The sequence below is a fragment of the Podarcis cretensis genome (genome assembly GCF_951804945.1).
Source record: "Podarcis cretensis genome assembly, chromosome: 17".
Taxonomy (NCBI): Eukaryota; Metazoa; Chordata; class Lepidosauria; order Squamata; family Lacertidae; genus Podarcis; species Podarcis cretensis.
In genome coordinates, this window is record NC_137187.1 from 15,332,032 (window position 1) to 15,620,389 (window position 288,358).

General features: G+C 44.1%; 4 protein-coding genes across 5 annotated transcripts; 3 read left to right on the forward strand and 1 right to left on the reverse strand.

Annotated features, from left to right (window-relative positions):
• Positions 1–290: 290 nt before the first annotated feature.
• On the forward strand, positions 291–18,347 carry ALDOB (aldolase, fructose-bisphosphate B). Its single transcript, XM_079959676.1, has 9 exons — positions 291–450; positions 8,893–9,009; positions 10,201–10,412; positions 12,014–12,068; positions 12,919–13,079; positions 13,202–13,285; positions 14,332–14,506; positions 15,578–15,777; positions 17,773–18,347. The coding sequence occupies exons 2-9, from the start codon at positions 8,898–8,900 to the stop codon at positions 17,866–17,868; spliced, it is 1,095 nt and encodes a 364-aa protein (XP_079815802.1). The 5' UTR covers positions 291–450; positions 8,893–8,897; the 3' UTR covers positions 17,869–18,347.
• A 2,385-nt stretch (positions 18,348–20,732) lies between these two features.
• Positions 20,733–23,480, forward strand: MRPL50 (mitochondrial ribosomal protein L50). The gene is made up of 2 exons (XM_079959869.1): positions 20,733–20,887; positions 22,675–23,480. Exons 1-2 carry the CDS (start codon positions 20,805–20,807, stop codon positions 23,057–23,059), a joined length of 468 nt encoding a protein of 155 aa, XP_079815995.1. The 5' UTR covers positions 20,733–20,804; the 3' UTR covers positions 23,060–23,480.
• A 5,679-nt stretch (positions 23,481–29,159) lies between these two features.
• BAAT (bile acid-CoA:amino acid N-acyltransferase) lies at positions 29,160–31,428 on the forward strand (the record flags this gene model as incomplete). The annotated part of the gene is given in 7 exon segments (XM_079958908.1): positions 29,160–29,369; positions 29,371–29,454; positions 30,614–30,656; positions 30,923–30,981; positions 30,985–31,065; positions 31,069–31,296; positions 31,300–31,428. Coding segments are annotated over 7 exon segments (834 nt in total), but the record flags the coding sequence as incomplete, so codon positions are not given.
• A 3,736-nt stretch (positions 31,429–35,164) lies between these two features.
• Positions 35,165–150,588, reverse strand: PLPPR1 (phospholipid phosphatase related 1). 2 transcript variants are annotated; one of them, XM_079959718.1, is made up of 8 exons: positions 149,930–150,588; positions 87,021–87,129; positions 55,006–55,194; positions 50,858–50,990; positions 46,279–46,529; positions 40,665–40,841; positions 39,750–39,881; positions 35,165–37,625 (listed from the first exon to the last, which is right to left on the reverse strand). In XM_079959718.1, the coding sequence occupies exons 2-8, from the start codon at positions 87,081–87,083 to the stop codon at positions 37,593–37,595; spliced, it is 978 nt and encodes a 325-aa protein (XP_079815844.1). In that variant the 5' UTR covers positions 87,084–87,129; positions 149,930–150,588; the 3' UTR covers positions 35,165–37,592. The 2 variants fall into 2 exon arrangements, with proteins under 2 accessions (XP_079815844.1, XP_079815845.1); XM_079959719.1 differs by lacking the exon at positions 149,930–150,588 and adding an exon at positions 149,417–149,529.
• Positions 150,589–288,358: the final 137,770 nt, after the last annotated feature.

A 288,358-nucleotide genomic window follows, 5' to 3' on the forward strand; every position in this document is an offset into this window, starting at 1 on the left:
GACCTGTATACAAACGTACCTAGGAGCAGAATTTTAAAAGGCTGCAGTTAGGAATATGCATGCCTGAATTCAGGGGGCCTGGCTTTTTAGTCATGATGGTGCTGTCAGTCTCCTTGTGAAAACTCAGCTATCTCCTGCCTGCTAATGCCTGTATGTTACATCCTATAGGTAGGAAGGCTCTGTTTGCACATGAAAGGGGGGGGGCACATTTTATTGGCTGAGCTCTGTCACTGTTCAGTAGCCAATCAGAACTGCTGAGCATTTGCACCTCTCTAACCAGCTTGAAGAAGAGGAAGAGAAGGGGGAGGAAAAATAAACTAGGAGAAAAGTTAATTAGTAACTGACATAGGAAGGTATAAATTGTTGCAGAGTTGCAGAGTTCGACCTGTTTGGCTGCAGCCACCTCACCGACAGGAATTTCCGGCAGAGGCAGAGACAACCATCCAAACGGTGCGTGCGAATGAATGTTATACATGTTCTGAAAAGTTTATGGAAGAGCCAGACAGAGAGTGGTGTGTGTGTGTGTGCATGAGAGAAGCTTGGGTTTTATTACCGGATTATTGTATGCTTATGTTTCCTCTCTCTTATCTTATCACAGAAAACCCTTGAACAAAGACTGCATTTTGTTGCTAGAAGCAACAGAAATAAAGTGTGTCGCTTTTGTTACAAGTTGTCCAGCTGTTGCTTTTTAGCCAGTGAATATTTCTTTCAGAAGGTTTCATGCAGCCTTGATATTGGCTTTTTAAACGACAATAGTAATAATCATTCCATGCAAGGGATTTCTACCGTAGGCAAGAACTGTGTGCGGTACAGAATGAGTGAAATGGTATTAGGATGAATTGTTATAATATCTGGGGGTGAATTTCTCCTGACTAGAGTTTGGGTCATGCTTCGTATGAGCAAAGTGGTCTGTCCACGTGTAAGACATCCACCGAGGGTGTCTCTACCATTCATAGGGACCCTTCCTCCCCAAGGCACAAATTTTGCACAAAAATGGAGGTTTTGCAGCTTAAAGGATGTCAAGGAGGCGGGACTGGGCTCTGGCAGTACCTTCCTCGCTTTCAACCCCCCTTTGTGCAAATTTCAACATTTCCAGCTTATTATCTTGATCAGTGACTGCAGAAAGCTTGTTTTACAATCTGGGGCCCTGCCAGTGAGAACCAAATACTTGCAAGCTCATTTCATCAGTTGCAAACAACATGCGTTGCTGCCTTAGGCAACTGGGATTGCTGCTAAGTCCCAAACACACCCACCTTTCCTTTCTGCTTTGATCCACACTCGGTGCCTGGAACCTTCTGCTTTTGTAAGCATCTTCATGTCCCGCAAAAAGGAGGTGTGTTGTCACCCAAATTCACTCCAGGATTGTTGCAGAAACCAAAGGTGCTGCCCAGACTCCCCTTCATAATTGTTGGCGACTCTCCATCCATGCAAAAGACCTTACCACAGCCAAGTCAAATGTAGATACGATACGATACAATAATCTTTATTGTCATTGTCCTATACAGAACAACAAAAGTGAAAAAAAATCTACACCAGACATTCAAAACCAACAAGCCAGCTATCCCAGCCTGGTTAGCCCCCTAAAAACTTTGATACCCCATAATTAAATACAATATACTCCCATAGGGACTACCTTACACTGCGTTTAAAACCAAAATCGCCTTTGGATAGAAACTGTTTCTCAGATGGCTAGTCTTAGTCTTTATAACCCTGTACCTTCTTTCAGAAGGCAGAAGCTGAAAGAGATCATTTCCAGGGTGTGCACTAAGATGGGGGAATCTGTGACCACCCAATACTGCTAGACTACAACTCCCATCATCCTTGAGCATTGGCCATGCTGGCTGGGGCTGATGGGGCCTGGAGTACAACAACTTCAGATTTCCCACTGCCTGCCTGCCCAATAGCTAAGCATGGCAAAGGTGCTTTTTGAAATGGTGTCAATAACTTGCTTGATGTACACTAGAGTTATGCAATACTGCAAAGGAAAAAAACACCTCCGCAAGAAAAGCTTTAAAAGAACAGCGGTGTGAGATTTATTTGATTGTTTGCAAAAATACTCCCCTCACACCCTTCCCCCAGTGAAAACTGAAAGGATGCAGACCCTCCCAAGTGTCCCTGTTTTACAGGGACAGTCCCAGATTTACTGAAGCCATCCCACTTTCTGATTCGATCCCAGAATGTCCTGCTTTTCCTGTTTACATCGGAGAAATGTTGGAGGGTATGCAGTCATGTGACCCCCGAACCAAGGAGATAAGTAACTATACACCTGAAGGCAGCTCTGTATAGGGAAGTTTTCAAATGTTTTATTATGTTTTTATATATGTTGGAAGCCGCCCAGAGTGACTGGGACAACTGAGTCAGGGACATAAATAATTCAATTGTTGTTATTATTATATACAACATCCCTATTTTCATCAGGGAAATGAAGGATGCCCCCGGAGTTTGAATTTATACACATTTCCCGATATCTATGAACGTATCCACAAAGAACACAGGAGCAGTAAAGGAAGTGAAAGTGTGTGTGTGTGAGAGAGAGAGAGAGAGAGAGAAAGAGAGAGAGAGAGAGAGAGGAGGGAAGAGGCAAAAAAGGAAGAGGCAAAAAAGAAGTGGTGAAGCATTCCCCAGACTGCACCACTTCAAGCTGCAGAGGTGGGGTTCCAGGTAACACAATTTGTGCATACTACAGCAGCAGTTCTTTTAAAATGCAGCAATTATGCCATGGTGGAGCCTGCTAGGAAGAAGCTTTCAGTTTTCCAGCTGTGGTGCAAAGGCCACCACTTGAATATCCATTGCACCTCAAAAATTGGACCAGAAACAATCCCAGGGTCAGCTTCAGAAAGTGACACATGGGATCAGGCAGCACAATTGAGCAGTGAATCACATGGCTGTATTCGCTCCAGAAATATCGGGAAAGGATTCTGCCCATGATCACCCTTTTATACCCTACATAATGCCTTTAAATGTCAACAAACTATCTTTGAAAGCTCAGTGAGATTATTCTTCATTTTTGCCTTCATATTTCCAGCATATAAATCACATGCATCGTTCTAGCTGTGGGAGTGGCGGCAAGTAATTTGAGCCCTTAGGAAAAGTAAATACAGTAGCAAAGGTCATAAAATTCTACCTGTTGCTACAGGGTTTATCCAGAATAAATTTACACTGGAGGGATGAAGGGGGTCTTAAAGATGGGACACCTAGGTCACCTAGAATATGGGATCACAGAATTGTAGAGTTGGAAGGGACCCTGAGGGTCATTTAGCCCAATCCCCTGCAATGCAGAAATCTCAGCTAAAGCATCCATGACAGATGGCCATCCAACCTCTGCTTAAAAACCTCCAAGGAAGGAGAGTCCACAACCTCCTGAGGGTTTTGTCAATCCTGGTTTAATAGGAAAACTGTTTCTTCTGCTGATACAGAATATGCACGTGAAGCTTAAAAAGAGGTCTATAGGTCAGCTATTTGTGCTTTGAATGTATGCTGTGATTGCACCCTTAAACAAAACCCACATTTAAGGAATCCCTAATTATGAGAGGGGGCGCAGGTGGCGCTGTGGGTCAAACCAGAGAGCCTAGGACTTGCCGATCAGAAGGTCGGCGGTTCGAATCCCCGCGACGGGGTGAGCTCCCGTTGGTCGGTCCCTGCTCCTGCCAACCTAGCAGTTCGAAAGCACATCAAAGTGCAAGTAGATAAATAGGTACCGCTCCGGTGGGAAGGTAAACGGCGCTTCCGTGCGCTGGTCTGGTTCGCCAGAAGCGGCTTAGTCATGCTGGCCACATGACCTGGAAGCTGTACGCCGGCTCCCTCGGCCAATAAAGCAAGATGAGCGCCGCAACCCCAGAGTCGGGCACGACTGGACCTAATGGTCAGGGGACCCTTTACCTGATTATGAGGGATGTCCAGAAATTAAGCAAGGTCAGATACTGTGTTTGATCCCCTCAGACTCCCAAATTTGGAGGTCAAGTTGTGTGACTTAGCCAGGAATTCCTCCACCCCAGCCCGCTGCAAGAATCTTATGAACTGTAGTTTACACTCTCACAGAACTACAATTTCCAGTACCCTTAACAAACTACAGTTCTTAGGACTTTTTAAGTGTGTGTGCTGTGCTTGCAGCCCAAATCTTAAGGTGATTTGCCTGTTGTTGTTTTTAAGGGAAAGATGGCAGTTTTGGCAGTTATGTGCAAGAGTTTGGGTTAGAAAATCCAGGGAGAGATTGCAGAACTGTATGTCCACCCAAACTGCCACAACACCACCTCCTTTTAAGGTGACCTGAAAAATGAGGATGTGCCAAGAATTTTGAAATCTCCCCTTTCTTATTCCCTCAAACTCCTGTACTTTGGTCCCCAGTCAGTTGCAACATTAACAGAAGGCAACCTTTGTGCTGATATTAGTAGATATTTTGATCTACTGTGTTTTTTTTTCTGCTTCCCTAAGCAGGGGCCTGGGGAATGGCCAAATTCCAGCACTATTGACAATTCATGTCAATGTCCTGTTGTACCTTTGCCAGGGACTTGAATGAGGCAAACAGCCTTGTTTGCTTAAAATGCCTCTGACGTCTCTAAACTCGGGACGTCCCGTGGAACGACGCTGCCTTTTCTAGTATTGAACTTTTTGTGTTTGGGGAAACATTATTGATTTTAAAGCAGACATAATCATCAGGAGTTCTATATATGAGACCTGAACCCTAATGGAGAAAAAAAGCCATTTGGGAAATGAACAACTGAAGCAAAAACCTGTTGTGTTGTGAATGACAATCTTAGAAATAACCAGGGTGACTCTCTTTGTTAGATGGGCTGTCTTCTGGGGGGGGGGAGCACTGTGATCCTTGCTTATTCTCAGCTGGGTCTCCATCTTCATTTGGGGGGGGTGTGGAATCCAAGTCCTCATGACTCTAAAGATTAATTACCTTGAAAGCTCAAAGGAACTGTGAAGAGTAGCAGGTCTTAGGTCAGTGATGGTGAACCTTTTAGAGACCGAGACCCCAAACTGCAACCCAAAACCCACTGATTTATCGCAGTGTGCCAACACGGCAATTTAACCTGTATATCTCATTTTTTTTCTGTGTGTTTCACGTTTCTTCTTTATGACTGCTGTTGTAATAAATAATCCTTCATAAAAGTTACTGCGTTACATTCTTCATTAAATTATCTTTCCATTGATATATAATTTTATGGTATAACTCAGTGCTTTTTTTATTTAAAAAATGTTTAGGGGTACTCTCATTTTGACCCAAGAAAATCACCACCCGTGGGCGGGGGGGGGGGGAGAGATAAATAAAGACAGTTCAAATTGGGAAAAATAAATAAAGTGGTATCTCAGTTTTCAAAGAGCTTAGTTCTCAAACTACTTGGAAGCTACAGACCTGCTGGGGTGATGGCACACATGTCCACAGACAGGGCTCTGAGTGCCCTCTCTGGCACGCGTGCCATAGGTTTGCCACCACTGTCTTAGGTGTTACTGGCAAGGAATGCAAGCCCGGGCAGTGTGTATGGAGGTTCTGGACTGCCCAGATGAAAAGACCCCCTTCTTCGACTCACTGATGGAGTCCAAAGGAAAGCAGAGCAATATATCTGACACCAGCTTGACTGCAGGAGTTGCTGGAAGGAGGGGTACAATGCACTATCCTCTGTGCTTTTCTTCTTTAAAAAAATGTTTAGGGGTACTCTCATTTTCCTACTCATATTGAAATACTGCCCCTCAGTGAGGCAAAACTTAGATTCACAAAATGTTTAGGGGTATGCGTACCCCTGCATCCCCCCCAGAAAAGAAGCACTGACTATCCTACTGTCTTAGGGACATGGGTGGCGCTGTGGGTTAAACCACAGAGCCTAGGACTTGCCGATCAGAAGGTCGGCGGTTTGAATCCCCGCAACGGGGTGAGCTCCTGTTTCTTGCTCCCTGCTCCTGCCAACCTAGCAGTTCGAAAGCACAAAGCGCAAGTAGATAAATAGGTACCGCTCCGGCGGGAAGGTAAACAGCGTTTCCATACACTGCTCTGGTTCGCCAGAAGCGGCTTAGTCCTGCTGGCCACATGACCCAGAAGCTGTACGCCGGCTCCCTCGGCCAATAAAGCGAGATGAGTGCCGCAACCCCAGAGTCGGTCACGACTGGACCTAATGGTCAGGGGTCCCATTACCTTTTTTATCCTACAGTCTTAGGGACTCCACTCTGGATTCCTGTAGGGTTTACTCCTGAAGATATCCATGGGCATCTTACCCATAGATGCTAGTGGCGCGGGGTGCTAGGGCGCCATGTTCTGAAGGGCGCCAGGGAAGAGGCGGAAACTGGATACAGTGCCTCCTGGCACCAGCTTGCTGCCCTCACCCGCCTCCGCCATGCCACGCTGAAGCAGCGCCACACCTGGAGCCTCCGTCTGCCATGGCCACCGTGGCACGAAGCGGCCAGCTGAGCCAGGAGGCACCACGTCCAGCCTTCACCTCTTCCCTGCCAGAGGAGCCACCCCCCAGGCACTGCCCGCCTCCTCCAGCCCCACCAGCAGCGCCGTCCTCCCTAAAAAAGGTTGACAACTCTGGGAAATGAGGTGGGGGCAGCTCCAGAGGGAGCTGTGTACCACAGCGCCGGACATGAAGGTATCCGACAAGGCAGTGGAGGTTTAGGGTCAGAGTTTTCCATTTCCTAGATGGGCTACCTTTCCAGGTTGACGAGCCTCACCTGCTCCCCACTTTCCCTCCACATCACGTACAGAAACTCCCTTAAAAGTTTCTAAAAGGTGGAGGTTGACCAAACAAGCAAGCAAAGCAGAACAGTGATCTGCAATCCAGGCAAGGGTTTAGGGATTGCTGTGCCCCTGTGTGTTGCAGCGGCTAAATGATGCAACTCTACCTTGACGTGCAAACCCCTTTCTGCAGTTTCAGGTGTTGTCCACAAGATAGCAGTTTAGACTCAAAGCATCTTGCATTACAGTTAGGCCTAACATATCCACGTGAAACCCAGAAATTCCTCCTCTTCCTATAAACCTGAAAACCTTTCAGCTCCACATGAATAATACCCGGGAAAGAGTGAAAAGCTGTACAGTAGCAAGGCAGGCCAGGCGAAAGAAGGGGGCTTGTTAGCATTAGGGCAAAGCCTTTGCTGCGTGGAAGATCAAATAGTTACCTAGAAACAAACATTCTAATCTACGCAGATAAGTTTGCTGAGACTGCAGTTAAAGGTGCACAGCTTCGGTGTTCTGCCCAACCTGTGGCCGCCCTGAGCACAAAACTACATGTCTCCTGTAGCTAAAGGTAAAGGGACCCCTGACCGTTAGGTCCAGTTGCGGATGACTCTGGGGTTGCGGCGCTCATCTTGCTTTATTGGCCGAGGGAGCCGGTGTACAGCTTCCGGGTCATGTGGCCAGCATGACTAAGCCGCTTCTGGCGAACCAGAGCAGCGCACGGAAATGCCGTTTACCTTCCCACTGGAGTGGTACCTATTTATCTACTTGCACTTTGTGCTTTCGAACAGCTAGGTTGGCAGGAGCAGGGACCAATCAACAGGAGCTCACCCCATTGTGGGGATTCGAACCGCCGACCTTCTGTTCAGCAAGCCCTAGGCTCTCTGGTTTAACCTACAGCACAACCCGCATCCCTTTTCTCCTGTAGCTAGGGATGAGCTCATCTAATTCATACTAGTTGGGACCGATGGGAGCTGGAAGATGGCAGCATCTGGAAAGCCACAGACTCCCCATCTTTGCTCTGATGAAACTTACATCCTTGGAGGCCGGTTTTGACTGAAGAAGAAGAGGAGGAGGAGGAAGGTAGCACCAGAAAAAAGATGCAAAATGGTAGTAATAGTTGTTGGTGTAAGAAAATGCACTATCTAGATCCCAGCACAATCTAAAACGGACTTCAACACAAGCAGCATTTTACATTTTGGCTTATTGTTGTTTAGTCATTTAGTCATTTAGTCATGTCCGACTCTTTGTGACCCCATGGACCAGAGCACGCCAGGCACTTCTGTCTTCCACTGCCTCCCGCAGTTTGGTCAAACTCATGTTCGTAGCTTTGAGAACACTGTCCAACCATCTCGTCCTCTGTCGTCCCCTTCTTCTTGTGCCCTCCATCTTTCCCAACATCAGGGTCTTTTCCAGGGGGTCTTCTCTTCTCATGAGGTGGCCAAAGTACTGGAGTCTCAGATTCAGGATCTGTCCTTCCAGTGAGCACTCAGGGCTGATTTCCTTAAGAATGGAGAGGTTTGATCTTCTTGCAGTCCATGGGACTCCAACACCATAATTCAAAAGCATCAATTCTTCGGCGATCAGCCTTCTTGATGGTCCAGCTCTCACTTCCATACATCACTACTGGGAAAACCATAGCTTTAACTATATGGACCTTTGTTGGCAAGGTGATGTCTCTGCTAGGTGGACTTAAAAACAAAAAAATAACAATTTGTATTTTGCTTTGCTTTGTTTAATTAAACTAGCTATATATTAGAGAGGATGGAATCAGATAAGACAGAACCTTAAAACGCAATTATATTTGTTGCGCAATTGTCTTTTCTTGAATTGGAATATAACTGTTGTGTAACAAATGAAACTTTCTATGTGGAAAAAAGAATATATATATTAAAAAACCTGGCTATATGTTCGGGCTGCCATATTTCAAAAAGTAAAAGCCAGGACACTCAAAAATTGTCGAGTTCTTTTTAGGAAGACCCTAAAATTGTTGAGCTCTTTTATACAAAAAACACGAAAGCGCCACCTTTCAGAAATTCCCCCTGGACATCAGTTCCACCTTTTGATATACCGGTAAAATGCCCTCTTATTGTTCTGCTATTTAAAACATAGCATCGTCTGGTCCTATCTTGTCTGGCATCCAGAATGCAAAACAAAACATCAAATGGTTAAAAACATTGGCTTGGGCTGTTTTCTAACCTGAGATTATGGTTTGTTTTCAGCCATCATGACCCATCAGTTTCCAGCCCTCTCTCCGGAACAGAAGAAAGCCCTCTCAGACACAGCTCAGAGGATCGTGGCCACAGGCAAAGGAATCCTGGCCGCAGATGAATCTGTTGGTGAGTTTTTAAATCACTAGTCAGTAAGACTTTCTTTCTTTCTTTCTTTCTTTCTTTCTTTCTTTCTTTCTTTCTTTCTTTCTTTCTTTCTTTCCTTCCTTCCTTCCTTCCTTCCTTCTTTCTTTCTTTCTTTCTTTCTTTCTTTCTTTCTGACTCATTCTTGCTCGTATAATCTTAATATTTACAACCAGGAGAAGGTTTCGTTTTTGAAATAATAAATTTTCAGAGTAGTTTTACAGTTACCGTATTTTTCACCCTATAGGGCCCATAGGGCGCACTTTTTTTGGGGGGGGGGAATAAAGGAAAAAAATTATTTCCCCCCCCCCCCCCGAGCCCCAAAGAGCAAAGAAGCCAGGACAGCGAGTGGATCCCGCTTGCGGTCCTGGCTTCGTTTTTAGCCTCGGGGCTGGGGGTCCGGGAGCGAAGGCGAGCTTGCGGGGCTGGGGGTGGGGGAAGCCTGAGCTTCCCCCAACCCCAGCCCCCAGAACGGGTCTGGGAGCGACTGATTTGGTTATACTATTAGAAACACATAGACAGATAATTATGAAATTATTGTGATGTTTAATAAGTTAACTGTTTATATTTGGACAACTTTTTTGCTGTACTTTGTTGGAAGGAGAAAAATGATCATTTCCTTAATAACATATGTTTCCTTAATAACATACTCTGGTTTCTCTTCAGATCGTATAAATCTTTCGCCCTTTTAATAAGTTAACTGTTTATATTTCGACAACTTTTTTGCTGTACTTTGTTGGAAGGAGAAAAATGATCATTTCCTTAATAACATATGAACAGTTTATTTAACTAGAGCAATAACATTATAGCATATGTTTCCATGTTTGTTAACTGATGAGGTTAAAGGTTTTTTTATTTTTTTAAAAAAACTTAGACTGAGTTTTAGCACACATGAAAACCTTAAAACAAATCCTTATTTCCTGAAGAATAGCCTTTGGACTATAATGGAACTTAAATAGAAAACTATCTTTAGAAAGCTTTTTCCTCCAAAAGCATTTTATTTTTAAAAATCTGATTTAAATCAAAAAAATCTGATTTAAATAAAAAAATCTGATTTAAATAAAAGAATATGATTTAAATTAAAAAATATGATTTAAATAAAAAAATTGGATTTATTTATTTTTTAAATCATTGATTTTTATCCACCCTGCTTTGCTCTTTGGTGGCTTTTCACAGGTACTATGGGTAACCGACTGCAGCGCATCAAAGTGGAGAACACAGAAGAGAACCGTCGGGCCTTCCGAGACATCCTCTTCTCTTCCGACGCCTCCATCAATCAGCAGATAGGGGGTGTCATTTTTTTCCACGAGACCCTCTATCAGAAGGACAACACTGGCAAGCTCTTCCCTACTGTCATCAAGGACAAGGGCATCGTGGTTGGAATCAAGGTGAATAACTTGTCCACAGTTAACTGTATGAAATCCCAAGAGGTCAGACCATTTCACCTGTCTCTTCACTTCAAGGGCCACCTCTCCCCACATGAACCAAACCTGACACTGTGTCCCGTCATCTGAGACCTTTCTCCATGTGTCCTCTCTGGGTTCAGTGAGTGGCGACATGAGAACGGGCCTTTTCGGTGTTGGCTCCTCCGCTTGTAGAATGCTCTCCCCAGGAAAGCATGCCTGGAGTCATCCCGATCTGTTGCTTTGCACCAGGCAAAACCTTTCAATTCACCCAGCACTGAATTGGGAAGGTAACAAGTTGTGCCTGTGGCCTCTTTGTTGTGCTCATTCTTTTAAGTGGGGTAGGTAGGATGTCACAGAGATATCAGTTAGAAGGGACCCCAACGGTCATCTAGTCCAACCCCTTTCAATGCAGGAATTTTTCACCCAACATGGGGTTCAAATCCATGACCCTAAGATGCTCTACCAACTGAGATAGGTATCTTTTTTCTATCTACCAAGTGAGCTATGCCAATTTAGAATATGTGTGTGCGTATTTGTGTATGTATGCACAATTTAGGTTTTGTTTTACTGCTGCTCTTAGTCTTTAAGGCTTTCTTTCTATTTTTATTGTTACACTTTGGTGTAAAAAGCGACTTACTGTTTTTATAGCAAGGGCCCGTGGTAGCTCTATTCATTATTATTATTATTATTATTATTATTATTATTATTATTTACATTCATATACCCCCTTTAACTTCCAAGGATCTCAAGGTGCTGTTTATGGCTCCTTACGACAACCCTGTGAGGTAGGTTAGGCTAAGAGATGGTGATGGAACCAAGGTTAGCCAGTGAGCTTCATGGCGTAGCGGGGATTCGAACCCTGCTCTCCCAGGTCCTAGTCCAACACTCTAACCATTACGCTACACTGGCTATGAAAGCAGGGATAGTGTGACATATAGGAGTATTTGGTGCTAACACCTTCAGAGTCATTTGTTGGTGCGATTTAGACAGAAGAACATAGGTTATGCAGTGATGTAGGTCAGGCTTCCTCAACCTCAGCCCTCCAGATGTTTTTGGCTTACAACTCTCATGATCCGTAGCTAGCAGGACCAGTGGTCAGGGATGATGGGAATTGTAGTCTCAAAACATCTGGCGGGCCGAGGTTGAGGAAGCCTGATATAGATCATATAAATCTGGTGTGGGGAACCTTTGTCCCTGCAGACGTTGTTAAGCTACACCAGGCATAGGCAAACTCGGCCCTCCAGATGTTTTGGGACTACAACTCCCATCATCCCTGACCACTGGTCCTGTTAGCTAGGGATGATGGGAGTTGTAGTCCCAAAAGATATGGAGGACCAAATTTGCCTATGCCTGAGCTACACCTTCCACCTGCCCAGGCAACCATGACTAATGGCCAGCAATGGTGGTAGTGGTAGTTTAGCAACATCTGGAGCCCCAGAGGTTCCCCGTACCTGACGTTGATCAGTTGTATACCAGTGCATTGCATGTATCAACCAATCCATAGCTTAGATGCAATGGCCCTGTACCAATCTGTATAGTCATTCTGGGAGCGTTTTGCTAATGCTTGTGTTTAACATCCACAGCTGGACAAAGGCACAGCTCCATTGGCAGGAACGAATGGAGAAACCACCATTCAAGGTGAGATGTTTCTTTCCTCTGAAAGGAAATATGAGAGAGCGTGTCAGTTCCAAACAGAATTTGTTACAAATTCTGTTGATACCACATCTGTTGGCCCAGAATACCTGAAGGAGCGTCTCCACCCCCATCGTTCAGCCCGGACAGTGAGGTCCAACTCTAAAGGCCTTCTGGCGGTTCCCTCCCGGCAGGAAGTGAGGTTACAGAGAACCAGGCAGAGGGCCGCCTTGGTAGTGGTGCCAGCCCTGTGAAATGCCCTCCCTTCAGATGTCAAGGAAATAAATAACTATCTGGCTTTTAGAAGACATCTGAAGGCAGTCCTGTTTAGGGAAGTTTTTAATGTTTCATGTTTTATTCTGTTTAATATTCTGTTGGGAGCTGCCCAGAGAGGCTGGGGAAACCCAGCCAGATGTGTGGGGTATAAATAAATTATTATTATTATTATTATTATTATTATTATTATTAAAGGCATGAATAGGATAAGTACGGTAACTATGCAACTTTCCAAAGACATCTGAAGGCAGCCCTGCATTAGGAAGTTTTAAATGTTTGATGTTTTATCGTGTTTTTCAAAATCTGTTGGAAGCTGCCCAGAGTGGCTAGGGAAACCCAGCTAGATGGGCAGGGAATAAATAATAATCATAATATTTCATAAAATGTAGACACTGCTTGATTGTGTAAAAATGAAACTCCCTCAAAGCGGCTTGCAAAATGATAAAACTATAACATCAGGGGGGAAATTATGAGAAGTTAAAATTCTGATTAAAATTCACGCTACTTAAAATGCAGCCTTCTACCCTTGGGATACAAATCTTCTAAAAGGCCCCGTCTTCCTTCTCTTTTTTGCCTTCAGGTTTGGACGGCCTTGCTGAGCGTTGTGCCCAGTATAAGAAGGATGGAGCTGACTTTGGCAAGTGGCGTGCTGTGTTGAAAATTACAGATACGACCCCCTCCACTCTTGCCATCCAGGAGAACGCTAATACGCTGGCACGTTATGCCAGTATCTGTCAACAGGTAAACCCTCTCAATAACTCAGTGTTTTCCTGGCAGCTTGGTGGTGGGATCCTTTCCCTATGGACATGAACTTAGAACCTAGTTCGTCTAGATGCCCATTACATTTTCACTTGAATCTTCAGCATGGACTAGTGCCCATCGTGGAGCCTGAGATCCTGCCCGATGGAGACCATGACCTCCAACGGTGCCAGTACGTGACAGAAAAGGTAAGGGTGGCATCAGAAGCACACCTCAACGTTGCTGCACCTCAACGATAATGTCAGGAGAAGATTGGCAATAAGTCACACTGCATTAGTGAAGCCGGTTCTGGAGGCCAGGCCTCGTGAGCGCAGCAACTCATCCCAGTAGATCTTGCCCCTACCAGGCAGTGGCGAGGACCAAAGGTCTCTGCCATTCCCACAGCTCCTCCTCCCTAAGGTCCTCCCCAAGCGATCTGAGACTCCATTGCCTTGTCTGTCTTTGCTCTGTCCTCTTCATACCTCTTCTAGTTCTGGGAGACCAGGGGAGAGGGGAGCTGGTCGCAGCAGGAGGGGGAGAAGCATAATAAAGGTTTTACTTGAGAATAATGTTTTTTAAAATAGATTTTATAACACTCCCATTCGTTACTGAACTTTGGTTTGTTCAGTTCCTAATTATTTCTGTCATTTTAGCAAGCTCAGTGAAGTCAAATAATTTTATCTGCCATTCTTCTTTTGTTGGCTCTCCCTTCTGTTTTCTGGCAATAAGCATTCTTGCTGCTGTTGTGGCATATAAAAATATCCTTCTTTTATCGCTTGGGATATCTGGAGTTAGTAAACCCAAAAGAAATGCTTCCGGCTTTGTAACAAACATTTGTTCAAACATTTTCTTTTCAGTCCTTCATAGATACTATCCCAAAGGTTTCTGATTTTCTTACACCCCCACCACATATGCAACATTGTTCCTTCTGCCCGCTTACACCTCCAACATTTATTTGAGTTTGTTTTATACAACTTTGCTAGTTTACTAGGTGTCAGATACCACCAACCTCGGCCCTCCAGATGTTTTTGGCTTGCAACTCCCATGATCCCTAGCTAGCAGGAACAGTGGTTAGGGATGATGGGAATTGTAGTCTCAAAACATCTGAAGGGCCGAGGTTGAGGAAGCCTGCTGTAGAGTAACTTTGCTTAGATGTGCACACTTACTTTGGAGTGGACGCATTTGAATAAAATGGGACTAATCCTACACATGTATACTCAAACATGTTTCACCCCAACTTCTTCTCGTGTCCCAGGTGCTGGCTGCTGTGTACAAGGCCTTGAACGACCACCATGTCTACCTGGAAGGAACATTGCTGAAGCCCAACATGGTGACTGCGGGACATTCGTGTCCCAAGAAGTACACCCCCGAAGAGGTGGCCATGGCCACAGTGACAGCTCTCCATCGCACCGTCCCAGCGGCTGTTCCAGGTCATTCTTCAGCCCTTGCGATCTGTCAGGGTTTTCCTTAAGGATGCGTCTTGGCCGCCCCAATCTGCTCTTTACTTGATTTACAGATGCCTGTCCATTGCATTTGATTTTCAAGTACGCTTTTGGTCAAGTTGCTGGCTGCCAATCGACCAGACGTGTGAACAGACTCTGTAGAATAATGTTGGTCACATCCACGGCAGACATTGAAAACACTTTTAAAGCACACACGGCTTCTGCCTGAGAGCTGTAGTTTGTTAAGGATGTTGGGAATCTTTGGTAAACTACATTTCCCAAGATTCTTTGGGGGAAGCCATAGGCTTTAAAAAGATGGCATGGATCGAATGCCATTGAATAATGTAAACATTCTGTCAACAGTGGTACCTCAGGTTAAGTACTTAATTCGTTCCAGAGGTCCGTTCTTAACCTGAAACTGTTTTTAACCTGAAGCACCACTTTAGCTAATGGGGCCTCCTGCTGCCGCCATGCCACCGGAGCACAATTTCTGTTCTCATCCTGAAGCAAAGTTCTTAACCTGAAGCACTGTTTCTGGGTTAGTGGAGTCTGTAACCTGAAGCGTATGTAACCTGAAGTGTATGTAACCTGAAGTGTATGTAACCCGAGGTACCACTGAATTGACGAAAGGCTTAATTAGCTCAGCCTCATAGGCAAGCCATCACTTTATCCTACAAGTCATATTCAATCAGAGGAATGTCATTGTTAAAATGAAGAATCGGAAGAATCTCTGTCTCTTTTTTATTTCACTTGGAAGCTCTTTTCTATTTCTTTTTTCTTATCTCTCTCTCTCTTCATGCTTTTAACTTAGATTAATGTTGGGCAAAAAAAGTGAGAATAAGTTTTGTATTTTTTATAAACTCTAATCAAGATTATTTTTTTAAACACACACACACACACTTGCAAGCAAAGCCGTGAAAGTTAGCTTTGTAGGAACTCCAATGAGAGTGACCCCTATGATAACAGCATCACAATTAATCCAACCCCACCCTCCTGTCCATTTTGACAAATTAAGTCTTCAATCTTTATGGTAATCTTGCCTTCTGATTCCACCTGCAGGCATCTGCTTCCTTTCCGGGGGCCAAAGCGAGGAGGAGGCTTCCGTCAACCTCAATGCCATCAATCTCTGCCCTCTGCCTAAACCTTGGAAGCTGACTTTCTCCTACGGGCGGGCCTTGCAAGCATCGGCTCTGGCTGCCTGGTCTGGGAAGCCTGAGAACAAGAAGGCTGCCCAGGAGGCTTTCTGCAAACGAGCAAAGGTAAGAGGGGAAAGAAAGGGGCCCAGGTGGCGCTGTGGGTTAAAGCCTCAGCGCCTAGGACTTGCCGATCAAAAGGTCGGCGGTTCGAATCCCTGCGGCGGGGTGCACTCCCGCTGCTCGGTCCCAGCGCCTGCCAACCTAGCAGTTCGAAAGCACCCCCGGGTGCAAGTAGATAAATAGGGACCGCTTACCAGCGGGAAGGTAAACGGCGTTTCCGTGTGCGGCTCTGGCTCGCCAGAGCAGCGATGTCACGCTGGCCACGTGACCCGGAAGTGTCTGCGGACAGCGCTGGCCCCTGGCCTCTTAAGTGAGATGGGCGCACAACCCCAGAGTCTGTCAAGACTGGCCCGTACGGGCAGGGGTACCTTTACCTTTACCTTTAAGAGGGGAAAGAGCCTGAGCTCAGTGGCAGCCAGCCAACTTTGCACTGAAAAGGTCCCAATCTCCAATTTCATTTCCAAGGAGGGCTGGAAGATATGCCCCTCTCTCAAATCCTGAAGATCTGCTGCCAGCTGGTCTAGATCAGGGGTAGTCAACCTTTTCATACCTAGCACCCACTAATGCATCTTTCTGGATGGTAAAATTTCCTTACCGCCCACCAGTGCTCGATGGAAGGAGGATTCAGCTTGTGCCGTAGAACCCGCCATCGCCCACCTAGAATCCTGAAATGGCCACTAGTGGGCAGTAGGGACCAGGTTGACAACCCCTGGTCTAGATACAGTGGTGCCTCGCAAGATGAAATTAATCCGTTCCGTGAGGCTCTTCGTATAGCGGTTTTTTCGTCTTGCGAAGCAAGCCCACTGACAGCTTAGCGGATTAGCGCTATTAGCGCTTTTAGCGGATCAGCTGATAAGCGGCTTAGTGGCTTAGGAAAAGGGGGGGGGGAGGGAAAAACCCCCGCAGGAACTCGCAAGACATTTTCGTCTTGCGAAGCAAGCCCATAGGGAAATTCGTTTTGCAAAGCGCCTCCAAAACGGAAAACCCTTTCGTCTAGCGGGTTTTCCGTCTTGCAAGGCGTTCGTCTTGCGGGGCACCACTGTAATTACATGGTTTGACTTGGTATAAGGTAGTTTTTTTCTCACCTTTTAAGACAGTATAATTAAAAGAACCAGTGCAGAGAAGTACGGAGAATAGCGTTAGAGGGAACTGGGTCAGTACTTGATTAGAACCTAGTACACCTTGCCTGTGGTACCTGAGCATCTTGATAAAAATTAAGTTTTTAAGTGAATGCTTAAAAGCCAACATGTGGGTGCAGCAAAAAGTTAACTGAAAACAGGTAAATCATATAGGTATCACCAAAAGGATTGGGACTGGTTGCTGCTGTCTTTAGAGCACACACCACACCCAAACATGGGTTTTCTTGCTGCATAATGTGTGAGATTGCCCTGATTCCCAGTTTGTCACAAAGTGCTTTTCAGGGGCAGAGAAAGAAAGAAAGAAAGAAAGAAGGAAGGAAGTAATAGATTTAGATTGTGTATGGACCAGTACTCAGTCTCCATTGATTCCAGAAAAAAAATTTTTGGGTGTACATAGCTATGGTGTTTGGGACGCAGGTGGTGCTGTGGGTTAAAGCCTCAGCGCCTAGGACTTGCCGATCGAAAGGTCGGCGGTTCGAATCCCTGCGGCGGGGTGCGCTCCCGCTGCTCGGTCCCAGCGCCTGCCAACCTAGCAGTTCGAAAGCACCTCCGGGTGCAAGTAGATAAATAGGGACCGCTTACCAGCGGGAAGGTAAACGGCGTTTCCGTGTGCGGCTCTGGCTCTGGCTCTGGCTCTGGCCAGAGCAGCGATGTCACGCTGGCCACGTGACCCGGAAGTGTCTCCGGACAGCGCTGGCCCCTGGCCTCTTAAGTGAGATGGGCGCACAACCCCAGAGTCTGTCAAGACTGGCCCGTATGGGCAGGGGTACCTTTACCTTTACCTTTAGCTATGGTGTTTGGTTGTCTCCCCCCCCTTTTTTATTAAAAAAAATTGACCAGCTGTTATTTTTATTTCCAGATAAATGGCTTAGCCTGCAAAGGTCAATACACCACCTCTGGGAAGACCGGCGGAGCAGCCACCCAGTCACTTTTCACTGCCAGTTACACATACTAATTCAGAAAATGGTACAACTAGCTTGCCCCTCTTTGTAGCTGACAGGAGATCCAAAGGGAAAACATCTCACATTACATCCCCATCAGAAGTGGCAAATAAATGGATTGGAATAAAAGGTCCCACTGCACACTTCTAATCCTTCAGCACAAAGTTAAAATAACTTCACTGCATCTACACATTCCAAAATAACTTGACAGGTTTTATGGATCCATCCTTCACTGACTTTAATCCTCTCCTTGGACAGCTGGTTTTGTTTTGTTTTTTAAAGATGTCTCCCATAGCCAACTGGGGAGCTGGATAAGAGGCCTTGTGTTTTTTCTCCACCCCTGATAACATTGCCAGCTGAGACAGAACAACAGCCAAGAGAGACAGAACATGAAACACACTCTTTAATCCATAATGTCTTCGATGTATAAACTGTGAATCAATTTCCTGTCAAAGTGAAAAGATTAAATGAAATAAAAATTGATAAACTTTAACTGTGTATTTCCATTTATTTGCCCTGTCATGATATTTTTGTCGTGGCATGTCAACTATTCCTTTTTAGAGTGTTTCCAGGTGATCTGTACAATGAGCAGTATTCCTGCTTTGTTTGCAGGCAAATTAGATTGATTTACTTAATTAGCATTGTGACGTTAACATGTGAGTGTGCTGGAGGTGAAATAGTTAAACAGGTTACCCAATCAGAACCTGGGGGTGGAGTCAGAGGGACTATAAAACCAGCTCTGGGAGGGGTGAAGGGAGGAGTTCGTTGGGAGGTTGGTTGGAGTGGGAGTGAATTGGGATAGAGTCTGTGGGTAGGTTGAGTTAGTGTAGTGAAATAAGCCGAGTCAGGAACAGTTAGGAGCTAGGAAGACAAGTAAATATCTGAGAGGTGGTTTAGTGAGTGAGAGCTGGTAGCGAAAGTTACAGGTCTGGATAGGCACCCCATGATTGTAATTGACCGATACCGTTTATGAAACCACATGCTTGTTAAACTGCAATAAATAAACAGAAGTTTATGTTCCAATTTAACCCTGACTGGACTCAGTATTGTATCAGGTAGGGCCTGGGTGGTGGCAGCAGGAACTAAAGTGGTGGCACAGGGATCAATAGACAGTGGAATGTCCAGGGACCCTGTGTGATCGCTACAAGCATTCCCTCTTGATTTGCATGTGGAGGGATTAAATGACATCGCATCAAAGCAAGGATTAGCCCAAACTTTTGGGCGTGTTTCCCATCACTTATTGCAGAAGTCCCAGCTATAATTGTGCAACTGGTATGCAATTGACTTCCAGGCTCTTGCTATATTTGAGCGGGAGTTAGAAAAAGAGAGCTCTTTTTAGGGAGCCAGTCTTCACAAGCCCCAAGCACTTGGCTTTTGTACCCAAATGAAAGTGAGGCCAGCATGGGATGTCTTGCACATGAGTCAATGAAGGAGGTTTCGTTGGGCGTTCGGATCAGCGGAGAACCACCACTTCTGCCTGCTTTTCTGCCATCTCTCTTTCACTATATGTAAGGTTTGACACCTAGACAGCAACAGCCATATCATCAGTATCAACAGCCAGCAATTTCCTAACAGATAAAAGAGGGAGCAAGATATAAGATAACAGGTAAAAGAGTAAGAGCACTTTACAATATTTGCACCCCACCTTTCTTTCTTCCAACCAGCTCAGGACAGCTTACATGGGGCTTACATGGATGCGGGGGGCACTATGGTCTAAACCAGTGTTTCCCAACCTTGGGCCTCCAGCTGTTTTTGAACTACAATTCCCATCATCCCTGACCACTGGTCTTGCTAGCTAGGGATGATGGGAGTTGTAGGCCAAAAACATCTGGAGGCCAAAGGTTGGGAAACACTGGTCTAAACCACTGAGCCTCTTGGGGTGCTGATCAGAAGGTTGGTGGTTTGAACCCTTGCGATGGGTTGAACTCCCATTGCTCCTGCCAACCTAGCAGTTCGAAAGCACACCAGTGCAAGTAGATAAATAGGTACCGCTCCGGCGGGAAGGTAAACGGCGTTTCCGTGCCCTCTGGTTTTTCGTCAGGGTCCCATTGCGCCAGAAGCGGTTTAGTCATGCTGGCCACATGACCCGGAAAGCTGTCTGTGGACAAACACCGGCTCCCTCAGCCTGAAAGCAAAATGAGCGCCACAACCCCATAGTCGCCTTTGACTGGACTTAACCGTCCAGGGGTCCTTTACCTTTTTACATGGGGCTTCTTCATCTTATTCTCACAACAACCCTTTCAGATATAATGACTGGCCACCTGATGAGCTGCAGAGGGATTTGAAATTAGCTCTTCCTGCGCCAATATTATTGTCTTTTCCTAGAATCATAGTTGGAAGGGATCATAAGGGTCATCTCATCCAACGCTCTGCAATGCAGGAATCTTTTGTCCAACATGGGGCTCAAACGCAAAACCCTGTAGCTATCCCAGCTACCACACCATTGTGCTAACCTCCAATTCAGTGGGACTGATCTGCCTCTGTTCCCTTAGCCCCCTACTGATTTTGGTGGTAACAGATTTTTTATTTTTATTTTTAAAGTAGGCGCAGTGCTGAAATGGGCAAATCCCAGCATCAGATCAATCATTTCGCTGAGTGGAGTGGGAGAAATCCCCTCCATAGCCAATCTGATTAGCTGAGGATGGGCAATGTGCATTTCTCATTTTTATTCACTTTACAGGTGGTGGGGAGAGCGGTTTATCCGGTTGCTGCGGCAACCAGAGCCAGCCCAGCCAATCACACGAGCCCTACTTGACACCTCCCTCCATGCCTTAAACTACAAATCCCACAAGCCTCAGCGAGGCGGAGACTCGCGAATGAGAGGCGGGAGGGAAAGTAAACCCTCCTCATCCCATGATGCAGCGGGCTCTGGGAAGTTCGTCCTCCCTCCCAGCTTCCGTTTTGCTTCATTTGCCCTCAGGAGGGCGGGGCTCTCCGAGCGTGTTCCGAAATGGCGGCTTCCGCGGGTGCCTTGCGGGTCGTCAGGCGGGTCGTCGGCTTCCATCCACGCAGGGCGCTGTGGGGAGGCGTGAGGTGAGGGAGTTGGCGCAGGAGGCGCGATAGGCTCCCCTCGGAAGGGATGGGAGTTTCGAGCCCACCCAGGGGGGGCTGTGGGCAGGATTGCATGGGGTTGGACTAGATGACCCTTGGATCCCATTCCAAACAATTCTATGATTCTAACTCGAGGTTTCCTTTACCGGATTTCAGGCTTCTTGCATTCGATTAAGTGCCTGTTTCAGTTATTTTGGCTCAGCCCCAGTGGGCAGTTCCCCCCCCCCCCCAATTTCTTGTCTCGCCTTTGTGAACCCGAAGGCTTAAAAGGGGGTTCTAAATGCAATGGGAAGCTTGAGCTGTTTGGGATTGCACGGGAGGAGGAAACGTATCGCATGCCCTCCCGTCATTTCTCCGATAACAATAGGAACGTCCTCCTATTGCATAATGTTAATAAGGTTATTATTTATCCTCAGCCCATCCGACGAGGTTGCCCCAGTCACTCTGGGCGGCTTCCAACATATTTAATGTTTTATTATGTTTTTATATATTAGAAAACTTCCCTATACAGGGCTGCCTTCAGATGTCTTCTAAAGGTTTTATAATTACTTATCTCCTTGGCTCTGGGGGTCGCATAACTCCACATCCTCCAACATTTCTCTGATGAAAATAGGGAGGTCCTATGGAAAAGCGGGACATTCTGGGATCAAGTAGGGACATGTGGAAGGTCTGCTAGCTAAACTATCTGTCTGTCTCAAGAGACAATGGAGACACTGCCTGGGCAGTGTGTATGGGGGTTCCTGAGCTGCCCAGACAACAAGACCGCCCTCTCGGCCTCACTGATGTGGTCCAAAGGAAATCAGAACAATACATTTGGCACTAGCTTGGCTGCAGGAGTTGCTGGAAGGAGATATACTAGGCGCCATCCAACCACCTTAGGGATTCCACTCTGGACTTGTGTAGGGTTTACTCCTTAGCCAATAATAATAATAATAATAATAATAATAATAATAATAATATATTTATACCCTGCCCATCTGGCCAGGCCTCCCCAGCCATTCTGGGCAGCTTCCAACAAAATATTAAAATACAGTAATGCATCAAACATTAAAAGCTTCCCTAAACGGGGCTACTTTCACATGTCTTCTAAAAGTCAGATAGTTGTTGTTCTCTTTGACATCTAGGGGGGGGGGTGTTCCACAGGGAGGGCACCACTACCAAGAAGGCCCTCTGCCTGGTTCCCTGTAACTTGGCTTCTCGCAGTGAGGGAACCGCCAGAAGGCCCTCGGCGCTGGACCTCAGTGTCTGGGCAGAACGATGTGGGTGGAGACGCGCCTTCAGATATACTGGACTGAGGCTGTTTAGGGCTTTAAAGGTCAGCACCAACACTTTGAATTGTCCTTGGAAACATACTGGGTGCCAATGTAGGTCTTATGTGTCACATAACCGGTGTTATGTGGTCTCGGTGGCCACTCCCAGGCACCAGTCTAGCTGCCACATTCTGGATTAGTTGTATTTTCCGGGTCACCTTCAAAGGTGAGTTGCCACATAGAGCTCATTTTCTTCTCCCAAATATGTCCTGCAAGATGTCCCTACCTAAACAGGTGTTTTAGCGTAACAAAGAGTCTAAGAACTGGACATGGGAGTCGTGGGTTCACATTCATACGGAGGTATGCAGTCGGTCATTCTTAGGCTGAGAAGAGTCCCATATTCGTAATAAGGCTAGTGTGTGCAGGGATTTCGGGCTGTAACGTAAACCCCTTGTTCGTAGATGACAAGATATAAATATTTAACACTCTATTAAAAAGCAGTCTTCTGCCTCTTTTCAGCAAGGAGACTGGAGGCGACCCAGAAGCAGCAGAGCCGGTGAAAGAGGACCCAGCCCTGGTTTGCCCTCCACCGCGAAGCAAAAAATACCTCCCTCCTGAGGATCTCCAGTCTCGCCTAGAGTCTCGCATCAAAGAGATATTTGGACCCTCGGTCTCCAAGGACTGGCAAGAGGCATCATTGGGAGATAGTCGTTTAAAATATCTTCTGTTGGCACAGCTGGCGACAGATCTAGGCCGTGCTGTCCCTAATTCCCAACTCCACCAAATGAAGAGCGCCAGAGATGTCTTGGCTTTCTACAGTACGCCTGTGAAAGACATATCAAAGTTTGATGAGTTAAGCACGCAGCAGCTGCCCTCGAACCTGAAGATCCGATGGCAGTACTGAGCTGTGGAGAAACAGGATGAAAACATGGTTCCGAACTCCTATCTGTATAGCAGCATCACCACGGGCACAGATAGGATTTTTATTTTATTTTACCACATTTCTAGGGGTTTACTTCCTCTTTACAAATGTTCAGTTGCAATAGTGACTTGGTGAGAGATATGTGCAAGCATCAGGCTGGTCACTGTTGAAGTAAATGGTAAACAATGGACCCCCATCTCTCTTTAAATTGGTAAACTTGTCTTGTTTGAAAGCGAAGAGGAGAAATAGATATCAGCAAGCAGTTGTGCATGCTAAGCCATTTTGTCTGCATAATTTTGTGTGTCAATAGCTTGATTAAAAATAATCAGGAAAGACAGGCAATGAAGAAAGTGATGGGAATAATTGTTAAGAAAATAAAATTGTCTCAACCAGTCTCCATATATATATATATGTGTGTGTGTAACTGCTCAGCAGCATTTTGGGTGATTGCCATTTGCTCTGTGTGGGTGACGCTTTCCTGAGGTTTATGCAGCCTTAAAACTGGTTGTCTCCATCTAACGTGGGAAGTATGCATGAGTTGCTCAAGAGTTATCTATTTTGTTGTCTTGTGGTGACTGGACGTGGTTTGAATACAACCCAATTCACAGGTACTTTTCGCATAGGCTACTCTGTCCAGTTAGAAAGTGAGGCAATATCCTTGACAGTCCCGTAGTACATTAATTTTAAATTTCTTCATCTTCTCTTGTATGTTTCTGTCTGATGGAGAGTACCATGGAATAGTCTTCTAAGTGTCTAATGATGATGATAAGTTGGTAGACATAAGAAACTGGCACTGGTAGATGCTGGCACAGGCAGACAAGACAAGGATTCCTGGATATTCCCCTGTTTCGCCCCAAGGGGCTTCATCAGCTGTGCGTAGTTCTAAATCATATAAACATAGACACTTTGTAATATATTACAGTGGTGCCTCGCAAGACGAAATTAATCCGTTCCGTGAGGCTCTTCGTATAGCGGTTTTTTCTTTTTTTTTTTTTATAAATATTTATTGAGATTTTTTAGAATACAAAATGCAAAAATAATAAACAATATAACATAAATCATAACACATTTTTCAGAACTTCTTTGGACTCCCTCACGTCTCCCGCTCCCACTTACATCGTTATAAATTTTTCCCAGCAATTTATCATCTTGTTTATATTCTTAAATTTGTTCAGTTAATTTAATCTATTTCTCCACAAATTTTATATTTCCCTCAATCTCACTTATCGTCAATTTCAAATCTAATTCAGTGGTAGGCAATTATTTATGATCTAGCATCCTTCTTAGCCTTCAACCAAATTACAATACTTTTGTAGATAAATCTTGAATTTCTTCCAGTCTTCTTCAACCCTCTCTTCTCCCAGGTCTCGAATTCTGCCAGTCATCTCGGCCAGTTGCATATAGTCCATCAGCTGCATCTGCCACTCTTCCAGTGTGGGTAGATCTTGAGTTTTCCAACTCTTGGCAATGAGTATCCTTGCTGCCGTTGTTGCATACATAAAAAATGTTCGGTCCTTCTTTAACACCTTCTGGCCGACAATGCCCAGAAGGAAGGCCTCTGGTTTCTTGGTAAAGGTATACTTAAATACCTTTTTCAACTCATTATAAATCATTTCCCAGAAGGCCTTCACTCTAGGGCAAGTCCACCAGAGGTGAAAGAATGTTCCTTCGTGTTCTTTACATTTCCAACATTTATTATCAGACAAATGGTATATTTTGGCAAGTTTAACTGGGGTCATGTACCATCTATATATCATTTTCATTACATTTTCCTTCAAAGCACTACATGCAGTGAAGTTCAGCCCGGTGGTCCACAACCTTTCCCAGTCCTCGAACATAATATTATGCCCAATATCCTGAGCCCACTTTATCATAACCGATTTAACCATTTCGTCTTGTGTATTCCATTTCAGCAGCAAGTTATACATTCTTGATAATACCTTAGTTTTTGGTTCTAGCAATTCTGTTTCCAACTTCGATTTCTCCACCTGGAACCCTACCTTTTTGTCATTTTTAAAAACTTCTTTAATCTGAGCGTAATGTAACCAGTCTCGCACTTTATCCTTCATTTTCTCCAAACTCTGCAATTTCCAATTGTCTCCATCTTTTTCTAATATTTCCCAATATTTTGGCCAGTTGGCCTCCATATTGGGTCTTTTTCGGGCCTTAGCTTCCAGAGGTGAAAGCCACCTCGGAGTTTTATTTTCCAGTAAGTCTTTGTATTTTGTCCAGACTTTAAAAACTGCTTTCCTGACAATATGGTTCTTAAAGACCTTATTAATCTTAACCTTATCGTACCATAGATATGCATGCCAACCAAAGGCATTGTTAAACCCTTCCAAATCCAATACGTCAGTGTCTTCGAGAAGTAGCCAGTCTTTTAGCCAGCAAAAGGCTGCGGCTTCATAATACAACTTTAGGTCTGGCAGGGCAAAGCCCCCTCTTTCTTTCGCATCAGTTAGTATCTTAAACTTAATTCTGGGCTTTTTGCCCTGCCAGACAAATCTAGATATATCTCTCTGCCACTTCCGGAAGCACTCTGTCTTGTCCACAATCTGCAATGTTTGAAACAAAAACAACATCTTTGGCAATACATTCATCTTAACAGCAGCGATTCGGCCTAACAGAGAAAGCTTCAATTTTGTCCAACTATCCAAATCTCTCTTAATTTCAGACCAACATTTTTCGTAATTATCCTTAAATAGACTCAGATTTTTTGCTGTTATGTTTACCCCTAGGTACTTTACTTTTTTAACCACAGTTAGTTCCGTTTCTCTCTGAAACTGTTCCGACTCTGCATCTGTCAGATTTTTCCCCAACACCTTAGTTTTCTGTTTATTTAGTTTAAATCCTGCCACCCGACCAAAATCTTGGATCAAATGTAATACTCTTTTTGTACTAGATTCTGGCTCCTGCAGGGTCAAAACTAGGTCATCTGCAAAAGCTTTAAGTTTATATTGTTTCGCTCCGACCTGAATCCCTTCCACCAACCGGTCCCCTCTAATCATATTCAAGAGCACCTCCAGAACTGATATAAATAACAAAGGGGAAATCGGGCAGCCTTGTCGTGTTCCTTTTTCAATTTTAAACTCTTCAGTAACCACATTGTTTACTATCAATTTAGCCTTTTGTTCTGAATATATTGCATCAATCCCATTCTCAAAACCCCGACCCACTCCCATTTCTTTTAAGTTTCCCTTCATAAATTTCCAAGAGATATTATCAAAGGCCTTCTCCGCATCTATAAAGATTAACACTGCTTTTGTATTTATATCAGTTTGCAAAAGTTCCAAAATGTCAATAATGTTCCTTGTATTAGCAAACATGTGTCTACCTGGGAGAAAGCCTGCCTGGTCTTTATGAATTACTTCATTTAGAACTTTTTTTAATCTACTTGCCAAAACATCTGCAAAAATTTTGTAATCCACATTTAAAAGGGAGATGGGACGGTAGTTCTTAAGTTGCGTCTTTTCAGCTTCCGATTTTGGTATCAATGTGATGAAAGCCTCCTTCCACGATTCCGGCGCCCTCCTCCCCTCCATAATTTCATTGCTAACCTCCATCAGTGGTTGAATCAAATGGTCTTTTAATATCTTATAATACTTGGAGGTTAGCCCGTCTGGCCCTGGAGATTTGCCCGGTTTCATGTTTTGAATGGCTTGTTCAATTTCTTGACATGTTATTTTACTGTTCAGGAGAGATCTATTTTCTTGTGACAACCTTTTAAGTCCATTTTTCTCCAAAAATTGTTTTATCTCGTCCTCATTCTGCGGCCCTTGGGTATATAATTTTTTGAAATATTTCTGGAAACACTTTCTAATCTCCGTGGGGTTCTGAATATTTCTTCCTTCAATTTCCAAATTTGTAACTGTATTCAATTTTTGTCTCTTCTTCAACTGCCAAGCTAGCAGTTTCCCACATTTGTTTGCCGATTCAAAAGTTTTTTGTTTCATTAATTTAATCTTCCACTCTATTTCCTGATTTATCAGTTTAGAATACTGTGCTTGATAGAGTTTGATTTCTCTCAAGATCGGCAGGGACTTCGGGTTTGATCTTAACTTCTTCTCTAATTCTTTTATTGTCTCCAAAATCTTATCTTTTCTGTCATTTTGTATCCTCTTCCTTGCCGCATTCTGTTGTATCAAGAACCCCCTCGGCGTATAGCGGTTTTTTCGTCTTGCGAAGCAAGCCCATTGACAGCTTAGTGGATTAACGCTATTAGCGGTTTAGCGGCTTTTAGCGGATCTGCTGATAAGCGGCTTATCAGCGGATCAGCTGATAAGCGGCTTAGGGCTTAGGAAAAGGGGGGGGGGAGGGAAAAAACCCCGCAGGAACTCGCAAGACATTTTCGTCTTGCGAAGCAAGCCCATAGGGAAATTCGTTTTGCAAAGCGCCTCCAAAACGGAAAACCCTTTCGCCTAGCGGGTTTTCCGTCTTGCGAGGCGTTCGTCTTGCGGGGCACCACTGTATTCAATTGAATTTGTGTAATATAGGCATTCTAGTGGCTTTGGAATCCTATCCACAACCATCCCTTGAGGGGCTTGAACCACCAACCACCTGATTAACAGCCAGACACACTTCCCACTGTGCCACAAAATTCCTGTGAGCAAATGCAAAAATACGCTTAACTAAAATTCAAGTAGGGGACGCGGGTGGCACTGTGAGTTAAACCACAGAGCCTAGGACTTGCCGATCAGAAGGTCGGGGGTTCGAATCCCCGTGATGGGGTGATCTCCTGTTGCTCGGTCCCTGCTCCTGCCAACCTAGCAGTTTGAAAGCACAAAGTGCAAGTAGATAAATAGGTAGCGCTCCGGCGGGAAGGTAAACGGCGTTTCCGTGTGCTGCTCTGGTTCGCCAGAAGCGGCTTAGTCATTCTGGCCGCATCACCCGGAAGCTGTACGCTGGCTCCCTCGGCCAGCTAAAGCGAGATGAGTCGGTCATGATTGGACCTAATGGTCAGGGGTCCCTTTACCTTTACCTAAAATTCAAGTAGGAGAGATTCAGTAAGGACAATTGTGTTCTTCTGCTGTGGCAGCAAAGACAGAAGACCCACCTGTGACATTCTGAAAAACCCTAGTATCACTTCACAAGAATGTGCCACAGTGACCCTTATGATAGTTATTAACTTTACATTAACTTTACATACAATTTCATGCTAATTGGTTGACAGTTATGAAACCAGTTACATAAGCATTAAAATACAAACGTTCATAATTAAAATCCACAGTAGAAGAATCCCATTAAAGCTGCTGCATAATTCAAAACTGGCCACTTGGGTCAAGAGACCAAGGGAAATTGACTTGCTCATCCTTTATACTGGCAGTGAAGAAGTTCTCTCAAGCTTTCAACATCGTTCCAAGTTGCATCAAACTGGTTTCACATTGCAGCCAAATTCAGGGAACCATTTCCGTTAAACCAACTTAAGACCTGAAACAGCAACCTTACCGCAGTTTGTTATAATTCTGATTTGGTGTAAACCACAATTTCCCATATTCAGATATGAACAGGAAAACTCGATTTGTTTGAAATGTCAAAGGGCAGTTAAGAATGTAGGAAGGGCCTGGTGGATGAGGTCCATGGCCCCTCTAGTATCCTGTTACGACAATGGCCAGCCAGATGCCACTGGACTCGGCTACATTAGCAACGAAAAAGCGTTTTATATGCGTTATAACACTGTGACACCAGATGGTGCTGTGTAGTCCCGTCTTCCGTCAATGTAATTTCCCATTATGAAGTTTACAACGTGTTTCACACCTGTTCTATAAACTAAAAAACTCCCAAATACTGCAACGTTCCCTCTTAGTGTAGTTTCTCCACCCCATTTTGGTTTCTTAACCTTTTCCTGTTCTGCCTTAGCCTTTTTCAGTGCTTTTTTGTGATCAATTTTTTGCTATCGACTCTGTTCAGAGGCTTGCTGGCTATTCCTTACCCGATACATATATTTGTAAATAAACAGGTAGTATCACTGAGAGGCTACCAGCATTTTTTCCTCACAAGGAAACAAGTGGGGAAATGGCTACTCTGGAACTATTTGGTGTTTCATTTGAATTTGAATACCAACCCTTAAAGTGCATAGAAATGGCCTCCCACCCACCGCCCCTCCTCAACTCTTCATTTCTCTTTCTCTCCTCCTCTGATTTTCATCGCAACCTTTCTTGTCATCCGCAGGGCAAGGACAAGGACCGTTTTTTTTCCAGGAGTCATTGACCTTTTTGGTGACCTTAGTGGAGTGACTGAATTTCAGGCCAGCCCTCTTGCCACCTGTGGATTTGTGGCCCTGGTGTATTTTGCTTCACGAAGACCTACCCAGTTTTCTGGGTGTGGTGGATCTGAAATATTTTGAGGACGCGGCAGAATTTCTTTCAAAACATCCGAAGGTCCAAACATAAAAAAAAACCCAACAACAAAAAACCACACAGACCAAAAAAAAATCCTTGCAGGCAAAGTGCATCAAGCAAAATTGGGTCAAATTCCCTCATAATTGGTACGCTTGGATCTCTTTATCAGCACAACGCTTAATGCTTTTCCTTCTCTGTTGTTTTCTGACTCAGTTTACACTCATTCAATGACTATGCTTTCTGGTTGTTGTTGTTTGGATTTCTTGCCCTTCCTTCACCACAGTGTCCCAGGGTGGGTTACAACAATAAAATGCTTAATTAATACTAAAACCATTTAAAATAATTTCCATTCAGAAGATCCTTGTGTTCGTGTGTGTAGTGTCAAACTCTAGGTAAAAAGGCGTGTTTTGAGTCTATCACAGAAACACTATTCCACAGCTTAGTGTCTGCCAAAGAGAAAACACTCTCTCAGGCCACCATTTCTCACATTTCTGAGAGTGGTAGTAACCACAAGATGCCTGCTTACCCCTGCTGATCTTCAATATCTGAGAGTGTCTTTAAGGAATGAGGCGGTCTTTCAGATATTTGGGGCCGTAGACTTTTTGGTTTTTATAGCATTTGTTCCCCGCTCTTCAGCCAAAGACTCCCAGAGCGGCTTACATAAAATAAAAATTAGACGCTCTCTATCCGCAGGCTTACAATATAAAAAAAGGGACAAGGAGGGAAGAGGAAAATACATTTTTAAAGGATTTTAATTAATATTGTTTAGGATATTAAGCGCTCCGACTACTGACATAGTAGAGACATTTCTGTAACAACAACAAAAATAAGTGTTTATTTGCCAGATTAAGAGATGGTCGAGTTCAAACATGCAGAAGCAACATGTGGTACAGTCCTTCCTGGCATGTTCCATCTCAGATTGCAGATAGGGGAGTGCCCTCTTAGGTAAAAACACATGGACTCCCTACAGATGAGGAGTGATCATGTGCATAGCAGATACTAACTTACATTTCCCTCCTGCATCTCCCTGGTTGTGTTTTTATCAATGTCACCGTGTAGCTCAGGGAGAAGGGTCTGTAGCTAAGTTGTGTGCCCGATGTTTTCCATGGAAAGGGAAATGTTGAGCAAGGGACCCAAATTATCCACCCCTGGTTTAAAACATGGCATATAAGTTGCAATTGCCTTCTTCTTTCACCAGCCCATTGAGGTTGGATATGGAATTGAGGTTGGACCTGGAATCGGTATACAGTCATACCTTGGGTTGAATATGCTTCATGTTGAGCGCGTTTGAGTTGTGCTCTGTTGCAACCCGGAAGTAACAGCATGTTACTTCCGGGTTTTGCCGCTCACGCATGCGCAGACGCTCAAAATGACATCACGCACATGCGCAGAAGCGGTGAAAAGTGACACGCACGTGCGCAGATGTGCCGTTGCAATTTACGTTTGCTTCTGGATGCGAACGGGGCTCCGGAACGGATCCTGTTCACACCCCGAGGTACCACTGTAGTGGCAATATGCAAAGGGGCAGAAATCATACTGGCCATGTCGGTATTCCTCCCGCAGATCTGAGGGATCAATGGGACCAATGCCATCAATGGATCCATGCTTTGCTACCGGGATCTCTGCATGCTGCCTACAAATCTGAGTGTGTGAGACACACCTGACATGCCCGCAGAGGAACACCAGGGCAGCATCCTGCATGTGGAAAAAGCCCAAGGGAACATCCTTTTCATTGTGGGAGAAGACAACAGGAACTTCAACAGCAAGGGCTGTACCATGGAAGATATGGAGATGATGAGGAAGCATGGGAAGACACACTGCGCCCATCTCTCCTATCCGGGAGCAGGACGCTTGCTGGAGTCTCTGGGCTCACCCTTCTGCTAGCATTCCTGGTCCCCCTTTGTACCTGTGTTATGGAGCAGGGAAGCCCTGGCCCATGCAGCAGTCCAAGAACATGCATGGAGAGAGACCCAAAAATATCTCGCATCTTCACCTCAGCCCAAACCAAATTAGCAGGCTCTGAATATGTGTTAGTTCGGAATAATAATAATAATAATTTATTATTTATACCCCGCCCATTTGGCTGGGTCCCCCCAGCCACTCTGGACGGCTTCCAACAAAACACTAAAATACTATAACCTATTAAACATTAAAAGCTTCCCTAAACAGGGCTGCCTTTAGATGTCTTCTAAAAGTTTGGTAGTTATTTTTCTCTTTGACATCTGATGGGAGGACGTTCCACAGGGTGGGCGCCACTAACAAAAAGGCCCTCTGCCTAGTTCCCTGTAACTTGGCTTCTCGCAGGGAGGGAACTGCCAGAAGGCCCTTGGCGCTGGACCTCAGTGTCCAGGCAGAATGATGGAGGTGGAGACGCTCCTTCAGGTATACTGGACCGAGGCAGTTTAGGGCTTTAAAGGTCAGACCAATACTTTGAATTGTGCTTGAAAATGTACTAGGAGCCAGTGTAGGTTTTTCAAGACCGGCGTTACATGGTCTCGGCGGCCACTCCCAGTCACCAGTCTAGCTGCCGCATTCTGGATTAGTTGTAGTTTCCAGGTCACCTTCAAAGGTAGCCCCCCATGTGAGCATGAAACTGTGCACTCTACAGATGTATACATTACCCCAAGAGGCAGAAGCTGCTCCAGGAAAGCCCACTTTCTTCGTTACTCCATTGCTCCCGACTGTCTCCTCTTGAGATTGCTTCTGGCAATGTGACATGTGTCTGTATGTACTGCCTAGTTCGGCTCTTAGCTGTGAGGGGCATTTGCCTGGTCAGTCAGGGAACAATGTACTAAACTTGGTGACTGTCCACATATGACTGGTGTACCTCTGTATCTTCAGACGAATACTGAATGCATGAGGAATATATAAAAAGGATGCTCAGGCAGTAAGCAGACACTCCCAAGTTGCAATACTCCTCCTGTTGAGACTAGATCAGTCTTCCTGATATTTCAATCTCCAGATGTTGGACCACAATACCCATCATGCCTCAAACCAGAATACCACCTTTTGGGGCTATACTCGCATGTGAGTTATGCGACCCATACTAGATTGTGCCCATCAAAAAGCACTTTTTGGGGGCACAGTGCCCAAAAATGCGTGTTTAGGGGTGCCACGCAAGATCGCTGGCCCCAACAACCCCTCTTTTTGTGGGGCACCAATCTTGTGCAGCGTTCCAAAGCAAGTTTCTTTGGGTGCCATGCTCCCCCAAAGTGCAGCCCAAAATCGTGGAAGTTCACAAGAAAAAAAATGGGATGTCCTGTTATATACACACACACACACACACACACACACACACACACACACACACACACTGCTTGATTATAGAATATTGCTCAGGACCGCAATACCTCAAGGACTGCCTCTCCCTGTATAAACCAGACTCTGTGTTCATCATCTCAGGCCCACAAGAACGGGCCTTTTCTGTAATGGCTCCCCATTTGTGAGATGCTCTCCTCAAGGTTTGCCTGGCGCCTTCATTATGTATTTTTAGGCTCCAGGGGAAAACCAGCCTTTGGATGATTAATAATAATAATAAATTTTATTTATACGCCGTCCTCCCCGGCCAGAGCCGGGCTCAGGGGGGCTAACACCAGTAAAATTACAATAAAAACATAATAGAGAGGGGGGGGACCAATTTAAAATACAGGTTAAAATGCAATTTAAAATGCAGCCTCATTTAAAAAGTAGCCCATAAATCAAAATCGTAAGGGGAGGGAAACAGAAGGGTCAGACTGAGTCCAAACCAAAGGCTAGGCGGAACAGCTCTGTCTTGCAGGTCCTGTGGAAAGATGTCAAGTCCTGCAGGAACCTAGTCTCTTGTGACAGAGCATTCTACCAAGTCGGGGCCAGTACTGAAAAGGCCCTGGCCCTAGTTGAGACCAATGTAACCACCTTGAGACCTGGGATCTCCAAAGTGTTGTCATTTGTGGACCTTAAGGTCCTCCACGGGGCATACCAGGAGAGGCGGTCCTGTAGGTACATGGGTCCTAGGACGCATAGGACTTTAAAGGTCCTACAGCCTTTTAAATGTATCTGTGGGGAGGGAGGTGGGTTACTGTTTTGCTGTTTTGGTTTAATTATTTACTGTGTTTTATCTTTCATTTTAACCACCCTGAGATTTTTTTGATGAAGGGCAGGATATAAATTTAATTAATTAATTAATAATAATAATAATAATAATAATCTCAAAGCAGTTAACAATGACGATGCTTGCAATGAGCTAGGAGATCCCAAGTCACTAGTGACTACATTCTGGAAAGCCAAGTGATGTGACTGTACAACAAGGTACCCAATAAATATTTCCCTCCCGACTCCTAGAACAAATGACAAAGCCCTGATGCAAAGAGTTTTGTGATAAGGTTTTTTTTTTCAATCTCTTTTGGAAAAAAAGTTTATACAAAAACCCAAGAACCAACATGGTAGACATTTCAGCAAAAGTACAGAAGAGAGGCTCCATTCCTCAAAGGAAACACTCTATTGGTTATCACCATGCTATAGAAAATAAATGAGATGCAGCAGGAAAGCCCTAGGACAAAGAAGACCGACCAGCAAACTGGCCCCTTTTGTATTCTTTTACTCTGTTAACAATAATACTGTGCAAAGTGGAAAACCAGTTTTGGATACAAATGCATCATGGTAGGACTAACGGAAGGTAGACATTGCCTGTTCTTACGATGACTAGGCAGGCACTTCTATGGGAAAGGCATGCCCAAATATACAGTGGTGCCCCGCAAGACGAACGCCTCGCAAGGCGGAAAACCCGCTAGACGAAAGGGTTTTCCGTTTTGGAGGCGCTTCGCAAAACGAATTTCCCTATGGGCTTCCTTCGCAAGACGAAAGCCCATAGGGAAATCTCCGGGACAGCGGGGAAGCGCAGCACATCTTCCCCACTGTCCTCGGACCTCTTCTGAAGGCTGGCGGTGGAGCGGAGAGACCTCCTCCCGCCGCCAGCCTTGGGATGGCTGCTCCGAAGGCTGGCGGTGGGGCGGAGAGACCTCCTCCCGCCGCCAGCCTTGGGATGGCTGCTCCGAAGGCTGGCGGTGGGGCGGAGAGACCTTCTCCCCGCGCCAGCCTTTGGATGGCTGTCCTGAAGACTTGCTGTGGGAGGAGGGTTTTCCTTCCCACTGCCAACTTTCAGAATGCTATTCTGAATGTTGGCATGGGGAGGAAAAACCCTCCTCCCACCGCAAGCCCTGGAAACAGAGGAGAAGCACTGCGCGCCTTCCCCTCTGTTCCCGTACCTGTCCTGAAGGCTTGCGGTGGGGAGAAAAGCCCTTCTCTGCACCGCCAGCCTGGCAAGCGGTCTCCATAGGAACGCATTAATTGATTTTCAATGCATTCCTATGGGAAACCGTGCTTCGCAAGACGAAAAACTCGCAAGAAGAAAAAACTTGCGGAACGAATTAATTTCGTCTTGCGAGGCACCACTGTATTAGGATATAAGAACTGGGTCACACACATTATTATAATTACCATGTACGAAGCAGCCAAGTTACGCCTGGTGAGAGTTTTGAAGGCTCCCTCCCTACAAGCAAGGAAAGCTGCAGCCGCTGTGTAGCCGCCTTCACAGCCATAGAGAAGTCAGTGGTTGGGCTTTTTGGCCTTCTGTTGTCATCTCCATTTATCTGGCCACAAATATTCCTGAATAGTGGGGAGGGGGGAGGAGCAGAGAAGATGAGCTGCAAGAGATAACAAGAGATGACAACGGGGGCATTCGGATGTGGGGGGATATTCATTGCATTAGGTTCCCTAATGCTAGAGCTTCTGTCTGTTTTCTAATGTCTCTTTCCTACTGTTGCACTACGGAATGGTGGATTTTTGACTGGCGTGTCATGCCAAATTTCATTCAAAGCAGTGGCCGTGGTGTGACATGACAGCAAACGTCGTTGGACAACGTCAACACTCTCTCATCCTTTTTGCATATGCCTGCTTTGGTTTCCCTGTGAATCACCTGTAAAAATGGCAGGAAAGAACTGCATGCTGGTATACTGCTCCAAATTTAATCATTTGACCCCCCAAATTCCTGGGTTAGTGGGGTTGCAAGAGGATTTTTTCCCCCTGGACATGGAAATGATCGCTAAACTTCCACTAGATTTCTGGAGTTGGCTTTTACTGTTGCGTGAAAGCTCACGTACCATGTGGAAACTAAAGATCAGGGAAATCTTGGGGAAGCAGAATAAACTGCCAAGCGAAGGCAGCCATTGCTAGGAAGAAGCATGGCCACAAACTCTTCCTTCTCTTTAGGGCTTAAAGTTCCTCTAGCTTTCGTTACTCGTAGGCAGGAAGCTTCCAGAGGTTTGAACAGCCACAGCCGGGTTGCTACCCACATGGTTAAGTGCGACACGTTGCCAGGGTCCAATTCCCCACTCATGTCAACAGCACGAATGGTGTTACTTTATATTAGCACCAGTGGAACAGAGTCACAAATTTATTAGCCTAAGGCTCCTTTCTAGGTGGTTATATGATGTGCTAATGCAGCAATGAAACATTTACACTCCTCCTATTACAAAACACTAGGTGGAACCAGTGATGGCTTCAAACCTTCCAGACCAATTTTATTTTTTCGGGGGGAGGGGGCCCTTTGCGGTGCACCTTGCGGTGGGAAGAATTCCATGCGTGCCGAAGGGTCAGAGATATTTCGGTCCAAGGGTCAGTGCCACTCCCAAAGTTATCCATGTCTTTAAAATGCATGCAAATGCCACAAAGGAAGGATTACACACATTGTCTATTTCACAGCGAAGATGGACATTTGGTAGAACTCTGTGGTTGGATGAACATGTCTGTGAAGTTTCCTACATGAAGTTTTTATGCTCCTTAGGAGACAAGTCTTAAGAAGCATGTCTTTATATATCTAAAAAAAAATATGCTCCGAGCTGGACTTAAGCATATTGTGTAGACCATTGTTCTTTGGCCTGCGACTGCAATAACACTTTAGGGTTTCGTTCCCAACTTGTGGCTCTATCAAAAAAAATCTGTATAAAAACGCGAACAATATTGTGCTGGCTATTTGAATGTAGCCAGCACAATGGCCCTCTCAAACAAATTCACTAAGCTCTCAGTCCTGCAACATTCAGTCCTGCATGCTGGGGGTCTTAACATTTAGCCATTGGCCATAAACTGCCGTCACTTATTCCTGCAATCCATGGCAGTAATCTTTAAGACAATGCACAAGAGTGTGCATCTGGGCTTTCTCTATAATTTCCACAGTAATGGCTCCAAAGGCTGTGTTATTTTAAATTTTTAAATTTGAAGAGTCATTCGTCTGTGGGCTCCTGTGAGCAAGCCCTTGTTGGGAGCAGGCGCTGGGAAGACTACAGAAAAAAGCCACAAGGCAATGTGTGGATTTCACATAAAGAGGACCCCGGGCCCAAGGAAAGCAGTCTGGAGGAAGCTACCTGAAGATCTCACAATCGTGCATCAGCTGCGTCAATTTCCTGAGGAAGTTCCATGGAGATGTATGGGAATCCTGAAACGCAGTTCGGAGTTCTTGTGCTCAACTCCTGTGCACATCCATGGGACTTATTCAGGAAGAGTAAAACTTTGCAGCAGGCTAGTCCTCATGTTCTTACCATGCTGAATCAGGACTCAGAAAATACATATTTCTCATCATCAATAGCCTAAAGGTTTAGATCCCGGTCATGCTGTGGAAACTCTGGGGTTAACTTCATTCAAGTACCACAGAGTTGCACCAGCAATAACCAAAACTGTCCCCTTTCATTTACTGGAAGCATTTTCCCTGGTAACAAAATGTTAAAAGTGAATTAGTATTATAATTCTCATTTAATTTATTGTATATAAAACAAAACCGAAAAAGGTCTGTGTACAAATATCACAAAACATCAACAATTCCCAAAGATGTAGTGCCTCAGAACACATTTTAAAACAAGAAAAGGTCTCTCGCTTTTTTTTGTTTTAATTTTTGTTCCCCCCTCCTCCCTTTTGTCTTAAATTCTGGCATAAATATATTAAAGCTGACCAAAAAGGTGGAAGGAGGGGGGATTCCAGGGTGAGCTACATCACTTCCTCATACAAAAATGTACAAAACATTAGCTTCTAACTAGACATAACATAATACTGGTCATCACAGTTTTGACAATTAGTATAACTGTGTGTTGTTGTGGGAGTATTGTGTACCGGAGGGCGATAAAAAATAGCTTCTTTTGCCATCTTTCAGATCAGGTTACTTCAGTCATAGAGGCAGAATGATTCTATGGGAAAAAAGAGAAGGGACACAAAGCAAAGAATACTTTTTAGTATAATACAATGCGGTCTGGACTGTCAAGACTCAAGTTAGGTAGCCAAAATAAATCAAAACCAATCCAAAAGATTATGCAGGATACAGTGGTACCTTGGTTCTCAAACGCCTTGGTACTCAAACACCTTGGATTCCAAACACCGAAAACCCTGAAGTAAGTGTTCCGGTTTTCGAACATTTTTCAGAAGCCAAACGTCCAATGTGGCTGTCAGCTCTTGTTTCCAAGGTGCCAGCACCAATCAGAAGCTGCGCCTTGGTTTTCAAACATTTTGGAAGTCAAACGGACTTCCAGAACGGATTAAGTTTGGCATTTTTATTTCTGCTATTTATTTTGTGTTTTTGTTTTTGAGGCTTTTTTGGTTACCGTATTTTTTGCACCATAACACTCACTTTTTTCCTCCTAGAAAATAAGGGGAAATGTCTGTGCGTGTTATGGAGCGAATGCCTGCAGGTGGCGGGGGGGATCTGCTGCAGTCGTGAGCAGAGGATCCATGGTTCCCCTTCCTTCCCTCCTCCGTGGTTACAAAGCATGGATCCACATGGATCCTCAGGATTTTTGCATTGGGCTACTCCAAACTCACTGTCAGATCGCATGTCTGTGGCCACAGCATGAACCACAAAAATCATATATCCACTATTTCGTTTAGAATATTTTTTTTCTTGTTTTCCTCCTCTAAAAACTACGTGCGTGTTATGGTCTGGTGCATGTTATAGAGCGAAAAATACGGTAATTTGTTTTTGTGACTGTGAGGAACCCAGTTCAGCTATTGATTGATTGATTGATTGATTGTGTGACTGTGGAAATGGATAACCCTAACTCTGGTAAGTAACTTCCAAAGGGTTGATCTAGCTCTCAGGCCAAAATATACCCATGTACAAATGTACTAAGCTACCCCTGGCTTAGACAGGACTGGATGAGGCAGCTTCCTAGGTTAAAGGGCAATCCTAACTCTGGCTTCTGCCCTGGTGGGACTGAATGAGGCAGTGGGGCCATAGATGCACAGTGGTTGGAGTGGAAAGTGAAAAGGAGACATAGATTTCGGTGGAAATCTGGTGTCAGCAGTCGAGCCCAAGCCCAGCAGTCAAGCCCAAGCTTGGTGGTCCAATAGATGCTGGACCGATTCCAGCACCCATTCAGCAGTTGGAAACAGGGTTTGCATTAACAGATTGATGCTAGGAGGAGGAGGAGTTTGGATTTGATATCCCGCTTTATCACTACCTGAAGAAGTCTCAAAGCGGCTAACATTCTCCTTTCCCTTCCTCTCCCACAACAAACACTCTGTGAGGTGAGTGGGGCTAAGAGACTTCAAAGAAGTGTGACTAGCCCAAGGTCACCCAGCAGCTGCATGTGGAGGAGCGGAGACGCGAACCCGGTTCCCCAGATTACGAGTCCACCGCTCTTAACCACTACACCATACTGGCTAACATTAATCTGTAGGTGGAGGCTGGCAAGGCCGGAAGGAGGGAAGCCACTGCTTAATCCACACAAACACTCAGCCAGCGGAAAGGGTTTTTTTTTTATTGTTCTGCCCAAGGAGTAGGAAAGAAAGAGAGAGGGGGGGGGGGGAGAAAGGAAGGAAGGAAGGAAGGAAGGAAGGAAGGAAGGAAGGAAGGAAGGAGGAAGGAAAAGTTCCAAGCTCGTATGTGTCTGTTCCCTCTCTGGAGGAACGTAACAGGTATTGGCAGAAGGGAGTCTGGCCCATTCTCCAGGATTTCACAACACAGAGAAGAATTTTGGAAAGATTTGGGAAAGATTGCTCCAATTAAAATGAAGGTATTGCCCAAACTATTTTTTACCTTTCAACATTTTAGCAATATTTTTAACGCCAAAGATGTTAAAAACACAGCAGAAAACCACCCAAACAGTTTATCTGGAACAAAGAGAAGGTGGTAATGGTGATTTGTTTGGGGGGGGGGTGGGAGATGTAGGGGCTCAAATGCTACGAAGGAGCAAGTGAAAAGAAGAATTGATTTCCCCTAACATTATATGGCATTTTGTTTTGGAAGCAACAGGAGTCTGTCTCGGCTAACCAAACCGGAATGAATAAAAGGGTCAAGAGGGCAGAATAGACGGCACCTGTGCACTCAATGTCTCCAAAGGACTTTCCACTCTGGGAAACGCCATCAGGGGCATTCCTCGTTGCTCTTCGGGCTTTGATTTAGAAGGAGCTCCATGTGTTCCTTTGAAATTATGAACCACGCATATTCCCTGTGGGATGGGGGAGAAGAAGAGAACCCAGATCAGTACAGCAATCATGGAAGACCCTCAGTTAGCAGGACACAGTTGCTAAACGTCTTGTTTTGGAGTGACACTACTCTTCCTCATCCAGGCTGGTTTATAGTAGGGCCACCATGAGAGCCTTTTCCCAAGTTGGCTACTACCAGGAACTATGGCATTCCTGTGGCCTGCCTCTGTGGGACAGGTGTGTTTGTCTGCATCTTTAATTTATTTTTTTTAAAAATGCTCTTTTGCTGCTTCCAAGCTCTTGTGAAAGGTAAGAATTATGAATCACAGCCTAAGGTTAAAGGTAAAGGACCCCTGGACAGTTAAGTCCAGTCAAAGGCGACTATGGGGTTGTGGCGCTCATCTCGCTTTCAGGCCAAGGGAGCTGGCGTTTGTCCACAGACAGCTTTCCGGGTCATGTGGCCAGCATGACTAAACCACTCCTGGTGCAATGGAACACTGTGACGGAAGCCAGAGCACACAGAAACACCGTTTACCTTCCTGCCACAGTGGTACCTATTTATCTACTTGCAGTGGCGTGCTTTCGAACTGCTAGGTTGGCAGGAGCTGGGACAGAGCAATGGGAGCTCACTCCTTTGCGGGGATTCCAACTGCCGACCTTCCGATCGGCAAGCCCAAGAGGCTCAGTGATTTAGACTACAGGGCCACCTGTGTCCCTTGCAACCTAATGTAGGGGCACCATGACAGTGGGGCTTTTCCACTGTGGAAAGGATAGCAAAATAAATAAACCAGAACCATTTCACCTACCAGGAAAAGAGCGACCGCACTTCCCAAGATGAAGCCTGCAATGACGTCCGAACAGTGGTTTCGATACTCAGAAACTCGGTTGAGCCCAGTAAGGAAGGCAGCACATAGAGTCCCCAGGCACAAGACGGGCTTGGCGAGTCGACTGCTTTTCGTCTTAATTGTGCTCGTGATGTACATCTGAAACACAGTCAAACCAGATTGGCCTTAAGAGACCCGAGACAACTTGTATCAGATAGGGATAGGGGAGAAACTGGATCTTGTTTGCATTTTGATGAGAACCTACCTCGTTTTCACTTCCCGATATGAAAGGCCTCTGCCCTTCAAAACCCGAGATGCCAAAATACACACAAAAACAGAGAATTGTGGCGCAGAAAGAAATATGTTGCTGGAAATGATATTAAAATGCATGACGGGATTGAAAACTGCTTGCAAAAATGTGCGGATTAGTGAAACAGGCGCTAAAATGCTGGCCAACTTGCTCAGGACTTTTTAAAAAACCCACAATTTTCATAGGAAAGTGTCCTGTTTCTCTGAACAGTGCAAGGAGAACTGATGGCTTGAGCAGCTAATGAACTCAAAGGTAGTCATACTGTCTGAGAGTGTTTTGTCCCTCGACTGTGTTTTTGCTCTCCTGCTCAGGGCTGTTTCACAACAGCTGAACTTACAAGGGCTCATTTGGATTCCCTCCATCTTTGCACTTTGCAAGAGGAAGCTGACCTCTTTAGCTCTCCTGAGCAGTACTTGCCTGGCTGCCTGCCTGCCTGTTTTCCCTCTGTAAGAGCCACCAAGGCCCTCAAGGCCTGAAGGTGGGACTTCTCAAACAAATCTATCACTTTTTCTAACACCCCCTCTGACGAAAAGTATTGTGGGACTTCTTACAAGTCCTGGTTGTTTAAAATGAAAGATTTAAGTGCCATTAGGAAGTATAGCCTTTTCTTTGGCCTTACAGAATTAAATCCCAAACGAAAAAGGGTGTAAAAAGCTTATTACAAATGCTTGAAATAAAAATCACGAATGGATGCAGAAATGTGGAGAACTGAATTTAAGATTGGGACAGGTGAGGAACAGGGAGAAACCGAAACAGATGACCCCCAAAACTCAGAGAACTCTCTTGATATTCTATCTGTGCACAAAGTATGAAATGCAATAGTTGTGCCCCCACCCACAACAAAACATATACACACACCAGCCATGGGAAGCAGCCACTGCATCCAACCTCACAGGCTGGACTTTTTAAGTCTTTTTCTACTGCATGATCTGAAACCGGGTGATGCTTCTTTTATTAGGTTAGCCAACTGTCACAGATACAATTTATTCCAAACACTGAACAGACACATTCAATGGCAGGGTTCACACAATGACTCCATGCAAAGCACCTCGGACATTACTGGGACCACTATTCCTGTGAAGGAGTGTAGCATATGAATGGCTTTATCTACAGAAAGCATCACAGTGGTTTGAAAGCAATATAAAATGCCTTTAAAATGCACTGGGTAGAATTAAACATAGCACTAAGTGGGGAAGGAGGAGATTCACTACTTCGGTGGGACTTTCCACCTCTCTCTTCCCCTTGTGCACCCCCCAAACCTTTTTCTGGGTGTTCTTCCAAAGCAGAATTAGGGGTTGCAGGAGGAGGAGGAGAGGGGGGCAAAGTCCCATTGTACATGTGGCTCTCATTGTTCTGGCGTTCGAAGACTGTTTTCTGGGGCAATCATATGGGCTTAATAAAACATGGCTACAAATATGCAAGCACTGATAAGTGCATTGAAACAGGCCTAGATAGCTCAGCTGGTTAGAGCATGGTGCTGATAATGCCAGGGTTGCAGGTTTGATCCCCATATGGGGCAGCTGCACTGCAGGGGGTTGGGCAAGATATGTGGGAATTTTCAGGGAGGCAGGAGAGGATATATTCTTTATTAATATCCTTCCTAACTTGCGCTAGCAAGTTATATAACTTAGCAGAGTTTTACATTCCCCTTTTAAACGCACAGCGAATAACTGGTTGCAGGCTTGTGTAAGCCTCTCACTATTAGCTTCCTGGTAAGTTCCCTTAAAGGAATAAACACACCACAATCTTGTGTAAAGTATATAAAAGAAGTTTACTCACACATTCAGTTCACAGTTGGATCCCTGAAGGCAGACTTAGTTACAAATATGTATATGTGGATCTACCCCATATGGGGGGGGGGGGATAATCCCAGTGGCTGCAGACTCGCAGTCACTGCAGTTCACACAACAAAAGGAAGATGGAAAAGAGGGAGGAGGGCTGCGTGCCTTGTGCTTTTGTTACCTGCACAGGTAAGGTCATGCCCACCTCTAGTCACATGCAATAGGAGATATGTCCCAGCCCAGGAGCAAACAGGAAATTCTGACTGGCTGGACCAAACATTCCCTTGCATGTCCACTCTAGCAAAACAAGGAATGTTGTATTTGACTGCTCCCAATGTATCACATCCCACAAGCTGACCCTCAGGGTCCCTTCCAATTCTAAAATTCTGATTCTAACATCACCAGTCTTCCCTACAGCTAGGTACGTACTCATCACTGATCCTACTCTCATCATGTAAGAGCCACCATTTTAATTTTATGTAATTTAGTAAATAACAGAAAATCTGAGTGCCTGCAAGAGTGCTTTCTCTCTCTCTGTCTCTCTTTCGAACAAACTCGGGAGACAATGGAAGTTTAATTACTGGGTGAGATGTTTCTTTGTGCTCAGAGCCATCCCTCCAACAAAACTTATAAAGCCACAGCAGATCATTTCCAACAGCACTGGTGGCAAAGAAAATAAATAAAGGAAAAAAGCAATTAGGAGACAAACACTAATTTGTGAGCGGGTAATTACAAGGGTGACAGAAGTAGGACGATACAGCAGTGCTAAAATAAAAGTGACAGGCAAAATCAGTGAACACAATGGAAACCTCTCCAGTGATTTATGCTTTCCAAAACACAGCTTGGCTTCTTGAAGACTCCACCTCCCAGAATAGCAGCGGGTCATTAGCAACAGATGCCTCCAAAGTGTCATACGTGAAACATAATGAGACACATGCAGAGGGCAGGGTTAGGCCCAAGTCTTTCCCTGGGGACACAGATTGCGAGAGGCAGAAGAGGAGAGATGCACAGCATCTCCTGTTGCTAAGCAGGAATCTGAAAGTTGTTTTTTAGTTTGCTGAATTCTTCATCAGAACGAAAAGTTGGTATTACACAGCTATCCGAAGCTGGGCAGACCTTTGCACTAAGAAATAATTAACAGTATAGTCGTACCTTGGTTCTTGAACGCCTTGGTGCTTGTATGTTTTGGCTCCCAAAAGCCAAAAACCTGGAAGTAAGTGTTCCGGTTTTTGAACGTTTTTTGGAAGCCAAATGTCCGACACAGCTTCCGCTTGACTGCAGGAAGCTCCTGCAGCCAATTGGAAGCCATGCCTTGGTTTTTGAATGGTTTCAGGAGTTGAACGGACTTCCGGAACAGATTATGTTCAACAACCAAGGTATGACTGTACTGTAAATTCTGTGCCAATGGAGCAAATCTGCACATTTTACATAATTCTAGTCATAGGGTGATATTCAGCTATGGCATCCCACTTGACTTACGCTGGCACAAATGTGGTGCAATGGGTCAGTGTGTCTATCATAAGGAGTTTGATAGAGATAACAGAGGCGTATCCATATTTATACTAGTGTATAATCATCATCATCATCATCATCGAATTTATATACTGCCCTATACCCGCAGGTCTCAGGGCGGTTCACAGAATAAAATCAAAATATAAAACCACAAAATGCATAATCAAAATAAAACCACCTCCCCTTGAAAATCTGTCTAGATTTTAAAAAGAAAGAAGGGAGAAATTCTACATTCCAACTCTGCGGTAGCAGTTTTATTTTCTAATGGCTCAGTGAAAATGATCAGTTTCTCACATGCAATTCCTGCCATTCCTGGTGTGATAAGTGCTCTTTCCGCATCAAGGGGTCTATACTTCTAGGGAATAAGGCGAACCAAGGACAATCTGTCTATTACTATGAAGAATGGCAAAAGGGAGGGATTCTTTTCTGGAAGGGATGAGAGTCATCACTAAGAGGGTCCAACGACAGTATATCTTCAATAGTGAGTATAGCATAATGATAGCCAAGCCACACAGTTTATGGACTGCAGCACACTAGGATGTAATGATAGAGACAATAACTTAGATGACTTTTTAAGAGTATTGGGTAAACTCATGTAAGATAGGCTATTAGCAATGAGGGTCAAACAGAACATCCATTTCCCAAGGAAGTATGCCGCCAGATTCCAGGTGCTGTGGATCAGCCATGTAAGGTGGACGGGCTTTTGCCTTAAAGATTTTCTAGCAACATCTAGCAGGTCAGGTAGGGAGCAGAACGTGGACTAGGTGGAACCTTACCCAGATTCAGCAGGATGGCTTCATATGCTTGTATAATAAACAGAATCATGCAGTGGAGCTCTTCCTTGCTAGACTGTACCACTTCAGGCTGCAGAATGTGCATTGCAAAACAGGGAAAACTCCTGGTTTACAAAAAAGCCAGTCTATCAGAAGAAAGAATGTGGTTGCATAACCTTCAAGTACAGTCCAGCAAAAGCATGGTGTGATCCTTTGACTGTACATTTCAGTCTTAAGTAACAGGTAGGGCCAGGCAAGTTCTGGTTTTCAATATTGTGATATATCACTAGCTAAACATTGCAATCTACCCATCTATCATGATGTCTAAAATAAGAATGTTGTTGTTGTTTAGTCGTTTAGTCGTGTCCGACTCTTCATGACCCCATGAACCAGAGCACACCAGGCACTTCTGTCTTCCACTGCCTCCCGCAGTTTAGTCAAACTCATGCTGGTAGCTTCGAGAACACTATCCAACCATCTCATCCTCTGTCATCCCCTTCTCCTTGTGCCCTCCATCTTTCCCAACATCAGGGTCTTTTCCAGAGAGTCTTCTCTTCTCATGAGGTGGCCAAAGTATTGGAGTCTCAGCTTCAGAATCTGTCCTTCCAGTGAGCACTCAGGGCTGATTTCCTTAAGAATGGAGAGGTTTGATTTTCTTGCAGTCCATGGGACTCTCAAGAGTCTCCTCCAGCACCATAATTCAAAAGCATCCATTCTTCGGCGATCAGCCTTCTTGATAGTCCAGCTCTCACTTCCATACATCACTACTGGGAAAACCATAGCTTTAACTATACGGACCTTTGTTGGCAAGATGATATGTCTCTGCTTTTTAAGATGCTGTCTAGGTTTGCCATTGCTTTTCTCCCAAGAAGCAGGCGTCTTTTAATTTCGTGGCTGCTGTCACCATCTGCAATGATCTTGGAGCCCAAGAAAGTAAAATCTCTCACTCCCTCCATTTCTTGTAAATGCACTGGCTGGATTCATGGTTTTCCCTGCATCATGATTTTTGCTTAGCGCGTGCACACACATCATGATTCACAATATATTGCCAGGTAAAAAAATATGAAACAGATATCCCAAAATGGACTTCAAACTGGTTTTGGATGATATAGTGACATATTTCCCAGCCCTAGAAACAGAACCTTTAAAGCATCCCTAAGTGAGAGAATGCAAGCGATAGAACATAAGAGATAAAACGCAGAAACTTGGTATGTACTTACTGTAGCATATAAGGCTGAATAAATGCTTAAAGCAGCATGTTTCGATGGAAAGGACCTCCTTGCCTTCTCAATCGCATCTTGGTCACCGGTGCAGACATTCCCATTGTTCACAAACTGGAGGTGAGCCCGGCAGTCACTCCCAGTGTAGTTGGGTTTACACACAGTCAGGAAATAGGGGGCCAAGTTCCCTGTCACCACCTGGCCAGCATTTACAAATATGTCGGTGGCGAAAAGGCCAAACGCAAACACTCCTGCGGGAAGAGAAAAACGAAAGCAATTAAGATCAGAGTTACCTGTTGTGCTTAGTGGGACTCATTGCATGGAGAGAAATCTGCCCCAAGGTTTCCCCCCAGGCCAAGTCTTCCCTTATCCTGTCCTGCTCCTCAATCCCTGGATGCTCTAGTAATACAGGGATATGAAAAGCAAGTGGGAGTGACTGGCTCACGTAGGAATAACCATGGCAAAGCTTTTGGCAACCTGTCTTTCTGACTTCCCATGTTACCAGAGTGGGACCAAAGGGAAGCAGCCATTACCACATCTCTCCAGTTAAATGTCAGAGACTGGCTAGATGAGAAGGAGGGGTGGAAGCTGCCTGACCAAAAGCACCCCCCCCCCCGGGAGAACACAGGGGGGAGAGGATTGGGATCCTGGCTCCTGGTGGTGGGGGTTGATAATTTCACCCCTCCCATTGGCAGAATCTCCTGATCTGATGTTTTGAGAAAGGAGGGGGTGGAAACTGCTCATCTACTCTTCCGCTCCTGACTGCCTGCCTGACTCTGTGTGTGGAGAGAGTCTTACCTATGTACAGTGGTACCTCGGGTTACATACGCTTCAGGTTACATACACTTCAGGTTACAGACTCTGCTAAGCCAGAAATATTACCTCGGGTTAAGAACTTTGCTTCAGGATGAGAACAGAAATCATGCAGTGGTGGCACAGCAGCAGCAGCAGGAGGTCCCATTAGCTAAAGTGGTGCTTCAGGTTAAGAACAGTTTCAGGTTAAGAACGGACCTTGTGAACAAATTAAGTACGTAACCCGAGGTACCACTGTAGTGACTAGATGGCTCAGTGGGAGATGTAACACTCATGCAAGCCAGTAGTTCATTACAGTGGTACCTCGGGTTAAGTACTTAATTCGTTCTGGAGGTCCGTACTTAACCTGAAACTGTTCTTAACCTGAAGACCACTTTAGATAATGGGGCCTCCTGCTGCCGCCGCGCCACCGGAGCACGATTTCTGTTCTCAACCTGAAGCAAAGTTCTTAACCTGAAGCACTATTTCCGGGTTAGCGGAGTATGTAACCTGAAGCGTATGTAACCTGAGGTACCACTGTAGTTTGTAGTAGCTATTAGAAATAAAAGGAGTTATGCTTCACAGCTAGCTTCCGCGTTATTTATACTCTGCATGAGTCTGATGCTCACAATGCACAGTTGTGGGCCCAGTGCACTGGGACCTGCTTTCCAGGATTGGAAGGTCTCTGAAAGTGCTCCAGTGGCGTAGCCTAGTCGGGGCAGAACCAGTTATTGAGCCCAGTCGCTGACATCGGTTGAAAGGCGTACTGACAGTGGGAAACTGGTCACACCCCAGAGCAGAGGAAGAGCTGGGAAGTGCTGGAGGCAGGGAGCTTGAGAGATAGTGAAGAGGAGGAAACAGGCAGGTGCCTCAGCACAGAGAAGGGACATAGACTAGGCAGTTCTACCACAGAGCCACTCCCACAGCTTCTCTGCTTACAGCTTGCAAGCCTCCTACTCCTAGAATGAGGTGTTTATTGCATGATGCTGAGCAGAGAGCCAGGCAGACACAGAGAGGGTCCCTTGGAGCTCACCGCAGACAGAAAGAGGGTCCTGACACAGAGGGCTAAGGAGTGAAAGGGGAGCTACAAGCCAGTCTAGGCAACTGCTTCATCAAGACAGGAGAACCTTTAGACATCTCAGTGTGTCCATCTGTTCTGCTTTCCTTAATAAAGAAACTACAGTGGTACCTCGGGTTAAGTACTTAATTTGTTCTGGAGGTCCGTTCTTAACCTGAAACTGTTCTTAACCTGAAGCACCACTTTAGCTAATGGGGCCTCCTGCTACCACCGCACTGCCGGAGCACAATTTCTGTTCTCATCCTGAAGCAAAGTTCTTAACCTGAAGCACTATTTCTGGGTTAGCAGAGTCTGTAACCTGAAGCATATGTAACCTGAAGCGTATGTAACCCGAGGTACCACTGTAAATGTAAGTTAGCCAAGTGTTTCACTCTCTTTTTCTGCTTTGCGAACGATCTGAGTTCTGAGTCTGCTCCCTGACATTAACAGGGAAACAGCTCTTTCACACTGTTCAACATTCCCAAGGACTCCAATTCATGTCTGCCCACATATCTCTGGGTAGGTGGCATTGAGGATCCATACACAGGAAATGGTTTGGGATGTATGCAACTAGCAATGACAGAATCGCTGCAGAAGCTGGCACACATAGGCAAACTGCAAAAACGTTACAACGGAAGTCAATCTAGGATATAGAAACTCTAACCAACCCAGTGTTCCATGGGGGGTGGGGGTGGAGAGGAAACGCTTAGGGACAAACGCTAATTAAAAACAAAGGCTGCTGAGAAGCACCTAAATGATAGCCAAAAACAAGCATTTCAGCCTAAGCGCTTTTACCACTGGTCCTGCAGGCGAAAATATTTGATTGGTTTATTGCAGAATGTGCTGGAGCAGCAGAATGGTGCTGAGGGCTATCCTCTTGGTCTCTGTTAATGGCACATTATTACTCCATCAATACAACCCAGAGGCTTTCTAAAGTTCAAGGGTATTTTTTTTTTTAAAAAAAATAAAACCTAAAGATACCTGGACTCCATCCCCGCCCTGCCCCCAGCAGTCTCCCAGACAGTGCCTTAAATTCCAATAGGGGACTAAGAAATGATTTAAGCAGTAGCAACTATGAGTGTGAGCTGCGAGGCAAGATGGCCTGAGTTCAAATCTCATCTGAACCATACACTTGCAAGAGGGCCTTACATAAGCTGCCATTCCTGCAGTATCGGTCTCCATCTGCAGTATGGGGATGATCAAGCTGGCCTATCCTACAGAGCTCTTATAAGGTTGACTGATATAATGGGTGTGAATTACTCAGAATGGCTTAGATCAGTGGTTCCCAATTAGCTGATTACCGAGGACCCCCTATTTTTCAAAAGCCAAGCCAAGGACCCCCTACTTTTGAAAATTATAACTTTATGGTAGTTACCTCTGCAAAGCAATTTTCTGAACAAAATGTGGGATAGCCCCTAATAAGCAAAGGATTTAATGTATACTAAAAAATCAGATATTACCATGCAAAAATGGCAAAAAAATTAGTTGTGGGGGAGGCAAAGGGTGGGGCTGCAGACCCACTGGGTGCAATCTGCAGACCCCCAGGGGTCCCCGGACCCCTAATTGGGAACACTGGCTTAGATGTCTTAATATACATGCTAAATGCTGTTATTGGGCTTGCAAATCCAGTTCTTATACAATTCTTACATAGCAGGGATAGGGAACGCTTTTCAACTTAGGTCACATTCCTTTTTGGGCAACCTGCCAAGGAGGGCAGAGCCAGAGGAAAAGTAGGCGGAGCAACACATGCAAATTTTACGCTTTTACACACCCCTATTTCAAGTGGTCTGTGGGGAGAAATGTTTGGGAAACGCTGAATTAGCACATTTGCCATTCACCTATGTCTGCTCTACCAATGACCACTTTACATGCCCACTAAACTGGGATGAACTTTGATCTAATGCTAATACTTACATTGTTGCAAATACACTTTGGCCCAGTTAAGATGTACGGTAATAACTCAGTCCAACAAATCACAGTTTATCAAATTGGAATTGATATGCTCCCTCTTTGCCCCTGCCCACCTTTTGCACCCAGCTTTAGTATGGGTTGTTCAGCCACAGTTTCCTGAACTGGGAAACCATGGTTAAGGGCAACCTACAAACCAAGATATCAAGCCAGTTTTTTTAAAGATGCGGGACAATATGTTGATTGAAAGTGACAGACCAAAATACTCTTCAACAGAAGCTGGATTTCTCTTTTTAAAACCAGTTTCTAAGCAATTAATTTTATAGAGTCTCTGGTGAGCAAATAACAGAGGACGTTTATTCACATCAGAATTCCCTGTGTTACTTGGAGCTAAGTGTTGCAAAGTTGTGGTATCAATATTAAATTAAACTTGGAAAGGAAGAAAAATGCCTGAGATGAAAATTAATAAAGTATCAGCAATACTATTTAGGGGAAAATTTGATAGATATTAGCATTGTTTCCCAGGAAGCATTATGAGCAGCCGATTGGGATAAACACAGGGGGTTGTATTATGCAGAGCAGAAAAGCAGTGGAATGTGATGCTGGCTGCAGAATTAAATGGCTTTTAGAATTTCAGCTTTTGCTTTGAGATGGAGAAAAGCAACTTCTAGCCTCATGGTTGGAAATATATACTCAAAAGGGTGGTGGCCAACGTTTGCTAAAATCTCAGAAGCTATGCAACTAAGATCTCTTGGGATATGGTTTCAACACCCTGCCTGTCACTACAGTATTTTAATTCGCAAGGCACTGATCATGGCTTACCTATAAATCGAATAATTCTCCGAAGTAACGGATTCAGATAACAGCATTCTCCTGTCAAAATGGTTTTCTCCTGGACAATCAGGCTTTCTCTGGTTGACTTGATGAAGTACATGGATATCTCTCCAATAAAAATCTGTGAACAGGAGGTGGGTAGGGACAGGTGAAAACCACAGAAAGGAAATATGGCAGTCATGGAAGCCAAGGCTGTTTATTATTGGAGTTCAAGGATGAAATGACATGTTACCCAAACCTATTGCCAAAGCTGCATTTTCTTTGGATGTAAAGATCAGAACTCAGCTTCCACTTGACATGTAAAACAAACCAACCAATGGGCACCATCCACCTTAATTCCCCAAGACCTAATTTTTTCATGGCCAGATCCTTAACCAAAATTGTTTTGACCATGGTCCTATGTTTTTTGTGAAATTTCGCTACCTGATCCCAACAGGGCTGGTACCTGGTGTGGGGATATCTAGCACCGTTGAAAGGGTTGGGTTTGACTTGGGAGACCGCTGGTTGCTGACTCCCAATCCTAGAGTTCTTTGTTCTTTTCTTCATTCTCCAGAGCATAGGGAACTGTTGGAGATTCTGCCTGTTAACTGTTAACATTAAGCTTTTCTCACTGGGCTTTCAATATCACGACTGACCGCTGTCAACTTGGCAGGAGTTTGGGAAGCGCATTAAAAGCAGGTCTATGGAGGAGCAACTTTGCTCAGGGAAAGCAGAGTATTTTTTGCTGTTCTGAGGAGAAGGTTGGCTCCTTTCTCTATCCCTCAGTCCCAGCCTTGTAATTCTGAGGCTGATTTCCCTCCTCCCCCTCTGCTTAAGAGGAAGGGGGTCAGCAGACACTCAATCCCTTCAGATTAACCCACAATCCATGATCAACACACTTCTTTGGGCTTTTCCCAGCAAGACTGCTTCTGGTTTTGTGTATCCAAATCAAAGACTAATGGCTCTGCTTGCCTAAGAGGATTTGTTGTGGTGAATTCAATCTGCCCTTATTCGGTAGCATGCTGCCAAACACCAGAATGGCAGTTCTCCGCCTCCTAAAGATAAGTGAGTGGCCAGCAGTTAGAAGGGTGTTGGTTTATCATTTTTATACCCCAAGCCTTCCTCCAAGGAGCTAATGAAGCGCATGAATGAAGATTTCTTCTTGGAGGCTGCAATTCTAGGCCACTTACTTAGGAGTAAGCCCCACTGAACTCAGTGGAACATACTTCTGAATGTGTATAGGTTTGTGCTGCACATAACCTGTGGAATGCAGTGTGCTTCTGTGGGACGGTGAGGTCCCTTAACGTTTGTGGAGAGTCTGTGTGAGTGTTCCTTCTGCATGCCCCTCAACCATCCTGATTTGAGTGGGGACATAATGGAATGGCCTGGGTTTTTTTGATCCAGTGCTCTGATGCGAGTCAACTGGCCTGTCCCAGAGCTCTGGACCAAAAATGAGCATCCCAAATGTGATCAGTGGTATGCTGGAGTGTATGCTAATCCAGGGACGCAGGTGGCGCTGTGGGTTAAAGCCTCAGCACCTAGGGCTTGCCGATCGAAAGGTCGGCGGTTCGAATCCCTGCGGCGGGGTGCGCTCCCGCTGCTCGGTCCCAGCGCCTGCCAACCTAGCAGTTCGAAAGCACCTCCGGGTGCAAGTAGATAAATAGGGACCGCTTACCAGCGGGAAGGTAAACGGCGTTTCCGTGTGCGGCTTTGGCTCGCCAGAGCAGCGATGTCACGCTGGCCACGTGACCCGGAAGTGTCTCCGGACAGCGCTGGCCCCTGGCCTCTTAAGTGAGATGGGCGCACAACCCCAGAGTCTGTCAAGACTGGCCCGTACGGGCAGGGGTACCTTTACCTTATGCTAATCCAATGAACCCTTGTCTAGCAAGACGTTGTAGATCTCCTTATGCGCACAAAAGACTTAAGGCTAAAAAGGATGAGGCATGGGAGACAAGTCAAGTACTCCCTGGCCCTGCTTTGTATCCTGAGTGCTTTTGTCTGGCTGGAATGTGTCCTCCAACTCTGATGCTTCCTCTTGCTTACCTGGGTAGTGAATAGAGAGATGTAGAAAAGGAGCCTACTGTGCAAAGGTTAAATTTACATTACATGCTCCACCCACTTTTGCTTCTGGCTCCGCCCACCCACCAGTGGCATGTGACTCACAGATGGTTGTCCAGAAAGGAATCCAGCCCTAAAACTTTAAAAAAGGGTTCCAGACCCTTGTAGAAGGGAAGGCTACAAATTTTATTGGAGGAGCAGGAAGAGAGGGGGAGGGGCAGGAAATGCACAAGGCTTTCCATGCATGCCATTTTACAGACAAAACTCTGCTTGCCTCTGGCTGTTTCCTCTCCTGCATTGATTAAAGGCATGTGGGATGGATAATTTTATTTTCGTTTTTTTAAAAGCAGACAAAACGCCTGCACGGATTCCCCTCTCTGCTCCCATGGCTTCACTTGAATTTGGACCCTGCCGTTTGTGGCCTTGGGATTTGCAGGCAATTGTTCCAGAACTTAAGACACGTGCTCTGAGGTAGGCACAAGGCTCCTTCCTGCACATGCTTCCCCCTTTCATTTAGACCAGGATTTCCCAAACTTGGGTCTCCAGCTGTTTTTGGACTACAATTTCCATCATCCCTGACCACTGGTCCTGCTAGCTAGGGATGTGAGGAGTTGTAGCTGGAGACCCAAAGTTTGGGAAACCCTGATTTAGATGAAGGGAGTAGATCCCTGTGCAGAAATGTATATAGTTCTGTACTGGGGGCAGGGGGAGCAGGGGACCCCTTGCATGCTGTGGCCATCATCATGACAACCCAGCTACTTACCTGCATACATTGTATACATACCTAATATATACGCATGCAATGTGGTGAGTGTGTTTCTGCAGCACCAACCCTACAATTCTATGATTCTATATGCCCATATACCCTAAACCAGATGGAGCCAACATGATGCTCTCCCAATGTTATTGGACCCCAGTTCCCACCGGCTCCAGACAGCATGGCCAATAGTCAGGAATGATGGGAGGTGGGGATTTAATAAGATATGGAGGGCACGATATTGGCTACCCCTCCCCTAAGTGGATGTATGTGGGGACTAATTGGGTGCTTTTAATATACCCTGTCCAGGTTTGGTGCAAAAGCCTTTTTGTGAAAAGACCTCCTCTGCAAGTTCTGCTATGGGGTCACATTTGCAGTGAGCTAATAGGAAAGGAAGGGAATGTTTGATAAAGGCACTGGTGTAAACAAACCTCTTATCCAGCCATATAGAAAGATTATGAACTTTGCTGGGGCAAAATGCTGAGAGTGACAAAAGTGCATGGCAGGAGGATTAGAGCGAGAGTGAAACAGAAGAAAAAAGTCCAGCTTCCCTTATGTGAAGAAGTAGGGGGGAAGTCAGTTGTGGGGGTGGGTGAGGAGAGAAAACGAGACAAGTCTGCCTGTGGCAACTCATTTTGACCTGGTTTTTAATTAAGCTAGCGGCTGGTTCTGTTTGATTTTAGAGCACAAAAGAGCCAGTCTTTGCAGTGAAAAGAGTGTAATAAGAGCACTTCCAGTGTTCTCGCTCCTTGAGAACGGCTTTCCTGGGTTTGCGGCGGGTTTTAAATGTTTTGTGGGAGAAGAATAGCTAACACTGAAATCTGATGTGTGAAAAGAGCAGAGCCTTTCTCCAAACTCATTCAGCAGCTGGAAATTCTTATTAAAGCAACCTGCTTTGCATCTAGCAGTCCATTTAGACTCTCATGCACTCCGCAGTCTCTCTTACTCTGTTTCATTCAAATCCAGTGTTCTATGAGTGACTTCAGTGTCAATAATTTACACCCTGGTGCTTTGCTCCAACCAAACATTTGCAATCATCTGTCAAATGAGATGCACACGGCTGTTGCCCTTGTTTAGGCATCACAGGGTACCGAGCTTTGTCTTAAACATGTAACTGAGTGCAGGTGATAAATGAGGGTAATTAATGACCATTGTGGATCGTATTAATTGGCCCAGCTTTAGCCTCTTCCCAGCCAAATCCCCATCAATTAGAACTGACTTGGTTCCAATTAGAATTAGACTTTGGTCAGAGTAGAGAACAAGCCCTCCCAGCCTTTTTTCTTTCCCTGCCACAAACCAGAATGAAAAAGTGATGGTTTCCAATTTTATAGGATCTACTTACAATTGCTGTTGGGGTCGCGGCCAGCACACAGTAGAGGACGAGAGGGGGTATAAAGCTTTCATCCTCCGTTCCCGGGTAAGGTTTCATCAGGTCTCCATCTTGGCAAAAGAAGCCTTGGACGTGCACTTGGAAAGTGTCTGTGCACTCAAAGTAGTAGGCGAGCAGGACAGTCCCAGCCATAATGACGAGCTGAAAATACAGCATGGTAGTTACACAGAGACATTTAGCGGTTGCTCAGCGGTCGTGCCTCCGAGCTGCGCTCAAACAGCCGACCTCCATTATTGCCACAAATCCCGACGGCAAATTCCAACATCAGAGAGTGGGTGCTTCGAAAGAGTGTCTTCCACGCCGGGAAACATCTGTTACATAAATCTCTGCGTAACTCCCCCCAACCCTGGTTGAAAGTCTCTATTCAAAGCAGGGGGGCACACAGCATGTGCCTCACAAGAGGGCAGAAGCTTTGGCGTCCACTTTTGTCCCCAAAATAATTTTTTTAAAAAGGCACATGGTGGTTGTCGCCGGCACTGATGGATCAAAGCAAATGGAACAGGGCAGACTTCATGACAGCTAAAAGAAGCCAGGCTTGAGCTTCTCTTTAGTTCCCTGCAAAAGAGATGCACAGATGCAGCTCCCACTCTGCTTCTCACCCTGATGCAAAAGAAAGCCAGACAAGATTTCCTGATGCAGCCAGGGAGGCAGTTTCAAACAGAGGAGGACTGGTGCTGTGTGTCACACCGAAGCATCCTTTGCTATCCTCTCCCCACCTCCTCTCTCTCCCCAGCTTTCATTTGCTCTCACTATATTTCCATCTTCAATGCCATATAACAGCCAGATTCATTCATGTCCTCTGTGTGTAGGGCTAACAAGAGCAGAGGAGGGGAGGCATTTATCAGCCCAGGGTCTACATTCCTTTCTAGGTAACTTCCAAGGGGCCACATGCAAGTGGTAGGCAGGGCCAGAGGGAAAAGAGGAAGGAATGTGGATGTAACCTTTGTACAGTACGCTAGCTTTTACACACACACACACACACACACACACACACACACACACACCACTCTCTGTCATCCATCCAGGCAAGAAAGAGGTGTTATAAGAGATCAAGGACACATTCCAGTCCAACAAAACTACTTCAGGACAGGGCAAAGCAGGGCTGGTGACTAGGGAAGTCTAGGGAGGCTCCCAAAGACCAGACAGAGAGGCTTGGAGGACTGCAAGTGTCCCCCATGCCTGAGAATCTCCATCCCTGGCTAAGGAGGCTGGATTCTATCTTCTCACCCCATCACCAACAGCTGCCCTGCCAGACCCCAGGCCTAATACCCATGCAGATCAAATGCCTCCATGCAGATCGAGGTGCTGTTAAAAGGTGCAGGAGGATGCCATGTCAAGCTGTTGCTGCTTTTCTCATCAACCGGCAGCAGAACTGCCTATCTCGAACCTTTGAGATAGGGCGGACTATGTATCAAACAGCCAAATAATACAACTTTCTAGGGAATCTCAGTGCCTCTGAACAGCTTCAGGATCCCACAAAGTTCACCAAAGAGGGGCAAAGGCCTTCAGTCTGAGAAAGGGGGATTCCGTGGCCAGCTGCGCATCCATTTCAGATAATATGCTCATCAGCTCAGGAGCAGAAACTGATTCAAGGCTTTCTTTTGTTTCACTCTCTCTGTTAGCTAATATTCTTGCCACCACCTTTCCAAACTCATCTTTTTACTATCAGATCTACAAACAGAAACTATACATTTTTGTTTCCTCAAGTGTAGGTTCTTTTTGCACAAACAGCTCCCCACATGAATGGGAGCGAGACGTTCCCCTGCCCCCGCCTGCAGTGAGGATCCTGCTCTGTTAAAACGGAATAAAGCAGAAATGCTTAAAAATCTAGTAAAACAAAAATGTAGGTAGGAACTGCACTGCCCTCTTGCGGAAGAAAATTTGAACACTCAGATGTTGCAGCCACAGACACCCCCAGCTATTACAAGCTATTGTAATCAATTGCAGTAAAGTTTAATGAAACTAGATAAAGCTAAAAGGTAGCAGCCTTTAAAATGGACCTAAGTTAAAAGTTAAGTATTTCTATTTTTGTTACAATTGGACATGGTAAAAATGCTTGTTGGAATTGTCTCTCCATTTTTAGAAGCAATAGAGACCTTCTTTCCCGGAAGCTCACAGAAGCACATTTCTGTACATTAGACTGCTATTGCTTAACATCATGTTTTGCTTTTACTTTATTTTGAAGGAATCTAAAATAGAACAAAATAAATGACTTCAAGCATGTGCAGGGATCTGTGGAGTTTTGCATAGAGGGACTTTGAGAACAGCCTGAACCAGGAGGAGACGTAGGACATGTTTCAAGGCACTTTAAAACATACATATTTTAAACACTCATTTTTTTCCCCAACAAAGAAATATTATGGCAATGCCTTTTAACATCAAGTTATGATGGTCATTTCCAGGAAAATTAACACTACTCAAAAAAAATGTCCAAAATTCTTAAGAGAACATTTATCACAAAATCTACATCTACTTCTGGAGACGCACCTTCTCTCTCTCACTCTGCAAGTTGACACAGTGAACAAACTCTTCATTAAGATGCTTTAATGATTTGTGCAAGTGCTGATTTAGGGGGAGGGAGAAAGACGAGGTGGACTCTTTCTGCCAAGAACCTTTGAGGTGAATGGATCTGTGCTGAGGTGGGAAGGGGTAGGCTTTTCCACCCAGCTGTTTTGGGGGATCCCTTCGACCACCTTCATGTTCATCCCAGAACCACAAATGTCACTCCCTCATGAAAAGGGAAGTTTTTTGGGGGAAAGGCCCTTCAAATTAAGCACAGCTGATTGCCAGTGTTTGTGTAGCTCAGTGCTCATAGTGTCACCTGCATGGCCAAAAGAAAAAAAGCACCTGATGTCATTGTGATGTCAGATGATTCTAAGTGTTGTGTACTGAAGTTCTCACCCTGGGCCAACAGGCGGATACTGTAGTTAATTTTCACTCAGGTCTGCATATGCAAATAAGGAATTGAAAGTGACGTTCAGTGATTGGATAGTTACAGAAAGTTGTTACTGTTGCTTTGTAGTTGAGCTCTATATAAGCAGGTTGGTTGAACCCTTCAGTTCAGTTCAGTTCTGGCCTGTGAATAAACAAGAGCTGTCTGAAGAATTGCTGTGTTGTCTGATATGTTCACCCACAACTTAACAGTAAGGTAAAGGATGATTAAGTCCAGTCAAAGGTGACTGTAGGGTTGCAGTGCTCATCTCGCTTTCAGGCTGAGGGAGCCGGCGTTAGTCCACAGACAGATTTCCAGGTCGTGTGGCCAGCATGGCTAAACCGCTTCTGGCACAACGGAACACCATGACAGAAACCAGAGCGCATGGAAACGCCGTTTACCTTCCCGCCACAGCGGTACCTATTTATCTACTTCCTTTCGAACTGCTAGGTTGGCAGGAGCTGGGACAGAGCAACAGGAGCTCACCTTGTCGCAGGGATTCGAACCGCCAACCTTCTGATCACCAAGCCCAAGAGTCTCAGTGGTTTAGACTACAACACCACCCGCCTCCCTCAGGTGATTGACAGATGGGCAGCCCCAACCCTGGGATTGGAGAGAGAAGAATCAGGCCTGTTGGCTGAGTCCAGTTCCCCACTGCTGCTCTAAAATGTATCTTCAGTGCTGTTATGCTACAGCCACATTGCGGAGTTTATATTCCCTCCCCTGCTTTTCAAACGTGAAAGCAGAGTTTAAGTGCAGAGCATCAATCTAACCCTCGATCTCCAGTTATCCATGTTTCTACTTAAACCTAAAGCAGATCTGATGAGGCTTAAGCAGCAGGGGGCATTAAGGCTTTGTTGCATCCCACCCCCATCACCAGACAAACAATACTGTTCGAAAAATGCCATTCTGTTTGCTGTGTACTTTTTCCCCCCTCCACCAATTTCCCCAAGAAGGGCTAGGATTTCATTTAATCTTCTCCCCACGGCTGGCTTTATTATTCTGCATAGCAACCCAAAGTATTCCCTCAGCTGGGAAGGTGAAAGGTGGTGGCAACCGTGTGTCTACTCAGGAGTAAATTAGGGCCATATCCTGCTAAACAGTTCTGCTAGTGCAAGGTTTCTGTGAAGTGGAAGTTCCCCACTCCCTTCTCCCCCTATGTGTCCCTGCTATGCCCCAAAATTGGGTTGGGGGAACCCCCGGGACATATTTAGGGCAGAAGAGACCGTGAGGAATATTCCATTGCACAGCTAAAAGCATACCCTCCAACATTTCCTTGATGAAAATAGGGGTGTCCTGTTTAATAATAATAATAATAATAATAATAATATTCCACCCATATAACTGTGTTGCCCAGCCACTCAGGATAGCTTCATATATATATATAACATAATAACATAACATAACATAACATAACATAACATAACATAACATAACATAACATAACACTATAGAGGGACTATACAGGGCTGCCTTCAGATGTCTTCTAAAGGTTATGTACTTATATCCTTGGTTTGGGGGTCGCATAACTCCATACCCTCAGATTAAATTAGGACATCCTGCCATACTCTCCAACTTTTCTCTGATGGAAATAGGGACGTCTTAAGGAAAAGTGGGACATTCTGTGATCAGATCAGAAACTGGGGCAGTTTCTGTAAATCTGGGACTCTCTCTGGAAAATAGAGACACTTGGAGGGTCTGCAAAGTTCTGCCTGTAGAAAAAAATTGATCTGATGAGAATGCCACAATGGTGAGTGCTTTTGTAAAGCCTTGCAGAGGAACAAGTTAAGTGATTTCTTGTTTTTGGAGCAACCTATTATCAGAGTAATTCTGCCTTATTTATATAGTTCTTCTGCAACATAGAACGCACAAGGTTTGTCAGCAGGGGGCATTCCTGTTCTATCCAAGCCACAGCCAACATTGACACAGAAATGGCCTGCAATGTTAAACAAGCAGCAGGAACAGCAAAATATTTTCCCGCACCCTCATAAAATCTACATGAATATGTCACAGTTGAATTGCATTAAAATGAAAATCAGATCTGGGGATGCATTTCAGTTGCTTTAGGTTAAAACTACACCAGCATGGGGTTTATTATTTCTTCTTCTCCTTGTTATGATGTTAAGGCTGCTTGAGAACAAATATGCCCTGTTGGTCATAATTTTATTTTAGATGTCTCTCTCTCTCCCCCCATCTTTGAATAAAGGGAATGATTAACAACCGTGCAATCCTATATAGGAAGTTGCTCCCAGTGGGTTGTATGCAAAATAGCATTAAGTAATGCATCCCATCAGTGTCAGGATTTACAGTTGAGAACAGGGCTTCCCCCCCCCCCCAGTGATCAAAATTCACCTGGTGCATTTTGCACCTGGCTGTCGGCCACTTGCAACCAAGTGGAGACGCCCGCTCTTGACTATTTTCACACACTAGCAACATGTGCTGTAGAATTCTATCCATTATATTTTATCTGCACAATCAGAATGAATTTCAGGAACCAAAAAGTTGTACAGTGCTACCTTGGCTGTCAAACTTAATCTGTTCCGGGAGTCTGTTTGACTCCCAGAACCGTTCAAAAACCAAGGCACGGCTTCCGATTGGCTGCAGGAGCTTTCTGCACTCAATTGGAAGCTGCAGGAGCCTCGTCAGAAGTTTGGCTTCCAAAAAACGTTTGCAAACCAGAAAACTCATTTCTGTGTTTGCGGCGATCGAGAGCCGATTTGTTTGGGAGCCAAGCCGTTCAACAGCCAAGGTACTACTATATTGGAAAATATGATTTTCAAGCTGTCTGACCCCAAAATGGCAACTAAACATTCCGTTTTGGTGACTGGTTTAAGGAGCCATTTGGTGCCTACCTGATCTGACACTAAGTAAAAGTGAAACAAAAGAAGTGCCATGGTCAGATCACTTCCTGGTGCAACTGGACTTCTCCGCGACCCTTCCCCTCTGCAGGGAGGTGGGACCAATTCGGATGGTCCGCCCCCGCCACTTAATGGATCCAAATGGTTTCCAGAGTGGTAGGGGATGCTTTATCCCATGTTGATGGCCTTTCAGCTGATTCCCTGGTGGCCCGCTGGAATGCGGAGTTAACCAGGGCTATCGACTGTCTGGCTCTGAAGCGCCCTCTCTGATTGCATGGAGCCCGGACAGCTCCGTGGTTTTTTTCGGAGCTGAGGGCGATGAAACAATCGCTGAGACGGCTAGAGCGTCGGTGGCAAAAAACTCACTCCAAATCTGACCGGACACAGGTTAGAGCTCAACGTCGAGCCTACCAAGTGGCGATAGCGACGGCGAAGAAGACTTTCTTCACCGCCTCTATTGCATCTGCAGAAAATAGTAGCAGGAGACTCTTTCAGGTGGTTCGTAATTTAACAGAACCACCTTTACCACCGGGGCCTTGCAAAGACCCCAAGATCTCCTGCAACGATTTTGCAAAGTTTTTTGCAGATAAAATCACTCATATTCGGAAGGAGCTAGACACCACCGTGGGAGCAGTGCCGGGGCGGGAGAGTGCTAGAGCTCTGTCTGGTCAAGTTGCATGGAATCAATTTCAATCCGTTACCCCCGAGGATGTGGACAGGCTGCTTGGACGCGTGAAACCAACCACCTGTCTCCTGGATCCTTGCCCATCCTGGCTAATAAAAGCAAGCCGGGAAGGGCTGGGCGATGGGCTCTGCGGGGTGGTGAATGCTTCCCTCTGTGAGGGAACATTCCCAGATCCGCTGAAAGAGGCGGTCATTAAACCGCTTCTTAAAAAACCATCTTTAGACCCGGCCAGTATGGCCAACTATCGCCCAGTCTCAAATCTTCCTTTCTTGGGCAAGGTGATTGAGCGCGTGGTTGCTGAACAACTCCAGGCACGCCTGGAGGAAGCGGACCATTTGGATCCCTTCCAATCGGGATTCAGGCCTCATCATGGGACTGAAACTGCCTTGGTCGCGCTGGTTGATGATCTCCGGCGAGCTAGGGACAAAGGTGAGAGTTGTTTCCTAATGCTGCTGGATCTCTCAGCGGCCTTTGATACAATCGACCATAACATCCTTCTGGACCGTCTAGAGGGGCTGGGAGCTGGGGGCACTGTTATACAGTGGTTTCGCTCCTTCCTCCTGGGCCGTGTTCAGAAAGTGGTGGTGGGGTGAAATATACTCCGAGTCGCAAAGTGATTTCATGCTCTTTATTCAGCTCATAGTGATGAGGAGGAATGAATGAAAGTCCCCTCAAGGTATCTGCTTTATATACATTATTTACACAATGGGCTGCACATGATTGGCTAATTCCGGAATTCTACTGTAAGCCAATCAGGTTGTGGATTCACTTCTATCTGGAGCATGATTGGGTAGTTCCTGCCAACCAATCATACTGCTGCATTGTTCTAGGACCAATCAGACTGCTGCATTCTGAATCCTATTGTTCTAGGACCAATCAGGCTGCTGCCTTTTGGATCCTATTGTTCTAGGGCCAATCAGATTGCTGCAGTTTGGATCCTATTCAACCCAGTACATAACACCCCTCCCCTCTAAGTTCCAGTCCTGCCCGGGAGGTCGCATTCATAGTCCTCGAGGTACGCCGGCGGCCTACGTGTGCGTTGCGGCCTGGGGTGTTCCCTGGTCCGGGGTTCAGGTTCTGGCTCGTGTTCCAAGGATGCTGGCTGTGATGGGGCTGTTTGGTCTGGCGCAACCGGCTCGCTCAGTCGTGGTTCTGGTTCCGGTGTCCTTTCGGCCTCACGGGTCCTCTCTGTATTTACTGATTCTGCCTCTCCTGCTGGCCCCTGCTGCTCTATGGGCCTCACTGCCCCTCTGTTCCCTTGGGACTCCTCTGCCCTTTCCTCCTCCTGGTTTTCTCCTGGGAATCGTCGCCGTATCTGGTCGCAGTGGCGGCGCCAGCATTGCCCCCCATCCGTTAGCACCTCATACGACACGGGGCCAGTGACCCTGGTGACTGTGGCGGGTACCCATGCTGGGCCTGCCCCAAAATTCTTTGCGTACACTGGGTCCTGAGCCTCGAAGGTCCGGGGGTTCTTGCCTTCCCCCACCACTACCTCATCCTGAGCTCTATCGGGGTGAAGGCGGTCCAATCTGATTGCAAGGCGCCGACCCATTAGTAGTTCAGCGGGGCTCCGGCCAGTCGTTGAGCTGGGGGTGCTGTGCTGTGCTAGAAGGAATGTGGCAAGGCGGTACTCCCAATCCCCTTGTGTCATGCGGCGAAGGGTGTCCTTGCACGCGTGGGTTCGAATCCCATCCTCGTCGCCAGTGAAATATACTCCGAGTCGCAAAGTGATTTCATGCTCTTTATTCAGCTCATAGTGATGAGGAGGAATGAATGAAAGTCCCCTCAAGGTATCTGCTTTATATACATTATTTACACAATGGGCTGCACATGATTGGCTAATTCCGGAATTCTACTGTAAGCCAATCAGGTTGTGGATTCACTTCTATCTGGAGCATGATTGGGTAGTTCCTGCCAACCAATCATACTGCTGCATTGTTCTAGGACCAATCAGACTGCTGCATTCTGAATCCTATTGTTCTAGGACCAATCAGGCTGCTGCCTTTTGGATCCTATTGTTCTAGGGCCAATCAGACTGCTGCAGTTTGGATCCTATTCAACCCAGTACATAACATGGGGGATGAGTGTTCAGATCCTTGGGCCCTCACTTGTGAGGTGCCTCAAGGTTCCGTCCTCTCCCCCATGCTTTTTAACATCTATATGAAGCCGCTGGGAGAGATCACCAGGAGGTTTGGACTGGGTGTCCATCAATATGCAGATGATACCCAGCTCTACCTCTCTTTCAAATCAGAACCAGTGAAGGCGGTGAAGGTCCTGTGTGAGTGCCTGGAGGCGGTTGGAGGATGCATGGCGGCTAATGGATTGAGGTTGAATCCTGACAAGACAGAAGTACTGTTTTTGGGGGACAGGGGGCGGGCTGGTGTGGAGGACTCCCTGGTCCTGAATAGGGTAACTGTGCCCCTGAAGGACCAGGTGCGCAGCCTGGGAGTCATTTTGGACTCACAGCTGTCCATGGAGGCGCAGGTCAATTCTGTATCCAGGGCAGCTGTCTACCAACTCCACCTGGTACGCAGGCTGAGACCCTACCTGCCTGCGGACTGTCTCGCCAGAGTGGTGCATGCTCTAGTTATCTCCCGCTTGGACTACTGCAATGCGCTCTACGTGGGGCTACCTTTGAAGGTGACTCGGAAACTACAACTAATCCAGAATGCGGCAGCTAGACTGGTGACTGGGGGCGGCCGCCGAGACCACATAACACCGGTCTTGAAAGACCTACATTGGCTCCCAGTACGTTTCCGAGCACAATTCAAAGTGCTGGTGTTGACCTTTAAAGCCCTAAACGGCCTCGGCCCAGTATACCTGAAGGAGCGTCTCCACCCCCATCGTTCTGCCCGGACGCTGAGGTCCAGCGCCGAGGGCCTTCTGGCGGTTCCTTCATTGCGAGAAGCAAAGCTACAGGGAACCAGGCAGAGGGCCTTCTCGGTAGTGGCGCCTGCCCTGTGGAACGCCCTCCCATCAGATGTCAAAGCAATAAATAACTACCTGACATTCAGAAGACATCTTAAGGCAGCCCTGTTCAGGGAAGTTTTTAATCTGTGATATTTTAGTGTATTTTTGGTTTTTATGGAAGCCGCCCATAGTGGCTGGGGAGACCCAGCCAGATGGGCGGGGTACAAATAATAAATTATTATTATTATTATACCTTATATATCTGAGTTTCTAACACTGCTCATTCCCCCATGAACCCCTTAAGTGAATCCCACAGTGAGAGCCAGTGTGGTGTAGTGGTTAAGAGCAGTGGACTCATAATCTGGTGAACCGGGTTCGCGTCCCCGCTCCTCCACATGCAGCTGCTGGGTGACCTTGGGCTAGTCACACTTCTCTGAAGTCTCTCAGCCCCGCTCACCTCACAGAGTGTTTGTTGTGGGGGAGGAAGGGAAAGGAAAATGTTAGCCGCTTTGAGACTCCTTAAGGGGAGTGAAAAAAAGGCAGGATATCAATTCCAAACTCCTCTTCTCTTCTTCTTCTTAAATTTGTTCTGGGGTCTCCCCAATCTCCTGGAGCAGATTGTGCAACCAGGAATCTTTGCATCGATGGGTATATCAAGTTGGATACTTCCATGGAGTTCAATGGACATCCCGTGAAAGGGCTCCAGCTTTACTCCATTTACATTTGAATGCACAGAATAGAGTAGACATGGGGAACCTGTGGCTGTCTGGATGTTGCTAGACTCCACATTTTGTCACCACCAGCTAATATGGCAAATGGGATGATAGGAGTTGGAGATCCATCACATTTGGAGGGCCACAGGTTCCCTAACTCTGATTGATGGGCTCTCATCTTGCACTTGTGTCACTCTTGGCATGTCTCAAAGCACATCCAGAGTAGAAACAGATGCAACTGGCTGGCACGATTGTGTCAGTCTTTATTGCAGGGGTGAGCAACCTGTGGCCCTCCATAAGTTGCTGGGGCTGCATCTCCCATAATCCCAAACTATTGACCCTGCTGGCTGGGTCTGATGAGAAGTGGAGTTCAACATCTGGAAGTTCTCCACTCTTGCCCCAGGGGATAGTGACAGGGCTGGGACATTGGGGACATTTGTTTAGAACATGTGCAGAGGAGGGCAACCAAGATGATCAAGGGTCTGGAAACCAAGCCTCATGAGGTTGTAGGAGCTGGGTGTGTTTAGCCTGGGAAAGAGGAGATTGAGGAGATATGATGGTCATCTTCAAATACTTCAAGGGCCGCCATGTGGAAGAGGGAACAAGCTTTTCTCCTGCTCTGGAAGATAGGACTCGGACCGATGGCTTCAAGTTACAAGAAAGGAGATTCCAACTGAACATCAGGAAAAACTTTCTGACAGCAAGAGCTGTTCAACAGTGGAATGGTCTCCCTTGGACTCTCCTTCCTTAGAGGTTTTGTAAGAAGAGGTTGGATGGTCATCTGCCATGGATGCTTTACTGGGTTGGACTTTATGACCCTTGGGGTCCCTTCCAACTCTACAATTCTTTGATTCCATGGTTGACCCCAATCCCTGCACATGTGTACAGTCAACACAATTTGGCCACAGGCAGAGGCCTTCTGCATTATTTCTATCAGCTCATTAGCTGATGCACTCAGTAATGTGTCTGAATCCTTCTCTCATTAGTTTTCTCAAATCTTCCAGTGCCACTACAATCTCTTGTGCCTTGTAATATTTTACAGTTTCATTTCCACTCACAATTAACTTTAATAGCTTATCACAATTTGCCACTTGTTTTAAATTTGAGGCTTGCTCCCCTGCAATTACATAAACTCCCCCCCCCCCGAGACAGTTCTGAAGCCTCCTTGAAAACATATATATTCCTGCTAATAAGCCCTACCATACTGCTAAAACCTTCAGGTAACAACTCTCTTTATCTTATCAAATTAGGGCTCCCAAGTGCTTCCAGCGAATCCAAAATGACTGGAGCAACTATATCCATCCCTGCATTAAATTTGAAATGTGAATACTTCTACCTTACTTCATGCTTGGAAACCCACTGATTCTACTCAGAAACAGACAAATCTGTCAGTTTTTTGCTTCTCCTTCTTCCAGTCATAAGATCAGGTTTACCACATTTCCACACCAGTTTGCATTTTTTTTAAAAAAACATAATAATAATAATAATAATAATAATAATAATAATAGTCTTGTGCAAATTCATTAGCATTTCAGCAACCATTTCTCAGAATATACACATTTTTTTGTATGCAAGTCTGCCGAATGCTCATATTTTTACAAGCAGTTTTCTTGATATAATACATTCTTGTATATCATTTTTATGCACACTTTTTTTCCCTAATATACCTCTCCAACAATCTGTAATGTTTTTCCATTCCACAGGAGGGCCGAAGATGACCAGGCTATCACACAAGTTCCATGGGGTGTCAAAAGCTACTACAGTGGTACCTCGGGTTACATACGCTTCAGGTTACATACGCTTCAGGTTACAGACTCCGCTAACCCAGAAATAGTGCTTCAGGTTAAGAACTTTGCTTCAGGATGAGAACAGAAATCGTGCTCTGGCGGCGCGGCAGCAGCAGGAGGTTCCATTAGCTAAAGTGGTGCTTCAGGTTAAGAACAGTTTCAGGTTAAGTACGGACCTCCAGAACGAATTATGTACTTAACCTGAGGTACCACTGTATTTAAATGCATCTGCCCTGTATTTTTAAATTTATTTTATCAGTACATTGAAATCCAACCTTTCCTTCAAGAAATGATGTATGGTTGTCTCCCTACTAATCTGACCCGCACAACAACCCTGTGAGGCAGGTCCTACTCCCAACACCTTAGCCAGTGCACCGCATTGTGTTCAGATGTATTTTATAATGGACAATCAGATCACGAATGCCAAAATATTGGACAAAGGAAGGCGGAGCGTACATAAAAGCCATTTCAGTCATATTCGAACACCGATTCTTCCTTGTACACACTGTCTCCCTCAGCACATTTTCATTCAGTTAAAAACCCTGATCCTTCATAAAATGGGGGGGGGGGGACACTGCCCTTCCTAATAACTCTCTGAATTGAATACTGCACTTAGCCTGAGAATAAAATCCCCAACGTAGTGCCTGATCTCACAGGGTTTGCCGTTTCATGGGATCATAAAACTGTAAATCTGGAGGGGGGGGGGGAGGGAAAGCCTCAAAGGCCAAGCAGCCCAAAGCAACTCCTGTGGTGTCACAGAGAAAGCCACGGAGATTACCCTCCAGAGGCCATTCCATCTTGGCTCACTTCCAAGATTTTTATTGACAGAAAACCATAGTCTGGGGCAGCACTGCCCTCAATTACAGTGATTACTTTTTTACCTTTTAGCCATGAGTGGCGGCCATTCACTTATACGGGAAGAAAATTCCTCCAAGATATATATACTCAGTCAACAAGACTGTTGGAAGGAAGGGGAGAACTTGGTGAGGGGCAGGAGGAGGAAAGGGAACACGTTTCTTCTTTCCTCCAATTCAACATCTGCACAAGTCTACTTTCAGTTCGGTGTCTCTGTCACAATATGCAGGGCACACCAATGTGGCATTCACAGGCGCCAATGCTCTTGCCAAAACCTTCCACAGTGCCTGTGAGGAAGTCTCAGAAAATAGCCCCTCAAAATTCCCAGCACATGAGAGACTGGCTGATAGGGCTGGGCGATGATGATGATAACAATAACAATAACAATAATTTATACCCCTCCTATCTGGGCAGCTCCCAACAGAATATTAAAAAGACAATAAAACATCAAACATTAAAAACTTCCCTAAACAGGTCTTCTAAAAAGATGTCTTCTAAAAGTCAGATAGTTGTTCATTTCCTTGACATCTGATGGGAGGGCATTCCACAGGGCAGGCGCCACTACTGAGAAGGCCCTCTGTCTGGTTGATATATCGTCCAAAACTCGTTTGAAGTTCATACAGTGGTACCTCGGGTTACAGACGCTTCAGGTTACATACGCTTCAGGGCACAGACTCCGCTAACCCAGAAATAGTACCTCGGGTTAAGAACTTTGCTTCAGGATGAGAACAGAAATCGTGCTCCGGCGGCATGGCAGCAGCGGGAGGCCCCATTAGCTAAAGTGGTACCTCAGGTTAAGAACAGTTTCAAGTTAAGAACGGACGTCCGGAACATATTAAGTTCTTAACCCAAAGTACCACTGTATTGTGATATCGGTTTCATAATTTTTGACTTGGCAATATATCGTGAATCATGATATGTGTGTGTGTGCTAAGCAAAAATCACAACGTGGGGAAAAACGCGAGGCCAGCCAATGCCTCTATATAGCTCTGTCCTTATTTCAGACATTATGATATATATCAGTATATCGTGATATTTAGCTGGTGATATATTGTGATGCTGAAAACCAGGTATCGCCTATTCTTCCAGCTTGGTTCCTGTTTGTACTTGCTCAGCTTCTGCTACGTGCCCCCACAGGAGCCATTTTGTATTATGCCCCTACCCACCCAGTGGCAGCCATTTCGTGACTGGCACCATACACTTTTTCAAAATTACGAATGTTCCCACTGGTCCCAAAAGGTTGGCGATTCTCATTGCAAAGCTGGGGCTACTCTGATTATGTGCTGGCCTGCTACATCCTGGCAAAACTATATATTTTATTTTCTAAATTCTTCTGGCAACACTTTGCACATTTCATAATTTAATTCAGGGTTCAATAATTTGTCAGCGTCCAATAATTTTGCGTTGTGCTCGGCAAAGCATAATGACTTTCCATTTAATTGTCTGCGGTCTTTTAAATTTTGTTTTGCATAGCAGAATCGGCGTTAGCAGCTTTGACGTCGCAGCACAAAAGTTAAAGCGCTGCCCTTTCCCCAAACATTTTTTTGCAAAATGTCCTGACAGTGTCCCCGAGAGCCATGGTGTACTGACTGGTGACATTTCGCTGTACAAATGGCCCATAAAAAACTATTAAATCTGTCTTCTGCTCTGAAAGGCATTTTAACTTAATGGCCATTTTCACTTTTCTTGGAATTGTGAGGGGAGGAAACCATTCCTCACACGATGCCAACTGACACAAGCATCTGGTTTAGTGAGGTAATATATCTTCTTGAGATTTCTCAGTAGTATTTCGAAACATCTGAAGCAAGACCAGTTGCCAAAATTTGCTGTTGTTGCTTCCCACCCGCCCCATTTTGGAGACCACTTAATTCAATGGTCTGATCAATTTTAGGCTCTGGGCTTTTAAAAGCTTAATAATGTGTGGTATTTCACTTCATAATGTGTGTATGGGCCCTCCTGCACTCGCAACCCACCATTTAGACCACTTTGCTTCGAAATATGGCAAGCCAGTTCTGCTGAGGCCAAGGTTGGCTGAAGACATTTTGGTGCTTGAGAAAGAACAGGAAATTTTAGCTACCCCCTTCTCCCATTCACAGTACACCAGCAGCCTGTGATAGAAATTCAGATATATAAACTAGGCACCAAATGGTACATCAGGGGTAGGTAACCTCATGCTCAGGGGATCAGTGTGGCCCCCCAGTCTTCCCAACACGGCCCTTGATGTTAGGGCCCAACACGGCCCTTGATGTTAGGGAATCATTCTGCCAGAAACACGTACAGTGGTGCCTTGCAAGACGAAATTAATCCGTTCCGTGAGGCTCTTCGTATAGCGGTTTTTTCGTCTTGCGAAGGAAGCCCATTGACAGCTTAGCGGATTAGCGCTATTAGCGGTTTAGCGGCTTTTAGCGGATCAGCTGATAAGCGGTTTATCAGCGGATCAGCTGATAAGTGGCTTAGGGCTTAGGAAAAGGGGGGGGAAAGGGAAAAAACCCCGCAGGAACTCGCAAGACATTTTCGTCTTGCGAAGCAAGCCCATAGGGAAATTTGTTTTGCGAAGCGCCTCCAAAACGGAAAACCCTTTCGTCTAGCGGGTTTTGCGTCTTGTGAGGCGTTCGTCTTGCTTCCACTGTAGAGAGTTTCTAGAAGGTTCCAGAGAGTTTCCCTTTATATATGGGAGTGGCACTCTGAGCTTAATTAGCATCAGCTGGAAGTGGCAATAAGAAGAAGATCACCCGGCTTCCTATTTTGCAGATGCCTGATAGCAAACGTCTGTCCGAAGTGTGTTGCTTGTAAAATCTGCTGAAGGACTGTTTTCTGTAATTTACGACATGTGGCAGATAAGAAAGACTTCAGTAATTATTGAATGAAACCAGCCCCCATATCTAAAATTTGGTTGTGTTTGGAATAATTCCGTAAACAGAGATACATCGCTTCCTCATTCCAAGATGAGGAGAAAACATTAAACACGGGGGGGGGGGGGTGTAGTAAAGTAAAATGAACTGTTACAAGGTAGATGGAAGTCCACGACAATTAAAGTATGTAAAGAGATTCAATCCATAAGGAAAGGTATCATATATGAGAAAAGCCATTATAGGACTGAATCATATTAAATTGTATCTAACATAAGATACATACTGAATTTGCTTTTTTTTTTGTCACTGTCTTTGTTTGGTTTTTTGTTTCCTTTTTTCTTTTCTTTTTATATACGTTGAGAAGTAAGGTTTTTAAGTCTGCCATTATTTGATTTATATAGAAGGTACCAAAGTATGTATTTGTTATCTATGTATTTATTTGTATGTTTGAAATACAAAATTGTAATTAAAAAGAAAGAAAGAAAACGAAGAAGAAAGACTTTTGTTTGAAAGTGTACTGTTAATTGCTGTTTATTTTAACAGTCGAAAATATATTTGCTGCCGTAATGCTTGTACCCAGTCCGGGAATAAAATCTCTGGACCGAGGCTTCACAGAGTTTGTGAGTCATCTTTAAAACAACAACTTTGTCATTGTTCACCACTTCCATGAGAGAAAGATGCTAAACAGTTTAAAAGAGGTCCTACCTAACAAAAGTATTTGCACAGCCCAAGTGTGTGGACTGGAACCTCTAATACTTGAAACCTCCCACTGGCCACATCTGCAGTGGCTCTGCTTCAGGCCCAAAGTGCTTTTGCCTGACTGGACTGTGTCTATGGGCTCTGATGATGCCTCTCGCTTGTCTACATGGAGGGTTGTGTGAGAGTGAATAAGAGGATGGGAACCGTGGTTAAAACCAGTAGCTGCTTAATCTGTTTCAACCTGCTTAAATGTCTTGTGCTTGTTTCTCCCTAGGTATTTGGCTAAATTGGAAATGATAATTTCTGTCATTGTAGTTTTGCTTGTTTACCTCATAACAGAATGGTTGAGTTTGCTGTTTATTGGATGTTTATATGAATTCGTAATTTTCGCATATTGTTTTTCTCTGTTTAGTTTCATTGCTTTGTTCCCGCTCTGGGATTGAAAACATTGGACCTTGGACCAGAATGCCCTGCAAATAAGAGGACTGTCCTCTGTAATATAGGACATGTGGCCACCCTACTTTTCTATGACTTTAGTGTTGTGTTGTCAGGACTAAGCAGCCTCCTAGAAATGAAGAGAAATGTGATTTTCCACCCAGTTATAAGCACTGTTATAAGTTATAAGCACAGTTCTCTTCAGTAGGGTGAGAAAGAAAATCTGCTCCTTGAAATCCTTTTTGCTATATGATTGCTTTGCTTCTCCTCCTCTCGTAAAAGACTTTAATGATATTATCAATTGCCACAAAAGGTGCTTTCGTATTCCCCCACAACTGCTGAGTTCTTCTATATTTTCACAACAGTAGCTCTCATTTCGCCCTCCCCTCTTTGTTTCCTGCTGTGAAAAGAAATTAGCTGGATAACTTAGGGAGCAGGAAGAACTGTTTTTCGTATTCCAAGATGCTGGATCCCTTCCCTACTCTATATCTGTGAGAATATTTAATCTGCCTTTTTAAATGACCAATGGTTCCGTTTTCCTACTTCATTATCTACCGAGGGTAAGACTGCCTTAATCACTGTTTTTCACTGCAGCTTAGTTATGATTTCACTTGCAAACCCTTTCAAAAAATGTTGCAAACAAGCTTTCAATGTTGCAGGCAATATCCTCTTTCTCCCGCATCTTTTGGAGCAGGGGTGGGGGTGGGGAATTTCAGACTAAGAGCTGCATCCCCAAATGTCTTGAGATCACATGCCAGGGGTGTGCAGGGGTGCGCTTGTCTATTGTTTTATTGAGCTTGGGGGTATGGATTTAGTTGGTATGGGTTTCTTTCTTTGTTTTCCTTTCCTTTTAGCTGCTGGTTATGTATGCTGCTTTTGTGTTGTGAAGGGAGGAGATGGAGAGGTTGGCGGGGTGTGTGTGTCTATTTTTTGTTTGTATGGTTCTTTTTGTGCTATGGGTAGAGACCTTCGAGAGTGGGGCTGAGAGTGTGGGTTGTTGGAGTGATTGGGGAGCGGGGAGTGGAGAGGATGAATTAGTGCAGGGGTCAGCAAACTTTTTCAGCAGGGGGCCAGTCCACTGTCCCTCAGACTTGTGGGGGGCCAGACTATATTTTGAAGGAAAAAAAAGAACGAATTCCTATACCCCACCAATAACTCAGAGATGCATTTTAAATAAAAGCACTCATGTAAAAACACACTGATTCCCGGACCATCCAAGGGCCGGATTTAGAAGGTGATTGGGCCGGATCCGGTCCCCAGGCCTTAGTTTGCCTACCCATGAATTAGTGTTATCTGGGTTGATATTGGGGTGGGGGTGGGAGTGGAGGAGTCTCTATGGAGGGGCGGAGTAGAGAAGGATATTGGTGATGCTGGCAATATTAATGGACTGGGGGGAGAGGCCTTGTGCTTCTTGAGTGGTGGCAACTGTGAGATTCCTGCATTGCAGGGAGTTGGACTAGATAACTCTCAGGGCCCCACCCAACTCTACAGTTCTATGATTCTATGGGTGCCCCTGTATCAGAAGAATTGCCACTGAGATACTGGCATACATCTCCCTGCAGCAGCTGACTTTAATATGAATCGATGAAACAATGGTATGGGGGAAATGTTAATTCCCATTATCCCAGAATTTGGTCCAAAGTAACTTTAAGAGTATATTATAATAATAATAACAATTTATTATGTACAAATTGTTATTATACATAATAAATTGTTGTTGTTATTATTATTATTATTATTATTATTATTATTATTATTATTATAATAATATACTCTTAAAATTAAAAGGTAAAGGTAAAGGTACCCCTGCCCATACGGGCCAGTCTTGACAGACTCTGGGGTTGTGTGCCCATCTCACTTAAGAGGCCAGGGCCAGCGCTGTCCGGAGACACTTCCGGGTCACGTGGCCAGCGTGACATCGCTGCTCTGGCCAGAGCCAGAGCCAGAGCCAGAGCCGCACACGGAAACGCCGTTTACCTTCCCGCTGGTAAGCGGTCCCTATTTATCTACTTGCACCAGGAGGTGCTTTCGAACTGCTAGGTTGGCAGGCACTGGGACCGAACAGCGGGAGCGCACCCCGCCGCAGGGATTACTTTGGACCAAATTCTGGGATAAAGGGAATTATGTATAGGGACACAGGTGGTGCTGTGGGTAAAACCTCAGTGCCTAGGACTTGCTGATCGTAAGGTCGGCAGTTTGAATCCCCGCGGCGGGGTGAGCTCCCATCGTTCGATCCCAGCTCCTGCCCACCTAGCAGTTCGAAAGCACCCCTAAGTGCAAGTAGATAAATAGGTACCGCTTATAGCGGGAAGGTAAACGGCGTTTCCGTGTGTGGCACTGGTGCTGGCTCGCCAGTTGCAGCTTCGTCACGCTGGCCATGTGACCCGGAAGTGTCTTCGGACAGCGCCGGCTCCCGGCCTCTTGAGCGAGATGAGTGCGCAATCCTAGAGTCGGTCACGACTGGCCCTGATGGGCAGGGGTACCTTTACCTATTATGTATACTCCGTCCATCTGGCTGGGTTTCCCCACTCTGGGTGGCTTCCAACAGAATATTAAAATACAATAGTCTATTAAACATTAAAAGCTTCCCTAAACAGGGCTGCCTTCAGATGTCTTCTAAAAGTCTGGTAGTTGTTTTTCTCTTTGACATCTGGTGGGAAGGCATTCCACAGGGTGGGTGCCACTACCGAGAAGGCCCTCTGCCTGGTTCCATGTAACTTGGCTTCTTGCAACGAGGGAACTGCCAGAAGGCCCTCGGAGCTGGACCTCAGTGTCTGGGCAGAACGATGAGGGTGGAGACTATCCTTCAGGTATAGTGGACCGAGGCCATATATACTGCATGGGTCTCAGAACTGCATAGTTAATCTTAAGAGGATTTATATTTTTCTTCATGTTCAGATCACAAAGTATAACCTCCTTGCACTTCTAATGTTAAATGGTGCAGAGTCCAAGTGAGTTATATCACTAGGATAATAAAAGCGTAATCCTTTATCCAATCTATTTGAAAGATTATTCCACTCCATTGTAATTGGATTCATAAATTAGCTAGAGACTAGCAAATGCTACATTCCATTTCCAGGATACAATTACATCTGTCTTTAATATGATTCTATTAAAAATGCAGCATCGGCAAAGGCTAATGTAAATCAAAAACAAATAAAGGAAAATCAGCAACTTCTTTTGTGATTAATCAAGTCTTATGCTGGAAGGCCCTGAACCTTCCATTCATTTTCCCCCAGTGTTAAATGATAGGAAAATTTCATTTATTTAAACAGAACATATTTGTGTATCAGGTTCTCGGTTGATTGATCTAAAGACTGGGAGTTGTGGATTTTTCTTTTAGTGCTGCAAGAAGGCCAATATCATATTGCAGCATTTAAACCACCAAAAGATAATCAGACTGGCATCATGTCTAAATGATCCACCATTGGTACAGAAGCAACATTTTAAGGTATGGATGGGCAAGGTATGGGATGAGGCAGAGTGTGGTTCATGAAAGCTTATGCCATAATAGCAGCGGCTCATGAAGATGATGATTATAATTCTTATTAATTTGATTTATATGCCACCCTTTATCAAAAGATCCCAGGGCACTGTTCAACATTAAGAACACATTTTACGGAGCATCAATAATAAAAACAATAAAAAGCATCAAAACAGCCAGCGTAATAATAAGAGTCTCTCACCCCACCCACAGCTTTAACAGGCCATAGACTTTTTAATTGGCATTTGGAGAGGTAAGAAAGGGCCAGTGGCCAATCTCAATCTCAAAACAGCCCTCCAGAAAAAACAGTTGCAGTCTATATTCAGATCTCTTCTACATATCTATGATTGTATGCAAGCATTCTTACACAAAACTGTTATTAATTTAGTGCTAGCTTTTGGGAAGACACAGTCATCGCTTACAAGACACTGATGATTTCAGATGCAAAGTTCTGTTCGCTTCAGCCTGTTATGTAACAAATGCCTTCTTCAATTATGATTCTCCAAAATGAAGGAGCTTCTTTTTTGTCAGGTAACGTTAGAGCTACCTGGCTCAGTAACACACACACACAGTGCGTAATTAGATGTTTATTTGTCAAGCAAATAATCCAGTTTTATGATTTATTTGATGAACTGGAACAAAATGAAGAACGAGCCTCGGTTCACACAACAACAACAACAACAACAACAACAACAACAACAACAACAACAACAGAGACATGATTGGCACGGGCAGGAGAAATGCTTGAACAGATATTGCAAAAGGAGATGAATTTAAAGAGGTGGGAACAAAAAGCAACATGAATAGGTTCTTCCATGTGAATTAGAATGGAACGCAATGGCAGCAAATGGCATGGAGAGCCAGAGGTGACTTCAGACGTTGCAAAACCAGGAAGAGTGTTTGATGCATGCTTTTCCTTTCATGTAGCTGGATGTGTGGGTTCTCAATTTACATGCTACATAGGGAACATGAAAAGAGGAATCATAGATCACAGACACTTTTCTCTGATGCCAATCCTTTGTAAAGTCCAAAGCCACTCAGATATAGTACAGTGGTACCTCAGGTTACAGACACTTCAGGTTACAGACTCCACTAACCCAGAAATAGTAGCTCAGGTTAAGAACTTTGCTTCAGGATGAGAAAAGAAATTGTGCAGCGGGAGGCCCCATTAGCTAAAGTGGTACCTCAGGTTAAGAACAGTTTCAGGTTAAGAACGGACCTCCAGACGAATTAAGTTCTTAACCCGAGGTACCACTGTAAATAGTTAAGACTATCTCCTGTCAAATCAGGGGCAATGGGATTAAGGCAGAAGGAAAACTGAGAAAAACAATAAGCAAACTAAGCTGAGGGAGGATAAGAGGCAGCAATGGAAACAGTTTCCTTATTCAGAACAGGGAATAACATGGGCATAGCCGGGATTTATGTTATGGGGGTGGGGCAGAACATCCACCTGTCTTCATCCACTGTCTGGCTCTGTTTAGCAGATTCAGAATAAAATGTCTCAACAATAGTTGTTTTAAATTACTTTCTTTTGACCCCAAAGGCTCAGAAAAGTATCTCTCAGAAACTTCAGACTAGCAAGTTAAATCAAAAATTAACATCAGAGAGCACCTTTCCTGTGGTTAACAAATACGGTATATTTTGCAAAATTACAAAGAACACGCCTTTTTTCAATCTCATTAAAAAAAAATTAAAAATCCAGCCCCTGGGCCTTAGGTTGCCTGCCCCTGGTATAGACTGTGCATCTTCTGGGTGGACATTCACTCACAGTTGAAGTGCATCATGGGTTTCATCCTTGCTATCATGTTCATTTCAACCCTGTGCTGTCTTGTTCATTTTGTTTCATACACGCTTGTTCCAGATACTGAGAAAACACAGCACAAACCACTGTCGCGGCACTAAAAAGAATGGAGCACTTCCTAAATGAATTTGCAGCAGATATAAAGCAGCCATGTAGATGGAACCTCACATTATTGCCCGGGTTCTGTTTTACATGGAATTCAGCAGCAAATCCTTTCAGACACGCCTTAAGACGGCAAAATATGAAGTATAGAAAAAACTCAACTGCAGCATTTCTCTGCAAAGCTTTCCCCTTAAATGAGAATCAATTTATCACATATTCACAGCAGCAACATTCTGGGAAGGAGAAATATTTCTCTGCCTAGCTTCTCAAAATTAAAGCTATATGTTTTAGCAAGGAGGTTTACATGCAATGTCTCCGCAAGGTATTTTTATTTAAAACTCTAAATTAAAACCATACTTTCATGAGCGTCAAAGAGAAGAAAAAGAAAAAGAGAACATCCCCCCCCCCCCGCACTGACCTCAAAAACTGTTCTGTTATATTGCTTAAATGTGGAAAACCCAGCACAAAATAATGTTGGGTGTATTTTTTTGCAGGAATAATGGCATTTGGGATTCTGGGTATAATTTTTGTTGTTCCATCTCAGAGGTTTGGAAACTGGCAGGTTATTAAGAAATTGGTACAAGGAAAGGCTAAAGCAGGAGTGGTGACAAAGCTCTGTCCCTCCCTTGTGTTGTTGGGTTCTCATCAGCTCCAGCCAGCATGACCAGTGGTCAACAATGATGGGAGTTAATATGTCAGGGAACTGACATCGGAGTCAGAGGTGGAGGCAAGGCTCTCAAGCGATGCTGGAGAGGGGCCCAGCAGGGAGAGAGGGAGCTCATTGGCTGGGGAAGGAAATCAGCGTAACACCAGGGATAGAGGAGGGCAGATGGGAGAATCAGCGAGGGGGCTCCAAGACCCTTCACTGGAGACCAGCGGGGAGAGCACGGGTCCTCCGCTACCCACACCCACCCTGCGCAGAAGACTTCCGCGCAGGGAAAGTAGGCATAGACTTGGCGTCAAAGAACTTCTTTGCTGGAAGAAGTTCAAGAAACGCCCACTGACGGATTCTGCTAGCGACTGAACAGCCACGAAGTGAAGGGCTGTCCAGCCAGAACAGGTTTAACCAGGCTACCTGGCCAGGCGTGGAGGTAACTTACGCACGAGCAACCCCTTATAACCATTACATAATATATTGAAGGCAACAGGTTCTGCAACCCTGAGTTGAAAGGTTTAGGGCAGGCCTATATAGGCAAACTCAGCCCTTCAGATGTTTTGGGACTACAACTCCCATCATCCCTAGCTAACAGTACCAGTGGTCAGGGATGATGGGAGTCATAATCCCAAAACATCTGGAGGGCCGAGTTTGCCTATGCCTGGTTTAGGGCTTCTCATTTGACAAAAAAGATGGGGAACGCGGATAGAGATTTTTTGGAGGGAAGAAAACCTCTTTCTTGCTCTTTCTTTCATAACATCGGAACATAAAGAGTCCCACAGCGAAGGACGTTTACCTTCCTGTGTGAGCGGTACCTGTTTATCTACTTGCACTTTGACGTGCTTTCAAACTGCTAGGTTGGCAGGAGCAGGGACCATCACAGGGATTCGAACCACCAACCTTCTGATCAGCAAGCCTTAGGCTCTGTGGTTTAGACCACAGCGCCACCCGCATCCCTCCCGGTACATTTGGCTGGCTGCAATTGGAGGCAAAATGATGGAGGAGATGGAGCCACTGTCTGATCTAGCAGGGCTTTAAATGAAGCTAGAAAACAACCAAAGGACAAGATGAGATCAGAGCTGCAGATACATTGCAACTTTTTGTTGCAGGCTTGCACTTCCAAAATCCCAAGAAGGATTGCGTGGCAAGGTCCCAACCCACCCAACTTTGTAGTTGAGTAAGGCCACTTGACAACAGTATTTAAGCTTTTTTACCATCTAAGGCATTTTGCATGCTTTAATGATGCAGTCTACCCTACTTTACAGCTGTGATTCAATGAACTTCGCAATTGTCCTTTCCATTTGGCTCTGAAATCAGGTCAGGCTGCTTAAGCCTGAGTTCCTTTGCTGTGCACGCCAGTTTGAGCCCTGTGGCCAAATATTCTTCTCTGGCAGCCGCCTCCTTGAAACTCTGTCATTAAAACAAATGGGGCTAGTTTGCTTTGGCTTCACAACCTCCCCTCTGCCCTGCAATCCGCACACAGCTTATGGTGAAACATTGCCATTAAAAACTGTTGGAATGACACAAAAGCAAGTGAATCAGCCCATGGCTTTACATATACAGTGGTACCTTGGGTTAAGAACTTAATTCATTATGGAGGTCCGTTCTTAACCTGAAACTGTTCTTAACCTGATGTCAGGTGCTGTTGTGGTTGCTCGTGAGTAACCAGGCAAGACTCCGACCTGTCTTTTACAGGCTTTATTTTGGTGCAAACTATTTACAGTGAAGAGCGTCATAAGTTCATGCCTGGCTCAATTGCTAGTAGAATCCGGGAGTGCTCTGTTTTTGTACCTCCCCCAACATAAAAGTCTCGTCACCCCCAGCCTTTTCCGCCCCTCCCTGCACTCAGACTACTGTGCAGGATGGGCGATGGCAAGGGCGTGCTCCCCGCCTCTCCAGCTTGCTCAGGCTCGGTGTTAAGGCTCTTCCTAGCATCCTCTGTTCCTTGCACCTCTTCTCTGCTGGAAGTGGGACCTTCCTCCTTGCTGGAAGAGGAACTGCTTCGCAAGATTTTCGGAGGCTCCCCTTTGAGCCGCTGGCAGTTCCCTGACACCTGAGGTACCACTTTAGCTAACGGGGCCTCCTGCTGCCGTACAATTTCTGTTCTCATCCTGAAGCAAAGTTCTTAACCTGAGGTACTATTTCTGGGTTAGCAGAGTCTGTAACCTGAAGCGTCTGTAACCTGAGGTACCACTGTACAACCATCTTACAATTTTCAAATGCATTTTCTTCGCTCATTCGTAAATTAAGGATGGCCGTGGAAGGGGAGAAAATAAATTTTCAGCAACTTTCCCCGCAAACTCCAATGGCCAAAATAAAAGATCTACATACACCTGACCACTAGTATGTGAGTGAGAAAGCTAAACTATAAGCTTTCCCCAGTATATAGTTTTCCTTTTGAATGGGCTATATGTATAGGGGAGGCTGTTCATTCATGCTATGGCAGAACATTCCAGGGAATGTCTTTACCCAAGGGAAGCTCTGTTGATTGAGAAGACATTTAAGGAGCAGACATTGATGATGACCCAATCTGTCCAAATAAAAACAAACCCAAGCCATTTAAGACAGGTTTCCTCTGATGAAGCAGCATGGTAAACATCCCAGAAGGACCAATTCAAATCCAGCACATTCTGCGCAACTGCTTGCTTCAGACACTTTGCTTGACAACACCATCATACTTTGATGCATTTCCCAGTATGTCACTCCAGTTTTAATTATCCTTCAAAATCTCCTAGTTTCTCTCGAGTGTGTTATAAATTGAGTTGTCAAGCACGGTTTCGTTCCAGCTTGCGATACTCTTCTCCAGGCAATATCTCTATCTCAAAAAGGAGCCAGTCTGATGAGGTAAGGTATTCTGAACTGCAGAGTTGCAGCATGGCTTAACTTTTAAGCCTTGGCAGTCTTCCCTGCCCCACGCCTTCTAATTTCCTCCATCGTCAGAGGAAAGAATGATAATATATGTACCATCTCATTAGTACCATCACAAATCACATGCCTTGGTGATTTGTCTGGTCATACAGACTCATTTCTAGTACACTGATGCTGGAACACTCCTATGGTAAAATTGAATATATTAAAGATTACTGAATAATTTCAGAACTGCTTCAGGTTATGTGCACTCAACTGGTAAGCCATTGCAAAGGATTCCACCTGGAAATGGGTATTTAATGGATTCATTAAAAAATTTCATTGGCTTTTGGAGTTGATGATATTGGGTGTGAACCATTGTGGTACAGTCGTACCTTGGTTGGCGAACGCCTTGGTACTCGTCCGTTTTGGCTCCCGAGCACTGCAAACCCAAAAGTGAGTGTTCCGGTTTGTGAAGGTTTTCTGGAAGCCGAATGTCCGATGCGGCTTCTGATTGAGTGTAGGAAGCTCCTGCAGCCAATCGGAAGCCACGCCTTGGTTTTTCAACATTTTCGGAAGTTGAACGGACTTCCGGAATGGATTCCATTTGACAACCAAGGTACGACTGTGTAACTCCATTAAACAAATGTAAAAAATCCAGACCTGTCAAACTAATGTCTATACGAGGTAAACAAAAGAAAAACACCATTTATGAAGCATACAGAAGAACAAGTCTCGGTGAGGGAAGAATCAGCATGGCTTCAGCTAGCTTTTCAAAATTGTTGAGGGTGAGATATCTATCCATAGAGGTTCTATAAATCAAAGATGTATTTAGAATCATAAAGTTGATAGTAATACAGAAAAAAGGAAAATAAATTAATCAAAAGTTTGCATTGTACCCACAAAGAAAGGCTTAAGAAATTGGGAGGTGGTTAGTTTATGGGGGAAATATTCCTAAAGTGGTTTGGAGGGGAGATTTATGATAAGAGATTTATAAAATTTTGTGTGACAAAATTGAATTAAGTTCCCAAGAAATAAAAGGCAGTACTTTTTATGAAATGTACAACTGCTGTTATTGCTGCAAAGTACAGTGATAGCTTTTAAAAAATGATGGCGGGCCTTTCTATGGCAGCCTTCTAAATAAGGTCATAAGAGTTACTAGCCCATGAAATGCTTTACTAGTCTAGGGCTGGCAGAGAGGCGACAGACAGCTGTACTTTTCTGCTGGTTTCTATACTATGGACAGAGGAGAACAAAGCACTCTATTCCTCCTCCACCAGCCCAATCACTAGCCTGCATTCCATTCCCGGTCACCGTATGGTTACCAGGCTAGCACTTAAATAAAAGGCTGATCTGCGAGTGTTACTGTAACCATTATCCATCTATAAATAGTAGCCACAAGGGATACAGAGCTGGTAATTAAACTGGCTGGTTAGTTAAGCAAGCCAGCTTCATAAACCATAGTTTAAAGCTGGCTTGCTCTGAAACTGACAAGTTCGTTTTAAACCACGATCTCTGGTTCATATGTAAAAGAAAGCAAGAATGATGTGAATGTGAAACTAAAGGCTGCAGAAGTTCTTCTCACAACTGTGTGGGAAGAGGCATGCATTGCGCAAGTATCGCTAAAGCATGGTTTAATTCAGGGATGGGGAACCTGTGGCCCTCCAGATGTTGCTGAACCACAACTCCCATCTTCCCTGACCACTGGCCATGCTGGCTGAGGCTCATGGGAGTTGGAGTCCAGCACCTTCTGGAGGATCATAGATTCTTCACCACTGCTTTAAACATCATGTATGGACACAGACATTAAGTTTCACAGTGGTAATTAGCCAGGACCGGCAGTATTCCTCTGACTGACAGATGCCACGAACTTTTCAGAGATCTCTGTCTGGTCAATGTTGGAAAGAAGACTGTGGCATAGATGAACCTTCAGTATGATCCCACAAGGCAATTTTCAGCTAAATATAATTCTTTGATCGCAGCGTCTTCAAAAATCTTCATTTTCTGATTTCCTTAGGTACTGGTTTGATAAATGCTTGGGAACTATTTTAATGAGCCTCTGCTTCACCTTCTTGTCCAGTTTAAATAGGAAGCAGCTCTTCCAATTAAGGACCGAAACATTGATTTAACCTTTCTGCTGTTATAGATTATATGTCTCAGGCATCCTCTCTATTACTGAACAGTTCACAATCCAGACGTAAAAAGGAATTTGTTAAAGCCAGTAGTACATCACAAGTTCTTACAGCACATAGCTCCAGGTCAGAATATGTAATAATATGTAACCCAGGAACTGAAAGTAGATGTGAATGATCTTGGGATGTAAAACTTGTCATATTACTGAGACAGAAAGGCATTATTATTATTATTATTATTATTATTATTATTATTATTATTATTATTATTTACTCTTAGTAATAATGTCATATTTTAATCAGGTGTATTGTCATGCAGCTGCATATTTGTTTCAGCAAGACTAGCTTCATTTTCAGATTGGAGCCCAATTTATGTAATCCTGTCCCAGGGGTCAATGAACACTTCTGTGATTCTGCCCACCTCTTCCTCCTGAACCGCTTACTGGTATGGGCATGGGTAGGTGCAAAGGAGAAGGTAAGTTTGTTTGGCCTTTTACGTGGGAGAGAGGGAGAATGCCCTGCACATCCTATCACTCTAGACAGCAATAAGGAAAAGGCAACACGCAGTAGGTGATCATGACAGCATGTCAGGGGCTGGACTGAGGAGGAATGGTGGAACTGCCCTCCCTTTCTGAACCTTCCAGAGAAGAGGAGGACAGTATAGATTTAGAACACTGGTTTGCAGAAGGTGAGAGGGGAGGCTGCAGAGGGGAGAAGCTGGGAAATATTGAGGGAGCAGCAGGAAAAAGAAGCACCGGGGAGAGACAGCTAACAGGCTCAGTGTCTCTTGAAAGCATTCCTGAACCCCCCTCTCCCAGAACCAGGCGTGCCTTGAGGGTAGTAGAACATAAAACTGAGAGGCAGAAAGCACACATCAGCCGGCACAGGAGTGACATAGAATAGGAGGGGGTAAGGGGGTGGGACTTTACTTGGAACAACGCCATTATCTATGAGAGACCGCATTCCTTCATCTCTCTCTGTGAATACTGAATAAGCTACCGTATTTTTCACTCCATAAGACACACTTGACCATAAGACACACCTAGTTTTTGAAGGGGGAATGCAAGGGAAAAAATGCTTTAAAGGGAGCGCTGAGCAGAGCCTGTATGCATCCCAGGCTCTGCTCAGCGCTCCCTTTCACAAGCCATGAGGAGCCGCGCGCTCTGTCCTTTCCCCCACCTCCCGCAAAAGCCTCCTCAGGGCAGTGGGATGAAGGCTCCCTGTGCCCTGCGGAGGCTTCGCGTGGCTAAGCCAGAAGCTAGAACAGCACAGCGCTCCCTCTCACTGTTCTGGCTTCTGGGATAGCCACGCAGCCTGCATTCGCTCCATAAGACACACACACATTTCCCCTTACTTTTTAAGAGGGGAAAAAGTGCATCTTATAGAGCGAAAAATACGGTACTTGGTAAGAACTCTTCTGGTTTTTCTGCTTCTTGACATCCCACCATGAGAGAGATAGGATTCAGTGAAGCCTTGACACAGCAGCAGTGGGCAGACCAATCCAATCCTCAGGCCCAATCCTCTCACCTAATGTCATGCTTAAAAACCCCCAGCTCCGAATGGCAAGTTGCCCAGAAGAAGGTGCCAAAGTGCAAACAAAAATGGCAAAATTAGCTGAAAACAGGGAAGGGAAGTTGGGGCTGGCTCTCAACAAGAGCTCATCTTTATGGTCAGACTTCCTGTATACATTTCTATCATGTGGTGGGCAGCTAACTGCTCTTTTCATAGATCAACCCCCGGCTGCTTATTAGCAACAACAACCTTGCAGAGAGCAACAGGGAAATACTGACTGTAGCTCAGTGGTACAGTGCAGGCTTTGCATGCGAAAAGATCCCAGGTTCAAACCATGGTGTCTCTAAGTAGGGTTAAAGTAAAGGTAAAGGGACCCCTGGACATTAGGTCCAGTCGTGACCGACTCTGTGGTTGCGGCGCTCATCTTGCTTTATTGGCCGAGGGAGCCGGTGTACAGCTTCCAGGTCATGTGGCCAGCATAACAAAGCTATTTCTGGTGAACCGGAGCAGCGCACGGAAACGCCGTTTACCTTCCCGCTGGAGTGGTACCTATTTATCTACTTGCACTTTGAGGTGCTTTCTAACCGCTAGGTTGGCAGGAGCAGGGACCGAGCAATGGGAGCTCACCCCATCGCGGGGATTCAAACTGCTGACCTTCTGATCAGCAAGTCCTAAGCTCTCTGGTTTAACCCAGACCCCTCCCCAAAACCCTCGAGAGTTGCTGGCAATCATGTATATGTGAACAGTTCTGTATCACTGTTCTAAAGGTTCCTCCAGACAACCAGTTCATTGAGCTTGCAGAAAGCTTATGGATGTGAGGTTATATCTGGCCTTTACTGAGGATTTGTGCTGATTTGTTTGCAGGATAGCTATATGACCATAACCGTTCATCCTGCATTCGTCCTGATTCACTTGCAGAGTGCTTTACACCCCTTCCTGCTAACCATTTGCTCATCCCACACCTTTCAGTTCATTCTCCGTCACTTCTAAACCACAAAAACTCCAAATATATATTTTTAATGGATTTAATGTGCTAGAGCCACAGAGCAATTTAGCACAATTTAACTGCACAATCCCACTCATAAAGCAGTAACAGTTTAGAAGCACATTGACCTGGTATAAGGTGGCTTCTGGCGTTACCATGGATGTAATTTTAACAAAATTGTAGAAATGTGTTTTTAAGAGAATCTATAAACAAGACTACTAGTAGACATCTCTGTATGTGTATGTGTATGTGTATGTGTATGTGCGTGTACATACTTGCTTAAAGAAGCCACACACTTTCATTCTGCTCCTTAAATCAACTGTGAATGCTGGCTTTATTTGTAGCGAGCAGAAGGATATTCGGAACAGCAAACCATGCTCACATTTCCCCCAAATGCTGTTCCTTGATTTATTTTTATGTTCATGTCAGCCTTGACTACAGAAAGGCCAATTTATAGCTCTCTCACCTGCACTTTCAGACAGACTCATCATTCACACATTAGAGGGCCAAAAAAGAGAAAGAAGTCTTCAGAGATAGTTGTGGCTGGCTATAAATTAAAAGATCTTACTTCAGAGACATGGTGTATCTCTTTTGTTCCCTACAAAAATATTGATTGGGTGAAGGAATGATAGATTGATTTATTCCCTTGCCTGTTGCCTAGATTTGTGAAAGGAAGGAAAAACACCCTCAGGATTTCCTTGGAGACTGAGGCACAGTTCACACAAACAGCAGATAAAGAAACAAATTCATTCCTAGACTGTGTCACTTTGGATTTGGAACAAGGGGGACGGCACCGTCAAATGTTTCTGCATGAAAGGAAGTTATCCACACACAAAAATAATAATGTGTCAGGGAAAAGGCAAAGTTAAGAAGGTTCTTTCTCCCTGACATGCTGGTTTTCCATGTGGAGGATGATATTATTATTATTATTATTATTATTATTATTATTTGCGTTGCTCTTCAGCACAAACACGGAATCAGATGCATCTCTGAATTAATTTTGTCTGAATTAATTTTAAGAATTAATTTTAAGATGTATTTTAATTAATTAATGTCTGTTTTTATGCATATTGTGTTGTTTTTATGATGTTAGCTGCTCTGAGACCGGCCTTGGCCGGTGAGGGCGGGATACAAATAAAATTTATCATCATCATCATCTCCTCTTGCAGACAATCAAAGCACTCTGTCTAACCCTCCATAATAATCTCCACCTTCTATACCATGTAACCCCCTCTGTTTAGGTAGTTTCAGACAAAGAGATAAAATCAAGTTTGAACCAATTGTATTTTTTTAAAAACTGTATGCATGAGGGTTTGTAACTCAAAATATAAATTTGACATGCCACGAAAATGGAAACAGTATGATCATATTTTCATAGGCCTAGCCATCTTAAGCCCTGTCAAAACAAGCAAATCAATACACTCTTGCAAGCTGACTCTATGCCTAGATAATAGGTCATAGGAGTTGGAAGGGACCCTGAGGATTATCTAGTCCAACCCCTGCAATGCAGGAATATGCAGCTGTCCCATACAGGGATTGAACCTGCAACCTTGGCGTTATCAACACCGTGCTCTAACCAACTGAGCTATCCATACAAGTCAATGTGTTCGGGATCACGGTCCCATCAACAAATGTAATGCATTTTCTCTCCAGGTCTAACCCAGCACGATGACATTAACATTTATCATCCCACCAGACCCAGAAGTCCCAAAGCTGCACTCACCTCGACGAAGATGAAGCATGGGATGATGGAGTAACTTCGCTGCGTGTTGTTCCCCAAAGCCATTTCTTATCACAGCCCTCGAGGCCAGAGCATCCGGAGTTGTTCAAGGCTGACGAAAAAGAAAAACCTGGATCACTTAAAAGGCTGGAGACTGGTCACTGATCGTTGTCAGAAGATTTATGCGCATTATGAGTGGGTCAGAAAACAGATGTAGGAGCACCAAGGGTTTCAGATAGGCACAAATGAATCTGCCTTTGAATAAGGTAATGGACCCCTGGACTGTTAAGTCCAGTCAAAGGTTGTGGTTGTGGTGCTCATCTCGCTTTCAGGCCGAGGGAGCTGGTGTTTGTCCACAGACAGCATTCCGGGTCATGTGGCCAGCATGTCTAAACTGCTTCTGGAGCAATGGGACACTGTGATGGAAACCAGAGTGCACGAAAACGCTGTTTACTTTCCTGCTGCAGTGGTACCTATTTATCTACTTGCGCTGGCGTGCTTTCAAACTGCTAGGTTGGCAGGAGCTGAGAAAGAACAACAGGAGCTCACCCCATCGCAGGGATTCAAACCACTGACCTTCTGTTCAAGGGTCCTTTACCTTTTTTTTACTTTACCTCTATATCTCTGGTGTGTTTATGGCTCTAGATTGGACTTGGGCAGGGAATGGCTTCAGACAAAGGGCTGACATTTGTAAGTAGGGCACATGTCAACCTTAAACTATTATGAGTGTGGGTCTTAATGCTTAATGCTTCAAATAAATTCTCTATGTGGGCAGTAACCTCCAGCACATCTCTGCTTATTAGAAGATGCTTTTGTTGTTGTTTTGCTCTTTGACTTTGCAACCACCATCCCTCCTCCTACTCTTATTCCCGGAGGAAATAAAAGCTTTTCAGAGCAAGAAGTTTGCTTCATGGTTCTCCTTCCTTAACTGCCTTTGTACTTAATTTTCCATTCACAATGTCGTACAAATTCCACATCTCTGCCTCTTTTCCCAGGAGAGTGTCGACAGTAACCTCCACCCCTTGCTCTGTGCTTCAAGGGCTTTCAGGAGGCGTACACAGGGTAAATTAGGCAAGATAGGAGCTAGCTCATGCTAATGAATTCGCTGCCTTTGCATTATCAACCTGAGTTCCCTGATTTAGAGAGCTGGAGCACCTCACCAAACTAAGAGATTCTAATGTTACTATTCCGAGAGTAGGGCTGACTATGCCTAGCAACACAGTGGTTGCTGTTCCTGGGGGGGAACAGAACTGAGCCACTGCAAATATTATCTGATCTTAACTTCAGGAACCTCTGAAAGACCAGAGCAAAACAGTTCAAGGTACTACAAGTTGAATAATTAAGAACAGTTTCAAGTTAAGAACGGACCTCCAGAACAAATTAAGTTCTTAACCCAAGGTACCACTGTACAGGGGCGGAGCATAGAAAACTTAGCTCCTTTTGAAATTCAAGATAAATTATTAGGATAAAAACAAGATGAAGGATTTGCTGAAATACCAATCTGAACTAGAATATAAAGAGGGGAGGTGTGAGGAAGTCAAGGAAATAAGTTAAAGAAAGTAAAGGTTTGACTTGTTCTTTTTTCTGTTTGACTTTTTTTCTGTTTTCATTCTTTTACTTTTTTCTGGATGTGATTTGCTTTTATGTACTGTTTTCTTTTCTTTTTTGATTCTTTTTGTAACCTTTAAAATTTGAATAAATATTATTTAAAAAAAAGAAAAGAAAAGAAACTGTTCTTAACCTGAGGGACCATTTTAGCTAATGGGGCCTCCCGCTCGCGCCATGCCACCACCGCACGATTTCTGTTCTCATCCTGAAGCAAAGTTCTTAACTCGAGGTACTATTTCTGGGTTATCGGAGTCTGTAACCTGAAGCATATGTAACCTGAAGCGTCTGTAACCCAAAGTACCACTGTACCTTCAATAGGTGGCTGACCAAGAGGAATGTGGGGCTCCTGTACCTTTAACAGCTGATTGACAAAGATAAATGTAGCAAGTGAAGTCCCCACCACCGCTAAAGGGAAGTCAACTGATGAGGAAAGAGTCATGTGCTAAGGAGTACTGCAAAAAGAAAGGAAAAGAAACGAAGCTGGTAACCTTATCTGCATGTCAGTATAAAAGCCTTTGTGAACAGGTAGGTGTCCTTTGTGAGGAAGCGAAGTGCTTGTAAGCACAGTGCAAAATTTGTCAGGCACATTTTGCACCTGGCTAGATGCGGGTGGCGCTGTGGGTTAAACCACTGAGCCTAGGGCCTGCCGATCAGAAGGTCGGCGGTTCGAATCCCCACGATGGGGTCAGCTCCCATTGCTTGGTCCCTGCTCCTGCCAACCTAGCAGTTCAAAAGCACAAAGTGCAAGTAGATAAATAGGTACCACTCCAGCGGGAAGGTAAATGGCATTTCCGTGCGCTGCTCTGGTTCGCCAGAAGCGGCTTAGTCATGGTGGCCACATGACCTGGAAGCTGTACGGCCAATAAAGTGAGATGAGCGCCTCAACCCCAGAGTCGGTCATGACTGGACCTAATGGTCAGGGGTTCCTTTACCTTTACCTTTTATTGGCCACTTGCAACCAAGTGAAGATGGCCGGGCACCAAGATGGCCCCTAATGTCTCCACCTTCTGGAGGTGCATGCCTGGGGATCCTTGAATCTCGACTGTTTTCACACACTAGCAACACATCCTGTTGAATTCTATCTGGTATATTTTACCTCGCACAATCATGGCAGTGTTGTTGAAAAAGATAATGTTCCAAAGTATCTTTATAGTTTTAAAAAAACCGCATGGGTGAAACAATTAACTTGTAACTGGCTATCAAAAAGGGGAATAAAGAGTGTTTTGTAGTTGAAAACCAAATTGCTGGGATCCACCAAGGAAATATTTTCCAAAAAATATGTCAGCTATAAAGGAGAAAAAGAAAAAAAGGACAAATTATTTTTGAGTTAGTGTCTAATGAAAATACTCATACATCCTCTTGTATGGAAGGGGGAGACTGCACTTGGCTCCTGCCCATGCACTTTCAATTAGCAATGTCTGCAGGTTTCTTTCCAACAAAAGGAGAATGGAAGTACTAAACTGGCTACTTCTAATTAGCCGCAGGGATATTTTTGCATCAAAGGCAATTTGCAGTATCTGAGTGACAGCAGCGCTCCCCAATAAAAGGCTGATTTGTAAGGGGGGGAGACCCTCAAGATACAGACACAAATGGCAGGGTGGATCAAAAATCAAATACAGGTGGAAGACCTCCTTGACAGCAGGTTTATTGCTCTCTTAACAGCAGTGAGACAGTGACATTTTCTCCCACCCGAGTCCCTCCATAATGTTAAAGGTAAAGGTAAAGGTACCCCTGCCCGTACGGGCCAGTCTTGACAGACTCTGGGGTTGTGCGCCCATCTCACTTAAGAGGCCAGGGGCCAGCGCTGTCCGGAGACACTTCCGGGTCACGTGGCCAGCGTGACATCGCTGCTCTGGCCAGAGCCAGAGCCAGAGCCAGAGCCGCACACGGAAACGCCGTTTACCTTCCCGCTGGTAAGCGGTCCCTATTTATCTACTTGCACCCGGAGGTGCTTTCGAACTGCTATGTTGGCAGGCGCTGGGACCGAGCAGCGGGAGCGCACCCCGCCGCAGGGATTCGAACCGCCAACCTTTCGATCGGCAAGTCCTAGGCGCTGAGGCTTTAACCCACAGCGCCACCTGCGTCCATGCGTCCATAATGTTACTTGACTACAACTCCCATTATCCATGACAATAGGCAATACAGGCCAGGGTTGATGGGAGCTGGAGTTCAAAAACACCTGGACAACCACAAGTTTCCCATCAGTGTTGTAAAGCACCATGTGCCCTGATAGTGCAATATCAATTAAATATAACAACAATGGCACAAGGAGCAAGATGGCCACAAAAGCAAGCAGCCTCTCCTTTCTTTTTTCCTTCCCTCTAAAAGGAAGCACCTTCAGTTTCCTTTCATGCCACCAAATTGTTGCATTATCCCTAGGGGTTCCTCTCTCAGCAGCACCTAGCTAGTCTCTCCTATTATAGTTAAACTGATGAGGCAGGCTATGTGCTAAGGATTTATCAGCACGATACAAAATCCACATTACTCCTCATCTCCCTCACCTACCAGCACTGCCCCACCAAGCATGGCAACCACAAAAGCGGCATCTGCAGGTTCATTATCCAAACCAAATATTTGGCAGTGCTTCCCCCAGAACAGAAGGTCTGCCTCAGGGTAGGTGAAGCTTCTCTGGGCTGTTCAGAGCAATCTCTCCTCTAACGGGTCACTGGCACTGAGCACCAGTTAAACTGTTTCACTGCTCTGCTAACTGCAAAGGAAGGAGGCCACGGGAAAAAATAAACCCAGCCTCCAAAATGGCGATGCACTGAATGATGGATGATGAATGGCAAGGCAACGTTTGCTTGCATTTCACTAGGCCCGCTAATCCTAAACAAGCAGTTCAATAGCCAGTTGCTTGTACGGAACATGTTTTTTTAGGGTAGTTTTATTTGGCATAAAACATTTGTCACATACATTTTGCGGAGGTTCACTGCGTATACTAATCTACAGGTTGTGTTGAATATGTGCTATATGGTAATTTATTAACCTAATAAGTATCTAAATCCATTTGCACATAGCAAACTATTTTACTCAAGTAATTGTTGAACTGAAATACAATTGAAAATGTACATCCAGGTTTTTTTGCCTTAAATTTTTTTGGGGGGGCCCCAAGAGGGTGGGGCCCTAAACTATAGCTTGTTTAGCTTATACGTAAATCTGACACTGACAGGTTCTATAACGCCCCCCAGACAAACAACATGGCTGCTCAAACTTTCACTATATACCTTTGAACAAGGGAAAATATCTCGTCCGCTCATAATTCAGGAGATATAGTTGAAAACATACAGGTAGTGTCACAGAAAAGGAACGATTCTAGTACAGTGGCAGAACAGATGACTTGCATTTAAGTTCTCTCCAGATGTTTTGGACTACAACTCCCATCATCCCCTGAGCATTGATGGTGATGGCTGGGGCTGATGGGAGTTGTAGCCCAAACTTCTGGAGTACATCAGGTTAGGGAAGGCAGGAGTAGGAGATACTCAATGGCATGTACTTGACTTTCCCAGTACAACCAGGCAAACAAACTAATGCCCTTCCCAAATACAGTGGTATCTCAGGTTAAGAACTTAATCTGAAATTGTTCTTAACCTGAGGTACCACTCTAGCTAATGGGGCCTCCCGCTGCCGGAGCACGATTTCTGTTCTCATCCTGAAGCAAAGTTCTTAACCTGTGGTACTATTTCTGGGTTAGTGGGTTCTGTAACCTGAAGCGTCTGTAACTTGAAGCGTCTGTAACCCGAGGTACCACTGTAATACCTAGTCAAAAAGGCAGCAGACACCTCCCAAAATACCTCCCAAAAACTAAGGCAAAAACCTAAATAAGATGGTTTTGAGCCCAAAGCCACAGTGTTGGAGAGCCCAGCATGATTGCCCATATTATTCACTTTAAGAATATTCATATCTGATGGCATTGTTTTACCACCACCCCAACCCCATGAAGCATGTTTCTGTCCCCCATGGACAAAGAGAAAATGCAGCACACAATAAATAAATGATGCCAACGAAATTGATGCATGTTTGAAAGATGGGAATAGGAGGAAAAGCTAGAAGAGTGCAGAAGTGGGAAGCATTCATGGTAATGAGAAAGGAAGGGCATTCACAAGCACCTCTTAACTCCCTTGAAGACAGCAACAGCTGTGTACCCCACCTGTGATAATGTCTCTGAATTGTCTTATCCCCTTTCACAGTTTTTAAACTGGTGGAGAAAAATGCGGGAGATCCCTTCAACACACTAGTTTTTACTATTCAGATCTCTGAAATGCTGGCTGGCATTCCTGGTGAGGCTGCATGCAGCATCTATTCAGGCCACTGAAGAGTTTGTTCTTCCCAGCTCTGTGTGAAGGAGGGAGTCATCGATAAACACAGCATGTTTACCCATCTGTCTGTCACACTCCGTGACCCAAAAGTCAGTCGCTCATTAGCTTGCTATGATTCCGAGTCGCCTTCGAGAACCACTGCTGGTAGCCTGTTGACCCATGCACAAAGAGCCCTGGGTCCATCTGCTCCACCATTTGGAGAATTACGGATTTGACTCCCAGCTCGGGTCTGTCACATAAATGCGACCGTGGAGTTCCACTCAAGAAGCCGGCAGTTAATAGAAACACTGTCTTAATCCTATAAGTACTCCAAATACCATCCCCCTTTCAGACACTCGCAAAACCTCAGGAAACATTAAAAAATTGCTCTTCATTTGTCCTCTTGCTCAGATCACAGAAGAGTCAGCTGAGAATACTGATTATTCCTGCTTTCTTTCAAGTGCTGGTACACCTACTGGCTGCTCAGGGCTGCTGTGTTCTCTTACTAGTACCAATACAAATGAGTTACCTTGAGAAGGCAATTGCTACTTTGGATTTATACCAGGGTTGACTGAGAAAAAAGGCTCCTGCTCCATGTGACTCACTCATTACGTCTGTAATGTAAGGTGGCTTCCAAAGAGATCACATATTATCCCAGATAAAAAAGGGTTTTAGTTACCCTATGGCATAATAATGGAGAAGGTAAAGGGAACCCTGACCATTAGGTCCAGTCGCGGATGACTCTGGGGTTGCAGCGCTCATCTCACTTTATTGGCTGAGGGAGCCGGCGTACAGCTTCCGGGTCATGTGGCCAGCATGACTAAGCCGCTTCTGGTGAACCAAAGCAGTGCACGGAAACACCATTTACCTTCCTGCCGGAGTGGTACCTATTTATCTACTTGCACTTTGACGTGCATTCAAACTGCTAGGTTGGCAGAAGCAGGGACCGAGCAATAGGAGCTCACACCGTCGTGGGGATTCGAACTGCCGACCTTCTGATCAGCAAGTCCTAGGCTCTGTGGTTTAACCCACAGCGCCACCCGCGTCCCTAATAATGGAGAAGCTGAAGCTCAACTCCTCAGTTACTCCTTGATCACAGAGTGACCATTGCAGCTGCCTGCCATAAGGGAACACAATGGACAGAAATACAAATTAATGCTAAGCGGCGTCACTAAGCAAGCAATTTTTGCTACAACCATAACATGCCTCCTCCTCAAAGTTGCATTGCATATTTATGAAAGGTTTGTTAACGTTTTGCTCAGCTCTGGGGCCTGAGTACACAAGCAGTCCCTTCACTCGAGCAAACTTTGACTTGGAACCAGGTCAAGGATATGGGTGGCTGTACACAAACCCAGAGCTAGAACAGGATTTCAGAGCTGAAACGGGAGTATAATATGTCAGAATCTACTGATCTGTTGACCAGACAAAGGCATAAGATGGGGATGGGGATGGGGATGGGGGAAGCTGTGCCCATCCACACTGAGACATTGCACTGGCCACAGCACTTGGTTCAGACCCTGATAAGGCACTTCAGTGATGGGATGATAATGATGCAATGTGGAAGCATGCAGAAAAATATGGAAAACCCTCCCCACCCCACCCCCCAGCAGCTATAGCACTATAAGTGGTACATCTGGAAGGGCCCTTGGTGATGAGCATCAAGCAAATTTGCAAATACAAGTTCAGACATATATATACACACACACACACACACACACACACACACACACACACACACGGGCTGGAATGATCGGGGGGAACCAACAAGGGCAAAGGATATACACAAGAACAGCTATGGAAAATAAGTCCCAAGCATCGTTAGAAACTCAGATATATAAAATGCACCCTAAATAGCTCCTTAAACCAAGGTTGCAGTTGCCAAAACGGAATGTCTAGTTGCCATCTTTAGGTAAGACAGCTCTCAAGACTTATTTTTCAAATGATGGACTGACTGTGGTCGATTCCTGGTTAAGCATCTGGCTAGTTCAGATGACAACCTTGAGCTTAGGTCTTTAAGACAGGCTTCCTCAACCTCGGCCCTCCAGATGTTTTTGGCCTACAACTCCCATGATCCCTAGCTAGTAGGACCAGTGGTCAGTGATGATGGGACTTGTAGTCTCAAAACATCTGGAGGGCCGAGGTTGAAGTAGCCTGGGTTAAGGGCTTTGAGAACTTAAAAGAAGAAAAGTCACTTGATCCAGGAACAGTCCATAGATAGACAGATAGACAGACAGATAGATAGATAGATAGATAGATAGATATAGGATATAGGATATAGGATATAGGATATAGATTAGATATAGATATAGATATAGATATAGATATAGATATAGATATAGATATAGATATAGATATCTATTTATCTATCATCTATCTATCCATCTGCCTATCTATCTATTGGCCTATTCCAACCTCTTTTTCTTAATGGTGACTCTTGCTCCTGCTCAGCCTGCACAGAAAAAAACATTTTGGTTCCTGAAATTCATTCTAATTGTGCAGATAAGAAGTAACTGATAGATTTCCACAGGATGTGGTATTTGTGTGTGTGAAACTGTCCAGATCCAATGATCCCCAAATGGTGGAGATGTCAGGCACCATGCTGATGCCCCGGCATCTTCACTTGGTCGCAAATGGTTGAAAGCCAGGTGCAAAATGTGCCTAGCACCTGGCTAATTTCAAACACGGGTCCCAAGTTACTACAAAACACGAGGAGTATAATCAAAATGTCATGATATAGCCCCAACCTGACTCAGAAGCAAGGGTCATCGAGTTCAACACTAGTTACTTCTAAGCATTTATAGTCAGGTTTGCAGCTTTAGGCTGTATAGTAAGAAGACGTCAATCCTCTTCAGAGTTGCTTTTGCTTCTTTCTGTCTCCCTTGCCTACTTCTCTGAACAACATGAACCAAGCAAATCAAACAGATGGCTTTCTTGAAACCCGAAAAGCTCAATGTGTGGGTTTCCATCGTATTATATTAAAATACACACACACAAACATCACACGTTACCAATTCATATATATCCTAATCATTCTAATGGTTACTCTGCAATCAGCTAAAACTGCTTAACCCAACCTCATGAATTGGCTGTGTATTTAAGCGAGACAACCTTGGTTAAAATAGGCTGCATCTGGATTACATTGCTTTTAGATTAACTTTAAATGAGAATAAATGTATTGCATTTAAATAATCTAATAACAAAGGGATCCCATCAAAGGGACTTAATTAAGTATGTGTTTAAGGACGGCAGGATCACGGCTAATGGGCTCAATTGTCTCGCATGATCAAGCCCTCTGAAATTCAATTCCCTGTCTCTGAAATGGGGCAAAGTTACCCCTCACTGCTTTTACTGGGACACTGAGATAGACAAGATAGATCTCTGCATAGACAGACAGACAGACAGACAAAGACAGACCTGTGACTATTCGTCAGCACATGCTATCCTGAAAACCACTAAAGCAAACATCTGTTGGGAACATGAAAGAAGTAATTTGGTATGCATGGAGCTAGGAAGTCAAAGTTGCCACTCACACCTGTAAAACTCAAATATCTGGACTAATGAAGATCCTTTATGAAAGTCTCCTAGGAGAGCTGAGTGCTGCAAGACAAATTTCTGCCTACGCTAGGAATGCTTCCCCAATAGGATTTACTTGCTGCTTCTGTTGGCAGTGCCCTAAAAAAGGCAAGCGCTCCAGTTGGAGAATTGCCTTGACCAAAGGCATCATGGAGTTTGAAGAAGCACAAACTCAGGACGAAAGGGAGAAATGTGATAAGAGGAAGGCATGTTTGGCAAATCCTCACCGTGATCAGTTCCCACCCGGAAACCTATGTCCCCACTGTGGAAGGATGTGTGGATCCAGAATTGACCTCTACGGTCACCTACGGACACATTGTTAAGACCATATTCATGGAAGACAATCTTACTTGGCTACGAGTGATCGCCAAAGAAGGAAGAATAAAAAAAGGTGAATGACAATCAGAAAAATTCCAAAATAGAGGAGGGAAAGAGCAATATTCCTTGTGAATTACCAGCTTAAATGCAACCCTATAGTGAAAGCAAAACATGGTACTATTGTACCAAATACAGAGAATGACACTGGGAGTTGAGGGTAGTGATGGGCAAAATCAGATCAGGATCTACCTGCTTTTCTCTGGGTAATTTGCAACAGATCAGCAATGGGTCTCTGACTCCCTGTTGTTCAATCACGAAAGAACAAAATTGACTTTCACAACCTAAATTAGCTTGCTGAAATGAAGTCAGGAGTTGACTATGGTGGGAAATGGCTGTGAGCCTGATACAAAAAAAAAAAAAAAAAAAAAGCTCTTTGGCTTATGATGTGCTCCAAGGCGGTTTGTTGGGTTTTGTTTTACTTCTTCTATGAGATGCCTTTTGCATCTGTCTCTTGTTGGCAGACTTTAAGGTTCCGGTAAAAGGCAAAGTGAATTGGACAAAGTTTGTCTATGCTGATCTACAGCCAACTGTTGCAAAAACATGGACCTTCACAGTTGTGTCATTCAAGTCCTGCTTCCCAGTTAACTGAATGACAGAAAGTGACAGAGTTGGAAAGCTCTTGACTTCTTGCTAGCTATTGCAGAGTTGGTGAGCCTGTGGCCCTTCAGATGCTATTGGACAACATCTCCTATCATCCCTGACCTATCATCCCATGCTGGCTTGGAATGAGGAGTATGGCATCCAGCTACATCTGAAGGACCACAGATTTCCCACCACCTGTCTTTTGACAAGTTAAATCAGAGATCGAGGAGGAGGTGGCAGAAATGCCGAGTGATTCAGCATCTCCAGCCCAGCCAGATGAAAGGGAGAGGGCTTCTTCTTTATACGATGTTCTGATTGAGCCTCGGGTCAAAATGACCCAGACAACTGGTGCCTGAAATACAAGAGAACCAGAGATGATTATATGTAAGTGCCGCATGAAGCCTTAGCGTACTTTTTCTATGAAAACAGCTGCCTTCGAATTGTGATCAGCGGTGTGGTTAAGAAACAGAGTCAATACTGGGCATCAGCAGAAATAGCTTGGCACCTACCTGCACTCTCATCTAGCCCAGGGCTGTCTGCTCTACCATGACTGGAATCAGCCCTCCAGGAACTCAGACAGAGATCTTCCCCATTACCTGCTACCTGATTTTTTCCATGGCTGGATTCTGGGACTGTCTAATCCAGGCATAGGCAAACTTGGCCCTCCAGATGTTTTGGGACTACAACTCCCATCATCCCTAGCTAACAGGGCCAGTGGTCAGAGATGATGGGAGTTGTAGTCCCAAAACATCTGGAGGGCCGAGTTTGCCTATGCCTGGTCTAATCTGTGGGTTGCCTTCTGATTGAATTTCACTTTGATTCTGATTTGATTTTAGGATGTATTTTAATTGATTGCCTGATTTTATGTTAAGATGTTATATATTTGATGTTAGCCGTTCTGAGCCCGGTTTTGTCTGGGGAGGGCGGGGTATAAATAAAATGTATTATTATTATTATTATTATTATTATTATTATTATTATTATTTACATGCTATGCATGTGCTCTGCCACTGATTGGAGCTGGTCTCCAGCTGGACATGGCACATAAACACCATCTATCCGTATGTCAAGGAGCTGTCAAGGAGCCAGGTCGACCACAGGGCATGCACACATGGCAGGCAGGGAATGAAATTAGCTCTTTACTAACAGAAAACAACACTCTGGTTCACCTTAATCCAGCTAAGACATTGCTGAGACTGACCACTAGCTCTGCCCTTCCTCCTCTAGTCTTGATCCCTCCCAAGAAGAAGAAGGCTATGTTGAGAGGGTGAGCTCCTCATCTGGGCCTGTCTGGCCTGTTGCTCAGCAATGTGTAGGAGGTGTTCAGAGGGGGAGGTGAGCCAGCAGGGCTGGGACTGTCCTGCTGCGGTGTAGAAGGGAAAACCTCTGACTCCTCTCTGTCTGATTCTGCGCTCACACAGAGACTCTCAGCCTCTAACCCTGTCCTAGAAGGCCCTCCTCCTTACCCCATCCCTCCTCTGATCGCTCCAAGCCCCTGCTTCCAGCACCTCCCAGCTTGTCCCTTCTGGAGACTGCTCTTCAGTGTCCCACCACCAGGACCTGGGATCTAAGTCATCTTCTGTGCTCTCCCTGGTGGGCTCTTGGGCGGATGGCTCCCAGCACTCATCCTTATCCCGCCAGTCCCTGCCACTGTAGGTGCCAGTTCATTCAAATGATACCTTCATGTGGGTCTGAGCATGAAAGAAAGGGTGTGGTGTGTGTCTGACCTGCTCTTGTGCATTTGGGAGCAGTTTGATCTACAGAAAACAGTGAAGTCTTCTGCAGCATTCAGGCAAGCACCACCATCAATTTATTTCTGCAGGTTGTGCTGCTGTTAACAGAACAAGGGTAGGGACTGCTAAGGGGGGGAAAGACAAGATCATTTGTGAGTGGGGCCCTTAGTAGGATGACCACATTTTGTCTGGCTCAGCTTCTGCTGAGGAGATGCAAAAACTTGCATTTTGCTAGCATCCTACACAACGACTAAATGCATATGACTTATCCTCTACATCTTTCTGCAGGGCCTGTAAGACAGAGTTGTTCTGCCTGGCATTTGGCTTAGAATCAATTTGATTCCCTTCCCCCTTTCTTCTTTCTTTTTTCCTTTCTCCTCCTGTGATGAGGCTGCATTTTAATGTTTTAATTGTTTTAATGTTGTATTTTAATCTTGTTTTTAAAGTTGTATTTCAATCAACTTGTTTTAATTATTGGTTGTTAGCCACCCTGAGCCCGGTCTTGGCTAGGGAGGGCGGGGTATAAATAAAATTTATTATTATTATTATTATTATTATTATTATTATTATTATTATTATCTGATCTTTCTAGCAGCTGTGCAAGATTATAGTATGTTAAGATGAACCCTTTGATCACTATTCACAGGTAGAAAGCATTTCAGGTAGAAACCAATACACACACTTCTGGCCATAGAAACCAAAAAAAAGAACAAGCCAGAAATGTTTCCTGGGAGGGGTCCCTCTAATTGTTCACATTTAAAATTATTTTTATATACCGTATTTTTCATCCCATAGGACGCTCTGTCCCATAGGACGCACCTAGTTTTTTTGGGGGGAAATAAAGGAATTTCCCCCCTTTATTTCCCCCCCCCAAAAAAACCAGGTCGGGGAACAGCAGTATGGCGGCGCTGCACCTCCCCACTGTCCCCTGAGCTTGTGGGGCTGGCTGATGTCTGCCCGGCGCGCGGGGCGCTCTGCTTCAGGGTGCCCTGCGCGCCGGGCGGGAGGTTGCTATCCACAGCCTAGGGAGCCCTGCGGGAACTCCCGCAGGGCTCCCCATGCTTGCTGATAGCTTCCTGAAGCCTGGAGAGCGAGAGGGGTCGGTGCGCACTGACCCCTCTCACTCTCCAAGCTTCAGAGAAAGCCTGTATTCGCCCCATAGGACGCACACAGATTTCCCCTTCATTTTTGGAGGGGAAAAAGTGCGTCCTATAGGGCGAAAAATACGGTATTTTTTTCTTTTGTAAGAAAAATAATAATTTATAATTAGTTTTTCCATTTTCCAGATTTCCATTTCATTCTTCAAGCGTCATTAATTTCAGTGGGAGACTCACCTGCATTAAGTCACCTATATAACTTTAATGCTTTAAATCTGAATGGAATGATTTTCACTGACATGGGACTGGAGCCTGAGGGTTTCATGTCAGAGTTCAGAGAGACTGGACACAGGATACCCATTTGAGATGTAATTTAAAAGGTGGTGACATTCAATAAGCTTTCTTGTTATTTATAATGGCAGCCCAAGCCAATTTTGGCCATCTATAACACTGTGGAGTTCTGCACCCAATGACGAGTAATTTGCAAGCTTTGTAGTATTTCACAAGGGCATTATACTGTCAAGTTTCAAAGGGATCAGACAAAGGATGCTGCTATTTCTCCCATGTAAGTGACAATGAGAAAAGAATGTCTTTTCAATTATTCCAAACTAGAAATCCTGGGTTGAAAGTTCAGCAGGTTAATAAGGCTGCCTATCATCCTTTAAATAGTTTCCTGAACTGAAATGGACCTATAATTTTGAGGTTCAGCAGCCAAACAGTAGAATAGTTTCAGGGATTTCTAGCAGTCCCTCTGGACATCAGATCATATAAAGCCTTGAATTTGGTGGCAAGGATATCTTTGATCATCTGAGAAGGCCCTGGTGGTCATGGCCATAGCTAGCAGAAGGCCATGCACCCTTCCCACATGCAGCCCAGATTAAATGTGGCATCTTTTTATACACCAATTTAAAATGCATTGTTGTTGTTGTTTAGGTATCTCCTGTCTGTAGATTCTTAGACTTCAGCGCTCAGTATCTGGGTTTAGGATTTTGATTTTGTATCTCTACTGACAGTACGTATTCTTGCCTTTTATTTGTATTCTTGTCTTGATGTTATGGTTTAACATTAAAACAAAATAAAAAAATTCCTTCCAGTAGCACCTTAAAGACCAACTAAGTTAGTTCTAGGTATGAGCTTTCGTGTGCATGCACACTTCTTCAGATACACTGAAACAGAAGTCACCAGACCCTTCTATATAGTCAGAAGGTGGGGAGGGGTGTTACTCAGAAGGGTGGTGGGAATGGGTGATTGGCAGATAGCTGTGATGAGCCTGTTGACGACTCTTAACGACTGCAGTAGGTCTTACAGGAAAAAGCAAGGGGTGAGAAGGTGAAAAATGTCTATTGCAGTCATTAAGAGTCGTCAACAGGCTCATCACAGCTATCTGCCAATCACCCATTCCCACCACCCTTCTGAGTAATACCCCTCCCCACCTTCTCACTATATAGAAGGGTCTGGTGACTTCTGTTTCAGTGTATCTGAAGAAGTGTGCATGCACACGAAAGCTCATACCTAGAACTAACTTAGTTGGTCTTTAAGGTGCTACTGGAAGGAATTTTTTTATTTTGTTTTGACTATGGCAGACCAACACGGCTACCCATCTGTAAATGGTTTAACGTTGTAAGCTGAGTAGAGATTTTATATATAGGAGTCTATCAATTAGTAGCAATAAAATGTAAAGGAACCCCTGACCATTAGGTCCAGTCGTGGCCGACTCTGGGGTTGGGGTTGCGGCGCTCATCTCGCTTTATTGGCCGAGGGAGCCGGTGTACAGCTTCCGGGTCATGTGGCCAGAATGACTAAGCCGCTTCTGGCGAACCAGAGCAGCGCATGGAAATGCCGTTACCTTCCCACTGGAGCGGTACCTATTTATCTACTTGCACTTTGATGTACTTTTGAACTGCTAGGTTGGCAGGAGCAGGGACTGAGCAACAGGAGCTCACCCCTTCTGATCAGCAAGTCCTCGGCTCTGTGGTTTAACCCACAGCGCCACCCACGTCCCTTAGTAGCAATAGTAAGGTAAAGGTAAAGGTACCCCTGCCCGTACGGGCCAGTCTTGACAGACTCTGGGGTTGTGCGCCCATCTCACTTAAGAGGCCAGGGGCCAGCGCTGTCCGGAGACACTTCCGGGTCACGTGGCCAGAGTGACATCGCTGCTCTGGCGAGCCAGAGCCGCACACGGAAACGCCGTTTACCTTCCCGCTGGTAAGCGGTCCCTATTTATCTACTTGCACCCGGAGGTGCTTTCGAAGTGCTAGGTTGGCAGGCGCTGGGACCGAGCAGCGGGAGCGCACCCCGCCGCAGGGATTCGAACCGCCGACCTTTCGATCGGCAAGCCCTAGGCGCTGAGGCTTTAACCCACAACGCCACCTGCGTCCCACAATAGTAGCAATAGTTCCACTCTATTCTGACTCAGTCAGACCACACCTGGAATACTATGTCCCGTTCTGGGTACCGCAGTTTAAGAAGGATGTTGACAAACTGGAATGTGTGTAGAGCAGGGCGACCAAGATGATCAAAGGTCTGGAAACCACGCCTTATGAGGAATGGTTAAAAAAGTTGGGTATGTTTAGCCTGGAAAAGAGGAGACTGAGAGGAGGTAGGACAGCTATCTTCAAATCTCTCTAGTGCTGTCACATGGAGGCTGGAGCAAGCTTGTTTTCTCCTACTCTGGAGGGTAGGACTCGAACCAACGGCTTCAAGTTACAAGAAAGGAGATTCCAACTGAACATCAGGAAAAGCTTTCTGACAATAATTGCTGTTCAACAGTGGAACTGTCTTGCTCAGGAGGTTGTGGACTCTCCTTCCTTGGAGGTTTCTAAGCAGAGGTTGGATGGCCATCTGTCATGGATGCTTTAGTTGAGATTCCTGCATTGCAGGGGGTTGGTCTAGATCAGGGGTCAGCAAACTTTTTCAGCAGGGGGCCAGTCCATTGTCCCTCAGACCTTGTGGGGGGCCGGGCTCTATTTTGGGGAAAATAAATAAATTAATGAATTCCTATGGCCCACAAATAACCCAGAGATGTGTTTTAAATAAAAGGACACATTCTACTCATGTAAAAATACACTGATTCCTGGACTGTCCACGGGCTGGATTTAGAAGGCGATTGGGTTGCATCCGTCCCTCGGGCCTTAGTTTGCCTACCCATGGTCTAGATGACCCTCGGAGACCCTTCCATGATTATATGAATGGATAAAATACATAAATAAATGATAAAATATTATAAGATGGGAGGGAGAGGAAAATCCCAATATCAACAAAAAGGTTTTCACAAAGCACCACAAATGCAATATCGGAAGATAACATAGCAAGAATCCTGCAGGATCAGATCAAAGGCCCATCTTGTCCAGCATTCTGTTCTCCATTTGCCAAAGTGGATGCCTCTGGAAAGTCCACAAGCAAGGCTGCCCCACTTGTGATTAAGCACAGCTGGTATTCAGAAACATACTGTCTCCAACACCTTATCCTCTGTGACTTTTGTCTACCTCTTTTTTAAAGCATTGCAGGTGGTGAAGCGCAACCCAGGTGTGCAAATGCATCAGGTCAGGTCTGCAAGCAGAAAACCGCCTCTCCATGCATTTCTCCCTTGCTGGATTGCAGCCTGAGTGAATCTGCAATGGATGAATACATCTCTCTTTTTTTACCACTAGCAGAATGTTTGTTTGTTTCTTCCAATTATACAAATGCAAATAACTAAAGGGATCAAAAAACATGAAGGAACAGATTATGAAAACATCCTGCTTAAGACTCTCAATGTTTCCATCAACACTATCTTTCAAAAAATAAATAAATAAAATACAGCGAGAACTATTATTTTACAATGCAATATTAGCATTTCAATGGGTGATAATGTACCTTCATTTACAGTGCAGATAATACCTGCAAGTGGCTTTGGGAAACTCTATCCTGGCTTGCAAGTGTGTTGCCTCTTAGCTTGTTATGTGCCTGAACAGTAACATTAAGCTTTCCTTGCTATTTAAGGATTTAAAAAAGGAGAGAATAAAATTTTATTTATACACACACACACACACTGTATTTTTCCATGTACAGGACAAGGGTTTTTTCTTATGAAGTTATGTCCAAAAAATGGGGTCATCTTATACATGGATAGTGCATAGGGTGGGACATGGGATTGGTTACTGCTGCGAGCTGGAGATCGTCAGCGGCTATTGGGTGTGTTATTGGTGGCTGTGGCAAGGGATGAGGATGATTGGCTGCTACTGTGGCAATAGGGCGGGCAATTTGCAGCTTTTGGGATGTGTACAAGTGTCATTGTAGGGCAGACGGGTGAGCAATGTTCGTCAATCTCCGAAGAAAAGCTCAAAAACTTTGTGCCACTCCCCAAAAAAGCTCAACAACTCTGGGCAATATCCCCCCTCTTATACATGAGGACGTGTTATACACAGAAAAGTACAGTACTTTCAATTGGGTTGGTCTTCTAAGGGAAGTGTGTTCTAGCACTGATTTTTTCTAGAAAAACAACACTAGATACCAGACAAGTCAAGCACACTGCATGCCAATCACATCATGTCATAAATGCAACAGCACAAGGAAGTGTCATTGTTGTTCCTCCTCTGTTAAATGTATTTTCTCCTGTCATCAATGCTTTAGTCAATGAAGGACCCATATTTGGTCTTAATGCGCTCAGCTAACAGCCAGCAACACTTAAAGGAGCTGTGCTGGGTTAACACCTGATTGATTCGTATTCATATTCATATTCACTCTAAAGAGGTTCCTCTCTAGTTCTTTAGAGGCAGGCATCTAAACTGCCTCTTTGCTCCAGAGTGCAGGCCCTCCAATGATTGGGTGTTATAAATTGCATGCAGCTCTCTAAGAGAGCACCTGAACCACCAAAAAATATTCTAGTGGGGGCCAGTTTGGACTGAACTGTGGCTGCGGGGGTTGAAGCCACCCATCCATTCATCTCTCCAACTAATCTATCAACCTAGTGACAGCAGGTTTAAAAATATGGGGGTTACAATTGAGAGAGGCTCCGGTGTGTGGGGAAAAGGTTCGATTCTAAGGCCCATTTAATTGATCTTCCAAATGTTAACATTTCTTGGAGAGAGAGAGAGACACAGAGAGAGAGAGAGAGAGAGAGAGAGACATATTTAATTCTCTTTTCATGTTGTCAGACGTTTTAATTCCCAGACATCCCACTGACTGATAAGCCAGGATTGATACTCTTGTCTAAAGCAGACCTACACAAATGCTGCCCATAATGTGCTCTAGATGTTAATTGAAATGTTGCAGTGTTGTTTGGCATCAGATACATCCATCTCTTTGTAATGGGGGCCTCTGGGTATTATTTAAATTATTAGATTGTGCATCAGCGTGCATCAACCCTGGCCTGCATAATTATTAGGAGAAATACATTCGGACAAGGTTCAAAAGCTTCAATTTGGCCTTAGGAGAGCTTAATGCTATACAGTTTTGTTTTGAATGTATATCGAATGGCAAATTCTCATCATTATTGGTAAAGGACCCCTGGACAGTTAAGTCCAGTCAAATTCAACTATGGGGTGCTGTGCTCATCTCACTTTCAGGCTGAGGGGACCAGTGTTTGTCCAGAGACAGCTTTTCTGTGGCCAGCAGGACTAAACAGCTTCTGGTGCATGGAAACGCCATTTACCTTCCTGTTGTAGCAGTACCTATTTATCTACTTGTGCTGGTATGCTTTCGAACTGCTAGGTTGGCAGGATCAATATCACCAGGTCTTGTGGGAGACCTTAGCATGGTCCAGCTAGTGGGCTTCCCAGTGATGTTTCTGCCACTGCTAGACACTCCCTCCCGATAATCTTCCATCCAGCACCCTTCTCTATGCCCCATTCCTCCCAACCCTCTCTTACTTCTCTTTCTTCTCTTCACATTCTTCACTGCTGTGATGGCCTCTCCACCTCCTCTGGCATCTGGGCTCGGAGAAAGGGCCAAAAGGCCCCCTTCTTTGTATTTTGGACAAGGTGACAAGATTGCAAGTGCCGCTGTTGAGGTTTGCCATGGCTGCTAAAAAAAAAACCTGTGTCTTTTTAGAAATAAAGACCTATGTTCAAAAATACCCATGTTGAAATGCTTTCCCAGCCACTGTAGCCGCAGCATTTTCCTCCCTCTGATAAGAAAGACTCCCTTGGTTTTCTTCTTTCAGCCCAGGGGAGGCAGTAAGGAGGTGGAAAGTGGAGGCAGGAACACTGATGATGGAGGAGAGACATTGGAGACAGTGGCATTATGCACACACTGACACCTTGGCCCAGCAATAAACTAAGGCCGACTACTGGCCTCTCTGAGCTCCCTGGGCCAGTGCCTGATCTGGCTAACTGCTGGTACCAGAGTCAGAATATAGCACACTTTTCTTTGGGGATTAATGGGGCAGGGGCCCCAAAAAGTTGGTTAAATTGCTTATGTATGCCACCACCGTAGCCAGAACTCTGTATGTGCAAAAATGGAAAGAAGAAGTTCCAACGAAAGAGGACTGGACCTTAAAACTACTGGACTATGTGGAGATGGCGAAATCGATGACAAAAAACAAGAGACCAAAGAGACAAAATGTTTGTGAAAGAATTGAGACCGTTTTCAGACTATCTGATAAAATACTATAGACATTGTTGGGGGGGGGGAAGTCTCTGAAGAAAATTAAAGGTTCAGTTTGAGGAGAGTTGACTTGAGTTACTAAGGGCTGTATCTGATTGCACCAAAGCTTGCTGAGGACAAAAAACACACACATTAAGGATAGTTGATGCCTTGCCTGTTACTCAAGTCTGTCCCTGTCCTTAGGCGTTCCTTAAGAGGTAGAAAACAGGTGGGAAATTCCTTGATAGGTGCAAAATCTTCTTTGTGTTCAGGTGTACATGATCTGCAAGTAGCATTTGCTAAAGCCCTTTTAGACTTGAACTTAGGTACAGTGGTACCTCAGGTTACATACGCTTCAGGTTACATACGCTTCAGGTTACACACTCTGCTAACCCAGAAATAGTGCTTCAGGTTAAGAACTTTGTTTCAGGATAAGAACAGAAATTGGGCTCCGGCGGCACGGCGGCGGCAGGAGGCCCCATTAGCTAAAGTGGTGCTTCAGGTTAAGAACAGTTTCAGGTTAAGAATGGACTTCCGGAACGAATTAAGTACTTAACCCGAGGTACCACTGTACAGAGCAGTGCTTTTCTTCTAGAAAAAAAGGTTCCGGTACTCACCATGAAGTACCACACTTTTAACCAGTGCTTTTCTTCTAGAAAAAAAGATGCCAGTACCCCCAGAAATAAAAGCGCTGATACAGAGAAATAGATTTTGCACTGCAATTTGCATTCCTTATTTTTACATCTTCTGAGTGACTAAAGCTTTACTATCTATATCTATATCTATCTATGAAAAAACCCAGAAACATCTTAGATGTTCTAATCATGGCAGATCTTTCCATCCAGCAGTTAAGTTCACAACGCCTTGTTCAAACAGCCTCTTGGTTACTACATTACTTTAAAGGACATAACACTGAATGAAGGGATCTGGCTTTAATTTTCTTGCAGACATTCTCAACCTATCTTCTTGAATGCTGCACAGCTTTTCCATGATCCCCCTGATAATAGAATTTAACACTGGCACAAGATGGAGGTATTAACTTGTCTCCTAGTCAATGGAGAGCTCACTCCTTTATCAACAAGAATAATAAGAAGGATCCAGACAGACAGCCATAAGTAATGATACAGGTCTAAGCCAGATTATTCCTCTTATCTTCCTCTCCATGTAGAGGAGAGTGTCGAACAGCAAATGGGGACCAGCAGCAAGAGGCGATTCTATAATTATCCAGCCTAGTAAATCCACTGATGAACACCCCCTAATAAATTAACGAACAAACAAAACCCTGCACCGTTACCTAGTAACATTTCCATGGTTTTGTTCTGACACAATCGCCTAAAAAATAATAATCTGTTAAAATGAAACAAGACATCGAAAACAGCAGAGACCTTTATTCCTCTCCCACCACTTCATAGCACAAAAAGTTGCTTGGGTGAGAGGGAATTGTTTTCTGAAAAGAACTGGCTGTCCAGGACAATTGGAAAAAATATATAGCACTAAAAAAGGAAGAATGTGAAAATAAAACTAGGGTTCAATGCAGTGTTGGAAACTCAGATACATAAACTAGGCACCAAATTGCTGCTTAAATCAGGGTTACAGTCACCAAAGCAGAATGTCTAGTTGCCATTTGGGGGCCAGATGGCTCAAAAGCTGTATTTTTCAATACGACTTTTTGGTTCCTGAAATTCGTTCTGATTGTGTAGATGAAATATAATGGACAGAATTCTATAGCATGGGGTATTAGTGTGTGAAAACAGCCAAGATCCAATGATTCTGAGGCATGCACCTCCAGACAGTGGAGACGAAAGGAGCCATCCTGGCACCCAGGCATCTTCACAAAGCCAGGTCCACAAGGCACCTGGTGAATTTCGAACACTGGTTCATTATTAATTTTCCATCCTCACCCAATGTCAGGCGGCAGTAGATCCAACGCCCACGGCAGGTTGCCAGGAATGGATAAGACAAGGAAAAGTTCTTACCAACTGCTTTTTATTCAATATTCACAGAGAGAGGCTTGGGAAAACAGCCACTCAGAATAATGGCATTGCCTTAAGTGAGTCTCCACCCCCTCCCTTCAGGTGCTGAAAAGTGCCCTCTGCCTCTGAGCTCTCTGCTCTCCTACTTTCAATGCTCGCTGGGTTCTGGGATGGGGGAATGCTTTCTACATTGCAAAACAGCAGCGTCTGAGGCTGAAGGAAGACTCCATGCAGCAAATGAGGAATAACAAAAGGTTTATTATTGGCTTACTGGCCAGCAAGACGACTCAGAGGAATCAGTTCCAAAGTCTGAGCCCCCCCCCCAAGCACTCTTCTCTCTTAAGGCACTACATATGCATAGACTGCAGCAAAATCTGTCCAATCCTAGGCTACATCGCCCTATTAGCATACCATTTATGGCCTTTCCTTAATTGCATATACATTAAGCAAGTACACAAAGAACTCTCTCTAAGCAACACCTCGCTGCACGTGATCCCTTTGCATTCCTTTCCTTATATGGGTTTAACTAAGGGAGTTTAGGGGACGCGGGTGGCACTGTGGGTTAAACCACAGAGCCTAGGACTTGCCGATCAGAAGGTCGGCAGTTCGAATCCCCATGACGGGGTGAGCTCCCGTTGCTCAGTCCCTGCTCCTGTCAACCTAGCAGTTCGAAAGCACGTCAAAGTGCAAGTAGATAAATAGGTACCACTCCGGCGGGAAGGTAAACGGTGTTTCTGTGCGCTGCTCTGGTTCGCCAGAAGCGGCTTAGTCATGCTGGCCACATGACCTGGAAGCTGTATGCCGGCTCCCTCGGCCTATAAAGCGAGATGAGCGCCACTACCCCAGAGTCGGTCACAACTGGACCTAATGGTCAGGGGTCCCTTTACCTTTAAGGGAGTTTAGGACGTGGAACAAGACACTGGAATGTGTTTTTGCAAGACAACAGCTCATGGTACGAGATTAGGATGGCTTGGCTTGAAGGTCTCTATATGCATCATCTAAAGACACTCTGGTGCTTCTTCTTCCTCCCCTCCCATTATTTCCCAGATTTTCCTCTCATCTGTCTCCGAGCCTCTGAACTGTCTTCTTCTCTGGAGGGGTCAGGCTGGGAAGCCAGTTTCCACCATGCCTCCTCTGCCCAGTCCCAGACACTCAAAGGTCAGAAGATGCTGAAGTTGTTGTGGGGCTTTTTGGGGAGGGGAGAAGCTGAACATGTGTATGCCAAATGCTAAGACCTTCAGCAATTCTACCCAGACATAAATAATAAATTCTACTTGTTGAATTTATCCAAGAGTTGAACATGGTTCTCCCCTCTCCTCATTTACTCCCCACAACAACTTCTAAAGATGTACAGTGATGACACCTCCCAAATGTCAATCAGCAGGCAGTTCCAAGGGGCTGCCACACTAAAGGAATGTAGGAGGAGAGAGATGAGACTACAACACTTCACCATCAGCTTGGGTGAGATACCCAGCCATTTTTAGCTCTTCTCTCCTTGCGTGATTTCCATTCCAGTTGGTTGCTACAAGAACTCTGTAATGAATAACTAATGTCTTTGCTTTTGCTTTTGCTTTCTCCTCCCTCCCCACTCCCTTTTCCTCTTGTGCTGTTTCTTTTAGATCGCAAACCTGATCTTGCTGTTGATATTTGTCACTGATCTACTGGGAGATATTTTTTGACTGAAGAGTTGGGTTCAGAACTTGAAATAAATAAAAGTAATACATATGCAATCTCTCAAGTGTTTCTTGAAAGCTGTAAGCTTCAGACATTGCTATCCGATAGTGGTGAGTGTATATAATCAAGTTGATTTTTAAAATTAACTTCTCAATAAGTTTGCCTTTAAATTCTGGCTACCACAAAATCCATATGACGGTGCTATATTAGTATTCAGTATCATCTGCATGCAACCAATAGCATCTGATCTTTTATATATATATATAAAACTGTTCCACTGTCAAACAGCTCTTACTGTCACAAGGTTTTTCCTGATGTTCAGTTGGAATATCCTTCCTTGTAACTTGAAGCCACTGGTTTGAGTCCTACTCTTCAGAGCAAGAGAAAAGCTTGTTCCCTCTTCCTTGTGACAACCCTTTAGATATCTGAAGATGGCAACCCAAAGGGTCTCATCAATGGTTCCTCTTCATCCTGGAGAAGAGTGACTAGTGGGGTGCCACAGGGTTCTGTCTTGGGCCCGGTCTTATTCAACATCTTTATCCATGACTTGGATGATGGACTCAAGGGCATCCTGATCAAATTTGCAGATGATACCCAACTGGGAGGGGTGGCTAACACCCCAGAGGACAGGATCACACTTCAAAACGACCTTGACAGATTAGAGAACTGGGCCAAAACAAACAAGATGAATTTTAACAGGGAGAAATGTAAAGTATTGCACTTGGGCAAAAAAAAATGAGAGGCACAAATACAAGATGGGTGACACCTGGCTTGAGAGCAGTACATGTGAAAAGGATCTAGGAGTCTTGGTTGACCACAAACTTGACATGAGCCAACAGTGTGACGCGGCAGCTAAAAAAGCCAATGCAATTCTGGGCTGCATCAATAGGAGTATAGCATCTAGATCAAGGGAAGTAATAGTGCCACTGTATTCTGCTCTGGTCAGACCTCACCTGGAGTACTGTGTCCAGTTCTGGGCACCACAGTTCAAGAAGGACACTGACAAACTGGAACGTGTCCAGAGGAGGGCAACCAAAATGGTCAAAGGCCTGGAAATGATGCCTTATGAGGAACGGCTAAGGGAGCTGGGCATGTTTAGCCTGGAGAAGAGGAGGTTAAGGGGTGATATGATAGCCATGTTCAAATATATAAAAGGATGTCACATAGAGGAGGGAGAAAGGTTGTTTTCTGCTGCTCCAGAGAAGCGGACACGGAGCAATGGTTCCAAACTACAAGAAAGAAGATTCCACCTAAACATTAGGAAGAACTTCCTGACAGTAAGAGCTGTTTGACAGTGGAATTTGCTGCCAAGGAGTGTGGTGGAGTCTCCTTCTTTGGAGGTCTTTAAGCAGAGGCTTGACAACCGTATGTCAGGAGCGCTCTGATGGTGTTTCCTGCTTGGCAGGGGGTTGGACTCGATGGCCCTTGTGGTCTCTTCCAACTCTATGATTCTATGATTCTATATCTCCTTGCAGTCTCCTCTTTTCCAGGCTAAACATACCCAGCTCCTTCAACCATTCCTCATAAGGCTTGGTTTCCAGAGCATTATCATCTTGGTTACCCTCCTCTGCACACATTCCAGCTTGTCAACATCATTCTTAAATTGTGGTACCCACAATTATAACAAGGGATAACAGGCACAGCTTGGAGGCTAGGAGCATGATCAGAGAAAACGATGGTTCTACATTGACTGTACGCAGGCTTAGAAACCCTCTCCCAGCACACAGTTCCTTTTGTGTGAACAGGAGCTAACACACGTTAAGTGCTTATGTATGTAGGCCTCATTCACACAATCCATCTGCTGCAAAAAAATGGGTATGTGCCCACAGGCACATACCTCTGATTTCACATTACAGTGGTACCTCGGGTTAAGAACTTAATTCATTCTGGAGGTCTGTTCTTAACCTGAAACTGTTCTTAACCTGAAGCACCACTTTAGCTAATGGGGCCTCCTGCTGCTGCCACGCCGCCAGAGCACGATTTCTGTTCTCATCCTGAAGCAAAGTTCTTAACCTGAGGTAATATTTCTGGGTTAGCGGAGTCTGTAACCTGAAGCACCTGTAACCTGAAGCGTATGTAACCCGAGGTACCACTGTATATGTAGTTAGACTGGTGTCCCTGCAGCTGAGTGGGGAAGACTCAGTCAGGATCAAAGGTCTGTTCATGGATATATTCAAGATTAAAACGACAAAAGAGAAGTTCATTGGCATTTGTTGCAATGAATACCTTTTCATTGTTCCAGGATACACATGCCTCTGAGAAATAATCATATGCAGTCTGAATAATAATCGTCAGGCCTCCCCAACACGAATCCGAGGCTTGCTCCCAAACCTATAACATACACGCAATGGGTATTTGTGAATCAGGCTTAAGATACAGTACAAAACTGGTTGTCCATTGGGAAGTTGAATGAACAATAGGAAAAGTAAGGTGATCAGTAAGTTGAAGCCATTTTTCTGCAGAGAACAGTGTCACGAGGAACCAAGACCATGTGCAGCAAAGCATTATTTTGCTCCTTGATGTGATATCTGTGATGTGCAGGCATGTGAGGGAAGGAGAGGGGTGGGTGGGAATACAGTTCACTTCTTCTCTGAACGCAATTCCCCTCACAGAAGGTTGAACTTGGCTGTCAGCACAAAATAGCATTCATAAAGCTAAACCTCATGAGGCTTTTGAGAGAAGGAAGGGCAGAGAGCAGCCATTCAGAGATAAGGGGAATATGACACTAGAAGAGATGGGGGGTGGGGGTGGGAAGTGCTCAGATTGTTCCCTCCAACCTTCATCAGAAGTGCATCAGAAGGAAGAAACCACTTAGCTGGCACCGGTTAATAAACGCTTGCAAGTATCTGTCTATGTGAGGAAACACATGACAGCCACAGACACTGTGCTACTCAAGAGTCTCTTTTGTCTCACAGCAGAAAGCTATGCAAAATGTGCCAGTCACTTTCTGCAAGGGAGAACTTATTGGCAGCGTTGGGTGAGAGTTGGGCCCAGTTCAACTGAGTGGCAAAGCCTTTTCTGGGTGGTTATTGCTTCAGTTCTCTGGGGAGGAGACTAAACATTTTGAATATTCTCCTATTTGGCCGTAAATGCATGATGTGCAGGGACACCCAACCAACCACCAGAGATAGTGGCCCCAGCACATGATGCTGGTTGCAACAACCTTCACATCAAATACAGTGGTACCTCGGGTTAAGAACTTAATTCGTTCCGGAGGCCCGTTCTTAACCTGAAACTGTTCTTAACCTGAGGTACCACTTTAGCTAATGGGGCCTCCCGCTGCCACTACGCCGCCACTGCACAATTTCTGTTCTCATCCTGAAGCAAAGTTCTTAACCTGAGGTACTATTTTGGGGTTAGCAGAGTCTGTAACATGAAGCGTCTGTAACCTGAAGCATCTGTAACCTGAGGTACCACTGTAGTCAGGTAACGCCTACTATTTTTGTGGGATGTAACATAAGCAGTCAAATACAACATTTCCTGTTTGCCCAGAGTGGACACGCAGGGGCATGTTGGTCCGGTCAGGAAGACTTCCTGTCACACCTGGTGTGGAACATCCTCCCCCTGTGTGTGGCCAGGTAGATGGGCGTGACCCTGGCAGACCCTATAACGGGGCTAGTCATGCAGCCACCTTCCTCTCACTTCTTCACTTTATACCAACTTGACGTTCTTTTGTTGTGTGCTGGCTCTCAGCCATTCCCATTTGGGATAAACCCACACTCTCTTCTGTAACTACAAGCTAAAGCCTGCCATCAAGGATCATGCTGTGAACTGAATGTAAGTAAACTTCTTGTTACTTTTAAGAGAAGACTGTTGTGTCTTTATTCTTTTCTAAGAGGGAACAAAGGGGATTTCCCAGTAACAAATCCAATCTGGACAAGCCAGACTGGATTGCTTAACTCAAGAGATTCAGACGAATCTACCAACTAGCTTCTTGCAATAGGATATACTCTGCTATGAGCTCACGAGTGTGAATAAGGAAGGATAATATTTAATCAATATATCCTCTCCTACTATCCACAACATCCCCACAATTTTAACTTCCTGGTGTACAAGGCCCTATACAGCTTGGGACTAGTTGCTAAAAAATTGTCTCACTTGTCACGTCCAACTTATCACCAGTGGCATAACGTTGGTTGTCAGTGCCCGGGGGGGGGGCATGGGTAGGGCAGCTCAGCCCTTGCCAGTGCCAGAGTGACCCCACCCACACCAAACCATAGTGAGGCCACGCTGAGCCACCTGCCAACCCATGCAGGGGGGAACCAGGTGACCCAGTGTGGCCCTTGGCAGATGGAGAGGTGTACTGGGCCAGGCCACACTGGAGGTGCTTGGTTTGTGCCCCCACAAAAACTGTGCATCCAGGGTCGTGGCCCCCTTGACACCCCACATGCTATGTTCCTACTTATCATGACAGTATGACCAATGGAAGTTGAAGTCCAAACATCTGCAGGGCATCAGGCTGTGTATGCCTGCAGCAGAAGAACCATTTTATGGGATAACAGAAGTTAGATATGCCTCCAGCCCCTTGAGTCAACAAGGTATAAAGGTAAAGGTAAAGGTACCCCTGACCGTTAGGTCCAGTCACGGACAACTCTGGTGTTGCTGCACTCATCTCGCTTTATTGGCCGAGGGAGCCAGTGTTTGTCTGCAGACAGCTTCCCTGTCATGTGGCCAGCATAACTAAGCTGCTTCTGGAGAACCAGAGCAGCGCACGGAAATGCCGTTTACCTTCCCACCGGAGTGGTACCTATTTATCTACTTGCACTTGACATGCTTTTGAAATGCTAGGTGGGCAGGACTGGGACCAAACAACGGGAGCTCACTCGGTCGTGGGGATTCGAACCGCCAACCTTCCGATCGGCAAGCCCTAGGCTCTGTGGTTTAGACCACAGTGCCACCCGCGTCCCTTCAACATGAACCCATATTTGGGGCAGTTTCCCAGGCCTTGACACAGTCTTCTTTTAGACGTCTGGCCAAGACATGTCTTTTCCAGAAAGCCTTTAATAGGGCCAGCCTTTGCATATCTACTCAGAAGAGCATTCTCTATTCAAAAGCACATCCCACAGAGTTCAATGAGATGCACTCCCAGGGAAGTGTGTTTAAGATTTAAAGCCTGAGTGTTTGCTTGGCTCTGTTGTCTTAAGGACATTCACTTCCATGGCTTGATGTTCATCTGATATTGTGCTTCTTATTTACTATACGGTGAGCTTTTATGGAAGCTGCCTGGAATTCACCCTGGGGTAGAAGCATGTCAAATAACTAAATGCAACCCTAATATCCTTAAGCTCCAATGTAAACTGGGTCCGCTGTGCAAAAATCACAGGCATTATTTAAAAAGGGGGATACTTGAATCCTAGGCAGGAGTGGGGAAGGGAGAATGGGATGCCAGAGGCTGGCTCGTGCTCTAAAGCAAGGGGACTTAAATCTCTGTCTTTGCTGTCAAATTAATATATTTTCTGAGCTTGGCAGTTTACTTGAACACATCAGAGTCTCAGCTAGCTACCAAAAAAAGTAGCTTTCTGGTGAAACTCTAGACAAAACAAAAAACCCTCAAGGACCATCTTTCTCAGAACCACAGGCTGCCCAATGCACCATGATGCATCTGGAAAAGCACTTATGATGTTTCTTTGTTTCTTTCTTTTTTTGTCAGGGAAAATCATGTTTGCTTTCATCATTCATATATATATATGAATGAATGAGAGTGGTAAGAAGTGAATGAGCTGCCAAAAAGCAAGATGAATAGGTTTTGTGGGCTGGAATTGAAAAGGCCATAAGATTTGAAATTGACCTTGAAAAAGAAATGCTTTTCTTCCCCATTAAAAGAGAGAGAGAGAAAGAGAGAGAAATCAGATTCTGTTTTTATAAAATCTGCAAAGGAGTATGCCAGCTGCTTTGTGGCAGGGCCTAAAAAACATCAACATGATGGCATTTATGCATATGGAAAGAAGTCAATTATTTTGCATTCCAAAAGTCTAGCTATCTTATTTATTTGCTTACTTTTTTCCAAAGAATTCAGAGCAGCATTTCAGTCTCACAACAACCTGGCAGTAAGGCAAGCTGAGAGGTGCTACAGACTTTTTGGCTGATGAGCCACCACAAATGGATTGCAAGAGCATCTAGCCACCTACTCACATGAGCAGTGCTAATGTCTGGTGATAACATTTATGGAAGCTGGAGCAGCCCTTTGCATGTACAGGTGCCCCGGCACCTGCAAAACACAACATGCATAGCAGCCACCAGTCTAATCTCCATCGGTATTCTTACTTGAAGTCACACTGCTTATGTGAGTAGACTGCTTGTATTTGCAGTTCTCTTGCTTCATCAGCTCTGATTTTGCCAGGGGCCTGGTAAGCCAGACCCCAATTTTGTGTCATCTTATCCAGCCACAGGATCTCCAAACTGCCTTGCAAAATACGGTACTCTTGTCGATTAAAGGATTGGCCAATGCTGGCGGAAAACAACACTAACTGTTGGGCTAATTGCAGCCTTTTCTCAGATTACAGGTAGGTAGCTGTGTTGGTCTGCTGTAGTCGAAACAAAATAAAAAAAATCCTTCCAGTAGCACCTTAGAGACCAACTAAGTTTGTTATTGGTATGAGCTTTCGTGTTCATGCACATTTTGCCATTTTGACAATGGCCTATTTCCCTTGTCTGTCTCAGAAGATGGGTTTCCCTTTGCCTGTTGGAATCTATTTCTGGTAGTCCCCGACACTTTCCCGCCAAAACTTGGTTCATCAAACCTATAGTCCCTTATTTCATTTATTTGGTCAGGTAAGTTAGCGGCTTCTTGAAGCAATTGAGGGTGTCTTTCCTTTATAAGATATTTTAATTGGTCGTTTATCGTTTCATAAAATGGTTCCAGAGCAAACACTTCTCTGATTTTGGGAACAGAGTCTACCCTCTCCTATTCTAACCATTTTGTGAGGTAGTTTGAGATTTTAGCCCCAAGCTTAGCGTATGTTCCCTCCCTTACTTTAGTCACACTTCTAAATTTCTTTCTCAGTTGTTCTGAGGTAATCCCAAACCTGGTGTATATTAGTTGCTTAAACATCAAAATTTTTGGATTGGTCCGGTCATTTGGGCATAAATTTCAGCTAATGCACCACTTATTTTGGCTCTAAGTATCTTCATCGTATCTTCATCTTTCACTTGAAAATCTTGACAAGCTCTTTCAAATGATATAATAAAAGCCTCAGGGCTATCTTCTGAAGAAGTGTGCATGCACACACACGAAAGCTCATACCAATAACAAACTTAGTTGGTCTTTAAGGTGCTACTGGAAGGAATTTTTTTATTTCCTTTTTTCAGAGTTTCTTATTAGGCATGTCATAGCATGAGACTTTAAATCTCAAAGTCGTGGGTTCAAGATCCCGGACCCTCCAAGTGCCCCTATTTTCCAGGGACATCTCTGATTTAGAGAAGCCATCCTGTTTCTGATTTGATCCAGGAATGTCCCACTTTTCCTTAGGATGTCCCTGTTTCCATTGGAGAGATGTTGGAGGGCATGGAGTTATCCAGCCCCCGAGCTGTCTGAAGGAAATCCTGTATAGGGAAGTTTTTAAGAATGTTTAATGTTTTTCTGTATGTTGGAAGCTGCCGAGAGTGGCTGGGGAAACCCAGTAAGATGTGTGGGGTATAAATAGTAAAATTATCATTATGGAATGGGACATCCCTATTTTCATCGGAGAAATGTTGGAGGGTTTGAGACCCATGCTGGGCCAAAGATTCCTGCACAGCAAAGGGGTTGGACTAGATGACCCTCGCGGTCCTTTCCAACTCTATCATTCTATAAGATGTTACGTTTTGTTTTTATGTTAGGGGAATTTCAAAGGCAAAGTTGGAGTTATGTGGTAGAGAAGAACAGCTCTCCACAAAACAATGTGTTCCCACTGGATAAAGGAAGAAATCTTCAAGGAGAAGATGCTTTTGTTCATCAACATCCCTTGTTGGATCAAGCTAGAACACTAAACAATTAATAGAGAACTGAAACTGAACCGAGTCCAGGATTTCAGCCACTGAAATGTTTAGTTCTGTGCAAGTCAGTTATGAAATTCTTGCTCCCTTTCAGCTGAGTGCAGTTCCTTTGGCAGCGAATCATACATTCTACTCCATACGAGCAAAAAATGGTGACATTCATCTACCTCTTCTTTTCTGCTTCTTTCTTCTGCTAAACATATTCTCAGAAGCATGCAGGAGGTCAAACCTTCACCTTGCTGAAGCCAATAAGAATTTCCCCATTACCGGTACTTTGGAGAGGCCACTGTATCATAAATACAGTGCAGTGGTAAGACAGACATTATGCTCAAGGAGGGGCGAGTTATTTTGCAGGAGAGCTGCATTCATCGCATGAAAGGGACGACATCAAAAGGCATCTTTTGAAAGTCAAGACAGGCATCAGAATGGACACATTTCTTTGTCTTGTTATTTATTTGCTGAGATTCTTTTCATCTCTAGGAGGGCCGTAAAGCCAACAGCCTCTCTCAGCACGGCATGTTCCCCACTGGGTAAGACATGTCCTTAATGAAAGCTACTTTGATATCAAATGGCAACATTATCGATAGAATTTAAAGTCAGGCTGTACCAGATAGTCCCTAATTCCACTACAGTGGTACCTCTGGATGCGAACGGGATCTGTTCCGGAGCTCCGTTCGCATCCTGAGTAGAACGTAACATGTGTCTGCGCGTGCGCGTTTCACCACTCCGCGCATGCACATGACGTCATTTTGAGCGTCTGCACATGCTCAAGCGGCAAAACCCGGAAGTAACGTGTTCCATTACTTCTGGGTTGCCGTGGAGTGTAACCTGTAAACGCTCAACCTGAAGCATATTCAACCCGAGGTATGACTGTATTCCCTTTGAAATCAGCATATTCAACATGACTAGACCAAACTCAGTTGGGTTGTTCCACAGTTCACCAAATATTCATGTTGTTTCAGTTCTGTTCCATATCCTTCCCTGGTAGCTGCTCCAATATGTTTTTCTTCCCTTCCTTTGCCCTCACTGTCCTCTCCCTCATTTGTCCTCACTGCCATTTCATTGGATTAGATGCACCATAGCATTCTACAGAGCGCTTTGATGTGATCGACAGAATCACATGGGCTACTGCAGCCAATCCTAGTTCATGGTGGCACTGGGGCAGATGACATGGCCCAAGGATGGCAGGGAGACATACAACCCTGCAAAGAGCAGAACCAGAGCAGGGGGCAAATGGGCACTTGAATAGCATCAAAGCAAGGTTTGTGGCAAGTGTCAAAAATCACCCCCTAAAACTGAGTTCTTTCTTGACACTCGTGACAACAAGCACAAATCTAAGCAAACTCCTTCAACTCTGACATAATTGTAGAATTCTGGCATTCAGAATCACATCTTTTTACATACACAACCAACTTTGAATCCAGTGGAGCTGGAACACCATCAGCTCACATACTAACATTAAAGATCTGGAGGGGGGGGGAGTAAAAAGTGCAGCAATTTTATAGTGATTTGTTGGCCATGAGATGCTGCAAATCCACCATTCAGAACACAAACGGAATGCAGGGAACAGGACTGGAAAACCACCTCACATTCTAAAGAGCCAGAGTCTGTTCCTCAGTTCAGGCAGGCTTTGCACTGAAGCTTTTTGCTCAAGGAAAGCTGTTGTTTCAGAAGTTCAGCAAGAGAGTTTATATGGCATGCAGAGGCACCATCTTCTCCAGCTGATCAAGGGGGCTCACGAGGAGCCAGGGGGCCTTGCCCAATGCCCTCTGGACATTGTTGGGGCCTGGCCCCTGAAAAAATGGGGCAGGGACTGCCTCGGACCCCAGGAGCTGACATGTATGACAGTATGTGGAGGCTCCAGTATGTGAGAGCCAGTGTGGTGTAGTGGTCTTGTAATCTGGGTAACCGGGTTCGCGTCTCCGCTCCTCCGCATGCAGCTGCTGGGTGACCTTGGGCCAGTCACACTTCTCTGAAGTCTCTCAGCCCCACTCACCTCACAGAGTGTTTGTTGTAGGGGAGGAAGGGAAAGGAGAATGTTGGCCACTTTGAGACTCCTGAAGGGGAGTGAAAGGCGGGATATCAAATCCAAACTCTTCTTCTTCTTCTTCTCCACTCCTTCCAGGTGCTCAGTCAGGTGCTTACATATCCTACTCTCAAGATGCCTTACATGTAGCTACCTGAGAACTTCACTCTCAACTCTGAAGCTCCTCCCTAGCTTACCATATTTTCTGCTCCTCTGGCCCTTGAGCTGATGAGCTTAGGGGTGGGAGTGGGAACCAGCCAGGAGCCCAGGAAACTACAGTGGTACCTTGGTTCTCAAACTTAATCCGTCCCAGAAGTCCATTCCAAAACCAAAGTGCTCCAAAACCAAGGTGCGCTTTCCCATAGAAAGTAATGCGAAACGGATTAATCCATCCCATACTTTCGAAACCAACCCCTAAAACAGCCATTTGACGTGGATTTTACTATCTAATGAGACCATGGATCCATAAAATGAAAGCAAAAAACAATGTACTGCAGTCACACAATCAATCAATCCATCAGTAGCTGAACAGGGTTCCACAAAGTTGCAAAAACAAAACAAAAAGAGCCGCAAAAACGAAAACACAAAATAAATAGCAAAAACAGACAGATCTCATTGTAACACTCAAAACAGAGCACGTTCGGCTTCCGAGAAAAGTTCGCAAACCCGAACACTTCTGGGTTTGCAGTGTTTGGATTCCAAGTTGTTCAAGTACCAAGGCATTTGAGAACCAAGGTACCACTGTAGTCAAGTGTTGATGACCTCCAGTCCTCATGCAGAGACTCCTGAATCTGATGTCTCCTCAGGGATGCTGCTGGTGTGTTTAAAATAAACTTTGTTAAAAAAACAAACCAGAAGCTTTTTTTATTAGGAATTATAGGTACCAACATTCCAAAAGATCAGAAAAGACTTTTTATGTATGGGACAACAGCTGATCGGATGCTACTAGCTCAGAAATGGAAAGAAGGAAAAGTCCGTACCAGAGAGGTATGGCAAGTTAAGCTGATGGACTATGCTGAAATGGCAAAGTTGACCAGAAAACTCAGGAACCAAGAAGATCAAATCTTTAAAAAAAACTGGGGAAATTTTATGACTTATTTAGGAAACCACTGCAAGCAGATGGAAACATTAGCAGGATTTTAATGTCACTAGTAATGTAACAAATACTATAGATAATACAGATCGATATAAAATATAGATTATGGAATAATATGCAGTTATAAAAGTTGAGAACAAGACCCGGGGGGGGGGGGGAGTCATGAGATTCAGAGTAATCTCTATATATTTCTGGAGGTCTGTTCTTAACCTGAAACTGTTCTTAACCTGAGGTACCACTTTAGCCTCCCGCTGCCGTGCGCGATTTCTGTTCTCATCCTGAAGCAAAGTTCTTAACCCGAGGTACTATTTCTGGGTTAGTGGAGTCTGTAACCTGAAGCGTCTGTAACCTGAAGCGTATATAACCCGAGGTACATTTACATTTACCTTACAAAGTCAATGAGATAATATATACGAAGGACTCTGAACCCTTTGAAGCTATATACCAATGCAATTCATGATAAGCCCAGAGTTCTGCCTTGTAGCATAATAATGGTTATTATTTTTTTACTAATCCCTCCCTCTTCCCTAATCACATGCCTATGGCCGTAACTAGATAACTCAACCTGCCAGAAGCAACCAACAGAGTCTGCACAAGTAATCACCATTGTTTCACTCCTTCAGCTTCAAATCACTCCCGCTTCAAGGAGGGAAAATGAAAAGAGCTAAAATGGACTACGCTGGCATCTCAATCTCCAAATCTGCCGAGGGGAAGAGCTATTGGAAGCTGCAACCCCAGCCTTGTTCCTGCACCATCCTCTTAGCAGGTTTGTTCTCCATTAAGGAGAATGGTAGGAGCCTTCAAGAGGATCAAAGGCAAGGCACTTTTGGAAAGCAAATTCTAAGCTTGTGATAATGAGGTGAACTCTATGTCACTCAAACTCTCAATATTACACTTAAAAAGTGGGGCACACTAATAGCTTCCTCCTTTAAGGGATGGAAGTCTTTATTCCATTCTCCCGAGAGATCTTTTGTGCACTTTAAATAACAGTTTCCAGGCCTGGGCCAAAGAATATTAATTATAAGCAGCCTCCTGCCAAAAGTGTGAAGCTTTTCAGAGGGAGGAATAAGATGGAATCCAATAAAGGAATTGCATTCCTGCTGAGAGCATACACCTCGAAGTTAAATCAGTGTACTTGGAGTTGGATTGGTGTATTGTTACTGAAGTATATAGTTATTAATTGGTTTAAATCCAAGTGTTCCAGCTATTATTATTATTATTATTATACAAATTTAAAAGCACCTACATTTTTCAAAGACCTGAAAAAAATGTTTAAACATAGAGGCAGTCCCTACCTTCAGGTTCACCTTCTAACAGACGTGATAAAGAAGGAAAAGGGAATAGGGAGGGAAGAAGAGAACTTGATCCTTCACTGCACAATGGATGGGGCCAGGTTGGTTTTCCCCTTGCCTTAAGTGACTTGTTGCAGGAGTTCACATACTTCAAAACACCAACCAACCAGGATTTCAGCTGTGCAAATGGTTTATCTGCAATCAACTGTGCACAGAGGAAATGAGAAGAGAGGCCTGGGACTATTTTTAATTTTCTAGAAGGCCCACGCGCTGCATAACTGAGGGAGCTAGACAGTAAATTCTTACATTAAAAAATAATTAAAAAATGTAAGATTCTCTGTAATGCATTCTCGGTTTGCTGAGACGAATCACCCATCTCTCTTCCAGAGCTGGCTCTGCTATTAAGCAGACTGAGCCTGCTGCCTCAGGCGGCAGAAACCACCAGGGCGGCAGCCCCGTGAGCTTATGAAATTCATTTGCTTATGAAATTATGAAAAACAGCATGCAGACAAACATTGCTTAAGCAGAAGGGCATGAACAACCCTCTCCCTCCAGTGCCTTAGGCTGGTTTAAAGCCGAACTCAGTCAGCTTTGTGGTTGAGCTAGGATTTGAACTCGCGTCTTCTCAATCGATCTGCCAGATCTTTTTTGCTGTTTGGTGCGGGATACTTGAGATCTTACAAGGATATTAAAATATCCTTATAATTACCATCCTAGCATTTTAAAATGAAAGCCAATTTTACAGAGGAAAGATGGAAGAGGAACTGGGGCGTGTGACTATCTACATCTGTTAAAAAATAAAAATCATTTGCAACCATTAACACATGCGATCTCTTCCCTTGAAAAGCTTGCTAAATGTAGGCTTGCCATACGTCAGGAAAATCCCTGACATGTCCTGGTTTTCGGGTGTAAAAATGGCGTCATGGGGGAATTGCTGAATTGGCAAAATGTCAGGGAAAACTGGGATGTATGGCAACAGAAACATCTCCAAAAGCTTAAAATCACTATCTTTGGGTTTCCCCAAAACAGCTTAACAATTTGGGTGCGTTTCTTTTAAAAAAGCTGAACAACTTTGTGGGTATCATGAATTTTGAACTTTTCGAAATCTGGCAACCCTACCCAGTTGTAGGAATTAAGTCACAATAAATAAATAATTTAAGGGGGACTCAGCCTTACATTTTTCCTCAGGGCTGAGGAATACACACAAAGGGTTTAAATGGGATTTTAGAGGTAGATAGGGCTGGGAGAGGAAGGAATTCACCGTGAAATAGTATTAGATGCAATCTTGGTGTGCAAAGATTCATTGTTCAGCTTTCTGGGCTATTCAGGACAAAGTAGGGTTGTGTTTCTTCAGAGATGGCTATATCAGTATCAATAAAGCCATTTTAGAAACAACTAAAGATTAGCTCGTCTATTAAGTGCCCTCCTCCCACCCACCCACCCACCCACACACATACACAAACATTATTTTTATCCCACATGCCATTTAAGCCAACATATCCATTTAAGCCAGCAGTATTTAGGAGAATAAGCTTTTCTGTTACTTGAGGAATAAGGAGTCTAGACTGGATTGATTTCTCTCACAGGCTTCCTGGTGATGTGAGCAAAAGAACTAGAGCAACAGAACAAGATTACAGGGATCAGCTGGTGCTTTGAAAATTCAAAACAAATATATTAACATCAAGGATGAGGATGGTGATTAAGTTCAGACAAATGGAGCTCCAAATGTCCTACAGACTTGAACGCCTTTAATTTTTCACATTTTTCACACCTGAATCTCACCACACATCTCAGGGTGATGTATCGGGGGGCTATCCTATGATATCTTCACAACAAGCCAACTGCCATAGGTTCAGGGCCGGATTTAGGTTTGATGAGGCCCTAAGCTACTGAAGGTAATGGGGCCCTTCATATATGTCCAGATGTCCTTTGTCAACAACAAATTGTAGCTGTTTTTTGTGTTGGATATAGGCTATATGGTAATTTGTGGACCTAACAGGTATCTAAGGCCATTTGCACATAACAAAATATGTACAGTATTTTATCAAAGCAATTGTTGAACTGAAATACAATTAAGAAGTATATTAATAATGAAATACAATTAAGAAGAAGTATATTAATAATGAAATACAATTAAGAAGAAGTATATTAATAATGAAATACAATTAAGAAGAAGGATATTAATAGTGAAATAATTATTAAGCTCTAACTTATATTTTGGAAATGTACATCCAGTTTTTTTTCCTTTACATTTTTTGGGGGCCCCCAAGAGAGCGGGGCCCTAAGTTCTGCTTGTTTAGCTTATACGTAAATCTCGCACTGTGTAGGTTAGGCCATTTGGTGCCTAGCTTATATACCTGAGTTTCTAACACTGGCTGCTGGTGGTACCCATATGGCCTGGCCTTTGCTCTGAGCCAGGCTCTGCCTCACAATTCAGAGGGTCATTCCCCACCCCAACCATGAAGCAGCTGGCCTAGCTAGCCAGAGAGAGAGAGAAATCAGCATCAAAAGCCAAGCCAGAAGCCAAAGCCAGTGAGGCGACAGACAAGAAAGCAGCTCAACTGCCAAGCGCTGGCAAGTCAGCCAACCGAGCAGCCACCTCCCTTGTCCTTAAGCAGAGCTCACAAGGCAGGCTGCAACCCAGCCAGGCAAGGTGCAGCTGGACCTCGTTGCCATGACAACTCCTCCCAGCACAGGTGTAGCGGAGCAAGACTTGGAGCAGCAGGGATGCTTAAAGGTGCTTAGCCAGCACAGAGATGGAAGGTGGGGAGTGAATCGATGTTAGAAACTCAAGATGTATAAGCTATTTGCCAAACGGAACCTTAAACCTAGGTTATATTATATAGTGGAATGTCTAGGCACCATTTATTTTTTACAGTGGCCTCTATTATTGTTATTATTATTATTATCATTTATTATTATTCATTTCATTTCTATACCACTTAATATTTTAAAGGAAAAATCCCAAAGCAGTTTACAACACATTTATAAAACAATCCAGAATAAAATACAAATTCAAGCTTCCAGGAAAATATTTCAGATCCTTCTCTAAGGGACATTTTGCTTTCCTCATATCTATTTGCCTACTTAATTTATATAGCTGCCCCACAGCAGGACAACTCTAGGAAGCCAGGGTGGTGTAGTGGTTAGAGTGCTGGACTAGGACCTGGGAGATCAGGGTTCAAATCCCCATTCAGCCATGAAGCTCACTGGGTGACGTTGGGCCATTCACAGCCTCTTAACCTACCTCACAGTGTCATTGTAGGGGTTAAGTGAGGAGGGGGGTGAACCATGTAGTCCTCTTCTGCTTACCTGCTTAAGAGAGCTGGAGGGACCAGCCAGATGGAGACGTCATCCAGAGATGACCACATGGTCTCAATTTGACCCATGCCAGTTGCAAAAAACACCTGGCACCTGGCTAATTTGTAACACTGGAAATGATGAAGGAAGGGAGATGCAGAGGGATGGAGATGACTAACTTAGGTACCTGAAGGGCATTTGAGTCTCCAAACTCAATAACAATGGAGCTAGAATGGAAACTTTCCACTGCAGGGATTCTCCCTTGCCTTGTGGATTTTTCCACCTGCATTTCCAGTTCGATTTTTGCTGCTACAAACAAGGTCGGTATTAAACATTTCATATTTTTAAGGCTATTCTCCTGGATTAAATGAAACAATATCGACACTGGAGCGAGTCTCACACTGAGCTGGGGGGGGGATGCAGGGCTATCCACATAGGCACCATTAGGGGGGCTGGGGGGCCAAGGTCCCACCAAAAAATTCAAGAAGGGGGCTCAACAGCCATGCGCACACACCACGCAACATGCTCACCTTAATTGTGCCGTACCTGCAACACTCTTGCAAGGAACAGATCAGCACGTTGCGTGATGTGTATACAGAAGAGAAGAAGAAGAGTTTGGATTTGATATCCCGCTTTATCACTACCCTAAGGAGCCTCAAAGCGGCTAACATTCTCCTTTCCCTTCCTCCCCCACCACAAACACCCTGTGAGATGAGTGGGGCTGAGAGACTTCAGAGAAGTGTGACTAGCCCAAGGTCACCCACCAGCTGCATGTGGAGGAGCAGAGACCCGAACCCGGTTCACCAGATTACAAGTCTACCCCTCTTAACCACTACGCCACACTGGCTCTCAGGGCAAGGCGGCATGCTTGGCCATCCATCAGGGCTTTGTTTTGGGTCTGGGATGGCAAAAATGTGGAAGAGGGGTTGACTGTCCATCTGCCATCAAATATAGCTAGTGGATGCTTAGTCAGGTAGATCATAAATTGTGTTTGCCTGATATAGCCCATGCTAGAATTTTCATTATGGAAGTGATCAGTGACATGGGGACAGAAGTCCTTAGATGAGATTAAGTCATCTCGGAGGACTTCAGTGGCAGTGACTACTTGACAGAAGAAGTCTCAATTATACATAAGCAGGGAAGTTGAAGTATGGAGACAAATGAAGCTTCACTGCTTAGTGGCAGAGAACATTAATAATGCAAGCAAACATTAGGAAAGCATCCATTATCTAATACGAGGTCACTGAAACCAGTATAGGTGCATGTAAAACACGCCAACCTCTAAGCAAGGAGGGGCGGCTTACATCAGAGACGCCAGCCGGTAAGAGAAGAAAAATCCAGATTTGTCAACCAGAAATGTCAGAACATCTGAGATGATGCATTATCAAATATTCATGACTCAGATGTGATCAATGCTGAAAATATTTTATAAATTTAACATCCGACAAGACAATGCTTGGTTTGTTCAACTGGCAGTGAATCAGGCTGAAGACATGCAACATTTTAAAAGCAGCGTGCTTTTGAACGAACTCCTCACTAGGCTCGATGCAAAATAAATAAATAAATGTTTTTTGCAGGGGCAAGCTGCAAAAAACGAATTCTGCAAGTTTTCAGGCTGATTTCAGTTTGAAGAACGGGTAATATTTCCACTGTAGATCCGACCTACTGGCTAGCACCCATAACATCATCACCACATCTGGTCCCCCAGTCCCAGAAGCATTTTACAAAAGTACTGTATGGCTGAACATATGCACATATGAATGTACATATGCTGCTTAACTTTCTTTTTAAGGGGACAACCTTCCTGAAGCATAAGGGACTGACAGCTGAACTAGCATTCAGTTTTCTGGTGCATGTTAAGTGTAAGGTAAGCTGTGAACCCCGTATCACACCATGGATAGAGAACCTCCTGAAAACACCCCTATTATAATGTCTTCATCTCTGCTCTCGCTGTTATCACACTCACATTGTCTCCAGCTTGCTTGGCCCAGAATTAAGCTCTGTGTACTCTCTCTGTCTCTCTAGCTGATATTAGAGCACATTGACAACAAAGCTGGGTAAATATACAGAGAAATCTCTCTCTATGGAAGGAGGGTATTAACATTCAGACAGCACTGGGATGTTAGAAAAGGAGTCCTCCTTCTACTAAGAAGAAACAGTATCAAATAAAAATGTACCGCTTGTCAGTTCAAGCCCTCTGCTTTCCCTAACTGGAGGGAATACTCTTTGATATATGTATATCCGTCTGGTTGAAGTCTTGAATGCAGATCAATAATCTAAAATCCAAAGTCTCAGCAAATGTCGGAGAATATGTTTCCCCTACCAAGCAATTAAACTGACTTGGGCCTTTGACACAAGAAATGCACATGGAAGGTGGTTTACATTGTCTGTACAGTCATTTGAAATCAGCTGAAGTGCAATACAAAAGAGCTGGGCATTTGATAAAAAGCAAAGTTGGCAGTTTAATTAATTTCCCTGAAAGTTTTTTAAGTGCCTTTCAGGACTTCTGGCCGGAAAGCAATTACTGAAAAGGTTCGTGCAAGAAATGGATTAGCTGGTCTTGAAACGGCTTTGTTGTGTTCTTCTGAGGACACTGTCCAGACTGCTTTTGAAAAGAGATATGCTATAGATTCAGCATAGCACTACAATCCTATGGGTATTGGCAAAGAGGCGTTTTAAGCCCACCATGAATGGGTCAGGAGATAAACCCATCCTCAGCACACCTCCAAAACTCACCCAAGAGCCCATTCTTGTGGTAGAGTTAGAGTCAGTGGGAAGCATGCATTTCAGCTAGCAACCCAAACCAGGTATACCGTATTTTTCCATGTATAAGACTAGGTTATTTTATTAAAATATTATGCTATTGCTATACTGTCAGGGGTGTTTTAGTGGGTGATTGGTGGGTGCTGCAAGGTCTGCGGGCTATTGGCTGCTGCAGCAATTGGGCAGGCGATTGGTGCTTGCTTTCAGCAAGCGTGCAGACGATTGGTGGCGTTGCCGATATACATGTGATTGGCTGTGTTTTTCCTGCGGGTGAGCGATTTTCCTTCACCCCCCCCCCAAAAAAAAGCTCAGCAACTTTGGGCAATCTCCCCCCATTTTCTCTATTTTGAGTCGCAAAAAAGAGGGGGCATCTTATACATGGGGGCGTCTTATACACGGAAAAGTACGGTAATTGCGAATCTCTTACCTAGATATAGTTGCATCTGCCTGTGTAACAATTAAAAACAGAGGACTAAATTTTACAGGAGGCAGGGACAACAGTCCCAGCAACAGGGCTTATTGTCAGGGAGGTTGTTTTGGCTGCATCTCAACACGCATTCTCAAATTAAACCAAACACACACACACGCTTGAGATAGCAGGTTTTGCATTGGGTGTGATGCAAGCCTGCGAAATATCAGCAGCTTGAATCTTAAGGCTTACCCAAGTGTAGCTTCTTGCATTCTCCAGAGGAAATGCATGCCAGAATTCTACTGCCGATACTGTCAGCCAGCACCTTACGTACAAATGAACAATTTGCATTTGGGCGAGTGTGATCTCAAAGGGATGAGACCAGTTCCCATGATTACTGTGTGTGCACACGATGGCTATAGGAAAAAAACTTGGAATGCCTGCCTTGCATTGGCTCCCCGCCAGCGGCAGGCTGATGATGCATATTGGTTGTGAAGTGTGGGGTTTAGCTTTTGGCACACAACCATAAACACTTGAAAAGAGATGCCCGTGGCAACATGCCCAAAGCTGGCAGATGCACATGACCAGCTCACCAAGGCCTGGGAACCAACAAAGGCAGGCTTTGTCTGCAGCTACCACATGCTCAGATTTACAGTGAGTATCACCAGACTTTGGGGTAGGGCTGTGTGTATACTGCAGCTCTGTACAAGCGCAGAAAATCTGCAGAGGGCAGCATGGGGTGCAGAATCTTGACAAGCTCAGCTTCATTTTATTCGTTTAAATAATGCACATGCCTTGCCCTTCTGGATGGAAATCATAACACCTGTTTAAGCTTCAGAAGTCAAAGGCGGTATCTAGTGGCCAGAGCAGGGCTTTTGTGTGCAGCAAACCTCCTTTTTCTTCCTCATGGCCAGCAAAACCAGAATGTCTTCCACAAACAGTATACAGATGCAGTACAGACGAAATTGTGCAAAATGAAAAATGTGCAAATTTGTAGTGATTTACAGAATCAATACAGGCCTTTTGGCATCTCGTGGGATGGTTTTTTTAAAAAAAAATTGTACAAATCATGCTCAACTCCTGCCTTAGTCTTAGGTTTTAAAAGTTTTCTTGTAGATAATGCCCTTGCCCTCAACCACACGCTGCCTCTCAAATCTACTGTAGTTCCAGGCTGTGTGTCACTTTCAGAGACACGAAGAATGTCAACCAGGCATCATCACTAGCAAGGGTCAAATTTACCATGATGTATAAAGTGTTGCCTTGTACTAAACTATTCTTCTGCTTCATTCTTCTGCCCTTTATTATACGTTATGTTTTAAATTTCTGATGCAACCCCATCTGTGATCCCTTTTAGTGAGGTAGAATAGGTAAAAAATAAATATTGCACATTTCTCCTGATTTTATTGCTTTTATCCTTTTGTAAACTTCTTGAGATGTTTTACAATTAAGTGGCATTGGTGTATAATTTGTATGAAATAACATAAGGAAATAAAATATTGAATAAATAAATAATAGATCTTTGGCCCTCCAGATATGGAAACATGGAAATGACTGAGTTCACCTGTCATTCATCCTTGGTATACAGTAAACTGAGAAGCAGCCATGATATCCTTAGGGAGTGGAAACTGACTTAAAATACAGCCAGCCAGAACAGCAGAATATTTCAAGGGTTGGGTAGGTGGGTGGACTGTACAAGAGTTTAAGAACCTAAGGAGAGCCCAGCTACATTCGGGCCAAAGGCCCATTTAGCCCAACACTCTGCTCTCATGGTGGCCAACCAGATGCCCATGGAAATCTGGCCAACGGTGGCCAACCAGATTTATATACGCTTCAGCCTGGCCCTGGCGACACCCACCCAGTGCATGATTGGCTGCTTTGCACCAGGCAGCAAATCACAATGCAGGCTTCAAAAGGCTGGACTGCATTGCAATGCAGACTCACGATTGGCAGCTTTGCGACAGCGAATCACAATGCAGGTTTCAGAATCCTGGCCAACATTGTGATGTGGACTCAAGCTCAGAGCAGGAGACACTAAGGGAACAAACATGACACTAAACACTTGCAAGCAGAACCTGGGCACAAAAGCACTTGCTGATTCCTACTGTAGCTACTGGTTTCAAAGGCGTACTGCCTCTGGCTATTTCCAACAGTTTCTGTAGCTGAATGTTTCAAGTCCAACTTTCCATGTGTATATTGGCAGCTATGAAAATGTAGCTTATGGGCCACTGCAAGATGTTCCACTCCATGGGCTCCATACTTCAGTGATACCCACCAAGAAGTCACAAGTGAGCCCTGCAACAAAATGTTGCAATATGAAGTGATCCTGCCTAGGATTTCACCCAGACACACCCCTTTCCAGGATATTTAAATCTATTTCTTTTCCCACACACCCCAGTTTTCCTCTCCAGTTAGTCAACATTCTGTGTCCCCTAAGCTCTTAGGGTCCCTTCCCCCAAATACTTTACAGTGGAACCTCGGCTTTCAAACGCAATCCATTCCGGAAGATCATTTGACTTCTGAAACATTCAAAAACCGAAAACTGAAAGCGGAAGCCTCAATACAATAGCGAAACTCAAAACGGAAGCCACGTGGCACATTCGGCTTCCAAAAATCGTTCGAAAATTGAAACATTTACTTCCGTGTTTTTAGCGTTCAAAAGCCAAAATGCTCGTCAATGGAGATGTTCGACAACCGAGGTTTCACTGTATTCTGTAATTCTGCTAACCTTTGTGTTCTTCCAAAGCTTGCTGATATCTCGCTCCTGGCGTTCTCTGGTCCATGGGGTCACGAAGAGTCGGACACGACTAAACGACTAAACAACAACAACAAATGGCTAAATAAGGATCCACACTCAGAGAAAGAGTGTGGTTTTGATGCATAGGATTAAAACGTCTTCCATGGGTATTGTTGCTTGCTTACCTAAGATTTGTGTTTCCTTTTGGGAATGAGGCACAGCGGAGACTGTGGTGTCTTCACGATCTATGGTTTATTTACACATATCTACAACCTGAGCCTATGATGGAGAGGGTCACAGCATCACACCCCAAAAGGACCTGCTTCCCTCAAAGCCACAGCCTTGGATTCCAGCAGAAATCAGGCCTTATGCTCTCTTTCGCCCCCCCCCCTTCCAGGTTGCAGCTTCTAGCTCACATAACTCTTAACTCCGGCCTTCTGTCTTTCTAATTAACAGATATCTGAGGGAGGGAGGCCTATCCGTTTTCCCTCTGGCACAGAGCCACTCCCTTTGTTCCCTTAACTATCCATGCTTAGTGGGCCATTAGCAGGCTGGCCTGGCTATTCCAGCAATTGAATCCACACTGAATCCAGGAATCAGAAGTGGAGCTTAGGCACACAGCCTGTTTCCACCCATCTCATAACATTATGTCTGCCGGACAACTTCCGAGCTACCTGATTAGTAGTCTACAGGCAGCAAAAGACGCGCTGAGAGATAGCTAGCTATGTTCTACACAGAGATATTTGTGATAGGAATGCTGTCAAATATATTCCTCTTTTTTTAAAAAAAAAAAAAGAAAGAAATCAGACAAGTTTTCTTCAGCCAGCTACATAACAGAGAGCTGTAATTCCTGAGGCAACCACTGTCTGTACGGAAGAATGTAAAGAGTTCAGATGTGTGAGCTCTCTGGCCAACAATCTGGAGTAAGCAATCTCCTCCCTTCTCAGTCTGGAGAGCTTTCCTCTCAAAGTGTCTTTCCTGTTGATTCATCTTTCCCCCTGTGAGACTATGCTTATTATTTCTATCATTGTTTCATTATGAATTGGCTTTTATGTAAATTGACGTCAGTTTACACTCATAAAAGAAAAGAAAAAACCCAGCTAAAACTAGGGTTGAAAACAATACAGAAGACCACAGAGCTAAATATAGGTTTAGAAATGAACGCACCCAGCGTTTTTATCTGGCTGGAAATGCTTGTCAAAACAAGGATGTCTTCAATTGTTTCTGGAAAGTACAAATGATGGATGCTCAACGTAACTCAACAGAGATGCTGTTCCACAAACCAGGGGCAGCTACACTGAAAGCCACACTGCCTCAAGTTGTTGTGGAACAGGCTTCTGATATTTTAGGGAAAGTTCTGCAGAATGCTGGGTATAAAAGGGGTACAGTGGTCTCTCAGGTAACCTGATCTCAGGCTGTACATGCTTGTACTATGCCAAAACCTTGAACTTGGCCCAGAAGCAGATTGGCAGCCAGTGCGAATGATGGTTTGCCCCGCAAGCAGCCAAACCACCGGCACTCTGCAATAGCTAAAGCCCAGGGAGGCAACACCACTGTAACTTCCAGAAATTGAAGATCTACATCCATATAACAGTGCTATATGTTACCTTTCTCTCACGAGCAAAGCAAGGCTTTCTATAAAAGCAATTTACTTTCATTTTCTATATATTAAATTTGCATACTACCCTTCATCCAAAGATTCCAGGGTGGTTCACAACAGAAAAATGCAAAATGAGAATGCAAGATTATCATTATCATTTCTTAAATTTGTATACCGCCCTATACCCGCAGGTCTCAGGATAAAATCACAATGTAAAAAACACAAAATACATAATAAAAACAAAAAGAAGTGCAACCCATTACAGTCATACCTCGGGTTACAGATGCTTCCACTTGCGTTTTTTCGGGTTGCGGACTGCCGAAACCCAGAAGTACTGGAATGGGTTACTTCCAGGTTTTGGAGGTCAGGCATGTGCAGAAGCGCTAAATCGCGCTTTACGCATGCGCAGAAGAGCCGAATCGCAACCCACGCAGGCACGCCTCTGCAGGTTGTGAACACTGCAGGTTGCAAACGTGCACCCTGCACGGATCACGTTCGCAATCTGAGCGTCCACTGTAACCCCCCCCAGTGGCGTAGCGTGGGGGGTGCAGGGGGGACCGGCCGCACCGGGCGCAACATCTGGGGGGGGTGCGCTCGCCGCCTCCAGAGTCGCCGAAGAGCCTCGGGCGCAGGCTGTAGCAGAGCCCCATGTCTCGCGGAACCGACGAGCTGTGCGCGCGTCCGGGCTGAAGGCGTCCGGCAGGCAGCGGCTCTCGGCAATCGCCACGGTCCCCGCACATCAGGGCCACGGAGGGCGCACCAGGCAGCCCATCCTCACAGCCCCGCCGCTGCCGCTGCAGCTGCTGGGCCCTGTTGCATTTTCCTCGCCTCTCTGCCCTCCTCCTCCTCCGGGCAAGTGGCGTTGTTTGGGCAGCAGCGCCAGCAGCAACTCGCCTCAGATCACCTGACACGGATCTGCCGCTGCTGCCGTGGCTACCTTACCGTAAATACCCCAGCCCAGGCAGCAGCAAGAAGAAGCTGGCAGCGGCGGCAGGTTAGGGGTTAGGGGCGCAAATTACTTGCCTTGCCCCGGGTGCTGACAACCCACGCTACGCCACTCCCCCCCCCCCAAACATATTTTAAAAGGGCATTCAACCCTCCCAAAATAAAAGCCAACCTTTATCAGATATTGGGGGGGAGGGGGGATTGGGAGGAAGCAGCCACCTCCCAAATACATTTTTCATCCAGAGCAGAAAGCAATGTTTTGCATTTTGGTTTCTAAGCACCCCAGGGAGAGTTCCTTAGATTGATTACTACTCCATTATTTGCACATATGGGTCTGCCCAGAAGCAACATCTTGGGTTGGTTAGGCAATGAGAATAATGATGGAGCTCTTTGCTTATACGAGTGATGATCAAAAACTCTGGCAGCCTTGCATCTCCCCATCCCCCACCCCTTCCCAAGTAATTATAATCTCCAGCCTTTTGCCGCATATTGTTTTTAGCATAGCGCGCAAGATCTCAGCTGCACACAGGGCAAATCAGAAACTGTAATGAGATAGCGCATCAGACTTTTCAATATAAATGTGTCGGCTCTCGCCGTAAAGCACCATCGGAATGAAGAAAATTACCTTGTCTCTCCAGGGAGGGCCCCAGAAGACAGAATAAATATATGGCGTGCATTTGTGAAAAGTCATATACACATTTAAGGATATCACATGAACCTGAGTAGTATTTCCCCCCAGAGGAGGAACATCTGCAAGCTTCCTTGTTATTGTTGACAATGAGGCCTCGTGAACAAACCATCCAGTCTCACAATCTTTACAATGCTATGGAAAATCAAGTATATGCATAGCATTTGTTGCTGTTGCTGTTACACCGAGCAGGCATTCAGCAGCATAAAATTGGTGTGTGTGTGTGTGCGATGAATAATGGCCATTAAACAGGAATAAATTATTTTGGGTAAGACCAGAACTTGACATTATAGTGTATACTTGCCCCAAAATGGAAAGAAGCAGAAGTCCCAGCAAAGGAAGAATGGATGCAAAAACTTACGGAATATGCAGAAATGGCGAAACTTACTGGAAGAATAAGAAATCAAGATAACAAACTTTTTATAAAAGAATGAAAATGGTTTATTGAATATTTACAGATAAATTGTAAACAGATAAAAACGTTGGCAGGATTATTGTAATTACTTGCAGTTTCATAAGCATATATATTTAAAGAAGATGAATAAATGAGCAAATTGGGTTAATTTGGATATGCGGAAGGTATTAAAAATAAATTTAAGGAATTTCAAAACGGGTGGAGTCAAGTTTTGAAATGTCCAAATGACTGTAAAATTAGTGAAATGTATAAACTTGAAAAGTATAAATAAACAATTATTTTTTTAAAAAACAGCTTTCACACAGTGCCCGTGACAACAACAACAAAGACATTACAGTGGAACCTCGAGTCAGTGGCGTAGCGTGGGTTGTCAGCACCCGGGGCAAGGCAAGTAATTTGCGCCCCCTAACCCGTGGATTTGCGCCCCCTAACCCGTGGATTTGCCCTAGCCCCAGAAGTTGCGCCCGGTGCGGCCGGCCCCCCCTGCACCCCCCACGCTACGCCACTGCCTCGAGTTACAAACACCTCAGGTTACAAACGCTTCAGGTTACAAACTCCACTAACCTGGAAGAGTTACCTCAAGTTGAGAACTCGAGTTGAGAACAGAAATCGTGTGCCGGCGGCACAGCCGCAGCAAGAGGCCCCATTAGCAAAAGCACGCCTCTGGTTAAGAACAGTTTCAGGTTAAGAACGGACCTCTGGAACGAATTAAGAATACCACTATATAGTGTATGCTGGGGTGAGGAACTTTCTTCAGGTCAAGGTTCATATTCCATTCTGGGCAACCTTCAAAGGGTCACATGCCCATACCCTTCAAGCATTCCGATTTTCTGGAACATTCCTGGAATCACAGAATCCATCCCAGCTTCTGATTTGATCCTGGAATGTCACATTTTCCCACTTCTAGCACCAACACTGAGTTCAGGGAGGAGGAAGAACAGTGTTGGAAACTCAGATATATTAGCTAGGCGCCAGGGCTTAAACCAGGGCTACAGTCGCCAAAAAGGAATGCCAAGTTGCCATTTGGGGGGCAGACGGCTCAAAAGTTGTGTTTTTCAATACGGCTTTTTGGTTCCTCAAACTCATTCTGATTGTGCAGATAAACTAGAACAAACAGAATTCTACAGGATAGTGGTATTAGTGTATGAAATCAGTCCAGATCCAAGGATCCCCAGGCATGTACCTCCAGATGGTGGAGATATCAGGAGCCATCTTGGTGCCTGGCCATCTTCACTTGGTCGCAAGTGGCCGGTGGCCAGGTGCAAAACGCGCCTGGTGAATTTCAAATGCTGAGGATGAGCCAGAGCTTGTAGCTGGTGCCGGCACTTCAGTGGTGCCATACTCTCACGAGCCAGCTGGCTCCCGCGAGAGCGCAGCAACAAAAGATGCAGAGATTGAGAGACTGGTTGCACACAGTCGCAGTCTCTGATTGCTTGGAGAGGAGGGAGACTTAGGAGAAGAGGGGACTTAGGAGGGACCTTCAGCCCTTGCAACTGCCTCACTGGGGAAGAGTTAGAATCATTTAATCTAAAGAGCCAGAAGGTATCTAGTCCAACCCCCTGCAATGCTGGGCTCACTAGTGTGTTTTTATTTTGTGTTTTTTTCTTGGTATTGCTGACCTACACCTGACTCTTGACAGGTATATACATATTGCACCCATACACAAACTACACATGCAGCACTCAAACACAGCTATGCAGGCACACAGCACCCCCCTCATACACGCATAAACATGCAGTCATATACTCATACATGCACAAACGCAGACACACAACCAGCATTTCTCCCCATATCCAGGCTGAGGAATTTTATCAGCAGATCTTAGCACAAAGCACCACAGAGCTAAAATCAGATATAAAGATGGTAGAAATGATGCCTTTTAGACCTAAAGGCTTTATCTCCAATCATAGTACTGTGGTGCTGAGATTGGAGATAAAAGTTCTATTTGTCTGCTCTTTAAAGAGAAGACCAAGGGACGTTATGTGTACATCAGGTGATAAAGCGTGATCTCTTTAAAAACACAGACAGAATGCTCTATATCCTGATCAGACCGGGAGACATGGTTGTGGGGGCTGACGGGTCACTTCCCATGTCTCAGTGGGCTGGATGTGGTCTATGACAACTTACACATGTTATGACATCACAGCACTGTGATGCTCTCAGTTTCCTATATGCAACATCAGCTGCAACTTGAGGGATATTGGTTAAATCCACCAAGTTGTGAAAGGACAATATGAATAAGTTGCACTAGGCATTTCAAAGTGGGAGAAGAAACACACTGCCACCATTTTGGGTGACAGCCGTGCATATATAATAATGTCCATGTCTGGCTTAGGGGTGAATATAGACAATATAGATTCATATAAAACGATAGCTTTTCCCCTTCCCAAGCCTAATTGCAGCAGTGGGGCACCATGTTGGCAACCCATGATGTAACTGCTTCATAAGTTGGTACACACACACACACACACACACACACACACACACTCTGAAGAAGTGTGCATGCACACGAAAGCTCATACCAAGAACTAACTTAGTTGGTCTTTAAGGTGCTACTGGAAGGAATTTTTTTATTTTGTTTTGACTATGGCAGACCAACACCTATCTGTAACACACACACACACATTCTGCAAAGCAGTGAGGATGGCAACCATCATCTAATAGAATATTACAAATCACTGGCTTATCAAGTCATCACACACATACACAATGACAAGTTAAAAAGGTAAAGGTAAAGGACCCCTGACAATTAAGTCCAGTCGCAAATGACTCTGGTGTTGCGGCGCTTATCTCGCTTTAATGGCCGAGGGAGCTGACGTTTGTCTGCAGACAGTTTTTCCGGGTCATGTGGCCAGCATGACTAAGCCGCTTCTGGCGAAACCAGAGCAGTGCACAGAAATGCCGTTTACCTTCCCACCAGAGCGGTACCTATTTATCTACTTGCACTTTGATGTGCTTTCAAACTGCTAGGTTGTCAGGAGCTGGGACAGAGCAACAGGAGCTCACACCGTTGCAGGGATTCGAACCGCCGACCTTCCAATCAGCAAGACCTAGGCTCAGTGGTTTTAGACCACAGCGCCACCCGCGTCCCTGTAATGGCAAGTGACCACTTGGTAAACAGTTGCCTGTATCCTCCTTTGGAAAGCCAGCTATTTGTAATGCCAAATTTTTGGGAAATTTTTACCATGCATCTTCATACTATCATAACTCTGGGAAACCAGTAGAGCAATACTGTCCTCATCACATGACAGGCAATCTGCCAGGTGAGCAAGTATTTACATGCCCACTGTGATCTCAGCTGGTTAATACAAAGTTGCCTGGGCACTGAGATCTCTGCAAGAGGTCCTCCTTCTTCAGGCAACCCCACCACTTAATAGGTGTTCTGTGCCCTACACAAACTTCTATCAATACTCATTTATCAAGTTTCTATCTACCTACCACCTCCCGTTTATGATGCATGTTAATCCTTAAAAAGAAGCAGAATGCTGGATTTTCAGCATTCAGCACAAATGCTCTAGCCACAACTGTTCTGCATCTGTCTTAAGCAAGGCGGCAAACCAAAGTCTGCTATCACTTGAACCTTGTAGGGTGAATGTGTTTTCATCATTACTTACTTGCACATTTGTTTTTCAGGGCCAACGTACACAATCATTTTATATGATAGAAGCTACATTTCACCCCATGATAAACAGCTCTATCAACTCATTGTTTTGCAAAAGCATTACTCTAAACACATTACCACGGATTGCTCTTCCTTATCACATCCTGGCTGGCCTCCTTTTAGTTTGGTAGCGAGCCGGCACGATAAAAAGAGAATGATCTATGATAGCAGATCCTCCGTGATAACAACCTGACACAATCAAGCAATAAAATGATAGCCGCTGTTTATCATGCAGAAAAGAGGAAATGCCATCACATAAAACAGATTAGGAAAATGAGCACTCCATTCCCAGCTAACAAAGACAAAAATCCCAATTCCAACTGTACTGCATAAGCTTATGTTATGCTTCCCCCACCACATCCCCTAGCCTTGGCAGTGCACAAGCATCCATTCAGTGCTATTTTTCTAGAAAAAGAGGTGCCAAAATTACAATGAACACCTCCTTTGTTCTCTTTGAATAGCAATGGTGCTCACCTGAGAGGCACAGGAACTAAGTTCCCGCGAGTTCCAGCTGAAAGAAACCTCTGCATCTCTCTCATGTTCACACCTTCAGCAATAGACAACATCATTGAACAAAGTGTTGTTGTTGTTGTTGTTGTTGTTATACCACCCCCCTTTATCTGAAGATCTCACGGCAGTTTACAAGATAAAAATACAGGATAAAAACACAAAACCAAAACAAGGCAATAACACCTTCTCCAATTAAAAAGGTTGCAGAACATTAAGTGTACAATATCATAGATTGTACAATAATAAAATATTATAGGCCTGGTTGAAGAGCAGTGTTTTCACTTGGTGCCTAAAGCTGTATAATGAAGGCACCAGACGAACCTCTGTGGGAAGAGTATTTCACGAGTGGGGAGCCACCGCAAAAAAGGCTCATTCTCATGTTGTCACCCTCCAGACCTCTCATGCACAAAGAAGGGCTTCAGAAGATGATTGCAGAGTAATGTAATGTAATGTAATGTAATGTAACGTAATGATTGTCTAGTATAAGTTGATAAGAGTCATTGAGGGACCTTTCCCCTGGCTCAATCTGGTCAGGAGGTGAGAAATCAGCATCAGAGATCATGTAACATATTGGTAGAATATTATCTTGGAAGATGTTTAGCAGGGCCATGTGCTGGTCCCAGGGGGAGATTACCATGGGGCGAGGTCCAGGACCTGGGTCGCAGGTCTGTAGACTGTCCTCCACGGGTGAGGCGGGGTCTGAAGCGAGGAGCCGGGCAAGGACGGGAACTCTGGAGGAACAGGTCTGGGTGCTGGCCGAAACAGCTCTTCAACGACGTTGCTCCCGCAACCTGGGACCAGGCTGACTGGCCTTTATCTTCTCTGAGGCCAGGGGCGGTCCCGGCCCCCAGGTGACCCGCCTCTTCTGGCCTTAAGGCGAGCACTCCTCCTGGGAGAAACCAGTTCCCTCCGCCTCTCTGCCCTGAGCCTCTGCAGCTCAGGAGAGGCTGGAGTGTTACTGGACCCAGGAGGAGACTCACCTTCCTCTGACATGGCTGGGAGAGGTGCACCTGTAGGCAATGTGTCCTCAATCCCCTCCAGAGCCAGAGTAGATTCACCTGGTGCCCGCTCCTGAGGATCCGGCACAGGTGCAGGTGCCTCAGAGTCAAGGCCCTGCCCCAGCCCAGCCAGCCCTGGAGGCGGGGACTCCTGTGCAGGCTGGAGTTCCTCCGGTTCGACCTCTGAATCGGATTCCCAGGCCATCACAGGCCATTTCTGGGGTGACATCTAATACTTGCTTAGTTATTTTGCATATTTCTTGTATGATTGATATCCAGAAGAGTTGGCTTTCGGGACATTCCCACCACATGTGGAGGTATGTGCCTGTGGAGGTGCATCCTTTCCAGCATTTTCATGAGGTTCCTGAGCGTATTAGCGCTAGTTTCAGTGGTGTTAGGTACCATCTGTAAGTGAGTTTCAGAGTGAGCTCTTTCCTTTTCACTGATATGGATTTAAAGGGAGGTTTAGACCACATTCTGGTCCACTGAGTGGGGTTAATCTCATAGCCTATATCATTCTCCCATTGTTTTTTGATTACATCGAGGGGGTTTGTGGGATTTTGGAGGAATATTTTGTATACTGTGGATACCATCCCTTTTCCGTGTCCCTTTGTTAATAGGAGATGTTGGTAGAGTATTAAATTATACTATGGTAGATGGGTGGGCACCCACTTGCTCAAATGATTCATGAGGGCAGCTGAACCTTTAACATACTGTGAACCCAATCTCTTCTGGTGTAACTGGCTACAACTTGAATGGCTTAGATCAGCAGTTCTCAGTCTGTGGGTCCCCTGATGTTGTTGGACTACAACTCCCATCATCCCTGAGCTCTGGCCTTGCTAGCTAGGGGTGATGGGAGTAGTAGTTCAACAAACCTGGGGACACACAGGTTGAGAAAGGTTGGCTTAGATGGAGGTTTTGCTAGAGTTGCGTATACCTCCTGCAGAATTTATATTGAGCCTTTTCTAACACGATTTCCTCCAAGGTGCTCCCTTATCAAAACCTGTTCCCTTTCCTAATGCAATGGGTAGGAGTCTAGTTGATTAAAAAAATAATAATGTGGGAGGGGAGAGGCCTAATTTACTGAATTTCCCTTCTTCAATGCCTTTGTGCTGTATGGAGATTGCCAGCAGTTTTGCCATCTGGTCGCTTGCTCTCTCTGCCCACTGCTTCTCTAAGCAGGGTAATAGGTAGGTGGGAAATGTGTCTCGTGCATTCTCAAAAATACAGGAGCACATAATGAAACAAACTGATTTTTAAAATTTATTTAAAGAGGAAAAAGCCATACCATCAGTCTTGTGGCAGCTGGCCCCTAAGGAAATGGTAAAGAACCTATTAGTGAAGAAGGAAAATTCAATGCCCAATAATCCTTCTGAAGTTTTATCAAATTCTGCTAGGGAGTCTCCTATGATTCTCAGGTCAGACAGGGCAAGGCAGCTGGGAGTCTAGGAAGCCAAACTTCCAAGATAGCACGGCTGGGGGTTTTTCCCCTGTCCAATTTAAAGCAAAGAGAGGATTCTCTGTTTTACAGGTGATTGACGCGTGCAACAATATTATAGAGCTGCACAGTCGATAACCACAAAGCAAAACCCCTGCACAAAAAGTAGCACAACAAAATGTGCACTGGATTCTTTAATGGAGCATTAAATCAGAAGGAAGGAAGGAAGGAAGGAAGGAAGGAAGGAAGGAAGGAAGGAAGGAAAGGAAGGAAAGGAAGGGCTAAGAAGTGGCCTGGAAAAGGCAATGGCTGGTTAGTTGGAATCCTGAACATACATACATACATACATACATGTACATACATACATACATAATTTAATTTGTCGGTAGCCTTTCCATAGTTAAAAAGATGCTCAATGCAGCTTTCGACATGAAAAAAGCTACACAATTGCAAAGATAGCAAAAGTAGTCATAAATGATAAATAAAACATCAAAAGTGCACAACCAAATGGAAACAATGTCCACCTAAATCATGGTAACATCTAAAATAAAGATACAAAAAAGTTAATACAGTGGTACCTCGGGTTAAGTACTTAATTCGTTCCGGAGGTCTGTTCTTAACCTGAAACTGTTCTTAACCTGAAGCACCACTTTAGCTAATAGGGCCTCCTGCTGCTGCCACGCCACCGGAGCACGATTTCTGTTCTCATCCTGAAGCAAAGTTCTTAACCCGAGGTAATATTTCTGGGTTAGTGGGGTCTGTAACCTGAAGCGTATGTAACCTGAAGCATATGTAACCTGGGGTACCACTGCATAACTAACAGCAACAATGCCCCGCCCCAACAAACACCCCTAAACAGTACCCCAGCCCAAGAGTCTGTTCAGCAGCCTCAGCTTTTGTAGCCAGGTGGAAAAAGGCCTGGAAGGCAAGGAGCAGATCTTCTAGGACTCTCAGCCAAGATGGTCTCCATGATTCATTTCACAATGCAACATTATGTTGCAGTTCCCACTTGTACTCACGATCCCTGTTAGGTGTTTATATCTTCAAGATTTCCAGCCACTCCACAATTCTGCAAACCTGAAGGTTTCCCCTATCATGCTGACAACTCCCTCTTATTTCACAGTAGCATTATGCTTGGCTAGAGGAGAGTTTGGAATTGCCAGATTAAGAAATGGGATCGATAATGGGAGGTTTCATATTAAATAAAATAAAACATAAAAATCTATTTGTATTCTCTTGCCAAATGGTGCTCAGTAACTACTGGTTTAAGGTAAAGGTAAAGGTACCCCTGCCCATACGGGCCAGTCTTGACAGACTCTGGGGTTGTGCGCCCATCTCACTCAAGAGGCCAGGGGCCAGCGCTGTCCGGAGACACTTCCGGGTCACGTGGCCAGCGTGACATCACTGCTCTGGCGAGCCAGAGCCGCACATGGAAACGCCGTTTACCTTCCCGCTGGTAAGCGGTCCCTATTTATCTACTTGCACCCGGAGGTGCTTTCGAACTGCTAGGTTGGCAGGCGCTGGGACCGAGCAGCGGGAGTGCACCCCGCCGCAGGGATTCGAACCGCCGACCTTTCGATCGGCAAGTCCTAGGCGCTGAGGCTTTAACCCACAGCGCCACCTGCGTCCCTTCAGAGAACAGTAAATGCAGAATCCTGAAATACTTCCAGTCCCCAGAGGTTCACTACTAGAACACAGACACCTTTGTGTTACAGGCTGTTCACGTTACATACAGTGGTACCTTGGTTTAAGAATAGCTTAGTTTATGAACAACTTGGATTAAGAACGCTGCAAACCCAGAAGTAGGTGTTTTGGTTTGTGAACTTTGCCTTGGAAGCAGAACACGTTCCGCTTCCTGTTGAGTGTGTTCCATTTGTAAATTGAGTCCCCTGCTGCTATGGGAAAGCACGCCTTGGTTTAAGAATTTCTTGGTTTAAGAACGGATTTCCAGAACAGATTAAGTTCGTAAACCAAGGTACCACTGTATTCTGTTTCTGAACTTCAGGAAGAGTGCCTGTCATCACGCAGTCAAGCCAGTAGAACCCACACTCAAGAGGAAAGGTAGCACCAGACTTGGGACGAACCCCAAGGTTTTAGGGATCTTTTTTACAAAATGGATTCGTAAGAGGGAGACCTCAAAAAAGTCTGATAAGATCTCCATGGCAAGGAATGCAGAAACTGAGCGGGGAAGGTGTGACTAGAATGCAATGGCTGGAAAGGTAGGAGGAAAAAGACATAAAAATGAGACAGAGAACACCATTTCTCCATGTGGATATGTGATTTCCTGGTTCATACTGAGAAGCCATTTTTAGATGCCCCCAAGGAGGAAAGCTGCTTAGAGAAATCAATGGAGAACTCCAAGACTTGAATGTAATGAAATTGAGCACCAGTTGGGTATCCCCAACCCCACCTCCACAAAACAGCAAAGATTAACTTGAAAGAGAATATAGTGGAACCTCGGGTTACATATGCTTCAGGTTACAGACTCCGCTAACCCAGAAATATTACCTCGGGTTAAGAACTTTGCTTCAGGATGTGAACAGAAATCGTGCAGCGCAGCGGCAGCAGGGGGCCCCATTAGCTAAAGTGGTGCTTCAGGTTAAGAACAGTTTCAGGTTAAGAATGGACCTCCACAACGAATTAAGTTCTTAACCCGAGGTACCACTGTACTTCCTGCTCTTTCTAACTCAGGCCTTATTCAGTGTGAAACGTTTGACCCTGCTAAAGCAAATTCCAATGCAAATTCAGTTCATTGTCCCCATACTGCAAGGTGAAATGGATTGTGACTGGTAAAATGAAGGCCAGTGGTATTCAAAAACCCTGCAGTGTTGTCAGCAACCTTTTTCAGCCATGGACCGGTCCACCACCCCTCAGACCATGTGGTGGGCCAGATTATACAGCGGTACCTCGGGATGCGAACGGGATCTGTTCCAGAGCCCCGTTCGCATCCCAAACAGAACCTAAGACGCAACGGCGCGTCTGCGCGTGTGCGGGTCGCGTTTCGCCGTTTCCGCGCATGCGCGTAACGTCATTTTGAGCGTCTGTGCATGCGCGAGCGGCGAAACCCGGAAGTAACGCGCTCCGTTACTTCTGGGTTGCTGCGGAGCACAACTTGAACGCGCTCAACCCAAAGCACATTCAACTCGAGGTATGACTGTATTTGGAAAAAAAATATATGAACAAATTCCTATGTCCCACAAATAACCCAGAGAGGCATTTTAAATAGAAGGACACATTCTACTCATGTAAAAACAGGCTGAATCCTGGACCGTCCTCAGGCCGGATTGAGAAGGTGATTGGGCAGCATCCGGCCCCCGGGCCTTAGTTTGCCTACCCCTGTCCTATGGTGTTTGACCGTTTTGGCATATTAGAGGCTGAGGGACTGCAACAGTCCCACAATTAGACCCAGCACTTTTATTCCCAGATTGCAGGCAGTGCTGAAAGTCTGTGCTACTTTCATTTCTGATTCCCGCTCATTTCTGAAAAATGAATGGGCCCAAGGAAGGAGAGAGTATTTTTCCCTTCCTCCTTCTTGCAGTGAGACTCTGTTGCTGAGAAAATAGGTCATGTTTATTGCCTGCAAAGAGACACATCAAATTGTTTTACATCAGCTCCCTCGAAACAAGGAAGACAAACACATCTCTTAAGAAAATATGAGCCTTTCCAAAGCTCTAACCAAGTTTTCCAAGTGACAGGGCTCTGCCCTATTGCTCATATTGATGCTGTGATGCCTTTTAGATAAATGTGTATTTCAGTTTGTGGGAGTGATGCCCCCCCCCATTAGTGGAGCCTAGTCCACCTCAGTATGTAACCTGAAGCGTATGTAATCCAAGGTACCACTGTATAGTGGTACCTCAGTTTAAGAACAGCACTGTTTACAACTATTCGGTTTAAGAACTCTGCAAAACTGGAAGTAGTGTCCCGGTTTGTGAACTTTACCTCAGTCTAAGAATGGAAGCCAAACGGTGGAAGGGCACCAGCAGGAGGCCTCATTAGGGAAAGCCTCAGTTTAAGAACAGTTTTGGTTTAAGAACAGACTTCCGGAATGAATTAAGTTTGTAAACTGAGGTACCACTGTACCTCCACTAACCCAGACTCCGCTAACCGAGAAATAGTGCTTCAGGTTAAGAACTTTGCTTCAGGATGAGAACAGAAATTGTGCTCCAGCGGCGTGGCAGCAGTGGGAGGCCCCATTAGCTAAAGTGGTGCTTCAGGTTAAGAACAGTTTCAGGTTAAGTATGGACCTCTGGAACGAATTAAGTACTTAACCTGCGGTACCGCTGTACTAGCGGTTTTACTTCTATACCATCCACAATGCCACCACTACAACTGAAGTACTCCCATTTTGCTCTCAGCTGACCCTCCCAATGATCCACAATGCTGAGGAAGAAATTGTTCAATTCCACACCCTTTGGCATTAGAGTGTTGGGCTAGGACCTGGCAGGCCAGGGTTCATACTTCCACTCAGACATAAAGCTCACTGGGTGACCTTTTGGCCAGTCACTGTATCTCAGCCTAAACTACCTCATGGGGTTGTTGTGAGAATAAACTGGAGAGGAGAACCATGTACACCATGGTCCTCAGAGGAAAGGTGGGATATAAGCATAGTAATAACAACTACTAATAAAGTACTAATAAAGGAGTATAAAGAATACACCAACACAACTATTTTAGTCTGAAACAACATGAGTATTTACTCCACAGCTGGGGAAATAGTCACCCTTGGTATTTTGTATCGTCGTACCTCCATTTATGTAACCCCCAGGTTACGTAAAATTTGGATGCGCACGCAGCAAACCCAGATGTATTTTACTGGGTTTTGTCACACATGCATGCACAGAAGCGGTCTACGCATGCACAGAAGTGGTCCTCAGGTTGCAGAAACCTCAGGATCCAACTGTACCTCCGGAATAGATCCCTTAAACAACCGGAGGTACCACTGTAGTTTCCTCCAGTATTGCTTGGATTATCCTGTGGTAACCAAATCCGGGAGCTGATTCACATCTCACTTTTTTCTTTCTTTTTTCCCCTTCACTGGACATACGGTTGTACCTCGGAAGTCGAACGGAATCCATTCCAGAAGTCCGTTCGACTTCCAAAACATTCGAAAACCAAGACGCAGCTTTCAATTGGTTGCAGGAAGCTCCTGTAGCCAATCAGAAGCTGCGTTGGATGTTTGAGTTCCAAAGAACGTTTGCAAACTGGACTACTCACTTCCAGGTTTGTGGCATTTGGGAGCCAAAACGTTAGTCGCAAGGCGTTTGTCAACCAAGGTACGACTGTACTTCCTAAGGTGTTTAACCTCAAATGTGTGAACAGTAAGAGAGGTCAAACTTGTGTTTGCAAACACTTATATGAGATGTGCCCAAGACAGCCAGGATTGGCTTTCTGTCAAATTCTGTGACACACCCAAGTTTGCTATTAGATTATGTGAGTACAGGTCTTGAATTCAGCCAGTATTCAGCAGCGACTTCCAAAGCAAAATATTTGTCTTGGCACCCTCCAGATGCTAGAAACCACAATTCCCAGATGCTAGAAACCACAATTCCCTCCAGATGCTAGAAACCACAATTCCCAGATGCTAGAAACCACAACTGGTCATGCTGGCTAGCGCTGATGGGAGCTGGTCTACAACATCTGAAGGGCACCTCATTGGGTTAACCTGGTTTATTATTTATTACGTTTACATATATACCACCTTTTTCTGAAAGCAGTTCAAAGTAGTGTTCATGGTTCTCCACTCCACAATTTATTCACACGACAACTTAGGTTAGGCTGAGAATAGTGACTGGTGCAAGGTCACCCAGTGAGCTTCAGGGCTGAGTGAGGATTCTAACCCTGGTTTCCCAGGTCTTAGCCCAGGGGTCGGCAACCTAAGGCCCATGGGCCACAAGCGGCCCACGGGGGTCATTTAACTGACCCACAAGCCACCTGCTTGGTGAGTCCTCATGCACTGCGCTAAACTGGTACAGTGCGGGGACTCGCTTTCGTGGCACCGGAAACTGTGTATGCTCAGACACAGATGTTGGAAATGCAATCCGGCCCATGGAGGGATCTCCGCTGGAGTGAACCAGCCCAGGCAAGGTCAACCTTGCCAACCCCTGCTCTAACCACTGCAGCACACTGGCTCTGAACCAAGCTTCAGTCTCCAAGTCTGTTCTTTTACAGCTAGGAAACTGTAACCAGAGGAGCAAGAGATTCCAGGGCAGAGGCCACACGACTCTGAAGCTAGCATGGTTGGACACAGCTGTCATTATATGAATGATGCCCTGGCACTTGGGCCACCACAGCTTGTTTTCTTAAAGAAATTCTCCATGCGAACATAGAGTTAAAAATTTTCACCACACAGTTTTCCTGCTGGTATTCATCAGAAGGTAATGGATGCACTGTTCTTTTAAAAAAAAAATCACTAGGAAATCAGCTGGTTTGATCCTAGAAAACACCAAAAACGGACACAAATCCACAGTGCTGCCTTTCCCAGTGTCCATTGATGCCATGAACTCCACTTTGGCTGACTGTCATGCCCAACTAATGAGGAACCAAAAGAGCAAGGACCGCAAACCTTTCTTTTCACAGGGAGGACCCGGCATGGACCACTTTTCATCTGCTGATACCACAGGGCGGAGCCTCTCCACAGCAGCTTAACACATAAACCGAACCTCTATTTGCAGGCTGTGTGTGAGAGAACCTTCCAAGCAGCCTAATGTTAAGGAAAGGGGGACACACAAACTTCCAAGGACAGATTTCCACAACTGGACTTAGCAGAATGCCATCATAGAGACATATCCAACTCCTGGAACACATCTGCAGCAAAAACCAAAACTTTACTAATATGCAGATTTCTTCCGCCCCCCATGTATCCATTCTAAGCACACTTTTCGACTGTTTCTCATTGAAATCTCATTCCATCTTGAAGCAATATTTTCGCAGCAGGTGTATTTCATCTCCCATCTCAATGTGGGGAGGCCAACTCTGCGCAACAAAGAAATCACACAAGCGAGCCCCATAAGCAGTCAGGTAGACAGAGAGAGAGAGAGAGAGAGAGAGAGAGAGAGAGAGAGAGAGAAAGTCACCTTCGCTGGGATGTGATCATGTGCGGCCCTCGCTTCAAAGCCACGGGGCGCGCACGTATTGTGAACCGCATCACGACAGACCCACAACCACACTCCCGAGCATGGCAAACGCCTCCATGCGCCCCGAGTGCTGCGCACGCCCACCCACACAATCCCACGCGGTGCCCTCCTACTACTCTAGAGGGAGGGGGAATCAATATATATATATATAAAATTATCCTATACATGCTCTACACACACCAACAAGTGCTCTTTGTGTCGCCCTCCTTTCTGGGTTCCTAAACTTGGGGGGGGGGGCTTTCCTAGTGGGACTGGAGAAGGAAAAAAATGCCCACCACACACACGGACCCAGCTCCTGCGCCGAAAAGCCCTCTTTACGTTTCCATGCCTCCTTCCTAGCGATCTGCCACCATAAGCCACCACCTCCTTCTCTCTCATTCCGCAGCCGATACCCCAAGGTTCCCGGAGAAAACCCCCTCTCCCCACGATCCAACCCCCCGTCCTCTGCCTCACCTCGTTCTCCCTCCGTCCGCCTCTCCGTGGCACCGCTATCCGAGCTAGGAGTAGCAAGATCCACGCAAGCTGCCGCCCGGAGACACCCTCTCCATCCAATGCATTATGATCTCGGTCTGCGCGGATATATATTATCTTGACGCGCGTGTGTGCGCGCGAGAGAGAGGGAGAGAGAGCCGAGTTCTTTGGATTGTGAGGACGCCGCTAGTATTCCGTCCACCAGGTCTTGGATCCTCTATTTGTTTCGCAGGAGGAGAAATAGCGAGCGAGGGAAGGAAAGGGGCTTGATGGGGAGGGTGGGAGGAGGAGATCGGCGGTGCGGCTGAGGGGGAGGAGAAGGGGGATCGCGCAGGCGCAGCCGGGAGACCCTAAGCGCCCGCTCGGGCGTGCGTCGCAGCTCCGTTGCGCTTCCCACCTCCTGTGCCCTGGGAGCAGGGGAGGCGCGGCCCTATAGGGGAAGGGGGCGTGGCGTCGTGCGCCCAGGCTGAGGGGTCTCGTCTGGGTTCCTGCACGCCTGGCTCTCGCGCGCTCCTTAGCATCGCCTTGTGCACTGGGGAGTTACCTCCAGCGCTTTTCTTTCTTTCTCTCTCCCTCCCCCGCTTCCTTTTGTGCCAAGCGATGCGCTGTCCCCTTCTCACCTGCTTCCAGGACTTCCCACCCCCATTTGGTAAGGATGCGCGAGACCCTTTCCGGGGAACTGAAATCCCGCTTGCCTTGGCTTTATTCAAAGAGAGATCAGGAGGGAGAGAGGTGTTTCTAAGCGCATGGCACGGCTCAGTGTAAGATTCCGGTTCCGGCTATAGCATGTCTTCCTATAGAAGGCATATATGTATATATATTTAAAGGGGAGGGGATGAAAGTCAACCCTTCAGTGGCGATGGAGAAAGGTTGCTTCCAATTGCTCCCTTCTGGGTCCAATTTTAAGGCCAAATCAGAGGCGCGTACAATGCATCAATTCGCTTTGGAGGAAAGTAGGTTGGGCAATTGCGCAGCTCGGGCTTCTCTAGGGAAAGGCACGTGGGGAGAGTGAATTATGGAGCTTTGTGTGAGCACTTGTTTCTTGGACCGCTAACCTGTGCTGCACGGAAACGCCACATTATCGTGGCTGGCGCGGAGCTTTGTAGTCTCTCATCGTGAAGCATGACAGCGTAGGTTTGCCCCTCTTCCCCTTTAGTTGCTTTCACAAAGGGGTCTTTAACCTTTTCCACAAAAGTTTCTTTAACCCCCGCCCCCCACCCAGCGCCAACAGTGGCACAAGCTTGGGTAGAATTCTTGCAAAGGATACTTACACATTTTTCTCCATTTGGATTTCTCTCTGGAGGTTCCTCCTTGCCTGAAGTTGTTGCAAAAGCATTTTTTAATTTGCTCCAAGAAGGAACAGCAACACACACACACATTTCTGCATAGCTGGTGACCCTGAGGAATCATCTGATTCAGATACAGTGGTACCTCGGGTAAAGAACTTAATTCGTTCTGGAGGTCCATTCTTAACCTGAAAGCGTTCTTAACCTGAGGTACCACTTTAGCTAATGGGGCCTCCCACTGCCGTCACACGATTTCTGTTCTCATCCTGAAGCAAAGTTCTTAACCCAAGGTACTATTTCTGGGTTAGTGGAGTCTGTAACCTGAAGCATCTGTAACCTGAAGCGTCTGTAACCCAAGGTACCACTGTGCTCATGCTTAGTACCAGAGGTCTCTGTATCAGATGCCTAGGTTCCTGCCTTGCTCTTCACCCTGTTTGTTTCATTTCATTTCACATTTATTTTGCACATCGCCTTTCTGGACACAAGGCAGTTTATAAGCCATAGAAACAGCAAAATACACGACAAAGATCACACATCCTCCAGTCCAATACAGAAAAAGTCCTAATAAAAGACTTGTTGCCCCCAGAGCCAGAGGAGCAGAAGATGGTGAACCAGGCATGATCTTCAGGGGTGTCTATGAATTGCCCAGCTAGCTGCCCATGAAGCTGCCCTACTCAGGAGGAGGAGGAAATGCATGCAAGCACCCTCCTGGATCAGGGTCCATCTGAGAGCCTCCAGTTCCTATATAAGATCTTGGACAGAGTTGCATCATTGCTGAAACAGCAGTTCGAGGCTCCCCGTGCCCTGAACTGGGGAAAGGGATGCTGCCTCAAATGGCACATATGCCCACTCCAAAACTGATCTTCACTTTCTCCGAGTGAAATTGGCAGGCAGGCAGAGCAGGAGGTGGGGCACTGCAAACAATAGCGGAACAGAATGGGGGAAATCTGCTCATCTAGCTCTCCAGTTCTCCACTCTGGTTCCTATGGGTGTGAGCGTCGTCAACGTTGCTGGCCTTTACATTCAAAACCTGGTGCCTGTGAAAAGTTATTCATTCATAGGGCAATATCAGGGCCTGTAGGGTTACCGGATGTGCCTTATTCAATTAGTAATAAAAAATAAAATAAAATCCTCTTTTTAAGAGCTGGTTCAGACATGCAAGCACATCACCTGATTACATCAGTGCAGAGGAATCACTTGGTGGATGCAAAGCATTCTATTCAAGGTGCTGGGAGATGCTGTGAATGTTCTCTCTGTGGTTTAGGGTATTTCATGGTTCACACAAGCATGCAAGTCACCACAACAAGACAGCTAAGTGCTATATATGTAAACCAGCCCTGATAATTATAATTCACGTGTGCTCTGTATTTCACTGCCTGTATGCTGCATCTAATCTTTTAATAATTCCACACAGGAACACTGCACAGCTACAATTGCTGCTTATTATGTGCACTGCTTGCCACTCTTTCATTTTCATCTGAATGTGTTGTCTTTGGTAGTGGGGTATTTGATGCATTAGTGCCATTTGTTTATTTTATGTCGACAATTTTATGTAACGCTAAATTATAATGGCCTTTAAGCCGTGCACAAGGAGCGCAATGCAAAAATCAGTTAAAACTATCAAAACAGAATCCAGTTTAAATGCTGCTGGAATAATAATAAAAAGGGGGATCCAGCAGGTGCTGGTGGTTCAGTGGGTAGAGCAGAGGGGGCAGAGCTGTTGGACCTCAGCTAGAAGGGACTTCCGTGAAACTAGTCTCACAATACTGAACACGCAACTCTGGGTGGATCTGAGATGTCTATCCCATTTCTACAGCAAGTCTCCTTGAGCAGTGGCTGGGCCAGAACAGCAGGGGACAATTCCTTGATTAGTTCTGGTTTTTTATGCCACAACCACAGGGAAGCCAATTTGTCCCTGGTACCCATGTCACTTCCTCAAAATTCCAGATTTGCTCCTCGGCCACAGAAGGTTGGTGACCCCTGTCCCAGAGCAAATGAAACAGAAGATGGCCTTCATTAGATCAGTAGATATGAATGGAACATATTATATGCTACAGTCGTACCTTGGAAGTCAGACGGAATCCATTCCCGAAGTCCGTTCAACTTGCAAAACGTTCGGAAACCAAAGCGTGGCTTCTGATTGGCTGCAAGAAGATCCTGCAGCCAATTGGAAGCTGTGGAAGCCCCGTCGGATGTTCGGGTTCCAAAAGAACATTTGCAAACTGGAACAGTCACTTCTGGGTTTGCGGCGTTCGGGAGCCAAAACATCAGAGTAACAAGGTGTTCAGGATCCAAGGTACGCCTTGGGTGCCCCATTATCTTTTGTCAAGCACTGAGTACCCCAGGGCAAAGGTTAAGCAGATGTGTGCAAAAAGTCTGAGCTGCATCGCCCTCTTAGGACCATCTGGCTTGTTTGTGCGCTCCAAGCCAGGCCTTATATGGAGCGCATTCAGACACTCGATTCGAGTTCAGGCAGCAAAACCAGGAAATTTATCAAGCCTCTGGTGGCTTGCCAGACATGCTGATGGGTTGAGTTCAGCTTGGTGGTCACAAACTCTGCAAGCTCCCGAGTATGTGAAGCATTTGGAATGTAAAAGCGTTACATAAATAACAGCCGTATCGCTGTTGATATTAATTCAAGTCTGGTCTTTGGTGCAGTATATCAGAGACGGGTTTTAGCTCATCGGTAGAACCCATGTGTCAGAGAGCTGGCAAGGAAAACAGGTTATCCAGCCATGACATGCTTTGCATGCAAAAGGGGTCCCAGGTTTAATCCCCAGCAATTCCAGTAAGGGATGGGGGGGGGGAACCTGTCTGAAACCTGGGGGAACTGCTGACACTTAGACATAACACTGAGCCGGGTGAACCGATGCTCTGACTGCACTATACAGTGGTACCTCGGGTTACGTACGCTTCAGGTTACAGACACTTCAGGTTACAGACTCTGCTAACCCAGAAATAGTACCTCGGGTTAAGAACTTTGCTTCAGGATGAGAACAGAAATTGTGCTCCGGCGGTGTGGCGACAGTGGGAAGCCCCATTAGCTAAAGTGGTCCCTCAGGTTAAGAACAGTTTCAGGTTAAGAACAGACCTCCGGAATGAATTAAGTACTTAACCCGAGGGACCACTGTACATCTAAAGCAGCCATGGCTTTAGTCATCCCAAAGGATCTTGGGAACTGTAGTTTGTTTCATGTGCTGAGAGATGTTAGGAGACACCTGTTTCCTTATGGAATTACAATTCTCAAGAGTGGTTTAATAGTCAAGCCCTCTTCCCAGGGAATTCTGGGAATTGTAGTTCTGTGAGGGGAACAGGGGTCTCCTAACAGCTCTCAGCACCCTTTACAAACTAAAGTACCCAGGATCCTTTGGAGGAAGCCATGACTCCTTAAAGGTGTGTGATAACGCATTAAATCAGGCATGTCCAAAGTCCTATTTGGGGGCCTAATTGATTTAATCTGGCTCCGGTGGCAGTATATGTCCTGGGGTAAAATCCTAAAAAAAGGTCAGCTACTTCAATCCTAAAAGAAGCTCAACAACTTTGGGGTAAAATTGTAAAAAAACAACAACTCAACAACTTTGGTTGGCCCTCACGCATGTTCACTTCATCAAATCTGGCCCTCTTTGAAAAAAGTTTGGGCACCCTGCATTAAATGTATAGTACAAACAACAAACAGGGCCTCAGGATTAACAACTCCCCACGTTGCCTTTGCTATAATGTTTCTGTTTTATACATGCTTTTGTTTGAACGCATGTAGAGTTCCTTTCTTCTTTCAGTACCCCCCACACACCCATTTTTTGCTTGATTTGTTGTTAAGGAGCTTGCACTGATCCAAAAAGGTCAGGATCTGGCCCTACATTTACCATTTCTCTCACAGATAATTTACAGGTTAGAGCATTACCACTTTGTGTGCGTTATCTTTTTGTCAGACTCAAATCTGCCTACAACCCACACACAAGCTCACTGTTTGTTAACAAGTGAATTGCTTGCAAAAAGGCTTCGTTGTCGATATCAGGCACTGAATGCTCTTGCTCAAGCCGGCCTCTCCATCCACATCCATTCAAGACACCTGAGAAACAAACAAATGGAAGGCTCTTATGAGGGCAGAGGACATTCTTTGTCTGCAATACTATTCACTCTTCTTCTACTCCTTGGTTGGAGTACCTCAGTTCTAGAAACGGCTTTTTGTCATTCCTCCGCCACCGCAAAACATTTCCTATAAGAAGGACGAGTGCCACCATACCTTGTTTTCTCTGATGAAAACAGAGACATTCTATTTAATAATAATAATTTTACTATTTATACCACTACACCACCATTTTCCTGAGAAAACCCTTTAATCCCTATTTTATTTTATTCTTTGGCAGATTTACAAAAAGAAAAACACACACCAATAAATAAATATTAGAATGGGGCAAGATTACACAGGGACACACAAAGCATTTTAATTTTTTTTTAAAAGACTCCTTGCACTCCACTCTGCTCCTCCTTTCTTCCTGCCCAGGGTGGCCCTGCCCCTCAGAGCCTGTGTGGCACGTGCCACAGGGCCTCATCTGTGGTGGCCTCTCCTCCTGCTCTCCAGCAGCTGCTACAAACTGCCCATGGGAGAAGCTTGGCAGCGGCGGCCATTTAGAGGCAATGAGATGCTCCCTCAACGCTTGGGTCAAGTGTCGGCTCATCCTTCTCCCTGAGCTCAGCAGGTAGCACTGCCAGGGGAAATAGGGACATTCTGGGATCAAATCAGAAGCCGAGATGGCTTTTGTAAGTCCGGGATTGTCTCTGGAAAATCTGGACACTTGGAGGGTATGCTTGCAGGTTTCCCACAGGCTACTGTAAGAACAGTTTTTTGGCTTTTGGTGTGACCCAGCAAGACCCTTCTGATGTTCTTATGACAGTATTTTTTGAAATCCCCTCTCCCTTCCCCCTGCCACGTTTGAGTCCATATGGTTGCTGTTTTCAGTTTCCTTATACACCTCACTCCTCTATTTATTAGCCACCTCCTTTATTTTCTAAAGAGGATTAAAAAAAAATAAAAAATCTCATGCAGCAGAAGCAAAGTGGAAGGATAAGGAAGATGGATCTCATGTCTCGGTCCCAAAGGTCTGGATGAGACTGCTTGCTTGCCGTTTCAAGGAAACCCAGCGAGGGAGCAGACTTTTCTTCTTGAAGTGTGGGTGGCCTTGTGTCATTCGCATGAAGAAACAGAAACGGCAAGGGCTATTTTTAGCCTAAAGTAGGCCAGCCAGCCCCAGAAAAAGTTTTACTAGGAAGAATATTTTTTTAAACTGGGGGAGGGGAAAACATGGAGATGGGAAAACGGAGACAGAACGAGAAGCAGAAAAAGAAAGAGACATAACGGAAAGGGGTTCCACATCACAAACACAAGCAGGGTAGAAGGGGAGCCTCTCTAGACAAGCTAGTCTTTGTGTTCTAAGGAACCCAATAAGTAAATATGAAATGCTCCTTCTTTAAACATAGGATTAACTCTCAGAATGGTTACCTTTGCGGGTGGTAATATTTTGCAAAGGAGGCTCCTGTTAACCTTTCTCTAACATACACACATTAAAAAAGAAACTCTGCCTGCCAGATTGTGTTTTTTCAGAGCTCCAAGTGTCCCTATTTTCCAGGGACAATCTCAGGTTTACGTACAGAAGCTGTTCCAGTTTCTGATTTGGTCCCAGACTCCTGCATTTCCTTAGGATGTTCCTATTTTCATTGGAGAAACGTTGGAGGGTATGGAGTTATGTGACCTCCGAGTCAAGGAGATAAGTAACTCTACAACCTTTAGAAGACATCTGAAGGCAGCCCTGTACAGGGAAATTTTTCAATGTCTAATGTTTTATTATACGATATGATACTATAATCTTTATTGTCATTGTCCCATACAGAACAACGAAATTGAAAAGATCTACATTAGATATTCAAAAACCCACAAGCCTGCTATCCCAACCTGGTTAGCCCCTAAAAACTCTGATACCCCATAATTGAATACAATATACTCACATAAAGTCTACCTTACACTGCGTTTAAAACCAAAATCGCATTTGGATAGAAACTGTTTCTCAGGCGGCTAGTCCTAGTCTTTATAACCCTGTACCTTCTTCCAGAAGGCAGAAGCTGAAAGAGATCATTTCCGGGGTGCGCACTATCCTGCTGTTTTTATCTATTATGTTTTATATGAGTTGAAAGCCAAGCTGCCCAGAGTGGCTGGGGCAACCCAGTCAGATGGGCAGGGTATGTATAGGAAAATTATTATTATGATTGAATAGGACACCCCTATTTTCATCAGAGAAATGTTGAAGGGTATGTGTTTCTGGAGATCACAGCTTGTTATAACGAGCAGCACACTGGATTAATTGCCTTTTGTGTGTACGTGTGTGTATTTTAGCCTCATGTTTCTTCAAGTACCAAAATGATGGAGGATTAATAATTAGCAAAGGCCTTGATGATTTATGCTTTACAAGCTGTAATGGCCAATCACATAAATATGCTCTCTGATGTGCAGTATACTCTCTTGAAACAGTTCCCTGCTGGACCGTGATTCAAAGCTTTATGACGTGACTTACAGGAGCAGTTACTGTTTTGTTGTTTGCAGCGGTCATGGAAGTTGGTTTTAGGTGTTTCTACCATTTCCCCACGTAATTGCAGCAAGACCAAGGGCTCGCCCACACTTTTGCTTGTCCCGAGCCTAGAAAGCATAGGTCCGAGTGGTTTTTCCCAGGGAAAACCCGCTCTTTAGTGCTAAATCAGAGCAAACGTCGGTCTGGAGAAGATCAGAATTGCCATTTGCTCCAATAGGTTTACCCCAGGGGAAAGCTGTGGGGCAGAAGAAAGTGTGGATGAGCTCTAATCAGTGCCGGATTTACGTATAAGCTAAACAAGCTATAGCTTAGGGCCCCACTCTCTTGGCCCCCCAAATTTTTTCACTATTAATATATTTCTTCCTAATTGTATTTCAGTTCAACAATTATTTTGATAAAATACATATTCTGTTATGTGCAAATGGCTTTAGATAGTAGATTGATAAATTACCATATAGCGTATATTCAGCACAAAAAACAGTGACAATTTGTTGTTGACAAAGGACAGCTGGACATAGAAAGGGCCCCATTACCTTCAGTAGCTTAGGGCTTCATCAAACCTAAATCTGGCCCTGGCTTTAATACTCAAATGGTGGGGCACCCAGGTAGATACTAGGAGGGGTATGAAGGCAGCCCCCCCCAGTGTCCCTCTTTTCCAGGGACAGCCCCAGATTTACAGAAGCCATCCCAGTTTCTGATTTGATCCCAGAATGTCCTGCTTTTCCTTAGGACGTCCCTAGTTTCATCAGAGAAATGTTGGAGGGTATGGCAGGACGTCCCTAGTTTCATCAGAGAAATGTTGGAGGGTATGGCAGGACGTCCCTATTTTCATTGGATAAATGTTGGTACACTGGCCTAGAGAAAGATAGGAACCTCTGAAGAGCTGCTATTTTGTTCTAGTGATACTTTTAGGAAATGTCCAGTTTCATTCCTCTTCAAATGTCAGCATCCGTTGCATCAAAGACTAGGTCACAGGCAAGAACACATACAACAATGGATGAGAATCCGGGGCCACTTTGGGGATCTCAAAGCATAGGATTCACAAGAGGGGGACTTGTTTTTGAGCAGGGCCAGATCATCTAACAAGTTTTAAAAAGTCTCTGGTCTAGAGCCCACCGTTTTCATAACAGAATTTTTCTTTTTAAAAAATTACTGCTTAAAAGTAACTTTGCTGAACCTGACCTGAGGCTAAAGCTGACAGATGCAATGGCCAACACTTCACTCCATGAAGGCAACGTTGCATAAGAAAAGCAACACTATGGTTTACGAAATATGAGTCATCTATGTGCCTTGATCTGTAGATGAAACAAATTTTTTATTAAGTAGTTCTCCCCCTAAATTCGCACACTGTTTTTCCTGTATGCTCAAGTCGTTATCCTTACAGATGCAGTATTCTCTGGCATTTTGGGAGGGGAGGGAGGACTAATCCGTGAAATTATTCCAATGTGTTAATCAATATTTGTTAGCAATGAATAGATCTTTCTTATTTTTACCAGCTAAGAGCAAGAGCAGCAGAATGATTAAAGTTGCTGAAATTCTCTCTCCTGAGGGTATCAGGAATGGAATAAAAGTTAATTATCTAATTACAGCAAATTTGAGTTTTGTACATCTTGTCAATATTATCAACAGGAAACTAATATAAATACTTTAGATGCATACTTTATAGGATTCACATCAGTTTTTTATTATTATTGATTTTAAACTTGTTGCAAATTGATTGTTTTTGTGTGTTTTTTCATTTGCCATTTTGTACATGACTTTTACAGTTTGTTTGGTTTTTTGCCAGAGAGCAAATGTTTACAAATTAAAAGTAACTCTACAAAATCAGTGGAGGTGTATCTATTAAAAAATAATAATCAATAGTGCATACTATGAATTACCTTGTCTGTTAGTAATGTGTCCACCAGAGCTAAGGGTTGCACAAGTCCTACATATTTACTCCTGAGAGTAACTCCTTCTTGCTTTCCACAATCTTGGAGAGACATTACCCATAATTCATCACCAGCAATACCTATGTAGAGAACAATCTCTGGAGATTGGTTTTTTAGGAGAAATGCCTTTCTGTATGTTGACAAGCATGTCAATCTTTCCACTTTCCCGATCGCTAGATTAAACGCTGTGGCAGCAAATGGTGACAAACTGGAAGCCCTTGGGATTTTCCCATTTCTGGGGCCTATTCCTACAAATTCATTGGACTTTTCAGCCCTCAGGTGTGTTCTTAGAGTGCTTTCCCCAGAATGACAAGAGAATGGACCCACTCTCATTTCAACAACACATCTTGCATTATTTAAATTCCCCAGCAGCTCTACTTAGTGGCAACAAACTGGTCTTAAGACATGTTTTTTTCTGTGTTGCCTTATCAGCCTGATCCCTTATCGGCAAGGGTGGAAAATAATTCTAGTCCCTGTTGGGCCTGTATGTGGATATTGTTTGTGGTTGTTTACAGAAGGCCGCCATTACTGCTCACACCAGTAGACTGTGAATTAGGTTGGAAAGCAGTGTCTGCACAAATGGAAAGTGTCCGCACAAATGAAAACTTCTCAAACGGAGTCAGTCAGTGGCTAGACAAGGATTAGTTCTCTTTCCAGTTGAACATACATGGAGACTCATGGTCCTTTCACTCTTTCTGTCTGTCTGATCTTTCCATGCATCAGTGGCAGATTGGGTGATGTACCACTGATGCAGATGGAGACAGCCTTATGACAGCCTTATGTTCCGCCATCTAAACAGTCCAGCAAGCAGCTCACCTCCCCGTGTCTGATGTGGAAAAGCCACCCAGGCTGCCACATTTTTCAAAGGGATGCATGGAACAGCCTCTGTGCGGACATCATTCACTGGCACAGTGTCTCGTTAGAGGTAGGCTTGAGCAATGCATCACAGGTAGTCAAGCCAATGTCGGGGATTGAACAGGAATATGATAAAAAGCTCTGTGTCTGCTCAACGTGCCCCCACCTCCCCAGCACTTCCTCTGGGCTGCCACTCAGATGGAAAAGACCAGCTGTCAGAAGACATGTTAGAGCAGATGCATAACTATACACCTGGGAGGAAAAGTCACCTGCTTGTGAGCATGCAAAAATGCACAAAAGAAGAAGGCAGAGTTGAAGAAGTAAACAGAGGGCAAGGGGAGGCCAACATTTACTTTTGTTCACGAGGGGAAAGCGCACAAAGGACCTGTCGGACCAAGACACAAGGTCAATACCAGGACCCAATGCTGGAAGGAGGGTCATTTGGTCCACATTTCTGAAAGGAGATGAAAAAGGCAGCTGGCCATGGCTGATGCCCAAATGTTTTTTGGAACTGACACTCAGTGAGCTGTGACATTCATATAATGGAGTTATGGGTCTGTCTGCTTGTGTGCATATGTCACCCCCTTGATGTATGTTTGAGCTCGCTGCCTATCTCACAGCTTCTATTATTCTGTCCGCTCGGTTGCCAGGATGTGCTGGGGCTTTGTAAAACATGCAGATTCTGGGGCTCCGTACCAGTTCTGGAATGTGTTTTTTTCATTTGCCTGCCTGTTCTAATATTGATGCTTTATTAGCATTTAATGTGCTAAACTGCATGCTTAAGAGTCAGCTCTCACATGATTGGATTCCTGTGCAGATGACACTGGCAGGATTCCTACGCATGTCAGAATTATTGTGCTACTCATGTGAAGAATATTGGTAGTAGTCAACTAATTTTTACTCAGAGTAGACTCACTGAAATTAAATTAGCCACATCCATTAAGTTCACTGGGCCTACACTGAGCAAAACTGTATTTATTTGTTTGCTTTTGTATTTCTGTGTCACCCTGTTATTATCAAGAGAGAGAGGCAGTAGGGAGCAAGCACAGAGCAAGTGTTGCACTGGGAGCATTGGATTGGCTCCACCACTACGCCTCCACCACTCCAACCTCCCTGACGCATCACCCCTCTCCCTTTTGGTAACCAGCAGCGACCTCAGCATAGAGAAGCAAGATTAGCAGCACAGCCCTCTCCTGCCCCACCCCACCCCACCAACCACTAGTGGATGAAGCACTGTAGCACTTGCCCAAGGAAGGGTGAGACAAAATATGGGAAGCCAAGTTGCATAAATGTAGCACGGGAGAATAAATCTGAAACCAGTGCCAATCATAGGCCAGGGGCTAAGATGAGGCTTCTGTGCAGGAGAGCAGTAAAGTAGTAATGGGATTTCAATTGCTATCTCCTCTAGCTGGTTTTCATCAGATCAACCTATATTCTTGACTGTTCAGCATTTTCTGGACGTGCAAGTGTCTGAGTAATATACCCTTGAAAGGAAAAGGATTATAGGGAGGGAAGAGACTTCCCTTGACAGGCGTTGCTAAATTCTGTGCTGACTTCTGTAAAGGCTCTCACAAAAAGAGCAGCTCAACTTGACACCAAGCCGGCACAACGGGACACATCTCTCTGTGACAACAGTCGGAATGCGCTCGCTACAGATACATATACCAAAGTCTTTGACTAAAGGCTCTTGTGTGCTTTTAAGGGTTTGGCTACATAGCCAGCTTTAAACCTGCCATGGCCTCCTATAAAGAACGCTGGAAACTTTTTCGTGAACAGGCTTCAGCAAAGCCACTAGCCAGGGACATTGTGGCCGGGGGCCCTTTCTCTCCTGGCAAGTGAATGAAGTCCTCGCAAGGCTTTCAGATCGTGCTATTGTCTGGGACAGATTAGCTCAAATTCAAACAGCCCAGAGATGGAGGAAGCCGAGGCAGTCTTTTTGCAGGAGGCTGTTTGTTTGGTTATCGTCTCTTTTGCTAATCTGTTTTATTCATTCATTTGTTTATATGAGAATTTATTCGGTGCTTCATCACCATCTTTCATCTGTGTGTTTGCCCGGCACTTTCACACAAACTTGTGACTTACAAGATACCAAATGAACAGAAAGTATAACCATTCGAAAACATATTAGAAACTATCAAAGTCGCAATATTAATAAATGCCAGTTTTTAAAAATTAAGATATCATTGTGTAAATGGTTGGAAAAACTAACCTAATTAAACAGCCGAAACTAAACAGAAGATAAAATAACACCAACACAAAAACAGAACAGTGGCCTGCAAAACACCATGTTTCAAATGAGGTCCCTATTTCTAGTAGTTTGGTTACAAGAGTCAGGCCCCTCCAGATGTCATTTTTGTTGTGCATTCATGATTGTTTGTGCTCATGGCAGTACTGGGGCAGTTATACATGATCCCACTATGAATACTCTTCACACCAGCCAAAGCTTTCAAGTGGACATACTGCTTCATTTCCAACCAGCACATGTTCCTGTTGAAATCCTTTTCAACTTTTAATACCACAAATGTTCTGCCTGTGTGTGTTGTTTGGCTTTTGTTGCACTGTAGTGTAAGAGTGGCCCTCCAGATGGAAATAATGAGATATCCCTGGGGAAGCATCACAGCAAAAGTGGAATGACGTATGGATGACCCAGTATAAATCCACCTTTAATGTGCTATTATTATTATCAATGTCATGTTGCAAAATACAGCTGTTTAAAAAACAACAACTACCCACCAATTTGGAGGGGTCCTCAATCTTCAGCATGCAAGGACCCCACCCCATTTAAGACACTGTATACACTACCACCCTGGTTTTCACCCACAAGCGTATAACAATTAAAACCACAATATCAAGCAAAAGAGAATGGGAAATATAATTGGAACAAGCAAATTTTTCTTTTGTTAAATAAAGAAATCAGGGAATGGAAAATGGAGCTTTAGGACCCACCAAAGGTATTTTGCTGTGTTAGGAAAAGGAGAAGATGGCACCTCTCTGCTTTTTTGTAAACAAAAATCAAAATAGTGAAACTGTCTGGCAGCTGAATCTCACTTCAGCACTGGCAATGGGACAGCGTCCACAGCATCTGAAGGCATCAGATTAGCTTATGGGCATGCTTCAATATCTTGGCATCATTACCTGCCCTCCAGCATCTGCTGCCTAAGGCAGCTGTCTCATTTTGCCTCATAACAGGGCCGGCCCTGTTGAACTTTTTTCAGTCTCTTGCAGTCTTTGAGAAATGAAACTGTTCCCACCCTCAACTTCAGTCAGCAGTTTAAATTGTAACACTCCTTTGAAAGATGATTTACATTTCTAATTGAGAGCTAAAGGTTGTATTTCTACTGGATAAGGAAGACGCTTTGCTAAAGATACAGGTCGAACCACTGAACACAGATGCCTCCCCTTCTTTTTCTAATTTCCCTTTGTTCTCTGCTGTTCTCTTCCTGAGGTGAAAAGGTATTCAGCTGAGTACACAGCCTGTCACGTTTTACTACTTAATGCAAAGTCAGGTCCTAGTGAGAGCAATTTGTACTCCAGCATGTGGGAAAACATTCAAATATTTTTTCCCCTTCTGCAAAACTACTGGTTATTTTTCAAAGAAAGAAAGAAAGAAAATCCACCTCATTGTTCCTCAGCAGTGGACTAGAAAGATATATAATTAAGGGGTAACACCTTATAAGATGAGCAATTCTGAACCTGCTGTGTGTGCGAACACACGGGAAAAACTTCTGCATTTATATTACTTGCTCTGCAAAGACTTCTACATCAGATGCTGTGGGACTTGAATCTGGAAACTTGCAGGTCTGCTATGGGCTTCCTGCTTCCTTCACCAATGGGGTAGCACTACGGATACCACTGTTCTAGAGGATGGAATTGGAGATCATTTAAGATGGGGCAGTATCACCACACACACAATTTACACATGTAAATTTTATGCAGATCTGCATCCTGTTTTGTCCCCTGTTTCGGCAATGCATTTTTTCCCTTGGTCCATCCTCCTGGTAAGGAAAGGGGACAGTTGTGTGTTTGTGCATCTGTGCATCCATGCATCTGAACACAAAATAGCAGCAAAAGTGGCAGTTCACAATTCCAGTGAACAGAAATCTGAGAGAAATGTCGCATTTCCGAAATTGCATTTCCCACAGGTTTCGTTCACTGAAATTGGTATCCTAAGAGATATGTGGTTTCCCCTCTCTGTCTCTTCTCTTTTCCCACCACCCCGACGCCTCTCTCTCTAGATATATACAACACCACGTTTTACAATGAAGCAGAATGGGGGAAGGTGGGGAGGAGTCCCATGTCATATTTTCTCAGGCATCACGAAGCCATCTAAAACTTGTTTGTTTGCCTCAGGAAAGAACAGGTCTTTTTCTTTAACTCTGTGATGCATGCAATTCGGAACCCTACCTGAAGTGACATTTCTTTTCCTCACGGACAAAAAAAACCCTTAGGCACCATTGTAACCTTGCTGCTTCAAAAAATAAGGAACAAAAACTGAGCACTATTGAAAAAGGGTGCACGGAATATAGATTTCCTTCCCAAAGTGGTATTTCAAGTCACCACCGTGGTTGCATTCCAAACCTGCCTTTGTGAAGACTCAGTGGATGAATTTAGCTTCACGTTTAGCTGGGTTTGACTGGACACCCAATCTGGAGTCTAGGGTGCCTTCAAAAAGATACACATTGAATTCATATCACTGGTGCATCTTTGGCAAATGATGTGTGTTTACCTTTGCTGAACCTCTACGCCTAGTCATGCCCCACTGTTTGCCTTTGTAGTCTGCGGAAATAATCTTTGTCTCAACAATTCTGTTTGCTGGTAATGACATAAAAACCTTAATGTCATCATTACCAATATAGCATTCTGCTAGAGTTGGAGCTGGGAATAAACTTTATATACCTTGACTTACAATTTCAGGCCCGAACACCCTCACTATTTCATTATCCTTCCTCGTTTTCTTGTTCTTATCTGCAGTAAGTGACTGACAAGGTTCAAATACTTCACACTTTTATCTTTCCCCTCATTTCCTACTGATCTCATCTCTGCTTTGGGTGCGTGCATTTTAATATTGGTTCAAGGAGATAAAGTCTTTCTCAGCAAAATATTGTTTGTTGCATCATAGGGCATGTCATTTTAGGGGGTGAAACTTAATATTTTGCCAATTTCAGTGAGGGGTCATAAAATATGTTTTGGGGTATGAGGAATTCAAATCTGCCATTACCTTTGTGACTGGACAACATTTAGCTTGGCAAGTCTACATTTGATGAAGAAGCACACAAATTACTTTCAGAAAACCAAGAAATTTTCATTCTACCTTCTGTCAGGTAATGCTAAATAAATAAATAAATAAATAATCAAGTACTTAGCAATCATTTTTAATTATTTCTATGTATTTCTACACACATTTTACCTTCCAGGCAAAACAAAATTATATTAATTTAACCCCAAAAAATCTTTTGAATCCTCAAGTCATGTTACAAATGTTTTAGCACCCCTCATTCTTGGAATCTGAAAGCTGAAAAATTCAACACAAACCAATGTTGCGAGGTTTCCTACACCATTCTTTCTGTGCCAGAGGAGTCAACTTGTACCCAAGATGGAGGGGGCCTGGCACACACTGCACATGTGTGACATCATGTGTGTGTTGCTCATCATGCATGTGATGTTGCATCATCGGGAGGAGGCCAAGTGCGGAGCTTCAATGGCCAGCAGCTCCTCTTCTCTCGCGTTCAGGAGGAGCCGGCTACTGAAGCCGTTCCGTGCTTGGCTCTGTGTTCAGATTTCTCCACCACATCAACACTGAGGGGGCCTGGCCCCTTCCTAACAGATGTTGGGAGGAGGAGGGTGAAGACACCTTTGCCCCAAAGAGTTTATGCACCTCATCTGTGCCATGTTGCTCTGGGACTGCAATATCCAATAATATCACACAGGTACATAGGAAGTTGCCTTATAAATCAGATCATTGGTGATGCCAGAGATTGAACCTGTGACCTCAGGGTCAGCAAACTTTTTCAGCATGGGGCTGGTCCACTGTCCCTCAGACCTTGTGGGGGGCCGGACTATATTTTGGGGAAAAATATGGATGAATTCCTATGCCCCACAAATAACCCAGAGATGCATTTAAAATAAAAGCACACATTCTACTCATGTAAAAGCTGTCAGGAGTTCAGCCTACACTCGAGTAGGACCCTGGTAGAGACACAAGCCCGACTGGCATGTTCTCTCCCTCCTGGTCAATCGTTCGGGAGCTTCAAAAGCTTTCTTCAGCCCGAACATCACAGTGACCGATGTCAACCGACACCGGCACACTTAGTGATCCGCAGAGTCTTCGCAATTTGTGTAACAGACCTCAGCAACTCAGCATTTTGGCTAATCTACTTTATTTACATATAAACACACACGGAGCACTGCAACATGGCTCCCTCTCTCTCTAACATCAGACAGCAAAGAGAAAAAGAACAAAGGACAATAGTCCCAGTTCACGGAACACAGTAACGCAAACATCCTGTCTCCGTCACTTCCCACTCTGTGGAGACAAAACATATCACCATCATGTGATAGACAACAACCCCATGACTGCAATCATAGAGCAGGAATTCTAACCAGGCAGGCCCCACAAATAACCAAGAGATGCATTTTAAATAAAAGCACACATTCTACTCATGTAAAAACATGGTGATTCCTGGACCGTCAGGACCCGGCCCCAGGGCCTTAGTTTGCCTACCCATATTCTACATACAAGGCAGTTTCCCTACCTCTGAGCCACAGCTTGAGGCCATGTTTTCCCAGCACCCCTGACCAATGGTACAAGGAAGCCATGTGTGATGGCCTGGGAATTGGATTCAGAGGCTGAACCTGAGGAATCCCAGCCTGCACAGGAGTCCCCGCCTCCAGGACCGACTGAGCTAGGGTTGGGGCTTGAACCTGAAGGGCCCTCACCTGTGCCGGATCCTCAGGAGCAGACACCAGCTGAATCTGCTCTGGCTCTGGAGGTGATCAAGGATCCATTGCCTGCAGGTGCTCCACTCTCAGCCCTATCATGGGAAGGTGAGGTTGCCTCTGGGTCCAGTAACCCTCCAGCCTCTCCTGAGCTACAGAGGCTCAGGGCAGAGAGGCGGAGGGAACTAAGTTCTCGCAGGAGGAGTGCTCGCCTCCAGGCCAGGAGAGGAGAGTCACCTGTGGACCGGGGCTGCCCTATGCCAGCCAGCCCAGTCCCAGGTTGTGGGAGCAACATTGTTGGTAGCCTGTTCCTGCTGGCACCCTGTCCTGCTCTTCTGCCAGAGTTCCTGACCACACCTGACTCCTTGCCTTGATGGACAGCCTCCATACCACACCCTTGGCCTTGGACTGGATTCGGACCATGCTGCACGGTAACCCCCCGGGACCAGCACACCCTGACTGGACTGGTGCTGTTCACCATTCACTTGTGGGTCTTTTCTAAGGTACAGAGTTCCCTTACACAGAAAGACCATACCAGAGAGGGAAAGCACCTGCTTTGCATGCCCAAACTCCCAGGCTTAGTTCTGCATTTCTTCAAGCAGAGCTGGGAAAGACTTCTATGTGAGACCCTTCAATGCTGGTGGTGGTCAGTATAGATCAGCTTTCTCCAACCTGCTACCCTCCAGATGAGCTCCACCTCCCATCAGTCTCAAGACAGCGTGGTTAGTGATCAAGAAGAAGAATGGCTCCTAAAATTAAAGGACTATTCGGAACTGGCAAAGTTAACGGTGAAAATAAGAGATCAATACAATGGACAATTTACGGAAGAGTGGGAGCCTTCTTTTGGATAATCTGAAGAAAAATATATATATAATCAAATGAAATTGTGGGCAGGATTTGAGCAATGAGAAAAAAATGATAATATATGAAATAAAGGAAGATGTATTAGATGTATTAGATGTAATATGTGTTATAATAGTGGAACATGTATTAGGTGAAAAATGGGTATAAAGGGATGGGTGTAAAAACAGCATGGAAAAAAAGGTGGGATGTCAAATCATAAGAGAAATGTATAACAAAATTGAATTTTGAAATTAATCAGTTAAAGTTATGAAAATCTAATAAAAAAAATGAATTTTTAGAAAATGAATGATGGGAGATGTAGTCCACAAGCTCAGGAGGACACCAGGCTGAGGAAGGTTGGCATAGGCAATAGCTTGATAGGTCAATGGTTTCACTTCCTGAGACAGCTTCCTCAGAAGAGAGAGAGAAGAGGAAGCCAGGGTGGGCAGGCCGAAATGTTTGATTTGCAGGGTTTGCAACTCAAATAATCCTGTCTTAGATCAAAACAAAACAAAACCCAGTACCATTTAGTCAAACAAAATCGGCTTCTGTACAACATTATATCTTTAAGCACAGTCCTTCCCCTTATGGTAATTGTAGTTTATTTAGGGTGCTAGTAATTGTAGCTCTTTGAGGGGTAAACTACAGTTGCCCTGTTGTTGCTTGGTGTAGAAATGCACTTTGAATGTATGGTGTGTTCACAGCCTGAACACGGAAAAAGTTTCCCAAGAGTAGGGCAATTTAGAGAACATGCTGTTCTGTGCCTCACAATATGTATTGCCCCAGCAGTGTGAGGACAGCTGGGATGCGGCAGGTCTAACACACGCATGCACCACAGACGCACAATGAATTGTAATAAAGTTAAGACAATATAGAATGCCACTCTATCAGCTTCTCAATTTCCTCTCAGCCTACGCTGCTAAAACAACAGCTTAGCAAAGGCAGGAGAGAGCTGTCGCCATTAGCACTCCATTAAATTACCTCATTATGCTAAAGTGTAAAAACATGACCTCTCACACTCTCCTTTTTATTATGCCTCTCTACCTCTAGTAGAATGCGATGCAAAGGCGGTAGCGCCTCAGTCCCCAGATGTTGTGGCCTAATGTACCAAATTGAAGAGGATTCTGATGAGGGCCAGGAAAATGCCAGACAGCATTTCTTCCTTAATTGGTAAGCGGCAGGCCTATTGAATCCTCAGAAGAAATAGTTTCACATACTGGATGCATTTTAAAGTGCACATTTAGAAGGTGGGTTTATTTTTATCATACAGAGATGGCATCAGAATATTACATGGGTCAGAGTGGTGGGTCTGGGTTCTATCTCAGATGATTAAATCACTGTGTTTGAGGCAAGGAAGTAACGCTGTCATGGCCTCAAGAGATGAAGGAGGCACCATCCCTGCTTTATTGTATTTTCAGGGAGCAGGCCAGAGTGTGGGGCTGGGAGGGTAGGGCTTCAGGGAACTTTTGTCCCTGGTGGGCCCTCCTCTCACCACATTTGACCCTTTTGGATATCAGTCCTACAAAAAAAAAAAGCAAAATAACAAAACAGGTATTTTAAGCTACCCCAGAACTGACCCTATCAAATATTTTCCAAGACAATAGCGCACATTCACACTACAAAGAACTCACAAGCCACCTACTCTTAGCAGCCAGGAGCATCATAACTAGACACTGGATGGACCTGTCAGGAGTTAACATGGACCACTGGTAGCAAACTCTGTGGGAGACAGCCTGACTAGAGAAGCTAACCAACAAACTGAAACGAGCGCGGGGACAAATAAAATAAGAGGGCTTCACCCCGGTGTGGCTCCCCTTCATTACACACACAGCCCAACAAGACAACAATGAGAACCCACCGACAGCATGTGGATCGATATGGTTAATTTGACCTAACAAACCCTCCCCCTCACAAATGCAAACAAAACTCACTGCAGTCGACTGAACACAATAATCAGCCATACCCTGGGGGCCCCCCCAACCTCTCTCACTGCCAATGAAAACTAATAAATGAATAGAAAGAGAACTTACCCACATGACGCTGACTCAACACACACACACACACACACACACAGCCAGTTACACAGTACAGTGGTGCCTCGCAAGACGAAAAGAATCTGTTCCGCGAGTCTCTTCGTCTAGCGGTTTTTTCGTCTTGCGAAGCAAGCCCATTGACGGCTTAGCGGATTAGCGCTATTAGCATTTTAGCGGCTTTTAGCAGCTTATCGGCTTATCGGATAAGCGGATAAGCGGCTTAGCGGCTTAGAAAAAGGGGGGGAAAGGAAAAAAAACCCGCAGGAACTCGCAAGACATTTTCGTCTTGCAAAGCAAGCCCATAGGAAATTTGTTTTGCGAAGCACCTCCAAAACGGAAAACTCTTTCGTCTAGCGAGTTTTCCGTCTTGCGAGGCATTCATCTTGCGGGGCACCACTGTATTTCTTCTTCTGAAATACCACTCCATGTCTTCCCCACCCCACCTCGGGCCCTTAGATATCTGTTTTAGCTTTTTCATAGAAGTAGATTTAGTGAATCAGCCAGGGTTATTGCTCCTGGAAACAGGAGCAATAGGCAGCAAGGCAGCAATAGCAGCAGCCTCAGCCCCAGCATGCCAGCACTTGAGAAATTGGGATTTCTAATACAAAACCTGCCAGTTTCCCCCATAAATTTTACCCAGTAGTTCCAGCTGGCATTTATTTGCCACAGGCAGCATGTGCGCTCTAGGCGCCAAAGCAGAAAGGGTCAAAAAATGGCAGCCTGGTGGCTTAATCCTGACACTTCCTCGACTGGGTGAGATGCCAGTTGGTCAGGTTCCAAATACAGAATGAATCTTTCACGAGTGCAGTGCCTTGTGACAAATACTTCCAATGATTTAGGTGCTACTGTCTCTTTCGCAAAATATATAGGGGAAAGGAAATGCTACGCTGCATGTTTCAGAAAGATAAGCACACTGGCAACGTTCCTAAAATAAAGGAATTGCACTGAGATTTTGAAGGTTAGCAGCGGGTTCTGCTGCTGAGCTCTCTTTGATGATTTTCGGTGCACTGCAAATATCTGATTCTAGGCAAAATCCACATGGCACGTGGCAGTAACAATGCTCCCTGGTGTTAGGTATTTTGCAATGGTTGGCTCTCAGCCTCTTCACTTGGTATCACCTGGCAGACCCAAGGGGATAGAGTCCAGCGTCATCATAGATTCATTGGGCTCCCCTTCTACAGACACTAACAATATCAAAACCCCAATCCCCTAACCCCAGTGAGCTGCTTGCTCAGAATTAATTTGTAACTTAATCCCCAACAATTTAACACTCAGCCATCATCATTCGACTCTCATGCATGTAACCCAGTCCTCCTGGGTGAGGTTTTATCACCACCTCATTTCCCAGAATCAAGAGTTGGCATCATCGGAGGAGAGGCGCCACATCTCAGGAGCAGAGCACATTCTTTGCATGTGGTAAAATCCGAGCCAGATTCAGTCCTTGGCACCTCCAATTAAAAGGATCAAGGAAAAGCAGATGGGAAAGGCCACTAGTCAGAACAGTCAAGACCAGGTTAGATGGAGCAAGGCCATCTCAGAATAAGGCAGCATCACAGGTCCGTCCTGCTCTCTTGATTTACTGTCACACACAATTCAGTCGCAATCCTGGCATACTTCTGAATATCTCAGCAAAATTGGGGGGGGGGTGCACGTGTGTGTGTGTGCGCGCGCTTGCAGACAAACCTGGCTGACAGCTGCATAAATCAATAGAATGCACTTTAATCAGCTTAAGCTTGCTTTCAGAAATTGCACTGTATTTTGACAGTCACACCCTACCATTGGTTGTATAGCAGTGGACAGGGTAAGGAATTAGGCTGATTGTAGGGATGGATAAACCAGTCAATATCTGATTCTCTCAGTTTCTCATTTTCCCAGTTTTTGGTCCTCCTCATTTCCATATCACTTGTGTGTGTGTGTGTGTGTGTGTGTGTGTGTGTGTGTGTGTGTACTTTAAAGGCCTCGTGAAAATTTGACATATTCATACAATTTTTTCTTAATATACACATTTTTATATGCAGTTTTGTGTACTACACACACCTTTGCAAAGTGATCCCCCCCCCAATATAATGCATTTCATTGCATGTTGTTTTCACCAACCAATAACATAATACAGTATGCGTCAATGATTGTAGCCAGCCGCTGATATTTCAAAGACCCTAGCCTTAACTGGGCATTCAAAATATGTGAATAAAAATATCACAGAGCAGTACAGCATCAGATCAGTCAGAAACATGTTGGATGTGCATAGGCTGATGTAACCCTGCATACCACATCTGGGGGGAAGCCAATGCACATAGAGTTGAATGCCCAAGTAGAGCTTATTTTTATTGCAATATTTTTTTGCATCAAATCTACCTGAAACTGGGAATAAATTATCTGCTGATAACTAAGACACAATAGGGCAAACATATATAGGGGGGGGGGGAAGGTTTCAGAAATAACGTCAGAATGAGTGCACTGCTCATTCTGTATGTTAAATTTCTGAAACACCCTCTTAAAAATAACAACACAGGCTACAACAGGCAGTAGATAAGGAATGGGTTCTATGAAAGATTTTAAAGTTTCAGATCATGTGGAAGGTAACCAAAACAATCAAGAACAATTCTGGGTAACAAATGATTTAACAGAAGCTGGCAATTAACCTATAATTGTGCTGAATTTTCCATTTCTCTTCGTGTTTCTTAATTATGTTGCTTGCATGGTGCCTTTCTTTTTAAATTAACTTGTTAGCTCTTTCCAGACAGGGAGTATGTGTTTCTTAAGTTTAAAACAAAAAAAAAAAATGTAACAGCACAAAACCTCTCCACAGGTTCCTGATCCTAATCTCAGTACCTTCCGGCTGCATTTGAAATTCAATTATGACTATTAGCTTGATCTTCGGTTCTAGTGTGCAAAGCAAAACCTGGTGCAAGGGCTTTTGCAATAGAACAGTTTCATGAGCTGCAATGTTGCATCAGTGCAGGGCAACACATAACCCCTTTCCCCAAAAGATGTCTATGCCTATAAAAGAAGCCGTGGGAGGGTTGTTTGATTTATGGTTTATTGTTTTATTTTGGTTTTAAAAGGTTTACTTTTGGATACCATCTTGGGGAACCTAGTTCAGATTGAAAGGCCATTTTTCAATGCTTCTATAAGCATGCAAGCAAGCGTCTGGAGAAGTTATTTGTAGCAGATATAAGAAGGAAGAACAATGTCATGGAAAAACTTTTTCTTGAAACTCTGGGCTTTTATGTTCTCAAGAGAACTAGTCACAAAGAGTGGCACATTTGTCTCTGTCCTTCAGACTGTCAGACTCAAAGTTCAACAGTTTCCTGTACAAGCACACACTTTCGCTTGTCTGCAGGGAAGCCTGACCTAGCAGCTACAGTGTTCCTTGTTCTTTTCTAATACTGTTTTTTTCATCTGTGACAGCAATTTTCACAAGGTCCGGACATCCCATATAGGTCAAGACAAATACCTTTGCACAGACATTCTCAACCAAGATTTACATACCTAAATTTTAAAATGATGGAAGTGGATTTCCAATTCAAAACAGCTCCCATTGGGCCTCGTCTCCATGCTTGCCCCTGGCTGGGATCTCTTCAGCTCCTATGGCTGAGCCAAATATTGTTAATGGAACATTTTTTGCACATGGGGGGGGGGTATCATGTGATGATGAGATTGGGTTAATGGAAAAGCCCTGCAGCCCCTTTGTGCCAATCTTGACGTTTCATGTGTGTAATGCTGAAATAGGATTAATTGTTAGGTTTTGGAAGTGTGTGCTGCTTGTCATCACCTGCTATCTTAAAAATGTCTCAATGACAGCACTGTGTTTAAATGCTTGCTTTGCTCTCTCCACAGTTTAACCAAAGCAGCATAGGACTGCATAATTTTCTTTGCGTCAGACTGTCAGCCATCCCCTACACACCCACCCAATCTGCTTTAGTTTATTTCTTAGAACAGAGATGGCAAACTTGTGGAATTTCGGGTGTTGTTGGTCTGAATGAAGAGATGCCTTTGAAATTAGAGTGGCTTAAAAATTGTGGGATACTCTCTCTCTCTCTCTCTCTCTCTCTCTCTCTCTCTCTCTCGTAAAATTGCCTGCATACCACAAAGCCCCCAATGGATCTGATTGTGTTAATGAACTATGGAACCTAGCAGATTTGTGGATGAAAAGCTTCTTGGACATGAAAAGAAGTTCGCATCTAAAAAAAGAAATCAAAGGGAAGAGAAGACAAGATGTCAGTGAAATTCTTACAGGTGGGATCAGGGTTTTGGTTTTGCACACCTTAGTTTTGAGGTAGACAGGTGATTTTCATGGGTGCCTTTCATTTTACAAATGTGCCCTGTGCATTCTGCAGCCTTTCCAGCTGTCTCTGCTTCCTGAAAACCTCATGGCATCCTTAGCTGCGCTTTTCTTTAAGCACGAGAGACTCCCTACCTTGCAACTGACATCGGTTTTTAAAAACAAAAACAAACCTTGCTTTTAATGTAAACCATATGGAAATATTTCCTTAAAGGTAAAAGGAAGGGTTTCTCTTAAAATCAAAACCAGGAAGTTGACTTTTATTATTATTGAGATTAGTTTCCCCAGCCACTCTGGGCGGCTTCCAACAAAGTATTAAAATACAGTGGTATGTTAAACATTAAAAGCTTCCCTAATTAGGGCTGCCTTCAGATGTCTTCTAAAAGTCTGGTAGTTGTTCTTCTCTTTGACATCTGGTGGGAAGGCATTCTACAGGGCGGGTGCCACTACCGAGAAGGTCCTCTGCCTGGTTCCCTGTAACTTGGCTTCTCACAGTGAGGGACCCGCCAGAAGGCCCTCAATGCTGGACCTCAGTGTCCAGGTAGACACTCCTTCAGGTATACTGGACTGAGGCCATTTAGGGCTTTAAAGGTCAGCACCAACACTTTGAATTGTGCTCAGAAACGTACTGGTAGCCAGCCTCTCCCACTTCAATTCAAACATCATGAGGTTTCTTCTTCCTGTGGAGCTTTTCTGGAGAAGGAAGTGCAGGGAGGTTGCAGTGTGCTGAAGAAATGTTTAAGGGAAAGATAATACACCCACCACCTTTGGCTACCTTGAAATGAGAAGATAAGCTCAACCCTATACCCACCAAAATTATAAATACTATCTATTTTGCCCTGCCGATGAGGCAAACAACAACAGCAAAACAGAAGCCTCTTTCACAGCAGCAGAAAACTTCTGAAAAATTGAAAGGCAGCTTTTGGCACAGTACTCACACTCATTCAGCTGTGGTGTTTCATGTTCTAGGAACTCAAGTCTCCTAGTGGTGGCCCAGCAGGAGTTCAAGACACCGAAAGGGCCTGCAGGACCTTGGAGAGCTCCCCAACTGTAGCAGTATTGTTGACTATTCCCTCTGCATGTGTCTAACTCAAACTGAAGCCTTATATAGGGTGGCAGGATTGTAATATGGTAAACTCTGCCTCCTCAGAGGAGCTGGCTGGCTGTTAAAGGGCACTCACTTTATTCTGCAGTGTTTGGCTCCAACAGGAGTGGGGAAACAAGGGGACCGTAGGAGACCCCCTTCTCTGAATCAGAGGATGGTGGCAAGGCTTTTTCTCTGCTTAAAAGGGTCCAGAAGATGGCCGTTCTTCCCACAAGGACAGAGCCAAAGCCCCATTGCCCTCTGAGACTGTCGCAGAATGCATGGTCTCTGGTCTCACAGTTCTCCCTCCCTTCACAAACACTATTCGGTATAAAAACCAGTGGGTTTTATTTGTCCGTTGGCAGGATCTTCTTAACGCTTGCATACTTAGACAAATAAATTTGTTTGCATAAAACAAGGCCTGAGTTAGAGCATAAACTCTTCTATCTTTGCTGTCTAAATGTTTTTGTTTTAGGGATAAAAATGTTGCTGCCTAATCACAGCTGCAATCAGAAGATTCTGATATCTTCCATTATTTTCTATAACTGGTATGTAATCACTTCTCCACTAGGAAACAAGCAGATTCAAAATGAACCAGGTACTGTCATCCTTTCGTGTGTGTGTGTGTATTCTTAAAAAGCCAGCCCCAACTGCCCCAAACAAAGCAACTGTCATAAATCCGAGAGCAATAGCATTTTTCTAGCCCAATCCAAATCAAACTCTAAAGTGACAGCCTTTTTCCAATTGTCAATCTTTTTCCAAATTCCCTTTTCCCAGCTGTCAATCTGCTGTGCAAATAATGCTTGGCTTGTGGAAGCGCCTCTGAGTCATGGTAAACATCCTACCCTTGAAAGCTTCCTTCTTTGGTCTGCAGACAGAAGCAGCTGCAGTGTGCACAGCGATCCTTTATTGCCTAGGCAACCAGACAAAGCTAGTTGCATTCCTGTTTGCCCCTCCTCTCTCTCCCCCAAGTGGTAGCCATGTCCCCAAACAGCTAGAAAATCAACACTGGTTGGTATGATAGATTCACTGAAACACTTCTCAGCAAATTACTGGCTCAGTTTTGTGAATTTTTAAATCAGCCGTTGTTTCATGGCAGCTCGAGTTTGAAGCCGTTGATATGTCCACAGGAAGCAACATGGGTCAGGTGTTTCATCATCCCAAAGTGCTCAACCAAGACCAGCTGTGAAGGCACAACATTTTGGTACTTGGGGCAACTGTCTCATCTAGATAAATTGTTATGCTCCTAACACGTATACTGGAGGAAGACAGAGCTCTTTGGAAGTTCTTGAATCTGTCACGGAGATCTGTCCTCTAAGCTAGCCTCTCATCTTGATTCAGGGCATCTGATTATCTGATGCGTTTCTCAGCTGACAACCCTTCAACCCCTCTCTCATTATTCGAAGGAGAGATGGTCCTTTGAGAGGACAAACTTTTCCAGACATAAACAGATGTACAACATTCCCCTGAGAATGTAGTCTGGTAAATGGAATAGCCTCCTGTCAGGATGAGCAAAAGATCTTGTTTCTGAAGGCCATTCTGTGCATAGCTGGCAATGATCTTCAGAAACGCATTCTGTGTATGAGCTAATAGGATTTTTATACAGTCATTCTGCTTTATTTTGGATCACTCCTCGACACACCAGAAGCAGGATTTCAGCAAACAACCATCCAAGGAGGCTACAATTTCAAACTTATTCAAGCAGGTTGGGCTTTTAGAGTCTGTAGATTGCAGCTGCTGGCATTGGCTGGTGATGCAGTTTGTTTGTGCCGACTTTGGGTAAAAAGCTGTCAGGTATCAAGTTGCCTGTCACTGACACTGCAAATGGGGCTGGGGGGGGGAGGGGAAGGCAATGATTTGTGCTCAATTTAATTCCCGAAGATAAAAACCTGTGCTAAAATAGCTTTTCCCTAGAGCTGGAAATGAAATTATACAAATATTAGCCAATTTATCAGATCAATTACTGGTTTAAGTAATGCACTCCTTCTTCCAGTGACATCCTCCCTGTTCCTGTAAATTCAGGCAATGCGAAATGGTGAGCTCTGAAGACGCTGTTAGATATTGCTTGGTTAGAGTGTGGTGCTGGTAATGCCAAGGTTTCAGGTTCGAAACCTGTATGGGACAGCTGTATATTCCTGCATTGCAGGGGTTGGACTAGATGATCCTCAGGGTCCCTTCCAACTCTGCAATTCTATGATTTTATATGCAGAACTGAATCAAGGCTCTATTCCAGTACTGTTTGAGGTGGCCAGCAAATATGTGGCTATTTCAAAAAGCCATTTTGCTGATTATTTTTATTTCTAGTTTATCTTTGATGTTTTAGTTCTTTGATTTTTTTGAATTTGTTGTTGTGGTTTCGGTTTATGATGTTAGCATTTTGATCTTATGATAGATGTTGGAAAGGGGACTGCTATTTACTTGTCATTTATCTATTATTTGTTCTTTATGTATCTCAGTATGCTATTGTTTCAGTGCTGCTATGATGTTTGAATTGTTAGTTGCCTTGAGTTTCTTTGGATAATTAAGTTAAGACGAATGTTTTCTACATAAATAAAATCAAGGTTGCCAATGCTAATCTTATTTCTTCGGCAGTCAGTCCCATAGAAACAAATGAAATGTCTGAATACACATGTTTAGTACTGAGATGCAAGTGATAAGGGCTGCAGTCGAAGGCACACTTACTTGGGAGGAACGCCTCTTTAACTTAGTGGGATTTACTAGTGAGTAAGCATGTGAGGGACATGCGAGGGACACGGTTGGCGCTGTGGGTTAAACCACAGAGCCTAGGGCTTGCTGATGAGAAGTTTGGTGGTTCGAATCCCCGCGACAGGGCGAGCTCCCGTTGCTCTGTCCCAGCTCTGCCAACCTAGCAGTTCGAAAGCAAAAAATGCAAGTAGATAAATAGGTACCACTCCGGCGGGAAGGTAAACGGTGTTTCCGTGCGCTGCTCTGGTGAGTGCCGCAACGCCAGAGTCGGTCACGACTGGACCTAATGGTCAGGGGTCCCTTTACCCTTTACCTTTAAGCATGTGTAGGATTGAACTGAAAGTGCTCATTGGGTTTTTAGCAGGGCAAGGAAGGAATACACTTTGACCACTGGGTTTGTTTGCATGGCAGATATTGGCTCATTTCAGATGCTCTCTATTTTAAACACTAAATCAGGGGTCAGTAAACTCCTGCCCTCCAGATGTTTGGGACTACAATTCCCATCACCCCTGACAACTGGTCCTGTTAGCTAGGGATAATGGGAATTGTAGTCCCAAACATCTGGAGGGCCAGAGTTTGCCTATGCCTGCACTAAATCATAGATGGGCAACCATATGCAGCCAAGGGCCACATTCCTTCCCAAGCAAGCTTTCAGGGGCCACATGCCAATGTTATTGTAGGCTACGTTACAGTTGTGCAAGAGTCAGAGGTTTCTACACACATGCACCACTCCTTCCAGGTAAGCAAGATGTATTTTCCAAAATGAAGAGCACTTTCTTGCCAGGAAATAGCGCTTGAAGAAGGCCTAGAAGGAGAGGGTGTGCGCTAGGGAAGGTCCCTGGAGTCAGGTAGATAAGCCTGGAAGAGTACATTAATGCTCCCACTCCTCCTTTGTTATTGTATTTCTGCCTTAAGGCAGCACTTCTGTTGCAGGAATACTGGAGCATTCCCATTGTGACCTGAATTCTCTTTGGAATATTTGCTGTGCAAATAGTTTGGACACCAACTGGAAGTGCTTCTGACATCACCAGTGAGGAGTGAATCTCTTCTTCCCACTCCCTAGTCCTCATTACTGTGTGAACCGTTTCTTTCATCTCCTTTGAAGGCTGAATGCCTCTCTTCCCCTGCTTACCATTCCAGGCTTACCTCGTGAAATATTTTTTATCTTAAGCTCTCCCTGAACTCAGGATCCCCTTTCCCCCCCCCTCAGACTCATTATTCATGAATAAGAGTGACCTCATTTAGACTTGTGGCTTGCATTTGAGTCAAATGTTAGAGGAAATGGGGAGTGGGGAATACAACATTGTGCTATTACAATTGTTCCATCAGTGGAGGCATTTCTGGTTGCCAGACAGAAAGATCTCTCCTCTCGTTCCCCTACACGCTCCTTCTGGAGGTTCTCTTGAACCCACAGAACCAATTTTGGGGCATATATGGGGAAAGGAGAGGAGAGAAGCCCTGTTGTGCTGGCAGGAGTCATTGCAGTCATCCCACAAGTGCAACTATTTACTTGATTCTGACCCCGAAGTGTTTATTTAATGCTTGGACTTATTTATTCATAAGATTTATTACCTGTCCTGCACTATACAATCCCAAGGTGGGTTACAACAATATAATATACAATTTTGAAAACAGATCCAAATTCAGCAAAGGAGATGAGTCCCAAACACCATAATTGTAAACCAGCTGTTTCCCAGCTCACTAGCAGCAGGGAGATTTTGAGGCCCAGGAAGAAAGAATCTGAGCTTTAGAAAGTGTGCAGGATACTTATTTTAATAATACAGTGGTACCTCGGGTTACATACGCTTCAGGTTAAATACGCTACAGGTTACAGACTCTGCTAACCCAGAAATAGTGCTTCAGGTTAAGAACTTTGCTTCAGGATGAAAACAGAAATCGTGCTCCGGCGGCGCGGCAGCAGCAGGAGGCCCCATTAGCTAAAGTGGTGCTTCAGGTTAAGTACAGACCCCCGGAACGAATTAAGTACTTAACCCGAAGTACCACTGTAATAATTATTATTTATACCCCGCCCATCTGGCTAGGTTTCCCCAGCCACTCTGGGGGGCTTCCAACAAAAGATTAAAAATACATAAAAACATCAGTCATTAAAAACTTCCCTAAACAGGGCTGCCTTCAGATGTCTTCTAAATGTCAGATAGTTGTTTATTTATTTGACATCTGGTGGGAGGGCGTTCCACAGGGTGGGTGCCACTATCAAGAAGGCCCTCTGCCTGGTTCCCTGTAACTTCACTTCTCACAGTGAGGGAACAGCCAGAAGGCCCTTGGAGCTGGACTTCAGTGTCAGGGCAGAATGATGGGAGTGGGGATGCTCCTTCAGGTATAAGGTAAAAGTTCAGGTAAAAGTTATTTTAACATGATCCTTGTGTATCTTGGCTTTCTTGTGCTGCTCAAAATGGACTAGACAAAATGGCCATCTATTCCCTTCCATACCAGGCCAGTTCCCCTCAGATCACTGTTGCCAGGAAGTTCAGCAGGAGTCATCCTATCCTTTGTTTCCCTCCCCCAACTTCTTCTGAATGTGCTGGTGGCAGAAGTGTTTGAACATTGTGCAACTCAGGCACGTGATCACAACTGATTGCTATTTTCCCCTGGTGAGCAGGCAACTTGCAATTTGGAAGCCTGCATCAAAGAAATACTGGCAAAATGGTGTTACGAAACTGCAACATTTGTATAGATAACAAAGTCATTGCCCCTGGAAAAATGCGCAGGTGTTGGCAGGGACGCAGGTGGCGCTGTGGGTTAAAGCCTCAGCGCCTAGGGCTTGCCGATCAAAAGGTCGGCGGTTCGAATCCCTGCGGCGGGGTGCGCTCCCGCTGCTCGGTCCCAGCGCCTGCCAACCTAGCAGTTCGAAAGCACCTCCGGGTGCAAGTAGATAAATAGGGACCACTTACTGGTGGGAAGGTAAACGGCGTTTCCGTGTGTGGCTCTGGCTCTGGCTCTGGCTCTGGCTCTGGCCAGAGCAGCGATGTCACGCTGGCCACGTGACCCGGAAGTGTCTCCGGACAGCGCTGGCCCCTGGCCTCTTAAGTGAGATGGGCGCACAACCCCAGAGTCTGTCAAGACTGGCCCGTACGGGCAGGGGTACCTTTACCTTTACATTTTCCTGCACTTTTCTCATTGCTATCAATTCTAAAAATTGCAACATAAGCAATCTCCTGGGTTCTCTTGATAATTGGGATAATGGACATTAAGAGCCAGACAGGCAAAGTGGTCTGGTAGATTTATTGCCATAATTAATTACAGAGGGAGACTCTATAGGTGAAGCATCCTGCAAGGAATTGAATGTACTCAGGCATATGCATATAAAACTATATTTTCATACCACCTATCAGTTCCTATGATGACTTTAAAGATGATTTCTGATCAAAGCAGCCTGCAATCAAATCTTAATATAATTAGCGCAGAAGCAAAAAAGCTTTTAACGACCAATTTAAAATGTATCTGGTTAATACCTTACCATTTATTAGTAACGTATTGAACACCTTCTCTCAAATTCCAGTTGGCTTAAGGGTTGCCAAATTGCTCTTACAAAATTACTTTTTTTCTAAGAGAAGGAAACATAACTGGGCTTGAGCAAATCTATTACAGTGGTATCTCGGGTTACAGACGCTTCAGGTTACAGACTCTGCTAACCCAGAAATAGTACCTCGGGTTAAGAACTTTGCTTCAGGATGAGAACAGAAAATCACATGCTGGCGGCGCAGCGGCAGCGGGAGGCCCCATTAGCTAAAGTGGTGTTTCAGGTTAAGAACAGTTTCAGGTTAAGAACAGACCTCCAGAATGAATTAAGTTCGGTACCACTGTACTTATATGTCTGTGGCACAGCAAGGAGGGGATGTCTATCAAATGTATGTATTCATGTATGTATTTACAGTATTTATATACTGCTATTGCTTTTCAGGCAGACCTCAGATTAGATGGAAGTGGTGGAGGAATCTTTTCTGAGCTTACCTGGAGTTGTTGCCAAGCCAGTTGTAACTGTGACAAATGGAAGACTGAGATGGAAATGCTACCTAAGAGCCAAGAGTCGGTCCTTTCCTTGCAAAACAACACATCGTTCCTTACCATCTGCCTGCCATCCTCCTTGAATATTCATCTCTGTGCATGCCCTTCCCCTCTTATTCCTACCCTCACTTTTTCTTTCCATCTGCCTTGCTAAATCAAAGCCACTTTATTGTGGACATAATTGCCATAATAGATAAGAAGCTTTTTTGGGGTATGTTTTAATCCTCAAGAAGATTGGAAGTAGAGAAGAATGAAGGACGAGAGAGCAAGGCAATTACAGATGAGCATACCAAAGGCAGAGACTAATGAACCATGAAACTGGTGACTGGGGGGCATGTTCCAGCCTGCAAGACGAGCGCTCGGGTCCAGTGAAGGTGAATGGAAATTGCATACATAAAACCCAAGGGTGGGAATGGAATGAGGATTCCGCTTCGTTAGAGCTGTACTACAGTTCACTTCCAATTGGTTCTGTATCTCCTTTCTTCAGATTTTCCTCCTCTTGCACTTTCAGTGATTCTCATAAAGAGCAGGGAATTACATACAGTGGCCTAGTAGTAGCAGAGTTCTCAAGCATTTTTGTCAACCCTGAGTCATGACCACTGCTGGTTGAGTGCCTCTTGTATTCAGAATCCCGCATATTATGGTAATGTGTGCAGTCATACCTCATGTTATGTCCACTTCATGTTATGTTCTTTCAGGTTACGTCCCGCAGCAACCCGGAAGTACTGGAAAGGGTTACTTCCGGGTTTTGCCGCTCGCTCATGCGCAGATGTGCAAAATGACGTCACACGCAAAATGACGCGCATGTGCAGAAGCGGTGAATCGCAACCCGCGCATGCGCAGACGCGCCGCTGCGGGTTGCGTTCCTTTCATGTTGCGAACGGGCCTCCGGAATGGATCCCGTTCACAACCAGAGGTACCACTGTATATTGATTACCTAGAGGGGGAATATGAGATATGAAAGGCCTTGCATTTTCTCCTGGTCACAGAAGCTACAGTGACTGTGTGGTTGAGGACCACAGGCATAGAATAAGAGGATTGTAGAGTTGGAACGGACCCCAAGGGTCATCTAGTCCAACCCCCTTCAATGCAGGAATGTCAGCTAAAGCATCCAGGACAGTTGGCCATTCAAACTTTGCTTTAAAACTTTCAAGGAAGTAGAGTCGACAACCTCCCAAGGGAGACCATTCCACTGTCGAATAGCTCTTACTGCCAGAAAGTTCTTCCTGGTGTTTAGTTGGAATCTCTTTTTTTTGTAACTTGAAGCCATTGGTTCGAGTCCTACCCTCCAGTGGAGGATCCACACGATTACTGAAGGCACTTCCAGATCATGTAAAAGCAGGTGTGGAGAACCTTTGGCCCTTAATAATAATAATAATAATAATAATAATAATAATAATAATAATAAATTATTTATACCCCGCCCATCTGGCTGGGTTTCCCCAGCCTCTCTGGGCGGCTTCCAACAAAACACTAAAATACAATAATCTATTAAACATTAAAAGCTTCCCTAAACAGGGCTGCCTTTAGATGTCTTCTAAAAGTTTGGTAGTTATTTTTCTCTTTGACATCTGGTGGGAGGGCGTTCCACAGGGCGGGTGTCACTACCGAGAAGGCCCTCTGCCTGGTTTCCTGTAACTTGGCTTCTCATAGCGAGGGAATCGCCAGAAGGCCCTCGGGGCTGGACCTCAGTTTCCGGGCAGAACATTGCTGAACTGCACTTCCCATTGTTCCTGGCCATTGCCCATGCTTGCTATGGCTGATGGGACTTGTAGTTCAATCTGCCACCTCCATCTCCGATACTTCAATGTCTTTATCCATGGTTTGGTGGGTATATTGGAGGTGCTATGCGCCTCTGTCACAGCCCCACCCACATAACCTCTAGCCAAGCTGTGCTTTCTTTGGTTCAGTTAAATCCTGCCACAGAGGCACCTGCTGGCCTCAAGTAGTGCAGCACCTCAAACATAGTCGCTGTCAGTGTAGTCTAAAGCAGGTATGTGAAATATGGAGCCAAAATTCACCCACTGCCTCTCAAAACGTGGCAAACATTGATAACTCAGGCAGACGTTTTGTACCTAGCATGCAACACTTTCCTTCACAAGCTTGCTGTTACATGATTAGCCTCGACTTTTATCGATTTGCTCCTTAAGAAGCAATCTCCCAGGTCCACAAATGTTCCACCAAGCATTTTTGCTGAAGGAGGTAAGACTAGATATCTTTGATGATAATAGCAAGGAGTAACAGGAATCTTTCTTTAATCCCCCCCCCCCGAGTCTGAATTCCTTTAAGAGGTACAGAGCCCAGGGAAAAGAATGCCGTTGGAAATATAGAACCTGATGCCATTTAGACAAACGGCTTCCTTCACATCATTAGCATTCCCAAAGTGGATGAGGCTCACCAATGTGCAAATACATGCTCCTGTGAGTTTGCTAGACAAAGCCAGCCTCTGCGCCACCAAGCAAATTTGCTTCTTTGATCGATCTGGCCTGTTGCAGCCACCTTACCCTGCCCTTGTGTGCCACAGAGAACAGCAGCAATTTTAACACATCAATGCATTGCACTGGGGGAAACAAAAAATCCATGGCTATTGTTATGGGTCAACACACCAGCAAAACAGACTTCTTGCTATGTTTCGTGAACTGCGCTGGTGGGAGTGACTCGAGCTCACTCAAGAGGACTGGATGCCAATAGATGGAAGAGATGTATTCTGTGGTGAGTAATGGGAGTATTACAAGTGGCAGCTCCTCACTCCCTGATTTAGGAAGGTGGTTGCACAATACTATAACCTTTCCTAAATAGGAAATATAATCAAAAGTAGTGTGAGTAGAGCAAAGCCAATGTGGCAATGTTTTCAGCCAAAGAATTACCAACTAATCCTACTACGTTTTTCAATGCATACTAATCATGAATTGTGTCCTGATAATTTCATTATAATGGCTACTCTGAAGAGAACTAATGAGCTCACCTGAACTGGAATGTTAACCTGCTCAGCTTTATTAATAAATGATCACAGCTTATTCCTTGGGTGAGGTAAATGATCCCATAGAGAATATTAGCATTTTATAGACTAAGGTTAGGATTTTCCTTTGATCTCTTTTTAAAATTCATTTGTATTGATTTCCGCCCCCTCCCTATAGAGAGTACCTATTTTTGCATTAACTGTAATGCACGGTGATAAAAACAGCTAAAGACTCCTTTCTTCTGGTAATCCAATAAATAAAAATTACCGGATTGAGATTTCTCTTTCTTTCTTTCTTTCTTTCTTTCTTTCTTTCTTTCTTTCTTTCAGCTGTTTCATTTATGCTGATCTGTGAAGTAAGATTATGTGTTCTTTATGGCTTCCTTAGAGAAGTTTTGAAATGCCACCGAACCCAGATTGGAAACAAAATGCAATCAATTTTTCCTTCCATTGCCACTTACATATCTGATAACCTTTGAAGAAAGAGATGTTGGGTGGGGGGGGGAGAGGGGGAGAAAACGCAAGCCACCTACGTCTGAAACATAGAATAATTGTGTCAATTGAGAAATACAAATCTCAAAGTGATGTAATTTTTAAAAGGGACATAGCATGCCTTTGTAAACGCCGGGGCAGCCTTCTGGAAACCAAGTACGCATCAGTTTTTGAAGCTCGCCAGTTACCATGGTTACTACTACATGGGCTCGGCTTATTTATAGTGATGCACTACAGACAGTGTCTTCCTGAAGGAAGGAGAGAGAATTCTGACCTAGAAGGAGCATGAGGGCTGCTTGTTGGAAAGTATGAGATGGAAGAAGAAGAAGAAGAAGAAGAAGAAGAAGAAGAAGAAGAAGAAGAAACAACAACTGCCTAGTTAATTACAGGGATCCCTAGAACAACAGTTTAATTATTCCCGAAAGGTGAATGTAGAAGTCAGTCACAGAAGGGCTACTCAAAAGTCAGCTCAGGCGCTTAATATAAGACATTTGTATTATTACTTTCTTTCTTATTTATTTATTTATACACCACTTATATGCCAAAAATGGCCTCTAACCGTTTAACCCTCACACAATTAAAATACACCGCAACAATTCCACTAGAACATTAAAAAATCCCTAATGGCAGTTTTCGAGAAAATGGGCCCCTTACAAAGAGCAACAATTAAAACATCTGAAAGAGCAAATAAAACAATAGGATCAGGAGGCTTGAGGTCAGTGGAATGCTAGCCTGATCTATTCCTCCAAAAATCAAGTTCTCTGAAATTTGCACCCCAATTGCTCTTTTTAAAAAAGCAGCTATGATTCTCATTCCAAGAAACGAACAGCTGATGTCACCACATTTTCTTGCCTATATTTCAGTAGTTAAGCATATGAATAAACCGAACTTGGGACATGCTCTTTATAACTAAGAGGCATAGCTCATGTCTTTGGTTCCAAAGGCCACAATGGAAAATGTGGTGTATTATTAGAAAGCTTAGCGTGTTTGCACATTGCTGGCCAGGTGGGGCTCATTAGCTCTGGGAGAAGGTGTGTGATTCCTTGGCTGGAGGAAGCTCAGGACAGGTGAGGGCCTCACTCCTCATCAAGCCCAGGTGCTGCAATCAGCATGCAAAGTACAAAAGGGAAGCAGAGCTGATGTGTTGGGTCTGCTCAACTGCCATGTTGATGAACCTTAATTTGGATGCTCCTGGACCTCTGTGGGACTGTGTTTCAGGTTTGACTCTGGACTGTATCCCGACTGCTAGACTTCAGACTTGGTTTATCTGGATTTACCCTGGACTGCCTTTCCTGATCTTTGGACTTTGCTGTGTGGATTGACCCCTGGACTTTGGACCTGACATACTGATTTGCTGCCAGGTAGGCCAGGGGTATGGGACGCAGGTGGCGCTGTGGGTTAAAGCCTCAGCGCCTAGGACTTGCCGATCGAAAGGTCGGCGGTTCGAATCCCTGCGGCGGGGTGCGCTCCCGCTGCTCGGTCCCAGCGCCTGCCAACCTAGCAGTTCGAAAGCACCTCCGGGTGCAAGTAGATAAATAGGGACCACTTACTGGTGGGAAGGTAAACGGCGTTTCCGTGTGCTGCGCTGGCTCGCCAGATGCAACGATGTCACGCTGGCCATGTGACCCGGAAGTGTCTCCGGACAGCGCTGGCCCCCGGCCTCTTGAGTGAGATGGGCGCACAACCCCAGAGTCTGTCAAGACTGGCCCGTATGGGCAGGGGTACCTTTACCTTTACCTTTATGTTCCTGATTATTTTCTCAGTTTCCAGTACAGTGGCACCTTGGGTTACATACGCTTCAGGTTACATACGCTTCAGGTTACAGACTTCGCTAACCCAGAAATAGTACCCCAGGTTAAGAACTTTGCTTCAGGATGAGAACAGAAATCGTGCTCTGGCGGCGCGGCGGCAGCAGGAGGTCCCATTAGCTAAAGTGGTGCTTCAGGTTAAGAACAGTTTCAGGTTAAGAACAGACCTCCAGAACAAATTAAGTTCTTAACCTGAGGTACCACTTTATTCGTATTTTCTGCCTAGTCCCCTGAAAGCGACTCAAGGCAGCTACAGCTAAAATTTTGTTTCATTTATCTGTTGAAGGTGTTTACACGATCCCTTCCCTCACACAGTTCTACTTTACAACAATCCTGTGAGGAAGTTTTGGCAGAGAGATTGTAATTGGCACAAGGTGACCAGTGTATATGCAGATATGAGATACATGCGTGCGGGAGACCAAATGCAGGAGAATCTTCCTGATGTAGAACAGAATGTCCTTATTTTCACCTGAGAAATGTTGAGGGTTTGGGTTAGGTTTTCCACCTCAGTGTCTAGGACATATGGAGAGAGTGGCTCACAAGATGGAGGAACAGATGGAAATGACTTTTCCTCATACTTCCTGTTTAACTTATCAAGGCTAGGCTTGCACAACTCATGACCTGTATAGGCCTAATGCAGCCCATCAGCCATGTGCGGTGGTCTAACAGGAGCGTGAGAAGCTTCCTGGATTTCATCCCCACCACCTTAGAGGTGCAAAATTAGGGAGTCTAGCACCTAGCAGGCCACAATATGTAGCTGGGGGGCTTAATGATTCAGCTTGGTGTGTTGTGAGCCAGGGATGTCCGCACAGTGCATCTCCTCGCCATACAAATGTGCTACTTTCTGCCAGTTGCTGTGTTTGTCTTACTAAACCCAAATTGCACTTCAAGATCCCAACCACCCCCCAAAAATGAAGACAAGGTGACACGGGATTTTAGTTTAAGTTACTGGGCAAAATTTAGGCCACAACTTTATTGAATACAGAATGTGAGTGGTATCGGCTTAGGCATTGGAATTATCCAAATATATCAGACTCCCATCTGCATCGCGGGGAATCTGATAAAAGGGTGAAACACCAGAGGGAGCCCCACTGATGCAGGCTGACTTGAGCTCACCCCCAGTGCCCCCGTGGGGTTCTGGTATGGCCCTAGCCCTTACTGTGGGGTTTCAGACAAGACCCAGGCTGTCATGGTCCTGTTCATGGGCGATTGAAGTCCCGGCAGGGGACGTCAGGACTGGGGATAAGATGGTGGGGTGGGAGCAAGAACGGGGGTCCAGAAGCCAGGAGTCAGGAGCCAAGAGTCCGAGGGTCAGAGAGCTGGGAGTCAAGAAGCCGAGGGTCAGGAAGTAAGAAGCCCAAGGCAGGAAGCGTGTTGCTGTGGTGAAGAGCTGAAGGGAAATGCTGACCTTATATCCCTTCCCAGCTCTTGCCACCAGGTGCTGTGAATTACCAATCAGCCTCACCTGTGAGGCCGCACCTTGCCTCTTCAGAACAAACTTAGGAAGGCCTCAGTCCTGCAAAGGAACCCCTGCAAAGGCCAACCCCTGATTCCTTTAACAGAATACCCTTGAGCTTGGAGGGGCAGGTAATGGTTGCACCTCCCCTCCCCAAACATTGCTGATCCAATGCCTAACCGCCAAACCTTACAAAGTTGTGACGATTGCTATGCGGTAGGCGAAAACCAAATGGCTAGGCCAATCTGCCAGATGAAAAAATTTATTGGCAAAACCTATTTGGTGTTTTGCAACCTTCCGACTAGTTGCAGGACCTTAGCCAGACCTAGCAGAATCCACAGAAGCAATTGGTGACTTGGCTGCAGACAGGATAGACGAAGCAGGAACCAGGAACTTGTAGTTAGGTATTTATTTTATACAGTGGACTATTTACAGGAACAGAACACGGATCTTTAGCGAGCTCTCTCATACACGACTCACAACTCCTACACAGACACACAGAACTCTGAACCTCTGAACACTGAACTCTGAACTAACACATTCCAGATAGTAGGCCATTAATTATCACTACCTTGAGAGAGCTTGACCAATCAGGGAGCTGTCTCCATGCCTCTGTTATCACCAGGCAGACTTACTCCTTCACATGACCTTCTGGCTGTCTGCCAAACCTTAATTGACTCTGTGAGTAGCTGCACGTATACAGTTTCCCAACAAAATTCCTACCAGGCCCCCATTGCAAAACAGGCAACCAACAACATCCATAGCAAGGCCAACACAAGGCCAAGGGGGTGGATGGGCGGGTGATCCGCTGCGCAAAGGCCAAAAGGTCCAGAAAACATTGTGCAGGAATTAAATAATGTTTCGTGGCCACCCCCCAAGCCAAGCCATTGGCTTTAGGGACCCAGTGACTGTGAAACGACCTACCAGAGTGGAGCAGGGCATAACCCTGCCCACACCAGGAGGTGGGAGATGCCTGGGGGCCCGAGCGCAACGCGTACCCTCCTTGAAGAAGATCCGATTATCTGGACTCTTTGTTCAAATATGTCCGAGTGCTGTAAAAGCTACTCACTAAGAACACTGCACCTCATCTGCAGTCAATACACTTCATATGGGGAGAGGGGGGGATCCATTGCCTTTTCATATAAATCGCCTCATTTCTACAAATGGGATGTACTTTAAAGGAAAGGAGATAATGCAAGAACAATAGCCAAGCATGTCAAAGGAGCAGATGAGAGACAGGCACTGACTGCTTCTCACCTCTTTTAGGCAGCGATAAAGTGCATAATTAAATAGAAATCCATGCAATTAGCAGGGGCAGCATAAAAGTGCCTGTTCTTATATAGTTACTGTTAATTCAGTGATTCAATTCAAGTTGCTTCATCACTTGAAGTTGGAGGCAGATTTTCTTATTACCATTATTATATTTAAAAATCAAAACCTTAATTCCTTGCTCTCTGGAAAAGTCAGGAGGTGTGACGAGTGGGAAAAGCCCCTTACCTGCTTCCTGGAAGCCCACTTGGGGCTGCCATTTAGAATTTAGCTGTTAGGATGACATATCACTGCAGGAAGTTTGCTGTTTATTTATTTGTTTTTAATTAAAATGGGATTCTTAATCATCTGGAGAATGTAATTGACTTTGCCATGAATTCCCTGATACACTGTTAATATCCAGGATAAGAGAATTCCCACTGTTTCATTCCCTTGTTTTTAATGGCTCACTGTTTGCTTTCCATCTTCTTGAATTCTGGTCCAAGAGAACAATTTCTCCAACTGATTTCAGAACTGGAGCACAGTTTTCTCATCTGCATCTTTTCATTCCACTACATTACCAATCTACAGTGGTACCTCGGGTTAAGTACTTAATTCACTCCAGAGGTCCGTTCCTAACCTGAAACTGTTCTTAACCTGAAGCACCACTTTAACTAATGGGGCCTCCTGCTGCTGTCGCTGCGCTGCCAGAGCACGATTTCTGTTCTCATCCTGAAGCAAAGTTCTTAACCCGAGGTACTATTTCTGGGTTAGCAGAGTCTGTAACCTGAAGCGCATGTAACCTGAAGCATATGTAACCTGAGGTACCACTGTATACATGTGTGTATTGACCAAACACTGCAAAAAGGCTATCCTGATCTGATGGTGAAAATGTATGACTGCACCATGACTACTTTTGTGCAGTGTTTTATCAATTTGCACCTGCCACCACATGAAAGGCTCTTAATACGACCTTAAATCACATGCAATTTGTTCTTTTGGAGTGTTTTATCAGTGCATACAAGTGTACCTTTGCATGGGTAAAAACAGCAAATATCTTGATCCAGTCAAACATATGACCACAACAAGATTGCTTTTGTAAAGTGCATTAAGCACAGATGTCCATTGGATATTTAGAGGGGGGAAAGAAAAGCAATTAATGAACTGAAGAAGCCTTGATTTATTTATTTATTTTTTGTAAAAAAAAAAAAAACAACTTTGTGCATCTGCGTCTAAACTTGCCCCTTTCTAAATTTTATTTATTGGTGTGTGTTTTTCTTATTGTAAATCGACCAAAGAATATAATAAAATAAAATTGATATTAGGGGCTTTTCTTAGGTTGGTGGAGGCCATGTGTGCTGTGTCCCATTGCTGGAGTTATGGTGGCATTTGTCCTTCTTCTGATAGGAAATGCTCGGGGGAAGGGGGAAGCAAAAATGGGGAGTCAAGGAGGGCAAGTTGGGTGAAGGGGTAGTGAGAAATGTCCCTATGTTCATCTGAGGAATGTTGGCAGGTATGAGTTCAATAGCTAACTCAAACAATAGCTGATCACACAAGGGGCAGCATTGGGCCAAAATTCAGGTAAGGGGAATCTCAGTACTATCTCTATTAAACTCCTATTCCCCCACCCCACCCTGTTTCTGTTCACGAAGATCTTTTACGGTGTTAAGGGGAAAAAATGTCACTGTTAGGATTGTACTAAACCCAGTATAGCCAGGTCTGGGGATACAAAATGTCAGAGAAAGGTTGATTAGAATTCTATGTAAAGGGGGGGGGGAGAGACCTAATTCTGAAGCCTGTATAGAAAGTCACTTGATCCTAACAGCTTATCTTGCCCAGTTTTATTATGGTTCTCGCAGTCCTGCTTTAGAGGCAAAACCACAGGCAGTAGTTTAGCTTCTGTCTGGCCTGTGAGGTATTACCAAAGGGTGCCTTGCCACTTTCAAGCGTAGATATTATCAGGCAGAAATAAAGTAGTTACAGGATCGGGAAAAGCCTTGTTGATGGGGAAGGAAATACTACTTCGTGAGAAAAATGTGTTGCACAGGTGATTGGAGACAATGACCGTTGTTAGAATTCCTGCTCCATGATTGCAGTCATAGTATTGTTGTCTTTCACATGACGGTATGTGTTTTGACTCCACAGAGTGGGAAGTGACGGAAACAGAACATTTGTGTTACTGTGTTCCATGAAGTGGGACTATTGTCCTTTTTTCTCTCTGCTGTTGGATGCTAGAGAGAGAGGGAGCCATGTTGCAGTGCTCTGTGTGTGATTATATGTAAATAAAGTAGATTAGCCAAAATGCCAAGTGGCTGAGGTCTGTCATGCACATGATGCGCAAACTCTGCGGATCCCTAAGTGTGCTGGTGTTGGTTGGCATTGGTCGCTGTGACATTCAGGCTGAAGAAAGCTTATGAAGCTCCCGAATGATCAACCAGGAGGGAGAGAACATGCCAGTCGGGCATGTGTCTCTGCCAGGGTCCTACTTGAGTGTAGGCTGAACTCCTGATAACTTTTTCCAAGGAAGTGCAACTAAGACTACTTGGGGATAAACTCCATCGGTCATAATGAGTTTTACTTCCAAGCAGGTTTACTTAGGATTAAACAGCTTGGTCAAATGCCTGTCTATTTGTAAGTAAGATCTGCTAAGTTCAACAGCCCTTGTTGCAGAATAAGGGAGTGTATAGGCTTGTGGCTGTGGCCTGTTTATGGCACTCATTGAAAGGCAGCCTGTACTGTAATCTAAATCCAATCCATGCTCAAGGTTATGGCTGAAGGTTGAGTGATAAACATTTTACAAGGAAGAACTCCTCTGCCGGTGTCTTCTCCTGACTGAAAGCAAACATAATTAATTTGGACGAATGTTCTTTCCACAGCCGTTATGTAAATGGGGCCTGGCCGTGTCGCAGAGAACTTGAATTGAAAAGCAAATAAGAATGCAGGACACTGTACACATTTGCATTCTCTAGCTACCACTGCTAACAGGTGATGCTGTGAAACGGGGAATGTTGCAAATAAGAGCAACATCCACATTGAAGGGACGCGGGTGGCACTGGGGGTTAAACCACAGAACCTAGGGCTTGCTGATCAGAAGGTTGGCAGTTCGAATCCCCATGACGGGGTGAACTCCCATTGCTTGGTCCCTGCTCCTGCCTACCTAGCAGTTTGAAAGCACATCAAAGTGCAAGTAGATAAATAAGTACCGCTCTCGCAGGAAGGTAAACGGCATTTCCGTGCGCTGCTCTGGTTCACCAGAAGTGGCTTAGTCATGCTGGCCCCATGACCTGGAAGCTGTCTGCAGACAAACGCCTGCTCCCTCAGCCTATAGAGAGAGATGAGCACGCAACCCCAGAGTCATCCGCGACTGGACCTAAGGGTCAGGGGTCCCTTTACCTTTATTGGGTTGTTCTTGTTTTTTGAGACTTAATGCTGATACCTCTCTGTTCCTCAGCAGCCCTGCTTGGGCTAAATCAATCCTGTTGTCACTCATCACCTCAGTTCCCTGTTAAAAAGGAGAGATGACTGGAGTTACTCAGAATCCAGCCCTCTGTTAATAACCATCCAACTCACAATCGATGAGTTGTGCCATGCTCCATAATTTGCGGCACTATATATAAAGTCATTATTATAATAATGTTCTCTCTAGCTAAACTAAAGTAACGCACTCTCGTATCAGAGGCAGAGAGATCCTCCAGGAGATGCTTGCAAATAGATTTCAGGGAGCAGCACAACATCGGAGCATGTCTCTGTCATAAGAATGTTTTATAATCCAATTTCAAGAGAATAGTTCTGCTTAGAACGGTGACACGTTGGCACAATGCTAAATCCAAGTGATATTTTTTTTTACCCTCCCCCCTCACAGCTGTTGCCATGGCAACATCTTTGGCTGAGAAATTGGGAAAACCCAGCTGTAGGCTGAGCCGCAGCACACAATCAATAATGGAAAAATAAATCAGAAAATTAAGCTGGTAGATCCTTAACAAGTAAACGGGGCCCTCTGAAGTGCACCTTCACCTGCACTGGAACAATAGGGAAATGTGTTGGTGCAAGAAAGATTAGAAAATTTCCCTCAAAATGGAAGGAGCTAGATCTGTCAGAGAAACAATTGTATTAAGGAGTATAGATTAAAAGCTTACATTTGCTACGTTGTGTTTTACCAACACACATATACAAATCATGCTCTACAACAGTCTTTCCCAAACTTGGGTCTCCAGCTGTTTTTGGACTGCAATTCCCATCATCCCTAACTACTGGTCCTGCTAGCTAGGGATGATGGGAGTTGTAGTCCAAAAACAGCTGGAGACCCAAGTTTAGGAAACATTGCTCTACAGTGCTTCCTTAAACACCACGTCTTGGGCTTCCCATGTCATGTCTGGCCCTAGGTGGACAACATTGGTCAGTGACACCATAGACTCTGCCTTGAAAACGTTGTTGGAATTTGTTCCTCATTTCGTTAATTTGTGGCAGTACATGGAATTGCTGTGCTGTATGTAACAATGCGGCCATCTTATTTCCTGCAACCACAAGAGGTCAATCTTTGTTTTTCCAGTTTAGAGAGACAGTAGCGAGCCAAGGCCCCAATACACATAACATTTTTGTCTCTTAGGCCTATCCAGCCAACACTAAGAAGATGTGCAGTGTGAACCTCACCATTTATTACTCAGAAGTAATTCTAGCAAAGCTCCATGGGAAACATTGCCTAGCAGGTGAGTTTAGGGTTGTAACTATGGTACTGTGGAAAAGATCCTAATGACTTGCTTTGATTTTATTAACTGCCATGGAAAGCTCTGTAACCTGAAAGGTAGGATCAAAATATTATTTTTTAAAAAAATACATAAGTGGAAAATAAGGAAATAATTATACCATCAGTGGGCACATCACATCTATAAGCCACCTTCTATGTTTCCCCTTTCTCTTCTGATCTCCTTGATCTCTTAGCAGTTTGAAGGAATCCTTATATATACCTGGTAATAAAGGTAATGCGGACCATTCTCATTTATTTTGAAAATTGAGAGCCAAGATGGTGTAGTGGTTTGGATGCTGGACTAGGACCTAGGAAGCCAGGGGTCAAGTTGCCAGAGCCATGATACTTCCTGTGTGACCTGGGGCCAGTCACAGCTTCTTAACCTACCTCACAGGTTTGTTGTGAGGATAACAATGAGAATAATAATAACAATAATAATTTATTATTTATACCCCGCCCATCTGGCTGGAAACCAAGCCTTACAATGAATGCTTGAAGGAGTATGCTTAGCTTGGATGATGATAATAATAATAATAATAATAATAATAATAATAATAATAATTTTTATTTATATCCCGCCCTCCCCAGCCGAAGCTGGGCTCAGGGCGGCTAACAACAATCAAAATAATCCAACAATTCTAAAAACATTCCATTATAAAAATTAATTAAAATCAAATTTATGGCAACCAATAAGCAAAATTCTGTGTAGATTGCCAGAGGAGGGGGGTCAGGCTGTGCCCTGACTAAAGGCCTGGTGGAACAGCTCTGTCTTGCAGGCCCTGCGGAAAGATGTCAAGTCCCGCAGGGCCCTGGTCTCTTGTGACCGAGAGGAGATATGATAGCCATCTTCAAATATCTGAAGGCTGTCACATGGAAGATGGAGCAAGATTGTTTTCTCCTGCTCTGGAGGGCAGGGCTCGAATCAATGGCTTCAAGTTACAAGAAAAACATTCCAACTAAACATACGGAAAACTTTTAGATAGTAAGAGCTGTTTGACAGTGGAACATCCTCCCTCAGGAGGTTGTGGACTCTCCTTCCTTGGAGGTATTTAAGCAGAGATTGGATGACCATCTGTCATGGATGCTTTAGCTGAGATTGGGGGTTGGACTAGATGATCCTTCCAGTTCTATGAAGAGGAAGAGGAAGAGGAAGAGGAAGAGGAGGAGGAGGACCACGTAACTTGGGCTCATTGAAGGGAAGGTGGGAAATAAATACAAGGAACAAATAGTAATAAATAAGTAACAATGTGGTAAAAGGTGATGGTATAGGGATCCCTGACCATTAGGTCCAGTTGCTGACGTCTCTGGGGTTGTGGCGCTCATCTCGCTTTATTGGCCAAGGGAGCCAGCGTACAGCTTCTGGGGCATGTGGCCAGCATGACTAAGCCGCTTCTGGCAAACCAGAGCAGAGCACGGAAACGCCGTTTACCTTCCCGCCGGAGTGGTACCTATTTATCTACTTGCACTTTGGTGTGCTTTCGAACTGCTAGGTAGGCAGGAGCTGGGACCGAACAACAGGAGCTCACGTCATCACGGGGATTCGAATCGCCAACCTTCTGATCAGCAAGCCCTAGGCTTAGTGGTTTAGACAACAGCGTCACCCGCGTCCCTGAACAACCCAATACCCTCCTCCAAAAATCCTCCAGCCAAATGGGGACTGAACATGGTCAGTAGCCACACAAATATATTTTATTTCACTTTTTAAAAGAAATTAAAACCCAGCTGACTCTACCCATCACCTCCATGAAAGGAGATTGTCAAATCTAAAGTACTTGGCATAAGGGGGTTGGACTAGATGACCCAAATGGTCCCTTCCAGCTCTGAAATTCTGTGATTCTATGTGGAAAGACTAGCAAAGGATGAGAAGGTCTGTTCAGGAAGAAGTAACTTTGCTTGTCCATTTATCCTCCAGGCTTCCAGCTATGCTCATAGTTTGATAAACCTACACACCCTACAAGGAAATTACATATATATACATTATTGCACTGATTCCTAATCCTGGGAGGAGCCCTATAAACATTTCAGTAGCTGAGACGACAGCTGTCTTTCCACAAGGAGCTCTTGCATAGTTGGAGTAATCATGCGAGTGCAACCAATTGCAGGGGACTTGAAGAGAGAGCCCAGTGAACTTCATTCATTGGTTTATTTTTATTTTATGCTGTTGTTAACCAGAAGATTGGTGGTTCGAGCCAACCCAGAGACAGAGGTGGGCAGGATTCCTGTCAGGAGTTCAGCCTACACTCGAGTAGGACTCTGGCAGAGACAATGCCCGACTGGCATGTTCTCTCCCCCCTGGTCAATTGTTCAGGAGCTTCAAAAGCTTTCTTCTGCCTGAACATCACAGCGACCGATGCCAACAGACATTGGCACACTTAGGGATCCGCAGAGTCTGCGCAGTTTGCATGACAGACCTCAGCAACTCAGCATTTTGGCAAATCTTTAATTACATATAAACACACACAGAGCACTGCAATATGGCTCCCTCTCTCTCTAGCATCAGACAGCAAAGAGAAAAAACAAAGGACAACAGTCCTTCTTCAGGGGACACAAACATCTGTCTCCGTCACTTCCCACTTTGTGGAGTCAAAACATATATCATCATGTGATAGACAAAAATCCCATGATTGCAGTCATGGAGCAGGAATTCTAACATCCTCCCCCAATTCATGATCTGTGTTGCAGTCATCAGTGTAACAACAACCACCACCATACAGATGTAATACACACAGTATACCTCTGTATCACCCGTTCCACCCTTGGAACTACCTGCAACTGGATTGGCCTTAGGCCTTACCATCTTACACTTCTGATTAGTTTTGGCATCATAACCCTTCTGACTATCAGGAAGTCTCACACCTGGCTTTGTTGGGACTTGAACCCTAGTCTCGTTCCGCTCTGCAGAATCGGTGTTGGCACACACAGCCTCTGGACATTGTCCAGCTTCCTTCTCCAAGGAAACAGTCTCTACCCTTATAGCCTTTGGGTGTGGTTTCCTGTCCTTCAAGGACAAACCCTGTACCCCTTTTAAGACTCCGGGTTCCAAGACCTGTGTCAAGCCACTAACCACAGCTAAATCTGCAACAGCTGTGTTGGCAAACTCCTGAGCAAACCTGGTGGGCATCTCACCCTTTGTAGCTCCTCCTGATCTGCACATCTGGCACATCTCCACTGTATCAGTGGAACTCACCTCAGTGCACCTACTGTTTATAACAGCAACAGACTTGGTATCTAAGCCTCCAGCAATGGGGTAGCCTAGGAAAATACACACATCCCCCCCCCACTCTGCTCTGTGGGGAGATGGACTTGGGGGTTCTCTCCAACTCTACAATTATTCTACATGAACTTCTCTAGCAATGCTTACTGAAGAGTGGTATAGAAATTAATTAAATGCTTCTTAAGCAACCTGTAAAGGAGATTAGTAGAATTAAGACCATTTAAAAGAGTGGGGCTGAGGTTGAGGGATAGTGGTTTGCTTAATGCTATCTAGTAAGTTTATGGGTGAGGTAAGATTTGAGCCCGGTGGTTTTGTGGTTCACAGAACTCTTGCTTAGCCACAATACTGTGCTAGTTATTCTTTTTTTATTATTCTCTCCTTGATCCCTCCCTTTATTTATTCAACTTCCCTTGTTTTTTGTTCATCTTTCCTTAGAAGTGATTAAGATATCTTTTGTGCGCTGCTGTTGGTTGATGGAAATTCATTGTTGTCGTGCCTTAAGTATTGTTGGAGGATTTTTATATGCCTGTGGGTGTGAAGTAAGGAAGACGGTGAAGACATAAATTCTAAACATAGAGAAATATTGATATGTGTATATGTGAGATATACTTTGCCAAGAGCTCTAAACAAAACAAAATTGACAACAGTGACAGTGCTAAACTATCAGAGATGGGCAAAAACAATAAGTATTGACTTAAGTCCTGGTGACAAATGAAGAGAGCGCATGGAACCTCTGAGAAAAGTGTTTTGCTCTTAGCAACTGCAGCTGTTTCCTTCCTTGTGACATTTACAAGAAATCCTGTTGATTTACGGCAGCTTATCAAGGTATGTCTTCAGTGAGGCATAATGCTGATTTTACAGGGAGGAGGGAGACCATATGGATGTTATCAGAGCTATGCCAGGTTCTCTTTGGGCCAATGGCTAAACATGGAATTCATCAAGGTTTCAAAGGATAAGGCAGGCTGGCCATGCTCCTGATGTGAGGATGGGCTCTCCTGTACAGAAACCATGCCTATACAATTTGTGTGCAACCTGTTTTCTGCAGCTCCTCTGCAGAACAGCCAATCAATGTGTGGAGGTCAGGGGTGGTCATAATATTGATTGTCCTTGTGTGATGTATTCAGTGGTCTGTGTTTGCTTGAGCTTGAGTCTGGACTAAGGAGTCTGAGCTCCTGTGTTCTGATTTGATAGATGATGTCCAATCACAGAACATTCCAGGATGTGGGCCTCTGCCATTGGCCCTTGAACTCTTGAGTCATGATTCGCAGCTTGGAAGTTAAGACAGCCAGTCACGTTGGGAGTGGAAGTGGTCCAGGCTTTCACAAATGTATTTAAGCAGTTGCTTTGCCCCTGTTTCCCAGTTACATAGTTCAATAAAGGTTCTTGCTGTTATCACTGTGTCTTGCCTTGTGGGAACCCACCTACACTTCACCTTGCAACCAACCACCTGCACAAGGCTTGAAACATACCCTCCAACATTTCTCCAGAGAAACCAGGGATGGCCTATTCAACAATAATTTGTTCCCCACCCATCTGACTGGGTTACCCCAGCCACTCTGGGCGGCTTCCAACACATATAAAAACATAGGCAAAGGTAAAGGGACCCCTGACCGTTAAGTCCAGTCACGGATAACTCTGGGGTTGCGGCACTGATCTCGCTTTACTGGCCGTGGGAGCCGGCGTACAGCTTCCAGGTCATGTGGCCAGCATGACTAAGCTGCTTCTGGCGAACCAGAGCAGCACACGGAAACGGCATTTACCTTCCCGCCAGAGCGGTACCTATTTATCTACTTGCACTTTGATGTGCTTTCGAACTGCTAGGTTGGCAGGAGCTGGGACTGAGCAATGGGAGCATACCCTGTCGTGGGGATTCAAATCCCAGACCACAGTGCCACCCGTGTTATAAAAACATAATAAACCATTAAACATTAAAAACGTCCCCATACAGGGCTGCTTTTGGATGTCTTCTAAAGGATGTATAGTTACTCACCTCCTTGGCTCGGGGGTCAGATAAGTCCATACCCTCCAGCATTTCTCTCATGAAACTAGGGATGTCCCAAGGAATGGCGGGACATTCTGGGATCAAATCAGGATGGCTTCTGTAAATCTTGGACTGTCCCTTGAAAATAGGGACACTGGGAGGGTCTGTTGAAGTAGGCAGTCCTTAGTCACAGACTGGGAACTATTCTTTTTGGAGAAGGACCATAACTGGGTGATAGATCACATCTTTTACACCCAGAACATCAACCTCTTTCATTTCCAGGTAGAGCTGAAAGAGGCTCTTGTCCTGAAATCCTTTCAATGTAGATACTGAGCATTCATCAAGGGCTAGGTATACGGCAGCATCGTATGACTGTATGGCTCTAGGCCTTGTAACCATAACCACACACACTGCAATAGGAATGTGCAACATCAGCCCCTGCCATTGAAAGGCACTCTGAAGCATTTGCATTGGTCAGGCCTTTGTCCCCATCCACCTCTAATTCTGAACCTTGGGCTCCCTATAGATAAGCTAATTAAACCTCTTTGGCTTGAAGAAGGGGCCTAATGTTTAATTGCTATGGTGACACGGATCATCAGGCAACAGAAGTTTGTATTCTCTTCTAGGTTATGCAAATGCAGCTCTCTTCTCTCTCACTGACTTATTTTTACTGCATGCCTTCCAGCTAATATATTCCCCTCAGTCGTCTTGCTGCCTGTGAGGAGCTAGAGAAAGACGTCAGAGCTATTTTGGAACTAATTTTGCCCCCGCTCGCTTTGCATTTTCCTGAAGAATGTGTCAACCCACAACACTGCAACAGAGACATAACTGCCAGCGTTGGACCCCTCTGTACTCAAAATGGCAGGAAGATTAGGGACTGCCTCTGTTGGCCCACATGTACAATGCTACTTGATTTTTATCCCTCAAAAGTGAGGCTTAGACTCATTCCTCCATTGCCTTGACTTTACATCTTGAAAGAAAAGGGAGAGAAGCTCCACTGGGTGATATTCAACTAAGTTTTACTCAGAATAGACCTATTGAAATTGCTGGACTTAACTTGGGCTTCATTTAATTGAAGACTAAAACTTAGGCAGCATACACACTATGCCTTTAAAGCACCCCCAAAGAATTCTGGGTACTGTAGTTTGATAAGGGTTGCTGGGAATCTGTGAGGGGTAAACTACAGTACCCAGAATTCTTACGGTGCTTTGAACTTGCTTTAAAGGTGCAGTGTGCACACAACCTTATTTGAATGCCACCCTTACCTGTAGAGGATCAGTTTTGAATGTGCCTTTCCAATGTTTCAGTAGAGCAGGAGTAGGGAACAGTTAGCTGCAACAGGGCCATGTTCTCTTCTGGGCAAGCTTTTGAGGGTCACTTGCCAGTGGTGAGCAGAACTAGAGGGAAGAGAGGGTAGAGTAACATAACTTCTGCCTTTTTACGTTAGGCTGGTTTCACACATTCACACAATCCTGTCTCCACCACCTAGGCAAAAAGCGTTGTCAGAGTTTAAGGGCACATTCCAGTCAGGCAAAAAACACTTGGAGTGCAAAGTAGGGTTAGTGAAGTGTGTAGCTTGAGGATAGTCCCAAGGGCCAGACAAAGAAGCACATTCTGAGGTTTTCCAACCCTGGAGTAGAGGACTGCATGTTTGCAATGCAGGGCAAAATATACTTCTCTGGCAGGGAAAAATAATAATAATCTGCACATTCATTTCTGAAATGATGGCAGCTTGTGTGACAATTTTTTCGTGTGCACCCAGTTCTTTCTCATTATGTGTCCGTTCTGCACTGTGCAGTTTGACACAATGACAATTGAGTTTGTGCAGCTCTTCCCCATGTCGGGCTAGTAGCCAGTGTGATAAGGTGCTACCCCGAAACAAAAGCTGCTTCTTTATGAGGGAACTCTGAGCCATGACAAACTTGTGGGCCCCATCTGCCAGGAATTAGCTGCCAGGAGAGACAAGAGCCTTTGCATTTTCTATTAGTGTGGTAATTAAGAGCTCCTCCAGACAACAGGTTTGTCGAGCATTCATCCTGATTTGCTTTCATGGAAGTTAGCTTACACCAGGTTTTTATCTGGCGTTAGCTCCAATTTGTTTATGGGGTGATTATATGACAATGTTCACCATTCATTCCGATTTGCTTGTGGACAATTTATATGTCTTCCCATTAACCATTCATTCATCTCACACATTTCAGAGCCATCAAGTTGGTGGCTACTGCAACACCTGTGTTTTGCAACTCTGCCCTCCAGCTGTTTTGGACTACAACTCCCATCATCCCTGACCACTGGTCTTGCTGGCTAGGGATGATGGGAGTTGTAGTCCAGAAACAGCTGGAGACCTAAATTTGGGAAATACTGCTCTACACCTTGAGGGAGTCAATTCCATAGTGGAAGAGAGCTATTGCCCTTGTGGGATAAGCCTTTTAGGGTTGCCATATTTCAAAAAGTAAAAACCAGAACATCCCAAAAGTTGTTGACTTTTTTTTTTTTAAGGAAACACAATTTTTTGATTGACTTGCCTAAGACCCAGGACAAAGCACCCTCTTTCGGAAATCCCCCCCCCCCCCAGGTGCCTTTGAAATCCCAGTAATGTCCAGGAGAATCCAGATGTATGGCAGCCCTAGACAAGATTGGTTTTAGGTCTGACCCTGCAGTGCTTTTCTTATGTCCTGTATGCCATGGGCTTGGGTAGGACTGTGGACTCTGGTGAAAGGCAAATTAGATTGTTGTACTCACCACCTTCTACAACTTCTCTTTGGCTGTTAGCTTGATTGGTAGGAAAGGTCAAGCATTTTGTCAGCCTTGGTACAAAAGCTTTTCCATATGTTCGTTTATTCTCCCTGAGCGATTCCTGGAGATATGGAAAGAATGTTTCTGTAGAGGACGGTATTGTGCAGCAGCCAGATTTAGCATAGGAAGGAATGTGTTGAATGGGTTTGTGTTAAAAGGAAATTGTTTCCTTCCTGTGTAAGCTGCATTGTTCTAACCTTAAGGTGTACCTAATTAAAGCGTGTGTGTGCTCGCACACACACACTTTGCACTGAATGATGTGCAGAGTGCTTTGCTTAGCATGCAGTCATTGATGAGCAGGTTAATCAACCTGCTAAATATGAAGCACGTATCCATTAACTATCTCCTTCCGCGGTCATTCACTAATCAGAATTGTGTTTAGTTTCCCCTGCTCATTCATGTGTGAGCAAAATCCCAACTGACAGAGAAGAGGCACCAAAAGGTCCATTCAGCTCTGCAAATTCTTAAAGATAAGTATGAAAACAAACCTAATATGAGATAATATGGAATGTTCACATTATGCCAGGAAACTTATTGCTGAGCAAATAGACATCGGAAGTTGTTTTCTACCAAATCAGACAATAGTTTACCCCATTACTATCCACTTCAACTGGCAACTGCTCTCTAACATCTCAAGAAGAGGTACCGGTATTTCCTAGCCTGACTTTATGCAGTCTTTAAAAAGGAGAGCAATGCACAGTAAACCTTGGACTGTTTGCATACAAAAAATGTACTCTATCACTGAGCTATGGCCTCTATGCTTAATGTGATCCTTAGCTTGATCAGATTGATGATCCCTAGATCATCATGGTCAATATCAATGGACTATTATACTCATCCACTAGATTTTGGGATCCATTTTTGCAGCTTCCTTCTGTGATATGACTATAACCAACAAGCAATATTCTGACATGCAGTTGGCATCCTTGTGTCTACATTACTGAGGAGGCACAAAGGGTTGTCACAGCATGCATGGCTGGAGGAGTTGAATCACTCCAAAGCTCTACCATCATAGTTAGGTACATGATGTACCTCAAGCAACACAGACTCAGGTAGGGGAAAGCTCGTCTCTTTTCACTTGCTGGTGTGACAAAGTGTGTGTTGCAGGAAGGGACTTGGAGCAGATCACTGTTGTCTCTTGTTTCTCCAACTGGGTGTGTGTGTGTGTGTGTGTGTGTGTGTGTGTGTGAGAAATCAGTCAGTTGCACAGCAGTTTCTGTTGCATTTCCCACATTTCTGCAGACTGGACTATTATATGTTGCAATCTAACCTGGGGTGAGTCTGGTGTCCCCCACATGATTATGACAATGGATAACTTGCATTTAGCATGTTTCAAATATTCAGAGTACAGTGGTACCTCAGGTTACATACGCTTCAGGTTACAGACTCCGCTAACCCAGAAATAGTGCTTCAGGTTAAGAACTTTGCTTCAGGATGAGAACAGAAATTGTGCTCCGGCAGCACAGCAGCAGCAGGAGGCCCCATTAGCTAAAGTGGTGCTTCAGTTTAAGAACAGTTTCAGGTTAAGAATGGACCTCTGGAACGAATTAAGTACTTAACCCGAGGTACCACTGTACTACATCCATCCATTCTAAGGTAAGGCAAAGTGGACTGTATTATTAACTCTGTATTCCCCATGGGACCTTACATCAGGGGCGTAGCAGGGGTGTGTAGTAGTTGCGGCTATCCCAGGTGGGTGACAAAATGGCAAGTGGCACTCACTGCGGGGCCTGCAGTGTACCTGAGCCATGCATCTCGGGTGCCCGGAGGCTCCACACTGTCCGCCTGCTGCCTCTATGGGTCCCTATGGGTGCCGCATGCCCGGTCCTTATGGGTGCTGCACACCCCATCCCTCCCTAAGGGCGCTGTGCCCCGTCCCTATGGGTGCCATGCGCCCTCTCCCTATGGGTGCCACGTGCCCCACCCCTATGGGCAGTTCGCCCTGCCCATGGTTCACCCCGCCTCTATGGGTGGTTCACCCTGCCCCTGGGTGCACCACCCTAGGTGCCCAAGAGGCTTCCTTTGCCGCTGCCTTGCGTGAGGCTTGTCAAAAACCACCTACTAAACTGATGGCCAAACTTCTTAGAGGCATGTCTGCTCAGACTGCCGAGCACCATGAAGGCACAGAAAAGCCTCTGTGTTGGGTTGGCCTGGCATGGCCTAAATACCAGGACCCCGTCTTCTGCCCTTGACTGTACCCTTACTTTCCAGAGTTCTGAAGTGAGTAGCTTCCATAGATACAAAATTCTGTTGAGTTGGGAATCAATTAATATGGGCAAAGAATTTGAATCTCCTGAAGAGGGTCTGAGTCTCCTTCAACAACACCCATTTCACACCCTGGCTGTCAATACAGGCAGATTGAAATTCTGCTTTGCTTTCCATACACTCCACTATGAATAGTCTTTGACACCTGTCTTGTTAATTTGACAAGAGTGGTGATGCTGCTGTCAGCTATTCAGATCCTTTGCCCCACTGGCTTTCTAGCCCTGATGGCAGATCAATAATATATAGGGGTGCCACTGGCTGCACTGGGAGCACCAAAAGTGTATGATAGAACCCCAGGCCTTATCTCTGACAGCTCTGCCCCAGAGTATGGAAGATACAATTAAGAGGTGATATGATAGCCAGCTTCCATTATTTGAAGGGCTGTCACACAGGTGATGAGCCAAAGATTGTTTCTGTGGGTAGGACACAAATGGAAGGGTTGAAATTGTAAGAAAGGGGATATTCCAAGATGCTGCTTGACAGTGGAACAGCCAGAATGTGGCAGACTCTTTCTCCTAGAGATCTTTCAGCAAAGGATGATGCTGGATTGCCATTTCTAAGGGGTGCTGTAATAGTGGGTTTCCTGCATCTGCAAGCGTTTGAATAGTTCAGAAGTGGGCCACCCAGTCCAAATTAGGCATGCCCTACTGGGCAACTTTCCAGGGGTCACATGCAAGAACCAGAGGCAAAAGTGAGCAGAGTAACAAATGTAAATTTTTACCTTTATACAGTAGGCTCATTTCCCACTACACTCTCACACCCCCTCTATCTATCCTCCATTCAGGCAAAGGAGACATTCTCAGGGTTCAGGGACACAAGCAAAAAGCTGGGGCAGTGAGAGGTGTGGCCTGAGGAGAGTCCCAAGAGCCAGGTCATGAATCTTGGAGGGCCACATTTGGTCCCTGGACTAGATGACCTTTGAGGTTCCTTTCAAATTATGTATTATGGCATGACATTCATATTTAAACCTGCTGTTTTCACATCACACCTTCTCAGACACACAGACATGCAGAGGGTGAGGAGTGTTTTTTCCTTCCAGGCATGATCAGTAGCCATTTCCATGGGTTTGGGGCAACTGTGTGACTGTTCTAATTTTAATATTCCCCATAATGTGGTGATTCATATATTATGTTTTAAAAGTGCACACCTTGTATGCAAACAACCAGGTGTTGTTTGCCACTGCATAGTGGGTGAAATGGCTCTGAATTTGCTGTGTGAGGCATTTTTAATGTTTGTTGTCAATATACAAAACTGTGCTGTTAGTAGTGTTAACTTTTTAAAAACAATTCTGAGAACTGAAGATTGTACACTGCTTTGAATGTTTTTGAGAGAAAGGCAATGAACAATTGTCTTTTTTTTAAAAAAAACACACCCATCAATTGGTTCCAATGTTTTCTAAACAGGGCCATCTTACTCATAGGCACCAGGGGTGTGGGGCACCCGGGTGCTGGGCTCCCAGGGGCGCCAGGCTGAGAGTCTGGGGGCCGAGAGTTGAGTTCAGGGAAGAGCCTGTCCGTTGGTTGGAGCGCTGCGGCAGGCTCTTCTGTGAGCAGCTCTGCACCACGAGTTTGGGGGTGACCGAGCCAGTGAAACACTGAGGTGGCCAGTCGGCTCCGCTCTCCTGTGCGCCTGGGACTGGGCAACCGGGGGAGGGTGCCAGGTGGATCTTTGCACCCCGGCGCCTGATATGCTTAAGACAGCCCTGCTTCTAAAGATGTACCATTTTACCAGGCTTTCCCTGACCCTTAAGAATGGAACCTGTTTTAAGTGTTTGAATCCCCTTATTCCTGTTTTATCTGCTTTTATATTGCTGTTTTTCTGGATATAGGCTGTATTTTTAATGATTTTTTTTTAAAGTGTGGTGCTTGGAGATTTTAAAAATATTAAGTAGTTTATAAATGCTTTTAAATAAATATGAATTTTAAAAATAAAAAAATATGAAGGAAGGATCGTTAAAGGTCTCTTCTTCCTGGGCTGGAACAGTGAAAATTACAGCTGAGCTGTCTGGAAATTATTTTTGTTTTTCCAATCCTTTTGTGAATAGCTCTTCACATTTTGGCCTTTTTAACAGTCTCACACAGTAGTGTGAAAGTGCAGGGAGCTGTGAGGTTGTCAGAAACTGCGGGGGTATGATCCTGCTCCAGTCTTCTTTGGCTGTGCCCACTCCTGCTTTTAACTGCACTCCCCCTGATATGCCAAACGTTTCCATTATGGAATGCATTATAGCAAAAAAAATGTCTGGTTCAATGCCAGATTAGATCTGGAGCCTATGTAATTGACTCTTCTCTCATGAGAATATCCTAACAGGGATGCATCGCCTCCACAATGCTATCTCAGTTAACAAAATGTTAATAAATCCTTTGACGGAAGACACCGATATCCATCAGATCACAGAGCCAATAAAAGTGCATCTCTAGGTGATATCTCCCCTTGCCCTTTGGTTAAAGCTGGTTATCATGGTTCCAGAGAAATGGAAGCGCAGAACAGTGTGACATTAAATGATAGGAAATCTTTAAGCTACAGTGAGTGTACAGGAAGATAGGAGGGAGGAAAAACTCTTCTTTGGCATGCTGTATTGGCATGTTCTACATAAAACTGAGCTTTTTTAAAAAAAAAATTAATTGCAGCCTTCCATCTTTTCTGTACTCTCTGAGGGAATATGCACAGATGGTAGTTGCGTGTATGCGTCGAGGAAACGTGTCTACTGCTACAGTGTATTGAAGAGGAAACCATGACAAATGCGTTCCGCTCTCTACACATTTTTATTTTTGAAGATGAATCTACACTCTCTTTTCTCGCTCAGTATTGTGTCCTTCACTACTGACCTGAACGATCACAGACCACAAACAAATATTTGCAAATGAGCAAGCAAAAAGGACATAAATATTATGCGTGCAAAATATCTCCTCCCCCACAAGAAAGCACTCTAACGGCCGTTAAATGAGAATTGAGTAAAATAGTTCCAGTGGCGTAGCGTGGTTTGCCAGTGCCCGGAATACAAGACCCCTCTTGGCCTCACTCATGTGGTCCAAAGGAAAGCAGAGCAATACATGTGGTGCTGCAGGAGTTGCCGGAAGGAGGCGTAGAAGGTATCCAACTGTCTTAGGGGACTTCACTTCAGGTTTGTGTCAGGTGTATTCCTTAGCCTTTTCTTCTCCTGAAGATATCCCACAAGGTTTAGGATCAAAGTTATTCTTCTCCTGGATGGGCTACCTTCCCACCTGGATGAACCCCACCTCACATCTCTCTGCAGCATGTGCAGTAACCACCTTCTTGGCAGTTGGACCCACTATTGGTCTCTTCCACTCAATCTGCTGGGGCAGGTCTTCACATGCAGGGGAAATCACCAAGGTTTAGCCAGCCAGTTGAAGCTGTTTCCTGGAGCGTGGCCGCTGTCACATGCTGACAACTTCTAGGAGCCACTGGTGAGGGCTGAGAGCAGGGTGTGGACCAGAAATGGAGAAACTACCCCAGAAGAAGCACAGCATGTCCCTCACCAGAGATAAAAGGTAAAGGGACCCCTGACAGTTAAGTCCAGTCACATATGACTCTGGGGTTGCTGCGCTAATCTTGCTTTACAGGCTGAGGGAGCTGGCGTTTGTCCGCTTCACAGACAGTTTTTCCAGGTTATGTGGCCATCATGACTAAGCTGCTTCTGGCACAATGGAACACCGAAACCAGAGCAGCACACGGAAATGCCGTTTACCTTTCCGCTGGAGTGGTACCTATTAATCTACTTGCACTTTTTGGCGTGCTTTCAAACTACTAGGTTGGCAGGAGCTGGGACCGAGCAACGAGAGCTCACCCCACCATGGGGATTCGAACCGCCAACCTTTTGATCAGCAAGCCCTAGGCTCAGTGGTTTAGACCACAGCGCCACCCACATCACCAGAGGTACTACCCCTCTAGTCCCCTACAGATATGACTGAGCCACATTTGCCCTAATCTCTGACCACTAGCCATGCTGGGTAGCTGTGGTGGGAGTTAAAGTCCAATAATGTCTGGAGGGCACTGTGTTTGCTTTCGCTGACATAACCCACCAGGAACCAACTTAGAAGGCATTCTTTTATGCATGCCTTCCATGTACTGTTTTTTGTAACTTACTGTACTGAACTTTTCTTTAAAAAAAAAATGTGTTGGCCAATTAACCGAGACACCTTTTAAATAAATTTCCATGCAAATTGATTAATTTCATTAATTAACTGCAGCCATTATATACTCTATATACATGCACACATGACTGAAAGCTATTACAGTAATTTCACATAGTCATGTTCCCTCTGTATAAATCATATAGCTACAGTCTACCATCATATCCAAACTGAGAAACTGTGATTTTTAACTCAGGTTACAAAGCTGGATGTGAAACCAGGAACTAGGGTTGCCATATTTCAAAAAGTGAAAATCCAGACAAAAAGGTTTTTTTATTGCAAAATATCAAACAACATTGAAGTTTCTGAGCTATTTTTAAGGAAATTCAGCAAAATCTAGACATCAGACATGGGTTGCCATACATCCAGATTTTCAAGGACATTTCAGCAAATCACGGCAATGGGAATCTCCCCATCCAAATTACTAGAGCAGGACATAGTCCCAGCTAAAAGATCAGTAACCTGTAAGCTAGAGGAGATGGACTTACAGCAGAAAATGGTCTTGGGCAATGGTACCTGCTCACCTCTAAATCTTGGTTTATTACCCCTCTTAAGGCTCCCAAACTATTTGAATTCCTTAACTTCCTCAGCTCATAGATATGCCTTTGTAAAGGCAAGATTCAACACCTTCCCATCAAACGTGCTGAGAAATAGATTCTCCAATGGACAGATATCGCTCTTATGTGATTGTAATTGTGGGGCACCGGAATCGTTACATCACATAATTTTTGACTGTGCTCTTCACTTACCGGCTAGGAGCAAATTTCTTGCTCAATATCTTAAGGGAATTGCCGATGATACGATTGAAGCCAAACTGAGATATCTACTAATTGACGATGACCCCCTAAGATCACTCATGGTTGCCAGATTCTTGATCAGCGTCCTATTCCTAAAGAAGAGAAACGGTCTCCTGTGTGGCTCGGATAACCCTTTTAAATCTATGTTTTAGGTGATATCACCATTGTTTTAAACCATGATCTATGTTTTAAGCGATATCACCATTGATATCCGTGATTAATTTATGAGCAGAGGGCGATGTATAGGTTACAAATTTATTGTAATGTATGATGGTCGTCCTTGTTTTTGTTTTGCTTCGGTTCCTGTTTGTCTTTTGTAAGTTTAGGCGGTTTTAAATCTGGAGGTCTAAGTATAACATGTTGGTATGGGAAACTGTCGTGTAATGGGCCAATGGCCGTAATAAAGATCAATCCAATCCAATCCAAGGACATTTCAGCGTTTTCCGCCCAGACAATGCTTCCAACTGCATGTTGGCTACTTAGAAATCCTTATGTATTGCAATGCATTCTATGGAAAGTTTTACAATTGCTATAATTTCACACAGAGCACAAGGAAGACCCCCTGGGCTGCACCATTACTGCTGGGTTTCAAGAGAGTGTGCCCCAGAATGTATCCAGAACACTCATGCATGGAGGAGATCATCTTTGCTGGCTGAACCATCTTTCATTGAAGGCAGTGTCCATGACCCATTGAAGAACACCTGGTCAGCTTGCAGTCCAAGCCACTCCAGGTCTCCCTGGAACACAGTCTGAAAACCTCAGCTGCCACCTAAGAATAAAACAAGCATGCATATTAGCATGTGATCAAAGTCAGGGTGGGGGGAATGTATGCTGCTGTTTGTACACTTTTGTGTTCCAGAGCGGGGAAAACAAAGACGAGTTAGCTGTAGGAAGAGGGATTTCAATTTCATAAGCTAAATGGAGTGTGGATGGATCCGAGTGTAATAATTGACTTACCTCAATTGGTTTATTCAACCTTAAAGTTAAAAACCAAATGAGGGCTGAAATAGAATGTGCAAGATTTGTAGCAGAGACTGCGGCATAGTAAGGCAGAGTCTTAGGACATAGTAAGACATAACAGGAAAGCAGATCTCGCGTCAAATTCTGGACTTCCATCCAGTTTCACAACTGAAGTGGATAAAACATGCATGCTGGTGAGAACTGGATCCTGGCTCAGCTGTTAGTCTTGCCCTTCATCTGTGCTTTTGGCAGGTTGCATGTCCTTTTAAAAAAATTGTTTTTGAAGCATAAACCTATTTTAAAATTTTCCGAGGGATGGATGACACAGATCCCCATAGATATCAATGGAGAAACCCAAGATTCTAATGTTCCTGGGACTGGACTGCAGCCAGTCAGCATTCTGTGCCCAAAGAGCAATCTCAGTCTTTGTTGTGCTGTGCCCCCCTTCCAATTTGTTGGGATGTTCTCCATTTGGGGGATCCAGCTCTGGTAAACAGCTCTCCTCATCCCTGACTGCATAGGACTAACCCTTTGAGTTCAGCAGCTGCTCGGCTTCCATGATTGCGTTCAGCATCTTGAAAGGATAGACTCCCCCTCTCCTCTGCTTGCAAACACCTCTGCTCCCCAGCAGTTGCACAGGTATAAATAAAACAAATGACGCTTAACACAAAATGAGGCGCCGCACCAGCGGTTTCTCCTCTGCCAAGAACCTGACCTGCACGACCTCGTACACCTGCTACAACTCAGCAGAGGAGCAACAAACATATTTGTGTGCTGACACAGTGAAAAGCGTGTGCAGCATGAGAAATAATAAGCAAACCTTTACCTGAACCGTCTTGTCATTGCTGTCATCTTTCTCTGCAAAGGAAAGCTCCCCCATCTTTTTCCCCAGTCCTGCTGCTTCTGCACAAAATGTCGAGGGACCAACTGTGCCTGCCTTCTGCTTTATTCCATTTGTGAGCCAAGTTTCCAAGATTTCTGCCATTAGAGACTGCTGAGGTTGTGGGGGGCAGGTCAGGGTCCTTAATTTGGAGTCAGGTTTTCTCCCAGTTGGAGGGAGCCTGTTGTTGCAGGTAGCAGTCCCCCCACCCTGCTTTTTCAAACTGATGAAAAGTTGAAGGGGTTTTTATTAGTGCCAGTTAGAGAAAGGGCCTTAGTTTCTCATCAAAATGCAACCAAAACATCTCATTCACACTCCTTGAACCAATACATGCACTGAAGATACAAGGATCCTTCGAAATTTGCACTTCTCTGAATTTTGCAATGCAGTTTTCCAAACAATGTGTACAAAAAATGTATACATTGGGGGGGGGTGCATTTAAATGCATGTGTGTGAAAATAACACATCGTATTAGTGACAACGGCATGCAAATGTGTATATAGAGAAATCTGCATTAAGATGCTCGCAGATTCTCATGGGGTGTTTTTTTTTAAATGGAAATTACCATGGAAATGTGGGCAAGTAAAGGTTGGAAAACTGAAAAAGTGAGAGAAACTAAAACAGACAGATCTATCCATTTCTAGTGCCACTTGGGATGTGTTCACGGAGAAAATGGGGCAGATGCTCAGCTGGAGATGGGTTCATGAACTTGTGCATGTTTATATCATTGGACATCTTCTGTGTTATGCCACACAAGTATTGGGTACAGTTCTGGTTGCTTGTGGAAGCTGGAGGGCTGCCATTTAGGGAGGCAACAGAGGGTATGGCCTCCCTGCTGCCATATTTCAGACTACAAGTGACCATTCCTTACAGGGATGGGAAACCTGTGACCTTTCAGGTGTCATTGGACAAATTCCCATCAGCCCCAGCCAGCATTGCCAATGGTCAGAGATGGTGGGAGTTGGTATCTAAAAACATGTGGAGGGCCACAAACCCTCTCTGCCTTAGGAACATCTGTACAGTGGTACCTCGGTTTAAGAACAGTCCTGTTTACGAACGATTCGGTTTACGAACTTCGCAAAACCGGAAGTAGTGTCCCGGTTTGAGAATTTTACCTTGGTCTAAGAATGGAGGCTGAATGGTGGAAGGCCACCGGTGGTGGGAAGCCTCTTTAGGGAAAGTGCGTCTCGGTTTAAGAACGGTTTTGGTTTAAGAATGGACTTCCGGAACGGATTAAGTTTGTAAACCAAGGTCCCACTGTATTTATGGTTCGAATATTGCATGCCTACCCTTATGAACAACAAAACTGTCCTATGTACTTAGTATTCACACTGGAAAGGCCAGCCCACTTGCTTAAAACCACACTGTTTGTGTCCTGATTCAATAGCTTTGGTACTAGTTACTATAAGATATGAAAAAGCCTTTAAAACAAACACTCTTAAAATGCATGGTTGTTGTTGCTGTTGTTGCTGCAATCTGACCTTACTCTCCTCCCCCCCCCCATGGTTATTAGTAGTAAAACAGTATAAACATAACAGTTTCTCCATGTCTGTACCTCACCAGGTTTGTTTTTCCCCTTGCTTTGTTTTCCTTCAGGGTAACAGAATGTAATTTTTAGTGTTGTACTAAGAAGATTTTAGCAGCTATTAACAGATTCATAATAAACCCTCCTTTGCTTCTCGCATTAGCATTTTCTCCCAGTGGAATCACCACCAGCGTTTTCTCTATCTGCTTGGCAAAAACTTGGTATACTGCTTTTAATTCATTCTGCCTGTATTTCTGCATCTGTGGTCAAAGGCCTGAATATGTCCAAGAGGAGATCTTTAAATCATGCTGATACAGAGGGGATGAGGAGGAGGTTGGAGCAGTCCAAATACACTGGCAGGAGCATCAGATTGTCTCTGCTAGCGAGTTTGCACTGCCTCGCCACTCTCCTTCCTGGTATGCAGCAGTGACCCAACTGTTAAGAGGTCGGCTGAGGGCTTCTGTCAAGACCACACCATCCACTACTGCTACACTGACAGGAAGAAGCTCTCTGATATTTTGGACAGGGATTTTTCCCCAGCCATACCTGGAAATGCTAGGGATTCCGCCCAGAAACCACAGCCCTTTGCCTTTTCACTGGCCAGAAATAACTTGGTTAACTTTCAGAGTCATTTGGGTAAAATAACTGTAGACATTTAGCAATTACCAATTGTCTGATTTAGCAATCAGATTTAATTGGATCATGTTTTGCCCTTTGTACAGTACAGTTCTATTATGCATGCTGACACCGAGCTACTAATCCTGAAAATCCATGATGTTTTGCTTGCACCAAGGAGGTTTTATTTGCACAACTGTACGGAATGAAACGCTTTGTGATTATGTAGGCTTTCTATTAAGATCTGATGAAATAGCTGTGATTATAGCACCTTCAACACATCATTAGCGAGATGCAGAAAGGAAATTGTTATTTTATTCAAGATAAACAAGATTTCAGAAATAGGTGCATTTTCAAAATACATGTGCAGGCAAATGGTTGGAATTACAGCATTTATGTACATGTAGTAAAGACGTGTACCTGCAAATGTAGAAAGTGATAGGGGTGGCATAGAATTCTACAGTGCAAAATTGACATTGAATTGCTGTTGGTGCAGTAGTTCTGTGCTGAATTGCAGTGCTAATGTTCTTGGAAAGCTGTTAAATGAAAACCATGAATTATTGGAAGAGGATGGGAAATAGTCCCAAGTCTTCCAAATGCCCAGCCTCTCCAATCAACTCAGCCTATGTTAGGCAGTAGTTTTCTCATTACTATGGGTGGGTTCCATGCGCCACAAATCCAACACAATGGTGTAACGTTGGAAAATGTTGATCACTTCTCCTACCTAGGCAGTTATCTGTCCACAAGGGTCAACATTGATGCTGAAATCCAGCACCGCCTGAGCTCTGTGAGTGCGGCTTTCTCCCGATTGAAGTGCAGAGTGTTTGAGGACCGGGACATTCACAGGGAAACCAAAATGCTTGTTTACAAAGCTATTGTACTACCAACCTTACTGTATGTTTGTGAAACATGGACCACTTATAAACTCCACCTCCAACTCCTTGAAAGATTCCATCAACGGTGTCTCTGAAAATTTTTACACATGACTTGGGAAGACAGGCGAACTAATATCCGTGTACTGGAAGAAGCAAAGATCACCAGTGTTGAAGCAATGATTCTTCAACATCAACTTTGTTGGACTGGTCATGTCGTGTGGATGCCTGATGATCGTCTTCCAAAGCAACTACTCTATTCCAAACTTAAAAATGGGAAGCGTAATGCTGGTGGTCAACAAAAGAGGTTTAAAGACTGTCTCAAGGCAAATCTTTAAAAATGTAGTATAAACACTGACAACTGGGAAGCACTGGCCTGTGAGTGCTCCAGTTGGAGAACCAAAAGTGTCATGGGCTTTGAAGACACTCAAATTCAGGATGCATGGGAGAAACGTGCTAAGAGGAAGGCATGCTTGGCAAATCCACACCGTGATCAACTCCCGCCTGGAAACCAATGTCCTCACTGTGGAAGGATGTGTGGGTCCAGAATTGACCTCCACAGTCACTTACGGACTCATTGTTAGAACCGTGTTTATGAAAGACAATCTTACTTGGCTACGAGTGATTGCCAAAGAAGATATTTGTGAGGTGAACAAGAATACGCACCCCTCCCCCTTGATAAAGCACGTAGTGCAACATGCAAAAAGGTTTGCAAAAGTGGGGGAGAGATTGCATAAAATTGCCCTGTGTATGAACACATGAAGCCTTATATCACCTGTTACTTCTCCAACAGCTGCACCACAGGTATTTCACATCATCTGTGATGTGAGGAACTCTGAACACTCAAACTGACTATATATTATTTGGTTTACACGATGGAACTTTGAGGGATTCTATCTAATTTGCAGTCTCCTAACTCTCCTTTACTTCCTGCGATACTTGAAGGTATCCAGATGTCTCTCTATCTCTGAAAGTTTCAGGCCACCTTTAATGAGCAACAGTCAAAAGATTTTATTAGCACTACATACATGTCCCAGGAGAAGATTAAATACCAGCCTGATCTTTCAAATGCAAAGAGTGGGGGAAGGATACCACTGCTTGAATAATCCATTTCTCTGACAATCCATCAAATGGAAACTTCTGGGATTTCTTCAGACAATTATTTTATTACCATTTTTTAAAGCTATGGTTTCAAAGGCTTCTTTATGCTTTCCCCCTTTTTAATGCAGATAACAATCCAGGTCTCCGTGGCAGATTTCACATGAATAAATGTGAAGAATTTGTGACACAATCAGCAGGGCCAGCTCTGGGTGTGAGGGGCCCTGGAACAAAGTTGACCCCTGTCTCTGTTGATGGACTTCCTCAGGCTTACCTAGTGGTGGCAGGCAAGGAGGAGAACAGTGCTTGATCCCAAATTCCCACAATGTCCTGGAATGTTGCTATGCTTGAGGACAGTGCTTCCCCCCCCCCCCAAAAAAAAATGTTTAGGGGTACTCAAGAAAATCACCATTTTATAGTTTAAATCGGGGAAAATAAATACAGTAAATGGACAAAAGTACAAAGAACACACATTACAGCTGACAGCTCACAGTAAATTCCACGCTGAAAACTTCCATGATGAAAAATAGTAATTTTCCTACTCATATTGAAATGCTGGCCAAACTTTGATCAGTAAAACCACCACACATCCACATTCCACACTGCTTCATATATTAAATGCTCACTTCCATCTGAGACTCAGGGAACACTGTGACAGGAAATGAAGCCGCCATTGGGGGATAGCAATGGAACTGATGATTCACCATGCTAGAGAAGAAACTAAAAAAATATATTTTTTTAGTTTTTCTCCTGTTAGATTCACAAAATGTTTAGGGGTATGCGTACCCCTGCATACCCCCAGAAAAAAAGCACTGCTTGAGGGATTGTGGGAAATTAATATGGTGCCTGGTGGAGTGGTGGTGCTCCCCTGACCTCCCAAAAGCTGACTTTCTGCCACTCACCAGCAGGCAGGGAGCTTGGAGCGTTCAAACCCATGGGGGAAAGTGGCTTATTGGTTCCGCTGGTGCATTTGCACCATGCCAACCCGTTGCCACCTTGTCCCTTCCCAGTAAGCTGTTGAGAGCTCAGAGAAACTCTGCTGTCCCACCACATACCCACTACTGAAATAGCTGTCTTTTGCTGCTCAAATCATTAGGTTGTACAATATTTTTATGTAGAGGGGAGGCAGGGGAGCTGACTCCTAGTGGACGGACCATTTTGGGTTCCCTCAATATTTGTTTGTGGGGGGGGGGGCCTGCCCCAATGTTCAGAAAAGTTGAGTCAGGTCAGAGGAGCTAGGAATGCAATAGCATCGCGGCTTCAGTGGCCAGCGCCTTCTCCTCCTCCTGCCACAGAGGGGAAGGAAGGGCAAAGCAGGCTGCAGTGGGTGGCGGCAGCGGCAGCAGCAGCAGCAGCAGGAGCTGCCAACCATTGAAGCTGCACTACTGCTGCATTCCTGGCTCCTCCAACCTGGCACAAAGTCCTGACGCAATGTCACCACACGTGTGATGTCATGCATGTCCCATTCCCCTCGCAATTCCACTCACAAGTTGACACCTCTGAGGGGAGGACTCCCAAGGAAGTCACAGACGCTGCCTGTTCTTTGATGTCACCCACGCTTGTTGTGATAGCCTAAGTGGTTGCATTTAGGCTCTGCAACCCACATCCTTTCTCTAATAGTCTACCGCCGGCAGTCGAAGGCTTAAAAAAATTAGACAGGGTTTGGGCCTGTTGGTCTGATTTGGCATTTCTGCTCTGATGGTTTTAATTTCATTAGTGCTGCTTTGCCTTTTGTGTCAGTTTCCTTATCTGCTCATTTTATATTTTTCTTTTTTTTTAGATACACACACACACACACACACACACACACTTTTTATTGTAGCTAGTTTGGGAGCCTAGTGCAAAAAGGCTTTTAACACCACAATTACATCCCTAACTAGCCATGGTGTGTTCCATTTTGTGGGTGTGTATGTTGTATATTCTGCAAATCTTTCCCCGCCATAGCTATCCTGCAAATGAGGTAGAGGTTTTCCTGGGAATTCCTCGGGTGGACTTTAATCCTTGGAAAGCCGATAGGTAACTGTTACAAAGGCTCATTCCCATGAGAATGCTCAGTGCTGGCCTTCTCTACATTAGTCATAAATAAACAAGAACTGGGTGCCCTGAGGCATGGAAAGATAATGATGCAAAGGGTCAGGGAGCATCATGCCCCTTATAATAAAATTTCAAGTCGAGGCCCAGAAGCATGGGAAAGCCAGGAGATCAGAGGGGGTGATGAAAAATCAATTACCACTGGGAATTGTTTCTGGCCTGGCTATGTAAAATGAGGCTATTTAATAAGTGCAAGAACAAGACGTAGGCTTCTGGTTTGCTCAAGAAACCATTGCTATTAGCCCTCTACTACTTGAGGCTACTTATGATATAGTTCCTAACAAATATAGTTGTGTCAGCAACAAAGCCTCTCCTCCTTACAAAGGGGAGGAGTTGTTAGCAGGAGCTGTTTCCCGCATTGGCAGGGGGCGTTCCAGCCCCCTGCCCAGCTGGCCTGGCTGCCGAGCCACGCCCCCAGGTAGCCAACCAACCAGGTGGAGGCTTGGGGGCGGGGTTTTGCCACTCAAACGTGGCCACGGCAGCACTTCCCTTTCATTCCGGTTAGGCATTGGAATATGTTTGTATTGGAGGGTAGGGTGTGGCCATCGCCTACACCTCCACTTTATGGGTATTCCAGTAAAGGAATCCGGTGGTCGTGGATCCTGTCCGACACCCTTGCTGGTGGCTAGGGCCATGGCATGACCCCCAGTGACATCAGGGGGAGCTTTCAGTTGTATTTGCATCAACAGGCTCCTCCCACTGGTGGTTAACCCTTGTTAGACTCACCCCTCCCTGAGGGAGTGGAGTCACGTTCTGTTGTTTTATCCAATGCCTAAGCCAATACCTCTCACATGCTGTAATCAATAAAGTTGTGGTCCTTTTTAGCCCATTAACCTAATATACTGTGTCCATGTGTCTTTCTTATCCCCAAGCGGGTGGCGGGTCCTTGAATCACAAGTGATAACTTTGATTAGCACCTTCAGGCGCTCCTTGTCTCTTGCAAGGTGATAGAACACAAACAATTACTTTCAAGACTCGGAGTTCAAAGGATGGAACCGGATAACAGGGTTGGATTGAAAAGTGGTCTAAGAGAGCCAGAAGTCCAACAGGAATCCTGTTTAGACCACAGGCCAATATCTCTGGTTGTTTGTAATGAAGTCTTAGAAATACAGTCGTACCTTGGTTCTCGAACAGCTTAGTTCTTGAACGTTTTGGCTCCCGAACGCTGCAAACCTGGAAGGGACTGTTTTGGTTTGCAAACTATTTTTGGAAGGTGAATGTCCGACGGGGCTTCTGAAGCTTCCAATTGGCTGCAGGGGCTTCCTGCAGCCAATCAGAAGCCACACTTTGGTTTCCGAACATTTTAGAAGTCGAACGGACTTCTGGAACAGATTCTGTTTGACTTCCAACGTATGACTGTAATGGGCAAAAAACCTGAAGGACAGTCCCTTTGAATATTGAATATTTGAGGTGGTTTTTTGTTTTTTGTTTACTATACTATACACTGCAGTCACACCTCATTTTTCATCAGGGGGGTAGTGATGGTATACAAATTTTGTTGTTATCTAAACAATGCAAATGTTTGATGGGGTGGCTGCTCTCCCATCACCCCCCGAAATCAGTTCAGTTGAGTCAATTAAGCTACACAAGCGAATATCATAAATTAGAGGACATTTGGCGCAGCCCTAAGACATAAGGGCACCTAACTTTCTTTAGATTAGTTTTAGTTCCAAGGCATTCTGTAAGCTTTGCAAAGACACTGATTTATTAGCTTCATAAAAGACCTGAGGCTACTTTTCTCGATCCTATTATTTATATAGATTTCTCCAGTGTCAATGCCCGGAGATTCCCTAGGGCAGTTTATAGCAGTTTATTTAAAGACAAACAACAACAACAAAAGGCCAGGAAAAGCAGCCTGAAAAAAGCAACAAATTAAGCCCAGCGATAACTAAATATTTCAAATCTGGATTATGTATTCCAGCATCAGATAAATTTATCTGCCAAAGAAGGGGCAAACCCCTGTAAGGGGGTTAATGGGCGGGGAAAGAATGTGAGGGCTGAAGGAGGGATTAGATGTACTTACAAAATGTTATGCCTAGATCTGGAGTGGCTAAATGGCAGCTCTCAGTCAAATTTCATATGGTGATGGGGAACTCAGTTGGAGGGGGGGGGGGAAATGGAAGGGAAATCTGAAATGGGAGGAGCAATGGAAGGAGGATGCAGGAAAAAAGGGGGGGAGTCCTCTGCAAGAGATCAGCCCAGACTTCTAGCAAACAATAACCTGTCCCATCACCAGAAGCATGTTGGGCAGAAAAGAAGGGGGAGGGGGGAGCTATTAGGAAAAGTGTGAAAGAACAGAGAGAACGAGAGAGAAAATGTCATTCATTAAAATGTCAATAATATCAATAGCAGGTTTTAAAAAATATTAATGAGCATGGTAAGAGTCTTCCCTGTATATAATAGAGCACCTGTTATAATAAATTTTGTGTCGGTTCAGGTCCAATTAATTTTGAGTATTTACTCGCCCCTGAGAATCTTGCACTGAAGATAGCAGAAAATGTTCCAAACAAATAAGCAATAAATAAATATGTTGCACATGTGAGTGTGTGCCATCCTTCAATTCAGCATTGCAGCATGGTTGTGCATGATGAAAAGTACTACTGCATCTCAGACTAACCAACCACACCGGAAAGTTGTGAGGATAAATTGGGATTATCCCACTTAAACCATCCTGAGCTTTCTGGAGGAGGGGAAAGATTGGCAAGTAATCAGCATTTAAGGATTGTACAGATTTTGGAAGCTCTGGTGATAAAATACAGAAACATACTGTGAAGAAAATGCATTCTTTTACGTGCCTTTGTGTCTGAGTGAGGAGGCAAAAATGTGTGTTTGATCTGTTTTCAGTGAGTCGTGTGTGTGTGTGTGTGTGTGTGTGTGTAAAATGCAACTTTCTCTTTCTCTCTCTGAATGGGGAGGAGGGAGTTTGACAAGTGTGTAAACAATAGAAAACAAGGTTATATTGTTTTATGCACATATAATGGAAATGGTGTTTTACCATAATCTGTCCGAAAGCTGAAATTGCTATGCAAGAGGGGGGAAAGTGTGTGATGATTATATTGCATTATTTTTCTACCCCCACATTTAATAATGACAAGAAATGGTCATGATTATACTTCTCCCCCAATAAGACCCTTAATATCCTATATGCTGCTTCACTGCACAGAGTTCCTGGTAGACTTATTGGTCGGACTGAAAGGGAGTGAAAACAGCAACATTCAGAGCAGTTTGAAATTTCTGAAGCAGGCATGACCAATGTCCTCAGTTCTGGTTTTTAAAAGATCAAAACCAAATGGAATAAAGGATAACCAAAATGATCTGGAGGCTGGAGCGACTGCCCTATGAGAAATGGTTCCAGCATTGGGGGCAAAGCAGTTGCTATCCTGATGAGCTATTTGTTGTACTTTTCCCAACACCTGCTAAAAACCAGACATGTCACAATTTTGTCTGTTTTATGTGATTTCATTATGTGCACTGCTTTTACAGTCTGTTTCTATTGCTAATTTTAAATTGATATTCTGTATTGTTTTATGCGGACCGCTTGGAGATTCTTCATTAAGCGGTAAATAAATCTTGCCGTCGCTTTCCCCCCACAATGCCAGCAAAATACTGCAGCCTTGATGCAAGAGAGAAGGAAGTTCAAGGAGGCAACGCCGGCGTTTCTTTTTCCTTCTGGCAACAAAAACAAACAACCCCTTCCCAACCCCACAACCCTTGCAAATTGGAACATTGTTGTGTAGGAACTGAAGAACAGAAGTTCTCTCCTTTCCTAAAGCAGCGGTGGCATCCTTGCTAGGAGCAGCTATGGGAAATGGCAGGTGCTCTAAACTACTGGGAAGCATTCCACCACCACCCCCCATGTGATTTGAATTTATGAACAAGGGCATTCAGAAGTCTTCTGTCAAGGTCTTCGAGCTGGATTCCTCCCCAGCATCTCCCATTAGTCACACTTCAAGGAGCAGCCAAGTGCTAGTTACCTAGTTGTTGACCACAGCCTCATTTAATGATACTCTTTCCCACGAAACCTCCAGGAGAAAAAACAAAAAAAAAGCTCTCATCTTCACAAGGTGCTCTTGAGAAGTCCTGGGCCTTCTGCCAACAGGTTTATTTCTTGACTGATCACAGTGTTTTGAGACAAACGGCCTCGTCCTCTTCCGCGAGCTTAATGCTTTGGTCGCCATCGACAGCTCGGCAATTTCTCTTCCCCCCTCTTAATTGAATAAGTTTACAGCAACCAGGGGGCCTGTTGAAGGCAAACAACGGCCCTACCTGTGAGGCTGTGGCAACAACCAATCAGGTCGGCAATCTGATCCCCACATTCTATTGAGGAGGAAATGAATGTGACGCCCTCAGGGGTCCCACTTTTCCTGGGCTCGACAATGTTATTTATTTCATTTGTCAAAGGGCTGCAGCTGCCTTTGCTATTCCGTCCTCTCGGGTACTCCCTCCTCTTCAAAAGAACCCCACTGTTCCAGAAATGGGAAACATTTATTGTGGCACAGATTGAAAGGAGGCGGAACATTCTCTGTGGGATATATATATATATATATATATATATATATATATATATATCACCACCCAACGAAAATGGCATAATAATAGATATGAAAGGAGTAGCTCATATTGTTTATAAAAAGATTGTGCCGAGAGCTCACTGACTGGTTTGGGAGGGAGAACTCAGGGTATGGTGTGTGTGGATCCATTTTACCTCCTCTAAATCTACTCATTGCACTATTTTTCTAAAAGGTTTGCTTTGACATTTAGTTTGGTTTTGTGCCCCTGGTTCGAATGTTCCACCATACACTCTCAAAGTGGCCTGAAAATAAATAATGAAGGCTCCGGGCAAACCTCCCTGGGGAGAGCATTCCACAAATGGAAAGGCCCCTTTCATGTGTTGCCACCTATCGGACTTCATGTGGAGGAAGCACACAAAATAGGGCTTCAGATGTTGAATGCAGAGTCTGGGACATTTTGTATGGGGAGAGTCGGTCCTTGAGGTATTGCTGTCCTGAGCCCTTTAAGGCTTTACAGGTCAAAACCAGCACTTTGAATTGGACCTGGAAGCTGATTGGCAGCCAGTGCAGTCTGGCCAGGATCGGTGTAATATTGAAATTGAAATACTCTATTGTCACTTGTACAACTTGTATACAGTGAGATTACACGAGCACACACACACCCCCGCTCAGCTCTCTTAGTCTTAATTCCCCTCGTTTACTGATGCACTGACTTGTTTACTGACGTACTGACGCACACCCACCAAACCCGAAAGTCAGTTGCCCTGTTGTTATCTTTTCATTCAGCAGCCTAACAGCCCATGGATAGAAGCTGTTCTTTACCCTGTTGGTGTGACTAATCATGCTTCTATATCTTCTGCCTGAGGGCAGGAGATCAAGAAAGTGCCGGCCAGGGTGTGAATCATCCCTGAGAATTTTCCTCACTCTCCTGAGGCAACGTTCTTTGGCTATTTCATCCAGCGGATTCGCGGGACAGTCCATAATATCTTGTGCTGTATTCACCACCCCCTGTAGGCACTTCCTATCAGATGATGTCAAACCAGCGTACCACACCGTGATGCAGTATGAAATTGAAATTCTATTGTTGACTGATAGAAGGAGATCATCAAATGTTGATAGGCATCGTTCTTCCGCAATACTCTGAGGAGATGGAGTCTCTGTTGGGCTTTCTTAACCACCTGGGTTGTATTTACTTTCCAAGTAATGTCTTCACTGAGATAAACTCCTAGGAATTTAAAGGAAGAGACTCTCTCCACACAGCCCTCAAACCATCTTGTCTCAGTGAGCAACTGCACCCCCAGCTCCCCACTGCCAGCTGCTCCTGTTCCTAATCATTACCTGTGTTTGAATTTCTTCTTACTATTGACAAAAACCTGAACACACACATCCATCTCAGGGCCCACACAATCAGTTAAAAACCCACAGTAATTCTTATTGCATTCCACAACCCCCAATTTCTTATTCCCTATCCCTAGGTTTTAGCCAAACTATGTTCCCCTGATAGACAGCAGCTAAAGGGCCTGTCAGAAAGAGGCCCTCTCCATCCCCTAGCACTTTAAGCAGTGCAAACGCAATTTTGAAAAGCAGGGGCAATGCTGTGGTTATCTGTCATGATCCACGACACCATGCTATTTGCAGTCCTAGCCTGTGTGATGAATGTACAGTGGTGCCCCGCAAGACGAACGCCTCGCAAGATGGAAAACCCGCTAGACGAAAGGGTTTTCCGTTTTGGAGGCGCTTCGCAAGACGAATTTCTCTATGGGCTTGCTTCGGAAGACAAAAAAATCTTGCAAGTTCCCACGGGTTTTTTCCCTCCCCCCCCCTTTTCCTAAGCCGCTAAGCCGCTTAACAGCTGGTCCGCTGATAAGCCGCCTCTCAGCTGATCGCTAAAAGCCGCTAGACCGCTAATAGCGCTAATCCGCTAAGCCGTCAATGGGCTTGCTTCGCAAGACGAAAAAACGGCTAGACGAAGAGAATCGCGGAACGGATTAATTTCGTCTTGCGAGGCACCACTGTACTGTTGTTGTTGTTTTTTGCCAGTGTGATAACGTAATGCATTCTCTATTTTCAATTCGAGGGTGATCTAATTTCATGAGCAGGTCTCCACTTCTAAAGGGATGTATTTTGGTACAAAAAGTGGATCATGGCAAATATTCGGCATGGCACTGTTCTAAAGCTAACAAATTATAATAGGTGTGAGTGGTCATGTATCAGAGAGTAAACATCATAGGTCATTTCCATGTGAGGTTTTTTTGTTGGGGGGAGGTATACCATAATTCCATGCTCAGGAATAATTTTACAAAGTAAAGCAAACTTTGGCAGTGCTACAACTACAAGAGTTTAAAGCCCCAGGCTATAGCAGTGCGTGGCTTATTATGGGATACTCTGTCTTTAAATATGATGTCCAAATATAAGTCAAGAGACTCTGGCAGGGCTGTTTTTACATTCTTGGCAATGTCGTTATATTTCCAGCTCATGGTTTTAAAATGCTGGCTTAGATCCAGCATTTTGCTGTTATCATTTCATTAAAGTTGATGGCCTACTTATGTCAAGAGTGAGGGTGGGGTGGAGGAGAGAAAGCTCGTTTGGGCTTTGTTCTCTGAATGCATTTCCAAAATGCTTTGAAAGCTGAGGGATGTGTTTCTCATCATCTGTATTTAGGGATTTTGCTGAATTCGGGGGATACTGTGTGTAACAAACCTTTTGATGAAATACGGGTGAGGTGGTGTTGTTCTTGTTTGGCAGTCTCTCCTTTGGGATGATCAAAATTGCTCTTCCTTTGTGGCCTTTCCTGTGTGAGCTGTGGCTTGCTTGGGTATCACCTATTATATATTACAGTGGTACCTCGGGTTACATACGCTTCAGGTTACATACGCTTCAGGTTACAGACTCCGCTAACCCAGAAATAGTGCTTCAGATTAAGAACTTTGCTTCAGGATAAGAACAGAAATCGTGTTCTGGCGGCGCAGTGGCAGCAGGAGGCCCCATTAGCTAAAGTGGTGCTTCAGCTTAAAAACCGTTTCAGGATAAGAACGGACCTCCGGAATGAATTAAGTACTTAACCCGAGGTACCACTGTACTTCAGCAAACTGGGAATGGTATTTTGGTTTTGTGTAGTTGTTGTTTTTTCATTTCTTCCCCACTTAATAATAATAGTAATAAAATTTCCACAAGAACACAGACAGTGAGTGATTTGTTTTGCTTTTAAAGTTATTATTGTGATGGCATATTGTGCTTAATTTCTCACCAGTGTTCTAAAATCTACAATTCCTTCCAGAATTCCAATGGAGAGAAACCCAGGGGATATTGGGATGTTGAAACAATAACGGAGCAGAGTTCTGTCACATAGCCAGGGCAAGTTCTGATACTATGAATTTTTGGCACCTTCCCACAGTTACAATTTTCAGGACAATTGCACTGCTCTCAGTCTCACTTCTTACAAAGCGTAGAGGCTACAGATCTCTAACCATATCCTGCAAACATGTTATTCTTCATAGAAAGCCGTAATAATTATGTTTCCAAGGCACATTAGGATACTGATATCTTCCACATATCAAGGTTGGAGATAAATGTGAGACTAGTATTTAACTTCTGAAATTTAACTCACTTGAACCAAGGGAGCTAACTTATATCAAGTAAGAACAAGAGCTCCCTCCCCCCCGGGGTATTCAAGGGTATACAGTACAGTGGTACCTCGGGTTAAGTACTTAATTCATTCCGGAGGTCCGTACTTAACCTGAAACTGTTCTTAACCTGAAGCACCACTGTAGCTAATGGGGCCTCCTGCTGCTGCTGCACCGCTGGAGCACAATTTCTGTTCTCATCCTGAAGCAAAGTTCTTAACCTGAAGCACTATTTCTGGGTTAGCGGAGTCTGTAACCTGAAGCGTATGTAACCTGAAGCGTATGTAACCCGAGGTACCACTGTACTGACACCTTTCTTTCTAGAAGAAAAGCACGGGTTAAAAGCGTGGCACTTACTGTAACAACTTCGTGGTGAGTACCAACACCTTTTTTTCTAGAAAAAAAGCACTGGTAAGAACACTGGCCCATCTAGCTCCTCAAAATATGCCAGAACAAAACTAAATTGGGGGATTCTGCAGCACACAAAATGATGGCCACCAGGAGAATTGATGTCTATTCCATTTCTGCTTTTGCTATAAGCAGTGGCTAAAAGTTTTTTTAAAAAACCTCACCAAACGACTAATGCAATGCCAAAATGAAACAAGTGAAAATGAAATGGAATTGAAATGAAACAGATGTAAACAAGCCAAACACAACATGAACTTCTAAAAGAAGAAGAAAGACCTTTTCTTCCACACCCCGAGACACTACTCCTCCCCTGTTTGTTTTCCCCCAATTCCAAACAGGCCACATAACCAGGAGGGTTTACAAAGCCCTTGGCAAGCAGCCATACATGGCTGGTGGGCTGTGTTCATATTGGGGGATCACAGGTTGTGTATGCCGGTATTAGTTAATGCATGCTGTGAGTAGCAGTTGAATGCTTTGCTTCCTACAGAGGTGTTGGCTGGTGCTCTTCTTGAAGATGAAAAAGCAAGATATAATAAATGGATAACCCAAAGGCTGTATTTAGGATGGCGGACTGTGTAGCAGGTGTGCACCAGAGAGATGATACACAGTTCATATGAGGAAAACCGACACCCCAGGTTCTCGACATCTTTATTTATTTATTTATTTATTGCAATCGTTAGTGTAGTCCTATACTTGCCTACTCAGAAGTAAACCCCAGTGAGTTTAATGGGACTTACTCTCAGGTAGGCGTGTTTAGGATTGCAGCATTAGGGCTATAAATAGTAATTTTCTGTTCTGATAACTGAAACCTAGCCAGACTCTTTAGGGATCAGTCAGTGATGAAAAACACAGTAATTCCTGTAATACTCTGAACGATTCTGGCTGATTCATTGTAAATACGAAGGCTGCTCATTTCTGAAATGCTTCATTTTCATGGTTTCCAGAAAGTGTACACTCTTCTTAATGTGATATTGGCTTTATTGACACACCCAGAAGAACCATGGTTAATGGCTTAGCACGAACATACTTTAATTTCATTGTGAGAGCAGAGCAACAAGTCACAATATTTGGCTTAATGTTATATGTGAACCAGGGATTGTGGTTTATTTTGCTGCGAACCAACCATTATTTGTTCCTAGCTTCTTGGTTGTGGGTTTTATGAGCAGTGCAAACCATGTCCCAGAATTTTGGTATAGCGCTAAGCCAAGAATTATGTCTTGTTCCTCCTCCTTGTGCTTACAGGAGAAGCGAAGTGGGTGCAATCTGTTTGTTCATTGCAATTCATTAACCATGGCTTACAGTGATGTGTGAACCAGCCTAATGGATCCTGGAGATTTTTCTCCTAACCTTTAACAGCAAAGGTATAGTAGTTCTTCATGGAACATATGCTGCTCAGTGCTCAGAAAAATACTGCAACTTTCATCTGTAACCTTGTATTTAAGGAAAGATCATTGCTCAGTTACAGAGCATGTGCTGAGATCCAGAGTAGAAATCTTGGTAGCTTTGATTAAGAACTCTGATAGCAGAGCTACCAAAGGTGAGACTAGCCACAGTGAAATGGGGCAAAAAATACGGAGCTACATACACAAGTTGTCTGCCTTGCTATAAGACAGCTTCAAATGCCCAGTGCTTTCAAAAAGAAAGCAAACCTAAATAATTCAATATCTCATAACCAAATGCTAACAAATCATAATGGAGCATTTCATCTAGTATGCTTTTCTTTTCTTTTAAAATGTTATTATTGTTTCCATATAGTAAAGTATAGTAAAAGCTATGGTTTTCCCAGTAGTGATGTATGGAAGTGAGAGCTGGACCATAAAGAAGGCTGATTGCCAAAGAATTGATGCTTTTGAATTATGGTGCTGGAGGAGACTCTTGAGAGTCCCATGGACTGCAAGAACATCAAACCTATCCATCCTTAAGAAATTCAGTCCTGAATGCTCACTGGAAGGACAGATCCTGAAGCTGAGGCTCCAATACTTTGGCCACCTCATGAGAAGAGAAGACTCCCTGGAAAAGACCCTGATGTTGGGAAAGATGGAGGGCACAAGGAGAAGGGGACGACAGAGGACGAGATGGTTGGAGAGTGTTCTCGAAGCTACCAGCATGAGTTTGACCAAACTGCGGGAGGCAGTGGAAGACAGGAGTGCCTGGCGTGCTCTGGTCCATGGGGTCATGAAGAGCTGAACACAACTAAATGACTAAACAACAACATTGTTTCCATCGCAATGAATTGTTTTCCAGTTGATTAATACAATTCACCTTCAAACCAAAGAATACGGTCTGATTTCATCACTGAATTTCTCAGTTCAAAAGGTGGTAAAGTTGCCCATTTTTCAACAAATTTGTTCTCAAACACTGCATCATCTCTTGCTGTGACATAGTATGTTACTTTATGCATTATTGTCAACTGTTATATTCTGAAAGTCCATTCTAATGAAAGAGGGGATTCTCCCCCCACGCCCGAGTATGTTGGAATCAGCATTTTAGCAGCTGTCAGGAGGTGAATGGCCATTTCCACATGTATGTCATCCACATATCCTTCCAAATAAGTCACAAAAAAGTTCAGTAATGAGAACTGGTGCTTGTTTCAAACATGATATTTGTTTCTATCTCATTTTGGAAGCATCAGTAACATAGGTGCAGACCTTCCAAGCGTCCCTATTTTCCAGGGACTGTCCTGGATTTATAGAAGCTGCCCCAGTTTCTGATTTGATCCTGGAATGTCCCACTTTTCCTTAGGACATCCCTATTTTCGTTGGAGAAACGTTGGAGGGTATGTAGGTGCCATTGTCCATTGCTTCAAACGGTGGTCTATGGAACCCAAGAATTTTTTTTGGATTCATAAGAGGAATTTATCTGTAATGGCAGACAGCATTGGATATTGGCCATAATCGTTGTTGTTGTTGTTTAGTCGTGTCCGACTCTTCGTGACCCTATGGACCAGAGCACGCCAGGCAATCCTGTCTTCCACTGCCTCCCGCAGTTTGGTCAAACTCATGCTGGTAGTTTCGAGAACACTATGCAACCATATCACCCTCTGTCGTCCCCTTCTCCCCCCTGCTAAGAAAACTCCATGGACAAAGAGAACTGGCCATAATTGAGTAGTATGCAAAAGCTCTCAGATGCAATGCATGACATCTCCAGTTGAAATGTTCAGGTAGCAAGGGATTAGAAAGACCTCTGTCTGGGACCCTGTAGAACCACAGCAGACAATGATGGCCCAGGTGGAGAAATAGTCAGACCTCTCCTCTGACAGCTGTGAGAGAACGTTGTGCATGTTCTAGGGTTCATTAAGCCACATTTCCCAAGAGCTGAGCTTGCTAGATATGAACCAGGCACATTGCAACATCAGCTCATAGGGACAGAGTAAGCTGTTTTACGCTAAGTCAGGCAAACTCTCCATCTTGCTCAGTATTGACTACAATGATTGGCAACAGCTCTTTGGGATTTCAGGCGGGGTCTTTGCTAGGCCTGCTTGGAGATACTGGGGTTTAAACCTGCATGCAAACCAGATGTCCCAGTAGGGAGAAGAACCATTTGCAAATGGTTATGGCCTCTCTCCTCCTTTGTAAATGGCCTTGTCTTGAGGGCCTAGTTCATTTCCTCAGAAGGGTCTAGATGACAATGAATTTAACGTATTGCCTGCCACAGAACACAGCAAGGGCTTTTCAAAGTGCAGTGCAACTGAAATGCTCTTCCTGTACACTTACTGGAAGTACAGTGTTAGCAAGGCATTTTAAAACCTACATTTTGACCTACTGGCTGCATATTGTAAACTGGGCAGTTCAGAATCCCAGCGTGAACCATAGTATTCACTGCATTGAAATTCAGAAGAGTCATGATGGCTTCATTGCAGTGATAATACGCACAGTATATTCTTTGTTCCACACTGTAAAATCAAATCAAAACTATGCTTTAGCACCCATTAAAGAATTGCACAGTAAAGCTCTACTGCCATTTACCCAAATGTAAAACCGATGTAACTTCATTAATTTTCACCAAGAAGTTTCAGATTTACTCCACTAGAAGAGGAAGCAGAATCTTTCCTTAGAAAGGTTTGCGTTCCTTGATTCCAATAAATGTATCAACAATCTCCATAAATATAAAACCAGCCTTATTCAATACAATTTTTAAAGGCGCTTTTACCCTACCTTTCAAACATGTTCCCAGGAGCAATTTGCAACATTTCAAAATACATAATTCAAATATACAATGAATAGTGACAACAATAATGTTCATGAGTCGGAAATGATGAAACTCTCCTTAGTGGTATTTTTGTGTATTTCAGGGGCAGGTTTCGGCTCATAGTACCCCATCTTTCTCTGTTTAAGATGGCATGTCCCTTTAGGAAATCCCATTTCAGGTTTTTGTTTTAAGTGCATGCATTATAGTGATGTAGACAAGTTAAGATGGCTTAACTTAAGCACAGGAGCGCTTCTGATTATTTGGAGGGAAGTGTGAGATCCCTATCTGTCTTTCTACGGTATCATTTTATTAAAATAACTAACAGAACTTGTTTCTTTTAAAGAAACATGCTAGGATAACTAACACTTCCTTCTCCATTTAAATCCTTCACCATTGCTTTTTTTTAAAAAAAAAAAAATTGCCATGTATGTAAACTGAATTATGGGGAAGGCTGTGTGATATGCTGGAAGAGAAGAAAGCGACTTACTTTTTGGGAGGGGAAATTGCTAACTTTATGAGGTCACTGCTCTGCTATATCCGATGACAGCATTATTGGGTATATTTCTTGCCTGCCTGTCTCATTTGGGCACCAGGCCATTACAAGAATGGAAGAAATGCCAGCAGATTGAACAGCTATCTTAATCATAGCATTTGGGTGCAGTTCAACATTTCCATTTATGTTTGGCAAATATTCCTAATCAGTCTCTCTAGAGCAAGTAACCTTTGAAGAATATTTTCCCCTTGAATCTTATTAAGTGGATATTTACTCTAACAAATTGGTGCAGTAATTCAATATGGTGGATGCATCTCCCAAAGCTAAGTTAGGGTGTTTGTAGATCATGCTTGGAAATGTTTGCGCAAAGGTATCTCCCTCTACCCATGGTTCTGTGGGGGGAGGGGGGTATCCTGACTGTTTCAGGTTCACAAGACAGACAAGAGATTGTGGTGGCATCTGTGGAGTGTCAGAAGTTTGTGGGCATGCCCAGAACAAAATCATGGTGAAACGGGCCAGAAGGGAAATGGCTGTGCTTTGGACACACAAGGTCCCAGATTCAGTCCCCAGGATCTCAGGTAGTGTTAGGGATGTACTGAGCCTGAAACCCTAGAGAGCCACTGCCAGTCAATGTACACACTGAATTAGGTGGACCAATGGTTTGACAGCTCCCTGTGAAGGATCATCTGGTATTCCGCTAGGGTTGTGAATCAGGTCTCACAGCTCATGTACAGAAGCCTATCCTGCCAGCAGAGTATGGATATGTTGTTATGCTGCATTACTAGCTGGGGGATGTAGCAGCTTGCTATTTAAACTGGGGGGGGGGACAGCCTCCTTTCACCTCCTCATTGGATCACCCAGCCCACCCACCCTCTTCTTATATGTTGCTTGACTTTGGCCTTGCTATGGACTAATGTCAGTCGCCTTATTGTTGATGCTTTTGAATTATACTGCTGAAGGAGACTCTTGAGAGTCCCATGGACTGCAAGAAGATCAAATCTATCCATTCTTAAGGAAATCAGCCTTGAGTGCTCATTGGAAGGACAGATCGTGAAGCTGAAGCTCCAATACTTTGGCCACCTCATGAGAAGAGAAGACTCCCTGGAAAAGACCCTGATGTTGGGAAAGATGGAGGGCACAAGGAGAAGGGAATGACAGAGGATGAGATGGTTGGACAGTGTTCTCGAAGCTACCAACATGAGTTTGACCAAAGTGCAGGAGGCAGTGGAAGACAGGAGTGCCTGGCGTGCTCTGGTCCATGGGGTCATGAAGAGTCGGACTAAATGACTAAACAACAACAACAAGGATTTTCCCCACTTGGCAAATTGGCACCAGCCATTGGGTTTTTGTCTACCTTGTAGCAATCATCACAACTTTGTAAGGCTAGAAATTGGGTAAGTTTTGTTCATGGGAGGGGAGATTGTTGCCTCTGCCTGCCCCTCTTCAATAAGGGTATTCCATTAAAGGGATCGGGGTGTGTGGATCCTGTACAAAGCCTGGGCGTGGGCTAGGACCATGCCACTACCACAGCGGGGACCCTGGAGGTGCTCTTAATTGATGTATATCATAGGGCTCCCCCTACCAGTGGTTGACCCTTAAGAGACTTCCTGTGGATGTGCAGGAGTCAGGATATAGTCTGGTTTCACCCAATGCCTAAGCCAAACTGCTCACATCTGTAACCAATAAAGGTGTTGCCTTATTTACCCCATTAACCCAAACTATTTGTTTCTGTGTGTTTATTATGCAAGGGAACTGCGGGGCCCAGGGCCTTGCCACACAATTGACTTTACAGATATCCTAATATTTTATTTATAAAATGCATTGCCTTTCCTTCTTTCTGTTTGTCTTTAAAATTGCTCAAGGTGAGTTCTACAGTCAATACAATAGGTTGGCCAGTAAGACACTATTAATAAAAACAGGAGGCAACCATGCAGAAATTAAAATGATTGAAAAAGCACAGGTTTACCACTGCGCCGAAAGCCTAGCGATGAGCTTCATTGGCGGGTCTCCCTGGGAAGCAGATTTCAAAGTTGTGGCAGCATCATGTATAAAGTCCAGTTCAGGGCTCCACTAGAGGTGGAGAAACACTCCTTTTTATTTTATTTTCACGGGGCCGGAGCAAGGTGGGTCAGTGGGTGCAGTACGCCTCAGGTGTCACCTCCAAGGGGGTGACAAAATGCTGTGTGGCACTCAACATATGTGATAGACGCTATGGCTTTGGCTTGCACAGGCTTCCCACTGCCAAAACGGTCCGCCCACTGGCTCCCCCTCAGCTGTAGGGCAGCAGGTAGACTCTTGGTTGCAACTCTGGCTGCGCTAAAAAAGCTCAACAACTTTGTCTATGCAAAAACATGAAACAAAGTCAAACCATTTTTGCAGGCAAAAAATAATAATTCCAATGGCGGGGGTTGACAAAAAGTTTTCCACACTGGGTACCACCTGACCTTGCTATGCCACTGCATTTTCAAATTCTTAATACATACAACTTAGTTATCTTTATCCCACATCCCCTGGCTTCCCGCCAATCCTTCCATGGCTTCCTCTTTCTTCCTCGTTGAGCTACATATCCTTTAATACCACCCTATTCCATTCTTTAGGTAGAGAAGTACTCCTAAGTTAAGTTCATTAGGAGGAGGAGCTCCAGAATACATTACTAACCTGAGGTTATTTGGGGATTAAGTAATAACCAACACTTTGACTTGGTTGTGGTAGAAGCCAATAGAGATGAGCTAATATAGACTTAGTATGTTCCACATGCTAATAAATGAGTCTGGAGTGTTCTGCTCTAGCTGCTGCTTCCAGAACATCTCCAGGGGTAGTCCTGCAAACACCTCAATGCTGTAGTCAATTTGTCAGTTTCAATGATGGAGGTCAGTGAGTCTTATCCTGAGGAAGGAGATGCTGTATAACCTGGTAAAAGGGATTCACAGCTGCTACCTGAGAATTTAGGAGCAGAGCTGCATCCAAAAGCACCCTCAGACTTTACATATGCTTGTTGAAAGAGCACATGGTCCCAGGAAGAACAGGAAGATTCATCTCCCATGAATCACCAAGGTTGTCATAACCAATTATGCTGTGCAACACACACACACACACACACAGAGAGAGAGAGAGAGAGAGAGAGAGAGAACGAGAGAACGAGAGAACGAGAGAACTATGGATGGTACCATTTCAGAATGCAGTCGGGGAGTCATATTTTTGAAGACTCCTCCATGATTTCTTTAAATGAAACTCCCTACCTAGCACATCAGTGAGGGGGCGACACCAAATCTTTCCAATAGCTGATTCTACATCCTGTGTAGTACAACTCTATACATTGCTGGGAAGATTTTGCAGCTACTTGATTTACAGAAGTACCGGGCAATGCTTTTCTTTTCTGAACGCGGTGGATTTTTCACAGACGGTGTTCCATTTCTAAATGGAACAGCATCGGGTAAGGTTGCTATGGATATTAAATTGAGAATCCTGGCCAAGGAAAAATCTCAATAAATCAGAAGGCAATTGCATTGATTTTTGGACTGTCATTCACTTGTCTCCAGTTCCGTGGAGCCTTAGGTAGGATTCTTGCACATATTAGTTCGAGCACTATCCCATCTTTATCTGAGTGCTTGAGAGTGACAGGTTAATTTTGCAGAAACGGCTCTCGTGTTCAGCACAACAAAGACAGGGGAAATGCATTTCTTTATTATTCATCTCCCTATGGTAAAGTCAAACAGCATAAGCATTTTTTTTTAAAACAGAGATTTATGTTGAGGATCTGGAGGAGAGCCACAGGCTAGAGGAAAACATGTTGGGGAATAATTTCACTCCAATAGTTTAAGTAGAACTGAAATGGTACCGATTGAACTCCCCAGAGGAAAGAAGAACAGTTGTCAAATCATAGTGATACACAACCATAGTCGGACACATAATCCTAATCATACACAAACTAATGTCTAATGGGGGGGAATAATGCATGTCAATTGAAGGTATTTACTGGTGATACTGAATATTCAGATGGAAGCATCCCATATAGCATATATGCATTTAGTCCAGTTTGGAGATCTCTTGACGTTGTGACTGCAGGAGATCCCCAAACACAGAGGGTCCCTGTGTTGTCCTTAATGGGATGGTTCACAGTTCATTCATTCTGCCTGAATAAACCACTGTGCCGCTTGGGCTTGCCGATCAGAAGGTTGGCGGTTTGAATCCCCATGACGGGGTGGGCTCCCATTGCTCAGTCCCTGCTCCTGCCAACCTAGCAGTTCGAAAGCGCATCAAAGTGCAAACAGATAAATAGGTACCACTCCAGCAGGAAGGTAAACGGCATTTCCGTGTGCTGCTTTGGTTTCGCCAGAAGTGGCTTAGTCATGCTGGCCACATGACCCGGAAAAACTGTCTGTGGAAGCAGACAAATGCTGGCTCCCTCAGCCTGTAAAGCGAGATGAGCGCTGCAACCCCAGAGTCGTTTGCGACTGGACTTAAATATCAAGGGTCCCTTTACCTTTATTACTTCATCCTGGTAATCTTTAACATGGAACCACTGTACTCAAAATGTAAGTTTAAAGTGAATGATCTACCTAAAACACCAGCTCTTCGGGAAAGAATAATAACCTGCTTGCATGCTGCAACCAGCACTAAAATAGAAAGGACCAGTGAGTGACACTTCCTATTTCCATACTTCTACTATGCTAAGAAAGAAATGCTGTATTGGTGAGGTGGAGTGGTTGGGAAGAGTGCATCATGGAGATAATAAAGGATGGGGCTTTCCCTCTGTCCATGGTACTGAAGCAGTCCAGGGTACTGAAACATGGTTCTGCCTGTCGTAGTGTATGTGGGTGTGATGTGCAACACATTCATTCACTTGCTTTGGTTTGGTTTATTTATTTCAGCTGCAAGAGGCAACATATTAATGGGTATAACATTTTAACACCAAGCATTCACAGCACAAAACATTCACAGCATCAAAAGAACAGGTGATTTACACTTGTCCAAGAAGCAAACACACATATTTAAATAGAATAAAAATACCTAGAATTAATAAAGAGCAACCCTCCACATCAAATAACAGCCCAATACATGTAATTTAGCATTTGATTTCTGAAACAAGCTGAAAAGCATGTTCCTTTTGAGCTTATCCTTAGTTCCAATAAGAAAATAAGTCAGGGTACTGTACTTTTTGCTTACATTTTTTTCTTTTCCAAAAAAACCCCCAATGAAACTATTGCACCATGGATTTTCAACAAAACTGAAACTTTCCTCATTCAAGATAAGAAAAAGTTTGTTTTTGAAATTTTTTTCCCCACCCCTCTGAATTTCAGAACAAGCAGAGTCCTGCAATGGGATTTTATCAACCCCACTATGTTGAAGCTTGCAGTCTAAGTGAACTGTGTACTAACAGCACAATTGTATGCATGTTTACTTAGTCCCACTGTGTTCAAATAGTTCTTACTCCCAGGAAAAAGTGTATATAGGCTTGCAGCCTAACTGTAAAATCCAGTCCTACCCACTGTGACCAAATGCTGGAATAAATTCACATTAACACAGTTTCTGGGTAAACAAATGCACAAATCCATTGGCTATTGAGCCAAGCGTAAGTAATTTGAAACTAATTTCACTGGATGATATGTATTTACTAAGTGAAAATGTGAATTTAAAAAGATTACAACCAATGTAAGCAGGTGTAATAAATAATTCAACTAAAATGTTATCTTGAATAAAATCGGATGAGCCGGGGGGACAGACACAGCCATTAAGAGCACATCTGAAACTATATTGGTTTTGTACTACAGTAAGTCAGTGCTGAGTCTTTCAAGTGTTTAAGACTACTCTTAACTGATGTGACCTTTGCCTTAAAGCTGTTTCGCCTTCAGATCAAAACAGAATGGAAATATTCAGCCTGACAGCATTCCATCAGCTGCCATTACCCATGGATTTTTCATCTAATCAGTACAGTTTGTTCTTCTTAAGTATCCCCTACAACAGAAACAAATACACCTTGTTGCTTAGCTTATGAATAATAGCCAGAGCATCAACTGCTTTGATGTTTGCGTCTCTATTCACCGCACATATTGAACTGCACACAGTCCTTTTCAGATGACAAGCCTCCATGCAATATGCTGAATTAGAAAACATGGGGGAAGGCAAATTGCTAACAATGGTGCTCTAACAGGTGTCGCCAGAACTGATGTTTACCATCTGCTTTCTTTACAAAGTTTCCACTCACCCTCTTTTGATTCTTCCTTAGTTCCTCAAACTTCCACTAGCTGTAGGTGAAAAAGATGTCTAAGCAAAGTACCCTATTGTTTGGCCATTGTCAGGCATAGATCAGCAACAACAAGAACAACAAAACTATAAATCATGCAAGGCCAGTGAAGGTAAATATTTTCAAGGAAACAAACCACAGCTCAGCAACTCTTCCTAGGTAGTCTTGCCCAGATGACACAGTTGTGAGGAATGAAGGTCCCCGCCTTCCCACCTCTCTGAGGCTCCTCCTTTCTCAGGTTTTCTCCATGCAGTTTCAAGCTGAGTCTGCACAAAACTAATCTCTGTTCTGCTGTTTTCATTTCTCTCAGAGACTTGGGTGGGGGAGAGGAGCTGGTTGCAGCAGGAGGGGGAGACTCCCTGGATTCTTCAGCAGCCTCTTGACCCCCCCCTAATTTCCAGCTGCCTCAACCCCCTCAATCTCCAGCCTCTGCTTTAGCCTCAGAGTCTGAACTTCACTCTGTCACAGACTCTTCCTGCTCACTAAATCCTGTTGCCCCTCCAGCTTCTGACACCTCCTCCCCTCAGTCTTCTCCCTCTGACCACTCATTGTTGTCCCACCACCAATCCCCAAGCTCTGAGCCTTCTTCCCCTGGGGGTTCCCTAAGGGGTTCCCCGGTTGATGCCTCTTACGTCTTCTGCCTCCTCCCCAGTCATGGGGGGGGGGGCTTACATGACCAGCTTGCAGGCTTCCCACAGGCATCTGGTCAGTCGCTGTGAGAGCAAGATGCTGCACTAGCTAGACTTCTGTATGGCCCTGCCAAGTGGTGAAGGAAATTTTCTCACATCCTGACTTCCCAAGGTCTCTGTTAAGCTTCAGAAGTGTGGTCAACATCTGCTCATCTGCTCACTTCTTGGCAGAATAACTTGACAGGAGCCTTTCCGAGTAGTGACAGGTCAGTATTATTAACATAATAGTTGGAAAGGGGAATAGGGAATCAAATTAAGATGTGAACTGGGAATTGCATGTTTAGAGCTCAAAAATGCCTTCTTTCCCCCTCAACAAGAAACCACAGTGGAGGAACCATAATTTGGATGAGGGCTGTGGGACAGGAGAAAGGGGGGTGGTATTTTTCAGTACAAGGATGCATAGTTCTGTTTAAAGGAACCAAAGTTTGAGGCCTGAGCTACAAACACTAAATCTCCCTATGCAGTCATTGTATACCTCATTCCATATCTTCACAACAGCCAGGTGAGGTAGGTTAGCCTGGGAGCTGGTGACTGGCCCAAGACAAGAAGTAAGCAAAAAAATGATGAGTTTCCAGTGTAAAAATGCACATGCCCAGAGTATATTCTTTTCATTTTGCAAGGTTGGCAAAACAAGATGTTTTGCTCAGAGTTGTGAAATTGCACATGCTCAGAGTATTATTCTTTTTTGTAGTCCGTGAACACTTCTGCCATAATAAATTTGTCCATCTTTAAGATATCACAAGGTTTATTTCATGGTACCTTATTTCACGAGTTCCTTTAGGAAGGAAGCCTCTCCTTCATTATGGGAACAGTACCAGAGCCCCAAACCACCTTAATCCAGCCAGGGAATCAGGATTTGCCCATAAGTCATGAGTTGTAGGAAATTTGTGGGCAAGGTGAGATTTCTAACTTTTGCAGCTTCTCCTTTGCTACACCAGCACATGAGAAATGGGGAAGCCAAGTGACCCAATTAACCATGTGTTTGCATGTCCTTTTGTACTACATAGCTCAGCCCCCTGTATGCACAACCCACATTTTGGCCTACTTTGTGGATCAGTGAATCAGGCCTTTAATTACATTACACAAGAGGCACTCGCTCAATGACAAAGTAGGTGAGAAAATTGTCTCAGGAATTTGCTAGTCCAATGTGTCAAGGAAAGATTGCTCTGGAGTTTTAGGATGACAATATTTCAGTTATTTATACAGTCTCCATAGTTCTTTTAAAAAGAAGCTAAGCATGAACATGCACACAAAGCAACATGTCTCTGTCCCAAGATGATGATGATGATAATGATGATGATAATAATAATAATAAATAAATTTATTATTTATACCCCACCCATCTGGCTAGGTTTCCCCAGCCACTCTGGGTGGCTTACAGCATATGTAAAAAATTGTAAAACATCAGACATAAAAAAATTCCCAATACAGGGCTGCCTTCAGATGTCTTCTAAAAGTCATCTATATTTTGATGGCTGGGGAGACAACAATATTATTATTAATTGATTTAATATATTGCCCTATACCGCAAGGTCTCAGGGTGGTCTACAGAATCAGCATAGTTGGTGGAGGAGCAGGAGGAGGGAGGGAAGGAAGAGGAAAAGCTTCAGAATCACCCTTTATTGAAATAAAGTTATCATCTCTTACTACGAAGTGCATGTTGGGTGCACATGTGAACCCAACATAGAGCAGAATGTAACATTTGTATGGAGTCAGGACATGCAATCATTTAAAAGTGCTTGTATACCTTTAACCCTTATACCCAGTAAAGAACTTGTTGTAGACTCAAAAGCAGTGAGAAAAATAAAAATTGGAGAAGGGTATACCTGGTCTTGAAACAAGCAGAGGGATCTGAAGCCTGTGCCTTCTGTGAGACTTAAGTTTCCCCCTAAAATCCTATACCAGCCAGGTATAGCTCAGCTGGTAGAGCACGAGACTCTAAATCTCATGGTTGTGGGTTTGAGCCCTACATTGGGCCAAAGATTTCTGCATTGCAGGGGGTTGGACTAGATTACAATTCTATGATCAGCCAGGCAACAGCACTATTGTGTTCCTGTGAGATACGTTTGAAGTGAAGAGGGCACAACCTTAATATTGGGAAGACCGCCTCTTTATCTTTGCAGTTTCTAAATCTTAGCTTTTCCTTACAGAGATATTGTTTGCATGAAGTCTAGTTCCTGCTTACAAGGGGTTGGAAACCAGACCTTCCCAGAAAATACAAGGATTAGTCCTCTGATCTTTCCTGCAGCTATAAGGGTCAGAATAGCTGTTCTTTCCAGGTCATGTATGAGATAGGAGAAGTACAAGGGACACAGAGAGTTCATGAGGGTCCGCCCTTTATATCAAACTTGCACCAGCTAAACCAGTGCCATGATTCATAAAAAATAAGCCATGTAAAATGTCCAGGCTAGCAGACGTCATGATACACTATAAAAAGACGCCCACCACATACCCAACACAGTCTCTCTTCTAACATTAATTCTCATGAACAGTAGATGAGCTTTTAGCTGCCATATGGCTCCCAATTGCTGAACGAGAAATATCAGTGCTTCCTTGAAACTTGTGTTTTGGTTGCTGCAGGTGTAATTTACAGTCATTAAATGAGGCTGAGGGAGAAAAGGAACGAGCCTGTTAATGCTGCCGCAACAGCTGGAGAAGAAACATAACTGAAAATTGTTCATTTCAGGAACATTAACTTTTTAAACAAAACTCAGAAGCACTGATATTTCTCGTTTAAACCCAGACATTGACCTGTTATCTTCCACGTGCCTCCATCTCAGTGACATTATGAATTAGATGGCATGCTGTCTTTTGTCCCCAATGAAAAACAGCCGATTCCTCTGTGTTTTTGCTCCTCATCAAGACCATGAATATTGCTCATAGAGGGACCTAATTTCTGATTTCAGAAAGAATTTAATAGACCCAGCTCTGGGCATGTCGTAAATGCAAAAGGAAAAGGCCAGTCTCTCTCCCCATCCTGTGAATGATAAAACATTCGAAGACATCCAGAGAGAAAATGATAAAATATTCATCGACATCTGTGTCATATTATTGACACAGCGTGTCCAAGAAAATCTAGAGAGCCTGCCATGGCACTGCTTTCTTTAATTTGAGCCATGCGCTGGGAGAGAGAGGGAGCTGTGTGGCCAATAAAACTGCAGCTTCCATGCCTCTCCTCCCTCTCGCACAGCCTTATCATTCCAAAAGCAAGGCTGACTCATTAAGAGAGGTTACCCATGTTAATATCCATTTCATAACAACTTGTTTGTCATGGTTAGCATGAATTTTGCATGAGCACAGTATTTTTAGAGCTACAAGGGGACATTTTTTGCTTTCCAAATGAGCCAAAGCCTAGGAGATAAAGTTCTCTGCTCCAGCCCTTCAAGTTTGCATTGCTCAAAGTCACTTCCTTTAAAAGAACTCTTGCCTTCAAAATTGAAGGCAAAGTGTCTAGTCCTTGCACAAGAGGAGTGACTTCTGCTTGTGCAAGAGAACTTCCTCCCTTCCCCTCACTGCATCCAAAAATGTTCAGTGCGGTTGGGGTGGAGGGACTCTCAGAGTAGATTTGGGGGGCAGGCAGGGAGCACTTCTGCAATGACTTAGATACAACCCAAACTTCTTGAACATTCAGTCTCAACCATATTAGACATGGAGAGCCTAAAATATATCTATAACTTAACTAATGAGAAATGATGGAAGAAGAGTACTATTCCTAAGCAGTCATTCTTTTTACCATATTTTGGGATTGTGTAAAGCTGAATGTAGTCTGAAGTGTTTTATTGATGTATACATTTATTTTGTAGGGTTATATCCTACACTTCAGTATAAGCATTTTAAGATGGCTAACGGTCATAATCCCAAACAAAACCAGTAATAATGATAATAAAAAAATAATGGACATTTATGGGTCAACTCAGCAACAGCTGGTTCCAATATTAGCTAAGATGGTTTCTCTGTGCTCCAAACTCCCATCCTTTCCCATGTCCAGTCACATAATTCCTTAAAGCCACGTGTAATAACAGTAATGGAACATAGGTAACAACAACAACAACAACAACTTACCCACTCAGAACTGCCCCACCTTTCACCTGGGGTGTTGCAATCACTTCCTTCCATCTCTCATCCAGGGTAATACGCTTCCACCTCATCCTGAGTGGGTCAGGTGTCTTTGCTCACACACAACTAGTTTCTCCCACCAGCAAAAACCCAGTACAGCAATCCCAGAAAGAAAATAAGAAACAAGAACAGGTGGTGCATGCACTCATGCACTGACCAGGGTCGCCAAGTCAGAAGCATCCCAAACTCTGATATTTCAGAGGCTAAACCTGAGACCTAGAGGTGAGCCCTGGGAGACAGAGGTTAATTGGGAGAGAGGAGCAAAGGAGGGCATACACCCTCCAGAATGTCTAAACTTTAATATGCAGCCTGCTAGGTTGAAGCTTGCAAGCAACATGCACAGTCTTCCTAACATTTTCATCATCCTTATTAAAGGCTCTCTCACCTACCTGGAGATTCAAGCCCACTACCTGGAAAGGTCAGGCAATCCTGGAGACTTCAGGCCAGATCTGGAGATCTGGAAACTCTAGCCCCACCTCAAAGGGTTGATTCCTTTGGGACTGATTCACTGGATCCTTTATCAGCAGCCTACTAATCTATAATAGTACAGGCTTTTAGATCTCCCCAGAACACTAACTGTTGCCACAGTCTTGTTGCTGCCGTTTTGTGGACCAGATTTTGCTACTGTTGGAAGGTCAACTCTTCAGGTGGTGGGGTCTCCTAAGAGCCAAAGGGGGGCAGGTTCCAAACCAAATCCTTCCACTTACTGGCAGATAGCAACCTGTTCAGCATTTCTCATGTTGGAAAAGGAGGCCAGTCCTCACCCAAACACATATTTTCTCACATACGTCTAAGGATTTGGCTATGAACTATTCACCAGGCGATACAGATCCTTCTTTTTCCTTTTGTGTATTTTCAGTCATCAACTGAAAAGCAGCATTTTTTTTTTTTAAAAGCCCTATATTATAGATAAACAGGGTAAAATGGTTTTCAGTCTGCCATTGCAGAATCAATCATTTATACTAATGACTCCTTTTCTTTATAGCCTCCTAAATATGATGCTAAAGATCTGGTCCATCATATCATTGGACCCGAAATATTACTTGCTGCTTTGGGACCTTAAAACTAGCTGAGGACCAGTCAGTCTCTCAGACATGTGGGTATTCTGATGCAGTTTATGCTTTTGCCAAACACTTTTGTTTCCCCCTTGGGTAGATGTTGTCTCAGACTCTGACAAGCTGTCTACGTTGCATGGTTCTCCTGGGTACCATTTTATTTTTATTTTTTTTACTGACCTTCATAAAAGGGAGTTGCCTGTGGCTTTGCCATATGTCTTTTCCTCCAGAGCTTCTGTCCTTTTGTATGTAATATTTATGTCATTCTTTTCACCTTCCCACCTCAAACCATTGTTGATCTTCTCGTTTTGAGCAGAAAAAGGTCTTCTGCTATGGCTTACATTTTAACATCTTATGAGGCAAAAGAAAATGAATAAGACTACCAAGGGACACTTGCTAGTTTGCAAACTTATGCTCTGAATTCTGTTCAACAAATATAACTTATATTCAGGATAAATTTTGAAGTTTTCACGGGCAAAACATAGGCACTATTAACTGTGCTGCTCTTGTAAATAAAAGTCAAGCCTCTGAAAGCATACGTTGTTATGGCTGTTGACCACTGCTAAAATGTAGTGAATTTCACTTTTCATGGGTTATTCCTATTGGGGCGTGTACATCTGTATTTCAAATGCAAAGAAAAAACAACATCAGCTACATTAACAATAAGCATAATTCACCAACCCTAATTTAAACATATATATTAATATAAACAGTCAATTTATCCAAATAGGTATTGAAACAAGACAGGCATTTGTAATACATATTTTCAAATGTGGAAATGGCCATTAAATCTTCCGACCATTGACAAGTAGACAGTGGGTATTTAGCCTTCCAGTCTTGAAGTATAAGCCTTTTTGAAACCATAAAGGCTCATAGGATCCATTTTCACCATCATTCTGTTAATCCCCACATCTCAGCAATACAATTTAAAAGTATGTGAGCACCCTCAAATATAAAGCACTTTTTCCAAAACAATGTTTACTTATTAACATGTATTTATTTAAAGTTAATACAAACCATTTCTGACCAGAAAGAAAGAAAGAAAGAAAGAAAGAAAGAAAGAAAGAAAGAAAGAAAGAAAGACAGACTATGGGGACACATATGCTGTCTCGAGTTCATTGTTAGAAGGAAGTTACTACTATTTTATTAATCAGGCGGGGGGAAATGCAGCAAAAATCTGCTTGACTAAAATGTGGAGAGAAAGAAATCTACTGACCATAAGGAGTTGGTTGATTAAGATTTGGGAAGTGGCTTTAATAGAATATATCGCTTCTTATATCAGAGCCAGAATCAATAGTAATCAAGTAATGGTATTTCAGAATAAATGGAAAGCCGACATCTTTTTTCTTGAAATGATCTAGACAATTATTTAGTTTAGAGTAGAGACTACTTCACTAGATGTGGGAAAAATATTTTAGTATTATGTTACTTACCGTATGAATCACTTTCTTGCATGGAATCTTGACATCATTATTAATATATATTATATTTAATACATAACTTCAGTCCTCTTTCTTGTGCATCCACTTATTCCCCCTTTATGTGAAGGTTTGAAATCTTATAGAGCCATTTTTAACCTATGCAAGTCTGGCTAAAATCCTTGCCTGGGAATAAGCACCACTGAATTCAATAGGACTTACTTTTGAGTAGACATGGTTAGGATTGCACTGCTAACTCCTAAATATTTGCTACATGTTTTGCCAATTGTTTCACCATGGTTTGGGTTCCTTTGTCACTCATTCCCTTTCCCCCCCCACCTTTGCAGCAGCTGGATTTGCTACCACCCCCTTGTTCTGTATCTAGTTATTAAACCTCAGCACCTGACCTCCATCTTTGCCCCAGTGACCTTCCATCAGGCTGCACTTCCTCTGGGTTTAGCACTCATCAATACCTCCTGCTGGCCCTCATGAAACTGTACGGCTGGTAGCTGCTGAGCACTGATCAATAATGGGACCTCCAAGCTGGATTCCTATTATGTCAGGCATGGGCTTCCATCTTCCTTTTCTGATTTAAAAACCAGCATCTTCACTTAACATATGAAATAGAGGACAGGGCTCCTGCTCCTTTAATTGCGGTTCCTCCTCACTTATACAGTGCTTTTAATGTGTATGGTGCTTTATAAAGCAGAGAGACAATCACTACCCTTATTATTCTTGAGCACTGAGACATACCCTCCAACATTTCTCTGATGAAAATAGGGTCATCCTATTCAAATAATAATAATAATACCCCACTCATCTGATTGTGTTGCCCCAGCCACTGTGGGCAGCTTCCAACATATATGAAAACATAATAAAACACTAAACTTAAAAAGCTTCCCTATACAGGGCTGCCTTCAGATGTCTTCTAAAGGTTGTACAGTGGTACCTCAGGTTACAGACACTTCAGGTTACAGACTCCGCTAACCCAGAAATAGTACCTCGGGTTAAGAACTTTGCTTCAGGATGAGAACAGAAATCGTGCGGTGGCGGCACGGTGGCAGTGGGAGGCCCCATTAGCTAAAGTGGTACCTCAGGTTAAGAACAGTTTCAGGTTAAGAAAGGACCTCCGGAACGAATTAAGTTCCTAACCTGAGGTACCACTTTATAATTACTTATCTCCTTGGCTCAGGGGTCATATAACTCTATGCCCTCCAACATTTTCTGTGAAGAAAATATGGACATCCTACCACATCCTCCAACATTTCTCCAATTAAAATAGCAACATCCTAAGGACAAATGGGACGTTTCAGGATCAAATCAGAAACTGAGACCGTCCCTGGAAAATAGGGACACTTGGAGGGTCTGCTGTGATGTGGGAAAATGGTAGATTCCACAAAGCAGAAGAAAATGGCACAGTGGACTTTTTCTACATTAGGGGGGTTGTGAGGAAAAGAAAAATCTCAGAAATGTTCCCAGAAGAATGTCGCCTGAGAAATTTTGGCTCAGCAGTAATTGATAATATTTGCATACTTAAAACTCTCACTAGCAGTTAGTTGCCTCTCCCTCCTCCTCAAATCTCCATTTCATGCTCACCTGCCTTACACCTGATGCCTCTGAGGGGTTAACCCAAAGGTTTACTAACTGTGCAGAAGAAACTTGCGCTTTTCTCATCCCTGCATCTGCCGCAATTCCCCACTTTGCTTTCTCAGTCTGGGATTCTGTCCTTTCTGCAATCTTTGCGCCTGGTCAGTCTCACTGACAGGAAGTAAGTTATTTAAATGAAGTCATTTCTCAGGCAAGAAAATGAACTTTAGCTACTGTAAACTGCAGCAGCTGCCAGAGATAGTATAAAGGAGTTGTATCTCTTTTCTGGAGGCAGCCAGGCTAATGCATTGCATGACAGGCGGAGTCCCCAGATCCAGAGCGCCCCCCCCCCCCTCATGTGGAATAACGACTCAAGACAACGTGCTATAGGATTAAATTGGCCACAACTTTATTAAATTTCAAATGTGGGTAGACCTTGGCTCAGGCATTGGGCGTTCTCCCTCCCCAGTCCCCAGCCGGGGACCTAGGGAGCTTCAGGGTTATCCAGTATGTGTGGGGGGGAATGGGCCGGCTCTGGAGAACATATGTTCAAGCAGAGATAGCCGCCCCCGTTACGCCGCCGCCGCAGGGGAGAGCAATGACGACCTTTCGGCGTACGGTCAAAGCCTCCCTTCAGAAACCCCTTTAATGGGGAACCCTGGTATCGCTGCCGCAAAGAGGAAGATGGACTAAAGGATTCCGCCCAAGGCCTGATACCGCCAAAGTTGTGACGTTTTGCTACGGGAAAGGCGAAACCTGCCAGTGCAGGGAAATTCCTTTCTGGCCCTTTAACAGCGACCTTAACGTAGCAGCGCCTGCATACCTGTGAAGAAAAGTTAACCTGCAAAACCTGTGAAGAAAAGTTAACCTACAAAAGAAGACATTAACTGAGGGTGGGTAGGGTGGGAGAAGCTCTGGAGCCAAGTGAGGATTCCCAGGTAAGATCCTCCCTCTATTGTGTGGGCAGGTAATCCCTCCCCTACCTGGCCTGGTCTCCTTGGCAACGCTTCCCCCAGGTGGGATTGGACAACTGACTGAGGTAGGCGGAGACCTCCAGGTATCCCACCTGAGGGAAGGCAAAGCCAAGCCTATGCTGATGGGGCCGCTCCAGATCCAGGGCTGCGCGCGTCCACGCAAAGGTCGCCCCCGTTTTAAGCGGGGAGCGGTCATTATAATTAGAGAAGATAAAAACAGAGAATGGTGTGTGTTTCTGCAGTGAGAGACTTCAAAAGACTTTTTAGGCTGAGAGCTCATACACAGCCACTGACAAATTTCACTGCTTTCCAGATAACTTGAGGTGTTTATAAGAAAATAACCCAATGAAATATTTTTGCTTTCAGGCATAATAATATGACTGAGGTCTTCCCACTTTAAGAAATCTCTGTTTCCTCTAACTTACACAATAAGTGCAGATTTAAAGCTAAATCACCTTTACATGTGATTTTGGAATTTGTGGGGCTGTATTAGGGATCCCTGGATTACCTGATCAAGTGCTCAGGCCTTATTTATTGTAAGCTCTGTTTTTCACAGAATTAAGCCAGTCTGTGTGCTTTGGAATTTATATCCATTTTGAGGAGTGGTTGAAAGGGTGAGATGAGGTTTTATATGTACTTCTAATTCTGGCCTATTGTTTGGGAAAATAGTAGACCACATGGCTGCGTATGTGAATGGGTTGTTAGTTTGGTGTGAATGGGCTCTTATAGTTCTGTTCTAGTTCTAGATGTTGGGTGCAGCTTTCCACCTTCAGTCTACTTACACTGCAGTAAAGAAATTTTCTGAGCTGTTTGTATTTGGCGTTCAAGAGTTTGAAACACTAAACAAAAAAAAAGGAATGGGGGGGGGGTCCACTGACTTTGGCATATACTAAACTAAAGGTTTGCCACGTCAATATTTTTAGTACAGTGGTACCTCGGTTTTCAAACGTAATCCATTCCGGAAGACCGTTAGACTTCCAAAACGTTCGAAAACCAAAGCATTTACTTCCAGAAGCAGTTACTTATGGAAAACTCAATATGGAAACTGCATGGCACATTCTATTTCTAAAAAGCGTTTGAAAACCGAAGCAGTTACTTTCTGGGTGTTTGGCGTTCAGAAACCGAAACGCTCGACTTCCGAGATGTTTGAAAACGGAGGTACCACTGTACTGGCTATTTAGGTACATATCTTTGATGTAGGTAAATAGCATATTTTAAAATAAACTTATTGATATTTTCAAGTAGCATAACTCACAGACATTCATCCTCATCTAGTTAAAAGGGACCCAGCATTTAAACAGAATTCTATGTTTGCTTGGTCAGGAACCTGGCCATAGATCTAATGTGTAGCCAAATGTACATCTGAGAGTGGGTGCCATCAGTTTGCTTTCACAATTGGATGTGCTGTAAAATGTGCGCATTCTTGCCACGCTAGTCACACTTTTAAAAAACCCAGCCCCTTTTAAAGTGCAACTATAACTGAACTGGGAAGCAGCTATAACAACAACAACAACAACAACAACAACAACAACAACAACAACAACAACAACAACATATTTTATTATTTATACCCCACCCATCTGGCTGAGTTTCCCCAGCCACTCTGGGCGGCTTCCAATCGAGTGTTAAAAACCATACAGCATTAAATATTAAAAACTTCCCTAACTATGGATAGTATTATTCCTCTCTCAGAACTCTCCTGTTGGGTTCATCAGTAATGACTGAACAGCACAGTGTGTGCATAATTACATTAAACTGTAAGAATGCACCATGACTCTTAGGGGGGAAAGAAGAAAGGGAGAGAAGAATGCTTGCCAGATGGTAGCTATGTTGCTTCAAGCACTTTTGAAAGGCATTTTCCAGGTCTCTGATGAGAACCTGAATAGAATAGATACAAAAGCAAAGGATGTATTTTGCTTCTTAGGGAATGAGGTGTTCTATACCAAGAAATACTCTTAATAATGTACAGAAAGCTCATGGTTCGCCAGTCAAATAATGCAGAATATAAACAGTCACAGCAATGAGTGAAAAAAGAAATAGTCAAAAATTGCTGGGCAGCTTCCATTCATTCACTTTTTTCTGATCCCAAGGAAAGGAAAATGAAGAGCCTGAGTGTGTTCTTCCTGGCTATTATCCAACCGAGTTCATTCAGACTTAAAGAGTGCAATTCTATGCATGTTTACTAGGACGTAAAGTAAACCTAATACTACTTACATTTAGGATTGCAGTCTTGATGTCAAATGAGTGTTTAGGGTCAGGATGCACAAGTAATTTTCACTTTACATTTCTGTAAGGCAAGCTAAATATTGTTTCCCTACATTTTAGCAAGGGAAGCTTCAGTGAATCCCATTCCACCATTTCACACAACAAAAATGCTCAATCTCATGTTTTTACAACTATTGTGTAGTGTGTGCTATCTACATAGTAGGGGTGTTCATTTGCTACAACATTTGGCTTGCATTCTATGACTTCAGGAACCAAGTCAATCTGTGATCTTTCTGGTTCATTATCTGTTTCAGATCCAAAGCAGCTTATTTAAAATTGAAGCTGTTTCTTACCATTCACTATTTTGGGTACTAAAGCAAAAGCTGTAACTTTTGTTTTGTTTTGATAGAAGTGGGTGAAATTTGTAAATATCACTGCCATTCTAGAATGGATTAAGTGTAGCAAATTACAAGCATATACATAGAATGTAATTGTGGCTGGACACTTTGATTTTTCACAAAAAGGAAACCTCTAACTGGCTTTGAGATTTCACTAGTTATTGCCTGCACAAGCATATTAAACACATTCCTGCAATTTTCAGTTCCAGGAACTTGATTTTAAAAATGAAAAGGTGATATCGTCAAGAAGTTTAATTCTGCACTCAGTCAAACTCTACAGCATTCTGTGCTTTTTTCTGGGTAGCTGATGAAGCCCTCTGTTACACACTTTCTATTACAATCCCATTAGAAAGGAAAAACCTGACCCCAATCTTAAGGACGCAGCATTGTTTCCACTGCCATGAACTCTTAGACAAAATATGCAGAGATCTACTCTTTGCTGAGCTGCCTTGCGAGGGCTTTGCCTTAAAAGGCTGCCAAACATATTTATTTTTTAAAAGTAATTAGAAACACAATTAAAATGAATTACTTTTCCCATATCTTCATTCATCTCTCCCCATATACACTATATATTTAAAGTACTATCATGCCACTTTCAACCAACATGGCTTCCCCCAAAGAATTATGAGAACTGTAGGTGCCGAGAGTTGTTAAGAGAATCCTTAATAGAGCTACCATTCCAAGAGTCACCTGGGAAGAAGGTCTGATGGTTAAAGCACTCAGAATTGTATCTCTGAGTGGAGTAGCAGTCTCTTAATAACTCTCACCAAACTTCCCAGGATTCTTTGGGGGGCTGGAATCTTCATTGTTTAAATTGGTGTGATGCTTCTTGCCCGATTCGTGATAGTGCAGCTTAAGAAGTTTTCAGCCCTCTGAGGAAAACGAAAATGGATTTTAGGTTCCTTCCGAACATTCACTAGGAAAGCCTGGGGAGAAAAGGAATAGTTTCCAAGCTGAACTCATGGATGTCTCCACATCACTAAAGTATCAGTGCCGGTGTGGTTTCCTTGTCTGCAAAGAATACTGTCACTACCAGGTCTCTGAAGCCTGGGTTCACTAATAGGGTTTTGGTTATGTTATCCGTACACACATGAGCGGAAGTGTGCCCCCTGCCTCTAAAGCATTTTGTTATACAAATCACAGCAATGAAGCTGTGAGATTTGCTTTAATTAAGGTTTACAGATACCAGGCCTTTCTAAATCCTCTGTTTCAACTAGCCAGAATAGCGTGGCAGCCTTGGGGGGGTTACAATAAGCAGATATTAATTCAATCTAAGTGACAATGCTGTGTTGGATTTGCATAATTCAGATGAATATTAAAAGACAGCATCATGATGATGTTGGTACATGATGCCAAGGGAATTGATAAAACGGAGCACTTATCTCAGTGCTCCCCACCTTCAAAGCCTATTATCAACATTTGCTGATTATTGAATTCCCAGGGGTCCCTTGCGGGGGTGGGAACCCATAGAATGCCTCCCATTTTACAAATACAGGGAATAGGAGGCACATGTGAATAGGAGGCACATGCCAAATTCAAGCGACAACAATTTCTAAAACGGAGCAGGCTGGGACACAAGATGGCCAGCAGTCCTGTATTTTGTCTTGGAATAAGGGGCTGCCCTGTTGTGAACCAGATAGAAGTGTAGACCGTTAGAAAAAGGCAGCAGATTTGAATTATTATATTCATGCCTTGGAGAGATGTGCATCTCATATGTCTTGTGCTTCTCTTACTGAATAAGAGAATTTATGGATTTGTTAGGAGATCTGTCTGTAGTTAAGTTTTCATCACTGATGACCAATGTTAATGTTCTTGAATGATGATGATGATGATGATGATGATGATGATGATGATATATATGCCACCCATCTAATTGGGTTGCCCCAGCCACTCTGGGCATCTTCCAACAAATTAAGCACAATGAAACACCAAACATTAAAAACTTCCCTAAACAGGGCTGCCTTCAGATGTTTTCTAGAAGTCAGATAGTTGTTTATTTCCTTGACATCTGATGGGAGGATTGTTCCACAGGATGTGGGTGCCACTACCAAAAAGGCCCTCTGCTTTGTTTCCTGTAACTTCACTTATCACAGTGAGGGAACCACCAGAAGGCCCTCAGAGCTGGACAGCACCGTCCGAGTTGAACGATGGGGGTGGAGACACTCCTTCGGGTATACAGGGCATATCTAGCTGTGTCTCCATGATGTTCATACATGGATGTTTAAGGCCACATGTCTACCTTACTGTCTTATGTGTTTGCCACACTGTTACAGTGGTTTCGCTCACACAAAAGCCTGGTTGCTGTTCAAAATGTACAGCCGCCGTTAATTGATTCGAGCCGAAAAAGGTGAATGGAACACACAATTAATGTATATGATGTGGGGTACAACATTATGAAATGAATTATACAGGAAGCCGTTAGCCCATTAATGAGGTACTGGGGCCATCCAAAGATGCGGCAACTGTTTATTTACTCAGTTTTGAGTGGGAGGCAAGTGAGAAATTAGAATGGCAGGAAATTAAGTAGGGAAATGTAATTATCCAAGTCTGGAGTCAAGCCAGGACAATGATGCTCAGTCATGCTAGCATATTCCCCTCCCTTCATCAGTACATTAATACACACACACACACACACACACACACACACAATCCTACGGTTGCACTCATCAAGCAATTAAAAAGGAGTCTGGCCCCAAGCACTCCTAAAAAGTGCTTGCTAACACCATTAAACTATTCAAGTGCCTTGTCAGATTGCCTTAATTCTGATTTGTTTTTAATTTTATTCTGATTTCAGCTGTGCTATTTCTACTGGTAAGAAATGGGACCACAAAATCCATTTCCCTTTGTTTAGTTGCCTGGCCTAAAAGAATGAAACATTTTGACTGAGCTTCTGAGCTTGAGCAAAAACTATGCCAAAACCAAACAGAGCTAGCTAACTTAGGGCGCAGCAGGGATCACCAAACTCTTTTTTGGCCCTGTGGGAACTTTTGCAAACTGGAGAAACTGTTGTGGGCACCATAATATGAATCCAGATTTTAAAAATAAAAATGGCACAGTGATATCTCACTAATGCAGAAGAGTTGTCTCAGAAAGAAGTAATTTAGAACCTTAAATCTAGGTAGATGGGGAGAATTTTAGTAAGCCTGCTGGACTTCTTGAGAATGGAGCCACTAAGAAAGTACTCATCCACCATCCATGTATGAATAATGGAAGGTCTTTTCTTTTTTTACTTTGAAGTTGAATCCTAATTCTGAATCCTCATTTGATTCAATAGAACTTACTTCTCAGTAGACACAGTTAGGATTGTGCTGTTAGTCAGGCTAAGAGTAGCCCAGTTAGTGAAGACTATCTTGTCCCATTGATTTCATTGAGTTTACTCTAAACAATCCTAACCTCACCCAGGGGTGGGCCCTGTTGAATTCAATAGGACTGGCTACTAAGTAGATATGGTTAGGATTGCAGAAGAGTTTGGATTTGATATCCTGCTTTATCACTACCTGAAGGAGTCTCAAAGTGGCTAACATTCTCCTTTCCCTTCCTCCCCCACAACAAACACTCTGTGAGGTGAGTGGGGCTGAGAGACTTCAAAGAAGTGTGACTAGCCCAAGGTCACCCAGCAGCTGCATGTGGAGGAGCGGGGAAGCGAACCCGGTTCACCAGATTATGAGTCTACCGCTCTTAACCACTACACCACACTGGCTCTGTCGGTTTGAATCCAGCCCTTGGTACTTAACTTACTAGTAACTCAAAGTGGCTAGAAATCCCCTGCCGGGGGGGGGGGGGAGAAAGATACCAGTTGGTTTTGATGTCCTTTCTTTGCCACAAGCCATAGTAAAGCCACTGCCTTATATCTCAGGATGATTTTTCACAGTTTCCCTTTCCTCATCATTTCCCTTTCCTCACCATTTCATGCTTTCAAGCCCTCTGAGGAAATCAAAAGGGAGTTTTATAAAGTGCCAAAAGGACAAAGGACCAGGATGCCAGAGCTTTTTTCACGTGTGAACATCACTCAATGGGATTGCTGGCCTCTCTGCCTTAAATAATCATGCCCTGCCTTTGAATGAAGCAGACATAATTGTCTAAAGTGGAAAATGCTGTTTTCAGAGTGTCCTTTCCCCCTAGCTGTGAGACTATTTCGTAGGCAGGCAGACACCAAAAGAAAGATGTTTGTGTGTCCTTTATAAGACCCTTCTCCCAAACCAGCATCTTGTGTGACACATAGTTATGCATGGCTGCCTGTGCCAGAATACACATCTTGATAGCATACTCAATTTTAAAACAGTGCTGGCAGATAACATTTACATGCAGACTAGCACTGGAGGAGTACCTGATTTTGCTTGCCGTTCTTGAGCCAGCAAGTATTTTATTTAAATAAACAAAATAACAGATTTTTTAGGCTACCTTATAGGACAACAGTCTCTCTAGGTGGCTCAAATAACAAAAAGTGCAAGCCCCTGAAATATTTTTTTAGTCCAGTATCAAAATAACATATAAATCCAGTTATTAGAAGTCCAGAACCCAGCAGCAATCTTAGTTAGACCCTCTTAATTAAAAGTAAAAAATAATAATTGGGCTGATATGGACCTCCTTATCTCAATTAGGACATCTGTTTCTAGAACCATAACAATGATTAGAAAATAGAGTTGCCAAGCAATTAAAGGATCTTAGTTAATTAATCATCTTCCTACTAATTGCACAATTAGTGGAATGTAAATAATTGTGCATGCTACTACTCAAACCTCAGTATATGTGCCTTTTGGAGATATCAATCTTTTAAATCTTAAGGATATTTCCCAATATTTTTGGTAGTTATTGTACATCATTTACACCTTATTAATTGATTCACTGTTATTATTTTACCCTAAGGTCTGAGGCCAGGTTACAACAATTAAAATACATTGTTAAAGACAGCTAAAACAATTTACAAATCACAAAAACAGGTTGGGACTGTAAATATACATCTCAGCAATATGGAACATCTTTTGGAAGTACCGTACTTTTCCGTCTATAAGACGATCCCATGTATAGGACGACCCCTATTTTGGGGGACTCAGATTTAAGAAAATGGGGGGAGATGGCGCAGAGTTGTTGAGCTTTTTAAAGGGAGGATTGCCAAAAATTGCTCACCCACACGCATCACTAAATCTGTCTTCCGTCTGTCCCATCACCGGCAGAAGCTGCCAATCACCCTCCCAACTGCCAGAGCATCAGCCAATCAACACCACCTATTGACGCAGCAACCAATAGCATGCACAATAGCCGCAGACAGCCTTGGCAGCAACCAATTAAACATCCACCATATGCACTACCCATGTATAAGACGACCCCAACTTTTAGGCATTATTTTTACGGGGGGGGGGTAATAGTCTTATACATGGAAAAGTACGGTATATGTAAGGTCTATATGTTTGGGTCAGCCTTTGGTGTTCAGAAAAGTTGGGGAAATGTTAGTGAATTTGAATAAGTGTTACTCTTTTTGTTGTGCTTCTGTTTCTTTTTACCTCTGCTTAATGGCAGGGTAGGCTGAGCTACATTATGGGGGTCCTGCATGCATTAAGGCTGCGTTCCTCTTCCCTCTCTTATTCTCACTTGGTCCATTCTGATTGCCCAACAGCACATGACAGTCACTGCACTGGGCCAATTGTGTTGGTTTTGACTTTGTTCCTCTGCTAAACAAGTTCCATCTGCAAGTACCAAAAGTGCTGTCACATGGAGGATGCAGCAAGCTTGTTTTCTCTTGCTCTGGAAGCTAGGGCCCAAAGCAATGGATTCAAGTTATAAGAAAGGCAATTAGGAAGAACTTTCTGACAGTAAGAGCTGTTCGACAGTTGAACAGACTCCAGTGAGAGCTGCTGGACTCTCCTTCCATTTTTAAGCAGAGGTTGCATTGCAGCGGGTTGGACTAGACATTTCTATTCCACCTTAAGGAACAGATGTGTGGAATTATTGCGTGTCACATGTCTGTTTACATTCCAGGACAGCTTGCTGGGAACTTCCATTGTGTATAGCTTTTGCTTTTTGCTGTTCTCTCTGAGATAACATGAGAGAGAGAGACGACATGTTTCTTTGTCCTGATTTATGCTTAATAAATCTGTAGTTGTAGTATGCTTCCACAAGCCTCACACCTATTCTGTGTGTGCAGTTCAATCTGCTGATAGTGTGCCCTGGCTGAGTAAGCCAGGGTCGCTGATTTACATCAGAGCAGAGGTGATGGTCCAGGCCACTGGAAGGAGATGGCCCAGCCGGGGCTAGCCAGCTGGCCTCCCGGCCCTCTGCATGTCGACAACATAGATGACCCTTGGGTTCCCTTCCAACTCTACAGATCAATGATTATACACCTAAAGGTGGTCCCCATATTGAAAGGGGCAGTGAGGCTGTGCCACTGGTCTCACCTCTGCCATTGTGCTACTTCCCCGAGGATGGCTTCATGACCTCACCCATCCCTGTTGTCCGTGTGTTGCCTGTAGACATCTGAGCCAAGGAAGATTGTGTTTGTAGCCCTCTACATGTGTATTTTCCCAATTGAAGCTGAATCTTCAACCACACCGGGATCTAGATCCCATGGAAGCCCATGTATGTCCACATCCCAAAAAGTTGTATATTGTTCAGGGTGGAGCCAGCAGTGCATCCTTACTGCCTCTAGTGAACACAATGCATGAAATGTATTGTGGTCAATTCTGGATTGAGTAGAGGGGAGTTTGCCCACCACTGGTTATACGTTCATGAAAAATGCACTCAGTTTGTTGAATCATTCAGGCTTCTGTTTGGATGATGATCTGCTACCCCCCTGAATATTTTCAGCATTCAGCTCTCAAACGTCCTGTCAGTGTTACATATCTTTTACATAACTGCGTTTCATTTACTGCATTTAATCAAGGCAATTCATTTGACGTTGTGGGGGTTCCTTGATAGGAAGAAGCAGACACTTAAGACAGAGGCTTCCTATCTTCAATGTGGGTCATGGCATGATGTTTCCCTTTTCAAGACAGCCACAGCTGCCAGACTTAGTTGACTAATACGGACACACAAATCCCCAAGCACATTGCTAAGGAGCCAGCTGTTACCCAAAGCATGCCTTCCTGAGTAAGATGGCTTGTGTGCATAGCAGATTCCCTGCTGGCTTGTTACTTAGTTGTCCAAGTGATGGAGGAATCTGCAGCGAGGAGTCTGGGGTTTTTGTGGTTAGCGGTGCCATCTGCACCTGCACACCTTTTGTTTCACGAGCAGCAACACCACAAAAAGCATGTGGATGTGAACATCTTGTGGATGGCAAAATAATGGCAACATGGGATAGATATAGGGGATCATTTCCTATGTAACAGAAGGCTGACAGCATGCCATATTATTTATGGAACAGGCTTAGCTACGAAGATGGTAGAAACTACGGTTGTGCCAAATATGCTTCCATTTTCATTTGCAGTCCCCAAATAGCAGTTTGGGAAAAGGTAGAGCCATTCCCCCACAAAAAGCAAATGCTTTGATTTTGACAATGTTTGGGACCATTCTTCACCCTTTCTGCTGCTGTTCCATTGCAGATACCTTCCCCTGCCTGCTCTGTTACTCCCCTCTTCTTGGACTGGTCACTTGATTGATGATTGATTGATTGATTGATTGATTGATTGATTGATTGCATTTGTTGTTGGCTTCCTTCTGTCTTGGGATGCGGGTGGTGCTGTGGTCTAAACCACAGAGCCTAAGGCTTGCCGATTGGAAGGTTTGAACCCCCCTCAACAGGGTGAGCTCCCATTGCTCGGTCCCAGCTCCTGCCCACCCAGCAGTTCGAAAGCACATCAAAATACAAGTAGATAAATAGGTACCGCTCCGGCGGGAAGGTAAACGCCTTTCCATGTGCTGCTCTGGTTCGCCAGAAGCGGCTTTGTCATGCTGGCCACATGACCTGGAAGCTGTCTGCGGACAAACGCTGGCTCCCTTGGCCTATAGAGTGAGATGAGCGCACAACCCCAGAGTTGTCCGCGACTGGACCTAATGGTCAGGGGTACCTTTACCTTTACCTCTTTCTGTCTTGGGAGAAGAGGGAAAAGTGCACCTTCAGAGGTAAAGTCAAACCATTGGAGAGTTGCAGTGCCTGCTGTAGATACTGTATTTATATCTCACCTGTTTCCTCTAAGGAGTTAAGGGTGGCGTACATGGTTCTCCCCCACCTTATATAACCCCCACAATAACCCTGTGAGATAGGTTAGGCTGAGAGGCAGCGACTAGCCCCATGTCACACTCTGAGCTTCCTGGCTGAGGTGGGATCACGATGACGATGGGTCCTGTAATATGACATTGCTTTCCTATGTTGCCACATTATGTAACCAGTCATATTTGGCATCAAGATAATGAAGTCAAATGAGAGCAAAGGCAGTGATTTCTGGGTGAGGGATGCTGGTTTCATTTTGGCCTCTTGATCCACTTCCTGGTCAAAGAGACTGCCTGGCATATGAGGGTGGTGGTCATTTTCTGTTGTTTTTTTCACCATCATGTTCTTCCTCTTTTCACATTTCCCTGTTTCAGATAAATTATTTCCATCGGGAAAGAGAAGTATTTCATTAAGCAACTAAATCTCCTGTGAAGATTTCTAAGTATGGCTCTTGGATTATTTTTCTTATTGATTTTCTGTATAACAAGTGTTTTTGATTTCTCGTCACCTCTACACTATGTGTAAGCAGCAGGGGAGGGGAGACTGGGGAAAGTTGCTGTACTACATCATTGCAAAGGTAGTCTTTGTGTCATTGTATCTCTTTGATCTGGAAATGGCTTAAATTAGTATGCGGTTTTGTATAATAGAGGGTAATGCTCTGGATTGCTAGTGACCTTTCTCCTTTGCAACTGGTGACAAGTCCAACACTGAAGAGAAAGAGAGTCAAGCACACATTATTATTGGTAGTAGTAATATTACTTAGTACATTTCTTTATCTTGTCCTTCCTATAAGGGGCTCGGATCAGTTTTGTCAGGGAGAGGCAAACGGGAAAAGATGAAAGGACAGAAACCAGCAGTTATAGAGAGCCTAAAGAGATTATCAGCAGCTTGTCGTCTGACAGTCAGTCTGACGTAGAGGAGGAGGAGGATGAGCCTGGGACAAGTCATGCTGTACACAGAGGAAGTAAGGGGAGGAGTTTTCGCAGACTTGCATGCTGGGTGCGGAAAAGGAGGAAGTAACATTAGAGGGAGCAACTGCGCACAAGGGGAAGGAGGTTAATGGAAACGCTGGAGATGTATGTTTGAACTTTGTCAAATAAATCAATTGTTTGGAACTGGCTGGGAGCCTGGAGTCTTATCAATGGCCAGCTGGACAGCATTAAGCCTCTGACAAGTTTATCCTCATTTCCCCCCATAATAACTCTGTGGGGTGGCTCTGTGGTCTAAACCACTGGGCCTCTTGGGCTTGCTGATCAGAAGGTTGGCAGTTCGAATCCCTGTGACGAAGTGAGCTCCCATTGTTCTGTCCCAGCTCCTGCCAACCTAGCAGTTTGAAAGCACCCCAATGCAAGTAAATAAATAGGTACCGCTGTGGCAGGAAGGTAAACAGTGTTTCCGTGCAGTCTGGTTTCCACCACGGTGTTCCATTGCACCAGAAGCGGTTTAGTCATGCTGGCCACATGACCCAGAAAGCTGTTTGCCGGCTCCCTTGGCTTCAAGTGAGATGCGCGTCCAACCCCATAGTCACCTTTGACTAGACTTAACCGTCCAGGGGTCCTTTACCTTTTACCTTTAATAAGAGAGTTGGCGGCTTTCCATTACCCAGTGAGTCTTCATAGCTGAAATTGTATTTGAATCCATTTCTCACACTCTAGCCTTTGCACTGTCCTACTACTACAGTCATACCTCCGTTTGCAAATGTGATCCGTGCGGGAGGCACGTTCGCAACCCGCAGCGTTTGTAGCCTGAAACGCCGCATCTGCACACACGCATGATGCGATTTGGCACTTCTGCACATGCGTGTGATGTCATTTTGTGCTTCTGAACATGCGCGAGTGCCAAAACCCGAAAGTAACCCGTTCCGGTACTTCCGGGTTCGGCGTGGTCCGCAACCTGAAAGCGCGCAACCCACAGTGTTCGTAACCCAAGGTATGACTGTACTACATTGCAGTGCCTATATGTTAGGGACGAAGAGGAGTGGTGGGAGGGATCAGCCAGGGAACCTCCTCCCCAAGGGAAACCTCAAAGGAGGAACGCTCAGAGCCAGGGGATTGGTGGTGGGACACCGAGGAGAGGTCAGCGGGAGAACATTGGGAGGAGAGGCAGAATGCTGAAGGGGCAGCAGGGTTTAGTGAGCAGGAAGAGCCTGTGACAGGGAGCAGTTCAGACTCTTGAGGCTGAAGCAGAGGAGGGGGTCAAGGGGACTCCCTCAGAAGGCCAAGTGCCTGCCCATCTGCATCCTCATGTCACCCTCTGTGCTCCACTCTCTGCAGACACACTCTGCTGCTGGTTGTACTATCTTCCCAACTTGTGGCTTACTTCTTGAATCCATCTCCTGGCTTGCCCTTTGGCTCTTACTTTCCCCTTGATTTGTCCCATGGTTCCTGAATCCTGGCTCACCCTCACAGCACAACCCCAACTCTACATCTCCTGTATAACAGAGAGGTATTGTCTCCTAGCCTCTACTAGGCTGGGGAAAGTACAGCACGAAGATGTACAGCTTTGGAGAGGCAGACTGGGAATGTAGGCATTGCTGGGCAGAAGTTGTTCGGTTCCTGACACAGTATACTTTAATAATAATAATAATAATAATAATAATAATAATAATAGACATACCCCCACCTCAATTCCCTGTGACACATATGCAGTTGATGGACCATTTACAGTGAAGCCATAGATGTATTAATATTCAGTCCAGAAGACCACAGAGGTGAGACCAGATGTGCAGTTGTAATTGGAGATCACCCACTTATAGAGAGGGGGAGAGAAAATGGTGGCTGAAGCTGTCCAGGTCTAATGGAAGAAGGCGACTGTGCTTATTTGATCAGAGAAGCGCTGCAGTGTAAGAATTGCTGCTCCTGGGAGTGCAATTTTTGCACCCCCTGCCGAGAATGTAATGATTACAGAGTTAGACGAGATTCTTAGTTTAGATGAAACAATTTTGAAGAAAAGGTTTCCCCTGGATGGGGAAGCAGCATTTTAGCAATGATAGCCAAGAACAATTTAAGACATCTGTTGGGGTTGCTGTCAACCGTGATAGCATCATTATGGAGCATCAGAGTACAAGACAGGAAAGAAAACAATCCAAGGTTAAGTTAATTGGGGAGACATTCCTCTCCACTTTAACCTGACCCAACCACCTGTCTGCCCATCAAATCTTTCCCCCCTCTCTATGACAGTCATAATAACTGACTGATTCTGCCCCATGGCTTTCTATTTTTAAAAAGCAAATAACTATTAGTCTCCACTACTTTCAAAAGGAAGCCTCTTACTACGATGCCCTTTTGGATTTGCACCTCCTCCAAAATATTTTTATTACGTTTTTCATGTAGCAAGTTAAAACACAAAAGTTGCCATAAACAATAAACCCAATCCAAGTGCTGGGATATTAAAATGTTTATAATATCGGCCAATGTTTGAGTGAGAAATACTGGCAGGTACAGGAAGATTACAGCACAATTAGCCCTGCAAATCAAGGAAGATTATCTTTCCAAAATAATCGTAAAGTAGGGGGCTGAAGCCCATGGCTGTTTTGTGGATGTGAGAGGAAAATGGAAGCTATGTTTCCATGAGTAAGTCCTGCTTTGTGATACCTCCTAAGAGTTTGATGTGAACCAGCCCAGACATTTGTTCATCATCTGAGGCCCTTTTCCATGTGCCTCTTCTGACGGAGGTATGGAGGAGGCCTACACAAAAACAGGCCTTTTCAGTAGTGGCTCCCCACTTGTGGAATGCTCTATCCAGGGAGGCACATCTGGCACTGTTATTATCTACTGCAGGCATAGGCAAACTCAGCCCTCTAGATGTTTTGGGACTACAATTCCCATCATCCCTAGCTAACAGGACCAGTGGTCAGGGATGATGGGAATTGTAGTCCCAAAACATCTGGAGGGCTGAGTTTGCCTATGCCTGATCTACTGTTAGGTGCCAGGCAAAAATATATCTTTTTACCCAGGCTTTTTTGGTCCTTTATATGGAGGACTTTAGGTAAATTTGTGGCCTCTTCCTTGCCTATTTTTTTTTTTTTTTTTAGTGGGGTGGGTGGTAGTAATCTGCCTTTATGCAGTTTTAACTAAAATACACATTTTTACAGGCCATTTCTCCCAATTTTGATGCATTTTTAACGCTATTTTGACTAATATTTATTCATACGCTTTAATACATGCATTTCTCTATACATTGTTTTGTTGGAAAACTTCATCACAAAATTTCGAAAAGCCTGACTGTCAAAGGATAGCAGTGTGTTACCATTTGTGTATTAGCTGGAGATTGCAAACTAGATAGTTTCTCATTAAAATGCAAATTAAGTTTAATATCTCCCCCATCTCTCCTCCTGAGGGCTGACCTGAAAGAAGGACCTGTCAGGGCATGGAAACCTGAGGACTCCACCCCATGGAACTGATAGGCAGATGTGAAATATTATATAAATAGAAAAGCTCTCAGCTAGGCCTGTTTTGGGACGCGGGTAGCGCTGTGGTCTAAACCACAGAGCCTAGGGCTTGCCAATCTGAAGGTCGGCCGTTTGAATCCCCATGACGAGGTGAGCTCCCGCTGCTCGGTCCCAGCTCCTGCCAACCTAGCAGTTCAAAAGCACATCAAAGTGCAAGTAGATAAATAGGTACCACTCTGGCAGAAAGATAAACGACGCTTCTGTGCGCTGCTCTGATTCACCAGAAGCAGCTTAGTCATGCTGGCCACATGACCCGGAAGCTGTACGCCGGCTCCCTCGGCCAATAAAGTGAGATGAGCGCCGCAACCCCAGAGTCGGCCACGGCTGGACCTAATGGTCAGGGGCCCCTTTACCTTTACATTTAGGCCTGCTTTAAAGAAACAGGGATTGTTCAGGAGCTGCCCCCCCCCCCACACACAGTGAGATGATATTTTAAATATCAAAACACCAGCCCTCTTCCTCTTTTCTCACCCTGCCTGGCCAAATCATTTCATTTCTATGAATTCCCTCATTGCCAAAATTATTATTATTATTCATTTTTTTCTCCAAACGGAAGAGGAAATTCCTACTGTTGGTTTTCCACCCGCTGCCAAGAACTGTGGCTTGGCTTCCCCTCCTTGTAAAGGGGAACCATAAGGACTGTTTTCTGATTTGAGGTGAGGGACCCATTTGTTCACAATGCGCACCCCCCCCCCAAAAAAAAGCAGATGAAGAATGTGTCTTGCCAATGCTGAATCTATAATTTTGAAGCAAGCCATATATCTGCCTCTCCTGTTCAGGAAATGTGTGGTAATCTCTTGATGATAATTGAGTAAAACTTGCTCATCATTCAGTGCTTATTTTGGAGCAGCAGTTCACTCCAGAACTAGTGTTCTTTCCAAAGTACCATTGGGAAAGTGCACATTACCTGTGTGGACAACAGAGAAGCCATCAGTTCTTGCTGCAAATGAGCTCTGTACAAGGTTGCACTTTTCAAAGGGATAATGCACAATGTGATGACCTGGGAATCAGATTCAGAGGCTGAACCTGAGGAATCCCAACCTGCACAGGAGTCCCCACCTCCAGGACCGACTGAGCTGGGGTTGGGGCTTGAACCTGAAGGCCCTCACCTGTGCCGGATCCTCAGGAGCAGACGCCAGCTTGAATCCGCTCTGGCTCTGGAGGTGATCAAGGATCCATTGCCTGCAGGTGCACCTCTCTCAGCCCTGTCAGGGGAAGGTGAGGTTGCCTCTGGGTCCAGTAACCCTCCACCCTCTCCGGAGCTGCAGAGGCTCAGGGCAGAGAGGTGGAGGGAACTAAGTTCTCGCAGGAGGAGTGCTCACCTTCAGGCCAAGCGAAGCGAGTCACCTGTGGACCGGGGCCACCCTATGCCTCAGAGGAGATAAAGGCCAGCCAGCCCAGTCCCAGGTTTCGGGAGCAACATTGTTGGTAATCTGTTCCTGCCGGCACCCTGACCTGCTCTCCTGCCAGAGTTCCTGACCACGCTCGACTCTTCGCTTTGGACCTCGCTTCGCCCCTGAGGGACAGCCTCCATACCCTCAACCTCGGACCGGACTTAGACCACGCCGCATGGTAACCCCCCCCCCCTGGGACCAGCACACACAATTAGTACCCATATGCAAACAGGTTGTGTTTGCAGTGTGTTGTTGGCGCGGTTCACACATGTAGGAGTGGTACTCTGAATGGCTGAAGGTTTGGAATGGGTGTGCAATCTCTCCCCTCCATCCCTCACGGGTGAACAAATGGGTTCCTTCCTTTAAACTGGCCACGTTGTATACATCATTTGATGTATGGTGCAAGTGGTGCACACAGAGATACATGGCACTGTGGTCTAAACCAGTGTTCCCCAACCTTGGGCCTCCAGCTGTTTTTGGACTACAACTACAACTCCCATCATCCCTCGCTAGCAAGACCAGTGGTCAATGATGATGGGAATTGTAGTCCAAAAAAATGTGGTAAAATGTGGTTAATTATGGCTATGCAGTGCAGAGAGTGGAGTTTGTTTTTAAAGTAACACAGCAGCAGCAGCAACAACAACATAAAATGCATTAACTGGAGAGACTCAAAGAGTAGAATAGGCTTTGCATAGTAATGCAGCTTCTTCACATGGGTTTGCAATTATAGCCTTTGTTGGTTGCTTGGCAAAAATCGCTGAAGCTTTGCAAATTCTATTTGTAATTATGTTTATAAAGAAATGTCAAAGTTTAAATCTAAGACTAATTCCTCCAATTCCTTGGCTGTTTAGACAAGTTAGCTGCTTATTTTTTTCTGGAAGAAGTACAGAGGAAAGAAATTCCAGTCAATCAAAAATTGAAGCCAAATCTTGTTGAACAACTTCTGCAAAATGTGTACTTATGTTTGTTTTACTATTTTGAGGCTACAGTTTTTTTTGGGGGGGGGAAGTCATGTATCTGTATGAGAAATGCAAAATGTCACTTTCCCTAAGTTTCAAAAGATTATTTTAGTTTAGGCACCTTGCCTGTTGTTGTTGTTGTTGTTGTTGTTGTTGTTAAAACAATCCACAACTCCTCTGCATCCAGTCAATCCATGACAGTGCTTTGTTGATTTGACCTGTATTAAGAAAGCATCATCTTCAGAAATAATCCAGTCCTCCCCATTTTTTTGGTTGCTTCAGCATTTTTCTTGGAGCAGCAAATATATTTGCACCTTAAACAGGATGCATTGCGATATGACAGATCCCCCATTGTACTACTTAGGACTCTGCTACATTGGCAAAGAAAAAGTGCTTTGCTGTGGTCTAAACCACTGAGCCTCTTGGGTTTGCCGATTAGAAGGTCAGCGAACGGGGTGAACTCCTGTTGCTCTGTCCCAGCTCCTGCCATCCTAGCAGTTTGAAAGCATACCAGTGCAAGTAGATAAATAGGTACCACTGCAGTGGGAAGGTAAACGGCATTTCCATGCGCTCTGGCTTCCATCACAGTGTTCCGTTGCACCAGAAGCGGTTTAGTCATGCTGGCCACGTGACCCGGAAAGCTGTCTGTGGACAAATGCCGGCTCCCTCGGCCTGAAAGAGAAATGAGCGTAGCAACCCCATTGTCACATTTGATTGGACTTAACCATCCTGGGCTCCTTTACTTTTATCTTTTTTATATGTAGGATAACACTGTAACACCAGATGGAGTTGTGGAGTTCCATTTTTGCTAACCCTATTTCTCATACAAAGTTTGCAATGTGTTTAACTGAAATGCTTCTTGGATGTGCCTAGATCCAGCTCTAGATGCAAACTCCTTATTGTGCCAAATATTTTACACAGGGAAGCCAGAATAAGATTTATTTAAAGTGTTACCTTAAAAATGATTTTTGCTGTAATGACGATGCTGCTTTGTCCCAATATTGGGAGAGCGCTCAAGCTGCTACTGGTTTCCTGATACACCTGTGGAACCCACCCCCCTTCGCACGAATGCAGATATTCTAACAGCAGTGACACAGTGGTGCTGGGCAATGGAACCTTGTATGTGTGTCTGTGCGCTTCTGAAATTACGTTCTACCTTAGCAACAGAATCATAGAATTGTAGAGTTGGAAGGGACCACATATGTCACCTAGTCCACCCCCTTGCAATGTAAGATATTTGGCTTCAGGAATGAATCCTCTGTATTTGTTGTTTAGTCATTTAGTCGTGTCCAACTCTTTGTGACCCCATAGACCAGAGCACGCCAGGCACTTCTGTCTTCTACTGCCTCCCGCAGTTTGGTCAAACTCATGCTGGTAGCTTCGAGAACACTATCCAACCATCTCGTCTGTCGTCCCCTTCTCCTTGTGCCCTCAATTTTTCCCAATATCAGGGTCTTTTCCAGGGAGTCTTCTCTTCTCATGAGGTGGCCAAAGTATTGGAGCCTCAGCTTCATGATCTGCCCTTCCAGTGAGCATTCAGGGCTGATTTCCTTCAGAATGGAGAGGTTTGATCTTCTTGCAGTCCATGGGACTCTCAAGAGTCTCCTCCAGCACCATAATTCAAAAGCATCAATTTTATCAATTATTAATGCAGTGAAAATAAAATGCAGGCCCCAATGCAGATTCTCTTTTCCCTGTTCATACTTGAGCATTGGAAGGTGGGAGAACATGTCCTTTGCCTCAGGCAGCAAAATGTCTTCTGCCAATTCTGGTATGGTTTGGTGTGATGTCTGACCACCAACCCACAAGAGTCTGCGTACATTTCTGGGATTCAACAGGTCTTTTATTTTTATTTTTTAACACACTAGATCTGACTTCCCCAACCTGGTGCCCACCAGATATTTTGGACTACAACTTCCATCAGCCCTGAACAGTCTTGGGGTGATGGGAGTTGTGGTAATAAACATCCAGAGAAGGCTGTGCTAGAACATGTCAAGGAATGTTGAAAATCATCTTATTTCAAACAAATAAACAACAGCGATACAGGGCTGTGTGAGGGTGAAAGCAAGAGGGAAACAGATGTGTATGCTGGGCAATTATGCATGTTAATTAGAACGGCAATCTTTTATCATGGCTTTAGCTTGCTAATGATCATCTTATTGATTTCTTTCCCCCTTCCCTCACAATGCACCAAACTGTGCTAAACCCTTGCTTGTTGCCTTCACGTTCCTGCTTTGGGCAGGCAGAGAGAGGTGCGTTTCCTTTACTTTTTAATGCATACCTGAATAAAACAACACCTGCCCTGTTGGCATTCGGCAAAGCCCTCAGAACGACATAAGGTGGCTAAAGCGTTGCTGCAGGTTCAAAGAAACAGTGCCGGAACCGTCGGAGTCAACCTGCATTATTCAATGTCAGACACGCTTATGCTCATATGAATTAGTAACTCCTTTGGTTGGCTTGTCTTCTTGGTCTCCATGGCAACTGTTTCCACTGCCATTAGCATCTGCAGGGCCCAACCTTGGTTCACATGTTTCTCTCTTCTAACAAAAGCAATTGCCAATTAATAGCTGCAGTGTAACCATATGTAGACATTTGGGTGACCTTTTGTTTTTATTTATTTGCTTTGAACTGCGTGCCTTTGCATGCCGGCCTTGCTTTCATGGTGTTGATTAGCATTTGATGCTAGAGGTGGCTCAGTGGTGATGTGTTTTTTAAAGTAATTTTGGGCCAAAATGCTACCAAATGACTTGCGCACACATGATGCTGTTTTAAATGTGCAGCACACATGGATCCTGAGGGAGGAAGAAGAAGAAGAAGAAGAAGAAGAAGAAGAAGAAGAAGAAGAAGAGTTTGGATTTGATATCCCACCTTTCACTCCCTTTAAGGAGTCCCAAAGTGGCTAACAATCTCCTTTCTCTTCCTCCCCCACAACAAACACTCTGTGAGGTGAGTGGGGCTGAGAGACTTCAAAGAAGTGTCACTGGCCCAAGGTCACCCAGCAGCTGCATGTGGAGGAGCGGAGACGCGAACCCAGTTCCCCAGATTACGAGACTACTGCTCTTAACCACTACACCACACTGGCTCTCTGAATGGATGAAGAAATGGAAGAAGTAATTCATTTTAGTTGTTTTAAATATTTTTGAAATAGATACCTTTGGCAGCCTTTTAAAGCAAAGTTCTCACAAGGCAGCTCAACAACAAATAGATCTCTGCATATTTTGTCTAAGCGATCAAAAGGTCAGCACAGATGGCAGTGAAGACAATGCCGTGTCCTTAAGATTGGGGTCAGACTTTTAATTAATGGAATTGTAATAGAAATCAGTAGGTGTGTAATAGAGGGCTTCATAAACACATCATCAACTACCAAAGCCCAGGAGGTCAATAGGTTCCTTATGGAGCTATCTATAAAACCCTCTCCTGATGTGCTGACATGCTTGCTGATTTCTGTTATATCTATTGATTATTTGCTGTACTATTATCATCTTTTCTGTGTGTGATATGTATAAAAAGGGTTTGGTACAGATCAAAACCAAGTTTATAGCAAACTGAACACAGTAGATTCCATTGGGTTTTTCTACGAGGAGAGCAGAGTTATCGTTAAGAATGAGCAGTAAAAATGGCAAATGCAATTCAATACTGTATTGTGAGGCGCACCGGGGCAAAAATCCTAATTTCACACAATAAAATCATGGGGATTGTACTGGCAGTAAGTGACCAGGAACTAGACCTTGCAGTTGCTCAGTGAAGGCTGTGACTTCTCTGTGCAGCAGCTGGGGAGGGAGAGAGGTGAATTTCATGCTAGGAAACATTAGGAAAGGGGCTGCCAATATCTCACAGTGATGTATAGATAACCACCGCTGTATGAGTGATCAAAACCTGTGATGGTGATTAATGTATTTAGGGTTGCCATATTTCTGGGAAATCCCAGACATATCCTCTTTCGGGGGGCCTATTTCCCCATTTGGGGGGGGATTTTTAGAAGTTATAGCAATTGTCCAGGTTTGGGGGGGTGGTTGATTTTTTAATTTTTTAATGTGTGTGTGTGAGTGCGAGCACACACACACACAGAGAGAGAGAGAGAGAGAGAGAGAGAGCTCCAGTTTAGGCTGTGATGTGATTGGCCTGGGTTCTGGTTCATGCTCAGACTCTGGTGCAGTGGGCCTTGGCTCTGGTTTGGGTTTGGGTGTTCTGCAGTCCTCAGCTGCTGCCAGCCCGAGCTGGGGCTTTCCCTGGCTCGGGCTGGCAGCAGCTCAGACTTTCTTCTTTTTTGCTCTTCAATATATGGCAACCTACTTCAGACGTAATTTAGTTATGAGCTTTTTTTCTTCTTCTCTGTTTAGGATGTTTGTGTGTGTTCCTTTGATGGAGTTCATTACCTACACCAAACAATGTGCATTTAACTCAGAATGCTTCCTTTCATTTTGAAATCAATATTTTTGCATGTTCTGCCTACCCCATACATCCTCCAAATCTCCCCTTTGGTTCTTACATTATTATGGTTTATAAACCACAATCAATTTACAGCAGCGGGGGCATAATTAAAAATAATAGCCATAGCAGCTGTATTGAAAAATCCCTCCCTCCCTCCAAACTCTTAATGACAGATCTCGTTCTCATTTGAATGCAAGGCATACTCATGCATAGGCCTTTTCCAATATGTAGCAGAATGTAAAGCCATTTATAACTATTTTCCACTGCGGGATTTTGAAAAATGGAGCGAGATCCCCCCTCCTGTCCTTTTGGAAATTGCTTGCCTGATGTCTGGGGCTCTGCAAAATGCAGATGATTTATATCTGTGACAGTGTTTAGGCCCTTGAGACAAAGGAATTGAAAGCTTCATGGGAAGGCCGCTGGGGGACGTGGTACAATTTTCAAGCATGGTAAATCTAGATTTTTTTTAAAGGTATTTACTGCACACCATCTCTGAGGTCCCAGTCAAATTCTGGGTTGGAAGATGAAAGGGAGCCTTAAAAAACCAATCACAAACACCCACAAAAATCTCCAGGCTCACAAGTGGGCAGTTTTGAAGTGAGAGGTGTAGAAAGCTCCATCCAGATGATCAAAGGAAATGAAAGCTCAATGAGCACTCAGACTCTTTTACAAAATCCAAGTTCAGTTCCTTCACTGATTTGGTGTTGAAAATACAGTGGTACCTCGGGTTACATACGCTTCAGGTTACATACGCTTCAGGTTACAGACTCCGCTAACCCAGGAATAGTATCTCGGGATAAGAACTTTGCTTCAGGATGAGAACAGAAATCGCGTGGTGGCGGTGAAGCAGCAGCGGGAGGCCCCATTAGCTAAAGTGGTGCTTCAGGTTAAGAACAGTTCAGGTTAAGAACGGACCTCCGGAGTGAATTAAGTACGTAAACAGAGGTACCGCTGTACAACATAATAAAACACACACAGCTGACCAGGATCCTTTTTAGAGTTTACTAGACTTGAACAGTGGTGCACTTAAATAATTTTAGATTCTGGATCTTATGGCCTTATGATGGAAAGCCAAGCAGAAATCCTTAATTTCACAATTGTTCCTCTAAGTCAGGGGTCGGCAAGGCTTACCGGGCATGGGCCGGATCACTCCCGCGGAGATCCTATGTGAGACGGACTGGCACAGCACGACGTCGGAAATCGCGTCTGCACATGTCTACGGCACGGGGAATCACTTCTGTGCATGCCCAGACACCAGAAATCGCATGCGCAGAAGCAATTTCCAGCGCCGTGGGCATGTGCAGACACGATTTTCAGTGTCTGGGCATGCGCAGAAGTGATTTCTGGAGCCGTGGAAGGGAGTCCCTGCGCCATGCTACATCGGTTTAGCGCAGCGCGTGGGGACTCACCGAGCAGGTGACTTGGTTTGGGGGCGGCTCATGGGTCAGTTAAGTGACCCTCATGGACCACTTCCGGCCCATTGGCCTTAGGTTGCCGATCTCTGCTTTAAGTAGAGGCTCTTGAGAAATATGGAGGCTGCATTTGGATGCAATCAGTTTTCCGAAAACCTGTTCTAGCAGCTGATTGAGATGTATTCAGCCAATATATGGTTTAGAAAGTGGAGGGCTTGGTTCAAAATGGACCCTTTTCTCGGTGACTTTAAATAAATTGTTCAAATTGCTTTGATTTAAATCAATCTCCTGTGTCTTTCAAAGTCTATTTTACCTTCAAGCTGTTTAAATTCCTTAGAGAATGGGAGTCTACCTACCCCTTTGCTTCCAAAATATGACAGAGGGAACAGGAAAAATGCACCACACCTCTTCAAGCTAAAGGAATCATCCCACTGGAATTTTTTTAAAAGTTCTTTTCAAGCCTATTTCAATAGATATGTCAACCATGACACCTTCCCCACAGATGAAATCAAACTTTGGGCAACTACTGCCACAAAAATCAAAAAGAGCAAAGTCTTCACAACCTCAGCTGCAATTGTGAAACTTTGCCTCAGTACCGTTGAAGTCCATCACCGTGCTAAGTGTGTATGGCGGTTGTTATGTACTGAAGTTCTCACCCTGGGCCAGCAGGGGGATACTGTAGATAGTTTACACTCAGGTCCACATATGCAAATAAGGAATTGAAAGTGACGTTCAATGATTGGATAGTTACAGAAAGTTGTTACTGTTGCTTTGTAGTGGAGCTCTATATAAGCAGGATGGCTGAACCCTTCAGTCCAGTTCTGTTCTGGGCCTGTGAATAAACAAGAGCTGTTTGAAGAACCACTGTGTCGTCTGATATGTTCACCCACAACTTAACAGCGGTGGTTATTTTAAGAAGAAATATATAACTAGCATCTGATAAAGCACCAGGAATCAATTGATATCCTTGAGAAATATGCCATAGTTTAACAGCCCTTGGCAGTTTTTCTAAGATGGTCCTTAAAAATGATAATTGTAGATTCAATTGCAGAGTGTTGGCAGTTGATAAAACATGATGGCAGTTTCCAGTGACTCACATGTCAGGGAATTATAAGCGTCAGAGTCTGAAAATGATCCAAGAGTCTTTATTTTATTGGAAAGAAACACTGCATGGATTAGGGCACGTTGAATTTTTCAACATTCAAAGTCCAACACTGAGGGGTGCTAAAAAGTTGTAACATGACTTGGGGATTCGAAAGCTATTTTGTTTAAATCAATATATGATTGGTAAGTAGTTTCCAAAAGCAGTTTACATGCTTCTTCATCAAACGTAGACGTACAACACCAGACTTGAATTCCTCACATCCCAAAACTACTACTACTATTAGCCTTTATTGGCACAGATTAAAACAGTAAAATCATAACATCTTGCAAAGTCATCCAAATACATTGATAATCCAAACACATACAATATATAAAAGACTAGATAGCAACCATTGAACAAATCAGGCAACTTTAGATTTAGCTTTAAAGATCTCGGTTAAGTACCCCGAAACAATCTTGGTAGTTTCAGGAGTATCATCCCTCAACAAATATTGGATTACAGACTCTCTGTAATATTTTGAGCTGTAAGGGAGTCACAAGGACATCTGTGTGATGGGTGTCAAGAAGAGGGCAATCCAAAATTATGTAATGTAGTGTATCTGGTGTTTTCTTATTACAGGAACAGAATCTGTTCTGGAAGGGGATTTTTTTTTAAAACTTTCCAAACAATACAGATGAGGGAATTTCATTTAGACGAGCTAGCATAAAAGCTCTGCGATGCAATGGAGTATCTAAATTATAAAAGTAATTAGGCATTACTCTGTGGTGGGGCTGCAATCCTAAGTAAGCAGATGAACATACAGAAGACTGGGAGGGGTAAAGTTTTTGGATTTTATGGTCTAGTAGGCTCTGCTTAATAAAGGAGAAGATATGTGACACATCTGATAGAAAAAGGGAACCTATTGCAATCCCTATTTGCCTGAGTTTGAGAATAAAGGTAAAGCTAAAGGGACCGCTGACCATTAGGTCCAGTCGTGGACGACTCTGGGGTTGCAGCGCTCATCTCGCTTTACTGGCTGAGGGAGCTGGCATACAGCTTCTGGGTCATGTGGCAAGGATGACTAAGCCGCTTCTGGTGAACCAGAGCAGTGCACGGAAATGCCGTTTACCTTCCCGCCAGAGCGGTACCTTTTTATCTACTTGCACTTTGATGTGCTTTCGAACTGCTAGGTTGGCAGGAGCCGGGACTGAGCAATGGGAGCTCACCTCGTCATGGGGATTTGAACTGCCGACCTTGTGATCGATAAGCTCTAGACTCTGTGGTTTAACCCACAGCGCTACCCGCGTCCGAGTTTGAGAATAATATCACTAAAAAAAGGAGAAAAAGATCAGAAAGGGAATGAGCATGCATCTTGTCTTCAGGGCAGATGTGTAAAAATGCATGCACAGGAATATGGAAGAGTGAGAAAATGCTATGTATTGAATACAACATAGGACTATTACAATTATTGTTTTGTTAGTATTAGCTTACATATAAGAACACAGGAAACTACTAAATTAGACTATTGGTTAATCTATCACAATGTTTGCATTGACTGGTAGGAGATTTGAATCAAGGGGTCTTTCCCTGACCTACTTGAAGATGCTGAGGATTGAACCTGGGCCCCTTTGCATATAACACATACACTCTACCTCCAGATAGGCTTTTCTCATATCCAAAGTACTGCACACTAGAACATACATCACCTATTCAATAGTGGCACAGAGCCAAAAGCTAAAACACTATCGTTCTTTCTTAAGTGTAGAAAATCTTGGAGGCTGTATGAGTATGAGGGACAATATATGGTATTCTTTTGAAAACATGGGTAGGATGCTTCAAAAGTGTTTTTTTTTTAAATAATTTGTACAAAAATGTTTGAAAAATGAATAAAATCTACTCCTACTTTATCACACAATCATCAATTTTTGACTTCCCTCAATTTCTCTGCCAATCTTTTGTTAAAGTTTCTATTGTTAACACATTTCTAAACTTACTATTGCCTTTAGCAATTCCTCTACCTTTCACTTACTTCTTTTTTACAATATTTATTAATTTTTCACAGAGACTCTTCAAAACCAACAAGCGTTGTCTATACATCACATATGCCTTTCAGATACTCTGTAAATCTCCCCCAGTCCTCAATAAACTTTTGGTCTTTCTGATAACGAATCTTCCCAGTCAGTTTATCCAATTCTGCATATTCAGTCAGTTTCATTCTCCATTCTTCCACTGTTGGAATTCCTTCCTGCTTCCATCTTTGCGCCAGAAGTATTCTTGCTGCTGTTACTGCGTATTGGAAAAGTTTGCAGTCTTTTCTATTAATTTCATTACCTACCAATCCTAATAGGAAGGCCTCTGGTTTTTTAACAAATGTATATCTCAACATCTTTTTCAATTCATTATATATCATTTCCCAGAAGCCTTTCACCTTTTTACATTCCCACCACATATGATAGAAAGTTCCTTCTTTTTCTTTACATTTCCAACACTTGTTACATGTTTTATACATTTTAGCCAATTTTACTGGCGTTATGTACCATCTACAGACCATTTTCATTACATTTTCCTTCAATACGGTACATGCTGTAAATTTTAACCTTTCATTCCATAATTTCATCCAGTCATCATATTGTATGTTATAACCGAAATCTCTGGCCCAATATATCATTACCGATTTTATCTCTTCATCTTTTGTATGCCATTCCAGCAATATTTTATACATTTTAGACAAATTTTTATATTCATTGTTCAATACCTCAATTTGAAATTTTGATTCTTTCCCTTCATATCCACACATTTTATAATCTTTTTTAAACATTTCGTTGATCTGATAGTAATGCAACCAGTCATAAACAAATTCTTTCACCTCTTCATAAGTTTCCATTTTCCATTCCCCCCCCCCTTACTATCAATTCTCCATAAGTTATCCACCTCCCCCTCATATTTATCTTTTTCACACTCATCACTTCCAATGGTGAGATCCAATGGGGGAGTCTTGGTTCCAACAAATTTTTGTACCTCTCCCACACCTCTATCAATGATCTTCGGAAGATGTGGTTTTCAAAGCCTTTATGAATTTTCCTCTTTTCATACCATAGATATGCATGCCACCCAAATCTGTTGTCAAATCTTTCTAAATCCAACAACTCTCCATTCCTCAATTTAATCCATTCCTTTAGCCAGCATAGGCATGATGCTTCATAATATTATTTCAAATCTGGCAGGGCAAAGCCACCTCTTTCTCTCACATCTGTTAATAACTTAAACTGGATCCTTGGTTTCTTGCCCTGCCAGATATATCTTGAAATTATTTTTTGCCATTCTTTGAAAATTGATGCCCCTTTAATTATTGGCAGTGATTGGAATAGAAATAACATCCTTGGCAGCACACTCATCTTTATCGTAGATATCCTTCCCCCAAAATATAGCTTCAATCTTCCCCACACCTCCAGATCCCTTTTTATTCCATTCCAAACAGGTAGGTAGTTGTTTTGATACAGATCAATATTCTTGGGGGTTAACCATATTCCTAAGTATTTCACTTTATTCACCACTTCCAACCCTGTCCTTTGTTGCATTTCCTCTATTAATTTTGGTCCATATTTTTAGCAATAATTTTAGTCTTTTTTTTATTTAGATAAAATCCTGCAACTTGTCCAGATTGTTCTATTTCTTCAATAATTCCTTTAACACTTCCCACTGGCTCTTCCACTGTCATTACCAAATCGTCCGCAAATGCTTTAACTTTATACTCATTTTTTCCTACAGACACCCCTTTTATTTCTTCATTTTTTCTTATTGATTTTAGCAAAACCTCCAGCACCAAGATGAATAGTAATGGTGATAATGGGCATCCTGGCTTCCGGAGGCGGCGCGTCCGGCAATGGCTGCCCTCTTCTAACTGTGAAGAGGGAGCTCCGCAGAAACGGGTCATCCGCTACGGCGCAGCGGAGACCCACATCGGAAAACCACAGGCAGCGTAAGCCTGTGGCCGTGGGACTCGGCAGGCACCAGGAGCACTCCCCGAAACGTAGAAGGGACCCCGTAAGAGGGTTGGCGCGGTGCTGTGAGTCAATCGCTCTTTCTGTGGAGTGAAGCCGCGTAGCTACTGTCGGTGAGCGCTGTCCTCTTTTCCTGGAAACATTCGGCTTGAAATCAACAACTCGTGAGTAAGAAAAGAAAGAAAGATTTGGCGGATAAATTGTTGCTAATTCGGCTAAAAGCGAGAGACGAAACCAGGAAGTCCATCTCTTGCCACTGCTTAAGATCTAAAGCAAAGACTTTGATGTTTGGAGCCTTTGAAGAGGTGTCAAAAGGCAATTGATTCTTACATCTATTTAAGTTGCTGTAGGACTTAACTCTTTAAAAGCTTTACTCTAAATACGAACTGTGTTGTACCTGCCCTGCTGGATTTACAAATTGACAAAGAATCCCAGGCAGTCGGACTGCCTAGATAACAGAACTGTCAGATTGCAAGATTTTGATACTTTTGCTGGAGTTATTATTTGCTGAGCTTTACTGGAACTGTTGCATTGCATTGCTACATCCTGCACTTACTGAGACATTGTTATATTTTGAGACCAATTCTGCCAAATATAACTTAGTTGAAGGTCTCTAGGAAATTAAAGGCTGTTTGGATATTGCTTTAAAGCTTTTGAAGTATTGAAGTTTGGAAAAATTTAAATAATTGATATTAACAACTTGACTTCTTCCCTACAATATAAGTGGCTCCCTCTAGAGGATTTTGGAACTACAATCATATGTGACTTTCCTTTCGGTTTCCTCTTCTCCTATTTGGTTGTTTATTTTGTGGGCTTGTGGATTCCCATGAGAACATATTTAATTTGACCTTGACTAGCAGACAGAAGTGGAATGAGCGGCACTGGGAGACAAACAAGAGCGGCTAAAGGGAAAAGACAAACAACTTTGAATCTACTTTCACAGCCGCGCAGATCATCTGTTCCTGATGTTTTGGAACTAGAGGAAAGTGAACATCTGTTGGGAGAAGATATGGCATCAGGTGGATCTGCTTCAGTATTAGACAAAATACTTGAGAAATTGGAAGGACTGGACAAAAAAGTGGATGAACAAATGGCAAAGATTGATCAGACCAGAGATTGTGTTAACAAGTTAACTGAACAAGTTGCTTCGAACGCTCAAGCAATTGGTAATTTATCTGAATCCACTGTAGAAAATCGGAAATTGGCAGAGGAAGCCATTCAGAAAACTGAGGCACTGGAGCAGGAGGTAAAACCACTGCATAAGCAGGTTGGGGAACAACAGGCCTATTTGTCTATGATTGAACTTCGAGCCCGGTAAAATAACTTAAAATTGAGGTTTATACCAGAACTTGAATCCGAACAAGGGAACCTAATTGAGTTTTTAACAAAAGAATTTTCCAAGTGGTGGCCTTTGGAGGAGGAAAAAGACTTTAAAATTGTGACTGCCTTTAGGCTTGGGAAATTCACAAAGAAGGACAAGCCCAGAGATTGTTTGATTACCTTGAGATCCAAGGAGGAAAGGGATAAAATATTAGGACTACACTACGGAAAGTCACTTGAAATTTTGGACAAAAGAGCAGAGATTTACAAGGATGTTCCTAAACAACTTTTGGACCTTAGATCCACCTATCTTGAACTAGTAAGGCTGTTGAGAAGCAATTCAATTATCTTTAGGTGGGAATTTCCACAAGGACTATCTTTTACGTTCAGAGGGAAGAAGGTGAAAATTAAAACAGCTGAAGACAGAGATAAATTTTTGAATACCTACGGAGAGGACCTTCAGAAAGGGATTGAAAGATCTTCAGGGGCTGGACCACAGTCTTTACCTACACCTACACCTGTGGGGCCTGAAGGCCAGGACAAAAAGACACCACCACCAGAACAATAACAGATTTGACCAGGATGTCTCTGCAACTTCTGAGCTGGAACATAAATGGCGCCAATATCCCGGAGAAAAGAAGAAGGATATTTCACATTTTGAAAAAAGAACAATTGGACATTATTTGTTTACAAGAAACACATGTGACTAGGCTACATAGAAAAGTGTTAATAAATAAAAGATTAGGCCAAGAATTTATCTCTTCGGATCGAGTAAAGAAAAGAGGCGTGGTGATATACGCAAAAGAGAGCCTGTCACCAAAATTTTTATTCAAAGATGAACAAGGACGAATTCTGGCGATTGAGATTCAGACTCAAGGAGAAAAGTTTTTGATATTAGGAATTTACGCGCCAAACGAAGGAAAATCGGAATTTTACAAGAAGCTGCACGAGATCATGCTGGACTATCTGAACTATGATAACATCATTATGATGGGAGATATGAATGGGGTGGTATCAACAAATATGGATAAATCGCATAGCCAAAACGTAACAAAAGAAGGCAGACTACCCAAAACATTTTTTGAATTGACTGACAACATGGACTTGATTGACATCTGGAGAACAAAGAATCCTCTAGGAAGAGAAGGAACATTCTTTTCTGAAGCCCAACTGACTTGGACAAGAATCGACCAAATCTGGACAACTAGAGGCCTGGCACCCAAGATAAAAAAAGTGGAAATCTGCCCAAAGACCTGCTCCGACCATAATGCTGTAAAGATGGACATGAGATTAACGCCAACCGGCTCCTTTAGATGGAGGATGAATGACAATTTGTTTAGAGATCAGGAGATCAGTAAAAAGGCCCAAAAAGTTTTGAAGAACTATTTTGAAATAAATTTGAACACTACGGTGGAAAAAAGAATTGTCTGGGACGCAAGTAAGGCGGTTATGAGGGGGTTTCTGATACAACAGAATACGATTAAGAAAAAAGTACAGAATGAGAAAAAGGATAAGATTTTGGAGAAAATTAAAGAAGGTGAGAAGAAATTAAGATCGAAACCGAAATCAAAGGAGATCCTAAGAGAAATTAAACATTATCAAGCACAATATTCAAAATTGATAAATCAAGAAGTGGAATGGAAAGTTAAGTTAATGAAACAAAGATCTTTTGAATCGGCAAATAAATGTGGAAAGCTGCTAGCATGGCAGCTGAAAAAGAGACAAAAACTGAACACAGTAACAAACTTAGAAATTGAGGGAAGAAATATTCAGAACCCAGTGGACATCAGAAAGTGCTTTCAGAGATATTTCAAGCAATTATATACACAAGGGCCGCAAAACGAATCAGAGATAGAACAATTTTTAAAGAAGAATGGTTTACCAAGGTTGTCTCTACAGAACAGAACAATCCTGAATTATAAAATAACACAATCAGAGATCGAAGAGGCCATCCAGAACATGCAATTGGGCAAATCTCCAGGGCCAGATGGGCTTACCTCCAAATACTATAAGACATTGAAAGATTATTTGATACACCCATTAATGGAGGTTTGCAATGAAATCATGGAGGGGAAGAAGGCACCGGAGTCGTGGAAAGAAGCTTTCATCACATTGATACCCAAACTAGAAACTGAAAAGACACAACTTAAGAATTACCGCCCCATCTCCCTCCTAAATGTGGATTACAAAATATTTGCAGACATTTTAGCAAGTAGACTTAAAAAAGTTTTAAATGAAGTAATTCATAAGGACCAGGCAGGCTTTCTCCCAGGTAGACATTTGTTTGCTAATAAAAAGGTAAAGGTACCCCTGCCCGTACGGGCCAGTCTTGACAGACTCTGGGGTTGTGCGCCCATCTCACTTAAGAGGCCAGGGGCCAGCGCTGTCCGGAGACACTTCCGGGTCACGTGGCCAGCGTGACATCGCTGCTCTGGCCAGAGCCAGAGCCAGAGCCAGAGCCGCACACGGAAACGCCGTTTACCTTCCCGCTGGTAAGCGGTCCCTATTTATCTACTTGCACCCGGAGGTGCTTTCGAACTGCTAGGTTGGCAGGCGCTGGGACCGAGCAGCGGGAGCGCACCCCGCCGCAGGGATTCGAACCGCCGACCTTTCGATCGGCAAGCCCTAGGCGCTGAGGCTTTAACCCACAGCGCCACCTGCGTCCCTTGTTTGCTAATACAAGGAACATTATTGATATTTTGGAACTCTTGCAAACAAACATCAATACAAAAGCAGTGTTGATATTTATAGATGCGGAGAAGGCCTTTGACAATATTTCTTGGAAGTTCATGAAGAAAAATTTGGAAGGAATGGGAGTGGGGTGGGGGTTTCAGAATGGGATAGAGGCAATTTATTCAGAGCAAAAGGCAAAACTGATAGTGAACAATGTGGTGACAGAAGAGTTTAGAATCGAAAAAGGTACACGACAAGGTTGTCCTATATCCCCTTTGCTATTTATATCGGTCCTGGAAGTGCTCTTAAACATGATTAGAGGAGACCGGTTGGTGGAAGGTATTCAGGTCGGAGCGAAACAGTATAAACTTAAAGCATTTGCAGATGATCTAGTATTGACCTTACAGGAGCCAGAGCCTAGTACCAAAAGGGTTTTGCAATTGATTTATGAGTTTGGTCGAGTGGCGGGATTTAAACTTAATAAGCAAAAAACCAAGGTTCTAGAAAAAAACTTGACTTCTTTAGAATCAGAAAGGTTTCAGAAAGAGACAGAATTAAATGTGGTTAAAAAAGTAAGATATCTAGGGGTAAACATAACAGCGAAGAACAGGAACTTATACAAAGATAATTATGAAAAATGTTGGTCTGAAATCAAAAGGGATCTAGATGTTTGGTCAAGATTGAAACTTTCCTTGTCAGGACATATTGCTGCTATTAAGATGAATGTATTGCCAAAAATGCTGTTTTTGTTTCAAACTTTGCAGATTGTGGATAAAATGGAGTGTTTTGGGAGGTGGCAGAGAGATATTTCTAAATTTGTCTGGCAGGGCAAAAAGCCCAGAATCAAGTTTAAGATACTAACTGATGCTAAAGAAAGAGGGGGCTTTGCCCTGCCAGACTTAAAGTTGTACTATGAATCAGCAGCTTTCTGCTGGTTGAAGGATTGGCTACTTCTTGAAAATACTGATGTTTTAGATTTGGAAGGATTTAACAATGCTTTTGGTTGGCATGCATATCTGTGGTATGACAAGGTTAAAATACATAAAGCTTTCAAGAATCATGTTGTCAGAAAAGCAGTGTTCAATGTCTGGTCAAAATATAAAGATTTACTGGAAAATAAGACCCCAAGGTGGTTATCACCAATGGAGGCCAAGGCCCCGAAAAGACTCAATATGGAGGCCAAATGGCCGAAATATTGGGAAATAATAGAAAAAGATGGAGACAATTGGAGGTTGCAGAGTATGGAGAAAATAAAGGATAAAGTGCGAGATTGGTTACATTATGCTCAGATTAAAGAAGTCTTTAAGTTGGACAAAAGGATAGGATTCCAGGTGGAAAAATCAAAGTTAGAAACAGAACTGTTAGAACCCAGCTCTAAGATACTTTCAAGAATGTATAACTTGCTGTTAAAATGGAATACACAGGATGAAATGGTCAAATCAGCTATGATAAAATGGGCACAGGACATAGGGTATAACATTATGTTTGCTGACTGGGAAAGGTTATGGACCACAGGTTTGAGATTCACGGCATGTAATGCCTTGAAAGAAAATATTATGAAAATGATATATAGGTGGTACATGACTCCAGTCAAGCTTGCAAAGATATATCATCTGTCTGACAATAAATGTTGGAAGTGTAAAGAAGCTGAAGGAACATTCTTTCACCTCTGGTGGACTTGCCCTAGAGTGAAGGTTTTCTGGGAAATGATATATAATGAGCTGAAAAAGGTATTTAAGTATACCTTCCCTAAGAAACCAGAGGCCTTTCTCTTGGGCATTGTCGGCCAGAGTGTGCAAAAGAAAGATCGAACTTTTTTATGTATGCTACAATAGCTGCAAGGATACTCATTGCCAAATGCTGGAAAACTCAAGATTTGCCCACACTGGAAGAATGGCAGATGCAACTGATGGACTATATGGAACTGGCGGAGATGACTGGCAGAATCCGAGACCTGGGAGAAGAACTGGTGGAGGAGGACTGGAAGAAATTTAAGGATTATCTACAAAAATATTGTAAATTGCATGAATGTTAAGAAAGATGTAAGATTAGTAATAATATGGCTTCAACAAATTAGCTATAAAACAAACAAACATAAATTTAAGTGTAATTGGAAGAAAAGACAAATTTTGGTTAAATAGTATCTTATAATTAAGTCTCTAAAAGGGTGATTCTAAATTTCAAAATTTGAGACTTAATCATGGGAAATTATATTATATGAATGGAATCAACTTAATAATTTGCTAGCAAAATTTATGAGTTTAGAATGCAGGAACAAGAGTTGTGAGGAAGTCCAAGGATGAGAATGAAATGTGGATGTTGGAAAATATTATGTTATTATGTATGTTTTTTATTGTTTAAAAATTTAATAAATATTATATAAAAAAAAAGATAATGGGTATCCTTGTCTTGTACCTTTAGTTATTTTAATATCTTCCGTTGTATAATTGTTTACTATCAGCTTCGCTTTCTGTTCTGTATATATTGCCTATATTCCATTAAAGAATTCTGTACCTACATCCATAAGTTCCAGATTTTTTAACATAAAATTCCATGATATATTATCAAAAGCCTTTTCCGCATCCACAAAGATCAACATAGCTTGTTTCTCATTCCTGGCATTCAGATATTCTATTATATTTATTATGTTATCCTTCATTTGTCTGCCAGGAAGGAAACCAGCTTGGTCCTTATGTATAAGATCTTGTAACACTTTTTTCATTCTCTTTGCTAATATACTCGCAAAGATTTTATAATCAGTATTCAACAACGAAATAGGCCTATAATTTTTTACTTGTGTTAAATCCGAGTCTTGTTTTGGAATGAATGTAATAAAGGCCTCTTTCCATGTTTCCGGAATTTCTCTTTTCTTTAGTATATTGTTCATAACTTCTTTCAGTGGTACAAGTAGGATGCTTCTCAATTCCTTGTAGTATCTAGCTGTAAATCCATCTGGGCCTGGAGCTTTTCCTTTTTTCAATTCACTTATTGCCTCTTTAATTTCTTCAATTTCAATTGGGGCGTTCAAATTATTATTATTTTTTCCGTCGGGATCTTCTGCACTTCTTTTTCCCTTAGAAATCTTTCTATCTTTCTCATATTATTCTTTTCTTTGTTTTTATACAATTTTCTGTAAAAATCCAGGAATCCTTTTCTAATTTCTTTCGGATTTTCTATTTCCGTACCTTCAATGATGATTTTATTTACTGTACTCTGCTCCTTTCTTTTCTTTAACTGCCATGCCAGCCATTTTCCTGATTTATTCGCAAATTCGAAATTTCTTTGTCTCATTCTTTTTATATTCCCTTCTACTTCCTTATTTATTATCATTGCAAATTGTATTTGTAGTGTCTTTATATTCTGTTTAATCTTTTCGTTATTTGGTTTTTATATCAGTTTTTGTTCATTTTCTGTTATTTGTCTCAATATTTCCTTCTTATTCTTTTCTCTATTTTTATTTTTCAAAGCGTTCTGTTGAATAAAAAAGCCTTTCATCACAGCTTTGCTGGCGTCCCAAACCATAGTCATTTTTGTTCCCTTATTGCAGTTGTTTACAAAATATTCCGACAGATTCCTTTGAGCATTTTCTACTACTTTCTGATCATCCAGAAGGTGGTCATTCATTCTCCATCTAAAGGTTTTTTTCTTCAAAACCTTTTAATTCCAGTTTTATTGCACTATGATCCGAAATCACTCTTGGTTGAATTTCAACTTTTGCTATTCTTGGAGTTAATTCATTTGAGACCCACACCTGATCTATTCTTGACATGGCTTGATTCGGTTCTGAATAGAATGTAAATTGTTTCTCCAATGGGTGTCTGAGTCTCCAAATATCAATCAAATTACAGTTCTTTATCACTGAGAAAAAACGTCTTAGGTCGTTTCCCTTCTTTGCTCACCCCTGTTGTTCTCAATCTATCCATTTCCATTGACACCACTCCATTCAGGTCTCCCATTATTATAATTTTCTGATCCATATAATCAAACAGTCTTTCTTCTTGATTTTTATAAAATTCTGTCTTATTTCCATTTGGTGCATAGATCCCGACGATTATTATTTTTTCTCCTTGCCACTTGATTTGAACTGCCATAACTCGTCCTTCTTCATCTTTGAAAATTTGTTGAGCTTCAATTTTTTTCCTAATATACAAAACTACCCCTCTCTTTTTACTCCTATCCGAAGATACAAATTCATTTCCCAGTCTTTTATTAATTACAATTTTTTTGTGTCTTCTTGCCACATGAGTTTCTTGTAGACAAATAATGTCCAAATTTTTCTTTTTTAAATGTTGTTCGACTTTGTTACTTTTTTATCATTAATCCCATTAATATTCCAAGTCCATAGTTTTAGCTCCATTTTCGCCATCTTGGATTCTTTATTACTAATTTTATAATCTGTCTCCCTCTTCTTCTTCTTCCTCTTTCTCTTCTTCTTCCTTCTTTCTCTCTTCCTCTAATTCCTCTGGGTCCACTCCTCCTGCAGCCTCCATTCCTGGTTCCATTTCTTTTGTTTCTTCATCGTCACTTCGCAACTCTTTGTACTTTCTGAAAAATTTTCCTATTTCCTCCAGGCTCGTAAGTCTATGTCTTTTACTTTTGTAGATAAAGGAGATTCCTTCCGGATATTCCCATCTGAATTCTATATTGTTTTTTCTTAAAATCTGTACTGTTGGTTTATATGGATCTCTTCGTTTAAGTAGCCTAATCGGGATGTCTTTAAAAATGATTATGTAGTTTCCTTCAATATTCAGTCTGTTCTCTCTATTTTTCTGGAGTATCAGATTTCTCATCTCTCTATCCTTAAAAGTAATCAGGCAGTCCCCCGGAAATTTTCTTGCCTTGGTCGATCTTATCTTCATTCGAAATGCACTTTGAACCGATCTTGCCACCTCATCTACATTCATCTCCATCCATTGTGCAATTTCTTTTATTAACTTCTCTTTAATATTTTCTCCTTGCCCCTCTGGAACCATTCTCAATCTTAAATTCACTTCTCTCTGCCTGAGTTCATTCATAGAGATCACATCCCAAACTTCCTCTTGTGTTTTGTTTATTTCTGACATTCCCACTCTTATTTTTTCTTCTTCCTTCTTCACCTCTCTCATTTCCAATCTTGTCTTTTTCATTCCCTCTTCCAAATTCTGTGTCCTTTTACTCACATCCTTCAGTTGGCCTTTCAACTCATTAACTGTAACATCTATTTTTTTATCCATTTGTCCCATTCTCTTGTCCATTTGCTCTAATTTTGCTTCTATATTCTTTTCACTCTGCTTAATGTTGGAATTGACCTCAGCAAACATTTTCATAATCTCTCCTTTAAGATCCGTTTCTTGTTTTGATCCTCTCCTCTCACCTGGTGTTCCCCGTTCCCCCCTTTCTTTTGTGTATGAGACATTATAATTACTTTCCAAACACTTAATATACAATCAACAATAATCAATGTTCAATATTCAATCTGAAAATAAAATTATTAAATCAGTTTTTCAATTATTAAATTATTAAATTGTTAAATTATTAAATAACTTCTTCAAAAAAAGCATCAAATAAATAAGAATTTTTCCCTTCCCAGTTCTCATACACTTGAACCTGTATATTAATCAATTTGTATATATCATTTTTTTGCCAAAATAAATTTTACAATTATATACTTATAGGGCGAACCACCAATAGATTTTTGAAATTCCCACTTTTAAATGGCCAATCCCACACCCAGAGTTGACTTCCTTTTTTCTTTCTTCTTGCCACCACTTAGGCTATATCCATATCAACTTCTTATTAAGGAAATATCCACCAGGTAAAGATATTATATTATCTAAATTGTTATAATCCAATAGGTTATACTGTAATGAAAAAATTGTAGTCCAAAAATTATAATCCAATTGATTGGACAAAGTTATTTACAAATGTTGAAAGAGATTCCAAATATATCCAGAATTGTCCAAGGGACACCAAATATATCCAAGAGTAGAGAATAAAGAAGGAATGTCAAAAGAAATCCGAACTCAAGTAATTGTGGAGACTGCCTAAATCTTCTTATTTTGAAATAATAGTTTTAAATTCAATTGTAAAAGCAGAGAGAGAAGAGAAAGAAGAAGAATTTTTGAACTAATCCAATAATAAAAAGGGGGAAAAATAAAAACCGGGAGGTGTAATTAATTCCATTCCAATTATGCTTGAGTCCAAATAAAAAATAATCCTAGAAGCAACCAGCTAGGCAGTTCTTTCTCAGTTCGGTCCGCGGACACACTCAGAAAAACAAAAACAGCTTAAGTAGATAGCCTTCGTTCAAACTCAAATCCTTCTCTTTCCCTTTATTTTTAAACGTTCAAATTTCTTTAAATGCTACCAAAACATAAAATAAAAATTATACTGTCCAAAATTGTGCTTCAAAAGTTTTAAGCCAATGCCATTGCGTTGGGAAGGTTAGAAGGAACCAATGCAGTTGACTGCTAGTATAAAATGATCCTGATATCCTGTCCTTGTTTCACTAACCATAATGATCCTAAGCAAATATTGTGGTAGTCAGTTCCAGTTGCACGTACAGCAAACACACATCCCAGTAGTATCTGGGTGTAAGTTAAAACACTTCGAAGCAGATGTTCACAGTCCAACTAGAAACATCTTGGAGTGCAGATGCAGACTATCTACATACACCTCAGGTGATTGATAATTATACACTAGGCAAGTTTACCATATGCTCCAAGTCAATCAGGATTGCTATCGGCTGATGATGCTTCTCTGCTATTTGATCAAGCAAAAAAGAAAGCCCTGATTTGTCTCTAATGCAATGCCCGCCAAGCCCTTATCTGTCTGTGTTTTGCAGTGTTGGAGGAACTGGCTCAGGCTGGGGCACCTTGGGTGCAGACAACCTCTAGGCTTCTATAGCTGGCCTTTGAAATTCTTCCTAGGCCAAGCTATCTCACCAGGCCTGCTCCATTACCTCCTCAAGTGCTTTTGCTTGGCTGGAATTTGGGATTCAGAACTACAGTGATGTCTCTTGCTTAGGGATGGGGAAGAAATTCATTTTGGATTTTAACAACAACAACAACTTATTTATGTTCTGGGTTAGCACCTCCGGCAATGGCGGAGCTCCTCCGATCAGGAGGAACTTGCTCTGTGGAAAGTAGGGTCTGAACCGCGAAGGCGGAGACCCACTGAAATCACAGGCGGAAGAAGCCTGTGAACTTGGGATTCGGCTGGCACCTTTCGCACCTCCCCTACTCGCGGGGAAACCCTGTTTTGGGGATCCGGAGCGACGTGGGGTGAGCGGCACGGTGCTTTGAATCGACTGCTGCTTTCACGGAGTGAAGCCGCATTGCTGCTGCCGGAGAGCGCTGACTTTTTCCTGTGGACAATTGGACTTTAAACAACAACCCATGAGTAGTATGGAAAATTGTATCTTTAAATACCTTAATTTGACATCGAACGGTGAAGGTTCAAAACAGGAAGTCCGCCTTCCCCTTTTGTAAATAGACTGAAGCAAAGAGCTTACAAGTTAAGGTCTTGGAAAGCCTTATGTAAAGGATTAAACTTCCATCGATTAAAATTATTAGACCCCCCTTGGAAGCAGGAGAAGAGGGGGGAAATTTTGGACTGTGTATCCTGCAGGAGAGAGTGATTAGAATTAAATTGCCACTGCTCTGAATCTGGGAATGGACTGACAGTGATTGACGTTTTGGGAGAGTTCATTGACAGCGAAGAGAACGGATGTTGACAGTCGGTTGAATAAGAGAAATATATTGTTTCCATTGTCCGCTTCTGCGTTTAAAAGGGAGGAAAAGTAATTGAAAATTGAAACCAACTTTACTTTTTGAACTTTCTTTGAAAGGATTGATATAAGTGGAGACTGTTCCCCTCTAGAGGGAGCTTTTGAAACTGTTACAAGAGTGGAGCTGGGAAATCTCCAGCTGCTTGATAAGAAGTGTAGGAACTAGAGATTGACCTTGGACATTCAAGATGTCAACAGAAGACTTAGTAACTGCATTTTGCAAGATAAAGTATTTGTTGGAACAGCTTCATAAAAAAATGGATGTTATGACTACTAAAACTCACATTTTGGGACCAAAAGTGAGCACCAATACAGAAATTATTCAGGATTTGGCACAGGAATCTATTTT

Coding starts and splice junctions, on each gene's coding strand:
- ALDOB (XM_079959676.1), top strand. CDS start 8,898: ATGACCCATCAGTTTCCAGCCCTCTCTCCGGAACAGAAGAAAGCCCTC. Junction 10,413..12,013: donor GCATCGTGGTTGGAATCAAG/GTGAATAACTTG, acceptor TAACATCCACAG/CTGGACAAAGGCACAGCTCC. Junction 13,286..14,331: donor GCCAGTACGTGACAGAAAAG/GTAAGGGTGGCA, acceptor CTCGTGTCCCAG/GTGCTGGCTGCTGTGTACAA.
- MRPL50 (XM_079959869.1), top strand. CDS start 20,805: ATGGCGGCTTCCGCGGGTGCCTTGCGGGTCGTCAGGCGGGTCGTCGGC. Junction 20,888..22,674: donor GCGCTGTGGGGAGGCGTGAG/GTGAGGGAGTTG, acceptor GCCTCTTTTCAG/CAAGGAGACTGGAGGCGACC.
- PLPPR1 (XM_079959718.1), bottom strand. CDS start 87,083: ATGGCTTTGGGGAACAACACGCAGCGAAGTTACTCCATCATCCCATGC. Junction 50,991..55,005: donor CCGCGACCCCAACAGCAATT/GTAAGTAGATCC, acceptor TCCTGTTCACAG/ATTTTTATTGGAGAGATATC. Junction 40,842..46,278: donor ATTCAGCCTTATATGCTACA/GTAAGTACATAC, acceptor ACTGTGTTTCAG/ATGTACATCACGAGCACAAT.